This window comes from Globicephala melas, chromosome 12 (genome assembly GCF_963455315.2).
Source record: "Globicephala melas chromosome 12, mGloMel1.2, whole genome shotgun sequence".
NCBI classification, from domain to species: domain Eukaryota; kingdom Metazoa; phylum Chordata; class Mammalia; order Artiodactyla; family Delphinidae; genus Globicephala; species Globicephala melas.
The window spans coordinates 31,075,976-31,308,679 of NC_083325.1; the positions used below are offsets into that span (position 1 = coordinate 31,075,976).

Consider the following 232,704-nt stretch of genomic DNA (forward strand, 5'->3'; position numbering starts at 1 on the left):
ATTTTGCACCTGTAAAGTCTTACTCTGTAAATGATTTGTATCCTTTTACTCATTTTTCTTTCTAGTTCTACAGCTATTTATGTCATCCTCTGGAGACTGGAAAGAGAGGACAATTACTACTGGGTTTACTGAGAGGAAGGAATTTAAAGTGCTTCTATAGGAATGACTCTCATAAGAAGGCAGTTTCCTAAGGCAACATATTTTGTTAAAATGAGCGATTCAGCTCATATCAGAGATATTTTTGAACCTGGTCAATTACTTTACCTAAGGCAGCCACACTATATATGTTTGCTGATGTGTAACTCATGAAACCAAGAAATAATATTCAAATGATTATTTAGAAGATCAAATAGAGGGTTTTAAAAAAAATTGGTAGCCAACAAAATCTAGCCAAAATTCTTTTTTGAAACTTGATAATATGGAAATGCAAAGGGCCTAGAATAACCCACACAATCTTGAAGAAAAACAAAGTGGGAGGACTTACTCTACTGTCCGTTACATGTATTATAAATAATTGTGTCACAAGGATGGACATACCAACCAATGAAATAGAGTATAAATCCATAAGAAGATCCATGCGTATGTGGATATTTTATTTATGACAAAAGAGACACTGCAAAGCATTAAAGAAAAGATAATCTTTTCAATAAATCGTGCTGGGAACATTGAATAAATTATGTGGAGAAACTTGACACCTACCTCATACTATACATGAAAATTCATTCCATCCCCATGCACTTGCAGTCCATGAGCCAAAGGGATATGCAAAGATGCTTAATTAAACATTTCAGGGCTGGTTTCTCTGTTCATATCCAATTCTGGTGCTTAGGAACAGGGACCCATGCTGATGCCCAAGGGCAAAAAGCCCCACTTCCTTTAAGGAAGGGGGCAAGCCTGACCCTGATGCCCAGTAAGGGGCAACGCTGGGCGTTTTGTTTTTCATGCTTTTCTTTTTGTTGGCCTTGTGCTGAGTTTGTTTACAAAAGATGTATTTTGTTTAACCAAATATTAAAAATGGAAAACTCGGTACATTAAAAAATTCAATCTAGATGTATCATAGACTTAAATGTAAAAGGCTAAATAAAGCTTCTAAAGGAAGAAGAGCTTCATGACTTCAAGATAAGAAAAGATTTTTAATAAGTACTAATCATAAAGAAAAAGATCATTTGAGTACATTAAAATTTAAAACCTCATTAAAGGCAAGGAAAGACTTTTAAAATAGAAGACAAAAAGAACTGATCATAAAGAAAAAGACTGATAAATTTGAGATTAATTTAACATTGGTATAAATACTTTCCATTTATTAAAGGATACAGAATATGCAGAAAATATTTGCAAACCTATAACCTACAAAGAACTCATGTATGAAATACATAAAGAAATCCTATAAACCAATAAGAAAATGACAGTCAACCCAGAAGAAAAATGGGCAAAAGATTTGAACAGATGCTTCTGGGGAAAAAAAAGGATATCCAATGGAAAATAAACATATGAAAAGATACTTAACATCCCTAATAATTAGAGAAATGCAAATAAAAACTATAACCAGACATCATTATATACCCACCAGAATGGCTAAAATTAAAAGACCAGCACTCCCAGGTGTTGGTGAGGATGTGGACAGCAGATACTCTTATATGGTGCTGGAAGACTGCAGATTGGTACAACACTTTGGAAAATTTTTTATAGTATTTAATAAAGTTGAAGGTACATATAAATTTTTACCCAGCAATGCCATTTATAAGAATATACCCAATAAAAATATGTGTACATGTTCTTTTTTTTTTTGGGGTACATGGGCCTCTCACTGTTGTGGCCTCTCCCGTTGCAGAGCACAGGCTCTGGACGTGCAGGCTCAGCGGCCACGGCTCACGAGCCTAGCCGCTCCATGGCATGTGGGATCTTCCCGGACCGGGGCACAAACCCGTGTCCCCTGCATCGGCAGGCGGACTCTCAACCACTGCGCCACCAGGGAAGCCCCTGGGTGAATCTTAAAAACGTATTGTTGAGTAGAAGAGGCCAGATCCACAAGAATATATATTAGCTTTTTTCCCAACGGGTTTGCCACCAGGACACGGGTGTCCTAAAAACCTAAGCAAAACCTAAGCAAAAACGGGAAAGGAGAAGACCCACATCAACATCGTTGTCATTGGACACATAGATTCGGGGAAGTCTACCACTACTGGCCATCTGCTCTACACATGTGATGGGATAGACAAGAGAACCATTGAAAAGTTTGAGAAGGAGGCTGCCGAGATGGGAAAGGGCTCCTTCAAGTATGCCAGGGTCTTGGACAAACTGAAAGCTGAACGCGAGCGTGGTATCAGCATTGATATCTCCCTATGGAAATTCAAGACCAGCAAGTACTATGTGACCATCATTGATGCCCCAGAACACAGAGACTTCATCAAAAACATGATTACAGGCACATGCCAGGCTGACTGTGATGTCTCGATTGTTGCTGCTGGTGTTGGTGAATTCGAAGCAGGTATTTCCAACAATGGGCAGACCCGTGAGCATGCCCTTCTGGCCTACATTCTGGGTGTGAAACAACTAATTGTTGGAGTTAACAAAATGGATTCCACTGAGCCACCCTACAGCCAGAAGAGATAGGAGGAAATTGTTAAGGAAGTCAGCACCTACATTAAAAAATTGGCTGCAAACCCGACACAGTAGCATTTGTGCTAATTTCTGGCAGGAATGGTGTCAACATTCAACCATTCCAACATGCTGGAGCCAAGTGCTAACATGCCTTCATTCAAGGGGTGGAAAATCACCCGTAAAGATGGCAATGCCAGTAGAACCACACTGCTTGAAGCTCTGGATTGCATCCTGCCACCAACTCGCCCAACTGACAAACCCTTGTGTTTGCCCCTCCAGGACGTCTAAAAAATTGGTGGTATTGGCACTGTCCCTGTGGGTCAAGTGCAGACTGGTGTTCTCAAACATGGCATGGTGGTCACCTTTGCTCCAGTCAAAGTGACAACTGAAGTGAAGTCTGTTGAAATGCACCATGAAGCTTTGAGTGAAGCCCTTCCTGGGGACAACGTGGGCTTCAATGTCAAGAATGTGTCTGTCAAAGATGGTCGTCATGACAATGTGGCTGGTGACAGCAAAAATGACCCACCAATGGAAGCAGCTGTCTTCACAGTTCAGGTGATTATCTTGAACCATCCAGGCCAAAGCAGTGCTGGATGTGCACGTGTGCTGGATTGTCACACAGCTCACATTGCTTGCAAGTTCGCTGAGCTGAAGGAGAAGATTGAGCGTAATTCTGGGAAAAAGCTGGAAGATGGCCCCAAATTCTTGAAATCTGGTGATGCTGCCATCGTTGACATGGTTCCTGGCAAACCCATGTGTGTTGAGAGCTTCTCTGACTATCCTCCTCTGGGCTGTTGTGCTGTTCATGACATGAGACAGACGGTTGCTGTGGGTGTCATCAAAGCAGTGGACAAGAAGGCAGCTGGAGGTGGCAAGGTCACCAAGTCTACGCAGAAAGCTCAGAAGGCTAAATGAATATTATCCTCAATACCTGCCACCTCAGTCTTAATCGGTGGTGGAAGAACGGTCTCAGAACTATTTGTCTCAATTGGCCATTTAAGTTTAATAGCAAAAGACTGGTTAATGATAACAATGCATCGTAAAACCTTCAGAAGGAAAGGAGAATGTTTTGTGGACCATTAGTTTTGTTTGTGGCAGTTTTAAGTTATTAGTTTTTAACATCAGTATTTTTTAATGGAAACAACTTGACCAAAAATCTCTCACAGAGGGCTTCCCTGGTGGCGCAGTGGTTGAGAGTCCGCCTGCCGATGCAGGGGACACGGGTTCGTGCCCTGGTCCGGGAAGATCCCACATGCCGCGGAGCGGCTGGGCCCGTGAGACATGGCCGCTGAGCCTGCGCGTCCGGAGCCTGTGCTCCGCAACAGGAAAGGCCACAACAGTGAGAGGCCCGCGTACTGCAAAAAAAGAAAAACAAAAAAATCTCTCACAGAATTTGAGACCCATTAAAAAAGTTTAATGAGAAAAAAAAGAATATATATTATATAATTCCATTTATATAAAGTTTAAATACAGGTCAAACCAAACTATACTGCTTAGGGTTCCATGCTTAGGAGAAAAGCTACAATGAGAAACAAGTAAATAATTATCACAGAAGTTAAGGTAATAATTATCTTTCAAAAGAAAAGGAGTAGTGATTAGGGGAAATCACTTTTGGGATTTCTGGAATATTGGCAATTTTGTATTTCTTGACCTGTGTGTTGCTTTGTGAAATGTCATCAAGCTGTTTCATAAACTTCACTGTTTGTCTGTTAGACTGGCCCAAGAAGAAATAGAAAAATTGAATAAACGAATATCCATAGAAGAAACTGAAATGGTAGCCAAAGATCTACTTCCTAAAAGAAACCAGATCCTATAACTCTACGATTAGATTCTATGAAACTTTTAAGGAACAAATATTTCCTACCTTATCCAACTCTTCCTGTGCTATAACTCACATCAGAACTAAATTTAAAAGCAGAAGAAATTTAAAATAATAAGCTCACTTATAAAAAGATACCAAGATTCTAAATAAAATACTAGCAAATTGAATCTTGCAATTCATTAAAAGAATAATTATCATGACGCAGGATTGAAAGGATATTTTAACACCAGAATATCAAGAATTCTACTAACTAGAAGGATGATGTAAGCATGAACTTAGTAGATGCCACAAGATCATTTATGTGTGGTATAGCCATACAATGGGATATCATCCAGCCATAAAAAAGGAATGATGTCCTGATACATGATACAACGTGGAGGAATCTTGAAAACATGCTTAGTGAAAGAAGCCATGCACAAAAGTCCACATACAGGCATACCTTGGAGATACTGCAGGTTCAGTTGCAGACTACCTCAATAAAGCGAGTCACAGGAATTTTTTGGTTTCCCAGTGCACATAAAAATTATGTTTACACAGTACTGTAGTCTAATAAGTGTGCAATAGCATTATGTCTAAAAAAAACAATTAAACATTGAAAAAACAGCCTTAATTAAGAAATAGTGCTGTTGGAAAAATGGCATCAATAGACTTGCTCGATGCAGGGTTGGCAGAGACCTTCAATTTATAAAAAACACAATATCTGTGAAGCACAATAAAGTGAAGCACAATAAAATGAGGTATGCCTGTATCGTACAATTCCATTTGTATGAAATGTCCAGATTAGACAGATCCATAGAGACATAATTTTTCTACCAGCTGTAACAAAAAACACACCCTCATCAAATCAGACTCATGCCAGAAATGCAAGTAGGTACTGAGCATATATCCTGAGAAAACCATAATTCAAAAAGATACATGTACCACAGTGTTCATTGTAGCACTGTTTACAATAGCCAGGACATGGAAGCAACCTAAATCAGCAAATGAATGGATAAAGAAGATGAGGCACATATACACAATGGAATATTACTTAGCCATAAAAAGGAACGAAACTGAGTTATTTGTAATGAGGTGGATGGACTGAGAGTCTGTCATACAGAGTGAAGTAAGTCAGAAAGAGAAAGACAAATACCGTATGCTAACGCATATACATGGAATCTAAAAAAATGGAACTGATGAACCTAGTGGCAGGGCAGGAATAAAGACACAGATGTAGAGAACAGACTTGAGGACTTGAGGTGGGGGAGGGGAAGCTGGGATGAAGTGAGAGAGTAGCACTGACATATATACACTACCAAATGTAAAATGGATGACTAGTGGGAAGCTGCTGCATAGCACAGGGAGATCAGCTTGATGCTTTGTGACGATCTAGAGGGGTGGGATAGGGAAGGTGGGATGGAGGCTTAAGAGGGAGGGGATATGGGGATATATGTATACGTATAGCTGATTCACTTTGATTCACTTTGTTATACAGCAGAAATTAACACAACATTGTAAAGCAATTATATTCCAATAAAAAAATGCAAGTATGGTTCATTATTTGGATTTGTATTAATATGACACTATATTAATAAATCAAAGGAGAAAAACAATATAATCATCTCAATAGATACTTAAATACCATTTAGCAAAATTGATTTCTGACTAAACAAAACAAAATCAGGACTTCCCTGGTGGCACAGTGGTTAAGAATCTGCCTGCCAATGCAGGGGACACAGGTTCGAGCCCTGGTCTGGGAAGATCCCACATGCTGCAGAGCAACTAAGCCCGTGTGCCACAACTGAGCCTATGCTCTAAAGCCCGCAAGCCACAACTACTGAAGCCTGCATGCCTGGAGCCCTGCTCCGCAACAAGAGAAGCCACTGCAACGAGAAGCCCGTACACCACGACAAAGAATAGTCCCCAGTCGCCACAACTAGAGAAAGCCCGCGCACAGCAACAAAGACCCAATGCAGCCAAAAAAACAAAACAAAACAAAACAAAATCAAAACAAAAACCAGAAAGGCTTACTATCATGAATAGCTAGATTTTTTTTTTGCCATTATAAAGATCCAGTATCATACTTTAATTACCATTAAAGTAAGGAAGAAGACATTATACCTTAATAATGTTCTGGAAATCCTAACCAGTACAGTTAAATAAGAAAAGAATTTAAGAGATATCTCTTAAGGTAAGAGATACCTTTCATACCTTAAGTAAGACACTCTTAAGGTAAGAAAGGTTTATTATTTGTAATTGTATCAAAGGATAACGAGAAACCTGAAGAGTAAAAAGAACTGTTAGGAAGTTGTGGGAAATGCAAAAATGGCTACGATATTTTGAAGCTCTTCTCAGGAGTGGAGTATATTTCTTCACACTTTGAATTTGAGTTGAACTATATGACTTTCTTTAGAACATTGGGAAATTAGCAAGTTTGAAAAGTGCTTGTGCATTGGAACTTGCCCTCTTTTATGTTTTAAGGAAATCTGAGACCACTACTCTGTGAATTAAGCCTAGGTTAGCTTGCTGGATGGTGAGACACATGTGTCAAGTCATTGACATTACCCAAACTGACACAGAACAAACTCCCAGACCCATGAAGCCATCCCAGACTACCTAGGCCAGTTGAGGTGCCAGTTGACTGCAGGGATAAACTGAACTGGCCTAGACGAGGACACCAGTTGATCTGCAGAGTCTTGAGGAATAACACATGCTTGTTGTTTTGAGCCACTATGTTTTGGGGTGTTTTGTTATGCAGCAAAAGCTGACTGATACAGAAATCATAAGTGAACTTATTAAAGTGGTCAGCTACTTTTTTACCATTAGTGTACAAAATTGACAAATGGTTAGAAAATATAATGGAGGAAAGATCCCATTTACAACAGCAACACTACCACCAATATACCTGAAAATAAACATAACCAGAAATAGACAGGACCTATATAAAGAAAATGTAAAATCTCTATTAGGGAATATTAATTCTTGCTAAATTAATCTGTAAACTCAATGTGATCTCAATCAAAATGTCAAAAAAATGTAAACATTAGAAAATCTTAATGGGTTCATTAGTAGAAATAAACAAGAAAACTATCTGAATGGAAAGATATTTGGGGGGGCAATCAGATTAGATATTTTATTGCATTTTGAAGTTACAAGAATTAAAAACAGTTTCATTCCAGAAAAATGTAGAGAGACCAACAGAATCAAATAGAGAATCCAGAGCAGACTAAAATACACATGATTTTAGTAAATGGTAATGGTGACATTTCCAATTCATGAGAGGAAAGATAGATTATTTTTAAAAGTGTTGGGACTAGTTGGGGGAATAAATTCAAGCTATATAACCCCACTTCTTTTATCAAAGTAAATTCCAGAAGGAATGTAATGTAAAATGTTAAAATGAAACTATAAAGGTACTAGTAGTAAAGAAGCCAGATACAAAAGGTCACATTTTGTATGGTTACATTTATGTGAAATGTCCTGGGAATCCATAGAGAAAGAAAGTAGATTAGTTGTTGCCGGGGGTGGGGGGTAGACAGGGAAATGGGGAGTGACTGCTTAATGAATATGAGGTTCCTTTCAGGGTGATGAAAAATTTGTAAAATTAAATCGTGGCAATGGTTGCACAACTGTGAAAATACTAAAAATCACCGAATTGTATACTTTAAAAGGGTCAATTTTATGGTATGTGAATTATATTTCAGTAACACTCTTCCTTAAGAAAAAAAGAGGAAGAAGAAAATGAAAAGCCCAGAGACTGGAGAGTCCAGGGGAGGCTCTGACCCAAGTAATGAGGTCAGGTACAGTGGAACTGGGTCTGGAAGGGTATTTTTCGGAAGTAGATGTTTTATACGAAGAAAGGGAGCAAAAGAAATTACCTCTCTTGGCTCTGATTACTGCATCACTCAGCCTCTTCCCAGGACTTATGGACTCTGCATGCCCTGGATAATTATTTTAAACTTAATAAATGGTTTTCAGTAAAAAAAAAAAAATTACTAGAAGAAAACATGAGTGAATTCATTTATAATCTTGTAATGAATATCTTTCTAAGCATGACACAAAACCCAGAAGTCAAATGGAAAATGATTGATCCATTTGCATAGAAATCAGCAGTTTTTATATTAAAATACCACATACAGGTAATAATAGTATTATAGTTATGTTTTTAAAAGATTTTTTGTCTTTAGAGATACGTACTGAAACACGTGTGGATGAAATGATATGATGTCTGGGATTTGCTTCAAAATAACTTGGGATGGGAGTGAAGTTTGGTAATGAGTCCATGGGATACTCTTCTCTCTAATTTTTTTAAGTTTGATTTTTCCATGACAACAAATTAAACAATAAATAGCAAGAAAAATGTATGTACAACATAAAAAGATAAACTGGGAACAAATATTTGCAGCATAAAACATTAAAAGGGCTTGGTACTTCCCTGGCAGTGCAGTGGTTAAGACTCCATGATCCCAATGCAGGGGACATGGGTTCGAGTCCTGGTCCGGGAAGATCCCACATGCCGCTGAGCAACTAAGCCCGTGCACCACAACTACTGAGCCTACACCCTAGAGCCCATGCTCCACAACGAGAGAAGCCACCCCAATGAGAAGCCCGTGCACTGCAAAGAAGAGTAGCCCCTACTTGCCGCAACTAGAGAAAGCCTGCATGCAGCAGCAAAGACCCAATGCAGCCAAAAATAAAATATAAATAAATTAAAAAAAAAAAGTATGGCATTTATTGCCAAGCAAGAAGAACAGGTACCTTGTGCTCAAAAGACCCAAACTCCCACGTGGCTTTCGGGGAAGGGTTTTTAAAGACAATGTGAGGGAGAGGGTCCCAGGTTTGCGTGATCAGCCCATGCATATTTCTCTGATTTGTTGACAGTGAGATAACAGGGTGCTGTTTTGGGAATCTCAATTATCAACCTTCTGTGTCCAACTGGTCTGGGGTCTATGTGCTAATGGTCAGCATGCAGTTAACTTCCTCCACCTGGTGGGGGTTTTAAGTATCTGCAAAACAACTCAAGGATATGGCTCAGGATACTATCTATAGCCCTTGAGGAGGAACTAAAGGTCCTTGACTTTGTTTTATGGCTAAACTATTATTATTTTGTCTTGCTTGACTGCTTTTCTTTGTTTCTGCATTTTCTCACTTCTCTGATTAAATTTATTCTTTGGGGCTTCCCAGGTGGCGCAGTGGTTGAGAATCTGCTTGCTGATGCAGGGGACATGGGTTCAAGCCCTGGTCTGGGAAGATCCCACATGCCGCGGAGCAACTAGGCCCGTGAGCCACAACTACTGAGCCTGCGCGTCTGGAGCCTGTGCTCCCAACAAGAGAGGCCGCAATAGTGAGAGGCCCGCGCACCGCGATGAAGAGTGGCCCCCGCTTGCCACAACTAGAGAAAGCCTTCACAGAGAAACGAAGACCCAAGAGAGCCAAAAAAATAAATAAATAAACAAATGTGGGGTTTAAAAAAAAAATTATTCTTTGGAACGAGGGGAAGGCCTAGGAGGTTAAAACTTTTCTAGAAATAAGAGGCAGGGGACACGGGGGTCTGTCCCCGAGAAAGCCTTGCAGGATCCTGCTCATTTTCAGGTTGATCTCTAAGATACATTATTACGAAATCAAGGCAGTAGAGTTTCACAGAGTGTGTATTGTATGGCCCATATGTATACATTTTAAGAAATGTGTGTGTTGTATGTGCATGTGATATGTTTATTATAATTTTTATATAACCATAACACATTTTTCTAGAGTTATAAATAAATTATTAATAGTGGGGAAAGGAGTAGTGATGTTGGTGGTGAAAGTAAGATTTAATTTTAAAACTTTTTGTAGTGCTTGGATTCCCCTCCCCCCATTTGCATGTATTCATTTTAATTTTTTCTAAGTTTAAAGGAAATGGAAGCTTTTGCACTCAAAGGCTGTGAACCTTGGCATATGGTTTACAAGATAAAGTTCCATTTGTATGTAGTAGCTAACCATCCCTTTTTTTGTCATTTTTCCCTTGCTGCTTTCAATAATTTGTCTTTATTTTTTGCCAGTTTGATTACTATGTGTCTTGGCGTGTTTCTCCTTGGGTTTATCCTGTATGGGACTCACTGCGCTTCCTGGACTTGGGTGGCTATTTCCTTTCCCATGTTAGGGAAGTTTTCGACTATAATCTCTTCAAATATTTTCTCTGGTCCTTTCTCTCTCTCTTCTCCTTCTGGGACCACTATAATGTGAATGTTGTTGCATTTAACGTTGTCCCAGAGGTCTCTTAGGCTGTCTTCATTTCTTTTCAGCCTTTTTTCTTTAATCTGTTCTGTAGCAGTGAATACCACCATACTGTCTTCCAGGTCACTTATCCGTTCTTCTGCCTCAGTTATTCTGCTATTGATTCCTTCTAGTGTAGTTTTCATTTCAGTTATTGTATTGTTCATCTCTGTTTGTTTGTTCTTTAATTCTTCTAGGTCTTTGTTAGACATTTCTTGCATCTTCTCGATCTTTGCCTCCATTCTTTTTCTGAGGTCCTGGATCATCTTCACTATCATCATTCTGAATTCTTTTTCTGGAAGGTTGCCTATCTCCACTTCATTTAGTTGTCTTTCTGGGGTTTTATCTTGTTCCTTCATCTGGTACATAGCCCTCTGCCTTTTCATCTTGTCTATCTTTCTGTGAATGTGGTTTTTGTTCCACAGGCTGCAGGATTGTAGTTCTTCTTGCTTCTGCTGTCTGCCCTCTGGTGGATAAGGCTATCTAAGAGGCTTGTGCAAGTTTCCTGATGGGAGGGACTGGTGGTGAGTAGAGCTGGCTGTTGCTCTGGTGGGCAGAGCTCAGTAAAACTTTAATCTGCTTGTCTGCTGATGGGTGGGGCTGAGTTCCCTCCCTGTTGGTTGTTTGGCCTGAGGCGATCCAACACTGGAGCCTACCTGGGCTCTTTGGTGGGGCTAATGGCAGACTCTGGGAGGGCTCATGGCAAGGAGTACTTCCCAGGACTTCTGCTGCCAGTGCCCGTGTCCTCACGGTGAGACAGAGCCACCTCCCGCCCCTGTAGGAGACCCTCCAACACTAGCAGGTATGTCTGGTTCAGTCTCCTATGGGGTCACTGCTCCTTCCCCTGGGTCCCAATGCACACACTATTTTGTGTGTGCCCTCCAAGAGTGGAGTCTCTGTTTCCCACTGTCCTGTCAAAGTCCTGCAATCAAATCCCACTAGGCTTCAAAGTCTGATTCTCTAGGAATTCCTCCTCCCGATGCCAGACCCCCAGGTTGGGAAGCGTGATGTGGGGCTCAGAACCTTCACTCCAGTGGGTGGACTTCTGGGGTATAAGTGTTCTCCAGTCTGTGAGTCACCCACCCAGCAGTTATGGGATTTGATTTTATTGTGATTGTGCCCCTCCTACCGTTTCATTGTGGCTTCTCCTTTGTCTTTGGATGTGGGGTATTTTTTGGTGAGTTTCAGTGTCTTCCTGTCGATGATTGTCCAGCAGCTAGTTGTGATTCCAGTGTTCTCGCAAGAGGGAGTGAGAGCACGTCCTTCTACTCCGCCATCTTCGTTCCTAATCTGCTAACCATCCTTTTTAATAGGTAAAATTTCAAAATCATAACATTAAACCTTATTTTTGCCTTTCTACGCCTTTCTTCCATTCCTCCTTCTCTCCTTCTGTTCCCCCTAGGTGTTCCCTTCCCTGTCTAAGCCCAAAACCACTGAGCATGTGGCTGTTACACAAGGCATTGGGATGTCTTTGGAAGTGCTGCCTCATACTTTTTCACAGCTCTCCTTGCACCTGGTACACTCACAGCACGAACTGAAAACTCAATACCTATTTGAAAACAAAAATTTTCTTGGGCATGATTGATACCCTTGCTTTGAAAGTCGCACAGCTGTAGTGCTGAATCCTTCATTTCCAGCACGTCAATCATGCCCTTCTTTTCACTCAGGACCCCTCACTTTTTAGGGATATCACGTCCACTGCAAGTGCCAAGCCCAAACCTCTCACTATGTGGGCATCCACTAACTTTTCACAGATGGTTTTCCATGTCTTTATAAAGGATCCTTTCGCTTCCTTCTCAGGGTGGGCCAAGTACAGAGAAGAGCCCTGGACCCTTGAGCCAACAGAACGAAGTTTAGCCCCAGCTTGGCCACCAACTCTAGACCCAATGTCCTCATCTACAAAATGCAGATGAACTCTAGAAACCCTCCCACCCCTGATCCCCGCATTCTCACTTCCGGTGCTAATGCTCTGCAAAGAGCATCACGCCCTCCTCTTCCCTCACCATGTATATCTTTGTTATCCCCTGCCCAGAATCTTTCCTTCAATTTACTAGCTCTTTAAGATATTAGCATAGTATATTTTCCAGGCTTTGTTGTTTAGCTTTTTCCCCTGTTTTCTCTCCTTATCCTCTTATTTTCTTCTGAAGGATAATGACTCCTTCACTCAATAATTCAAATCATAAATATCAATCTAGTTTGATTGCATCTAGGTAGACACCTCTTCTTCTCCCTCTTAAATGAAATCACAACTCAAAGCCACCCCCTTGTAGAGCATTTGTAGTTTATATCACAGCCTTGAGAAGCAAGGGATAAAGCTTGACAGGGCAGAAAGCATGTGAGTCTCAGAGGAACAAGGACGAGAATCAACTCCCAGCACCACTACTCCTTCTCTTAACCTGCTTGACCCTCAGTTTCTTCATCTGTATTACAGAGGCAATAATAGTTCATTCTTGCCCATCTCCCAGTCCCCCTGCCCCACCTGGTCAGAGCTGACAACTCAGTCTGTCCTCAGGATCCGTCGTCTCTACAGGTGGCATCCCCAGTGCCCAGGCCTTCCAGGAGTCCTTTTCTGCTGCCGTCGTTCCCCACTCACTGTCCTCATGGCTTGCCTCACTCAGCCTATCCTCCTCAGGGAACCGGAGCTCCCTGTGTAGAAACAGTGGGGAGAGGCGGGTGGAAGGAGGCCACAGAGGAGACAGATGAGTGGAGAGGGCTGAAGGGCAGTTCTCCAGCTCCAAAAAAATTCAGTGTGAACAGACTCCTCATGTAGTCACTGTTCCCCCAAATGGACATTTAGAATTATCTCAGAGGTAGGACTGCTTTTTGTTTGGAGATAAGTCTTAACAGGGTGAGGTGACTCATGCTTTCATTCCATTGTTTGGGAGGCCAACAGCCTCCTGAAAGCAGATACCAGCTCTCCCTGCATGGTTTCTCCTTCACTCGGTTGCTTCCATCTAAGCATCGAGAAGAGCTTGCAGGTGTTGTTTTATTTCACACTCATGGTGCACTGTTCTGTGTTGTTTGTTACAACGCTTCCCACAACTTTCTTTTTCTCCCTCATCTCCAAAAATAGCAAATGACATTGCTGACCCGGATTTTCCACCTGAGTCTGTTTTTCATTTTGAGAGAGCTCAACATGGGTGCTGAGTGTTGCCCCAGCACCGACTAAATACTGATATTTAACTCTAGGACAAAGTCAGAGGTTATCCGTTTCTGCTATGCAGCTGCAAATCTGTCTTTATTCTTGGCATGAGAAGAAAGGATGTTATTTGTGATGGAAGAACTACATATGGGAAAAGCTTGGATGTGCCTGGATTTCTGCACAAAATATGTTCCTGAAACTTAATGTGTACATAGATTTATCTTAGAGCAAAGTCAAGCTTACCCAAAATGACTGGTAAACACAGTTTCCATGATAACAAGTATCTTGAGAGAAGACCTACCCTTTATATGACACATGTGTAACTTGGTTTCTGCAGGCCACACCACCCAGGGCATTCAAGGGGGGCCATAGGACCAGTGATAACTCCCTGGCAGGACCAGCTTCATGGGTGGGCACCCTATGTAGCTGTCCGGGCTCCACCCTCCGGAAGGTCCTGTGCTGTAACGTGCTGCTGTCACCATCATGAAATCCTGAAATTTTAAAACAAAGGGTCTACATTTTAATTTTGCCCTGGGCTCTGCAAATCATGTAGCCAACCTTGTTCCCTGACTCTTGGTCCATCTACTTTTGTTCCCCATTGCTACAGCCTCTGGTTAAATCCAACCCCAGTGATGTCCAGGAGCCTCCTGGACGTGGGTTTTGCAGAGGTTGATGAAGCCATCTGGTCACCTACTTTGTGCCCACTTCATTTCCTTCCTCTCCTGCGCTCACAGGCACTGTGGCCAGGATTTGTGGCAGCCCTCGGGGAGCTACAGACAGCGTGCCGTGTCCTCTGGACTCCCCAGAGGGCTGTGTGTTCCGGCAGAAGTGTTCTCCACTCTCTTGGTAAATACATTTTACCTTTCGCCCCAAAGCCCATCTGCTTGCGCCCCAAATGCCTCACACAGCTTAGTGAGAAAATGCCCCTCCAAGGTCTGCTTGTGGCCCCCTCCCTTGTCTCAGCCCCTAGACAGCAACCTTCTACCTTCCCAGTCTCCCGGTCAATGCCTCTCCTCCAAACCTTCCCTTTTCCCCTTCCAGCCACCTTCCTCCCACCTAGAGCTTCACCATCCACCCTTTGGTTCCTGTTTTCCTTGGAAGCCGTCACTAAACATGGATGGGCACTTTTCAAAGAACCATTGCATTTACCAACTCTCTGTGTGTTTTTCAGAACACCTTTTCTGGCATATGTTAATAAATGCAACAAAACAGAGGGAGGTTCACTTATCATATGAATTGGGAAAAACTGCATATTAGATGATTTTCTCGGAGATTTAACTAATTACTGTTAAGTAAGTTGAAAGTTCAGGGAAGAAACTATTTAACTTAACACAGTGTTTACCAAATTGAATTGGGCATTCAACACTTACTGCAAACACACACACACACAATTAAGTTAGCATTCTGCAGACAGTATATTTGGGGGATGCTCACTAAGAGTATAATAAACTTAATTTATGTAAATTCATTCTTAGCATAATTTAATCTTTTCTTGAGGACTCATAAGGTACCGGTATTTATCATTTGATGTCTGGACAAATGGAAATTAAACACACTCTGAATCACACTTAAAACACGCTAAGGACATTTAGCCTTACATAGAGCTAGGTACATAGCACAGACTTGCTGCATTACTGAATTTAAAGAACCTCTTTGGGCCTCAGTTTCTTATAGGGGTTGGGTAGTTGGTCTCTAAGACCACTTAATAAATGTTGAGTCTTGTATGCCAGGCACTGAGATGTGCAGAATAGGCTCCTCCTCCGACAGAACTCACAGTTCAGTAGAAAACAAGCAAGAAACAAATAAAAATACTACAACATGATATTGTTACAAGACATATATACTTAGTGATATGGGACACTGAGTTGGGTCTTAAAGTGTGAGCAGGTGTTTGTTAGGATGAGAACATACGGGGAAAGGGACTTCCAAGCTAAGTGTACAGCACATATAAATGCATGGAGGCTTAAAGCACTAAAACTTTTAGAGACACTCTAGGTCTAAATTCCTTGACTTTAAGTTTTAATAAATATTAATAAATTCCATAATGCAAAACATCATGCCCCAAATCAGAGTTTGATATGTTAAGTCTCCTTACAGTGGAATATTCTGAGCTTTCCAGAATTCAGGTAATATTCTGAGGTTTTCTTAAGATAAATTACTGGATAGTAACTAATCCCACACCCCTTCAAAGTCTGCATATGCCAGGAAGCCCAGCAACAGTGGCCAAATAGCTCTGGTCCTGCTAGTGGTTCCCATTCTGCAGACTTTTGTCCTGCCCGAGTGACATCTGGACGGCTCACGAGGGTCAGTCCAGAGCCTCACGTCCCAGGCTTTTTCCAGTTGTGCTCCACAGCTCTCTGGGTTTCAACAGCAGCTTCTACGGTTCTGTGGCTCGTTCCAATGAAATAGTGTGTGCGTGTGTGTGCGTGCCCATGCACCTGTGTGTGTAAAATTACTGAGGCTTCTCATATTTGACCTTTGAGCCTATAATTTTGAATCTGGTTCCTTTTTCTCTTCTGTCTCCAGAAGAGAACGCAGAGCAACTAACCCCGTGTGCAACAACTACTGAGCCCACGTGCCACAACTACTGAAGACCGCGCGCCTAGAGCCAGTGCTCTGCAACAAGAGAAGCCACCGCAATGAGAAGCCCGCGCGCCGCAATGAAGAGTAGCCCCCGCTCGCCGCAACTAGAGAAAGCCCGCGTGCAGCAACAAAGATGCAACGCAGCCAAATATAAATAAATAAACATTAAAAAATTAAAAGGAAGATTAAAATATAAAGCACATCATGATAATGCTGTCAGAAAAATCTATTGGAAAAACTGCTGCCACAGCCTCCATTCCTAGCATTCATGTGTACCTATGACTTATCATTATTCTTTTATTTTTATTATTATTATTTTTTTGTGGTATGCAGGCCTCTCACTGTTGTGGCCTCTCCGTTGCGGAGCACAGGCTCCGGACGCGCAGGCTCAGTGGCCATGGCTCACGGGCCCAGTCGCTCCGCGGCATGTGGGATCTTCCCGGACCGGGGTACGAACCCGCGTCCCCTGCATTGGCAGGTGGACTCTCAACCACTGCACCACCAGGGAAGCCCTCATTATTCTTATTTATCAGTTATTTCAGGGTGTTTCTTCCCAGCAAGGTCCCAGGATACATTTTGATTATGAGTTTCTTTGTTTGCTTTATAAACAATACTAAACCACTATCAACTAAACTATGGTGCTTAATTAAGCAACCAGTGATACCCTGATATACGTGCATTTGAAGTCAAGGCCTCGTTACTTAGGAGAGGTGACTCATTAGGTGGGTAAAGCTTTTGCAGGAGTTATTTTTAAATGAACTCCTGAGCATGCATTGTCACCTAAAAAAAAGAAGGGTTTTTAGAGGATGGACAAAAAAAAGGGCTAATTTAGATGCCTGAGAAAATAGCTTGAAAAATATAGGCCATTTGCTCAGGCTAGAGAGGGTGCCCCAGGGGTAAGGACATAGGAACTGGACAAACAGAGCAGAGCCACTAAATAGAAGGGAGAGAGGAACTGAGGGAAAATTTTGAGAGGTGCCTAAATTTTACCTTGGTTGACCATGCTTAATGTTATAATGCTTTACATTTTTATTTTGATTAGATGTGTCTAATGTTAGACTTGGAAGTCTAACATCCAAGTAACAGTATGTTCAATCCACACAACAGAGTACTACACAGCTGTAAACACCAATGAGTACTATATGGAACAATCCTGCAAATACAGGGTTAGAGAAAACAAAGTAAGGTAGGAAAAGTGTCTATGCAATACTACTGTTTTATCTAAGAAGGGAGATTAAATACACAAAAATATTTGCTTTTCTTTTTTTTTCTTTTTTTTTAACATCTTCATTGGAGTATAAATGCTTTACAATGGTGTGTTAGTTTCTGCTGTATAACAAAGTGAATCAGTTATACATATACATATGTTCCCATATCTCTTCCCTCTTGCGTCTCCCTCCCTCCCAACCTCCCTATCCCACCCCTCCAGACGGTCACAAAGCACCAAGCTGACCTCCCTGTGCTATGCGGCTGCTTCCCACTAGCTATCTACCTTACGTTTGGTAGTGTATATATGTCCATGCCTCTCTCTCGCTTTGTCACAGCTGACCCTTCCCCCTCCCCATATCCTCAAGTTCATTCCCTAGTAGGTCTGTGTCTTTATTCCTGTCTTACCCATAGGTTCTTCATGACACTTTTTTTTCTTAACTACCATATATATGTGTTAGCATACGGTATTTGACTTTCCCTTTCTGATTACTTCACTCTGTATGACAGATTCTAGGTCTATCCACCTCATTACAAATAGCTCAATTTCGTTTCTTTTTATTCCATTGTATATATGTGCCACATCTTCTTTATCCATTCATCTGATGATGGACACTTAAGTTGTTTCCATCTCGAGGCTATTGTAAATAGAGCTGCAATGAACATTTTGGTACATGACTCTTTTTGAATTATGGTTTTCTCAGGGTATATGCCCAGTAGTGGCATTGCTGGGTCATATGGTAGTTCTATACGTAGTTTTTTAAGGAAACTCCATACTGTTCTCCACAGTGGCTGTATCAATTTACACTCCCACCAACACTGCAAGAGGGTTCCCTTTCCTCCACACCCTCTCCAGCATTTATTGTTTCTAGATTTTTTTTTTTTAAACATCTTTATTGGGGTATAATTGCTTTACAATGGTGTGTTAGTTTCTGCTTTATAACAAAGTGAATCAGTTATACATATACATATGTTCCCATATCTCTTCCCTCTTGCGTCTCCCTCCCTCCCACCCTCCCTATCCCACCCCTCCAGGCTGTCACAAAGCACCGAGCCAATATCCCTGTGCCATGTGGCTGCTTCCAACTAGCTATCTACCTTACTACGTTTCTTAGTGTGTATATGTCCATGACTCTCTCTCGCCCTGTCACAGCTCACCCTTCCCCCTCCCCATAACCTCAAGTCCGTTCTCTAGGAGGTCTGTGTCTTTATTCCTGCCTTACCCCTAGGTTCTTCATGACATTTTTTTTTCTTAAATTCCATATATATGTGTTAGCATACGGTATTTGTCTTTTTCTTTCTGACTTACTTCACTCTGTATGACAGACTCTAGGTCTATCCACCTCATTACAAATAGTTCAATTTCGTTTCTTTTTATGGCTGAGTAATATTCCATTGTATATATGTGCCACATCTTCTTTATCCATTCATCCGATGATGGGCACTTAGGTTGTTTCCATCTCCGGGCTATTGTAAATAGAGCTGCAATGAACATTTTGGTACATGACTCTTTTTGAATTTTGGTTTTCTCAGGGTATATGCCCAGTAGTGGGATTGCTGGGTCATATGGTAGTTCTATTTGTAGCTTTTTAAGGAACCTCCATACTGTTCTCCATAGTGGCTGAACCAATTCACATTCCCACCAGCAGTGCAAGAGTGTTCCCTTTTCTCCACACCCTCTCCAGCATTTATTGTTTCTAGATTGTTTGATGATGGCCATTCTGACTGGTGTGAGATGATATCTCATTGTAGTTTTGATTTGCATTTCTCTAATGATTAGTGATGTTGAGCATTCTTTCATGTGTTTGTTGGCAGTCTGTATATCTTCTTTGGAGAAATGTCTATTTAGGTCTTCTGCCCATTTTTGGATTGGGTTGTTTCTTTTTTTGTTATTGAGCTGCATGAGCTGCTTATAAATTTTGGAGAATAATCCTTTGTCAGTTGCTTCATTTCAAAATATTTTCTCCCATTCTGAAGGTTGTCTTTTGGTCTTGTTTATGGTTTCCTTTGCTGTGCAAAAGCTTTGAAGTCTCATTGGGTCCCATTTTTGTTTTTATTTCCATTTCTCTTGGAGGTGGGTCAAAAAGGATCTTGCTGTGATTTATGTTCATAGAGTGTTCAGCCTATATTTTCTTCTAAGAGTTTGATAGTTTCTGGCCTTACATTTAGGTCTTTAATCCATTTTGAGCTTATTTTTGTGTATGGTGTTAGGGAGTGATCTAATCTCATACTTTTCATTACCTGTCCAGTTTTCCCAGCACCACTTATTGAAGAGGCTGTCCTTTCATCACTGTACAAAAGATAAGGTGACCACTTATCAAAGATAAGGTGACCATATGTGCATGGGTTTATCGCTGGGATATCTATCCTGTTCCATTGATATATCTTTCTGTTTTTGTGCCAGTACCATACTGTCTTGATTACCGTAGCTTTGTAGTATAGTCTGAAGTCAGGAAGCCTGATTCCTCCAGCTCCGTTTTTCGTTCTCAAGATTGCTTTGGCTATTCGGGGTCTTTTGTGTTTCCATACAAATTGTGAAATTTTTTGTTCTAGTTCTGTGAAAAATGCCAGTGGTAGTTTGATAGGGATTGCATTGAATCTGTAGATTGCTTTGGGTAGTAGAGTCATTTTCACAATGTTGATTCTTCCAATCCAAGAACATGGTATATCTCTCCATCTATTTGTATCATCTCTAATTTCTCTCATCAGTGTCTTATAATTTTCTGCATACAGGTCTTTTGTCTCCTTAGGTAGGTTTATTCTTAGATATTTTATTCTTTTTGTTGCAATGGTAAATGGGAGTGTTCCCTTAATTTCACTTTCAGATTTTTCATCATTAGTGTATAGGAATGCTAGAGATTTCTGTGCATTAATTTTGTATCCTGCTACTTTACCAAATTCATTGATTAGCTCTAGTAGTTTTCTGGTAGCATCTTTAGGATTCTCTATGTATAGTATCATGTCATCTGCAAACAGTAACAGCTTTACTTCTTCTTTTCTGATTTGGATTCCTTTTATTTCCTTTTCTTCTCTGATTGCTGTGGCTAAAACTTCCAAAACTATGTCGAATAAAAGTGGTGAGAGTGGGCAACCCTGTCTTGATCCCGATCTTAGTTGAAATGCTTTCAGTTTTTCACCATTGAGGACGATGTTGGCTGTGGGTTTGTCATATATGGCCTTTATTATGTTGAGGAAAGTTCCCTCTATGCCTACTTTCTGGAGGGTTTTTATCATAAAAGGGTGTTGAATTTTGTCGAAAGTTTTCTCTGCATCTATTGAGATGATCATATGGTTTTTCTCCTTCAATTTGTTAATTTGGTGTATCACATTGATTGATTTGCGTATATTGAAGAATCCTTGCATTCCTGGGATAAACCCCACTTGATCATGGTGTATGATCCGTTTAATGTGCTGCTGGATTCTGTTAGCTAGTATTTTGTTGAGGATTTTTGCATCTATGTTCATCAGTGATATTGGCCTGTAGTTTTCTTTCTCTGTGGCATCCTTGTCTGGTTTTGGTATCAGGGTGATGGTGGCCTCGTAGAATGAGTTTGGGAGTGTTCCTCCCTCTGCTATATTTTGGAAGAGTTTGAGAAGGATAGGTGTTAGCTCTTCTCTAAATGTTTGATAGAATTCGCCTGTGAAGCCATCTGGTCCTGGGCTTTTGTTTGTTGGAAGGTTTTTAATCACAGTTTCAATTTCAGTGCTTGTGATTGGTCTGTTCATATTTTCTATTTCTTCCTGATTCAGTCTTGGCAGGTTGTGCATTTCTAAGCATTTGTCCATTTCTTCCAGGTTGTCCATTTTATTGGCATAGAGTTGCTTGTAGTAATCGCTCATGATCTTTTGTATTTCTGCAGTGTCAGTTGTTACTTCTCCTTTTTCATTTCTAATTCTATTGATTTGAGTCTTGTCCCTTTTTTTCTTGATGAGTCTGGCTAATGGTTTATCAATTTTGTTTATCTTCTCAAAGAACCAGCTTTTAGTTTTATTGATCTTTGCCATCATTTCCTTCATTTCTTTTTCATTTATTTCTGATCTGATCTTTATGATTTCTTTCCTTCTGCTAACTTTGGGGTTTTTTTGTTCTTCTTTCTCTAATTGCTTTAGGTGCAAGGTTAGGTTGTTTATTCAAGATGTTTCCTGTTTCTTAAGGTAGGATTGTATTGCTATACACTTCCCTCTTCGAACTGCTTTTGCTGCATCCCATAGATTTTGGGTCGTCGTGTCTCCATTGTCATTTGTTTCTAGGTTTTTTTTAATTTCCTCTTTGATTTCTTCAGTGATCATTTCGTTATTATGTAGTGTATTGTTTAGCCTCCCTGTGTTTGTACTTTTTACAGATCTTTTCCTGTAATTGATATCTAGTCTCATAGCGTTGTGGTCAGAAAAGATACTTGATACAATTTCAATTTTCTTAAATTTACCAAGGCTTGATTTGTGACCCAAGATATGATTTATCCTGAAGAATGTTCCATGAGCACTTGAGAAAAATGTGTATTCTGTTGCTTTTGGATGGAATGTCCTATAAATATCAATTAAGTCCATTTTGTTTAATGTATCATGTAAAGCTTGTGTTTCCTTATTTATTTTCATTTTGGATGATCTGTCCTTTGGTGAAAGTGGGGTGTTAAAGTCCCCTACTATGAATGTGTTACTGTCGATTTCCCCTTTTATGGCTGTTAGTATTTGCCTTATGTATTGAGGTGCTCCTACGTTGGGTGCATAAATATTTACAATTATTATATCTTCTTCTTGGATCAATCCCTTGATCATTATGTAGTGTCCTTCTTTGTCTCTTCTAATAGTCTTTATTTTAAAGTCTATTTTGTCTCATATGAGAATTGCTAATCCAGCTTTCTTTTGGTTTCCATTTGCATGAAATATCTTTTTCCATCCCCTTACTTTCAGTCTGTATGTGTCTCTAGGTCTGAAGTGGGTCTCTTGTAGACAGCAAATATATGGGTCTTGTTTTTTATCCATTCAGCCAATCTGTGTGTTTTGGTGGGAGCATTTAGTCCACTTACATTTAAGGTAATTATCGATATGTGTGTTCCTATTCCCATTTTCTTAATTGTTTTGGGTTCATTATTGTAGGTCTTTTCCTTCTCTTGTGTTTCTTGCCTAGAGAAGTTCCTTTAGCAGTTGTAAAGCTGGTTTGGTGGTGCTGAACTCTCTCAGCTTTTGCTTGTATGTAAAGGTTTTAATTTCTCCATCAAATCTGAATGAGATCCTTGCTGGGTAGAGTTATCTTGTTTGCAGGTTTTTCTCCTTCATCACTTTAAATATGTGCTGCCACTCCCTTCTGGCTTGCAGAGTTTCTGCTGAAAGATCAGCTGTTAACCTTATGGGGATTCCCTTATGTGTTATTTGTTGTTTTTCCCTTGCTGCTTTTAATATGCTTTCTTTGTATTTAATTTTTGATAGTTTGATTAATATGATTCATATGTGTCTTGGCATATTTCTCCTTGGATTTATCCTGTATGGAACTCTCTGCACTTCCTGGAGTTGATTAACTATTTCCTGTCCCATATTAGGGAAGTTTTCAACTATAATCTCTTCAAATATTTTCTCAGTCCCTTTCTTTTTCTCTTCTTCTTCTGGAATCCCTGTAATTCGAATGTTGGTGCATTTAATGTTGTCCCAGAGGTCTCTGAGACTGTCCTCAGTTCTTTTTGTTCTTTTCTTTATTCTTCTCTGCAGTAGTTATTTCCACTATTTTATCTTCCAGGTCACTTATCCGTTCTTCTGCCTCAGTTATTCTGCTATTGATCCCATCTAGAGTATTTTTAATTTCTTTTATTGTGTTGTTCATCGTTGCTTGTTTCATCTTTAGTTCTTCTAGGTCCTTGTTAAATGTTTCGTGCATTTTGTCTATTCTATTTCCAAGATTTTGGATCATTTTTACTATCATTATTCTGAATTCTTTTTCAGGTAGACTGCCTATTTCCTCTTCATTCGTTAGGTCTGGTGGGTTTTTATCTTGCTCCTTCATCTGCTGTGTGTTTTTCTGTCTTCTCATTTTGCCTATCTCTCTGTGTTTGGGGTCTCCTTTTTACAGGCTGCAGGTTCATAGTTCACGTTGTTTTTGGTGTCTGTCCCCAGTGGCTAAGGTTGGTTCAGTGGGTTGTGTAGGCTTCCTGGTGGAGGGGACTAGTGCCTGTGTTCTGGTGGATGAGGCTGGATCTTGTCTTTCTGGTGGGCAGGTCCATGTCTGGTGGTGTGTTTTGGGGTGTCTGTGGACTTATTATGATTTTAGGCAGCCTCTCTGCTAATGGGTGGGGTTCTGTTCCTGTCTTGCTAGTTGTTTGGCATAGGATGTCCAGCACTGTAGCTTGCTGGTCGTTGAGTGAAGCTGGATGCTGTTGTTGAGATGGAGATCTCTGGGAGATTTTTGCCGTTTGATATTATGTGTAGCTGGGAGGTCTCTTGTGGACCAGTGTCCTGAAGTTGGCTCTCCCACCTAGGAGGCACAGTACTGACTCCTGGCTGCAGCACCAAGAGCCTTTCATCCACACAGCTCAGAATAAAAGGAAGAAAAATAGAAAGAAAGAATTAGTAGAAGTAGAAAGAAAGAAGGGAGGGAGGGAGGGAGGAAGGAAGGAAGGAAGGAGGGAAGGAAGGAAAAAAAGAAAGAAAGAAGATAAAGTACAATAAAATAAAGTAAGATAAAATATAATAAAGTTATTAAAATAAAAAAACAATTATTAAGAGAAAAAAATTTTAAAAAAACAAAAAACGGACAGATAGAACCCTAGGACAAATGGTGGAAGCAAAGCTATACAGACAAAATCTCACACAGAATAATACACATACACACTCACAAAAAGAGAAAAAGGGGAAAAAGTCATAAATCTTGCTCTCAAAGTCCACCTCCTTAATTTGGGATGATTCGTTTTCTATTCATGTATTCCACAGATGCAGGGTACATCAAGTTGATTGTGGAGCTGTAATCCGCTGCTTCTGAGGCTGCTGGGAGAGATTTCCCTTTCTCTTCTTTGTTCTCATAGCCCCCAGGGGCTCAGCTTTGGATTTGGCCCCGCCTCTGCGTGTAGGTCGCAGGAGGGCGTCTGTTCTTCGCTCAAACAGGACGGGGTTAAAGGAGCCGCTGATTCGGGGGCTCTGGCTCACTCAGGCCGGGGGGAGGGGCGCGGAGTGTGGGGCGGGCCTGCGGCGGCAGAGGCCAGCGTGATGTTGCACCAGCCTGAGGCGTGCCCTGCATTCTCCTGGGGAAGTTGTCCCTGGATCCGGGGACCCTGGCAGTGGCGAGCTGCACAGGCTCCCCGGAAGCGGGGTGTGTATAGTGACCTGTGCTCGCACACAGGCTTCTTGGTGGCGGCAGCAGCAGCCTTAGCGTCTCCTGCCCATCTCTGGGGCCCGCGCTTGTAGCCGCGGCTCGCGCTCGTCTCTGGAGCTCCTCCAAGCAGCGCTCTTAATCCCCTCTCCTCGCGCACCAGGAAACAAAGAGGGAAGAAAAAGTCTCTTGCCTCTTTGGCAGCTCCAGACTTTTCCCCGGACTCCCTCCCAGCTAGCCGCGGTGCACTAACCGCCTGCAGGATGTGTTCACGCCGCCAACCCCAGTCCTCTCCCGGCGCTCCGACCGAAGCCCGAGTCTCAACTCCCAGCCCCGCCCGCCCCGGCGGGTGAGCAGACAAGCCTCTCGGGCTGGTGAGTGCCGGTCGGCCCTGATCCTCTGTGCGGGAATCTCTCCGCTTTGCCCTCCGCACCCCTGTTGCTGTGCTCTCCTCTGCGGCTCCGAAGCTTTCCCCCTCCGCCACCCGCAGTCTCTGCCCGCGAAGGGGCTTCCTAGTGTGTGGAAAACTTTCCTCCTTCACGGCTCCCTCCCACTGGTTCAGGTCCCGTCCCTATCCTTTTGTCTCTGTTCTTTTTTCTTTTGCCCTACCCAGTTACGTGGGGAGTTTCTTGCCTTTTGGGAGGTCTGAGGTCTTCTGCCAGCGTTCTGTAGGTGTTCTGTAGGAGTTGTTCCACGTGTAGATGTATTTCTGGTGTATCTGTGGGGAGGAAGGTGATCTCCACGTCTTACTCTTCCGCCATCTTCCCAGAAGCCCCCGCTCAAGTTCAGATTTTGTTGCCGCTTGATCTTCCACTCAGTCTTGAATTGTATCTGCTAGTTTAGGAGGGTCTCCTGTGGAGGCAGGAGTGGCTGTGGCTCAGTGCAGGGGTAAGGACACAGGCAGCAGAAGTTATGCTTTTCTTTTTTAAATGGAAGAATAAACCATAAAATTTTGTTTTTTAAAAAAGATTATCTTGGGGCTTCCCTTTTGGTCCAGTGGTTAAGAATCTGCCTTCCAATGTAGGGGACACTGGTTCGATCCTTGGTCGGGGAACTAGGATCCCACATGCTGTAGGGCAACTAAGCCCGTGCACTGCAACCACTGAGCCCGTGCATCACAACTAGAGGGACTGTGTGCCACAACTAAGACCTGACGCAGCCAAAAAAAAAAAAAAAAAAAGATGATCTCTTTTGGGGGTAGGGGTCAGGTGGAGGGGACTGGAGAAGAAGCCACTGTCATATGAATATGCCTGGTTTGAGGACTTGACTTCAGAAGCTGGTAAACATTTTACATAATTTCATTCAAAAATATTTTTCATAAATTTTTTAAAAACTAAAATCAAAATGAAACAAATGAACTAAAATGTACTTGGAGAAGTAGCAACACAGAAAGGCACTATTTCAAGGAACTATTTCAAGTGACTAATTTGATTTTCATTGTTATTATATACCTTAAAAACAAAAATAACTACACAGCAATCTTAAATGGATTCCAGTAATCATATTATGGGTGGAAGTGTTAGAACAGGTTTTCTAAGACAGCTGCATGTTTATTGTAAAATAAAACAAATAAATAATGGTGTTGATGTCTTTGAGGACTGGGATTTTTGGTAAGAGAGAAAGAAAATACAAATGTAACATTGGTGAAGTTTGGAAACACCCTGTGACTTCTCTGGCCGTCTAGTGGTTAAGACTCTGTCTTGTTTGAAAATGTCATATAAACTCATGACAGACCTGCTCTTAAAGAAAAGGAGTATCTCCTAACTTTCTACTGAAATGGCCCAGAAACCACGATCAACCCTGTAGCCTGACAACCCTAGAGCTCAGAGTATTGTCTCTAAATCTCATTGCCCATTAAAAGGAATCAGGGCCCTTGGAGTAATGGCTGATTCCAGATCTGAGGCCGAAAATTCATGAGCTGAGACCGGAATATAAAGAATCCTGTTATACTAGAAATCAAGAAAATTACTAGGATCATATTTAAAAGATTCAGAAGCCAACCTGAATAAACTCCCACTGGCCAAATATGGCACAAATGAATATTAATAATAATAATAATGGCAATGGATTGAAATACATTAAAAACCATGAGTTCATGATGATACTTAAAACAAAACAAAATCAAACACTCACTGGCCAGCTTTGGCAGATGCTAGGGAACCAATTCATTATTTTGAAAATTAGTGAATAACCATTTCCTGTATAATCTGTACTTCAGGGTACAAATAATTGATGAGGGGTACTTCTTTAGAGAAGTATTTCGGCTAATAAATGGGGAAAGAATGATAGAATATCACCATTTGCAACTCCTAATTAATTAACGGACCTAGACACTTATCAGTGGCTGCTGACACAGCAAAAAGAGAGCCAGACATTCTTTGCTTCCTAATGAGAAATATACAATACCACCCATGAAGTATTCTGCCCCCCAAAATCAAACATAGATCTGATCACAGGAAATATAGGGGACAGAGGAACATGTTAAAGACATCCTAATAATATAGTCGGAAAAATCCAGTCTGAGAAATTCTACAAGACAGATGACTCAGCACCTTCAGCAAATAAATTGCCAGGGAGAAAAAATAATGAAAAGGTAAACCTATAGATTAAAAGAAACTTAAGAAACACATCAACCAATTGCAATGGGTGGACCTTAGACTTATCCTGATTTGAGCAAATTCAAATTAAAAAATGTATGAGACAAATGGGAAAGTTTAAACATTGACTGGATATTAGATGATATTAGGGAATCAATATTAATTTCTTAAGTGTGATAAAAGTATTGTGGGTATATTTTCAAAGAGTACTTGTATTTTAGAGATACAGGCTGAAGTCTTTATAGATGCAGTGATACGAAGTCATGAATATGTTTCACAATGATCTAGGGTAGGGGTATAGATGATACAAGATTAGATACAAATTGATAATTATAGAAACTTGATGATGTATTCATTGTATTATTCTTTCTACTTTTTAATTTTGAAAATTTTCCCTAATAAAAAAAAGTTTTTTCACGTGCACTGTACTACCCTTCTAATTAATAAGAGCCAAGCAAAGCCAGGAGTAGGGGATGCCTCTTGGCATGTACCTAGAAAGAGCAGTGCATCAAAATACAGGAACTCATAGACTTCAAAGAGACCCTATTCCCTCCTCTGTGGCTTGAACCACCTCTACATTGTTCCTAAATACTGTTGCCCATATTCTGCAGGATTACCTTCAGCCTGTTCCACTTGTGACAGCTTTGAAAGTTCTTCCTCATCCTGAGCAGAAATCAGTCTCCCTGTATCTTTCTGCCACCCATAGATTATAGGCCTAAACCTTCCTCACACAATAGTCCTTCAAATATTTGAAAACCAGCATTCACCTGTCCCTCTCGCCCTAACTGCACATGCAGGTCTTTTGAGCTTCAGCCCTAATTCTGTCCCCACAGGCCCAATACTTTGGTTTTCTGCCATCCTGGCTGCTCTGCTCTGATCTCAGAACGGTTTGACTTGTAAGTCATGTGCTCTGGAATGAAGTGATCTGGGTGTAGCCTGACAATTACAGAGAACAACAGGGCTATCGCCTCCCTTGTTCCAGTTACCACATTTTTTGTTGTTGTTGTTACACGGGGCTGGAGCCTGGATGCACAAATTTCCAAGAGCTGGGGTGTTACATTTTCAAGAATTCTGTAGGCCAATTGTTAAAGGCAGTCATAATTCAAATTTAAATTACATAAACTTACAATTACATGTTATATTAAAAGGTAAAAAATACTTAAAATGTATCACTTCCTTATTAGTTTACTACATATTACTATTATCTCTTCCTTTGAGGTTATTTACTTTGACTGCATTTGTGTAGTGGAAATACTGTAATGTACTGGTATGCTACTGCAAATCTCTTCCAAACTGGATTCAGTGACATCATTGGTGACTTGAAACTGGCCATGGTGGGAGTATTTACACTACAGAAATTGGCAGGTGCCATGAATCAAGGTGTTTTCTTCCTGCAGAGAGCTAGTTGTTAAACATTTTACCACCACACCCCTAGACACAGCCTGAAGTTTTAGGGTTTTTCTGGCAGCCACGTTACACTCCTGACTCAAATTAGGCTAAGGCGCTTAGCTTCTGCTAAAGCAAGTATAACCCATTCTTACTGATACAAATTAGTTCGTCTGACCTCATATTAATAAGTTGCAAATTGCTTCCTTTTAGATTCAACTCACTAATTCTGATTTTGTCATCCAAGTATTCATTAGACCTCCAACTTCAGGTTACCAATAAATTTAATGAGCACACCTTCTGTATATTTATTCTGAAAGCATTCATGAGGGGAAGAGGGACACAGCCCTTGGACTCATCATTATATATTGTACTTTCTTACAGTTTGATATCAATTTGTTAGTCAGCACCTTGTGCATATAATCAACTGGTTACTAATTCATCAACAATGCCAGAGTCCAGTTTGTTATTTCCCCATCTGGTCCAAAAGAAAATCAAGAAAAACCTCATTAAATGTCCAACCAATGATGAAATACTCTCTCTATAAGGGCTTTCCCTGAGCTGCTGGGCAGGTAACCTTGTCAAAGAGGGAAGGAGATAATCAGCCTTGGCTGATTCTGAATGAGCTCCTTCTGAGTCAACCATCACTTCACCTAGAACCTGAAACTGTTCGTCTAGTCACACATTCTAGAGTTTTGCCTGAGATTGAAGTTACAGACAATGGTCTACAAATTTTCTGGTTCTGCCTTCTCTCTCGTTCTGGAAAATTAGGATATCCCACTGTCTCCAGTCTTCTGGTAACTCTCCTACTCTCAGTGATGTCCCCCAAATCACTGACAATTGGTGATCCCATGCTAAGTTTTCCTCGGGGCCCTAAGACGTTATTTCTCAAAGCTGGGGATTTGAACTCACCTGGAGCAGTTCTGGGCTTTTTCACATTCTATCACTCCATCTTGGGCTTCCATCTTCCCTTACTAAGGTTCATTCTTTTCTCTATTCCTCTTCATCTTACTCCTTCCATGTGGAGAAGAAATGTCTCTGCCATGAAAGTCAGAAACAAAAGAAAATGGAAAAGCTCTATTTTCTTCGTATCACCCACTGGCAGTGGTCCCAAGCTGAAGATCCTATCCTTTACCTGATGTTAGTTGTCAAACTTTACTAAAATGACAGTAATAACAGAACCTTGTAGTTTTAGAATAACTTGAGTGTATTGGGAGCTTTAGCTTTTCTGATACTTATGACTGTGTCCACGAATATTCCAGCACAAAGAATGACAATTTGATGGTAGGATAGATATATGATGAGATTCCTGACCTTTCAGAAGTTGTGACATCACATCCTTGTTTGAATTTGCAACAAGCTCCCTACCGTAGGGCATGATATATATTAATTTTAAAATTTTTATTAATTTGATCTTGAGAATTTTTCACCTTGAAGTGTTTTAATAAAACACTGTAGATAGTTCTGATAATTACAAAATTACAATCAAGGGGAACGGCAAATACGGAAGAACTCAGTATACTTGGGAGCTTTTTTCTTTAATTTTACTTAGCTGATCTTTAATATAAAAACACCTCTTAATATAACCAACTCTTGTTATTCAGCATTTTTTACCTGGAAGTCTGTAAGTTGCCCTTATACACAGTTCCAAAAAATGTTAACGATGTTTATAGGTTTTAACTTGGAGGCCCTGAACTAAGAGATATGAAACCTAGGTTTTCCACTTTGTTTTGCTACTAATCAGTCGTGCCATCTTGAAAAATCCCTTTGCCTTTTTTGTTCACATCTAAATATTGTTGTAAGTCCCTTCCAGATCTAAGAGCAGAGAGCAGTAAAATGCCCAGCTATCCTGTCTACGGGTTCTTGGCTGTCTTCACTCACTCTCTGTAGTTGATGTGAGTATCCGGGTATGTATGGGGGGACAGGGAGGAAAGGTTTGAGTTGGGAGCCTTGGTAGGGAAAGGGGGAAGAGGAGGAGGAAAATAGCCCATATCATTCCTCTGAGGTTTTTCACAAGAGGTAATTTCAAAACAAAACTAAGTCAACTTATCAAAACAAGATAATGACAAGGGAGAAAGTAAAAGTTTTTGGCCAAATCCATCTCACAATCATTCTTTCCTGTCCCCACAAAGCTATCTGAACTGAGATCTTGTTAGTGAACCTCCATTTCCAGTAAACATCACTCACTTAGAACAAAAACGGGAAGCTCCCACATGTAGCCACTGGAAACAGTCCCAGATGCAGGAAGAGGTTTGTATGACATCATCCAGAAAGTTATGCATTGGGAAGGTCTGCAGATTAGAAGACTAGCTCACCTAAGGGTACTTTTCACTAGGAATTTTTATCCAGTTTTAGAAGTCCCAAGTTTCCTGGAAAATATATTTATTAATAAGTGTGTATATTTAACCCATATGTTGAAATGTATATACCTTACTGGAAATTGCTCAGATGCTAAAGAAATGTTATTCATGTGTGTAAACATTTAATTAAATAGTAGAAAAAAAAAGACAAATATTATTGTTCCTCTGTATGTGAAAAAGTTTTGTTCATGCTTTTAAAAATAACTCGGTTGTTTTAGTAAAAATGATATGTGCTCATTGCAAAATATTGAAACAAATCAGAAAAGCACAAAGAAGGTAACAAAAATCTGCTGAAGCTTCATTAGCCACAAATAAACATTGACAGAATTTTGGTAGACTCTCCAGACATTTTTCTGTGCATATGTACGTTTAATTTTACAGGAGTGGCATGTTTTTTTATTTGCGGCGTTGTATTCTTCCTTCCTCCTCAATAATGTCACTAACATCTTTATGTGTAACCAAATATAGGTATATGGTGTGACTTCAGAGGACTCCATAATTTTTCATTTTATTTTGTTTGTTCCATATAGTTAGTCGATTCCATGTGGATGAAAATATAGGTTGTTGAGAAAGAGCTTTTTTAAGCTTCAAAAGAACAGTTATGTAAAGAATATAAAGTTATGTTAAGTAACATATTTGCACAAGAATCTGGTTTGGTTATTCCTCCTGCAAAAGCTTGAAATATAGTAAATGAACAGTGAGTGTTATAGACATGTAAGATGTATCTGAGCCGTTAATACAATTAAGTGTTTTAAAAAGCAAGAATGAATCACAAAGTAAAACTCAACATATTTAACAACACATTGAATAAAAGAGGCTGCACAAAGCTCCCTACCCACTTCTGCCATTTGAAGATACAGGAGACCTGCGACCAGGAACAAGGTCCTCACCCGACCACCCTGGCACCCTGATCTCTGACTTCCAGTCTCCAGGACTGTGAGAAATAAATGTCTGTTGTTTGTAAGCCATCCAGTCTCTGATATTTTGTTATAGTAGCCCAAATGGACTGAGACGGACTTTGAACAAGTTAACTAGTTACCAGTTCTGAGTCTCCCACAATTCCAAAGTCTTCTTCATTTCCCATGAATCTACAAACCACATCTGTTAATTTTAGTTTTAATTTCCTTTTGAGGCAAAATTCCTTTATTCATTTGTTTCTGAACCTACAATTCTGAAACCCAATGAATTTTAACATTAATGTATTTATTATTTACATATTGTCACATTTCAAAACAAATTTGAGGCAGTAAATGTTATTACTTAGTAATTAACAGTTTAGTTTTTTTTGTTGTTTTTTTTTTGCGGTATGCGGGCCTCTCACTGTTGTGGCCTCTCCCGTCGTGGAGCACAGGCTCCGGACGGGCAGGCTCAGCGGCCATGGCTCACGGGCCTAGCCGCTCTGCGGCATGTGGGATCTTCCCGGACCGGGGCACGAACCCGTGTCCCCTGCATCGGCAGGCGGACTCTCAACCACCGCGCCACCAGGGAAGCCCCATTTTAATGATTTTTAAGTTCAGTGGCATTAAGTACATTCACATTTTTATACAACCATCACCACCATACATCTCCAGAACTTTTTCATCTTCCCCAACTGAAATTCCCATTAAACAATGACTCCCCAATCCCCCTTACTCCCAGCTCCTGGTAACCACCATTCTACTTTCTGTCTTTGTGATTTGACTATTATAGGTAACTTGACTTTGTTCGGTTTTAAGCCTTAAATAAATCTCTTCTCTATCTTGGTTGAGAACTCTGCTAGTTTGAAAGAGCCAGCTTTAAAAAATCCAAATGTTTTTTACGTGGAGGTGACATTTACATACCACAAAATGCTTACAGATACTTTAAAACATACAAAATTTTACCTATCTTTATGTGAATGTATATGTGATAATGTATTATCAGCATGATTATAAAGTCATGAGACTCGTGTGCCATTTTATTTTGAAGTCACATCATACCCCTAAACGAAATAGCAGAATACAAATCTATATGCTGTGATTCCACCATGTAAAAAAGAATATCTTTGTATAGAATAAGACTGGAAAGTAAGAACATGGGAAAATAAAAATGGCTTATTTTTAGAGTGGTGCAGTTTTTGCAATGTGATTTTTAAAAAAATTATCAATAGCGTTATCAAGTTGGAGAACAGTTTTTTTTAAAATAAATTTATTTATTTATTTATTTATTTAATTTATTTTTGGCTGCATTCGATCTTTGCTGTGCGCCGGCTTTCTCTTGTTGCAGCAAGCAGGGTTACTCTTTGTTGCCATGCGCGGGCTTCTCATTGCGGTGGCTTCTCTTACTGGGGAGCACGGGCTCTAGGCGCAGGCTTCAGTAGTTGTGGCTCGCAGGCTGTAGAGCGCAGGCTCAGTAGCTGTGGCGCACCGCTCCGCGGCATGTGGGATCTTCCCGGACCAGGACTCGACCCATGTCTCCTGCATTGGCAGGTGGATTCCTAACCACTGCGTCACCAGGGAAGCCCCTAGTTTTTTTATTATAAGAGGATAGCAGAAAATAGATATTAAATTCACAGATTACTAAATGAGAAGAGAAAGGGCTGATGTTGTCTTATATCTCAAAGTTTCTAGAAAATCATTTCCATGAAAACTTTTCCCAGGTCCAACCAATTTGAATGTGGAAAGCATTTTTTTTCCCCTCTCTGAAAATAGACACAGAAATCATTGAGTACACCTATAGAAAGGCTGACTCACAAAATGTCCATTATACTCTACACATTAGGCATAAATTATAAGCCAAGGGGAATGTGCGCATATAATTTTAGGAAAATTAACTCAAGATCTTTTCCATTTTCAAATGAATTGTGTCCTAAAATTGACCTGCCTGTGGTAAAGGTATGTGCTGACTCTTTTCCACCTTTCCTTTCACAATAGTCTTTCTCCCACTTTGCAAAAGGAAGGCGTACCTGTCACCATTTACCTCACTGTGCAAAACCCTCCAGACAGGCAAACAAAAAGACTATGCAAAATAATTGGTCTCTGGGAAGCATCTTAATCACAAATCAAGTCACTAAATTCACACGCTAAGGCTTATACTTATTTCTGTTAAAGGAGAAGCTAGGGGTTCGAAATGGAATATTTGGTTCTTGTTGAGGTGTATCTAACTCAGTGTGAATCTAGGACTTTTATTTAATGACTTTGCCTCTTCTATTCCTTAACTATTGTCAAAGGATGCAGCATTTTTTAGAAGTTCCATGAGGGGAAAGCAAAGACAGCATTGGTGAAAAGTACTGAAGTGTGTAAGCAGCTTTTTAAAAACAAGCAATTCTTTTAGGCTATTCTTAACATTCATCCTTAGGCCATATCATTAGCTGGAGAGAAAAGCATGTTCAAACTGAATAAGCAGAACAAGCCTGTGGCACTGACTCTTCAACATAATTTGAGGGTTTTCTGGGACTATTGTATATGATTTTAGATGAAAATTTTACTTAATTTGTTTAAAATTCAGTGTGAATCAATAAGCTACAATCTATTTTATAAAGCATATAATGAAAAATTTATTCCAGCTATAGTCAATCTTCATCTTATTTCAACTATTTCAATATTTAGTATTTTCTAAATCCTAATAAAAACAAAAAATAAAAGTAGATGCCAGCTGCGAGGTCAATTAGTTTTAGTAGTATCTTTCTTTTTTATTAGATACACAAGGAAAGTTTGAACATAATATCTAAGGAGTTAACAGGGCTATTTCTGATTTTTATACATGATTCTTATTCTGAAAAGCCAAACACTTGTATTTGATACATGGCACACATCTTTAACAAAAAGCATGCAGTGACTTTTATCACACTCCTTGCTTAATAAGTAACTTACCTGTAACTTCACCTACACATGCTAGTTCATTATTTCAAAATAGTAATAAAGAAATGGCATATTCCTTTCATCTGGTTTTATAACATAAAAAGGAAAAACGCCAATTATATTAGATATACATTATTTTAATCTCAAATTCTTTCAGTAATGTTGCCAGATACTATCTATAATTTACTTCACAATGCTTTATAATCTTTCTTGAAACATATAAATACATACTGTATATGTATTAAGTAAAGTTGGGGGAGGAAAGAAGCCAGACTTTTCTCACAAACTAAGTCTGATTTACATTGTTTCTCTGACCAAGAGGACTGATTTTACCAATTAGATTACATGATGTACTCATAAATTAAATGTATTCACAAATTAAATGAGTAAAATCTATCTCCACAATTTTGGCAAAAATATATTTAAATCACATTATAAAAATAGCATTTTATTAATAAATATTATATTGAAAAGGGTGCTTTGAAATTTACATTATTTCAGTTACCTCAACGCTTTTTTTCTTTTATTTATTTTTTTATACAGCAGGTTCTTATTAGTTATCCATTTTATACATATCAGGGTATACATGTCAATCCCAATCTCCCAATTCATCACACCACCACCAACACCATCACCACTTTCCCCCCTTGGTGTCCATATGTTTGTTCTCTGCACCTGTGTCTCTATTTCTGCCCTGCAAACCGGTTCATCTGTACCATTTTTCTAGGTTCCACATATATGCATTAATATATGATATTTTTGTTTTTCTCTTTCTTACTTCATTATGTATGACAGTCTCTAGGTCCATCCACGTCTCTACAAATGACCCAATTTCATTCCTTTTTATGGCTGAGTAATATTCCATTGTATATATGTACCACATCTTCTTTACCCATTCATCTGTCGATGGGCACTTAGGTTGCTTCCATGACCTGGCTATTGTAAATAGTGCTGCAATGAACATTGGAGTACATGTGTCTTTTTGAATTATGGTTTTCTTTGGGTATATGCCCAGTAGTGGGATTGCTGGGTCATATGGTAATTCTATTTTTAGTTTTTTAAGGAATCTGCATACTCTTCTCCATAGTGCCTGTATCAATAAATATTCCCACCCACAGAGCAAGAGGGTTCCCTTTTCTCCACACCCTCTCCAGCATTTGTTGTTTGTAGATCTTCTGGTGATGCCCATTCTAACTGGTGTGAGGTGATACCTCATTGTAGTCTTGATTTGCATTTCTCTAATAATTAGTGATGTTGAGCAGCTTTTCATGTGCCTCTTGGCCATCTGTACGTCTTCTTTGGAGAAAAGTCTATTTAGGTCTTCTGCCCATTTTTGGATTAGGTTGTTTGGTTTTCTAATATTGAGCTGCATGAGCTGTTTCTATATTTTAGAGATTAATCCTTTGTCAGTTGATTCGTTTGCAAATATTTTCTCCCATTCTGAGGGTAGTCTTTTCGTCTGGTTTATGGTTTCCTTTGTTGTGCAAAAGCTCTGAAGTTTCATTAGGTCCCATTTGTTTATTTTTGTTTTTATTTCCATTACTCTAGGAGGTGGATCAAAGGAGATCTTGATGTGATTTATGTCAAAGAGTGTTCTTCCTATGTTTCCCTCTAAGAGTTTTATAGTGTCTGGTCTTACATTTAGGTCTCACCTCCATTTTGAGTTTATTTTTGTGTATGGTGTTAGGGAGTGTTCTAATTTCATTCTTTTACATGTAGCTGTCCAGTTTTCCCAGCACCACTTATTGAAGAGACTGTCTTTTCTCCATTGTATATACTTGCCTCCTTTGTCATAGATTAGTTGACCATAGGTGTGTGGGTTTATCTCTGGGCTTTCTATCTTGTTCCATTGATCTATATTTCTGTTTTTGTGCCAGTATCATATTGTATTGATTACTGTAGCTTTGTACTATAGTCTGAGGTCAGGGAGTCTGATTCCTCCAGCTCCGTTCTTTTCCCTCAAGACTTCTTTGGCTATTTGGGGTCTTTTGTGTCTCCATATAAATTTTAAGATTTTTTGTTCTAGTTCTGTAAAAAATGCCATTGGTAATTTGATAGGGATTGCATTGAATCTGTACATTGCTTTGGGTAGTATAGTCATTTTCACAATATTGATTCTTCCAATCCAAGAACATGGTATATCTCTCCATCTGTTTGTTTCATCTTTAATTTCTTTCATAAGTGTCTTATAGTTTTCTGCATAAAGGTCTTTTGTCTCCCTAGGTAGGTTTATTTCTCGGTATTTTATTCTTTTTGTTGCAATGGTAAATGGGAGCGTTTCCTTAATTTCTCTTTCAGATTTTTCATCATTAGTGTATAGGAATGCAAGAGACTTCTGGGCATTAATTTTGTATCCTGCTACTTTACCAAACATTGATTAGCTCTAGTAGTTTTCTGGTAGCATCTTTAGGATTCTCTATGTATAGTATCATGTCATCTGCAAACAGTGACAGCTTTACTTCTTGTTTTCCAAATTGTATTCCTTTTATTTCTTTTTCTTCTCTGATTGCTGTGGCTATGACTTCCAAAACTATGTTGAATAATAGTGGGGAGAGTGGACATCCTTGTGTTGTTCCTGATCTTAGAGGAAATACTTTTAGTTTTTCACCATTGAGAATGATGTTTGCTGTGGATTTGTCATATATGGCCTTTATTATGTTGAGATAGGTTCCCTCTATGCCCACTTTCTGGAGAGTTTTTATCATAAATGTCTGTTGAATTTTGTCAAAAGCATTTTCTGCATCTATTGAGAGGATCATATGGTTTTTATTCTTCAATTTGTTAATGTGGTTTATCACATTGTTTGATTTGCGTATATTGAATAATCCTTGCATCCCTGGGATAAATCCCACTTGATCATGGTGTATGATCCTTGTAATGTGTTGTTGGATTCTGTTTGCTAGTATTTTGTTGAGGATTTCTGCATCTATATTCATCAGTGATATTCGTCTGTAATTTTCTATTTTTTAGTATCTCTGTCTGGTTTTGGTATCAGGGTGATGGTGATTTCATAGAATGAATTTGGGAGTGTTCCTTCCTCTGCAATTTTTTGGAAGAGTTTGAGAAGGATGGGTGTTAGCTCTTCTCTAAATGTTTGACAGAATTCACCTGTGAAGCCATCTGGTCCTGGACTTTTGTTTGTTGGAAGATTTTAAATCATAGTTTCAGTTTCATTATTTGTGATTCGTCTGTTCATAGTTTTTATTTCTTCCTGGTTCCGTCTTGGAAGGTTATACCTTTCTAAGAATTTGTTCATTTCTTCCAAGTTGTCCATTTTATTGGCATAGTAGTCTCTTAGGATACTTTGTATTTCTGCGCTGTCTCTTGTAACTTCTTCTTTTTCATTTCTAATTTTATTGATTTGAGTCCTCTCCCTCTTTTTCTTGATGAATCTGGTTAATGGTTTATCAATTTTGTTTATCTTCTCAAAGAAGCAGCTTTTAGTTTTATTGATCTTTGCTATTGTTTTTTTGGTTTGTTTTTCATTTATTTCTGCTCTGATCTTTATGATTTCTCTCCCTCTGCTAACTTTGGGTTTTGTTTGTTCTTCTTTCTCTAGTTCCTTTAGGTGTAAGGTTAGATTGTTTATTTGAGATTTTTCTTGTTTCTTGAGGTAGGCTTGTATAGCTATAAACTTCCCTCTTAGAACTGCTTTTGCTGCATCCCATAGGTTTTCAATCATCGTGTTTTCATTGTCATTTGTCTCTAGGTATTTTTTGATTTCCTCTTTGATTTCTTCAGTGATTTCTTGGTTATTTAGTAATGTATTGTTTAGCCTCCATGTGTCTGTGTTTTTTAAGTTTTTTTCCATGTAATTGGTTTCTAATGTCATAGTGTTGTGGTCAGAAAAGATGCTTGATATGATTTCAATTTTCTTAAATTTACTGAGGCTTGATTTGTGACCCAAGGTGTGATCTATCCTGGAGAATGTTTCGTGTGCACTTGAGAAGAAAGTGTAATCTGCTCTTTTGGGATGGAATGTCCTATAAACATCAATTAAATCTGTCTGGTCTATTGTGTCATTTAAAGCTTGTGTTTCCTTATTAATTTTCATTTTGGATGATTTGTCCATTGTTGTAAGTGAGCTGTTAAAATCCCCCACTATTATTGTGTTACTGTTGATTTCCTCTTTTATAGCTGTTAGCAGTTGCCTTATGTATTGTGGTGCTCCTATGTTGGGTGCATATATATTTATAATTGTTATATCTTCTTCTTGGTTTGATCCCTTGATCATTATGCAGTGTCCTTCCTTGTCTCTTGTAACATTCTTTATTTTAAAGTCTATTTTATCTAATATGAGTATTGCTACTCCAGATTTCTTTTGATTTCCATTTGCATGGAATATTTTTTCCATCCCCTCATTTTCAGTCTTTATGTGTCCCTAGGTCTGAAGTGGGTCTCTTGTAGACAGCATATAGATGGGTCTTGTATCCATTCAGCAAGCCTGTGTCTTTTGGTTGGAGCATTTAATCCTTTCATGTTTAAGGTAATTATCGATATGTATGTTCCTATGACCATTTTCTTAATTGTTTTGGGTTTGGTTTTGTAGGTCCTTTTCTTTTCTTGTGCTTCCCACTTAGAGAAGTACCTTTAGCATTTGTTGTAGAGCTGGTTTGGTGGTGCTGAATTCTCTTAGCTTTTGCTTGTCTGTAAAGCTTTTGATTTCTCCACTGAATCTGAATGAGATCCTTGCTGGGTAGTGCAATCTTGGTTGTAGGTTCTTCCCTTTCATCACTTTAAGTATATCATGCCACTCCCTTCTGGCTTGTAGAGTTTCTGCTGAGAAATCAGCTGGCAACCTTATGGGAGTTCCCTTGTATATTATTTGTCACTTTTCCCTTGCTGCTTTCAAAAATTTTTGTCTTTAATTTTTGCCAGTTTGATTACTATGTGTCTCGGCATGTTTCTTCTTGGGTTTATCCTGTATGGGACTCGCTGCACTTCCTGGACTTGGGTGGCTATTTCCTTTCCCATGTTAGGGAAGTTTTCAACTATAATCTCCTCAAATATTTTCTCTGGTCCTTTCTCTGTCTCTTCTCCTTCTGGGACTGCTATAATGTGAATGTTGTTGCATTTAACGTTGTCCCAGACGTCTCTTAGGCTGTCTTCATTTCTTTTCATCCTTTTTTCTTTAATCTGTTCTGTAGCAGTGAATTCTACCATACTGTCTTCCAGGTCACTTATCCGTTCTTCTGCCTCAGTTATTCTGCTATTGATTCCTTCTAGTATATTTTTCATTTCAGTTATTGTATTGTTCATCTCTGTTTGTTTGTTCTTTAATTCTTCTAGGTCTTTGTTAGACATTTCTTGCATCTTCTCGATCTTTGCCTCCATTCCTTTTCCGAGGTCCTGGATCATCTTCACTATCATTATTCTGAATTCTTTTTCTGGAAGGTTGCCTATCTCTACTTCATTTAGTTGTTTTTCTGGGGTTTTATCTTGTTCCTTCATCTGGTACATAGCCCTCTGCCTTTTCATCTTGTCTATCTTTCTGTGAATGTGGTTTTTGTTCCACAGGCTGCAGGATTGTAGTTCTTCTTGCTTCTGCTGTCTGCCCTCTGGTGGATAAGGCTATCTAAGAGGCTTGTGCAAGTTTCCTGATGGGAGGGACTGGTGGTGGGTAGAGCTGGCTGTTGCTCTGGTGGGCAGAGCTCAGCAAAACTTTAATCTGCTTGTCTGCTGATGGGTGGGGCTGAGTTCCCTCCCTGTTGGTTGTTTGGCCTGAGGTGACCCAACACTGGAGCCTACCTGGGCTCTTTGGTGGGGCTAATGGCAGAGTCTGGGAGGGCTCATGCCAAGGAGTACTTCCCAGAATTTCTGCTGCCAGTGTCCTTGTCCTCACAGTGAGACATAGCCACCCCCCGCCTCTGCAGGAGACCCTCCAACACTAACAGGTATGTCTGGTTCAGTCTCCTATGGGGTCACTGCTCCTTCCCCTGGGTCCCGATGCACATACTACTTTGTGTGTGCCCTCCAAGAGTGGAGTCTCTGTTTCCCACAGTCCTGTCAAAGTCCTGCAATCAAATCTCGCTAGGCTTCAAAGTCTGATTTTCTAGAAATTCCTCCTCCCGTTGCCGGACCCCTAGGTTGGGAAGCATGACGTGGGGCTCAGAACCTTCACTCCAGTGGGTGGACTTCTGTGGAATAAGTGTTCTCCAGTTGGTGAGTCACCCACCCAGCAGTTATGGGATTTGATTTTATTGTGATTGTGCCCCTCCTACCATTTCATTGTGGCTTCTCCTTTTTCTTTGGATGTGGGGTATATTTTTTGGTGAGTTTCATTGTCTTCCTGTCGATGATTGTCCAGCTGCTAGTTGTGATTCCAGTGTTCACACAAGAGGGAGTGAGAGCATGTCCTTCTACTGTGCCATCTTTCTACCTCAACCCTTTTTGGAAATATTGAGTTGAAAAAGATGCCACTAAGGAAAGGAATAGCAATGATATGTTTAATTTTGGTAAGACCTTTTTTATATATTTCCCAGAAACTGAGGAAGTGAATGGCTCTAATGACTGGGTAATAAATTTCTGCAAGTGGTAGTTTTCTTTTTTTTTTTTTTTGTCTTTGATAGAATTTTAAAAGAATCAATCAAGTTAAAGTTGATATATTGTTAAAAGTAATTTTTGAGACTAGATCCCTTTGTTTTTGTGTGTCTTTGTTTGTTTCTTTGGCTTATATTTCAGTCAGGCAAAGAAATAAGTGATGTTGCCAAAAGAAGACTTCTTCAAGTCCGTTCTGTGTATGTATTGAACAATTTTTCCCAGTGCTTACGTCTATAAAAATAAAAAATAGACATAGAATTGATGGAATTAATGAACTGAATTGTTAAAAGCCCCATTCATCTTGTAAAGAAATGCATATCCTGTAAATTGGTGCAGCCACTATGGAGAACAATATGGAGGTTCCTTAAAACACTAAAAGTAAAGTTGCCATATGATCTAGCAATCCCAGTTCTAGGCATATATCCAGAAAAGATCAAAACTCTAATTTTAAAAGATACATGCACCCCGATGTTCGTAGCAGCACTATTTATAATAGCCAAGACTTGGCAGCAACCTAAGTGTCCATCCACAGATTAATGGATAAAGAAGATGTGGTATATATGTACAATGGAATATTACTCAGCCATAAAAAAGAATGAAATAATGCCAGCTGCAGCAACGTGGATGGACCTAGAGATTATCATACTAAGTGAAATAAGTCAGATGGAGAAAGACAAATATCATATGATATCACATATGGGGAATTATAAAAAATGATACAAATGAACTTATTTACAAAACAGAAACAGAGTCAGACATAGAAAACAAACTTAGCTTACTAAAGTGAAAGGTTGGGGGGAGGGATAAATTAGGAGTTTGGGGTTAACAGATAAAAAGAACTACATATAAAATAGATAAACAACAAGGACCTACTGTATAACACAGGGAACTATATTCAATATCTTGTGATAACTTATGGAAAGAATCTGAAAAAGAATATATACAGGGCTTCCCTGGTGGTGCAGTGGTTAAGAATCTGCCTGCCATTGCAAGGGACATGGGTTCGAGACCTGGCCTTGGAAGATCCCACATGCCGTGGAGCAACTAAGCCCGTGCACCACAACTACTGAGCCTGAGCTCTAGAGCCCGCAAGCCACAACTTCTGAGCCCATGTGCCACAACTACTGAAGCCTGTGTGCCTAGAGCCCATGCTCTGCAACAAGAGAAGCCTCAACAATGAGAAGCCTGCACACCACAACAAAGAGTAGCCCCCACTCACCACAAGTAAAGAAAGCTCGTGCACAGCTACGAAGACCCAACACAGCCAAAAATAAATAAATAAATATTTTAAAAGTATATATATATATATATATATATATACAGGAAATTGATTCATCATATATATATATGAATCACTTTGCTGTACACCTGAAACTAACACAACATTGTAAATCAACTATACTTCAATTTTAAAAAATTCATTCCCAATATAGTTTTACTTTTTGTCAATTTATCAAAATTGTTTTATTATTTATGTTGTTTTAATTAATTGTATAAAGCTAATAATTGTCAACAAGAAGAAATTTTTTAAACACTTAGAGACTTATAGGAAATTAAAAACTAAAAATCAATTTTGTAGTGTAGAAATAAAATGATCCAATCAATGAAAGAAAATCCAAGCATATCATTATATTACTTTGGGATAAACTTCTGTGGGGAAATTAGAAATATGTGTTCTAGAAGAAAAAAGAACAGTGTGAAATTCCTAGCTGTTGGAGAAGAATTTAAGTATTTTTAAATGGATGATGGTATTTATATTTCATCAAATATATGGTATTTAGTCTCCATTCCATACATTGAAAAGAGTGATGGAACACTTTTATTTTTAAATGACAGTATTTATGAGATGCCATAAAATATATCCTTTGCAATTATTTAGACTTATGATGAAAATTTTTATATGTCAACTTTAAAACATATGAGGGAACATGGGGTTTTTAAAAATGAACTTAGTGATTATGTCAGTGAAAACATTTGAAGACCACTGTAATAATTCCCAAGTAACGCATGATATTTCACAGATGCTCCCAGCTGAAAGACTGTTGTTGATTTCTACTGTGGTCTAATCTCTGCCCTCTTGTTAAACGAAATCCACCAGGACTATTTGGAAAATACTTGCCAAGAAGCACTTAAACGCAAGTTTCTAATGAATTGAGGTCACTGCTGCCTTCAGTAGTTTATTTAATAGTCATGACCCTGGGCTTCCCTGGTGGCGCAGTGGTTAAGAATCCGCCTGCCAATGCAGGGGACACAGGTTTGATCCCTGGTCTGGGAAGATCTCACATGCTGCGGAGCAACTAAGCCCGTGCGCCACAACTACTGAACCTGCGCTCTGGAACCCGCGAGCCACAACTTCTGAGCCTGATGCCACAACTACTGAAGCCCACGCACCTAGAGCCCATGCTCCTCAACGAGAGGAGCCACTGCAATGAGAAGCCCTCACGACAACCAAGAGTAGCCCCTGATCACCGCAACTAGAGATAGCCTGCGCGCAGCAATGAAGACCCAATGCAGCCAAAAATAAATATAAGTAAATAAGTAAATTAAAAAAAAAAAAAGAAGCTCATGGGCAAGAATGTTAATTTTGAATGCCCAGAGTTTCAGCTGTAAACAGAAATGACTAAATAAAATATCATTCACAATTTTAAAAACAGAATACATGGGGCTTCCCTGGTGGTTAAGAATCCGCCTGCCAATGCAGGGGACACGGGTTCGATCCCAGGTCCGGGAAGATCCTGCATGCCGCGGGGCAACTAAGCCCGTGCACCACAACTACTGAGCCTGCGCTCTAGACCCCGTGGGTCACAACTACTGAAGCCCGTGGGCTTAGAGCCTGGGCTCTGCAACAAGAGAACCCACTGCAGTGAGAAGCCCACGCACCGCAACGAAAACCCAATGCAGCCCCCAAAATAAATTAATTAATTAAAAAAAAAGAATACATGATTCACTAAGGTTGGGACAGGGACATTTCGGGAACCCCAATTTATATTTTATGTCAATTATAGCAAGTACATCTTAGTTCAATACTTTAATGTGTCAATTTCAGTGAATACAACAGATTTCCAAAATGAAATGGTTGAGTCCCAGTTTAAGAAGGCATCTCGCTAGGTGTCCATTAGCTTCTCCCAACAACCCATTAAAATTCCTTAAATGACTTAGGAAAAGATTAAGACTGTTAACAACAGGTGGATAAGGTAAATGGCATCTGTAAGGAAACTAAAACACAGAATTTAAAACTACATTAGAAGCAAGAAAAAGCTGAATGGTATGGAGGGCAAACTTTAGAAGCTTTCTTAGAAAACAGAGGAAATGAACAAAAGATATGAGAATGAAGAGAGATGAGATCATAGACTCAAAGGGCAGAGAATGGAGATCTGACAGCTACACAGTTGTGTCAAGGAAAATATAAGACTTTAGGGGCATAAACTCACAAAGGCAAGAGAAAAAGTACAGGCGGACAATAGCACTAAACTTTTGGAAAAGGGAGAACAAATAAGAGTGGTAAATATTTAGCAGATCAGAGAAGGGTGCATCCAAAGCCACAGTGGAGAAAGCTGAAAACAAACCCAACATATACCACTGAGTCGTCAAAAGGCTCAGGAATTTGTTGCAAAAGGTACCTATGAAAGAATTGGCTGAACCTTTAAGAAGCAGTTTGATTCCCTCGCCCACACTGAGTGGCCAGGTGACTATCCCCTCCAGCCCTGGCAAAAGACTGGAGGTTTGTCTCTGAAAAGCGTAAACACAGAGTAAGGCTGAGAGCCAGAGTATAGCACCGAAGCTAAGAAGATTAGGGGATGGTGGCACGCTGCATGCTGGCTCCCCTAGGTCTCTTCCCTGACTGGGTCCTCCAACACAGGTGACCAGGTCTTTGCCCTCCAGGCGGGATATTAGTATCTTCTCTGGGAAAATCTGACTAGCCTAGTTCTGAAGAAATGGGCTTTAGAAATTCACCTGCCTTTTGGCTTATAGTCAACAAATCCTATCTAAGCACTCAGTTTCCAATCAGCTTTTCAAATTCTCAGTCTTAAATGTGAATACACAACCAAGGATTATCAAATGTTAAGGAATGCCTTGAATATTAAATAAAGAGACCAAGTCAACCAAATAAAGAGTAAAAGGCAACTTTTTTTGTGATGTGGACCATGTTTTTAAAGTATTTATTGAATTTGTTACAATATTGCTTCTGTTTCATGTTTTGGTTTTTTGGTTACGAGACAGGTGGGATCCTAGCTCCCTGACCAGGGATCGAACCTGCACTCCCTGCACTGGAAGGCAAAGTCTTAACCACTGGACTGCCCGGGAAGTCCCATAAAAGACAATTTGAAGGAAGCAGACTATGTAAGGAAAAGAAAACTTAAAAAAAATCATTAATCCACGAGGAGATATTATGTTCATGAAATAAGAACAAGATCATATTAGCTACTGGGAAGCAGCCGCATAGCACAGGGAGATCAGCTCAGTGCTTTGTTTCCATCTAGAGGGGTGGGATAGGGAGGGTAGGAGGGAGATGCAAGAGGGAGAGGATATGGACATATATGTATACGTATAGCTGATTCAACTTGTTATACAGCAGAAACTAACACACCATTGTAAAGCAGTTATACTCCAATAAAGATGTTTAAAAAAAAAATTGTGTCCAGGAATTCCATAGGAAACCTGGGTATCTTCTCTATCATTTTTTAAAAGCAACAGAAGACATTCACAGATAATCTCAGCCTCATATCTCTATCTGAGAGATGACTCAAAAAAACCCTCAAAGATCATGTTATAAAAGAACTCTCTGGTGGTATTAAAATAAGGTGAACAAAGAATTTCATCAATGTATTTTTATAATTGTGGTTTCAAAACAATTCAACTGTGAAAAATTATTGAAAGACAAAACAATAATTTCATAATAGTAGCAACTAACATAAAGTGTTAGTCTCTGGTCTAAATGATTTACATGAATTACCTCTTTTAACCCTCCGAACAGCCCAATGATGGTAGATACCATAATTATGTCTATTTTACAGATGAAGAAACTGAAGCACAGGGGAGTTTAGTAATTTGCCTAAAGTCACACAACTAGTGTACTTGCTATTTAACTAGGTCTCTATGCTGTGACCCTGAGATTGGAACTCTGCTAATCATATTTCCTAGACTTCCTTGCGAACTGGCTCCCTGTGTCTGCTAATAAGAGGCACTGGAAGAAAATTGTAGATAGAGAGTAGGAAAGAAGGCTTGTGCTTTCTGTTTTCTAGTACTGTCAATATTGTTCCACCATTAGCAGCAGACAGTTGGCTCTAGCTCCCAACTTCTCTGGGCACTCCTAGCATGAATCTTGCTTTGCCCCTCAGAGGAATCTTCAGCAGGGGTGGGGCAGGGAACCCTCTCCTCCTCTGAAATCCAAGCACCAGCTGCAGAGAGCCTCCCCTTAAAGATCTGAGCACCAAACCTACAGGGCCTCTCCTCTGAGCTCCTAGGTTCTAGAAACTTGATTTCTTCCTTTTGTTCTCACAGTCCTAAAGGTTGAAGCTTCTTCCTGCAGTTACTAATCTCTGGTTTACCTTAGCTTCTTGTTTTTTCCTTTTAGTCTTCTAACTCCTCTGTAACCAATTCCCTGTATTTAATATCTTCTGTTTGAAATACTTAGTGTGTTTCTGTTTTTCTAATTGGACCTTGACTTATACAGTTAGTAAATGACAGGGCTGGGATTCAGATCCAGTAGCCTGACTCCAGAGCTCATACTCTTAATTGCTATTCATATTATTCTAAGTGCTTAAAAACAAAACAAAAATAAGACAAAAAAGTAAACATGACTTTAAATAACCCTTGGGACAAAGAGGGACCAAAAATTGTAAAATGTAATTGGAGTATTTAGGTCTTAAATAATGATTAGAGAAAAATTAAAACACTGTGACACACAAAAGCTATATTTATTGAGGGTGAAGCTCTTAGCTTTAAATGGTTTTATTTTTAAACAAGAAAGAAAAAAGCAAATACACCAAATATTTATCTAAATAATTAGAAACATAATAAAATAAACCAAGGTAGGGAATTCCCTGCCTGGCAGTCCAGTGGTTAAGACTCGGTGCTTTTACTGCCATGGGCCTGGGTTCGATCCCTGATTGGGGAACTAAGATCCCAAAAGCCACATGGTGCAGAAAAAAAGATAAAATAAACCAAGGTAAAACCAAAGGAAAAACAAAATATAAACAAAAGTAGAAAATATGCAAGTCTCATGTCTACTTTTGCTTATCATTTTATCATTTTTTAAAATCCTCAGTGCCTGGCAGACCTCAGAGCTCCTTGCACGTAGTGGAAGAAGTCGGTTTTAATGCAATATTTTCTCTATCACCTAAAACTATTCACACATACATACATAGGTAATATACATGCATACTGAAAATGACAGGGAGGATATCCATCTAACTGTCGTAGGGTTTACTTATGAGTAATGAGATCAATTATTTTTATTCTTCTTCCTTCTGCTTTTCTTCTTCCTGCTTTTCTATATTTCCAAATTTTACAAATGATTATGCATTATCATAACTAGAAAAAATGTTTTTAAAATAACCTTTCATCAAAAAATTTTAGAGTCCTTTGTTATAAAGCAGAAACTAACACACCATTGTAAAGCAATTTTACGCTAATAAAGATGTTTTAAAAAAAAATTTTTAAAGGCCTAAGATCAAATTGGGGAAAAGTGTTTTCCATTTATGTGACAAGGGTTTTTTTTTTTTAAATTTATTTATTTTTTTAGCTGCATTGGATCTTCGTTGCTGCACGTGGGCTTTCTATAGTTGCTGTGAGCGGGGGCCACTCTTCATTGCAGTGCGTGGGCTTCTCATTGCCGTGGCTTCTCTTGGTGCGGAGCACGGGCTCTAGGCACGTAGGCTTCAGTAGTTGCGGCACGCAGGCTCAGTAGTTGTGGCCTACGGGCTCTAGAACGCAGGCTCAGTAGTTGTGGCGCACGGGCTTAATTACTCCGTGGCATGTGGGATCTTCCTGGACCAGGGATCGAACCCGTGTCCCCTGCATTGGCAGGTGGATTCTCAACCACTGCACCACCAGGGAAGCCCAAGGGGTTTTAATTAATAACATTAATATATAAAGACCGGCACATCTAATCTAAAGTAGTCACTCAGACAATTTCTATCATATCACTCTAGTCTAATTATATTATGGTATTTACCATTATCCAACATTTTTCTTGACTTGTTTGTTCATTTACTGTGGTTTCCTTACCCTGACCCTAACATAGGCTCTCTTACAAGGAGAAACCTTGTTTATCTTGTTCCACATCAAATTGCCTATTCCTAGAACAGTGCAGTACATGCGAGGAGCTCAGTATATACCAACTGAATAAATAAAAGAGTACTTTCAATCAATTCTTAAAAATGAATGCTCCAACAGAAAAACTGTATAACAATGTGATTTTTAAATGAAGAAATATACATATCCAATAAGTTTTAGACTATAAACTCTGTAAGGAAAGGAATATGTCTACCTATTTATCATTATATTTCCAGTTCCTAACACAGTTTTGACATGAAATAGATACTTAATAAAACAATCAATGAATAAATGATTGAACATAATGTTAAAGAAAAAAATTTCATGACACTTGTCAAAGACAGTAAAGAAGACTTTATTCAGGAGGGACTATTGCAATGAGGATTTGGTGGTAGGGAAGAGAAACCAAGCTCAAATCCAAATCCAATCAGGATAAGTAGAGATCTATAGCCAAAGGGCAGCGTGGATGGAAAATTACTAAGAGGAAACATCAAGGCTAGGGGGAGTCTTGCTGGTCAGACTCAACAGGATTCTTGCCTTAAGGCGGCCCAAGGTGATAAGATATTGAGAGTGAAGGATAAAGAATGTGACCAGATTTCCAGAGTGATCATCTATCAGGGGTGAGGGATTTTCACTAAACTGGCCCAGCAGAATTCTTGCTAAAACTGGACTAACTGGGCCAAGAACCGAGCCCAAGGTCAAAGTCTAGTCAAAAAGAGGACTCAGGGCTTCCCTGGTGGCGCAGTGGTTGAGAGTCCGCCGGCCGATGCAAAGGACACGGGTTCGTGCCCCGGTCCGGGAAGATCCCACATGCCGCGGAGCGCCTGGGCCTGTGAGCCATGGCCGCTGAGCCTGCGCGACCGGAGCCTGTGCTCCACAATGGGAGAGGCCACAACAGTGAGAGGCCCGCGTACCAGGAAAAAAAAAAAAAAAAGGACTCAGAGGAGCTGATTCAAGTTTGGTCAAGGAGAGTCTTTCTCAATGAGTCTTTGAAAAATGTTCACTAACTTAAACAATGACAATTAAAGCGACGAGCACCATCTCTACTTATCAAAATTTAATAGAGGGGACTTCCCTGGTGGTGCAGTGGTTAAGAATCCACCTGCCAATGCAGTGGACATGGGTTTGAGCCCTGGTCCAGGAAGATCCCACATGCTGCAGAGCAACTAAGCCATGTGCGCCACAACTCCTGAGGCTGCGCTCTAGCACCCACGAGCCACAACTACTGAAGCCCGCGCTCCTAGAAGCCTGTGCTCCACAACAGGAGAAGCCACCGCAATGAGAAGCCCACACACCACAAGGAAGAGTAGCCCCCTGCTCGCCACAACTAGAGAAAGCCCGCACGCAGCAACGAAGACCCAATGCAGTCAAAAATAAATAAATTAATTTAAAAAAATGTAATAGATCTCTCTCTCTCTCTCTTTTTTTTTTTTCTTTTTGTTTTTAAAGACAGGTCACCGGTAGAGAGTGACTGGGGGCTATTTTTTTTTTTTTTTTTTTGCGGTACGCGGGCCTCTCACCATTGTGGCCTCTCCTGTTGCGGAGCACAGGCTCCGGGCATGCAGGCTCAGCGGCCATGGCTCACAGGCCCAGGCGCTCCGCGGCATGTGGGATCTTCCCGGACGGGGGCATGAACCCGTGTCCCCTGCATTGGCAGGTGGACTCTCAACCACTGCGTCACCAGGGAAGCCTGGGGGCTATTTTATTGTATTTTATTTATCTATTTATTTTGACCATGCTGTGTGGCATAAGGGATCTTAGCTCCCTGACCAGGTATTGAACCCATGCTCCCTTCATTGGGAGTGCAGAGTCTTAACCATTGGACTACCAGGGAAGTCCTAGATTTCTCTTTACACTGTACAAACTCAGTGTTCACATGGGTATGGAAATACTTAGGATTTAACGTCTTCTTTTAAGACCAAAAACTTCTTGAGTTACAAGGAGTATATCTATTTTGTTCATTGTAATAAACTTTCAAAGGCATAGCCCAGGGCCTCCCTGGTGGCGCAGTGGTTGAGAGTCCGCCTGCCGATGCTGGGAACACGGGTTCGTGCCCCGGTCCTTGAGGATCCCACATGCTGCAGAGCGGCTGGGCTCAGAGAAGATCCCACATGCCGCGGAGCGGCAAGGCGTAGCCCATGGTGGGCGCTTTAACATTTGTTAACTGCATCACTGAGTGGGGAGCAAATCAGTATTAACTTTCCTAGAGGGTACTTTGGCTCTATAGCTGTAAAAACATTCATACCTTTTGACCCAGTTATTCCATTAAAAAAAAAAATCATAGCCTTAGGAAAAAAGTCAAAGAAGCACAAATAAGGATATTCATCCTAATCATATACAGTAAGTCCCCTGCATACAAACCTTCAAGTTGTGAACTTTCAAAGATGCAAACATGCAGTCCATCAACATCAGGCATGAGTGAAATTGAAGCTTGCCCTCATCTCCTATTGCTGACGATCCTTCAGCTCTACCATCTCCCACCTCCTCTCCCTCCTCCAGTCAGTAACTCTTCTTGCCTCTTCACTTGATGCCAGCCCCTGTATGCCAGCTGTTGTACTGTACTACTCTACTTTTTAAGGTACAGTACAGTAAGATTAAAAATGTTTTCTTTATTTTTTGTGTTTGTTTGTTTTTTATGTATTATTTGTGTGAAAACTATTATAAACCTATTACAGTACAGTACTACGTAGCCAATTGTGTTAGTTGGGTGCCTAGGCTAACTTTGTTGGACTTAACGAACAAATTGGACTTACGTATGTGCTCTCAGAATGGAACTCATTCGTATGTAGGGGACTTACTGTATGTATAACAGTAAAATTTTAAAATAAAACAATACAGTATTCAAAGAACATATTATTAAGAGCAGTCATTAAAAATAATGCTTCTGAAAAACATGTAATGAAATGGGAAACTATTAAATGAAAAAAAAAGTACCAAATATGTATTGTGATCCAATATGGTAAAAAAACAAAACAAAACAAAACAATTTATAAATGGAAAAATGCTAAAAGGAAATGATCAAAATGTCAATAGCACAAATAAATGGAAAGATATTCCATGCTCATGGATTGGAAGAATTAATATTATTAAAATGTCCACACTGCCCAAAGCAATATACAGATTCAGTGCAATCCCTATCAAAATTCCAATGGCATATTTCACAGAAACAGAACAGAAAAATCCTAAAATTTGTATGGAACCATAAAAGACCCTTTATAGGCAAAACAATCTTGAGAAAGATGAACAAAGCTGGAGGCCTCATGCTCCTTGATTTAACTATATTACGAAGCTATAATAATTAAAACAGTATAGTATTGGAATACATACACATAGATCAATGAAATAGAATACAGGGCCCAGAAATAAATGCATGCACGTATGAAAAGGAGCCAAGAACATACAATGGGGAAAGAACAGTCTCTTCAATAAAATGTTGGGAAAATGGACAGCCACTTGCAAAAGAATGAAACTGGACCCCTATCTTATACCATACACAAAAATCATCTCAAAATGGATTAAAGATTTGAAAGTAAGACATGAAATCATAAGACTCCTAGAAGAAAACATAAGCTACTTGACATAGGTCTTGGCCATGATTTTTTTGAATCTGACTCCAAAAGCAAAAGCAACAAAAGCAAAAATAAACAAGTGGGGCTACATTAAACTAAAAAGCTTCTGTACAGCCAAGGAAACCATCAACAAAACAAAAAGGCAACATACTGAATGGGAGAAAATATTTGCAAATCATCTATCTAATAAGGGGCTAATATCCAAAAATATAAAGAACTCATGTGACTCAATAGCATAAAACAATCTGATTTAAAAATGGGCAGAAGATATGAAGACGTGTTTTTCCAAAGAAGACATATGGATGGCCAATAGGTACATGAAAAGATGTTCTACACCATCAGCCATCAGGGAAAGGCAAATCAAAACCACAATGAGATATCACCTTACACCTGTTAAAATGGCTATTATCAAAAAGACTAGAAATAACAAGTGTTGGTGAGGATGTGGAGAAAAGGGTATCTTTGTGCACTGTTGGCAGGAATGTAAATTAGCATAGCCACTATGGAAAACAGAAGGAGTTTCCTCAAAAAAATAAAAAATAGAACTACCATATGATCCAGCAATTCCACTTCCTGGTATTTATCTGTAGAAAATGAAAACACTAATTTGAAAAGATATATGCACCTCCCTGTTCATTGTAACATTATTTACAATAGCCAAGGTATGTTAACAACCTAAGTGTTCACTGATGGATAAATGGATAAAGAAACTATGATATATATACACAATGGAATATTATTCAGCCATAAAAAAAGGAAATCTTGCCACATGTGACAATATGAATGGACCTCAAGGGCATTATGCTAAGTGAAATAAGTCAGAGAAAGACAAATAGCATGTGATCTCTGTTATACATATATGTATATATCTCTTAGATGCAGAGAACAGATTGGTGATTTCCAAAGGTGGGGGTGGGGTGAGGGGGCATGGTGGGAGAAACAGGTGAACTGTTTTCTTCCTGTTGTTGTTTAAATAAATTGAGTTTTAATAAAAGATGAGGACTGAGAGCTGCCTATTGGACATATTAATGTGGAGAATTGTTGGAGACAGCAAGAATAGACAATCGTATTGAGGTGTTTTTGCAGGAAAGAGGTACAGAAAAATGAGGTAGTTGCTGGAGAAGGATGAAAATTCAAGGTAAATTGATGTTTAACTAATGACATCAAAATGAACTGCAGGAGAAGGTGGAAATATGAGAGACCTAGAATGTTTCACTTGCCTTTCGTGTTATCCAAGAGGACTGAATATCCTATACACTTTATTCATCCATTGAGATTTACTGGTATCTAACTTGGACTTTCAGGTCTAGCAACAGTTTTGATGAAGGAATTCTGCTAAGAGAACATTTCTATGGTTAATCAGACTATTAGAATTCTATCTGATTAGGACCCTGATAAGAAGCATTGAATATGTTTCAGCAATTTTGTTTGATTTTTCGTTAAATTACTAATTCATTTGTTCAAAGTATTTGTTGAGCACTCACTACGTATGTGTGAGTCAGTTGCTAAGGACAGAAAGATGAATGTGGTGTAATCCTGAAGGGATAAACATGTAAACCAGTAACGACAGTACAAATTGATATGGGCTATAAATGAAGGTATAGTCGTCCCTCAGGATCTGAGGGGGATTTGTTCCAGGACCCTTCTCAGATACCAAAATCTGCTGATGCTCCAGTCCCTTACATAAAATGGCGCAGTATTTGCACACAACTTATGCACAAGAGATGATACTTTAAATCATCTCTAAATTATTATAAAACCTAATACAATGTAAATGCTATGTAAATAGTTGCTGGCCAAGGTAAATTCAAGTTTTGCTTTTTGGAACTTTCTGGAATTTTTTTTTCCTGAATATTTTCCATCTGTACTTGGTTTAATCCTCAGATGTGCAACCGTCAGATACAGAGGGCCAACTGTACATTCAAAGTGCTGTAGTAACAGTAAATAGCAGAACACAGCAGAAGGGGTAGTTGAAAGATTTATAGGGCAACTAAAGGGAGAAAGGGGATTTAGAGTTACAATAGGGCATTGGACTGGAAAATGTTGAGAGGTCCTTGAAAATTTGAGCTTCATGAAAACAGTGAATGCAAAAAAAAAAAAAAGTCAATAGCAATTATCTCTGAGTGGGTTTTATTCTGAGTTGACTTCTTCATACTTTCTTCAATGATTATATAATTACTTTTCTAACCAGAAAACAAAACAAAACCAAAAAAATCCAAGAAATCTTTTTAAAGAAAAGAAATGGTTGTTACTATGTCCCTTCTGCTAAACAGGGGCTCTCAAACTTGAAAATGCATCAGAATCGCCTGGATGGTTGGTGAAAAGAGATTGTCACCTCTGCCCCTCCCTCCTATTCAACAGATCTAGGTGGGGCCTGATAATTTGCATTTCTAATAAGTTCCACTGGACTAAAAGATTGCAATATAGAATGGCTATATGGTACAGTGAAAATGAGTGGGTTTTGAGGTCAGGTTGTGATTCTGGTTCTGCCCTTTGCAGGCTGTGTGTAGCAACAGTTGACATACTTTAACCACACTCAGCCTGTTTCCACATTGATAAAATAAAAGTAACACACACCTCAGAAGTGTATTGTGAAGGCTGAATGATATGATTAAATATCCAATGCAGTGCAGGCCTTAGTTAAGGTCCTTAAATAATGTTGGTCCCCTTCCCTTTGATTTCCTCTACGGATGAACCACACATTTGCCATAACTAGGTTTACTGTGACATGGTTTAGTCACATCACAGGTCAAATCATTTCCTCCGAACCTAACAAACCATGCACATCCCTCTGCTACTAACAAAATCTTCACTGTTCATTTATAAAATTGGGGATAATAGTATAATAGTGTCTACTTTGCACAGGTGCATCCATGAGGGTTAAACAAGATACTATGTTAAGTGCCTAAATCAGTAATTGGCATGTGGAAGATGTATAGTAACTTTCCTTTCCCTTTCCCTTTAATTGGATATTTCTCCATAGTATCTCCTTGACCAAGTTCAAAATGGTCTAGAATAACTCAAAACAACTTTTCCACCCTAATCAAATTGTTTTCTGTGTCACATTTAATTTGAAGTCAATTATTTGGTTTATTTAAATACTGGTAAGGACAGACTATATAAACTATTGTACTGGATGTTCAAGGAGATAAGTAGAAGACTGTTACCTGATTCTGAGTAGTTGGTTGAGGTGACAATATACTTGAAAAGCTGCAAGGCCAGGGAGGACAAATCATACAGAAATAAGTGTGGTAGGAGTTTTGAGATTACAGTGGTTGATCTGATTATTTTACACTAAGATCTAGAGAATTACTGAGTTGTAAGAGAGCTATGGCTTTATGGCTGAGAAAATAGGTCCAGAGAGCTAAGTGGTCTAGGGGCACAGCTATGGAGTGGCAGGGGTTTCCTGTCTCCCAGTCCTGTGCTGCTTATAGATATGTTTCTTACCTTGAGGAGGCAGTTTGGTGTAGCTAGTTAAGCACTGGGTTCTGAAGCTAAGATGCTTGGATTTGAGTCCTGGTTTTTCCAGTTACTATCTGTGTGACTTTGGGCAAGTCACTTATCTCTATGCTTCAGTTCCTCCATCTATAAAGTGAAAATAATAATAGTACCTTATTTCATAGGGTTGTTGTGAGGATTCACTAACTTAATATCTGTAAAACATTAAAAACTGTAGTTTTGACATTGTAACTGCCATTAGTCTCTAAGAGAATGGAAGACAAGAAGTCCAGTCTTCTGTTTTTTCCTTCTTTTTCTTCTTCTTTTTAAAACTTCCTCCCTCAGATTCTGATCAAAGCGTCCACGTGAGTGCTCAAAAAATACATGTTAGCTACCTTAATCTTATAGGATAAAAACACATTTTTGTATCTCAGAAGTAAGACTTGGGATTTGCATAAGTCAGGCCTAGTCTGGTATCAGGAAAGTCTAGAGAAGTAAAAACTGAGATAGCAACAGATTCCAGGATCCAACAGGGCTTCTTTAAAAAAGCCAGGCAAGGGACTTCCCTGGTGGCGCAGTGGTTAAGAATCCACCTGCCAGTGCAGGGGACACGGGTTCGATCCCTGGTCCGGGAAGATCCCACATGCCGAGACGCAACTAAACCCATCTGCCACAACTACTTAGCCTGCGCTCTAGAGCCTGTGCGCTGTAACTACTGAGCCCCCGCGCTGCAACTACTGAAGCCCATGTGCCTAGAGCCCGTGCTCTGCAACAAGAGAAGCCACAGCAATGAGAAGCCCACGCACCGCAGCGAAGAGTAGCCCCCGCTCTCCACAACGAGAGAAAGCCCACGCGCAGCAACGAAGACCCAACGCAGCCACAAAAATAAAAGAAATTAAAAAAAGAAAATAAAAAAGCCAGGCAAGATCAATAGATGCAGAGAAAGATGGAGGTCAATGAATCTAATTTCAAATATGCTTTCCCATCTATTTTAAGATCTATTCCAAACTTCCTTGGAGAAAAATCTAGACTTTTAAGGAAAGTGCAGCGAACATGCCCCCCGTGGGCTTGCTTTGAGGGAATGTTTCAGCAGGTGCTGCATTCTGCCCTGGAGGTGGCTGCATGGATTTGTGAATCGAGGTGAAAACACTGACTCCCTGAAAAGATGCTTTCTCTACACAGGAACTTTAACTGATAGTTTAACTACAGTGATACTACTTGAAACACAAGGAAGAAAGAGGAAGAGGAGGAGGAGAAAAGGGAGAAGGAAAAGAGGGAGGAGAAAAAGAGAAGGAGGAGGAAGAAGAGGAAGAAGCAGTAGAAACTGCCGTCAAGCCAGTCACAACTCAGTTCAATAGTCATTTTAGAAAAAGCAAGAACCATCCCCCCCACCCCCCCTCCGCCCTGGAGCACCTTTCTCTACGCTTCTCAAATCCTGCTGAAAAAATTCTGGGACTAATTTACAAGCCAAGAAGGCTGTCGCAGAATTAGGGAGAGCAGGTGGAGGTGAGAAATAACCTATATTGAGGGACTTGAAACATCATGGATTTGGGGAGGGGGGATGGGCAGGGACTTGGCACTACCTTCAGCATCATCTATCAGGAAATCTAGGGATGGAAGAAGGTTCCAAGAGGGGTCCCAAATCTTCTGCATTTTGCAGATGCAAATCACATCGTCCACCTCCACTCTCGGCACTCGGGCGGTATCAGGATAAAATAAGCATCAAAAGAGGAATCTTGAAGTGAAAACAAATAGCAGAAGGTCAGCCTAGAGTTCTTGTGTGGGAGTGGCTTAACAAAGGTCAGCACAGCCACAGCATCAGAAAAGGTGGAAAAGGTCACCGACAGACGAGCCCCAAAGTTTGGGGTTTGGGTCTCCTGGTACCCTACGATTTGCCCCGCACACACACCCTTTAAGTTTCTCAGTTTGAGTCTCGCCTGTAGACTTCCTGAAAAGATACGGTCTTATTAAGCGTTCTCACAGCGCCTAGCTCAGAGCTGACCCGTGAGCCGGTTCTCAATAACGTCTGGGAGCAAAAGCAGCTTTTGAAGTTGGAGGAGGAAGGGCTCTGGGTTTATTTATGTTAGGGTTGGCTTTCGGGTGTGGCCTGGCACCAACTGCCAGCAAAAATTTCCCGATCACCTCCGGTCTTCCACCTCTGCCCAGGTGACGTCGGTAAGCCCCGCAGGACCAGCTAGAGCTAAGCGGCTAAGCCGCGTCCTTCAGGTGTCAGTCTCGATCCGTTCGGAAACCACAATCCCCAGAATCCCTTGGGCAGGGAGGTCAAGTCGCAAATAAGATGGCTCCAGAAGGGTGGGACATGCAGCAGGGTGGAAACCCTGGTCCTTGGCAGTTTCTTTACCGGATGTGTTTAAATAACTGAATCCCCACAAATGCACCACTCCAGTAACCACCTCCGTGGCCGAGGAGGCCACCGCAGCCGCCTCGCTCGGTCTTCCAGGGGCATCCTGGGAGTTGCAGTCCAGTCGCTGGGCTGCGCCGAACAACCTTTCCCATAGTGCCCTACGGGTCGGGCAATTTCAACGTTCTTTTCCAAAACTCTCTCCGCACTGAGATCCCCTTTCCCCAGTCCCCTTCTCTCCGATAACTCCTTCCCGTCTGTGGCGACAGAGCGCCGGCCGCCGGTGGCCTGGGCCCCTGGCCGGGTCGCTCCGAGAGGCACTTCCGGCGGCGGTTCACTTCCTGGTTGGGTGGATGGAGCCGAGCGGGAGCGCGCGCGGGGGAGGGGCGGCGGGTTAGTCTCCGCCGGGCGCTCCGGGGATCAGCTGGCGGGCGGGCGGGCGCCGAACGCGGCCCCGGCTCTCGCTGCAGCGCCGCCTCCTCTCCTTGTCGCAGGCCGGCCCGGCGGCCGTGACAATGTTGCGGCGCTGGTAGCTGGGCGCCGGCCGCCAAGCCATCTCAAGTGGGTGCCGCTGGGATGCTGCCTCGCGGGGCGGCGGGGAGACCGGGGAGGAGGGGAAGCAGTGCCGGGTTGGGTCAGCGCTGCCCGAGGCGGCCCGAATCCCTCGTTTTTCAGACCCCGGGGCACAGGGTCCCGGGTTGTGGGGCCGGGAACGCGTTTTCAGCCGCAGGGTTTTTCTAAGAAAATGCATGAAGCGTTTCCCCAGGATGGTGGCTTTTGCTCCCCCTAGGACTCAGCAGTTGAATTTTTAAGTGTGTTACTGATTCATCCTCTCTCTCTTCCTCTGTCATCACAGGTTTAAACTTACACGAATCGCTCTCTTGAGGAGGAGGGGACCGCCGCGCGATTGACACGCATATTCCTATAGGCATCCTCCCTCAGCCCCCACCCCCTCGGCCGGATTCGGGTGGCTCCTCTCCTAGCTGAAATCCGAGAAGAAATCCTTGGATCTCTTGTTAAAAAAAAAAAAAAAAAAATCTAGAAACCGTCGGTATTTTGCTTTACTGCTTCCTTTTCGCAAGATGAAGAAGTTTTTCGACTCCCGGCGAGAGCAGGGCGGCTCTGGCCTGGGCTCTGGCTCCAGCGGAGGAGGGGGCAGCACCTCGGGCCTGGGCAGTGGCTACATCGGAAGGGTCTTTGGCATTGGGCGACAGCAGGTCACTGTGGACGAGGTGTTGGCGGAAGGTATGGTGGGACTCTTTCAGTGCGCCGTAAATTAAAATCTTGTGCTGATGCAGCAAGACGTTAAATGTATGAATGGGTTTTGACCAGTTGACCCTCCCTTCCCCCTCCCCTTGCCCTGTGAATCATTGTCCTTGAGAAATTTGAAACTGAGATTTCAAAGTGACAGGGCTTTATGGGGTGGGGGGAATTTGCCAGAAATTGTTTACCTCGGTGGCCTTTTATTTAAAAAAAAAATTTGACAAGCCACTTCTTGCCTGCCTCACCGAATTATGAGGATCAGACGAGAAAACGTATGGGTGAAAGTGTAAAGCTTTACATCAGATGTAGGGTGTGGGGCTTGTCATCCACCTAAAACTTGAAATACTGATGTGAGGGCTGAGCGGTGGGGATGGAGGACCTTTAAGAGGGGTTTCTTCTACCCAACTTTCCCACTCCCTTGAGCAGGCACTGGAAGGAAGAGAGGATTTTCAGAGAATCAGAGTGTGTTTTTCTAAGAGCCAAGGCTCTTGTTGGATTTGACTAGATTTGTTTCCTGACCCAACTGTAATCAGGTCCCCAGGATGCAGCTAAGATAACAAATTACATGAAATGAATGTGGTTATTTTGAAATCAGTCCAGTAGGCCCCTCTTTCTCCTGTTCTTGTTTTTTGGTTTTTGGTGTGTGTGTGTGTGTGTGTGTGGTTGTGTTTTGCCAAAAGAATTACTTGAGAGTGGCCTCCGATTTTTTCTTTTTCTCTTTTGGAGAGGATGTTAATGTTATTTAGATCTGCTGCGTAAATTCCCTACACACGTGTTCATCTGTGTATCTATAGACATGTAGATATATATCTTCATCCCCCAGGCTGTCCTGTAATCTTTGCATGTCTCTTTTGGTAACCTTAACGTCGACCTTCATAATTATGCCAGACTCATAATTTTCACAGCCCATTGCCTGCCTAGTGAGCTTTTATTTTTAATAAAAGCAGCAATTTCCTTGGCATGAAGCTATTCCAACTAATTGGATGGGGCCAACCTGCTGTAGGTTGTTTTATCAGCCAAGAGGGGATGGGGGAAGGGGAGGCCTCTATTCCTGCAGCATGGTGGGGGAACAGTTTATTAGCAGGAGAAGAAGCCTTCTTGCAAGCTAAGGTTGGAGCAAGGGCCCCAACCTGGGCTTGGGACATGCCTGACACGGTGAGTGTTGCTCGTGGTGGGTTTGGAGGAGGAGCTGTTTGGCTCTCAGCTTCTGTCAGCATGGGATTCAGCTGGGCCCAGTTTTCTGGGGTTACGGTTGAAGACTTTTTAAAAACACTGGTTTAAAAAAGACCTGGCAGTTGATGTCCTTATGAAATTGTTGCTCTTTTCCATTTTCAGTACTGCTCTAGCTGGACTTAATCCGGGGCCTGAGTCACTGTCCCTCTGGATCCTTCCTTGTGGGCTTTGGTGCAGGATGGGAGATGCTTCTGTGCCCGCTGCCAGATCCACACCCTTGAGTCTGGTCTGTCTGTTTCATACCTGTGCCAAAGCCCTTGACTGCAGTGGGATGGAGAAATGGAGAAGGAGTGTGTGTGAGAGAGAAATCAAGAGGAAGGAGGGGGCCCAGAGCTCTTTCCTTCCCTCTCAACAGCCTGTGCTGAACTTAGAGCCCAGAAACATTTTGTTCAGCTAGGCTATTGTCTCATTAGAGGTGATGCTACCCTAAGCAGTGCCTTTTCTCGGAGTCTGAGTTGACGGGGAGGAGAAAAGGCAAAATTGGTCTTTTTTATCTAGGCTGCCCTTCTCTTCCCCAGAATTCATCCCTGAGAACTGCACATCATGCATGATGGTATTTTTAAATGGAACTGAGGGCTTGCAGCTCTGTATTCATTCATTTATTCATTCAACAAACAGTTATGGAGTGTCTGTGATGTGCCAGGCACTGTGCTGGGCTCTGGGGAATATGATTTAAAACTAGATACTGGAATTTACAAACTACTTTGAGAGATGGAAAACAGCCACTTAAAACAGAGCAATATGTGCTATCATGGAGATAAGCTTAGGGTGCAGTGGCCTCCAATTTTAGAGAGCCAAGAACTGCTTGCGGCAGGAAGTGACTGACTGAAGGACGAGCAGGAGTTATCCAGGTACGGTGACAGCACGGACAAAGGCTCAGCTAGGTCTGGCAGTGTCGCCCTCTTTATGTTCTTTGACTATAACTGAATTTGAGTATGTGGTTCTTAGAAGTATGTAGCTGTGTAGGAGCCAGTATACAAAGTACTTGTGAAGAACCCACCAAGTACAAAGGCACTGCAAGGTTCTGGGAAGGATATAGGGGGGTTTAAAGTGTGATGCCTGCGTTTAAGGAGCTGTCAGTGAATTTATGAAAACAAGGCAAACATTCACCCCTACAGCAGCACGGTTACCAGGGCTGTCTGTGGAATCAGGTAGATCTAGATTCAAATTCTGGATCTGTTCTTTACTAGCTGTGAAACCTTGGGTAAGACATTTCAGACCTCTCTTGAATCTCTGTTTCCCTCTGGCACTCTCAAAGTGTGGAGCCTCGGTCCGGAGCGTCAGCATCACGTGGGAGCTTGTTAGAAATGCAGGTTCAGGCCTCACCCCATAAATTTGGTTGTGGGGCTTTAACAAGTTCCTGGAGAGATTCTGCTGCAAGCTAAAGTTTCAGAACCACTGCCCTACGGAGCGGTCTTGAATATTAACTGAGGCAATGTATGTAAATTATTTAACAGTTTTCAGATGTTCAATAATTGGTAGCCATTATTTCTCAGCCAGGAGGAATGGGGGGCAATGTGAAGGCTAGTTTGACTGCAGCAGTCTGCAGCTTTCCTTTCCCCCGGTGTGGGTAGACACAGCCACATGTTCTTTGCAGAGGCATCAGCAGCTCCTTAAAGGGTCAACAGATGTTTTGGGTAGCCATGCTCCTTCCTGAACCCTCTTCGCTTTGAGTCCCCAGGTGCCGACCTAGCCACCAGTCCCAGCCAGTGTTGTCTTAGGATGACGAGAATCATGCATCAAAGTGCCCAGGGCAGTGGCCAGGCAGTTCAGGGAGGGATGATGTGCTGGGCTTCAAGCTCAGACCCTGTTACCACCTCGTCTCACTGACCGTCCCTTTTTCCTTCACGTGGGTTTGGTCTGTACTTTACAGTGAGGAATCGCAGGAACCCCAAGGAGGAGGTGCTGGAGTGTAAGGCAGGAGAGTGCCTGGGCTGCCATCTTTCCGTCAGCGGCATCAGCCCCAGTCACCCAGTTTCCCTAACTAGTCCAGTGAGGGTTTGTCTGTCTGGGGGAAGTGAAGGTTCTAAGTCACGAGGGGTCTGGCTTTGTGTAGGCTGGTGCAGGGGAGGATATTTTCTCTCTAGCTTCCTCAGTGAAGATGCCATGATGAGATGCTAAATCATGTGTGAAGTAACAGGCGTGTGATGTCAAGGGAAGATCTGGTTTAAGCTTCCAGAATGAGCTCAATGGGAAAAGTGGAGCAATGCTCAAAGGAGGACTGAGAGGCTACGCTTTTGTCATATCCCCCTAGCTCTATGAGGCCTTACCTCTAAGCTCCAGACAATACGTAAATGTTGACTACCTGCTGTGTCCAAGACAGCAGTCCTGAACATTCTGTATAAGGTGGAGCAGGGGGCCCTTCAGGAAAGTTTTCTGAGCTACACTAAAGGAATTCAGGTCTAGGGCTAATGAGAACTACTCAGTAAGTCTCCATGTCAGTAAACTGACAGTTTCTCCTACCTACAGTGCAAAGTAGTGAGGCTTAAAAAATATGTGTGAAATCACCTAAACCTAACAAATGTGTGTGCGTGTGTGTGTGTGTATGTATGGCATACATATGTATTGGTGGTATCAGTATGACGCATGCATGTATTCGTTTAGTGAACGTTTGTTGGTGCCTCCTCTGTGGCAGGTGCTGTATTAGGCTCCAGAGCTACTGGGATGAATGGGACTTGGGCCCGGCTCTTAAGAAGCTCATAGACCAGCAAATAACGCTACGATAAGTGTGCAGCACTTAGCAAGGTCCTGGGTGTGGAGTAGGTGGAAAAAAGATGTTATGAGATGATAAAGGGCCTGGGGCTGAGGGTTTCCAGATGAAGTGTCGTTTGAACAGGAATGGAAATTACCCAGCATATATTCCGGATGAGGGTTACTCAAGCCTTTCTAAGCAGAAAGAATAGCACATGCAAAAGTGCGAAGAGGGGAGACAGTATGGTGAGTTCTGGGAAAACTGGCTAGTCTGGTGTTATCATTTTGGTTAGTAGAAGTTTCCCTTCCAGAGTCAAGGGAAGAAGGACATGGCATGGTAGAAGGAAGTTCTTTTACATTTGCTCCCTGGCTGTGCTGGCTGCTTGCTTTCCCCAGTGGCCCTGGGCCTTCTGAGTAACCATTGGCTAGCTGTCCAATGTGCACTGCTTCCCTCTGTGCCTCAGCCCTTTGCCAGTAGTGGGGGCGAGGAGGTGGCTGGTGTCTGGGGAAGGAGTGGTCCCGAAGGTTCGAGGAGAGGCAAGAAGCTTGAAGCAGAAGCAGCCGGGGGAGTGAGAAGACCAGTGTTACAGGAAGGAGTGGACAGGGGAGATAATGAGGGTGTTTGGCCCAAGCAGAAGGTATGTTGGAGAGAAAAGAAAAGGAAATAAGGCCACGGAGAGCTTCAGCGCCAGGCAGGGAGGTTGGCTATAAGCATGTGAGGTCTTCCCTTGATGCAAACAACCAATTTGACCCCTCCCACTTCAGATGTCTTTGCCTGCTGGGAAGTCTGGTTTTTTAGTGGCAACTGCAGATTTTCAGGGGGTGGCTTGTGAATGGTGTCTTCTTCCTGGCTTCGGGCATGATGACGGTTATAGCTTTGCTAAATATAGCCAAATCTCGAATTCAGCAATGAAATCTAGAATAAGTCATTGCGTGGTCAAAGCCTTTCCTTTGGTCTTTCTAACAAAGTCACACTCATTTAATGAGAGGTCATGAAGAGAAACAGTTTCATATGGGTTTTGAGAGGGAGGGTACGGGGGGAGGCATACACTTGTACCTCGGTAGCTAAAACTGCATGTAGAGTACACAGGAAAAGCTTGGTAAATATTAATAAAGAGCACATGAAAACATACTACTGCATCAGAGCAGTCATTTTACCTTGCAGTATTTGAAAGTTGACACTTGAGACAGAAAGGGGACTCACCCCACCGTCCACCTTCATCTTGTCCTCTTCAAAGGATAGATGCTTTCTGAGCTGCTTAAGAAATCCCTGTGCCCTCTGCATCTTTAAGAGCCGAACAATGATAATCATAGAAATGAAATTGTCTAGTGAAGCAGCATCCAGCACTTGAAGTAGCGGAGCGGAGCCTTCAGCATACTTTTCTGGAGCCATCTTTTGGTGTGTTTGGTGTGGTGGCGGTAGCACTGCAGTGTGATTGGAAGACCCAGGTTTGTTCGTTCATTCTTTGCCGTGTTCAGTAACCGTGCCTGTGCTGGATGTCGTGCAGTGATTAAATAAGACACGGCTCTGCCTCACTATCATAGAACTTCAGACATACGAGCAAATAGCTCTACGTGCTGTGATGAGGGATGTACAAGGGCTAGGGGACAGACATGAGGGAGCCATTAATCTTGTGGGGTGAGGAGTAGTCAGGGAAAGCTAAAGAAAGTGATACTTGAAATGTGTCTTCGAAATAAGAACTTAGTACTAGATGGACAGGGTCAAGAGAACATTCTAGGCAGAGAGAATAACCCAAGACACAAAAGCAGGAAAGTACACTGCTTGCTGAGAGCTGTATGTTTTGAGACAGTAGTGATCTCCTAGTGTCCAGTGCTGTGCAGGCCAGTAAAGTAGCCAGTAGCCACATGTGGGTATTTAAATTTAAATTATCCGATAAAAGATAAAAATTTAATTCGTCAGACACAGTAGCCACATTTCAGTTGATTAATAGCCACGTGTGGCTAAGGCCTACAATTTTGGACAACACAGACGGAGAAAATTTCATCATCGGAGAAAGTGCTTTGGGCAGTGTTGGTTTAGAACAATAGTCTTTTAAACTTTTTAGGTAGAATAACACTCAGTTTACAGACATGCTCTCCCTTGTTTATTTACATTATATTCATGGCCTGCTGTCATTAGCTAATAATCTTAAGGCGTAGTGTGTACTTATAGTGAAGTTCATCATTTATGATAGTGGTTGCACATCCACACTTGAATCTCAGCAAGGTTTCGGTGAACTTCTTGTCATATCTTATTAGACTGTGATTGTTTCTGCGTTGTAGTGTGACTGTTGAAGAGGACACCGGGATAGAAATCAGGCCCTGCCATTCTCTTGTTGCTCACGTATGCTTGTGTTATCTTTATCCAAGCTTTCTTTGCAGGAATCTTTTTAATCCCCTTGTTTGTTTTATGAGAGCTAATCCATTTAAAACAAATGTAATCAGTAAACACACTTCACCAAGCACATGGACTGCAGTACCTCTCAGTACATCTCAGCCTTTGCTACGGAGCTTCCGCTCTTCCCCCAGGATTCCATCAGATGTGTCTGAGACGTGACTGACATTTGGACTTGATGGAAACATTAGAGATGGACCGTATATTAAATATTAGTAAAGATAAAAATCTTATTTTTTAAGATGACAGTTAATAAAAATAGTCTCATATTTTCTTTCTAAACCCAGTGGATTGCTTTGTGTACCTCTGTTTGGAGACCACTGGTCTAGAGCAGTGGTTCTCAACCAGGGGCGATTATCCCCAGGTGACATTTAGCAACATCTGGAGACATTTTTGATCGTCACAGGATCGGGTAACACTGGCAGCTAGTGAGTTTAGGCCAGGGCTCCTGCTAAACGTCCTACAGTGTACACGATTTCCCCACCCCCGACAGAGAATCATCTAGACCCAAATGTCAGCAGTGCCAATGTGGTACAGCATGATGTGTCAGCCAGTATAGGGACAGAGAGGAGTCGGGTGGCTCAGAAGGGTCTAATTTGCTGTGTGACTTCAGGTAAATCACTTAATTTTAAAATTTATTTTCTCAGAATCAGCAAACCAGCAATCTTTCTTAACCTATTATGGTTAAAAACCTCTACGTCATTTTCTGTGTAAAACAGCTACTTGCAGAGTAAACCGGTAAACCAACGGAGATAGAACGGCGAGTCTGTGTGGGTCCTGGCTGAGAGGAGTTATGGCAGGACTCTCCACTGACTGCATGTGAATTATGAGCTTTAAAAAATTCTCCCCATATTCCCATATCTGAGCAACCCCAAAATGTGGTGGAAGCATTTTCTGACTTGAATTACTCAGAGCGAGGTTCAGTTGGGGAGGGATATTAAAGGTCAGAATGTTATGAGAGAAGATGTTGGTAATCCTTTGTGTAAGGAAGAGTCTAGCACTTGCAGCTAAGGGTCTTGGGTTCAAGTTCTTTCACATCTGCTACTTGTCGTCTTTGGGGAAGTCATTTAACTATTGTAAGCCTTTGCTTCCTCGCTGTAGAAAACGTCCTTCCTACCTCTGTAGGGATGCTGTGATCATGAAGTGAGAGGCTGGAGGTATAATGCAGAGAGCATAAGAGACAGCTTGCCCCTCCAGCCAGGGGGAGCAAGGTTTACTGAGCATCTAGCATATTCTTTACCAGCTCTGTTTGAGGTGCTGTGGCAGAGAGAAGTAATGGAAAGCTTGGCTTCTGCCCTCCCAGTTGACGTGACGTGACCAACACGCAGGAAGCACGCGCACCCCACAAGACAATAGCTATTGAAATGCTGGCATGTGTGGTGTACTCTCTAAATTGTGGAGGGGTTGAGGGGAAGGAGGGCAATGAGGACTGAGATGGTTAGGCAAGATTTCCTGGAGTGGGATTGTTCTCAACTGTGAGTCTTTTCTCTGGAACCCCTTCTTCGAGGAACCTTGTTTTAGGGAACATACCTAGTTCAGCACCTTTGCACATGTTATATTCTTAGTAAAGTTGAAGTATTGCAACATTTTTAGTCTCTTTCAAGGAACAGTGTTGCCTGCATAAATAAATCATATGTTCTGTGTTTATACCCAAAGCAAAAAAGCTTTTTCATTCTATGTGATTTTGAATCAGGAATAATGAGTATCAGCACGTTAAGGCAATACTGGCTGCAAGATTTTGTGCTTACTTTCTTCCTCCATTATTATCTTTATTATTATTAGTCTGTTATTTTTATTATCATTTAGTCTATTATGTATAAACAATCTCAGTTCTTCTATTGAGTTATGGACAGTTGTTAGAAGGAGGAGTTCTTCTTATGAGTGAGACTTCTACCTTGGCAGAGGGTGAGTTCCCCAAGTTGGAACAAAGTTAAAAGAGTAAAAATTTGGAGTTTCATTTGAGATGTGCTGTGAGTGAATCAGCTTGAGCTGATCAGTTTTCTCCTTGGGCTCTGAGTGAACCTTGGCAGACAATGGAAGGCAATGCCAATTACACCTTGACATAGCCACACAGTGGGGGGTTCAAGAGAGTAAGGAAGCTTTGTTATTTATGATTTCTGAAGAGCCAAGAGATTGTTGGATGAAAGAGTTTATGGCATCCCTATATTATTATAATAGAAGGCCAAGTGAAGCATTGATGTTGGATTATCATTTGTAATTATAATGATCTTAAATAATGATGCCTTTCATCTAGGACTTGAATCCTGGGGAAAGCAGTATAATGCCATGTAATTTGCTTGGCGCCTGTTTTTAAGGACTTATAGCTATTGTACTGGGACCTTTAGAGTAAGAGAAAGATTATTGTCCCTCTGGTACTGAGCGTGAATTTGAGAACAAAATGGAGACTTCATTACCCGGGGACAGGAAGAGAGAAGAGGACTCAGACCTCATCAGTTGGGCCCTTCCAGCTTCACAGAGGTGGCATGTCTCCCACTAGTACCCTCGACTCATCATTTTCCCTGGTCAGTGAATTTTGTTGGTTCAGGAAGTGCTGATTATCTTACAGGTTTGTTAGACTCGTTTAATTTCCCCTGGGGATAGACTAGCCCTGTTCCTCAGACCTTTGTCCTTTACTATTTTTAGAAGCCTGGGAATCTTGGTGGTGGGGGAGTGGGCAGTGTTGGAAGAAATAATTCCGTCTGGCTTTTTGGCTATGGGAAAATCTCGGTTTGACCGGAAGGTGTAACTCAGTAATGATTGGGGAAAACCTGATGTTCAGTACTGTCTTTCCTCCCTGACTCCCTAGGTCAAAGGGAACACGATGATGTTCTCCTTAGGAGAGGATTTTCAAGGTTAGCATCACACGTGGTGGTTTAAAAGCATGCGGCTTGGAGGTGGGCAGCCCTTGGCTTGAATCCTGGCCTGGTCCCTGTGGTGTTGGGCAACTTACTAAGATACTGGCTTATCATTGGCAAAGTACAGAGAATACTCTGAGTGGTTGTGAGGCTAGAGGAAATTATGCAAAGCACTTAACTTAGTGCCTAGCGTGTAGTTAGTAGTCTGCAAACAGTAACTCTTAGTATTTAGGTGCCTGAATTTTGTTTTTATCAGGCAGTATTTGGTTTGCTGTATGTAAAACCTGGTGGAGCTAGAGTCTTGCAGATAGATGAATAGATAATATTTATAGATAGATATCTATATCTTTCACAGTATCTATTACAAACCCCAGGATGAATAAGGAGGAGAGAGAATTCAGATTTTATTTTATTTTATTTTTCCCTGCTTGAAACCCACCTGTGTTAGGATAATTGCCCCAGCCTGTCAAGTCACTGTTAGTATGATGGCCCTCTCTGCCTGAGGAACTCCTGCCCCCAGCCGTGTATCCACCTTCAAATCCTTGTGCTCTAACACAGGTCTCCTGTTTCATTCAGGCCTGTGCCCCCCTCATCTCCTGTGAACCGTGGATTTAGCTCTTTCCCATGCTCTCCTGATAGTGTTCCCCGCATCTGGGATCCCTTCCCCCTCCCCACCCACCTACCTTAATCCCACCTAACCTTTGTCCTATCTAGCCTCAGTACTCACCACAGCTGTCAAAGTGACCAGTCCTTTGGATGCCTCCTCACTCTGACCTGCAAACTGCTACCAGAACTTGCATCTCCCTTAACCTCAGCCAGCATGCTTTTTAGTCACAGCAGTGATTCCTCTTTACCTTTTCTGAGCATTTAACAGCGTCTCCTCTTTATTGTCTTAGGCATGGCTGGTCCCTTTGCTTGGAATGTTTTTCCTGATCTTTCCATGGCTGGCTGTTTCTTGCCATTCAGATCTCACTGAAATCTCACCTCAGAGAGGCCTTTTTTGACTATCCAATATAAGGAACTCACCATGTTTTATTTTGCCACGTAGCACGTGTCAACTGATTCTTCTTGCTCATTGTTTATCTCCCCCCACTAGAATTTCACGTCCATGAAAGCGGAGCCTTGGCTGACTTGTTCGTTGCTCTATCCCCAGTGCCCGTGTAGTGCCCAGCACATCTGCGGAGCTCAGTGAAAGCCAGTTGAATGAATGAGTGAGCACATGAAGGAGGCAGAAGGAATGGCTGAAGATGGGGTTGGGGAATCAGGAGAGAGTGAGTGGGGAAAGTGAATACTAAGTAGATTTAAAAGAAGGAGGGTGTGGCTGTGTCAAGGTGTAAGAAATCAGAAAGGTCACGATGATGGTGGAAGAGTGTTTCTTGGATTTGGAAATGTGGAGTTCGTTCATGAGCTTTGTTAAGAGCATTGGAAGTGGAGCCATGGAGTGGAGTCCAGGTGGCAGTGAAATGAGTGAATGGGAAGTGAGGTGGGTGCTGAGTCAGGGAGGAATTTATTATTATTTTTAAATGGTGGAAGAGTCTTGAATACATTAAGCAGAAAAGAAGTGGCCAGTCGGGAGGAAGTTGGAAATGAAGTACGGGGGGATTACTGTTGGAATGGGGCTGAGGAGGTGATGGCAGGTCATGGGTGGAGTCATCAACTCAGGTGGGAGAGATGACCTTGGACAGGAGAAAGGGCACTTTATGCACTGACCTGGAAGGAAGAGGAGTAAGAATGGGAACAGAGGAGAAGAAATTGGTAAGGTTTGGCAAGTTGAGGGAGTTCTTGCCTCATGTCTTCTGTTTTCTATTGAATGCTGTGGGGTGGGAGTTGAGTTGAGGGGTTCAAGAGAGTAAGGAAGGAGGTGGAGGAATTCCCTAGGTTTATGGAGAGAAGGAATGACAAAGAATGAGTAGAAGAATGGCCTGGTCATATGGAGAGCCCATTCAAGAAGACTCATCATAGGAGCACATGCTTTCCTGACCCTTGGGGGTCTGTTTTGAAAAATGTACAATTTTGGATTGGGCATTTTCTGAAATACATTATTTCCTGTCTTCTAAATTATATGCCACAGAGGCAGCATAATATAGGTGGAAAGTACTCCTGATCTGAATCTGTGTGGTGACCACCAGGCCCTGTAATCTGGACAAAAGCCTTCCCAGCTCTGTCCACCATCAGGTTCTTGTCTGTAAAATGAGGACGAGATGACGGTGAAGTTGCTTTTCAACTCTAACATCTTACCGTTCTCTTATTTCTCAAGTGCACTATTAGAATGTTACTGTTTTGTTATAGATCTGTTAGGGTCTTTGCTTGCTATGGGTGAGAGAGTTTGCTCCTGAATAAAATGGCCCTGGGTTGCTATGCTTTTTGAATTTCACGTTGTGCATTATGGTTCCCTTCTTTTGAGATCGTCAGCCATCGCTCCTTACTGCTACCCGAGTGTCTTCCTGAATTAGCGCCTCTCTAATTTGCTGCTTTTAATCTGCCGTGGACTTGGAAACTAGATGACTAAGCTTGTTAGACGCGTGTCTAACAATAAAGAGGCTCTTAGTGAGCATTTGAGGGTCTTGTCGTGATTAAAGTGCATGAACTGCTGAGCATGGGCTTCATGTCTCTTGTTGGCACAGAAACCAGTTTTTTATGTCTCTTCTGCTAGAAACGTTGAGTTCTGAAGACATAACGAGTTACCATTTGGTATTTATTATTAATTAAATGTGTTTAAAGCCTTTTGTCTGTAAAGTTGAGTGTCAGTGCCGTGCCTTAACCCATTTCCATTTTCCTTTTCACTTACTATCCCTTCTCCTGCTGTCTCCTCAGTCCCTTCTCCACACGTTCAGTGTAAGGCAATGTTCTAGGCACCGTTGTAATATTATTTTAGTCATTCAGTTTTGATTTCTTTGAAACCACAGAGAAGTTTCCAGGATTATAATCCACTGTTCAATGCTGTATCTGTTTATATCTCAATAAGCGCCCTGCTGGAGACCCTCAGATGGTATTTGGGGTTGGACCTGGAAGACGGGAAAGAATGAAATGAATGCTAGCTCCATATATAATCTTTGGGAGATATGGAAGAAAGCAATCCAGAAGTCTTAAAAAAATTTTATGACAAAAATTAATCCATAGTATAGTAGAATAATTAGAAGATAAAGCCAGACAAAAAGAGAAAATATTATCCATAATCGCATAAATTACCTTTGTTAACATTTTGGTGTGTACCTTCCAGACTTGTGCATTTTTTAAGGATAAGAATATGCTTTGTCTGTAGTTTGCTTTCTCACATAGCAGTATATCCTAACTATCTTTTTGTGTTAAGCGTCTGCATCAACAGTTTCAGTCCATTGTGTGAACGTTTTGTGATTTGTTTAACCAATCTCCTATTAGTCATTTAGGTTATTTATAGCTATTACAAAACAACTGCAACGAGTATTTTTTAAAGCCTTTGGGTACTTGTTCTATTACTTCCTTAGAATAAATTTCTGAATGTGAAATGGATGGATCAAAAGATATGCATATTTTAGCTTTCAGTACATATTATAAAATAGCCTCCAGAAAGATAAAACCAATATATGCTTCCACCAGAAGTGTTATCTTTTTATGAGGTTGGACATGTTTTCTTTCTTTTTCTTTCTTCCTTCCTCCGTTTCTCTCTTTCTTCCTTCCTCCTTTTCTCTTTTCTTTCTTTCTTCCTTTCCCTCTTTCTTTCTTTCTTTCTTTCCTTCCTTCCTTCCTTTCTTCCTTTCTAACTTTCTTTTCTTTTTTCCTTCTCTTTCTTTCTTTTCTTCTTTCCTTTTCTTCCTTTCTTTCCTTTCTTCCTTTCTTTTCATTTTTCCTTCTTCCTTCCTTCCTTCCTTCCTTCCTTTCTTTCTTTCTTTCTTTCTTTCTTTCTTTCTTTCTTTCTTTCTTTCTTTCTTTCTTTCTTTCTTTCCTTCCTTCCTTCCTTCCTTCCTTCCTTCCTTCCTTTATATTTCTTCTGTGGTGAATTTTCTGTTTCTTTATTCATTTCTGTTAGGACATTCATCTTAATGATTTATAGAAGTGCTTTACCTGTTTAACATATGAATACTTTGTGAGTGTGTGTGTACACATATCAGGTTTTTTTTTTCTATTTTGTCATTTACCTTCTGTTAAGGTGGGGTTTTTGCAGATATTTAAAATTTTTGTGCAACCAAGTATGTAAATCTTTTTCTTTATGATTTTGTCTGCAGTCATACTTGGAAAGGCCTGAGAAGAAAGATAGGGCCTAGATCACAGAGATCTTGTGAGTTTGAACTTTATCTTCGAGCAATAAGGAAGCCATTCAGACTTTTAAGAGGGGGATAGCATGATCAGATTCGCAGTGTAGTTAGATTTGTGGAGGATGACATGAGGTAGCAGAGTCTAGCACATTGAGGAGGCTGTTGCCATGATCCAGGTGAAAGTCAGTGAGGGCTCAAGTGGCAGAGTGGTGATAGAAACAAAGGAGAGTACAGATGAATATTAAGAGGTCATATCATAAGACTTGGTGCTTGACTGGATTTAGAGGTTGAAGGAGAGAGATGGAATCAAGAATGATTCTAGGTTTCCAGTTTGAGAGCCCAGGTACGTGAGATAGAAGTGACACTAACTGGGACTTCCCTGGTGGTCCAGTGGTTCAGATCCCACGCTTCCACTGCAGGGGGCGCAGGTTTGATCCCTGGTTGGAGAACTAAGATCCTTCATGCCACACGGCGCAGCCAAGAAATTAAAAAAAAAAAAAAGAAGTGACACTAAGTGAGCTTATTATTCAGGAAGAGAGGAAAGACTGAAAGAGGGAAGCCCCAGGTTTAATGAGGGAGGATAATGAGTTTAACCTGATCAGTTTGTAGTGTGTTTCGGTTACCTATTGCTGTGGAACACACTACCCTACAACCCAGTGGCTTAAAACAACAACAGTTTATTATTTCTCATGATTCTGTAGGTTGACTGGGGGCTAAGCTAGACTTCTTGCTGGGGCTTCAGCTCATCTCATTTAGGGTCCGTTAAAATTGTCTTTCCTCCTTCCACTCTATTATATACCTGAATTCAGAACACCCCAACATGCACCAATATATCACATTTCTAACACCGTGCTTTATTCTTAGCAGAAATATATATGTCAGAGAAATATAGGAAACCCTATGGGTTTATACACAGAGCTTTGGTGTTTTTTACACCCTGGGGGATGCAGTGAGAATTGGGTGAAGGGTGTGCCTTTTACAAAATTTACTTATTTATTTATGGGAAAGTGAGATAAGGGCTTGGGGGAACTCGGGCAAGTCATTTTAGGAAAGAGTACCCAGGGAAGTTGAATGTTGCGAAATTGATTTGTTTGGGGCTGTCCATGAAGAGATGCTTGTACTCGAGTTTGAGAAGTCAAGAGTAAGAAGAGCAATGGGCTGAGGATGGAGTTGAGTTTTAGCAACATTTAAGGGCTAGTTAGTAAGGAAAGCCGTTAAAGGAGACAGGGGAAGACTATCCAGAGGTATGAGGAGAATCAGCAGACTGCAGTGTCTCACACACGTGGTGCTCTGCAGAGTTAGTAAGTCGGAGTAAAGAGGGTCAGATGCCTCTGACTGGTCAAGTAGGGTAAAGACTGGAAAAAGGCCTCTGGTTTGGGCAATGGGATGGCCCTGGCTTCTGCAAGAGCAGTTTTAGAAGAGACGTGAGCTGGTGAATGGGAGAACCGAGACTCGACTATTTCTTTAAGGAATGTGAATAGAAAAGAAAAGGAGAGATTGTATGGTAGCTGATAAGAAGACAGAGAAAGAAAGAGATTTAAAACAAGAGTGAGGGCAGTTGTAAGGCTCCTGAGGAGACTGGAGGAGATGGACCCTTCGTCTTTTTGAATTGCAGCTCCGTTCTTTCAGTTACTCAGGCCAAAAACCTTTCCTCCAGTCATCCGATTGGGAAAATCCTCTTTGCTCTACATTCACAATAGATCCCAAATCCAGCCACTTCTAACTTCCTCCTCTGCTGTCTCCCTGGGCCCAGCTGTTGTTGGCCTGGATTACACTGGCTATCTCTTCACTGGTCTCTCTACTTCTGTCCAAGCTTCCTCAATCTGCCCTCAATGCAGTGGCCAGAGGGATCCTTTTAAATGCAACTCATTTTCCGTTACTTCTCTGTTGGGAACCATCCAGTGACTCCCCATCTCCCTGAAGTTAAACTGCAAACTCTGGTGTGGGCCTAGAAAGTACTGTGCTCTGGCTCACAATGACTTCTCTTCTGTCCTGTGTTACTAGGTTCCTCTTTGGTTATTGCACTCTCTCCACACTGGCCTCCTTGGGGTTCCTTAAAGCAGGGGAGGTTCACACCTCCCCCTTGGGGTTTTTGGGCTTTCCCCTCTGTCTGCAGTACTCTTCTCTAGGTAGCCCCAAAGCTTGCTCTCCCTCGCATGTTTTGCTTAAATGTCACCTTCTCAGAGAGTCCTTCTCTGACCATTCTGATAAACATCGCAAGCTCTCCTTCCCACAGTCTCCCTTTGTCTCCTCCCTGCTTCTCATATGCTCAATAATTAACCTATTTGTTTATGTATTGTCTCCCTTCTTTAGAATGTAAGCTTCCTGAGCTTGTCTGTTTTGTTCACAGGCCTAGACCACTTAGTAAATATTTGTTGCTTAAATGGGTAAATGAATGAATGAATGAATGGGATCAATGCTGATCCTTGGAGAAGAAGAAGGAAATTTCACCCTCTGAGATAGGAGGAGAAAAATGAATCAGTATAGATAGAGTTAAGCTTGTATTGGGAGAGCTGGAGGTGTGGGGGAGATAGGAATTTGAAGGTAGACACGGAAGATGCCTTCGTTTTTCTGGAATGAGGAAGCAAGGTTGTCTGCTGAGGGTAGTGGTGAGTATGGGGCTGAGGAGACTCCTGAGGGTTTAGGTTAATCACTGAGAGGAATGGGAGAGGGAGCTGTCCAAGGACAGGTATAGGACTCAGGCAGGATGAACACCATGAATTGATAGTGATGCAGTTTTGCAAGCCTGTGTGATTTTTCTCTGGTAGAACTCAGGAACCTGGGACTTGGAGCAGAACAGGTGGACTTAGCCTTGATCCAGCGTTTAGATGTTTTGGGAGGCCAGGGGTACAGAGGAATCAAAGGAGTGGTCCAGGTTGTCAGCCGTGGGGCCAGAATGGGGGAGAGAGGACTGTTTAAGGAGAGGGTTGTTTGATTGGGAGAAAACGGAAAAGAGTCAGAGCTAGGTGATGCATAAATTTGAAGAACAGTTCAGCCCAGAGTGAAGACCTGAGAGGCTGGAGGCTTGGAAGGTGTGTCAGAAAGTGAACAGTTGTCATTCAGGGTTTGTGTTGACAAGGTCCAAGGTGTGGCCGTGTGTGTAGGTGGTTGAGAAGACCAAAGGTCACTGTAATGAAGGCATTTGGAGGCTGAAGTATAGGAATAAATCATCCTCATGGATCTTGAAACCTCCCAGGAGGACGGCAGGAGTTGTGGAGAGGAAGCCATGTGCCAGAGCCTTCAGTGAGTGTTGGGAAATGAGTCAGAGGGTGGAGGGACAAAGGCAAGGCAGGGTGGAAGCCACCCGAGCCAGGTGGCTCAGGCTCAGAGGGACAGGAACCTTTACATGAGGGTGGAAGGTGGAAGGAGTAATGCTCTGGAATCCGCTTAGGAGAACAAGGAAAAATCTGACCTCCTGCCCTGAAGTTCTTGAGGTGTAGGAAGATCTGGCATCAGCGGGCTGGTGATGCAAGCGATGTTGGCTGGCTCGAGCAGGCCAGGGCAATTTGGATGACACATCTTTGGCCAGATTTTGGAGCTAAATTGTTGTTATTGTTATTGTTACATTTATATAATTTACGGTATTTGACAGCTTTGTGTTTCCTCTTATTAGAAGGAAGAAACTTTCCTTTTACTTATATTTACCTATATATTTACATAGCATGTTTATTTATGTTTAAATACATAAATATATATATTATTTATTTATTTTAAAAATTTATTTATTTTTGGCTGCGTTGGGTCTTCGTTGCTGTGCACGGGCTTTCTTTAGATACGGCAAGCGGGGGCTACTCTTAGTTGCGGTGCACAGGCTTCTCATTGCGGTGGTTTCTCTTATGGAGCACGGGCTCTAGGCGCACGGGCTTCAGTAGTTGTGGCGCACGGGCTCAGTAGTTGTGGCTCACGGGCTCTATAGCACAGGCTCAGTAGTTGTGGTGCTCAGGCTTAGTTGCTCCACGGCATGTGGGATCTTCCGGGACCAGGGATCAAATCTGTGTCCCCTGCATTGGCAGGTGGATTCTTAACCACTGCGCCACCAGGGAAGCCCTAAATATATATTTTAAATTCTCCCTTGGGGCTTGGCTTTGAGAAGAAAGAGGCAAGAGACCTTGCATGGTCACTGTACAGACATTCTCAGTACGTGGTTTTGAATTTGCCTTTTGCATTTTGTTGCTGGGGGTTTCTGCTCACCTTTAACCTTTAGGCCCTCCTGGTCAGGTTGGTTGCCTCTTGGCTGTCTTTTGTCACACTGAACTAGTGATTAACTCTTATGGAAGCCCTTTACCTCAGGGGTTACTGAGAGATGAAGGACCACTTCTCTGAGTTTTTACTCAGCCTTTAGGTAAAGGAAAAGGTCTGACTGTGTCAGCAAAATTGCTCAATCTGTGAGTTAGAAATGGTATCTTGCATATTTCCAGTTATTCAAGAACCCACATAGTTAGCTGGGAAGTCTCCATTAAACACTGCCTCCTCCAACATCCCTAACACTTCAAACTCGTCGCTTCCCCTTCTGCACAGATATAGGGTGCTGTGGGCAGTATCTGTTGACTTGCTTTACGTGCGATTCGTTGTTCCTGATGTTTGTTCTCTCACATACTCAAGAGCACTTGGCACATACCTCTTTAGTTTTTGTTCCATCTTACTGTCTCTCTCTCTCTTTCTCTCTCTCTCTCTGTCTTCTAAGCTACTCTTCACCTACCTCTGACCCAACTTGTACTCCTTGAGGGCATGGATAGGTTTCTGCTTATCTTTCTCTATGATCTTAATAAGTAGATACTTAGGAAGTAGGTATTGAATGAATGCATTAAATTTAGAATTCAAACAGCCTAAACCACACATCTTGCAAAGGAGAAAACTATGGCCAGAGGATTCAATGACCTGTCCAAGGCTACATAGGTTCAGATGGGAATAGAGTCCATTTGTCTTCTCAAGGTTTGAGGGCTTTTTCAAAGATTAATGTCAAAACAATGAAGCCTGAATTGACTGTGTTCCCCAAAGTTAGAGATCCCTGAAGTTCTTGAAAGTTTAGTCGTATCTTCTAGGAATAGGGACCTTGTGCCTCTCATTTCACCTGTCACCCTGTTTGGGGACGAACTGATGGAGGGGGGAACTTTTGTTGTTCTTTAATTAACTACTGAGGTCGGGGAACCAGGGCCTAGGTACAGGAAGGGTCTGCCCTACTTGTAAAACTGGTAGGTTGGGTTTTTCCTTGACCTGTACCTTGAGGATGTCCTTCCGTCTCTTGGGTGCTAATGGAGACATGGAGCCATGCGCTGGGGACAAGGTGAATGGTACTGAATAATCTCTAGCCTGGCAGGCAGAAAGCAGCCTATCCTGGGCACTTGTGAGTGGTTTGGGGGAATTGGGAGTAGAAGAAAGGACATTACAACCAGGTGCCAGAAGTCATAGATAGGTCATTTGTGGCTGGTGGGGTTGGCAGGACACAGTGAGTCACACTGCCAGGTTGACAAGGGATTGAAAAAGAACAAATTCTTAGTAATTGCTGGGAGAGCCCTTTTTTCATTTAGACCAGCGGCTCTTAATTGGGGGCGATTTCACCCACCAGGGTATGGTTGGCAGTGTCTGGAGATAGTGTTAGTTGTCACAACTCAGTGAGGAGTGTGTGTGTGTGTGTTACTGGCATCAAATTGGTATTGGCCAGGGATGCTGCTGAATACCCTACAGTGCACAGGACAGCCCCTCACGACAGAGAATTAATTATCCAGCTCGAAGTCAGTAGTGCTCAGGTTGAGAAACCCTGATTTAGACCCTGATGATCAGTTAAGTCATTAAAAATGTTTTATATGTATTCTTTGAATTCTAATGGCAAAGTTGGATTTATTTTACCTTTTTCAGTTGAGGTGAAATTCACCTAATTGTTTTAAAGTGAACAGTCCAGTTGCATTTAGTACGTTCATAACGTGCAGGCATCACCTCTATCTTGTTCTAAAACATTTTCATCATTCCCAAGAGGAAACCTGTACTTGTTAAGCAGTTACTCCCCACTTCCTCCTTTCCCAGCCCCTGGAACTACCAATTTGCTTTCTGTCTCTATGGAGTTCCCTATTCTGGATATTTCATATAAATGGAATCATATAGTATATGATTGCCTTTTGTGACTGGTTTGTTTCACTTAGCTTAATATTTTTGAGGTTTATTCATGTTGTGGCATATGTCAGTACTCCATCCCTTTTTATGGCTGAATAATATTCCATCGTATAGATATACCACAGTTTGTTTATCCATTCATCCATTGATGGATATTTGGGTTGTTTTCCACCTTTGGCTATTGTGAATAATGTAGTTAGGAACATTTGTGTACAAGTTTTGGGTTGAAAAACAAAATTCTTTTTGAGTTTTTTTGAGTATATTCCCAGGAGTGTAACTGCTGGGTTATATGGTAATTCTGTGTTTAGCTTTCTGAGGAACTGCCAAACTGTTTTCCACTGTATTGTAGAAAACAGTACTGTGTATTGTGTACTGTGGCTGTACTATTTTTACATTCCCACCAGCAAGGTATGAAGGTTCCAGTTTCTCCACATCCTTGGTAGCTTATTTTTATTTTTGATAATAGCCATCCTAGTAGGTACAAAGTAGTACCTCATTGTGGTTTTTAACAAAATGAAAACTTTTTTTTCATTTTGGTAAAAAATGTGCATAACAAAATTTACCATTGTAGTATTTAACCTTTTGATATACAGACTGGTCATTCAGCAAGTATATTTTGAGACCCTACTCATGAGGGCACTGTTGAAAGCACTGTGTAGACTGTGATGAGCAGAACAGGTATAGGCACTGAGGAGGTGAACACCCACCACTCAGTTGTCAAGTCCTAGAAGTGATTTAGCAGAAAGTATAGGGGGTGTAGCTGTTGCAGCAGAGTTGACTGTCACAATTTCTTGATTTCTGTGTGTGTGTGTGTGTGTGTGTGCGTGTAGTGCCTTTCATATAAGGGCAAATTCATAGTTTAAAAGACACAGGGTAAAAATAAGTGAAGAGAGGGGCTTCCCTGGTGGTGCAGTGGTTGAGAGTCCGCCTGCCGATGCAGGGGACGCAGGTTTGTGCCCCGGTCCGGGAGGATCCCACGTGCCGCGGAGCGGCTGGGCCTGTGAGCCATGGCCACTGAGCCTGTGCGTCTGGAACCTGTTCTCTGCAACGGGAGAGGCCACAACAGTGAGAGGCCCACGTACCACAAAAAAAAAAAAAAAAAAGAAATGAGAAATATAAGACGCAGCAGTGAGGAGGAGAGGACTGGTGCTGTGGCATCTGTCCCTGCCCCATAGTCCACTGAGGAAATCCTGTGTTTCAGGTTCCTTTAGAAACTCCTGGGACTTCCCTGGTGGCACAGTGGTTAAGAATCCTCCTGCCAACGCGGGAGACACGGGTTTGAGCCCTGGTCCTGGAAGATCCCACATGCCGCGCAGCGACTAAGGCCGTGTACCACAGCTACTGAGCCTGTGCTCTAGAGCCCGCGAGCCACAACTCCTGAGCCCATGTGCCACAACTACTGAAGCCCACGCACCTAGAGCCCTTGCCCTGCAACAAAGAGAAGCCACCACAATGAGAAGCCTGCACGCTGCAACAAAGAATAGCCCTTGCTCGCCGCAACTAGAGAAAGCCCGCGTGCAGCAACGAAGACCCAACGCAGCCAAAAAATAAATAAATTTATTAAAAAAAAAAAAAAGAAACTCTCCAAGCTGGTTCTTAAAATATCTTCTATTGTGATCTGTCCGTATCTTTTGAGCCATGTAGGTGGGACAGTCGTATTTCCTTTCGAATTGGTTTAAAAGCAGAATGACATACCTAGCTGTTCACTGTGTCTTCCGTAAGGATCAGAGCGTGAGATGAGGTGGGGTAGGTGGGCTGCGTGCCCGGCAGGACTGAACTGTTCTGGCCTACAGAGCCCCTTTCTCTGTGAAGCCTCTGAAACGTGGGCTAAGCCAAGGTCCAGGTCCCCATGAAAAGCACACCACCAGTGGATGTGGTTTCCTTGGTAGACTATGTAAGTGGTGATTCCCCAGAAGGAAGGTCTTTGAAAGTGCCCATGAAGGAGTACAGCAAAGTGTGTGTTTTTTTTCCTGCCATGGCGGGGGTCGTATTATTTTCTTAGGTCTGGTCTGACAGATGACCATAAACTGGGTGGCTTACAATGACAGATTCATCTGCTCACAGTTTTGGAGGCCAGGAGTCTGAAACTAGGGTGTCAACAGGGCCACACTCCCTTCAATGGCTCTTGGGGAGAATCCTTCCTTGCCTCTTGCAGCCTCTGGTGGCTTCAAGGGTTTCTTGGCTTGTGCCTACATCACTCCAATCTCTGCCCTCATCTTCACGTGACCGTCTCGTCTTCTTTTTGTGTCTCTCCTGTGAGTGTCATTGGATTGTCATTGGATTTAGGGCCTACTAGTATGTTATTGGATTTAGGGCCTACTAGTATAATGCAGGATGACCTCATTTTGAGATCCTTAAATTAATTACATCTGCAAAGACCCTTTTTCCAAATAAGGTCACATTTACAGGTTTCTGAGGTTATGACATGGACTACCATTCAGGTCATTACAGGGGTGGAGGAGACAAGGTGCTGGGGTTACAGGAAAACCTTTTTTCTCCTGGCAGGGAAAGGAAGTGAGGTGCTGTGGAGAAAAGCCTGGCTAAAACCCTTACCTGGGCACCTGCAATATTGCTGTCACCCTCCCTGGTAGCTCTTAGCTTGAAATGCTAGCTCCACAGGGAAAGGACTGAGGTGGCCTGACCAGGCCTGGCTTTACCAGAGGTAGTTGACTAAACCTCATCTCACACCTGTCAAATGCGTCCCTGTGTGATGCCACGTATGTTTTCCTTCCATGAGCCCCTCCTCTTCCCTCTCTCCTTCCTTGCCAGATGTTTTCTCTCCAGTGCCTTGCTTTCCTTTGGTACTGTTCTGTCCCCATCACAGACAGTAAATGAAGCAGAGGTGTGTATTTTAGTAATCTTAATGTTTACCAAGTAACTTTGTTGCTTGTCTTCCGAGCTGACTCAGCAGATGGTGGTGCTGGAGCCCTGCAGTGACCTTCTTGATCTTTGGCCACATGTTTTGGGATGTGATTCTAGGAGCCGTTGGGACTGCACAAAGCATGTGTCTTCAAATGCTTGCATCTCCTTTTCCTTGACAAGAGCACCTGTCTTGCAGGGGGCCGTTGGACTTGGGGAGAAGATAGGCCTCCTGAGACCTTGAATCACCCACTTTCATTGGATTTTCCTGGTTTCCACCCAGATTTAGAGCTTGAGCCATCATAAATGGTTAAATTACTTTGTTAAAATGCACATCTCACCTAAGGATAAGAATACTTCTGAAGGACCAGAAGCCTAGTCAGCACTTCTCAAATAACACTTTGAGATTGACAGACACCTTGGCACATCTATACAGTTGACATCATAGGTAGGGTGGAGGACTGAAAGGCTCTGGAAGCTTTGCTGAGCTTGGAGATCATCCTTGAGGTGCTTTTTATAAACTGGATCATATCTTCTACCTTGGTATGAATATAGTAGTTCTTACTTTTTCCAAGGAATGTCCTGTCGCCTTGGACATCATTGAGACTTGCTGGGTAAAAATTATACAGCATGTAGTTCAGTCCTAGAAGTGTTGAATGGTGAACCAGCAGGGGCCATTAAGAGAATAGAAAGGACTTTATCAATAAAATACCAAACAGAAATGATAGTGATTCAAAAATACAATTACAGTCCTTTCCTGATCCAATGCCTGGTAGTCAGCTGTGCCATTCTCATAGTCATCTTCATCATAATATTAAGAGCTAACTTTTAGTGCTTATGTGGTGAGTGCTTTACTGGAATCATCCCGTTTATCCCAACAGCCCTCAACAGTGAAGTAGGTATGTACTGTTATTACCTCATTTTACAGCCGAGAGAGGTTAAGCAACCAGAGGCCACAGAGTTATCTAATCCTTGGTAGAGGGGCTGCTGACCCTAAACCCAAGCCTTTTTTCCCTATTGTGGTGAAAAATACATGCTGTAAAATTAACCATTTAAACCATTTTTAAGTGTACATACACTTCTGTGGCATTAGGTACATTCACATTGTTATATAATCATGACTAGCATCCAGCTCCACAACTTTTCATTTTCCTCAACTGAAACTCTCTACCCATTAAATACTAACTTCCTATTTCCCTCCCCAGCTCCTGGCAACCACTTTCTGTCTCTATGAAATTGGCCTTTTTGTACGTTTGTGATTGGCTTATTTTACTTAGCCAAGATTCATCCAAGTTGTAGCAGGTATCAGAATTTCCTTTTTAAAGCTGAGTAATATTTAATTGTATGTGTATATACCACATTTTGTTTATCCATTAACCTGTTGATGGACACTTAGCTTGCTTCTGCCTTTTGGCTATTATGAATTGCCAAAATAATAGCTGTTACGAAATGAGTACACAAATACCTATACAGCTTCCTGCTTTCACTTCTTTTGGGTAAATACTCAAAAGTGGATTGCTGAATCAAATGATAATTCTATGTTTAATTTTATGAGAAATCACCATACCATTTTCCATAGCAGCTGCATCATTTTGCATTCCTACCAGCAATGCACAAGGGTTCCAGTTTCTCCACATCCTTGCCAATACTTTCTCTGTGTGTGTGTGTTTTATAATGGCCATCCTACTGAGTGTGAAGTGGTATGTCATTGTGGTTTTGATTTGCATTTCCCAAAAGACTAGTGATGTTGAGGATCTTTCCATGTGCTTGTTAGCCATTTATGTATCTTCTTTGGAGAGAGAGCTATTCAAGCCTTGTGTCCATTTTTAAATAGGGTTTTTTTTTTTTTGCTGTTGTTGAATTGTAGGAGTACTTTATATATTCTGGAATTTAATGTCTTATCAGTTATATGATTTACAAATATTTTCTCCCATCCTTTGGGTTGCCTTTTGGTTTTAGCCTTTGGCTTTAGCTCTTATGTTTAGATCTTTGTTCTATTTTAAGTTAATTTTTGTATATGTTGTAAGGTGAGGGTCCTCATTTTTTGTCATGTGGATACCACTTTTCCCAACACCATTTGTTGAAAAGACTACCCTTTCCCCCTTGAATTGTCTTGACACCCTTGTTGAAAAATTATTTGACGATATATGTGAGGGTTTATTTCTGGGCTGTCTATTCTATCCACTGGTCTATATATCTGTCTTTATGCCAGTACCACATTGTTTTGATTACCGTAGTTTTGTAGTAAATTTGAAATCAGAAAGTGAGACCTCCAACTTTGTTCTTTTTTTTTTTTTTTGCGGTACGCAGGCCGCTCACCGCCGTGGCCTCTCCCATTGTGGAGCACAGGCTCTGGACGTGCAGGCTCAGCGGCCATGGCTTACGGGCCCAGCCGCTCTGTGGCACGTGGGATCCTTCCGGACCGGGGCACAAACCCGTGTCCCCTGCATCGGCAGGCGGACTCCCAACCACTGCGCCACCAGGGAAGCCCCAACTTTGTTCTTTTTGAAGACTGTTTTGTCTATTCAGGATCTCTTGAGATTTCCTATAAATTGTAGGATGGATATTTCTATTTTATTGGGATTTTGATAGAGATTGCATTAAATCTGTAGGTTGCTTTGGGTAGTATTGACATCTTAAGAAGATGTCCAATTATTAAGCCTTCCAATCCACATAACACGGATGTCTTTCCATTTATTTGTGTCTTCTCTGATTTCTTTCAGAGTTGTTTTGTACTCTAGTTTTCGCCATCCAAGTCTTTCACTCCCTTGGTTTAGTTTATGCCTAATTATTTTATTCTTTTTGATGCTATCATAAATGGGATTGTTTTAATATACTTTTGGGATTGTTTATTATTAGTGTATAGATATGTGACTGATTTTTGCGTGTTGATTTTGTGTCCTGCAACTTTGCTGACTTCATTGGTTCTGGCAGTTTTTTGGTAAGCCCAAGCTATAAACATGGTATACTTTTTCCTCTATCCTGTACTTTAAAAATTAATCCCTACTTCATTTTTATCTTTTTTAACTTCTCCTCTGAGTTCTTGAGGATTTTAAGTTTTACTTTACTAATCTGATTTCTATAACCCTCGATTTAGTATTCCTTTTGTCCATTACTATTTCAGTCGGCATTCGGAGTTTTAATTTCCATTCAGTCTTTCCTGGTTTAGAAATCCCTTTTTAAATAACATGAGTATCATAGTTACATTGATTTCTTAAATCTTATTCTGAACAGAGTTTTGCAGCCTTCACTATAATCTCATGAGAGATGGATTCTTACAGAGGTAACTGTGAGTATCTGTCTTAACTTTTCCATATCCAAGTAAAGGAACAAGGGGAAATTTTAGGTTGACTGAATTTACTTTGGGGCTGCCCGTGCCAGGACCCAGCCCTTCAGTGCCACTCCCTCTGCCAGGCATGGTGGCCTGGGAGAAGGGTTGGGTGGGATAATGCCTGTCCAAGGCTCTGAGGGAGGCCCTTCAGTGTGGGCCTTGACCTATGGTATAGCAGTTCTGTGTGTGCCCTCTCCCTCTTGTGTATTCTGCTGGTCCTACATTTATTGTAAGAACACATGGCTTTAGAGAAAGAATATCTAGCAGAAATTCCTCAAAGTTCTGGGCAGGTGTGATGGCATCCTTCTTAGTTTTCAGCTCATATGCAGGTTTTTCTCTATTTGTATGTTCCTTTAGTTTATTTTAAAGGAAACTGGGGGCAGGAGACACCTATCCTCCTGTTACCATCTTACCCAGATGTCATATAAGATAGACATTCTCTTAACCAAGTCCACGTGATGAGATTCACAGGCTCCCCGTGCCTTCTGTAAAACACTCAGGCTGAGTGGTCATGGCTAGGCTCTGCTGTACCCACACCCTTGATGATTCCAACCACTGGCCTGATTGATTGGGTTGAAGAAAAGAGAGCTTCTCCTATATTACTTTTTTTTTGTTTGTTTTTGGTGGTACGTGGGCCTCTCACTGTTGTGGCCTCTCCCGTTGCAGAGCACAGGCTCTGGACGCGCAGGCTCAGCGGCCATGGCTCACGGGCCCAGCCGCTCTGCGGCACGTGGGATCTTCCCGGATCGGGGCACGAATCCGTGTCCCCTGCATCGGCAGGCGGACTCCCAACCACTGCGCCACCAGGGAAGCCCTCCTATATTACTCTTATCATTCAGGGAAAAATCAATTTTTTTTTCTTTAAAGTGTAAGTAATTTTTAAAATTTTATTTATTTATTTTTGGCTGTGGTGGGTCTTTGTTGCTCAGTTTTTTTAAAAAAGAAATACTTAGTTTAGAAATGGGTTGATTTAGTATGAGTCTAATGAAGTAGGCTTTGATGATCCGTTCCCACTTCTTGACGGCCATGCCCAGTAGGTTTTTCCTACCTGGCAGTAGTTGTTATCTGTACTTGATAAATTATTTTACTCCTGAACGCTATTTTGGGCACTGTGGGAGTGGGAAAGAGTAGCCAAATAACATGGTAAAGACAGATAGATGGAAAAGGATAGAGTTAAAGTGTCAACAGTAATCAAGGCAAAGTCCTTCTTGTGTCCCTCAAGGCCCTATATGATTCACCCCCCCACCCTACCCCCACCACAACACTCCACCTTTCTGAGCTCATTTCTTTTATTTTTTTAATTTAAAAAATTAATTAATTTATTTTTGGCTGCCTTGGGTCTTCGCTGCTGCGCGCAGGCTTTCTCTAGTTGCGGCGAGTTGGGGCTACTCTTCATTATGGTGTGAGGGCTTCTCATTGCGGTGGCTTCTCTTGTTGTAGAGCACGGGCTCTAGGTGCACGGGCTTCAGTAGTTGTGGTGCACGGGCTCTAGAGCGCAGGCTCAGTAGTTGTGGCGCATGGGCTTAGTTGCTCCGCGGCATGTGGGATCTTCCTGGACCACAGATTGAACTCATGTCCCCTGCATTGGCAGGCGGATTCTTAACCACTGCACCACCAGGGAAGTCCTCTGAGCTCATTTCTTAACATTCACCAGCCTTCTTGCTAGTCCTTGAATATGTCTGATGTGCTCCTGCCTGCTTTTCCCTCTGCCTCAGACAGTCTTCCTCCAGCTAACCCCATGGCATGATCCTTCACCTCCTTCATGATTTTGTTAAAATGTCACCTTCTCCCTAACATATATAACTCCCTATCACCCTTCTTGCCTTTTTTTTTTAGCTCCACAGCACTTAATCTAACTTACTTTTAAATCTATGTATATATTTTCTTATCTCCCTGCACTTGAACACAAGCTCCATGACGGCAGGGATTTTTGTCAGTGTTGTTCACTGCTGTGTCCGAGTACCTAGAAAATTACCTGACATTTAGTAGTTACTCAGTGAGCGTTTGTTGAATAATCAAAGATTGACGTCACTCAGCAGCATCAGGATCATGGATGGTGTATGTGTACCCTAGATCATTGAGTCTCAAAAATGTTCTCAGGGAATCCACAGATTTTCCGGATTCCTTCCTTCATTCAAGAAGTTTCTGTTGTGTATCTTCAGTGAGACAGGCACTGAGGTACCAGCTCATAAACCCCTTATGAGCATATTTATTTTTGCATTTCCAGCACTGAGTGCAGCTAGTGAGAGGTAACACAGAGGAAGGATTTGTGAAAGGCTATTGAACCAAACCACTGGGTCTTGTGAAGACAGAAGTGAATAATACATATCCCTGTGTTCAGTTGGATCGTGGTAAAATGGAGAAGACCTGGGTACATGACAGTTCTGTGATCTGAGTGGTGTAAGAAAGGCATCACAGACGAGGGAAAACCCAGTTGCTTGGGGATGTTAGAGGTCAGGAAGAGCTTTTTATAAATATGACATCTGAGCTGAGCCTTTTGAAGATGGTTTTTCTGAGTAAAAAAACCAGGGAGGGAATATAATAGTCATAGGAACAATGCAAGTAAAGATGCAAAGGCAGGAAAGTGCAAAGTACGTTCCTAGAGCACTGAGTTGTCTTGTATTTCTGGAATAGTGAGTTGATGGGCGTGGAGGTGAGGAATGAGCTGGAGCAGTAGATCCAGACCACATCACAAAGGCCTTGAATGCCATGCTGAGATCTGTGAACTTTATTCTGTTGGCGGCAGTGGGGCACTGTTAAGCGTGTCTGTTATAGAGGCAGAAAACACATTAGTGGTTGCCAAGAGTTAAGGATGGTGGGGGGGTAGGGAAGAGGTAGGGAAGAGGATGAGTTAACTGTAAAGAGGCAGCACAAGGGGTGTTTGTGGTGATGGAACAATTCTATATTTTGATTGTGGTGGTGTACACGAGTCTGTACATGTGATAAGTTTGCATAGAACTGTACCTGCCTACACATACATACAAGTGCATATAAAATACGTAAAATCTGAATAAGGTCTGAAGATTGTGCCAACGTCAGTTTCCTGGGTTTTTTTTTGTTTTTTTTGTGGTACGCGGGCCTCTCAATGTTGTGGCCTCTCCCGTTGCGGAGCACAGGCTCCGGACGCGCAGGCTCAGCGGCCATGGCTCACGGGCCCAGCCGCTCCGCGGCATGTGGGATCCTCCCAGACCGGGGCACGAACCCGTGTCCCCTGCATCGGCAGGCGGACTCTCAACCACTGCGCCACCAGGGAAGCCCAGTTTCCTGGTTTTGATATTGTACTAGAGTTATGTAAGATGTTACCATTGGGGGAAACTGGATGAAGGTTACATGGGTCCTCTCTGTACTATTTTTCAAGCTTCCTATGAATCTATAATTATTTCAAAATAAAAAGAAGAAAAAGCATAAGAAGGAAAACTTGGTGAAGGATAAGCTGGAGCAGGCCACTTATTAGGATTTTCATTTATTTAACAATATTTTAGGGACTTCCCTGGTGGCGCAGTGGTTAAGAATCTGCCTGCCAATGCAGGGGACATGGCTTCAATCCCTGGTCCAGGAAGATCCCACATGCCGCGGAGCAACTAAGCCCGTGCACCACAGCTACTGAGCCTGTGCTCTAGAGCCCGTGAACCACAACTACTGAACCCATGTGCCACAACTACTGAAGCCTGCACACCTAGAGCCCGTGCTCCGCAACAAGAGAAGCCACCGCCGTGAGAAGCCCGCGGAAGCCACTGCAGTGGGAAGCCTGCACACTGCAATGAAGAGTAGCCCGCGCACGCGGCAACTGGAGAAAGCCTGAGTCCAGCAATGAAGACCCAACACAGCCAAAAAAAAAAAAAAAAAAAAAAAAAATCCCCAACATTTTATTGTGAAATGTTATGTTCAGATAGTGTATAAGATGCTTGGAAAGTTATCAAATATGGTTCCTATCCTTGAGAATTTTGTTTTTGTTTTTAAGTGGAGGAGACAGACATGTTTTAAATAACGATCGTACTGTGTGTGGATTCTGTACTGGTAAAGATAGGTACATAGCACTATGAGAGCAAGGAATGGGGGGGACAAACTTCAGGGGGTGGGGAAGGCTTCATAATGATGCAGTGATTAAGCTGACTCTGAGGGAAGAGTGGGAGTTTGGGTCACGTACACCAGGGTTCTGCAATAGTCCAGGTGAAAGATAACAGCTAAAATTAGTGGTAGTAGGAATGGAGAGTGGGGAATGGATTCAGGACCATTTTGGAATAGTATTGATGCAAATTGTTGATGTGTTTGGACAGAGAGTTTAGACAGAGAGGGAAGAGTGTGAGATGACAGAGGTTTTAAGCTTGACTGACTGCATGGTGGCTCTGTTAGCCAAAATTTAGGGTGTAGTAAGAGAAAGGTTTTGGCCATAATGTTAGGTTTCAGGTATCCGAAGAACGTCATGTGGGGAGACTAGTGTGCGGTCGGTGTGTGGAGCTCGGCAGAGGCAGAACGTAGATACAGAGACATGTTGGAAAGCTGCACCCACACTGGACCACTTGTCCCTTCCTCAGGCATCCATCTTCATCATGCTTTTTGAGTCTGTGCCTTAGTCTGGAATGTCCCTCTCTTCCTCCCCTGTCTAGTGAAATCCCACTCCTGTCAATGTCTATTTCAGAATAGAGGTGATGGCTGGGGCTTTGCTAGTATGTGAATTTTGTCCATGGGTACTGGAGTAAGGCAGGAAGCGAGGAAGTGGGTTATCAACCTGTGTTCGGAGGTGGCAGGCCCTGGGGAAGAAGGTGAAGAGTAGAAGAACGAAGAAAGTAGTGAGGCCAAATGGAAGTTGGTCGCTCAGCCATAGCAGAGCTGACCAACCAGAATTAGACATATTAGGAAAAGAAATAGTTCATGATCTAGATTGTAGAAGTTCATGGCTACAGAAGATGAGCATTCAGTTTAAGTCCACCCAGAGCTCCATCTCATACATAGAGCTGCCCGACACTGAATGGTCCTTGCCAGCCTGATTAATTTTTCTTCCAGTAAATTTATTTATTTATTTTTGGCTGCGTTGGGCCTTCATTGCTGCGCGCGGGCTTTCTCTAGTTGTGGCAAGTGGGGGCTACTCTTTGTTGCGGTGTGCAGGCTTCTCATTGCAGTGGCTTGTCTTGTTGCAGAGCATGGGCTCTAGGCGCACAGGCTACAGTAGTTGTGGCACGTGGGCTCAGTAGTTGTGGCTCTCGGGCTCTAGAGTGCAGGCTCATTAGTTGTGGTGCAAGCCGCTTAGTTGCTCCACAGCATGTGGGATCTTCCTGGGCCAGGGATTGAACCCATGTCCCTTCCATTGGCAGGCGGATTCTTAACCACTGTGCCACCAGAGAAGTCTCCTGATTAATTTTTAATATACGATTCTCTGTTGAAGTGGCTGGGCATTGAAGTGCATCAAAGGCAGCTTTTGTTTTTATGAAGTTGGTCAAAATAATACCGGGGAGTCAGGTTACTGTAACCTTGAGCTCTGGTTGTTCTGAAGGGATGACATCAGACTCTGTAACTTCCCTGGTTTCAGAAGGCTCTTTACCTTTTGCAGGGCAAGTTCTTTGGAATCGGGAGAGGGTGTGCTTCCTGTTGGATTTTGTGCCCTTTTTTTATTGGAAAATGCCTTAGTTTCCTGCCACAGATAGAGAGTAGCATCAGTGAGTAAGGCTCCCACTTCCCTGCTGGCTTTCTCTTCTGTCCATTTCTTGAGTGATATTGTCTGTTGTCTGAGTTCTGAAAAACTATTGCTAACCCCCTAAAACACCAGAGATTTTAAATACAAGTGTACAGTAAATAATATGCTTTTTAGTCCTCAAAGCAGGTGGTGATGATGATGATTTTAACCTGCGTTCTTCTTCATGTGATCTCCTTAATTCTTCTAAGTTCCCCATCTTTAAAATTTTATTCTTAAATGCTTTCTCTTTTACAATGTCTTCTTTTTATCCTCATATTTTTGTACACAGAAACCACTGATAACTGAGGATAGAGAGTATCTGAGTGGCAAGGAGAGCTTCTTTATATGTAATGAGAACTTCTTTGAAGTGACTCACAGGTAGATGTGCTACCTTCTGGATGAATGATGACTGGTTAGGCAGAAAAGGGGAGGATAATAGAAAGGGAAACTCCTATGTGGATCCATTTTATCAGTGGTGTATGTTTTGAGAGCCCTCAGTTCTAATAGAGTAATTGGTGGGGCAGAGCCCTCCTTTTGCTCTTAGAATGGGATTTTCTCTCTTTTCTGCTTGCTGGCTGGCTATCTTTCTACCTAAAATATACTTTCACAAACTGGAAAGACTTATTCCACATTATCATGGGCTATTGAGGAAACTTTCCACTCTACCCAATTTTGCATTATTTGAAAAATTTCTCAATAATCATAATTACTTTTATAATAGAAAAGTTATAAATATCCCACTGGAAAAATAAACACCTAAAAATCAGGAAAAGATGTTCAGCTATTGAAAATCTCTCTTTATTGAATTTATAATTTTTTTCTTTTTTGACTTCCATAACTGATGAATTATTTTAATCGATTTCTTGATATTCATCCATTCATCCATCCTTACCGTTCTGAACTAACTTGAGTTTGCAGTGGTCTGTTATTCCTTTAACATACTGCCAGATTCAATTTGCTAGTATTTTATTAAGTATCTCTGCGTCTTTATGCCTAAATGGAAAAATCTGTAGTTTCTTTTTTTCCTGTATTGAATGGTGTTAGGGCTGTACTTTCTCGCTCTATAAAATTGCTTACTTGCTCTCATAAAATAAATATGAAAGCCTTCCATACTTCTGGTTTCTTAAAATTTCGGACTAATAAATATCATTTATTGTGAGCTTAGTTTGATCAAGGGTCAGTGATTAGAACCCAGATCTGCATGGCTCCTGAGTCCACGCTTATCATTGCAGGCCACATCAAAGGAGAAAGGCCAATCTTAGAATCCTGGGCCTCCATAGTCAGCAGGCCTGGGCTTTAACTCACCTTGTCTTTTTTTTTTTTTTAACATTTTAAATTTTGAAATAATTCAGAGTTACAGAAACAGTTCAAAAACAGTACAAAAATTCCTGTAAACCCTTTCCCAGAGTCACCAAAGGCTAACATTTTGCTACGTTTGCTTTTCATTCTTTCTATATATACATATTTTTTTTCCTGAACCATTTGACAGTTACAGATATAACGTCCCTTTTCCTCTAAGTACTTCAATGTCTATTTCCTTTAAAAAAAAAAAACCAAAAGCACTGTACAGTTTTCAAAATCAGGGGATTAACTTTGATGTAATACTGTGATGTATTTATTCACATTTTACCAGTTGTCCCACCAGTGTCCTTTATAGCAAAAGAAAAACATTTTTTCCCAGCCCAGGATCTAATCCAGTGTCAAACATTGTATATAGTTGTCATGTCTCTTAAATCTCCTTTAATCTGGAACAGCCTCTTAATCTTGCTCTGCCTTTCATGACCTTGACATGTTAAAGAGTACAGACGAGTTCCTTTTTGTAAGATATCCCTTAATTTAGTGACTCTGATTTTCCTATGATTAGATACAGGTCATGTGTTTTGGCTGGACTACCACAGTGATGTTGTGTTCTTCTCAGTGGATGTATCGAGAGGCATGTGACAGCTGTTTGTCCTGTCACTGGTAATTAACTTTAACCACCTAGTTAAATGGTATCTGCCAGGCTTCTCCACTGTGAAGTTACTATTTTTTACTTTGTAATTAATAAGTATTTTGTAGGAAAATACTTGGAGACTCTATAAATATCCTGTTCCTCATCAAACTTTCACTCACTAATTTTAGCACCCATCATGTCTTTTGAGGCAACAAGCAAGGATGCTTAAAGTGAATGCAGATTTTTGCTCCCCTTGGGGCTAAAGTGAAGGCAAGAGAAAGTGAGACAGTCTATTAGGCAGATCAGCCACATTTTTTTTTACACTGCCTATGGTCTTTGAGGTTGTTTTTAAGTATGTTAATTTAACTTTAGTCACACTGTTGAGAATAGTGATTGGCTGTAACCTGTAACCTTTGGGCTCCTGGATTGGTCACCCAGGGCCAAAGATCCATCCAGCCGGTTTATTCTGGTCACAAGTGCCCTTTTGGGTCTTTGGCCTATGGCTCCTGTTTTTCTTTGACCCCTTATCTTTGCTTCTGATTAAGGTTCTGTCAGTTGGAGGCCAGAGTAAACTGCCTCTGTGTTGAATCACTTGTGAACAAGCATTGCTTCTGGCTACCAGGCCCATCTAATCAGACAGCCGTCCTCTGAGCCCCAGTGACGTATCCTGTGCTGTGCCAAGGCTGCAGTTGTATGAGTCACAGAAGCCAGTTTTTATATGTTAGAGTCCAGAATTATGCATAATTGAAGAAATTTTTAAAATACCAGGTGGAATATAATCAATTGCCAGTTCTTACAATTAGATGCTGTAGAAGTTAAAGGAGAAATGAATGAAGCAAAAAAAATCAAGGAAGACTTTTTGGAGCAAATGAGCCTTGATCGATAGGTTGGTAGGGATGCCATGAGAAAAGGCACACAGGTAAGAATGTGCAGAGTAGGAAGGTGAGGCAGAATGGTGGGACTTCCGTTTGGATGACTTCTTATCTAACACCAGGAGCATTAGATAAGCTACATGCTAGCTGTCTCTGTGCTAGTCTGCAGGCATTCTTAAAAGCCATGTGTCTGCTTCTGGTCTCTGATTACAGTGCTTCCCAGTTTTTTAGTTGAACTAGAGGTTAGATGGCAAGTTGGAACAAAGAAAGTTGGTCTCTTTGGGTCAGTATGGGTACGGGGAAACTGCTCTCCCCTACCCCTTATTAAACAAGTTACCTTATCCTTTTTTAGAGCACAGTTCCTCAACATTTCTAAGTTTCTGACCTCACCAGCATCCTTCTGGGGAAAGCTGGTGACTTCTGTTTATGAGACATCAGGAGGTCAGATATGATAGTAATTGGACATGGTAATGTCCCTCTTACTCAGCACATTCCTGATAGCCATAACCCTGAAAGCACAGCTCTTTGCTATGGTGTCATGCTGTTAAATAAAAAACACTGAATTTTATTTTATTTTATTATTATTATTTTTGAACATCTTTATTGTAGTAAGATTGCTTTACAATGGTGTGTTAGTTTTTGCTTTATAACAAAGTGAATCAGCTATACATATACATATATCCCCATATCTCCTCCCTCTTGCGTCTCCCTCCCACCCTCCTTATCCCACCCCTCTAGGTGGTCACAAAGCACCAAGCTGATCTCCCTGTGCTATGCAGCTGCTTCCCACTAGCTGTCTATTTTACATTTGGTAGTGTATATATGTCCATGCCACTCTCTCACTTCGTCCCAGCTTACCTTTCCCTCTCCCTGTGTCCTCAAGTCCATTCCCTACATCTGTGTCTTTATTCCTATCCTGCCCGTAGGTTCTTCAGAACCATTTTTTGTTTTATTTTGGTTTTTTTTTTGTTTTAGATTTCATATATATGTGTTAACATATGGTATTTATTTTTCTCTTTCTGACTTACTTCACTCTGTACGACAGACTCTAGGTCCATCTACCTCACTACAAATAACTCAATTCCGTTTCTTTTTATGGCTGAGTAATATTCCATTGTATATATGTGCCACATCTTCTTTATCCATTCATCTGTTGATGGACACTTAGGTTGCTTCCATGTCCTGGCTATTGTAAATAGAGCTGCAACGAACATTGTGGTACATGACTCTTTTTGAGTTATGAAAAACAGTGAATTTTAAATCAATTATTTTGATATACATCCATATGTAAACACATGAATAAGTTCAAATTTATCTCCACAATAACCTGACCGTCCCTCAGATTTGGACTTTTCTTGGTTGCCAGGGGATGTTGTGGAGGTACAGCTCTTACCCCTCAGGAGTTACGCAGCCAACAGGATGCTCCTGCTTGAACTAGCTCTTGTGTGAGCCCCCTGAATGTCCAGGGGCGTGTGTCTGTTCTGTGGATGTCATTGGGCATGTGTGTCATGGTGGAGAGCAGTTGAATGGCTTAGACTGGAATTTAGAAATATACCACTGCCCCACCTCCCTTTCCCAAAGAAAAGCTTTTGGGTGGCAGAAATCTCTCACAGAAAAGCCCACTCTCATTTGTACCTTAGGACAGACTCTATGATCTCCCTTAGTCGTTTTATTTTTTCTCTTTTTTAAATTAATGAGTTCCTAATACTTTTGGCTTACTACTCCTGTAAAACCAATAAATTAAAATGGAGAAAGACACCATCCCGACAGTAATGAGAGATGACCAGAGCCACTGAATAAAAGACAAAAGCATGAAAGCTGACAGAGAGTAAAAGCATTTCAGTCTGGAGCTGCTTAGTGAGTGAGGGAAGTAGCCGTACACAGGCCCCGTAGCTTCCGAGGGCATCCCAGTGTTGAGTACGGAACAAGTGGTTAGTATTTGTGATGATTTCTCTAGTTAAGGATAAAAGGTAAAATTTTATCTAGCGTACAATTTGGGAACAGCAAGATGTGAATAATAGCTTATCTTGAAAACTTTTACTACAACTAATCCACATTAATTGTAAATATTCAGAAACGAAAGAAAAAATATAGAAAACAGCCCATATCTTAGGACCCATAGATTTAACTACTCTTGGTGTGTTAGTATTTAGTGCTCTAGCCTTTTCCTATGTACAACTAGAAATATATATTTCTATAATATAAGAAATATATATTATGTGATATGTATTTATGCCAGATTTGTGTGTGAGAACATGAAGCCTGCTTTTCCCCCCTTTTTTTCAATTAAAAAAATTCTAGTAAAAAACATAAAATTTACCCTCTTAACTGTTTGAAGTATACAGTTCAGTAGTCTTAACTGTATTCACTATGAAGGCTGCTTTTTTTATGCAGCAATATAGTGTGAATATTTTCCTATATATGAGTATAGATATTCATTTTTGAGGGTGCATGGATATACCATATTCTAGTTAATCAGTTCCCTATTGTTGGATATATAGGTTTCCAATTTTGGTTGTTATTAGCACTGCATAAAGCCTCTTTAAATATACATACCTCCACATTTCATGAGGATACACTTCCGGAAGAATTGTTAGATTAATGGGCGTGTACTTTCTAAAGGCTTCCAGTGTATATTGTCAAATTCTATCACTTCTGTCACCATATTTTAGTGCCCCTTTTACTGTATTCTGGCCAGTATTTGATGTTATAATTCTTTTAAATCAACATTTATGTAATTCAATCTTTAATGCAAAAAAAAAAAAGTAAACAGCAGTAAAAGCTAAAGAAGTCGATGAGAAAAAAATGCATTTTAGGGAATGTGAGGCATGAGATTATTATGGTTTAAAACTAGCAAACTATTGGTTCTTTATGAGAAGAATGTTAGCACATTAACTATTCAGTGCACAAGCATGGTAACTCTTGTCCTAAGACATTCAGTCCTCATAATTTGAAGAAGAGGTGTTACCTGAGTCTGATTCTCATAACCCAGATGGGTGAATCTCAGGATAGGACTGTACTGACTTTTGTGTAACTTTTTTTGTGGTAAAACTTTTTTCAGTTGTCCTTAACTTTTTTGTGGGTTTTGTTCACCACACAGAAGTTTCAAATTTTTCAAATTTTTATTTTATATTGGCATATAGGTTATTAACAGTTCAACTTTTAATGAAGGAAAATCAGTAAAATTTTTGGTTACTCCTTTCATTTTTGTAGAAAACCCTCCTTACCTTAATTTTCTTTTAGTAGTTTTATAGTTTTAGTTTCTACATTGAACTCAGAAATTGCAAACATTTTTATCTCATAGGCTACATTCCACCTGCTAGAAGAGGTGGGTTTTTTTGGGTTTTTTTCCCCAGTATGGTGTTTTTAACAATTGGAACACAAATGCCTTTTAGGAAAGGCATGTATCCTCTAATTTGTCTCATGCCTCACATATTTAGATGTGAACATTTAATTTTACCTACATGATCCTTATGGGCATTTGAGTTTGTGACCCCTGATTAGCCAACCTGGAGTTTATTTTGGTATTTGGATGATCGAGGGAATTGGTGTGAGTTTTTTTTCCCCAAATGACTTAGTTAGCAGTACCAACAATTTTTATTGGATAATTCCAATACAGGCATACCTCACAGATAACGCGGGTTCAATTCCAGAACACCACAATAAAGCAAATATTGCAACAAAGGGAGTCACGCCAATTTTTTGGTTTCCTAATGCATGGAAAAGTTATGTTTACAACTATACTGTAGTCTATTGAGTGTGCGGTAGTAGCATTATGTCTTAAAAAATGTATATACCTTAATTAAAAAACACTTCATAACTAAAAAAAAAAGCTAACCATCATCTGAGCCTTCAGTAAGTCATAGTAGTCACATCAAAGATCACTGATCACAGATCACCATAAAAAATATAATAATGAAAAAGCTTGAAACATTGCGAGATTTACCAAAATGTGACTTAGACACATGAAGTGAGCAAATGCTGTTGTAAAAATGGCGCCGATAGATTTGCTTGACGCAAGGTTGCCACAAACCTTCAATTTTTATAAAAAGGCAATATTTGTTAAGTACAGTAAAGCAAAGTATGACCATGGATATTGAATTCTTACATGTTCTTGAGGTCTTTGCATTTTACTCTTTGTTTTTATAACAAAACATTTTATAATTTTATGTCTAAATTATATGTTTTTAAATTTTGGTGTCTGGTAGAACTGGCTTCTCCATCACCCCTTCAAACCGCCCCCACCCTCATCTTGACTGTTCCAGTACGCCAGTGCATCTTTTTTTTCCTTGATGAAATTGGGAATAATTTCATCCAAAAGCAAAAGCAACCTATTGAAATTTTAGCAGCATGTTATGTTTTCATTCTCATTGGGTTCAAAATACTTTCTAATTTCCCTTTTGATTTTGCATTTGACCAGTGGGTTATTTAGAAGTGTTTCATTTAGTTTCCAAATGTTTGCAGATTTCCCCAGAGAGCTTTCTGTTACTGATTTCTAATGTAGGTCCATTTAAGATCATTATAGTCAGAGAACATACTTTGATTTAAATCCTTTTAATTTTATTAAGAATTGTTTTATGGCTTAGAACGTGGCATATCTTGGTCTTCTGTGGACACTTGAAAAGAATGTATTCTGCTGTTGTTAAATGGAGTGTTCTATAAATGTCAATTAGGTCAAGTTGGTTGGTGGTGTTCAAGTCTTCTATTTCTTTATTGATTTTCTGTTTACTTGTTCTATCAATTATTGAGAAAGGAGTATTAAAATCATCAATAATTACTATGGGTTTGTCCATTTCTCCTTGCAGCTCTATCAGTTTTTGCCTCATGTATTTCAAAGCTCTGTTATTATGTATATAGATATTTAAGAGTGTTATGTCGTCTTGATGAATTGACCCCTTTATTTATTTATTTGACCCCTTTATTGAAATGACCCTGTAATATTCTTTGCTCTGAAGTCTACTTGTCTTATATTAATATAGTCACTTTGACTTTCTTTTGATTAGTATTAGCATGATATATCTTTTTTCCATCTTTTAACTTTAAGCTATTTGTGTCTTTACAGTTAAAGTGGCTTTCTTATAGGCAACATATAGTTGGATCTGTATTTTTTGTCCAGTCTGACAATCTCTGCATTTTAATTGGGGTGTTTAGTATGTACTGGTTTTTTTTTTTCCTCTCTCCCTGGCCGCTTTTACACAACATTATATTTTTGAGATTCATCCATGTTGATTGTATCAGTATGAAGGTAGTTCATACCTTCTTATTTCTGCATAGTATTCCATTTTATAGATAGCCCATAATTTGTTTATCCATTCATCTTTTAAAGGACAGTTGAATTTTTCTGGTTTCGGCTGTTAACATTCTCGTGCAAGTCTGCATGTAGATTATTTGCTTGACTTCTTTCTCTAGCCGTAGAATTGCTGATTCATATGGTAAGTGTATGTTTAACTTTGGAAAATTAGTTTCTTATAAATTTGTTGAGCAATTTTACATTCCTGCCATCATTGTATGAAAGTTTTTGTTGCTCTACATTCCTGTCAAGCTCTTGGATTGTCAGCCTTTTAATTTCGGAAAGCTTTCAATTTTTGTGTGTTGACTTTATAACTAGCTTTCTTACTGAACTTTTATTAGTTATTTTTTAGCTAATTATCTTGAGTTTTCTAAGTAGACAATTACATCATCTGTAAGTAATGAAAATTTGGTCTGAACATTTTCAGTATTTCTCTCTTTATTTTGTTTTCTGGCTGAACTTCATTGGCTTAAACTTCCAAAATAGAATACATTTGAAAAAGAATTTCGTCAAAATTAATTAAAATATGTTGGCATTCTTTGAAAGGGCCAAGTGAAAAACTCAAAACAACTCATTCTTAGTGATGTAGTATGAATGAGCTGTTACTAAGTTAAGTACCCGTATGCTCATTATTAATCAGACGGTATCACAATTTATTAATGTTTTTCATTATAAACAGTTCACAATTTGTTTTCACACACACCACTTTATGAATACAGTATTCCAACTCTTTTTTTTTTAATTTAATTTTTTTTAACTTTTGGCTGCATTGGGTCTTAGTTGCGGGAACTTCATTGCGGCACGCAGGCTTCTCTCTAGTTGCAGTGTGTGGGCTCTCTAGTTGTGGCACGCAGGCTCAGTAGTTGTGGCACGTGGACTTAGTTGCCCCACAGCATGTGGTATCTTAGTTCCCCTGCCAGGGATTGAACCTGCGTCCCCTGCATTGGAAGGCGGATTCTTAACCACTGGACCAGCAGGGAAGTCCCCAGTGCTCCAACTCTTGAGAGAGCAATACACAAGCTATCCATAATTAAATATAAACTTTTGAAGAATAAATTCTGTCAAGTGTGTCCCCATGACACGTTCAGAAGTGCATATAATCCTTAAAAGCACTTTAATACACCTATTTATGTTACATGTTGTAGAAATTCTATGGTGGATTTTTAAAGAAGGTATATATTCAGTTCTTTTTTTAAAAATTTTATTAGATTATAGTTGATTTACAATATTGTGTTTCAGGTGTACAGCAAAGTGATTCAGTTATACATATACATATATTCATTCTTTTTCAGATTCTTTTCTCATATAGGTTATCACAGAATATTGAGTAGAGTTCCCTGTGCTATAGTAGGTCCTTGTTGGTTATCTGTCTTATATATAATAGTGTGTGTATGTTCATCCCAAGCTCCTGATTTATCCCTGCTTGCCACGCCACGTTTCCCCTTTGGTAACCATAAGTTTGTTTTCGATATCTGTAAGTCTGTTTCTGTTTTGTAAATAAGTTCATTTGTATCATTTTTAAAAATCAGATTCCACATATGAGTGATATATGATATTTGTCTTTCTCTGACTTAACTTCAGTTAATATGATAATCTCTAGGTCCATCCATGTTGCTGCAAATAGCATTATTTCATTCTCTTTTACAGCTAATATCCCATTGTATATATGTACCACATCTTCTTTATCCATTCCTCTGTCGCTGGACATTTAGGTTGCTTCCCTGTTTTGGCTGTTGTAAATAGTGCTGCAATGAACATTGGGGTGCATGTATCTTTTCTAATTAGGGTTTTCTCTGGATATATGCCCAGGAGTGGGATTGCTGGATCATATGGTAGTTCTATTTTTAGTTTTTTAAGGAATCTCCGTACTGTTCTCCATAGTGGCTGTATCAATTTACATTCCCACCAACAGTGCAAGAGGGTTCCCTTTTCTCCACACCCTCTCCAACATTTATTGTTCGTAGATTTTTTGATGGTGGCCATTCTGACTGGTGTGAGGTGATACCTCATTGTAGGTTTGATTTGCATTTCTCTGATAATTAGTGATGTTGAACATCTTTTCATGTGTTTGTTGGCCATCTGTATGTCATCTTTGGAGAAATGTCTGTTTAGATCTTCTGGCAATTTTTTGACTGGGTTGCTTGTATTTTTGACATAGAGCTGCATGAGCTGTTACATATTTTGGAGATTAATCCCCTGTCAGTTGCTTTATTTGCAAATATTTTCTCTCATTCTGTGGGTTTTTTCATTTTGTTTATGGTTTCCTTTGCTGTGTCCAGTTCTTATAAATAGGTACCACATGCCTGTCACAGTCATTGTTAACATTTGTGAGTTAGCAGGTATGGCTGTGTGTGATCCTGGGGCTATGTGATAGATCATTGTCTAGAGCAGGGTTTTTCAACCTTGACACTCTTGACATATAGGGCTGGATAATTTTTGTTGTGGGGATGCTGTCCTGTGCATTGTAGGATATTAGCAATGTCCCTGGCCTGTACCCAGCTGGTGCCAGGAGGCATTAAGTTGTGACAACCAAAAATGTCTCCACATCTCTGGGGGGCAACATCATCCTATCTTAAGAAGCAGTGGTGTGACAGATCTTGAAGTGGGTTTAGGTACTACCCAATAGGAACTAGTGGCAGGACACAAGACCAAATCATTGGTGGAATACCCTGGTGGATTGTTTCTTGAGAATTGGATCCTAGTCTAGAGATTGGAGAAACTGGGAATTTGAAGAAAGTTCTCGTGTGTGTGTGTGTGTGTGTGTGTGTGTGTGTGTGTGTGTGTGTGTGTATGTGTATTCCTGGAATCAGTTTCTCTGCCTTACTTCCTCATCTTCTCTTTTTGACCCCTCTATGGCATAGGAGAGCCAGGGGCAGGTAACTGGGAGTTATTAATGAAATGTTAGGAAAATTGTCAGCAGATCCCTTGATGACATCTTGCCCCAACTTTCCTATTTAAGCTCCATGAGACTATCTGGTCGTTGTGGTTTGAAATACAGAACTGACTCTAATGCTCTTGGTTTCAGGAAAAAGGGATGTATAAGTCATTTACAGAGACTTCTTTATTAAACATGGTCTTATTTCTCTTGTCTTGATTCCCTGTGAGCTGTAGGAATGATACTTCTGTACCTTGGTGCACGTGACGAAATCTCTTAGGTGGGACCAAAGTGTGTTGTGGACGGTCAGTAGACCTTACTGGTTTTGACTGATTTTCGGTTCTCTCGTGCCCTAATTGAGCCAGGTAACATAGGGTGCTACATCGGATTTCATTTTTCGCTTTGCTGCTGTGACCTTTTGAATTGAGTTCTTTATCCACTTTATGCTTTAAATCTACCTATTTCTCAAAGTCATTGAGAGTAATAAAATTGCAGTGATATTAATAATGTTAACTTCCTAACCATAAATATGCTAACTACAGCTTAAGTAAATGCTCTATAAAATCTAGACCTGCAAAATGGATTTGCCTTTCCAAATCACCAGTCGTTTGGAATCTATCCAAAATTCCATTTGTCTCAAGAAACTTTTCCTACCAATTTCAGCTAACATTTGTTTTTCCATAGACTTACATTTTTTCCTTATTGTTTCATGTCTTATCTCTGCAACAAAATTCTAAGTGTTTTTTTCAGGGAGGTAGGTGTAGAGATTGCAAAGGATGTCACATTTTTTATACTATGTTAAATCTCTTATGCTTTATCTCATTTGATCTTCCCACTAACTTTAAGGTTGTTAGGATAGATATAATTATTCCCATTTTACAACTGTGAAAACGGAGCTTTAGAGAAGTCAAAACTTGTCAGTATTATCCTGTTAATGGGTGGTTAAGCATAGGACCCATTAGGTATTGGGATTTCTAAATAGAGAAATCATGCAAACCTAAAAACTGTTTTTGATTTGCCATTGTATTTGCAATGTGCAGAATCTTAGTGTTGCCAGTTAAAGTATTGAGCCCTCTAAGCCTGCTGTGTTAAGTAGGCTGTGTGCAAGGTTAGTGGGGATGGCTTATGCTGAATCACTCCTGCCCTGGTTCTGTCCTCCAGGAGGGACAGGCACTGCGGAATAGCAACCTGGGGGTGGGTATACAGACTGAGCATACAGCAGTTTCTCTATATAGTCTTCTTGGAACGTGTGCTCTTTCCTGTTCTAAGACTCTAATGTCCTCTGCTTTAATCCTTAGCATTTCTGCTGCTTCTGATAGAGCTTTACGATAAGACCATCTAAAACTGAGTGTTTGAGAGAGAGGCTCCAGTATGCCCTGAAGTGACCAGGAAGTTAGTACACCTTGTCCAGCATGGAAACTGCAGAGAATGACTCTCTGGTATAAGAGGACAGAGCCTTGTTTTTGGCTCAGTTCAGAGAATGGGGAACGAAGCTCCCAGCTCATGTGCATGGCTGACCTTTGTTGTTGGTTGTCCCACGCATTAAGCAGAGTCGTACAGAGGTTTTTGACTCACTCCCCTGGCCTGGCAGAGCTAGCTTCTGTAGATTATTTTATTAGAACCGTTTGGAGCATGTTTTCTTTTAATCATGTTGCTTGGCTTTCTTCCGTGGGGTAAAATGGAAGCTTCCTTGAAACAGACCAGGAGCTGCTATAACTTCCTGTGCTCGAACAACCCAGTCCGGAGCTGTTACCTGTACCTGAGTGCTTGGGGCAGGTCATGCCTAGGGATTGCTCTCTGCTTCAAGGACGCTTATCTCAGCTTCTCAGACCCAACAGGCCTTTGCATTCTTTTAGTTGGAATATTTATTGCATCTCTCCTGTTCATATCCCCCAGGTCTCTTTTTTCTTCTGACCTTCTTTCTAAGCCTTGACTTTGTACCTCTTTGATGACTTTGTATCTCTTTAACGACTAGCCAGTTTCACAGTCCAATAATTGTATTCTCCACTCTGTCCAGTGTACAGTCCGCTGTTGGTCTGGGCTCTATTTGGTTTATTTCCTGATTCTGATGCACCTCTGCCTAGTGTTAACTTGTTGCCTGGTCTGAGGACTAGTCAAGTCCTGTCCAATCTGACACATCTGTGCTCCCCGACCCCCTCCCCGGCTCTGACCGAGCTTTCTCAGTGAAAACCCTGGTTTCTCATCTGTCCTCTGACCCTTAACCCCATATGACGCTAGTGATGGTTTTGTGATGAGGCTACGAAAGAAGACTGCCTTCACGTGTGCCATGTGAGCATATTGTTTATATGGCTGTCAAGATTGATTCCACCTTTTCTAAAAGGCATCTAAAAAGCAATGAAAGTGCTTTTGAAAATCACAGGCTGCCTTTTTGGTAGCAGTTCTTTCATTTATTCTGTTGGAGGATCTAGATCTAGCTCTTTATGAAATATTCTCCCACATAATGTACTAGGGTAGTCCTAACAATAGTAAACCTTGATCCAGAGATCAGATGTGCCAGTTGATAAAAATAATGTAGAAGAACTCAATAAAACCAGCCTGTTTAATGGAAGCATCATAAAAACCTACATGGAAAAAAAAAGCACATAGCCGTGGCAGCAAGTATAAAACAAATGGCAGAACCGAGGAGTCACAAAATGACACGGTTGAGCACCAAGGATGGTTTCATATTTGCTCAGATGCCACAGGCACCCAGGACTAGGTCTCGCTTTGACCATCCAGAAGGCAGTATTTCTGGACACCTGCATCATCTGAAACCATCCTGCTGACAGCAAACCCTTGTAATATAGAGAGAGTCATTAGTTAAGAAGAGGGTGGGTTTAGTCTCCCCTCTTAATTTAAGGGATGGAGAGGCTCTTGCTCATGACAAACACTGAAAACGGAGTAAATTTTACATCAGCAGAAGTTCCTGTAGCCAGTGTTGCTGAGGGCTGCAGGTGGTGTCAGACACTCACCTAATGGACATTAGTTAGGAAGGAAGGGATGAGGGGAGATGGGGGTGAAGTTTGTTGACTGTCTCTGAGGTTAGACGTGTGCCAGGTGCTACAGGATGCTATCTTATGTAATATTCAGGACACTCTGTGCAGCAGCCCATGGTTCCTCATTTCATAAATGACCTGAGGTTGCATGACTATGGAGTGTTTGACCTGGGCTTTGAACTCAGATCTAACTCCAAAGCCTTGCAAATCTTTAGAATGAGGTAGGCTTGCTTTAGAAAATGGAAACTGCTGATTTTGGCAGAAAGGCAGGAGATATGGAAGGACTCAGCCTCAATTCCCTCGTCTCATAAAGATTGCTGCATTTGAAAGTATGGTGCGTTGGGTCTCACCGCCAGCTGTCAACCTGTGGAGATTAAAAAAAAAAAGAAAATACAAACCTACCATCCCGAGGATTTTGAATCTTAGTGGGTTCCAGATGTGGGGTCTGGGACTTCCAAGATGATTGTAATGTGCTACTAGAATTGAGAAACTGTCTATGTATGAGAATGATGGAATGGATGCGAGCCCCGAGTGGCCCTGGAGATAATATTTCCCACCCTCTTGGAGAGGAAACTGAGGCCCAGCGAGCTCAAAGCCAGATGGTCCTTCATTCAGTCCAGCACTTACCCTGCACTGACTATTTGTTATCCTAGGTGAGTCAGAAAATGCAAAGAAAAAATACTTTCCCTGCCTTTGAAGAGATTTTAGGTAAAGGCTACATAGTTGGTTAATGCAAAACCATGGTTGGAACCAGGTTTCTCGACTTCATTGGCGTTATAAAGCCTTGTGAATGTTATCATTGCCAGGCCCTCTTTCAGATCCTCCAAGCTGTGTAAACGGTTCCTGTTAACACTGCGGTAAGTGGCTTTCAAAGCCCCTGGCTTCCAGAAGTCTCCTGCCTGCCTTTCTGCCTCATTACCAGCCTGGTATTCAGCCACACATTTTGCCTTAGGTTCATAGGCCCACAGCTTTTCAGCTGACTGCTTTGTTCTCAGTTCATTTTCAAGTGTCTCACCTGGAAAAGGCCCGAAAAGCTGCAGAATGATTATTTTGGAAACGCAGTGCTTGGACAAAACCTGCCCTTCTGGTGGTCACCCTGATCTCTTTGCTGTGCTTCCTAATTAGTTCGCAGTCCTCTGATTCATCTTACAGTGTTTTTGTGGGCTGCATATTTTCTGGAGTTTTTCTCAAACCCCTCAGGGCAGTGAATGCAGCAGAGGGCAGGGAGCACGTCCCTCCAATCACCGAGAAGGGAAGGAGGAGGACCGTGTGTGTGCCCAGCGCTGTACTAGGCCCTTTTTCAAATATTTTTTTCTTTAATGCTTCCTAATAGCCTTGGAGGAGAAAGATTCCAGGTCTGCAAAATATGAATAATGACTTTCTCGAGGTTACATAAACACATAAGTTTTGTTGCTAGAAATTCAGTCACAAAACCTTCCGACCTGAAGGCCATGCCCTTTTCCTTGTACCACAGGCCACATCCTATGTAAAGCTTTTGATCTAATCCAAACCTACTTTTTGAATTAGTGACTCTTAAATTTGATTTCTGATCTTCTCATTAGGTTTTGAAAATCAAGGCTTTGATATAACAATCCAGGAGAGATACAGGACTTGGGACATGGCTCTAGAGAGGGAGCATAAGGTGTCACAGTCTGAGATGTGTGGTGAGGGTGCGCACTGAGCCCCTAGGCCAGCCCAATAGGACCAGGGGCCAACACAACCGGTGTCCCAGGCCAGTGTCAGAACTTGGAAAACTCAGGGTGACTAAAGCATAAATGCTAAGCTAAGGTCCTTGGGGAGCCAGAAGTGGGAGGGAGGGAGGGAGGGAGGGAGGGAGGGATGGACCTCCAGCTCAGAAATATCTCCCATTGTACGTCATGTCAATTGGAGATCACTAGTCTCTCCTTTTAATAGAATAGTCTTTTCTTTTAAAGTTAAGAGATAGCTTGAATTTTTATGTACTTTCCTTTTTTGGTAATACTTATCTGGGCTTCAGTTTTTGAATGCATGAATGATAATTCAGGTTTATTGTAATGAGGAAATGAGAACACATATGTGAATTACTTTTGCAAACTGTAGACTGTCCATACAAATACCAGGCATGAGACCCCAGCTTCCCCCCAAACTAACAGATTGGTAAGAATGGCAGTTTTGTTGTTGGGCGAAGGCAGCAGTGATTTTTGGAGCGTAGATAAATCCAGGAGTGGGAAACTGCATTGGGAGTGGGGTGGAGGGGATGTAAATGAGATCTCTGGGTGCCTGGAGGTGGAGGTCGAGGGAGATGCAAGACCAGACCTGATTTCTTGCCAACCTGGGATCTTACTGAGAGCAGGAGCTGCCTGCGTGCATGTGGACACCACCTTGTGCAATCTTTAGCTCAGTGAGGAGTTGTTGAGAGCCTGACATGACAGCTAAATGTGTTGGAGTATCCTATAGAAATTGAATCACATGAAGGACTTCCCTGGTGGTCCAGTGGTTAAGACTCTATGCTTCCACTGCAGGGTGCATGGATTGATCCCTGGTCAGGGAACTAAAATCCCGCATGCCGTGCAGTACAGCGGAAAAAAAAAAAAAAGTCTTCACATGATGTAACATTTATATGTGAGGCCTGTAATGGAACCGATGCAACCAGGGATTGGCATGCGTCTACGTGACAGGGTGGGAAACCAGGGCACCAAGAGAGAAGGTTGCTTGTTCAAGTCCACGCTACTCAAAACTGAAGCTAACAGCAACCTCCTGACTCTTACTTCTCCCTCTCTCTCCCACCCTCTTTCTTTGCTTCTATCAAAACATGGTATTAGTGTGTTTTCAAGAGCGAATTACAATGGAAGTTACCACAGTTGTAAAGCTCATCAGCGCAGGGTCTTTGAGGGAAGTGTGGAGAAGCTGGTTAGAGAAGCGGTATTGTGTAATGACCCAATTATGAGGCCTGCCATCTGCTGAGGAGTCACGCCTGCTTGGTTAGGATTCCCCGATTGTGTATTTCAAGGAGCATGCTAGATCGTTAAGGGAGCTGCGTGTGCATGTGTGTGTGTGTGTGTGTGGTAGGTAAATGACATTAGAAACACTAGTGCCTTTCTTGAAGGAGGTTGGTACATTGTGGGAGGAGGGAGATGAAGCAGCTTTTGAGGGTTCCTAAGCAGATGTTACCCACTGGCATAGAGAGCAGTGGTAGAAGGTGAATTATTCTGTAGAAGAGGCTCCGTGTGTTAGGGGAGGAGTGGTCAGGTGAAGGTGGCTGTCAGAACATGGCCAGAAACTCCAAGTCTACCTGGAGATGCAAGTGAGACATTTTCTTCCATTAGGACAAAGAGTGAAAAATCCATTTTGTTTTTTTAGTGCCTAGATTGTACTACGGATGAAAACATTAAATCCAGGAACCATGAAAAAATGGGGCTAGGTCAATGTCGAACTGAAACGTAAGCCACTATGCTTAGGGACCGGATGCTTAGTTGCCTCTGAAGGGACTCAGGGCTGGGAATCAGATGAAAAAATCCTGCCGCTGGCAGGCAAGTGGCAGGTGAGGGGAGTGTGTCTTTGGAACTGTTGTGGGTATTGTGCTCAGCTGGAAAGGGGTCTTCGCACTGTGAGCCATGAGACTGAGACCCAGGAGGATGCTGGCACACTGTGCACTAAACGTACAAGGAGTGACTCAAGGAAAATATCAACCTTTCCAAGCAGTTTTTAGGAGAATCTTTAACAGAAAATCTTTGTCTTCAGGTTTTGAAAATGTGCCTGTATCAGGAAAATGAGCAAGTGATTGGAGTGAACATCCCAGAAGAAATAATGTTTGGCCAATTCTTACTCCTCCCACCTGTCAGCTCTTTTAATTTATTTCCTTCTGCTGCTCATCCCCTACCCTCCAGTATGAAAGCAGTGTTGTCTTTTAAAGACTCGATCATTCAAATCCCTGCATAGAATTTAGGAAGTCGTTTGGTGTGTTTCATGTCCCTAAAGCATCACCAAAGTGTGGCAGACACCCAGCTCCAAAGGTCAGAAGTTCCTCTGATCCTTTAATCCAGTGCCACACTTATTTTACAGATAAGGAAATGGAGGCCCAGAGAAGTGTAGCAACTTACTCAAGGTCATAGCTTGTCCTTTGTGGAACTTGGACCAGACTTGATCTCCTGACTCCTGGCTGCTTGTTCTTTCTGTTGCCCCTTGCTATCTCTCACATGGAGATTTATTTGAAATGTTGTCAGGAGTTCTGTGGCAGGGGCAGTGACACATGATTAGGTGGGTGTGTAACTGCACAACTCATGGACATAAGCCTTTGGGCATTGTGTGGTGCTCTCACTGGTGTCTTAACTTCCAGCAGAGTCCTCAGTCAGGAAGAGCTTTAAGGATCTAGACATCAGCATTCTTTTTCCATGAGTTTGCAAAGGCTTCGGAACAGGAAGTTTTGTTTCCACGCTGAGCCTGCGTCTTCTTTTCCCTTTGGCCACCACTTCTTGTTGGACCCTGTTTCTGAAACAACCTTGGGATAGCCTTTGTCTCTTTCCCAACCTTCCTACCATTCACACTTGAGATTCAGCCGACACCTGGCAAAGAGGTTTCTGTGTAAGATCTTGAATAGCCATTTAAAATTTGGAATATGGTATATTTTGTTTTCCCCAGTGGCAGATCTTTTCAGAGAATAGGAATTTGCAAAGTCATTAGCTTCCTCCCCTAGACAAAGACAGCCAGCATGGTCAAACTTCCTGACCACCTCTCTTACCCCTAAGCCACTGGTAGGGTTTACTTAATTTAGTCACACACACAGGTTTTCATATAAAGAGATACTCTGATTCTGTTATAAGTGTTCTCAGTATACTGCTATTTTTACTTTTTACTTCAAAAAGATTTGAAATGTCCCTGATCCTGGAACAGTGGTCCCCAAACTGGCAGATGATCTGTACTGACCGGAAACTTAAAAAAAAAAAAAAAGATCCCAGGACCCCACCCATGACTACTGAATCAGACTCTTTATCAGCATTTAGCTTATATTTACCAACTACTTTATCAGCGATGTAATATGTACTTGGTATATTGGATACTTAATAAGTGGCATATGAATTTATCCAGAGCCTGCTGAGAGGACAAAAGGTTTCGTTTTTTTAAAACACTTAGTGCATTACGTTCAGTGCAGCATTGTAAAGCGAATCTGTTTTTTTCTGCAATAATATAAGAATGAATATTGAAAGTCATTCTCTAAACATGTTCGGAAACGGTTTGCTTGAAAATGGACCGGCCCACCTGCGCAGTGCCAAATGGGGTCTACTAAACTGCAGCGAAATGTTTTAATCAGGGCTTTAACAAAGGCAGTAATTAAAAAATGTACACTCATGGTAAATGGGTTGAGAACTGACATGAATAAAACACTTTGAGTAAAATATAGGTTATTTTGTTAATTTGTTTTGAAACTCAGCACCTTTTAAAAAGTTAATTATTAAAAAACACAATCCTAAAATATACATTTGGCTGTCCTTCTCCTCGGGCAGGTGGTGACTGTCGTTTTGCATGTAGACTGAATACAGCAATAGCACATACTCTGCTTGAAAGCTGTTGCGTATTAATACTTCCTGCCTTCACAGAGGTGGTCTCATTCAGTCTTCCAGTTTTACAGATGGGGAAGCTGAGACCCAGTGAGGAGAAGTGAGTTGCTCCAAATGTGTTGATCAAGACTTTCTATAGGCACATAGTAGTTACCTACTTAAAGTAGCTGAAATGCAAAAGGAAAATGTTCCAAAGATAAGGTGGGGCGTCTCTCAAGGAACCTGGGAGCAGGAGTGCTGCTGACCCTGGGCAGGGTCTGAGATGAGGAACAACAAGGCTCTGGGGGGTGGGCTGGGGGGCCTCCGTCTCTGTCTCTCCTGTATCTCTGCTTTTTTTCTGCTCCTGCTTTGGTTTTCTCTTCCTCTCTGCATGTGGACTTCTCTGTTCATCCATGTCGCTCAACATGGCTACCGTACCACTCCCACTTGCACTTGTTACAGCTTAAGTTGCATGCACAGACTTCCACCAAATTCCACTTTTCCGAGGGAGAGAAACTGATTGGCCCAAGCTTGAGCCTGATATCCTTACTGATCCCATCAATTCCAGCAAGGATGAGGGTGAGGGTATTAGTTAATCAAACATGACTGGTAGGGGAAAGGGAGTGTCCAGAGAGAGGTGAATCGCTGAGGTGAGCAGACACCGTGAAGTTGTATTTTAAAAGTACACTAAGAAATTGTTGTATTCCAGGAGGAAAATGAGGAGGACTTGAACGAAGGCAATGGCAGTGAGTATGGGAAGAAGTAAGCAGATTTGAGAGAGATGGAGAAAGATCAATGAGCTCTGGTAGTTAGTTGGGTTTTGGGGAGAAGGAGTTGTTGAAGATAGGGAGTGGGGGAGGTGATGGTCACATTCACCATAATAGGCAACATGGGAAAGGTGGCTTGAGACAGGTGGGGGGGACACACGGGGCTTGATTTCAGTTCAAACATGTTGAGTTTGGAGTGCATGTGAAAATTACAAGTGGAAATGTCTATCGAGTTAATTGAGAAAGTCCAATATATGGGTCTGGACCTCTGGGGAGAGTTGACAATCTTGTGAATGTAATTAAAGGATGCTGAAATGCTTAATGGGTGAACTTGCTTAGGGAGCATTTATAGAGTGAAGAGATGCAAAAGGAAAATGTTCAAAAGATAAGGTGGGGGGTGACTCAGGACTGAACCCTTAAGAAACACTAGCATTTAAGGAGCAGGGAGAGGATGAAGAACTCTAAAGGAGATCAAGAAATAGAGAGTAGGAGAACTGAGCATGCAGTGTCCTTTTCTTTGGAAGCCCAAAGGGAAAGCTTTGGATTCAAGACTGTCACCAGTGAAAAGTATGCATGGCAGTCAGGTGGGATAACGTCTGAAAAATAGTGTACTGGACTGAGGTGCAGAGCAGGCGTTGGAGAGGACAGAAACCAGATTACAGGAGGTTTCTGAATGACTGGGAGGTAGACTGAGGAGGGAGAGAAGAATATAGGCAATTAACAATGTCTGGTTGTGGAGAAGAGGAAAGGGGTAGTAGCCAGTTGGATCAAGAAAAGGGTGAAGAGTTGTTTTTCCTCTTTTTTCTTTCTAAGATCAGAGAGACTTGGAGCATGTTTAAATACTGGAGGGAGTGAGGCGGTAGAGAGAAACAACTGAAAATACAAGAGAGGAGGGATAATTTCTGGAGTAAAGTTCTTAAAGGGGGAGTGGCTGTCTCCAGGGACAGGAAGGGGGATGGAGGCAAAGATGGGGTTGATATAGAGAACTTAGAAGAGAGAGGGGTGTGAAAGTTGAGGGACACAGGGTGGATTCAGGACTTTTCAGGACTTGGGAACTGTTGGTAGGTTGGGGTGGTGGAAGAGAGGAGGCGACGGCTTTTGGTATTGAGATTTTCCTTAAACGATGCTTTTGACCCTGAGAATAATTTTAGAAACAAAAGTGGGTAGTTGTGCTATACAGATCCGTGGGCATTTGGGGGGAAGGTGTTACACCCGGGAACAGGATCTCGGTGCATTTGTACTCTTGTCTGAGCCAGGTTGTTGATGTGCTTAGCATTGGACTCTCAGGTTTCTTTAGGATTGAATCACTAATTGCAATGAAGCAGGCTCACACCAGACAGCATCTCTTAATATTCAGCATCCAGAGAAAAGCCTAAAGGCATCTTTGTGTTCAAAATTTCACTGAAAACTGAAAAGTTCCCACACTTCCATCACATACTCTTGCTAACATAGCCTGTATGGTCTGATTTTGTCTAATGCTAACTAGTTTTCACTTCATCCAAAACCCTTGACTTGCCGTAATTAATTACTGCTAGAAAGCCAAGAGGTAAGGTTCCGTGTTCCCTTTTACAGCCCTGGGAGTGGGATGCGAGTGCAGTGAGTTCTCCTTCCTCCTCCTCCACACAGGCTTTCCCCTCCGGCTGAGACCCATTTCCCCGGTTCCCCTTAGTGAAGATGAAGGTGAAAGAGATAACCAAGGACGGTGACAAGAATTTGAATTTAAGAATAAGAATACCGTCTCCTCCATCCCCACTGCCTCCCTGACCTAAAATGTAAGCCCCATTGAAATGTGCGGCTACTTGGTCTGGGTCCTTTACACCTCCTGTGGGGACAGATGTGGTGGGGATCAGTACCTGCCCTCCTTTCTGCCGCAGTGTAGATTGCAGCCTGCCTCCTACTGTTCGGGTGACTGCAGAGGGCAAGAGAATACGGTAGGGCCAGCAAGGAGGAACTGTAACTCAAGCTTTGTAGCTGAAATTCCTCCCACAGTCTGGTCCTGCAGGCAGGTCTGGGAAATGATCTCCTCCACTTTGCTGGAAGGTAGAAGATGTGCTGAAAACTGATGCCCCAGTAGTTACTTGGCGCTCTCCCATATTGTCACTCAGCTCTCCCTGTCACGGGGTGGTGAGGGGGGGTTACCTAGCATGGAACCCAGTAGGAAGAGTGTTGGGGCACCACTTTGCCCCCTCGTGGTGGGGGAGCACATTTTACAGCGTAGCCTGGTTCCTCAGGACAGCACAGCAGCCCACTCCTAAATGCGTGGTGCCAGAGGTCAGTGACGGAAAGTTCAGTGAATTCTCTGCTTTGCTCTGGCTCACTTTTCTTATTGGTAAAATGGGACTTGAGTCTCTGAATGGACGATGGGTAATTCGATGAGAAAATCACAGTAGAATGTGCTAGAGGAGCCTTAGAAGAATGTTGTGTAGGTGGGCTTTAGGAAATGAGCCTGCTAGGCACAGATCCAGGCCACTGGACACGGGCCCAGGTTATTGGGGTTCTGCTGCTTACGGAGTGAACCAGTGGTTCCCCATCGGATGACGGGTATACTAATACTTGCCTCACAGGGTTGTCACGAGGGTGCAGTTAGAGGATGCACGTGAAAATGCTCGGCACAGAGCTGAATCTTGATAGTGCTATTTTTGGATGTATCCTAAACAGATGTGCTATCAAGTAGCTGGAAGAAGTGAAGGTGGATGGAGCACAGGCCATGTGGCCCGAATATTGTGGAGTGTTATATTGTATGTTTCTTTCTCTTTGTATTCTGATTACTTTAGTGTTAACAACAGAGCAGTTTCTCAGCGTGCAGTCCAGGGTGGTGATGCTTCTGTGATCATTGACTTGACCTCTTAAGCTCAGAGGCCTTTGTTTTCTAGGCATATGTGCCTATGTCAGTCACCAGGTAAACTCAGGCCTTGAAGAACGTCTCATAAGCATGGTTAATTGAGCTGATTATTATAATTCAACTGGTATCCACTTGCTTTTGTGTTTCTGTGTGTATCGTGTTTATACCGCCATGAAACTCAAGCATAGTTGTTAACATATAAATATTTAAAAATAGTATTCTAGGGCTTCCCTGGTGGCGCAGTGGTTGAGAGTCTGCCTGCTGATGCAGGGGACACGGGCTTGTGCCCCGGACTGGGAAGATCCCACATGCCGCAGAGCGGCTGGGCGCGTGAGCCATGGCCGCTGGGCCTGCGCGTCCGGAGCCTGTGCTCCGCAACGGGAGAGGCCACAACAGTGAGAGGCCCGCGTACCACAAAAATAAAAATAAAAATAGTATTCTACTAAGGACTAATGCTCCTTTTATAGTTGGTGGGTGTCAGTCATTGTATATCATATATTTTAATCATGGAAAGTCACTGAAAAGAGAGGTTGGGCTAGAGTCATGGTCTGGGGAAACCTGGGAGTGTACGTGGGGCTTTCTAGACCCCTCTCAGGACCACTTATCTCTCAACGCCATCATCTTTCTCCTTTTGTACCTGCTTAGTGCTGCCATCAGGCTGCACAGGCACTGCTCCACCTCACTGCCCTGACCGTGTTGGAGGGTTGGGAAAATTTCCCAGGAAATTAGCCAGTCAGGATTACAGTAAGCATAGAAACAAATTAATGCAAAAAACCCACGATGAACAAAATATCAGAATTTTAAATAAAAACAAGATCAGCCATATTGGAGCCTGAGGCAAAACGAAAAACCAGTACTGATCCTGTCTTTATTTTATTTTATTCTATTTATTTTTAAATTTTACTTATTTTTGGCTGCATTGGGTCTTCGTTGCTGCGCTTGGGCTTTCTCTAGTTGCGGCGAGCGGGGGCTACTCTTCATTGCAGTGTGCGGGCTTCTCATTGTGGTGGCTTCTCTTGTTGCAGAGCATGGGCTCTAGGTGCGTGGGCTTCAGTAGTTGTGGCACGTGGGCTCAGTAGGTGCAGCACACGGACTCTAGAGCGCAGGCTCAGTAGTTGTGGCACACGGGCTTTGTTGCTCTGCAGCATGTGGGATCTTCCCGGACCAGAACTCGAACCCATGTCCCCTGCATTGGTAGGCAGATCCTAGCCACTGTGCTACCAGGGAAGCCCTGTCTTTATTTTAAAAATGATATTTGTTCATCATGGATTTTTTTGTATTAATTTTCATTTTAAAATACATTTTAAAATATTATTTATCTTGATTACTGAGTTTTGGGGCACTCCCATAAATTTTATGCTCCAGACATGTGCCTTACTCCCCTCACCCCAGTCCCAGCCCTGGTTTTACACCAAAGGCAGGGGAAATTTTCTCTGCATGGAATTTTGTGCATTGGTCCACCTTGCTGTGCTCCTTCCTGGTCCTTTTTGGAGACTTACCTTCTCAATACACCTCCCAGGGTTTGGAGGACAGGTTTTTCTTTAAAAATAAACAACAAAAGGAGGGGTTTTTTTGTTTGTCTGTTTTTTATAATTTAAGAAAGATAATATATGGTCATTATAGAAAATTTGGAAAATAAAGAAAAGGATAAGGAAGAAAGTAATCAACTGCAATCCCATCATCCTCAGGTAAATCAGTCCTTAGATCTTCCTTAGATCTTTGTATATTAATGCAGGTTCTATTTTAATGTAAATCTAATTTTTAACTTAAAAATTCCCACTCTTCAAGTGCAATTTTTAATATGCTGTTTTAACACTGTTCTGGATGCTTTCTGTTAAACGAGGCTTATGGTTAAAACTATTAAAATTTAGATCATATCAGAGCTCATGTATTTTATAAACATACTGGTGCAAGGTGTCTTAGGGTCATCGGGTTTCAAGGAACAGAAATTTAATTCAAATTAGAGTAAGTCAAAAGGAATGCACTGAATAAATATAGGGGAACCTTCCAGAACCCAACAGCAGGAGGTGAAGCTAGATTTTGTGAGTCTTGCTAAGTCATCAGGTATCTCTTTTGTCCATCTCTCTCCCCTTGGAGCCTCATAGTCTCAAATTGCAGCTTCTTCCAAGTGTCTGCTCTGATATCTTGCCTTTTTTTGCAAAACACTCTTCTCTGCTTTTTTGTGAGCATGGATGTGACTGACAGTAGCTACCAGACTGGTCTGCATGGCTGTCCAACACTGTCTGACTCCGGTTCCTGAGTTGTTACTAGGATTCTCAAGAGAGAATGTGTGCCAGCTACCCACTCCTGGTCCCGGTAGCAATGGCCAGGAGAAGGGAGCCACTTGATGTAATGCATCTAATCATTATTTCAGCATGGGGTGAAGGGTAAGGTAAGCTAGACTAATGTGTTTCCTACAAAGAATAAAAATAAAGTAAAATCTTTGCCCTCTGAGAGAATATAGTCCTCAGGAAAGACTGCTATGCAGACAAGTGGGATAATCATCAGGGTTAGAAAATAAAGTAGGGATGGGCATTCTGTTAGGTCAGAGTTCACATAGGAGGCCTGGTTTGAGCTACACTTGGACTTACAGTTACTCATTTACTATTTAAAGAGAAGGCAGCCATTCCAGATAGAGAATACCAGCAAAAAGCACCGAGACACCGAAGGACACTGGCCAGGCCAGTGTGGGCTCCAGATTCTGTTGCGACTTGCATGCCACCTTAGGGGTGGGATTTTATCTTGTAGGTGGTCGAGGCAAGAGGAGTATTCTGAGCAGGGGAGCAACATTACTGGATTGCTATTAGTTTAGGAAACATCTATTAATCATCTGCTATGTACCAAACACCGTGCTAGCCCTGAGGACTCCAAGAGAAATAAGAAGCTCCTCTTGCCATTTTAATTTTCTTTGGTGACTCAGAGAGCAATGTAGAATGTTGTCCTTACGGTTTCATAGTATTCAAAGTCCTTAAACTGGTGTTTAATGATAACATCAAAGTATACATAGTATACTTTATGCAAAAAATATAAAGTATCATATAGTATATAATAAAGTATTATGATAACATAACAAGTATTTCTACCAAGGCAGAAAAAAGTGGTTTCCTGTTTCCTTTAGCCTGTGTAGCAGGGGGAGATGAACATATGGGGGGGGGGAGCCACAGTGCACTGTGATGAGTGCAACAATAGAGGTGCAGGCCAAATGTGTGATAATGTGAAAGCCTGGGGGCGATTATCAGGGAAAGGGAAGAAAGACTTCATGAAAGAGGTGTTATTTTAACAATCTTCAACTCCTTTTATCTAGCAGAGGATTGGGTCAGGGTCTTCGAGGCAGAGGGAATGAAATGCAGCAAAAAGGTTAAAGTTCTGAAAGCTTGGTGGTAGAGGAGGGAGCATGGGGAGATAGAGCTGGGTGAGGACAGGGAAGTATTCAGATGATAAAGGTCTAGAGCAGGGCTTCCCTGGTGGTGCAGTGGTTGAGAGTCCGCCTGCCGATGCCGGGGACACAGGTTTGTGCCCCGGTCCGGGAGGATCCCACATGCCGCGGAGCGGCTGGGCCCGTGAGCCATGGCCGCTGAGGCTGAGCCTGCGCATCCGGAGCCTGTGCTCCGCAACGGGAGAGGTCACAACATTGAGAGGCCCGTGTACCGCAAAAAATAAATAAATAAATAAATAAATAAATAAATAAATAAATATAAATAAAGGTCTAGAGCATATGTTGTTGGTGGGAGTGTAAAATGATACAGCCACTTTGGGAAAAGGTCTGGCAGGTTCTTGTAAAATTAAACGTATACCTATACAGTGGCCTAGCACTCACATTCTTGAGTATTAGGTATTTACCCAAGAGAAATAAAAACATGGAACACAAAAAGACTTGTACAAGAACGCATAGAGAGCTTTGTTCATAATAGTTCCAAATTTGAAATAACCCAAATGTCTTACCTGTAAGAGAGAGGATAAACAGGTCAGCAGTAAAAGTGACAAACTACTGACACACTCCACAGTATAAACTATTATGATGAGGGAAAGATCCTTACACAAAAAAGCACATACTGTATGGTTCCATTTATATGAAGTTTTAAAGTTGGCAAAACTAGAAATAGATTTAAAAAATCAAAACAGAGGTTGTCTCTAGGGGGGATATGAGAGTGGGATTGTCTGGAAAGGGGTATGAGGGAACTTTCTGGGTTATGGAAAGGTTTTATATCTTGATAGGGGTTTGGGTTACACGAGTGTATGCGTTTATCAAAACTCACCCAATAATACACTTGAGATTTATACATTTCACTGTAACTAGATTTTATTTCTACTCGACCTCCACAAAAGAACCATGAATTCTGAATACGAGTTAAAGAGATGCATGCTGACGTGTTTAGGGTGAGGTGCACCGAGGTCTGCACCTTACTTGGAAATGCATCAAAAATAAGATGAGTTGATGTTTGTGTAGATGGATGATAAATATTTGATAAAACAAGTGGAGTAAAATGTTAATAATTGTAGACTCTAGGTGGTGAGTATATGGATGTTTGCTGTATGGTCTTTTCAATTTTGCTATGTGTTTGAAATTTCTCACAATAAAATGGGGGAAAATATAAAGGTTCTTAACGTACTGCTGTGTTAAGGAATTTGGTCTTTATTCTGGCTTTGGGAAGTTAATGAATGCTTTTAAGAGGAGTTTTTAGATATGAATTTTAGAATAGAAAGAGATCCAAGGCATGGAAACTTAGGATTCTATTTTAGTTCCAGTAAAAAAAGAGAAGTATATGAAGGAGCATCAGGGATGGAAGAGAAGTGTGGATTCCAGAGAGGTTTAGGGGATAGAATTGTTAAGACTTGGGGAAATCAACTTGGGTGATGGTGAGAGTTGAGGTGGAGAGGAGATTGTGAACTGGTGCACAAGTACTGGGTAAGGAGCCACGACCTGGGGTGGGTGCATGACGGTGATGGGTAGTACAGTCAGATATCCTGAACCTCAGAGGAAAGGCTTTAGCATGAAGTTAGGTTGGAATGCTCTGTGATTAGCTGTTGGGAGCTGAGAAAACATCACCCTGCTTCCCAGGATGAGGGCTCATCTCCCACATAACTAGGAGGGTCGAGGCAGATTAGGATGACCTGGATAAAGCAGATGTGTCTGGAGATCAGTTCTAGTGAAACATAAAGAATTGAAAACTTTTATATCATGTACCTTTGATGTCAGTGCCTGTCCCAGGAGAACAGAAGACACAGCTTAACCTGGCTTCTGAGCTCAAATCACCACAGTAGAAAACGCTCTTTCTGGAACAGGATGCTTTTTCCGGAACAGGATGCTGTTTCTGGAACAGAGCTAGTTAACCTGATCTTACTACAAAAGCGCAAAGTGCAGAACATGAAGTACGCTTTGAAGCATGAAGTTAAAGTGGAATGTTCTGGAATTAGCACTTGGAACCTGAGAGACCGTCAGCCAAGCTTTGGCTTTGCCAAAACCCCAGTTCTCCTTTGGAGACTGTGGACCAGTAACACACATCAAACATTGGTGGAAATGATTCGAGCCGGAGCTTGAGTGTCTGTGGCGGGCGGTGACGAACCCGGGCACGGATGTCGTGCCCTCTGGCTGACCCCAGCTGCTGTCTTGGTTTGCACACCACTTACTAGAAGATTGCTGGCACCTGTGGCTTGGGCTGAGGGTGGGGTTGAGACAGTTCACGCCCGAGAGGCTCTCTGCTTCTTCGCGTGAGGGATGAGGCAGCACCGAGCAAGGGGGAGTTTGATTTCTTTTCCTTCTCAACTGAAGAGGGTTTCATTTCCAGCTCAAGTGTTCTTTTTAAAAGACGGGGTCACAGGCAGAACAAGTACCACTCTGCGACAGCACAGAGATTTCCGTGAAGATGCAGCTCGTGCGTGTTGCCCCAGTACGCTGTCCAGCGTACAGCGTACTGTACGCTGTACGCTGTACTACTTGACTTAGTCTCAGACGACCCTCGGCCGTACTGAGCCACACGCTCAGGGTTTTTCTCTGGGGGGTGGGCTGCCTCTTCAATTAGTGTCCCTTCTACCCCATGCTAGATTCTAACCTTCTGGAAAGCTGGCACTGTATATAGTGTGGTTTGGTTTGGTTTGGTGTGATGTGGGATTTTTTTTTTTTTTTTTTTTGGTTTCCTTAGGGTGCTAGGCAAGCACTTGAGGATCTTTTATGCAGGAGCCACTGTGCTGCATGACACAGCCACAGTGAGTTATTCGTTGTCCTTGCCCTTGTGCAGTTTACAGGGTTCAGGGAAAGAAGGCATCAAACCAGGAATTACCTACCTAAGTATTTAACTATACTCCTGCTACATTCCGAAGGAAAAGAGGAGGGTGCTGTGCGAAACAAGGATGTAACCTGATCAGAAGAGGGGGTGGGGGCCAGGGGCAGTCAGGGGAGGCCCAACCAAGGCGGGTAACACGTAGCCTGAAACTTGAGGGGTGACTCGTAGAAGCTGGTCAGGCCAAGAATGAGGTGAATAGGGCAAAAAGATTGCACAGCAATCTTTAGGTAGCGTGGGGCACAAGCAACATCAAGAAGAAAGAAGGCGATTGTGGCTGGAACAGAGTGAGCAGTGAGAGGCTGTGGTGAGAATGAGGTTGGAGAGAGAGAGAGATCACATCCTATCATGCGGTGCCTTGCAGGCCGTGCCAGCATTTGGAGTTTCCTTCTAAGGAGCCAGAAGCCACTGAGGAGTTTCAAACAGGAGAATGATATTCAATTTCTGTTTTTATAAGATCACCCTGGCTTGTAATAATAGAGAAGAGAAAGTTGGCTCAGTGTGATCTGGGGATGTCAGTGAACAAAGGATATGGCCCTGCTGATGTCTCTCATCATTTCTCTCTACGTTTGCTAGACAGCCAAGCCCATGGAAACAGTTCAGACAAGGTGGGCCCGGTGGCTCTGGGAAAGGCCCTCTTCTGGTCGGTCTCAGCTGATGACAGGCCAGGTCCAATGTGCTCTGGTTCTATGTGCAGTAATTCACAAGCCTCTGGTGTGTGTGAGCCAACTTGATTTCTTAAATGCTAACCTTTGTTCCAGGTAGGCAGGTGCCTTCTCTGGAAATGTCTATTATTATTATTATTATTATTATTTTTAAAGACTCATGCCAAAAGAGAATGGAGATGAACTGGAGATGTTCCCTAGTTGTTGCAGTCCTAGAAAGGAAGAGCCACCTGCCAGCTGTCCCGTGTTCAACCGGGGCTGTGGCCTTCATTGGGTTCCGTTGATGTTTCTGTATCACTGCCAGAGTTTGCCAGTGGCTGACTCTGTGCCCACAGCTCTCGATGGAGAGAGAGGAAGTTGAGTACCTCAAGTCATCTCCCATCTGGGTGTTCTTCCTGCCTGGGGATAGGACTGCTTTGACATGTTCCCCAGAAAGAGTTGGCACATGGTGATTTTTAATTTGAGGCAAGTGAGGAGAGATTGATGTTAAAAAACAAACCCCAAGTCCCCACTGAAATCAGTGTTGACAAATGCTTCAAATTGACCTTTTCTCCTGCAGAATCTTTGCTGTGCTCCTTGCCATCTGTTCTAGAGTTTAGAACATTTTTGTTCCTTCTGAAACTTCTGGCCAAGTTGTCTTGAATAAATTGTGGATGGATGTTTGTCAGCCTCTTCGTCGTTACTCCCCGTGGGAGCTGACGAACACTGCAGACAGTGCACTCAAGTTCTCCCTCTCACCGGGCCACTGAGGGAGGCCAAGCTTTGGACAGGCCCCTTGGCTTTCACCATGTCTTTTCCCTAACCTTCCCTGATAATGGAGGTGTCTTGTAGGGTCCGCTGCAGGGAAGGAGGGAGGGACGGCAGCATGGGAGAGTGGACCAAGGTCAGGGCCAGGAATTGGTATGCCTGTTTTTCAGTCCTGGCCCTGCCTCTAGGTGGCGGTACTAGGGAGGCCCCTTGGGCTTTTCTCCATGCCTCAGTTTTCCAGCTAGTCAAGTAGAGATTGTCGTACATGTCCTGCTACTTCACAAGGCTCTCATAAAGGTTGAGGCAGGGCTGTCTCATTCAGTCCAAGCCTGGAAATAGGTTTCCTTAACTTGCACAGGGGTGAAGAGCTTTTCTAAAGTTATAGCTGGGATTTAAAAAGTGGGAGATTTCTCCTAAAAATCTAGCTTCACTTGGAAATCAAAAAACTTGGCAACCCTCAGCCCACGTTCCTCCATGGCAGCAACTGGCCTTCACTGAGGAGCGGCTGCCCCGTGAGCTGGGCGTGCGCTTTCTGGTTTGCACGGTCTCACCACTCCCCGTGATCTCCCATCATTAGACTCCCTCTGTACACTTTGTTATACCTGCACTGTTTCCCTCCCTTAGATGATCTGTCTGGCCCCTGTAGGTATTTGAGTTTATGCCCTTTATCTCAAGAAGATACTCCAGATTTAGAACTTTATGATAAGTCAGATGTCTATCACACAAATACAAAGAACTTTGGTGGGGAGGAGGTAAGGAGGGAACCTATATTCATCACATACCACCTATGTGCTCGGTGCTTTGCCTGTCGTTTAATCCTCCCCAAAGCTAAGAGGTAGCTCTCAGCTGCCCTTGACAGGTGAGAGGACAGGGCCTCAGTGAGATCATGGCTTTCCTGAGCTGGGGTTTGAACCTCATCTGTTGGACTCTAAAGGAATACTCCACGGTCTCAGTGTAAAGTGGACGTGGTGGCCCCGCCTCCCCCCGCCCCCCAGGCTGCCTGCGCACATTTGTGTCTGTGGTAGGCTAGTAGGTAAGGGCCGTCTGCGTGACTTTCAGTGCTGTAGTCCTTTTTTCTTCATAAAATACTTTTACATAGGGCTACAGAACATTCTTTGGGTTTTTTTCTCTTTTAAAGCAGAGTTTCCCCCCTTTTTTCTAGCATCTTTTTCAGAATGAATAATAAGCAGATAAAAGGAAGCTGTGTGCAGAGCACTACTCTTAAGTGGAGCCACTTTCCCTCGTGGGACCACTGCAGCACCTCCTGTAATCCTATGTCTCTGAGCAAACCGTTCATTTAAATACCACTCATTTTGCCTTAATTTCTGCAGTTGAGGAAATGGACACCAAAGAGATCCAGCAACTCGTCCAGTGTTGCCCTTTCTTTTACATCTCCCGGATACATCCCACTTTAACTGGGTTCTCTCTCTGATTCTTTAGTTAAGCTTCAGGAGGCTGTTTTATTCTAGTTTTCTCTTCCTCAAGTAATTCCAAGAGAAACTGCATTAAGTAAACAGCATTCATCAGAGTAAACCTTATTTTGAAAGAGAAATGCAGAATTTGTAGGATGGAGAAGTGGAGGACACGAGCAGAGTGTGAAGTTTTCCTCACTTCGCTTTGTTTCCTCACTTTAGTTTGTCTGCTCTTATCGCACACAAGTGGAAGCCATTCCTAAAGGTGTAGATGGGGCTTGTGATAGGAAATGAAGTCCCTTTTACCTGCAGGAAATAAGCAAGCAGCAGGTTTTAGTGCCCCGACTCTAGGCCCGATTTTTAAATATCCACCAAAACCTCTTTGGCAGCAAATCCAGAAACCCTGTTTCAGCACCAGGATGGGCTTTGTCTCATGGTCTCATCATTCTCATTGTCTGCCCCCCTGTTTCCCATCTCCGTGCGTGTCACTGCTCAGATCATCAGTTTGGTGTTTTCCTTCTCTTCCCTATCACCTTCCCTCCCGATCCCTCACTCGTCCTTGCTAAGTGGAGTCACTGGTGTCTTGATTCATTCAGAACAGCCCCCAAGGCCTGGTACCAGCTAGCATGATTCCATATTTGAGATTAAGCCAGGAGAGGTACTACACTTACTTCAAAAGCCCCATTGCCAGTGTTGAATATTTATGGCCAGGCTCCTTGAAGAGGTTGTGTTTAAAAGATTTCAGTCAAGATAATGATGTTGATGACCATGATCTCTTGCTGATGTCAGAGTTGAGATTTTAGAAATTATATAACACCCTCCCCCCCGCCCCGTGTATTACAAATTCTTACCTGCCTTTTTCTCCCAGGATAGAACTAGGCATTTCTGTCATCTTTGCTTGAGAGGTAGAAGTCCAAGTTATCTCAGTAATTTCATTGGTGACTCCATGATCCTATGCTTACTAAAGGCTTTTATCAGTAAAGTGGAAAGCAGGTAATCCTAAGAGTTTAAACGATGAAGGATCTATTGGGAAATGCAAATTAAAACCACAATTAAAAACTACCACTGGTATTTTTCACAGACCTAGAACCAAAAATTTCACAATTTGTATGGAAACACAAAAGACCCCGAATAGCCAAAGCAATCTTGAGAATGAAAAACGGACCTGGAGGAATCAGGCTCCCTGACTTCAGACTATACTACAAAGCTACAATAATCAAGACAGTATGGTACTGGCACAAAAACAGAAATATAGATCAATGGAACAGGATAGAAAGCCCAGAGATAAACCCACACACATATGGTCACCTTATCTTTGATAAAGGAAGCAGGACTGTACAGTGGAGAAAGGACAGCCTCTTCAATAAGTGGTGCTGGGAAAACTGGACAGGTACATGTAAAAGTATGAGATTAGAACACTCCCTAACACCATACACAAAAATAAGCTCAAAATGGATTACAGACCTAAATGTAAGGACAGAAACTATCAAACTCTTAGAGGAAAAACATAGGCAGAACACTCTATGACATAAATCACAGCAAGATCCTTTTTGACCCACCTCCTAGAGAAATGGAAATAAAAGCAAAAATAAACAAATGGGACCGAATGAAACTTCAAAGCTTTTGCACAGCAAAGGAAACCATAAACAAGACCAAAAGACAACCCTCAGAATGGGAGAAAATATTTGCAAATGAAGCAACTGACAAAGGATTAATCTCCAAAATTTACAAGCAGCTCAATAACAAAAAAACAACCCAATCCAAAAATGGGCAGAAGACCTAAATAGACATTTCTCCAAAGAAGATATACAGTCTGCCAACAAACACATGAAAGAATGCTCAACATCATTAATCATTAGAGAAATGCAAGTCAAAACTACAATGAGGGCTTCCCTGGTGGTGCAGTGGTTGAGAGTCCGCCTGCCGATGCAGGGGACATGGGTTCGTGCCCCAGTCTGGGAAGATCCCACATGCCGCAGAGTGGCTGGGCCTGTGAGCCATGGCCGCTGGGCCTGCGTGTCCAGAGCCTGTGCTCCTCAACGGGAGAGGCCACAACAGTGAGAGGCCCACATACCGCAAAAAAAAAAAAAAAAAAAAAAAATACAATGAGATATCATCTCACACCAGTCAGAATGGCCATCATCAAAAAATCTATAAACAATAGATGCTGGAGAGGATGTGGAGAAAAGGGAACACTCTTGCACTGCTGGTGGGAATGTGAATTGGTACAGTCACTATGGAGAACAGTATGGAGGATCCTTAAAAAACTACAAGTAGAACACCCATATGACCCAGCAGTCCCAGTACTGGGCATATACCCTGAGAAAACCATAATTCAAAAAGAGTCATGTACCAAAATGTTCATTGCAGCTCTATTTACAATAGCCAGGACATGGAAACAACCTAAGTGTCCATCATCGGATGAACGGATAAAGAAGATGTGGCACATATATGCAATGGAATATTACTCAGCCATAAAAAGAAACGAAATTGAGTTATTTGTAGTGAGGTGGATGGACCTAGAGTCTGTCATACAGAGTGAAGTAAGTCAGAAAGAGAAAGACAAATACCGTATGCTAACACATACATATGGAATCTAAGAAAAAAAAATGTCATGCAGAACCCAGGGGTAAGACAGGAATAAAGACACAGACCTACTAGAGAATGGACTTGAGGATATGGGGAGGGGGAAGGGTAAGCTGTGACAAAGTGAGAGAGTGGCATGGACATATATACACTACCAAACGTAAAATAGCTAGTGGGAAGCAGCTGCATAGCACGGGGAGATCAGCTCGGTGCTTTGTGACCACCTAGAGGGGTGAGATAGGGAGGGTGGGAGGGAGGGAGACGCGAGGGGGAAGGGATATGGGAACATATGTGTGTGTGTGACTGATACACTTTGTTATGAAGCAGAAACTAGCACACCATTGTAAAGCAATTATACTCCAATAAAGATGTAAAAAAAATAGATATGGGAACATAAAAAAAACACAAATATCACTACACACTCACTAGAATGGCTAAAATAAGAAGACCAGTAATACCAAGTGTTGATGATAAAACGGGGTCTGTATCCCTATGTGGCAGTAATTACCTTGAGTTGTACGGTAGCTGTTCCTTTCCGTGGGCCATGTGCTTGGGTTTGCCACTGTCTCCACCAGTCTCTGCAGCCTTTCCTGTAGTAACATTAAGAGGAGAGTTAGTTCATTTTTGAGGCCTCGTTACGTGTCAGGCACTACTCTAGGGCACGAAGATACAAAGGGGAACCAAGCAGACAAAATCTCTAAATTCACAGTGAGTGGTAAGTACCCATCCACATCATCAAAAATTAGAGGGAGAAAGTTAGACCAAGAGTGCTATGTATTTTAGGGAAAGTGGGAGAAAGCATGTTTCTTTGTGGAAGTAAAAAAAATTTTTTTTTAATTTATTTATTTTTGGCTGCGTTGGGTCTTCATTGCTGCACGTGGGCTTTCTCTAGTTGTGGCGAGCAGGGGCTACTCTTCATTGCGGTGCACGGGCTTCTCATTGCGGTGACTTCTCTTGTTGTGCAGCACGGGCTCTAGGCGTGTGGGCTTCAGTAGTTGTGGCGCGTGGGCTCTAGAGCGCAGGCTCAGTAGTTGTGGTGCATGGGCTTAGTTGCTCCGCAGCATGTGAGATCTTCCCGGAGCAGGCTTGAACCCGTGTCCCCTGAATTGGCAGGTGGATTCTTAACCACTGCGCCACCAGGAAAGCCCAAAAAATATTTCTGTATTTAAAGTTAATAGGTAAAAGTGTGTCTGTGTCAAAATTATCCTGCCTCTTTCACTTACCTCACATAATGGATCAGATCCTTTTTCCCTTTATGATTCAATAAATTCATGAATTTTCCCACAAATGGATTTCAGTGTAATCATGGAGATTATCTTAGTTTCAGACAATGCCAGTAGGCAGCGAGATTGGCACAGGCTCCTGTGGGCAGACTGGCACAGGCTCTGCTGAATGTTAGCTTTTCTTACCTCTGTCCAACCTCTCCCCAGCTCAGCTTTAGATTTTTCCATTTAATCAAGATCTAGGGATGCACCTCAACCTGAGGTAAGCACCTCAGGCTTCCCTGGTAGCGCCGTGGTTGAGAGTCCGCCTGCTGATGCAGGGGACACGGGTTCGTGACCCGGTCCGGGAAGATCCCACATGCTGCAGAGCGGCTAGGCCCATGAGCCATGGCCGCTGAGCCTGCGCATCCGGAGCCTGTGCTCCGCAACGGGAGAGGCCAAAACAGTGAGAGGCCTGCGTACCGCAAATAAAAAGAAAAAACAAACAAACAAAAAAGCCATTAAGGTAAGCACCTCTCTTGAAGTCTTATAGCTGCCTTCTGTAATCCCCGCACCCTCTTTAGCTGTGGCTGAGAATCTTATTACCCTGATCTGTGTGGTGGATGTGGGCCTGTGGTGGAGAAGTGTCTCGAGTCGTGCTCTGTGCCCTCTACCTTAAATTTACACTCTGTTTGGTCAACTACATGGTGTAAGTGGTTAACATCTTTAAAGGGACAAATCCTTTCAGGCTTCAATTTTTGATCTCATGATCAAGAAACCCTGATTTAAATGCTTCTCACCTGCAAATAAGCCCTTTTATAGGCATAGATGCCTAAAACGTGGTTCTGTCTATGTGAAGCATAGTGGTTCATTGCGTTGCCTTTAGATCTATGTTGGTCATAGGCTTTGAGGATCTGGGCTGGCTCTTCTCAACCAGTTGTCCTTGACTGGATCATGTGGTAGGCCTCTGACCCGTTTCTTCAGTCTGGTCTGGAAAGGTCATCTTGCTACCTGGCAAAGAAAGCTGACTGCTCCCATCTGGTGGCAGTTATCTCAAGTTGCCGCATCACCAACCTGCTTCTAAAGACTTGCCTCATTCTTTAGTGGTGCCATGCATCACAGAACTGCAGGAACTAGTCATTCCCAGCTTTTGTTCTGCAGGACTGTCAGGTGTGTCCTTATTCTCTAAATGAGTATTGCATAGTTTTCACTAAGATAAGTGAAGTGGAAAGAACATTTTTTAGATAATCAGGACGGTGAAACTGGTCCAGGTTCTGCCCATAACTAGCCATGGGATCCTAAGCCTCACTTGTTTCCTCCCCGCATAAAGCAAACTGCTTGGACTAAGGCTCTCTCGAAACACTACTGGTGTAAAGTCTGTAGTTCTGTGATTTTTTTTTTAATTCAAAATATCTGTAAAATGAAAACCCTCTTTTATTATTCACAAAACAATTATGACTATACATAGAAATTTTATAATTTATACTATCATTTTCCCCAATTTTATTTTATTTTTTTTCATTTTCCCCAATTTTAATTGCTAAGACACATCATGAATTTAATGGCTTTTGGCATGGGGGAAAGGAAGACAAATACTACTGCATTAAATGTACATATTTATTATAAGAAAATTCTGATATCCTAAAAATTAAAATGTAAAAAATATGCATCTTAGAATTGAGGAGGTTTTTTTTGCATGTGTAATTAGACCTCTACTTGTCAATGCATGCTAGAATTTAAAAAATCTTCTATAGTAAATACTCAAAATTGTAGAGTTAAATTGACAGCTGAGCAGTGTGAGTGGACTTTAAAGTATTACAAGAAAATGTTATTGAGGCACAAAACTTAGAGACATGACAGCTGAAATGAAAGATTGTATGGTGAACTTTACTGTTTATCTGAGTACTGAAGAGCACAAGGACAGGAAATATACAAGCATGCAGTCTTTGATAAATCATTATCAAAGTGCGCTTTTGGAACATTTGAGCCCATTAAACAATTTTTTTACCACAGAATTATGTGTGTATTTTATGAAAACGTGCAACAGTGCTTTATGATTAAAGCTGTCTTTGGTTGCATGGTACAGAATCTGACTCAAGTTAATTTGAAAAAGAACAGTTATTTTAAAGATACAACAGGAAATATCTTGAACATCAACAGACAGGTACTGGAGGGCTGCTGGGTCTCAGAGGATTTAGAGTGGAATGATTGGGACCCAAGTCTTATATCTCAGGTCTGAGGTCTCTATAATCACTGCTAATTACCTTGTATCAATTTTGCACGTGGCTGCTTGCCCCAGTACTATGCCATGACCTCAGTTCAACTTCCTGTACTGCTGACTTGTCTCTGTGTTCGGCTCCATCCAATTAGACATCACCTCCGTGCAAAGAATAGCCTAGCAATTTTTTTCACTACCCAGGGTCAGTGCGCAGGATAGTTCAAGCTAAATTATGCAGGTGTGTGAGCAGGCAGATGGACTAAGTGTCTGATATAACTGCTGCTTATCCCAAAGCCTTCAACTTTGATAGCTTTGCTGCACATTATCTACCCAAACCCCTCTTAACAGTGGCACTGAATGCCTCTTACAGTGTTTGGGGAGTGAGGTCAAGGTTAGGAGCTCTAAGAATTTGTGGGACGCTAAGGCATAACCAATTCAGAGCACTGAAGAATTTCTTTTGGAGTTATAGTAACTTCTTTTAATGAATTATGAACTGTCTTTTAGAGAAGGGTTAGTGCAGACATTAAAAACTCTGCCCAGTAATCGTCATACTTGCCTGGTATCTGCTGTGTAGAATAGTACTTTCCTAACTATGTCTGTGTCTTCTCAACAGCCCATGAGGTAGGGAGGGCAGGAGGAATCCTCAGAGTGTATTGTTGATTTGAGTTGGGGGATGGGGTGAGGAAGGATGAGAAAAAAGGAAGAGAAGGAGATTCTTGAAATTAATTGCCAACTATTCATAGAGCAATTCTTGAAATAATTTCCGAGCCTCTCTTTAAGTGTTGGACTTACGTTTTTTTAAAGAAGTCCTTGGTTGGATCTAATCTCTTTGAGCCTCTGTTTTCTTCAGCTAGTAATTGTTGTCTTAAGGGAAAAAATATCACCCAGCCTCACAGGATTGTGGTATGAATTAAACAAGAGCTCAAAGTGCCTAGGATAGCAGTTGGAATGTAGTTGGTTCTTTTTTTTCATCCATTCATTCATCTGTTTATCTGTAGTTTCTTTGGAAGATAATTACTGTTCTTCCTGTTTTTTTTTAGATAGACGTTTAGGAACAATTTTTCTTTCTTTACTTAAATGACCTCATATCCTTTTTTTTTGAATTTTATTTATTTATTTTTTATACAGCAGGTTCTTATTAGTTATCTACTTTATACATATTAGTGTATATATGTCAATCCCAATCTCCCAATTCATCCCACCACCACCTCCCCCGCCCATTTCCCCGCTGGTGTCCATACATTTGTTCTCTACATCTGCCTTGCAAGCTGGAGGAACAATTTTTCTGACTTGCTACCCAATCCCACATGTGATACCTTTGAGTCCCCAGAATCTTAAGAATGCTTTCTATGCCAGGCCAGCCCTAGGCCTAGCTGATGATGACATCAGTACCATTAACAGTGACATCAGCAAACTACAGCCACCATGGTCATTTGATTGACTTTTTAAACATGACTCAAAAGAGCTTGTATGTGTGTTTCTCTCACAGGTGGATTTGCTATCGTGTTTCTGGTGAGGACAAGCAATGGGATGAAATGTGCCTTGAAACGCATGTTTGTCAACAATGAGCATGATCTCCAGGTGTGCAAGAGAGAAATACAGATAATGGTAAGGCTGCCCCTCAGACTTGGGACTGCTTGTTTAAAATGGGGAGAGGGACTGTGCCCTCTCATGAGAAAGCCAGTGGGGGGTTCTTCCCTTCCCTGAGATGGCAGAGAGGCCTTGCACAAAATGGGAGGGAACAGCCATGGGGTGTAGGACGCTGCTCCTGCCTTGGTCACTCTTAGCTAGAGAGTTGAGGAGAAAGGAGCATAGTGAGAGAACCGACCAATTTTCAAGTCAGAGAAATAGTTTGAGGCATTGGGAAAAATGTACTTAACAACTTCGTTCCCAGAATTAACTATGGAGATCCTAGCTTCCCAACAAACCTCCTCTTTCCATCTTATCATCTATCAGCTACCAGTCCTAGTTTTCAACCCTCTCAAGCCCTTCAGCATTCCGTGAACATATCCTTTCATACCTTTATATTACGTAAATGTAGTTCTTTCCCCCGGAATGCTTTTCCCTTTTTTTTTTTTTTTTTTTGCCTAGAAACTGCTTACTCATACAATACTCTGTGATCCCATTTATAAAAGTCTAAGAACAAGCAAAAGTGATCTGTGGTAATAGAGATCAGAAAGTGGTCATCTGGGTGTGGAAAATTCACTAGAAGGGGGTATGTGGGCACTTCCTAGGCCATGGAAATTGTTCTGTATCTTGTTTTAGGTAGTGGTTATGGCTACACCATTGTCTGAACTCAGGTGGACACCTTAAGATCTGTGCATTTTATTATATATTAATTATATCTCACATCTTAAAAACTTAATAAGTTTTCAAGATTTAGGTTCATATTGTGTTTAAAGAAAGAGACCCTATTTGTTAGATATATGATGAAATATTTGTGGATGAAATAATATGATTTCTTGAAATTAAACAAGTGGATTTAGAAGAGAAACAAGATTGGCGATGAATTGATTACTGTATAAGCAGGGTGATGGGTATATGGGAATTTGTTGGAGTTGTCTCTTTCTTTCACTTCTGTTTGACATTATACATTTAAGAAATTTGGATAGTCTTTGTGTTTCCACAGTACTTTTCTTTATGCCAATTGTATTGCTTACCTTGTTACTTTATAAGTGATGCTGCCTTTAGAAAGTAAGTTATTTAAAATCAGAAACTTTGTATTCCAGTACACTACCTGACATAAAGTAAATACTTAAACTTTGGATGAAATGAATGTGTGAAATGGTCATAGCAGATGCAGATGTTCACCTAGAGGTGATGACTCCTTTGTGCCCTACATTTTAATACTCTTGGTTTTTTTTAAATTTAATTTTATTTATTTATACAGTAGGTTCTTATGAGTTATCTGTTTTATACATATTAGCATATATATATGTCAATCCCAATCTCCCAATTCATCCCCCTCCCCACCCCCCTTTCCCAGTGCTCCTGCTAAGAGTAGAGAGAGGCCCAAAAAATGGTGAGGGTGGCATTGTAGGGATTCCATCAGGCTTTGCTTACCCTGGTGGGGTTGCCCTTTCAGTGGCTACTTAGAGTAACAAGTTGTACAACTTAGGATTTTAGAGAGCCTGGTACTATGTAGATTCCAGAAGGCTGCAACTATTTGGGAAGGAACTGTTGGTAGAAATAAGTGTTGCTGTCATCATTGCAAAACAGACAAAAAACCCCCAAGGCTTATATACATACAGCCAGGGCCACGTGGAACTGTCTGCAAGGCACCAACGTCCTCCCTCTCCCCTGCCACTCAGCTGCAAACAGCTGTGCTCACTGTATTTCCCTTCCTCCACCCAGTGTTTTCGGGATGCTATTCCTCCTTCTCCTCCCACCTTGCCTCTTCCTTGCTCAGCTCTCGCACTCCATTTGCTCTCTTTGCTTCTGCTCTTTCCTCTGCCTGGAATGCATTTCTCATTCATTTTCTGGTGTTAGAAGAGTAATCCCACTCTTTAACTTTCTCCCACTCATTCAGAAACATTTTTGGAGGGCTTTCTTTGTGCTGGGCAGGTGCTAGAGTAAAGGAGCTAAGAAGATGCGGGCCCCTTTGGAGCTCACAAAGTAATGGACCTGATTAGGAATTAAATTACATGATTCAAGTTCTGGCCCAGCCATGTATTAGCTGCGAGAGTTTTGTTTTTTAACTTATTTTTTCAAAACTTAAATACCCAAATAGTTGAACTAAGCTTATTGTAAAAAAAACATCAAGCAATTCCCTGAGGGGGGCTCCTATGCCACTGCAAGGTCCCAGAGGCCACCACTTTTAGTGGATTCATTTGATACATTTCTAAATAGCAGGCTGATATTGCTAATTCTTTTTCCCCCCTCCATTTTAGGTGTTACATACTATGGAAGGTAAAAAGTTAACTCTCTTTCATCTCCTGCCTGCCCTTCACTCTAAATACTTGCATTATTCTCATCTCTCATTCTGCCACAGTAGCAGTATGTTTGGCAGTATGTTAGTTATATTAGTATTAGTTTTTACATTATTATGTAAGAAAACGTTATTTTTGCTAAATCTTCTAAGTGGACTCTGATTACTATTCCTCTCTTACATAATTCTCTTTTCACTGGAATTAATAATCATCTTGTCTTTTAGGTTTTTTAAATCTTAGTTTTCTGTGTACTTTTGTGCAACTTAATTTCAAACTCTCCCCAAGTTGTTTAAATCATTTTAAAAATACTTTTGAACACAGTTAGTGTTCTGTCTGTTTTATCTTCTTGAAGAAATCTCTCTCAGTCTTTGGACTTGAGGGAATATAGGTTGGTTGCTCTCTAGGCCTCATTTACTTCTTATCGTGGAATTTTCTAGCTATTCTCTTTGCTTCTTTCTCGTTAGATTTGTTGACTCCTCTTTTTGCTCTGCTTTCTCCTTTTGGTGGAACTTGTCCTCCAGGAGCTTCCTGATGTGCGGTAGGTAAATTTTGGAGAACTTGCAGGTCTGGAAATGTCTTCGTTTTACATTCACACATGTGATAGTTTGCATATAAAATTCTGGATTGGAAATCAGTTCATTAGATACGTGAAAGCATTGCTGTACTATATTTTAGCTTTCATTGTTGAGCTTTGGGAAGTCCGAAGTCATTCTAATACCTGGTCCTTTGGCTGCGACCCATTTTTTCTCCCCAGAAGTTTATAAATTCTTCTTTGTTTACAGTGTTATGAAATTTGTTGATGATATATACCTTGGTGTGTGCATTTCTTATTTATTTTAGTTGTTTGGTGGTCTCATTTAATCTAGAAACTCGAATCCTTATGTGGGGGAATTTTAGTTTGTCTCATTTGATGATTTCCTTTTCTGTCTTCCTTCACTATCAGTATTTGGATGTTAGTTATCCTGAACTGATTTTCTAATTTTTTGTTTTCTTCCTCTTTTTTTTTTCATGTCTTTGTCTTTTCCCTCTACATTCCAGCAGATTTTCTCAGCTTTATAGTCAACCATCCTGTTGAATTTTTTATATATCAGGTTAATTTCTAAGACCTTCTTGTTGGTCTTGTTTTGTTTTGTTTTGGATTTTGATGAAATCCAGTTTATTAGTTTTTCCTTTTGTCAGTTGTATTTTTGGTGTCATTTCTAAGAACTCTTTGCCTAGCTCTCAATTCCAAAGATTTTCTCTTATTTTTTTTTCTATAAGTTTTACATTTTGCATTTAAGTCTGTGACCCATTTTGAGTTAACTTTATATAAGGCATGAGACTTCGGTTGAAGAACATTTTGTTTCTTGTGGGTGTCCATTTGTTGAAAAGGCTACCTTTCCTCTTTTGTCAAAAATCAGTTGGGCCTATTTGTGACGGTTGATCTCCAGACCTTTCTCTATTCTCTGTTCTGTCCCATTAATCTATGTGTCTATCCCTCTGCCAACACCACACAGCCTTGATTACTGTAGCTTTATAATGTCTTGAAATCAGGCTGATTCCTCCTACTTCTTTTTCTCCCAAAATTGTTTTTTTAACTATTCTAGTTCTTTTGTCTTTTCATATAAATTTTAGAATAAACTTATCTATATCTACAGAATGTCTTGCTATAATTTTGGTAGGAATTTCATTAAACTGTTATATCAGTTTGGGGAGAAATGGCCTCTTTTCTCTGTTTAGTCTTCCAATAAATGAACATGGCACCTCTCTGCATTTATTTACATCTTTGATTTCTTTCATCAGCATTGTGTAGTTTTCAGCATAATGGCCTTGTACATGTTCTTAGATTTATATCTAGGTTTTTGTTTTTGTTTTGAGTGATTATAAATGGTATTGGGTAATTAATTTTGGTGCGCATACTTTTATTGCTGGGATGTAGAAAATCACTTGATTTTTCTGTGTTTATTTTGTATCTTATAACCTTGCTGACCTTGTTTACTAGTTCTGGGAATTTTTTTCTCAATTCTTTAGGATGTTCTATATAGACCACCATGTCATCTGCAAATAGAGGCAGTTTTATTTTTTCCTTTCTGATCTGTTTGCCTTTAACTTCCTTCTCCAACGTGATTGCACTTCTCCCTCACTTACTTATTTATTCAATCATTTATTTATATCAGTATGGACTTATGCATATTAATTTTGTCCTTTTTTTTCCCCTTTAACCTATTTGCTATCTTTGGTTCATACTGGGTAATTCCTATTGTTTTATCTTTCAGTTCACTGGTTCTTTCCTTTGTCCCTTCCATTCTGCTGATGAGCCCATCCATTGTACTTTTTACTTCCGTTATTGTATTTTCAGTTCAAAAATTTCCATTTGGTTCTTCTTTAGGTTTTCTGGGTTTTTGATGACACTTCCTGTTTCTTTGCTGAGGCTTTCTATTTGTTCATTTATTTCAAGCATCACCGTAATTGCTGGTTTAAGCATTTTTTGTCACGACTGCTTTAAAATCATAGCTGGATGATTCTGTCTTTTTCGTCATCTTCATTTTGGCATCTATCGATTGCTGGGGTTTTTTCCATGTAGTTTGAGTTCTTCCTAGTTCTTGGTCTGATGAACTATATCAACACTTTCATATTGTGTTATAGATTCTGGATCTTATGTAAACCTTCTGTTTTAACTGTTTTCTGCTCTGGCAGGGGATTGATGGGTTTGGGGAATGCCCTCTTGTTACTACTAGGTGGGGATAGAAGTTCAGGTTTCCATAGGGCCTCTGTTTTTACCCCAGAAGGTGAAAGTTCACCTTCTCATTATTACTGGATTGGGGTGAAAATTCCAGTTTCCCGTTAGGCTTCCACTGATCCTTCCCTGGCTGGGAAGTAGGAGTGCATTGCTACTGCTCCCCACGTGGCTTCAGTTGACACCATGGTGGTGGGAGTTGGCCTTGTTACCACTTGGTGGTTGTGGAAGTCTTGACTCTCCACTTGACCTCCTCTCACGGCACCTCAGAGATGAAGGTCTTGACTCCCTACTCAGCCGTCTCTGACGTTCCCCACCCTGAAGTGTAGGTTGGAGTGATTTGTTGCAGACTCATGAGAATGGAAGTCTAGGCTCTCCACTTGGCCTTTGCTGCCGTGACTGGGGTGGAGCTGCAGGTTTTTTCTGTGGTTTTTGGCTGGAATAGAGCAGTTATTTTCTATGGGTTCTGTCTTACTGGGTTGCCCCTTTTCTGGGTCTGACTGGAGAGAGCAGGCTTTCGTTGGGCTTTTTTGTGTTTTTGTCTGCACCCATTGGTTGTTTCAGTTTGCTGGCTTCTTCAGTTTTCGGTCTGGGAAACGTGAGGCAAAAAGAAAACCCAGACAGCTCACCACCATGTTGTTCCTTGGGTCCCAAAGTTCCTAGCCAGTCTGCCTTCTTCTACTCACATTTCAGATACTCATTATTATGTCTCTCTTATGTATAATGTACAAAATATTCAGGTGTATTTAGCAGGAGGAATAGGGAAAAGTACATCTATTTCATCTTCCCGGAAGCAGAAGTTTTCTGTTTATGCCTTTTAAAAAATAAACACTTTACATCATTTAGTAAGGCTTTTGAAGGAAGCAGAGATAAATGCATGTATTCAACTTACTTTTTTTTTTTTTTTTTTTTGCGGTACGCGGGCCTCTCACTGTTGTGGCTTCTCCTGTTGCGGAGCACAGGCTCCGGACGCACAGGCTCAGCGGCCATGGCTCACGGGCCCAGCCACTCCGCGGCATGTGGGATCTTCCCAGACCGGGGCACGAACCCGTGTTCCCTGCATCAGCAGGCGGACTCTCAACCACTGCGCCACCAGGGAAGCCCTCGACTTACTTTTTAAAAACAATTTGCTACTATTTTTAATCAGAAGTCCCTATGCAATGTTTTTAACCCGTGCTAGGCTCAGACTTCTGTCAAATAGAGGCCATAACCCCAGCCCTACCTCTCAGAGGTTGTAAGAGTTATGTGTATATAATACATATTATTTGAATTTGCTTGAAAAAGCATTGGCAGGATGAGAGAGAGAAAGAGGAAAGGCAGAAGGGGAAGAAAGAGGGAGGGTTCCCTATAGGGGATGAGGACTGGAGTTGAAAATACTTGTCTACTATGTTTTGCTTTTCGAATGTTAATATGTTACTTATTTTTTTAATTAAATTTTAAGCTGTTTTATAGTCACTTAGTTGAGTGAGCAGGGATCCAAAGAGACTTCAGGTTGAGTAGGAACAAGCCATGTTCTATCAACATCATGTCCTCTCTTGGGCAGTTTTGTGGATAGGGAGCTCAGGGAAGCGCCATAGATCCAGTGACTGTGGACTGTAGATCCAGTGACTATGGACTGTATCATTTGGGTAAGGGCACTCACCAGAGATCTGTGAGCAAGATGGAGAGTCTAGGCTGGATGCTAGGTGTAATTGCTACTGTTTATAATGGTTTCTGATCAATGATTTGCTATTAATTTCGAGGGAACGTTCTAAGAAAAAAGCACTGCCGCTTACTGTTAACTTTATGTTATTTTACATTTAATAAGCAACTTGCTTAAAGAAACAGAAGACACATTTATCTCTTATGTGCCTAATATAAAGCTGGAAGATATAACAACTACATTGGATGATAAAATCAGGATCCAAAATGATCCTTAAAATTAGAGCAATGGACTGATTCTGATGAGATGAAATAGCAAGGTAAGGTCACATGCGTGGATTTTTATTTTCTTCTAATCAACTTTACAAGCACAGTTCTGGGAAGGTAGAGATTAAAAGCAGCACAAATAGAAAAAGACTTAAGCATTTTAGTGGTCAGTTAACTTGATATGAGTGTGTAGTATGATGTGGCTGCCAAAAGAAAAAAGAATGTAATTTTTAGCTGAATTAATAGAAGGTGATAGTGCTGATCTACTTTGCAGGAATCAGACCAGGCCTAGAGTATTTCATTCATTTTCTGGGGCCATTCTTACAAAAAGGACATCGACAAAGCAAAGCGTTTAAACGTGGGAGCAACCAAAATGGTGGTGTGACTAAAAACCATGTCAAAGAAAGTGGGTATGTTTAACCCAGAGAAGAAAGAACTTAGAGTCTAAATAATAATATTTCAGTTGTTTGGAAAGTGAAAAAATAGACTAGGCTTATTTTTTTCTGAAGAGGGCAGTCTAGAATCAGTAGGTGGAAGTTTTTAGCTGGATGTAAAGGAGATCAACAGAAAGCGCTGCCTGCAGATGGGCTGAGGGCCCAAGGAAATGACATTAATCTAAGCAAACTTCTTGTCAAAAGGCTATAGCAGGGACTCACACATGGGCTCCCTGGCTGCTCTAGATCAATGCTACTCAAAGGATCTTGTTTTCTTTTTCTTTTTCCCCCTTGTGTGTTTGTTTATGTTATTTTTCCCCCAGCTTGTCATACTACTTTTCTTCATAAATTGAGATAAGATTCATCCTTTTAAATGTAAATATAATTTAAACATAATTCAGTGATTTTTTTATTCACAAGGTCATCCACCCATCATCATTTATCAAATTCCAGAATATTTCTTTCATCACCCCAAAATGAAACCTCACACCCATTAGCAGTCACTCCCCCTTCTCCCTTGCCCCAGTCCCTGGCAACCATTAATCTGCTTTCTGTTGCCTATTCTGGACATTTCTTATAAATGGGCTCATACAGTAAGCTCTTGTGTCTGACATCTTTCACTTAGCATAATATTTTCGAGGTTTATCCATGTTGTAGCATGTATGAGTACTTACTCCTTTTCATGGCTGCATAATGTTCCATTGTCTGGATATACTGCATTTTGTTTATCCTCATGGACATTTGGGGGTTTTTTTTCACTCTTTGGCTATTATGAATAATGCTGTTATAGATATCTGTGTACAAACTTTTGTGAACATAATGTTTCATTTCTCTTGGATATATATTTAGGGGTGAAATTGCAAGGTAAGATGGTAACTACTTTTTGAGAAAATGCCGAACTATTTTCTATAGAAGCTGCACTATTTACATTCCTACCAGCAGTGTATGAAGATTCCAATCTCTGTATACTTGCTGACGTTTTTTATTGTTTCTTTTTTTGATTATGGCCATTCCAGTGGTTATGAAGTGATAATCTCATTATGGTTTTGATTTGCATTTTCCTGGTGATTAATGGTGTTGAGCATCTTTCGATGTGTTTATCATATGCTCTTTGGAAAAATGTCTATTCTGATCCTTTACCAATTTTTACATTGGGTTGTCTTTTTATTGTTGAGTTTTAAGAGTTCTTTATATAGACTGGACATTGGATTCTTTTTTTTGGCCGTGCCACGTGGCTTGTGGGATTTTGGTTCCCTGACCAGGGATCGAACCCATGCCCCCTGCAGTGGAAGCACGGAATCCTAACCACTGGACCTCCAGGGAATTCCCATGGATACTGGATTCTTATCAGATGTATGATTTGCAGATCATTCTTTGCAGTTTCTTTTCACTTTCTTGATAGTGTCCTTTGAAGCACAGAAGTTTTTAATTTTGATGAAGTGAAGTTTATTTTTTCTTTGACTGCTTGTGCTTTAGGTGTCATATCTAAGAACCATTGCCTAATCCAACATCATGAAGATTTGCATATGTATTTTCTTTGAGGAGTTTTTAGATTTGTGGTCCATTTTTGTTACTGAACTCAAGTTCAGCTGCTCACTGCTCAAAAGCCAATAATCAAGAGGCAAGTGTCAATAGAAAGGGAAGGTGCTTTAATCAGAAAAAGCCAGCAATCTGGGGGGAAGGTGGACTCATGTCCCGAGGGCAACTCCGAAGATTCTGCTCAGTCATGGCAGTTTTTTTTTTTTTTTTGGCTGCGTTGGGTCTTTGTCGCTGAGCGCGGGCTTTCTCTTGTTGCAGTGAGCGGGGGCTACTCTTCATTGCGGTGCATGGGCTTCTCATTGCGGTGGCTTCTTTTGTTCCGGAGCATGGGCTCTAGGCACATGGGCTTCAGTAGTTGCAGCACGCAGGCTCAGTAGTTGTGGCTCGCGGACTCTAGAGCACAGGCTCAGAAGTTGTGGCACGTGGGCTTAGTTGCTCCGCAGCATGTGGGATCTTCCCGGTCCAGGGCTCGAACCCGTGTCCCCTGCACTGGCAGGTGGATTCTTAACCACTGCGCCACCAGGGAAGTCCCCATGAGGGTTTTTAAAGAGAAAATGGTGAGGGGAAGAATCTCAGTGAATCATCGAGGCAGGAGGTTGGGTTCTGCATCATTCTCCATTGCATGCAGGCTGGCTGACTCTCTCTTCAGATGTTATCTTGCCCGTATGATCTGCCTGCAGGATTGCTAAGGGGACTGTTGGGGGTAAAGAGCTGGTCATTCTTAATTCTTCATTCTTACTTCTTTTTATCTAGGAAAAGAATCAACAGGTTAATTAGGTTCTTTCAAGGTTGGAGGGGAACAGAAATGGACAAACAGGAAAGGGGCAAAAGAGCTGCTTTCAAATCCCCACTGTCTAACATCATTCCATTTCTGTGGGATTAGGGGTGAAGGTCTATCTTCTGTAACTTCTTCATGCTGACATAGGGTGCCGTATTCTCAGAGTGGAAGATGTCAACATGGGTCTGCAGCATCGCTTTGCTGACAATTTTAGTTGGCCACTTACATATTACAGGCAGAACAAACTACAATTATTTTGATGCCCACAGAGATATAGATTATTATGAGCAGTAATGTTAATCCCATTCTCTTTGAGGCCAGTTCTCGGAAGTGTGCTAGCCACAGATTCAGTACTGCTCAAGGTGGTACAGCTTGTGTCATGGCTACAGCCTGGTTATCATGCAGTTAGCTTTGTTCCTCTGGTGGCAGTTGTAGTATCTGTAAACAACTCAGGAATGTGCATCAGACACTGACTCTATGACTCTGTTGTCCTACTCATTAACTGCTCAGTTTTGTAGTTGGTGGGGCCTACAGGGTTCTGCTCGGTTCCATTTTAGGTTAATTTCAGTTTGTGATGTGAGGTAGGAATCCAACTTCATTCTTTTGCATGTAGATATCCAGTTGTCCCAGCACCATTTTTTGAGAAGACTCTTCTCTTCCTCATTCAGTTGTCTTGGCACCCTTGTCAAAAATCAATTGGCCATAAATGTACAGGTGCTACACTAAAGATCTTGTGCCAGAATGTAAGTCAATGAACTGCTTCCCTCATAGGTAAAGTCTCACTAGGAAAAGGAAAAAGTCATCTTAGTGACCTGATTGATTTGCGTCCCGGAGTGAGCTCCTTATTTCCTTGTGGACTGGCTTCTACCTAGAAAATGTTTGTGGAACACATTTTGAGTAGCACTCCTCTAAATCTTTGGTACGTTAACTGCCACTGCCCAGGAGTACCCCAGGCTCTATCCCAGAGCTACTAGATTAGAATCTGTTTGTAAACAGAATCCCTAGGTGATTCAATGCTTATTAAAGTTTGAGCAACATGCCTCTAGAATCAGACTCTAAATGACTTTAAAGATCTATTCAGTAAGTAGAGGATTAATTAATGAGTAAGACTTGGAAAAGGGAGAATAAATGTGATTGTAGGCAGGATTATATCTGGGACTTATGTAATAGAAACCCATAAGGGCCCCAGATATGTTGCCTTCGGTAGAACTCCAGGGCCAGTCCAGATCTCAAAGCGTTTCTCTTCACTACTGCACTGGACTTGATATCGTTTTTGTTTGTTTGTGAATTATAAAGAGTTACAAAGGAAATGTAGACTTATAAAGGAGAGTTACAAAGGAAATTTAGAGTTACAAAGGAAATTTTCCTAAAATTTAGGCAATTTTAGAGAAGGCAGGTGGGGAATAGTAAGGCCAAAGACTTTTACAAAGCAACTTTGGGAGAGAGAAACTAATTCCAGGCCTTAGAACTGCTTTCCTTCATCCTTAAGTTAATAAGAAGCTGCACTTTGGGTAAAAGTGTCTGTGGAATCGTAGTGTGATTCTAGAAGTTGGCAACAATAGTGCCGAGTCATAAACTCAGAAACCATCGACTATTCGGAGGGTCAAAACAGGTAAATATACCTCTTTGGAAGCTTACTGTATGCAAATGCAGACACTGTCAGCATCAGGAATTTGTCATGCTGACATTCCAAGGAAGGGTGACCTGAGCAAAAGACATATAAGAAAATTAGTTCATACTATAACTCATTTTACTATTTTAAGGTGAGTGACATTATTGATGTGCTACTTAGAACGCTATCTTCTTTGTTTTCTTGAACATAAATATAAAGGCTTTTATAGATGTACTTAGGAATTGAGTCCTCTGCTTTCTTATAAGGCTTTAAGATTCTTAGGTAGGAATTTCCTGCTGCAGGAATTTTGAAGCTCGGGATAGAATACTGTTTTTGCTACAAGCACCATTAATTCGGACCACAGATAAACTTGAAATGTGTGGTCATCTGTAGGATCTGGGTAGAAGGCCTCATTTTCAAATGGTACTTTTTGTATGTGTTTGTGAAAAAAGTTTTTCATCACTTCAAGCATTTGACTATGAAAGTTAATAAGCTAACTACAAACACTTTAAATATCTATTCAGTAAAGCAGGTCTTCTAATAACATGTTTATCCATGTGGTTTAATGTTAATTTTAAAATAAAGTCTAAAATGACAATACAAGTCTTTAGACTTATCACTGCTTCCATGATTTAATGTAATATAAACTGATCTAATCCATAGTTTAACTGAACATTCCCCACTCCCCTGAAAATCAGAGTTTGACTTATACTCATCATGTAGACTTTTATCTCAATTCTCCAAATAATACTTGTAGCCGAGGGCATCAGAGCATCTTCCTTATATCCTGCCTTTTCCTGAGTAAACCGGTAGTAACTGAGGTGCCTCCATGCGGGTTCCATCCCAGACCTCTACGTCCATTCATTCTGTTCTGTAAGCCTGGGGCTGGTCTTTTAACTAAAGCCAGGGAAAGCTTGGACATCCTTTGGTATGTTGCTGTTGAGAAGTGCTGTCACACTGCCCGTGAATGTGAGTCTATCTCAGCTTGTAGTAAGATTTTCTCTTGACCTTTTCTACATTTCACAGCCATTCAAACAGATCTTCTCTATCAGTTCTAAACCAGTGGCATCCTAAAATCAGAGACGTCGCTGTGTCGTCAAGTTGTTAAAAGTAAAATGCCATCGTCTCCCTCCAAAGAGGCGGTCTTTTCTGCTTGGACATATCTCAGGATCTCTGCGGAAGACACAATGAACAGGAATTTGGGTGTGGACTGATCAGCCAGCATCTTGGCAGAGTGTTCTAGGATGCCATCTGCAGATGTCAATTATCCAGTTTGGGTCCTCTAATAGCTCTTGACCTCCTCTTGGCTCTATCAGTTGCTTCTTATTTTCCTTCCAGATTCTTATTTATTCCTCTTGGGATGAGACAAACTCAGAGGCAACATTGCTGATTCTTTTTCAAACAGCTAAATGTAGAAACATTAGTCTTTCATTCCTTCTTGTGGACATTTGGAGGACATGATCTGCTGCTGCATTTTGGTTTCAAAGAAATTCTCTCCACTTCTTTCTACTTCTAGGACTGTGTAAATGGAAACAAATTCTAGAAGAGCTGATAAGACTGAAAAGCAGAAGGATAGTCCTCTAAAACATGAGCCCTGAAATCACTTTCTGTTTAGAGAAACTTGAATTCTAGAGGCTGCTTTTCTGCCTCATCATCTCCCTTGTCTGTTATCCAAAACAGTTGCTCTAAGCCTTTTATTTCTCTCATCAAGCTTCTTTCTCATTCCCTAACACTTTGAAGATGATCTTGTACTCTACCAAAAACAGAACAATAGATCTGAACTTCCTCAAATTCCCTTTTTTTTTCCCCCAGCCTTAAACCAATATGCATGACCATCCTTATTTCCTTCCTGCTTGCCAGGAAAGAAATGTCTTTGAAAGATCAGTCCCTTTAACAGTGCTCCTAATTCCTTCCCTTTTCTACCTGCAGGACTTTGTTCGCTCAGTTATCCTCATCCTCTCCTGTATCTTAAAGCACCTTTTTGCCCTGGCTCCTTTCACTCTCCAGTGCTCAATCCTCTCCCATCCTAAAACTTCTTTCCCTCAGTGCTTCTCCGCTTTTAAGCTCAAAATGTCCTGAAAGAATCTCCCGTAGCCACTGGCTCTGCGTATTCCACTCCCATTCTTCGCAAGTCCAGCTCCGTTCTTACTTCACTTTATTCCTTTTACAAAACTGTTCTTGCCTAGATGTCCAGCGACTTCCCAGTCGCCAGTAGAAGCAATCACGTCTTTACCTTTGGTCTGCCTTTCTGAGGCAATAGTCATTCTTAATCCTTCACTCAGAGGAAAGTTCTAAGGAGTTTTAACTTGGATACTCAGAGTTCAGGTGTGTTGGTTTGATACTGTGAGGCTTCCTCTTGTTTGGGTATGTACTTTGAGATTAAAAGAGACCGTATCACTTTGAACACTGAGTCTCCAGTTAGTGTGGTGGTGGCTCAAGTTGCCGCATTTGTGTGCTGACTCTTACAGAACCACGTTTCCCACCTCCGTCCTCCCATTTCTTTTATTAAACAAAGAAAAACAATTTATTAAAACTAGTTAAAAAATAAAACCTTGGGACTTCCCTGGTGACGCAGTGGTTGAGAATCCGCCTGGCAATGCAGGGGACACGGGTTCGAGGCCTGGTCTGGGAAGATCCCACCTGCCGTGGAGCAACTGAGCCCATGCGCCACAACTACTGAGCCCGCATGCCACAACTACTGAGCCCACGTACTCTAGGGCCCACGTGCTGCAACTACTGAGCCCGCGTGCTACAACTACTGAAGCCCGCGCGCCTAGAGCCCGTGCTCTGCAACAAGAGAAGCCACCACAATGAGAAGCCCGTGCACCGCAACGAAGAGTAGCCCCTGCTCGCCCCAACTAGAGAAAGCCTGCGCGCAGCAACAAAGCCAAATGCAGCCAAAAATAAATAAATAAATGTATTAAAAAAATAAAATAAAACCTTACTTTGTGCATAAATCCCGTTGCCCAACTTGCTTGGTTTTTGCTCACTAATGACCTTAGATTTTGAACATCATCATTACAAAGATTTGCCTCTATGGATGTTGAAATACCAGACTGAGGGATGAGGCAACTTCCAGTGTCTAAATGGGTCCTGACACATGGGAGGTGCTCAATAAGTATTTGTTGAAAAATTAATTCCACAAGCAGCTCTGAGAGATGCAGTTCCAACCGGCGAGCTGGAAACATAACCCATCTTATATCTCAGTTGGTTGGCTTGAAAGACTTAATTGTGAGCAAAATGCTTAGGTCTGGATGCCATTGTAGTCCCTTCAAAACTTTAAAAAGCAGTTATGCTTTTCATATATTTCCTAGAGGGAGAAAAACAGTACGAATAGTTTAAAAGTCAAGTTGAGTTCACTTGTGTTCCTACAACCAGGAAAAAAATCAGTTTCATTTTTCTGAATTAAAAATTCACATATTTAAATAGTTCATGCTGTTGCTCTCCTGTTAGCCCCTCTGCAGTGATTCTGGAGATGGGAAACATTTCCGGAGATGGAAAATTTGCTTCTGGTTTATGTGGAGCGCTGATGCCGTGAGCAAGTAGGCACCGTGTGTGCATTTGGTTCTAGAATTTAGTTCAGGAGAGCGTTATGGTTTAGAAGGGTTGCAGAATTGCTATTGAAGAGCTGACCGTGAATCTCATAGACCAGCGGAAACCTGCTCTTGACCCTGCCCCTTAGTCTTGTCTCTCTTCACTGTTAGTGTTGTCTCTGTGTATTTAAGTTATCTGGGCTAATGGAAAAGCCTGGCTCGTTCTATCTCTACCGGTGTCTGTAACGGATAATTTATTTCTCAACTCTTCTTTACAGAGGGACCTGTCGGGGCACAAGAACATCGTGGGTTACATTGACTCCAGTATCAACAATGTGAGTAGCGGTGACGTGTGGGAAGTGCTCATTCTGATGGACTTCTGCAGGGGTAAGTATATGCGCCATACGTTCAGCTCTCGTTTCTCTAGCACTTTGATTGTCAGGGGTGTGGGGTCATTTCAGTTAATGTGCACTGTACTCTAACATATGTTGTTCCAGTTTTAAAGATTGGAAAACGAAGAGGCTAAAAGATACAGAGCCCTCTGTCACTTCTTGGTTATTCTTACAATGGCGAGCATCAGTGGCACAAATAATTCAGAGTGGTAGATATTACAAAACTCTACTTTTGTTAGGTTTGGGAAGGTTTGGTGCTTGTATATGAATGCGAATGTATGAGAATGAGAATGAATATGTTCTTTGTGATGCTTTAAAACAAATGATGAAGGTACATAATAAAGACCCAACTCCAGATAGACTGAGGGAACAGTTCAGCTTCCCTCACTCGTGTGTTCTCTTCTCCACCCACACCACCATCCTCGCATTAGGGGGTAAAAGAATCCTTTTCGTCTAATGGAAATGACCCTGCTCTTCTTGCTGGAGACCTGTGATTGCCAGGAAGGCTACATTCAGATGTTGCTGCCATTAACAGTAGAGTCAAGTAGTTGAAAGCTCAGAGTTTCAAGCAGTATTTATCTTGGGAACCCAGACTGTAGCATGAATTTATTTGGAGTTGACTGCATTTCATACAGCTATTGTTCGGAGGTTTGGCTTTTTTGGTCTAAGCAGCTGTCACTTACATTCTTGGGTCATTGTCTCACTGTTTGGTGCCCAGTTTTGTAAGCACCCTTAGTTCCACTAACACGTTCCTTGCCTTTACAGATACTGTCCATAAATTAAATATGTTAGTAATGCTTAAAATGTGATGTTAACCGATAGTTTCAGCCTTCGCGGTAACAGCTGCTAACCTGATTTTGTAAAATACTACCACATTTCGGGGCTTCCCCGGTGGCGCAGTGGTTGAGAGTCGGCCTGCCGATGCAGGGGACGCGGGTTCGTGACCCGGTCCGGGAAGACCCCACATGCCGCGGAGCGGCTGGGCCCGTGAGCCATGGCCGCTGAGCCTGTGCGTCCGGAGCCTGTGCTCCGCAACGGGAGAGGCCACAGCAGTGAGGGGCCCGCGTACCGCAAAAAAAAAATACTACCACATTTGAACTTGACAGTTTGTCTCCTCCTCCTCTTCCTTTTTGGACAGTAAAATGTTTAGAGACGAGGCAGTAGGAGAGTCCAGGGAGCTGGATAATTTTCTAAGCGAGGTTGTCAGTCTTTCGGTCCTAGAGATTAAATGTTGGTGTAGCATTTCTGCAGACCAGGCAGCAAGCAGTAAAGCCAGAGAGACCAAGCTGTTTCTAAAATACAGACTGTCAGACTGCCTTCTTCCTCCACCCGGGGTCTGTTGTGCAATCTGATTCTTACTGAAAGATACAGCAGATTGAACCTGTGGCCTCATCCAATGCACAACAGGGACAGTATAACCAGGCAACTAGAGCCAGGACCATATTGTCAGTTCTGCTACTAATCTTGAAGACAGAATGAGGGCAGCTCACATCTGGGCTGCTTTATATAATGAAGAAACTGTTTTGACGCCATAGAAAACAAGTCCCGGGCTGGGAATCAAGATACCGGGGTTTAGTCGTGGCTCAGCCAGTGATGGGCTGAGTCCAGGTTGCTCCTCTGTGGACAGCTTTTCATGCTCGTGGATAAGTGATGGGTCTGAATGTTAATAACCTTTCCTCTGCTCTGCACCCCTCTCAGGAGGCCAGGTGGTCAACCTGATGAACCAGCGCCTGCAAACAGGTTTTACGGAGAATGAAGTACTCCAGATATTTTGTGACACCTGTGAAGCTGTTGCCCGCCTGCATCAGTGCAAAACTCCTATTATCCACCGTGACCTGAAGGTAACAGATCACCATTAAGTGCATTCTTATGGAGTATTTTCTGTCTGCCCCAGGAATGGGGTAGATGTTATGGGGATGTGAGAAAAGCGTAAGGCATGGTACCAGATTCTAAGCTTACATTCTGCTTGGGAAGAGAAAGTACAAAGAAAAAAATAAATAGCAGAACAGTACAGTACAATGTAGCTATCAATTTTATTAAGTAGCTTTCAGAAATTCTTTATAATCATCAAATGCCTGAACACATCTTTTTTGTTTTTCCTGATAAACTCCCAAATTCACTTTTCCAGGGTCAGAAAAAGTAATATGCTAATTTGAAATTTATAAAAAGTGGTGCTTGATCTTTAAAGTCTATTTCATACTTTGTAAAATCCATTAATTGGTGATTTGAAAAATTTGTCCTACTAATTACCATCCCCTTGCACTGGGCCTTTCGTACTGTAGTCACTTGACAATGTTCGTTGAATGGAATTGGCACTCAGTTAGGATTCACTAGCATCTCTGGAGCACTGACAATGTGCCACGTATTCTATTAGACACTTTATGTGCACTGTCTTTTGGGAGGGAGACATTCTTCTTTGCATTTTTTTTTTTTGCGATACGCGGGCCTCTGGCCTCTCCCGTTGCAGAGCACAGGCTCCGGACGCGCAGGCTCAGCGGCCATGGCTCACGGGCCCAGCCGCTCCACGGCACGTGGGATCTTCCCAGACCAGGGCACGAACCCATGTCCCCTGCATCGGCAGGCGGACTCTCAACCACTGCGCCACCAGGGAAGCCCCCTTCTTTGCATTTTATGTTTGGGGAAACTCAGGAGCTGAGAGGTTATGTGATTTGACTAAGGTCATATAACTAGGAAGAAGCAGTACCAGAATTTGAATCCAGCTCTTCTGATTCTAAGTTACAGTTTCTTTTCATTATACTTATGTTTCGAGAAACATGCTTCACGGCTAATATTTGCATCACTGTCCTCTAGTGTGCTTGTTAAATGCAGGCTACTGGGTTCCCCGCTGAATCTTTTGGGCTATAATTTTTGTGATGGTACCAGGGAAGCCCAGGAGTTTTTATCTTAGGCACCCCAGGTGGTTTTTGTATATTCTAAAGTTTGAGGATCATAGCTACATACTAGCGTTTCTGTTCTGAGGGTGTTTTTTAGTTTATTTGTTTGTTTGTTTCTTTAATTAAGATACCATAAAATTCACTCTTTTAAAATGTACAATTTGGTGGATTTTAGTATATTTACAAGGCTGTGCAACCATAACCACTGTCTAATTCCAGAAAATTTCATCATCCCCCCAAAAAATCCTGTATTCATTAGGGGTCACTCCTCATTCTCCCCTTGTCCCAGCCCCTGGCAACCACTAATCTACTTTCTGTTGCTTATTCTGGACATTTCATCTAAATGGGCTTGTACAGTATGTGACCTCTTTCATAAGCATAGTGTTTTCAAGGTTCGTCTATGTTGTAGCATATATCAGGACTTCATTCCTTTTTGTTATAACATTCCATTTTGTGGATATATCACATTTTGGTTATTCAGCAGTTGGTGGACGTTTGAGTTGTTTCTACTTTGGCTATTATGAATAAGGCTACTATGAAGATTCATATACTAGTTTTCATGTGGGCATATGTTTTCAGTTCGCTTGAGTACATACTTAGGAGTGGAATTGCTGGGTCATACGGTAACTCTAATTTTTTGAGGAACTGCCACACCGTTTTCCAAAGTGGCTGCATTATTTTACATCCCACCAGCAACATATGCGGTTTCCGATTTCTTCACACTGACCTAACACTTGTCATTGTCCTGTTTTATTTTCCCACCCTAGTGAGTGTGAAGGCTCCAACAGCCTTAGACAGCCTTCTCCAGTGTGCTTCTGCGCACAGTCAGCCCCTTTTCTGAGTGGAGCGAGGAGGATACATCTCAGTGAATATTATAAGCCTCACATCGTACAAGTACATAGTTCTGTGGGGACAGTGCAGATACAACATGGTTCCTATGCTCATCATGTTAAAGGACTGGTGAGAGAATGTAAATGAAAGATTTGGAATTGAAACCTAAATAAGTGAAATACAAAACTTTATAGAACAAAGTGATGAATGGAAGAGATTCAAGTGGCTTAATATGTGGTCAGATAGTGGGATCTGGCAATGGTGATTGGAGCCTTCTGGAAAAGTCGGATTTTGAAGGACTGGTGGGATATAGGTGGTCACAGAGAGGATGAAGGGCATTTCAGGCAGAGAGCAGAGCCCGAGAACTGCCGAGAGAAGGGAACAAGAAGGCATTTGAAGATGAGGAGATAGGTAAGGGCTTGGTACCTGGCCAGTTACAGACCAGGCTAGAGTGACTGCAGGCCACTGCTCTAAGAATATAATGACACTTTATTTTTTTTATTGAAATATAGTTGATTTACAATGTTGTATTAGTTTCAGGTTTTGACAGTTTATTTCTGGTTGCCTTAACCATGAGTGAAATTCTTGGGCGTGTTAGCATGTATTTCAAAATAGGCAGTGGTACCAACATTTTAGGACCTGACCTTTCTCCCTGCCACCTGCCTTGGAGAAGAGTTCATGAGGGGCAAAGGAAAGGGGGAGAAGTGTGGCCCAGCTGCACCAGCACTGCTTCTGTGACCCGTATGAGCTCAGGTTTCTCCAGAGCCCCATTCTCCCCCCAGGTCAGATGGGGTTCGATTTTATATTGGAACTCAGATTGTATAGCACAGTAACTTGTACCGACTGAACTGTAAGCTCTGTGAGTGATGAGCGTCCTTCGCGTTGCCAGATGCGCAGGGCACGTTGCTCTCCCTGTCTCGTTCTCCTGCCTATGCATTTGCCTCCTCTGTGACTGTCTCTTCCCATGACCCCTGTGCAGCGTGTTCTCCGGGCTCCTCAGACTCCTTGGTTGCTCCTCTTATCACTTAGCCTCAGAGCCGCAGCTTCCTCGTCTGTAAGGTGGAGACAACAACGCCAGCCTTGTTAGGGTCAGGGTGAGGCTAAAGGAGAACATGCATGTCAGTGTGCAGGCGCATCCTTGGCGTAGAAGATCCTGAGCGGGCACCCAGGGAGGTGAGAGCAAGGGAAGAGACCAAGAGGGCCATTGAGCATCCTTTTAGAGAGTGCTACTCCCATGGTAAACAAAATCTTCCTTTATTGTAACTTTTTTCAACATTTGTTGGATTAAACGGGGCCTAAATGATAATCATTTCATACCTGTAAATAGCACCTGCCCAGTTTACCCATTCCCAGCTTATTAGTGCTGCTGTGAGGCGGTGGAGAAGCGTCACCCATGATGGGAACCTGAGGCACAGAGCTCAGTGTCTTGCCTGGGGACACGGTCGGGGGTTGGTCTCAAGCAGCCAGAGCCTCTTCTTTCACTGCTCTGAACAGCCTGTGAGATGTCTCAGCAGAGAAACTCGGAGCAAACTGGAATCTGAGGGTAAGGCCGGGGCACAAGCGAGTGGCTGCCATGCTCTCTTCCTCAGCCCCTGCCCTTTGCCCCTCCGTCCCCCAGGGCTGGGCACACAGTAGTTGTGTTCAGTCAGTATTGAAGACCATCAGGTGTGCTGCTGGTTCGCCAGTAGTTGTTCAGGAGACTTTGTTTCCCTTTCTCCTTGACCTTGGAAATAAGGAGTATAAATAGGGGCCCCTGGGAGGAGGCCTTGACTGTGATTGTTCTAGAGGAGTCCTGTTGCTGTTGATTTTAGGCGTTGACTCCCGGTTGTTTTGCTGAAGCTTTCCCAAATTCCCCAAATCTTACACTCATTGCCATCTGGAGGCTTTTGTTAGCATGTTAGATCCTGTTGACTTCTACTACTGTGTGCTTGGTGGGCAGTCACATCGCCTGCCGCACTGCCAACTTCCTAGGCAGGCGTGAAAAGTCCCCGTGTGCTTCCTGTTTGCCCTGGCTCTGTCATTGCATCACAGGGCCTTGGCCGCTCAGAGCTCCCTGTCGTGGCTGGAACCAGCCAGCACAGTGCTAGCCGTAGCCAGGGCCAAGAAGTCCTTTGTTGTCCTCTTGGCCAGATAACGTGCTGGTGGCTGGTCTCCCGGTTGCTCCCCTATGAGCGACGTCTCCCTGGGCGACCAGGCGCCTCAGGAGTGGTCTGTGGGGCACAGGAGGGAGCACAGGCCAGGCTGGCTGTAGGGCCCCGTGTTGAGCCAGTGTCACCCTCTGCAGCGGCCAGCTTGGTCACACGCGGAACTTAGAAAGGACCCTCTTGCCCTCCCTACCACGTGTGTGGTCTTTCTTGCAAGTTCCAGAGGGGAAATAAGCTGAAAGCGGTCCCTGTCCTTAAGCAGCTTATGTTCTAAAAATAACCATGACAGAAGTTCTGGTCTTTATTGAAAGTCTCTCCTCCAGTACATAGTTTTAACATTTTCATTATTTCCCCCATTGTTTAATTGCCGTCTCTCTGAAGAATGATAGAGGTCATTCCTGCAGATCATGGGGTGTCGTAGACCTGGGACAGTCACGTTAGGCAGCCCTTTCTTTTTACCAACGGCGAAGCCTCTGCCTAGAAAGGCCGTGGCCTGAACAGTGATTTCAGTGATCAAACCAGAACAAAGGCCAAGGTTGTTTACTCTCAGTTTGGTTTCTGTTTGTTTGGTTTTGCTGTATTTTACCATGATGTTTGTCCTAACATTTAAGAAAGGGGAAGAAAGGGTTAAGACTTAATAAGTACATTCTAGATTGAAAAAGTCCTGAATGTCTCCTCAGTTGTCAGAAAGGAGATGTAGACCTCATGAAGTAGAATAAGATGAAGATTCTTGTCCTGTTTTTGGAGCCACAGGTTGGAAAACCTGCATGCATCTAATCCTCCACAATTTCCAGTGGTAAAAAATTAAACTCTGTGGCTGACATGCCTGGATGCCGTATCTGCTTGGAATATTGTCAAGATGAAGAGGTCAGGAGGACGTGGCTTTCCAGACCTCTTAGCTAAAGCTGTGAGCAGAATTTGGGAGTGACGACTTTAATAACGCTCTTAGGCTGACAGGTTGGGAATAAGGTCAGCAATGTTAAACTCTCAATGAGCTGAAAGGTGGGCGGTTGTAAGTGATGGTAACCAGCGTCAGGCTGACTTCCTGAAGGGCTTGGCCAAAAACGAAGTCACCGTGCAGGTTCTCTGAAGCTTCCAGAAGCTGATGTATGAAGATCCAGTTGGTTCTCGACCTTCCTAAGCTCTTAGAATCCCTTTCGGCCCTGGTCATCTCACAGGTGGACGATGGTACCTGCCCTCATTGTTTCCTTTCTCTCACATCAGTGCAACAGGGGAGGGTGAAGTCCCAGCGGTGTGGCAGCCTGAGCCCGAATCCCGCCCTCGCAGCCTTGTGACCTCAGACATGTTAGGTGACTGGACTCCGTTCTCTCGTGTGTTAAGAGGGACAGTGAGGCTGTGTAAGAATTTCGTTCAATACTGTAGGTAGAAGCGTACATGGGGCAGGGTTGAGCCTATATTAAGCTCTGTTAGTTGCTGATACCATTGTTGTTTATATCATCCTGCCCCTGTGCCTTCCTGTTCCTAGTTCCACTTATCTAAGTCCTGCACTTCCTCCAAGGCCCAGCATTATCTCGTCTCCTCATTCGTAAGAGTGCTAGCCCATAATATGTCCGGTCCCATGTTTTCAGTTTTCCGGTGCCCAGGATAGTGCTGCCCCAGCCACAAAGGCCTGCCTCTGTGCCTCAGACACCTCATGTGTGCTCCCACCTCTGCGCCTTTATGCTGGCCGCTCTCTACTGGGAATGCTTGTCCCCCACGTGGTCCATGGCTGCTCCCCTCATCAGGGTGACTGTGCTGTTTATAGTATCATCCTTCTTTACTTTACATGCATTTAATCTGCTGGAGTTTTTTCCACAATATTTATCACTACCGGGCAGTTATACTTAATATTATTTTTTTAAAAAAAATCATCAACTGGACTCTAAGCTCCATGAGAGGGACTTCCCTGGTGGTCCAGTGGTTAAGACTCTGCGCTTCCACTGCAGGGGACACGGGTTCGATCCCTGGTCAGCAAACTAAGATCCCCCAAGCCCTGTAGCATGGCCAAAAATAAAATTAAATTAAAATTAAAAAATAAAATAAGGGACCTCCTGGCGGTCCAGTGGTTAAGAATCCATGTTTCCACTGCAGGGCCACAGGTTTGAACCCGCATGCCATGCAATGTGGCCAAAAAAAAAAAAACAACAAAAACCCTAAGCTCCACAAGAGGATGAACTTTGATTTGTTCACTAAGAAATGTACTTGGCACGTAATAGGAGGTAGTAGTTCAAATGTATTTCTTTAATAAAGGAACGATAACAATACCTATCTTACATGTGTATAGGGAGGTTTACAATTCATTCTCTTACTTGCTTCATAGGAACAGTGATAGAATTATTATCAGCTTTACTTTACAGGTGAGAAACAAGCCCAAAGACATTGGTCCAAGGCCAGACATCTAAAATAGTCCCTGAGGTCTTCTGAACCCCAGGTGCAGTGTGGTTGCCACATGTCATGCTCTGTGTTAAGTGTTTTGTTGTTGATGGTGCTGGCGGTGATGCAGGCAGCAGCCAGCTGGAGCTCGGAGGTCTTAACTGGTGTTACACAGGGACGGATAGAGAGAGGGCGGAGCTTGCAGCTACTGCTAAAGTGGCTGCTGCCAAGCGATCTCACCTTCCTAATCTCAACTGATCCTCCCAGTAGACTTGCACGGTAACCAAAGCAGGGATTATGGTTCTTTGCATTGATAGTTCTTTGATATTGCTCAGGCTTTCCCTGCATTGGTATCTCTGGCTCTCCTGTCTATTTTTGTACACACCCTTAATTTTTAACTGGTTTTCCTGTAAAAATAGTTTTGTACAATGTTATCTTTGTGGGAGGGAGGGAGGCCAACTGGGGACCAGGTTAGATATAGTATAATTCCTGAGTTCTGTCAGTCTGGAACTAACCAGAAATACAAACCTAGTTTTTAAGGGGGGGGGAACCCCAATGTGCATCATCTTTTATTCTGTCCTTTGTCTACTTAGTTTTCCTCCCTTCCCCAACAGTGATTTTGGTCCCTAGAACTACCTTGTTTGTGTTTTGATATGAATTCGCTTTTCAGTTTTCTAGGTTGTACATTCCAACATTAGAAGGAGAGAATCTGATTCAGGAAGGGCCTGAACACATACAACAGGAGAAGCATGGTTTCACAGGCACCCTGTAGGATGTATGAGGCCAGCAAGGAAGATTGTTGCTGAAAGATACTGAATAAGGGATTTAGGGGTCCCTTATGTGTGTGAAATACTGGCCAGGTATTGTAGGGGACACATGAGCATAATATAATTATAGACCAGAGGCTGGCAAACTTCTCTGCAAAGGGCCAAAGAATAAATATTTTAGGCTTGTCAGCTATATAGGCTCTGTTTCAACTGCTTGAGTCCGCTGTTGGAGCTTAAAAACAGCCATAGACTAGAGGGTAAGTAACCAGTGGGCATGGCTTGGTTTGGACAGAGGTCTTTGTCACCCCTTCCTAGCAGTGGTAAGTTGTGTAGATTTTTGTAGGGTGGCCATGGAAAGTTTTACTGAGGAGTTATGGCTTGAGCAAGGCCTTGAAGACTGGCTAGGAGTTGACTAGTGGAGGGAGCAATAATTGAATAAAAAGACAAACTAGTCAATATGGGGAATGCTTAGCAGACATTGAGCAAATCAGCCTGACTAGTATTTAGACACTTGGTTCCTCATTGACTAGGTTCCTATTATAGGGACATTTCTGAACATAAAGAACTAAGATACCCCTGGCCTTAAGCTTATATCCAGTACATTGGGTGAGTGTAGTCATCCCTACCAGGGTAGGAGGATGGGGATGGGGGGCTTGAGTAATTGTTCTGCTTCCAACCTGCTTCCTGCCCTGGCAGAAAGACAATTCCCTGTCCTTCTCTAGAGCTGGATTGCCTAGGTTCACTTCCTTCCTCAATCACTGTGAGCCTCACTTTCTCTGTCTGTATAACAGGGATTATTATTACATTGTTACTATGAGGATTGAATGAGATAATCCATGTAAAGTGCTGAGACAGTAGTACTTGTATTAGAAAAAGCTCAGTAAATGGTAGCAGTTCTTTTTATAACCTCTAAATTCGATTGGAAATATTAGTGTTGCCTTGTTAGAATTATTTTAGATTCCTAAAGTGAGTATACGTTCAGGATAGCTTGACTGTTTCACTTGGTGTACATAGGTTAAACTCATGAGCATTGTAAAAAGCTGTAGATGGTGGAAATATTTACCTGACTCAGCCTTGTCTTTGGGGAACAAGTCTCCCCTAAGAATTCTTATTCACAAGAGCATATCCACGCAAGTTTACGGTCATAGTTCACACTGCCTGTGTGGCTAAAACTCCCAAGGTCAAAATTGTAAATTAAAGTGATTATAGGTTATTAGTGCCCCAGGTGCATAAGTGAATTATCTCTGGAAGAATAATAGACTTTAAACTCAGGCCTCCAAGGCTTCCCACAGATAAATTCCAAGGAACATGAGTTAACAACAACAATGACAAAACCCCTCACAACAATACCATGAGTGACACTCAGTAGGAGTAAGAAACAATAAACTACAGAGTCAGTTTGCAACAAAGACTTTAGGTATTGGATTTAGCAGATACAGACTATAAAATAAACATTTTTATAATTTTAGAAGAATTAAAGTATAGAAACAAGAGACATCATAATTGACAAGATAGTTTTTAAAGGACTAGCAGTAATAGTAGGGGCCTGGGTATTTGGTGGCTCCTATCTTATTTCTGACAGACTGACACACACACACACACACACACACACACACACACACACACACACACACACACACACACACACACACACACACACACACACACACACACACGGTGTTGTATGCGTTTCTCTTTTTTAGTTTATTCCATTTAACCAACATTTTCTGTTCTAAGCACTATGTTAGGCATTGGTAGAGAAGACTACAAATACCTGTGCTTGTCCTTAAGGAGTTTATAGTCTACTCTTACCTTTGTTTTCCGAAGGTGATCAGTCTTTGGAAGGCTGAAGACAAAAGACAATGGAGACTACAGACTTACTGACCTAACAAGATGTTTACTGCCCATGCATAGCCAGGTCTGTCCTCCAGCAAAGCAGTCAGCTCAATTCACCTATACCAAAAATTAATACATCTTGAGTACAGTAGTGCCCACTGTTTTGGAGTTGTTATTTCTTTGGCAGTGATCTTTGATACGAAGGATTGCACTAGGTTCTGGTCTTCAGAAGCTCCCTCCTACCCAGAACTCCTAACTCACTGCCCAAAGAATTCATCTATAAAAATATAAGGATGGGCTTCCCTGGTGGCGCAGTGGTTGTGAGTCCGCCTGCCGATGCAGGGGACGCGGGTTCGTGCCCTGGTCTGGGAAGATCCCACATGCCGCGGAGCGGCTGGGCCCGTGAGCCGTGGCCGCTGAGCCTGCGCGTCCGGAGCCTGTGCTCCACAACGGGAGAGGCCACAACAGTGAGAGGCCCACATACTGGGGAAAAAAAAAAAAAAAAAAAATATATATATATATATATATATACACACACACACACATATATATGTATATAAGGATGATACTTTAACAGGAGAACTGTGCATTTGCCCACAGGCCTTTAATCACTTTGAGAAGTAAGCAAAATATAGCAAATATTTATTAATTCAGAAAATCCTAACCTATCGTAGTAAAGAAATTGATATATGTGTTTATAAGGCCCAAATGAAATCCCTGACATCAGGAAGAACAGAGTACTGACGGAACGTAGGGAAGGAGTGGTATTTGTCTGAGTGGGGGCCTGAGGAAAGCTTTGACAGTATAAGGACCATTTCTGCAGAGCTGAGAAATGTGACGAGCAGTCTGGGAAAATGGGACTCTTGCTTCCCCACCGTGGAATTTCCTTTTTTCACCCTATTGCCATGCATCTTTTTTTTGCTCCACTTGGAATGACCCTTGTTGACATACTTAGAGGAGAATAACTTTCCTATGCACATTAATGAGATTATCAGAAATAAAGTATCTTATTGATGTGTATGCAAACCAAATTTTCAAACACATTACTAAACGGTATCTTGGAATGGGCGGCTGGGCGATGTTTTTCAGGTTGAAAATATTCTCTTGCATGACCGAGGCCACTACGTCCTGTGTGACTTTGGAAGTGCTACCAACAAATTCCAGAATCCACAAACTGAAGGAGTCAATGCAGTAGAAGATGAGATTAAGAAGTAAGCTTTTCCTCCTTTCTTGGAATTTTATCCATTATCGGATCAGCAGTTTTACCTTCAGCTTATGATTGAGAAGGTCAGGGTGAGAAGACAGTGGTGCTTGTCAGTTGCCCCTCGTTGGCAGTTGGGTTGTTGGATTTTAAGTGGAGGATGGGGAAGGGGTTCATGACCATTGAGCAGTGGAGTAAAGTGAAGGAATCTTACAGCACTTTATCAATGGTCCTATGGTCATTATGCATAGATCTTTTGATTTACATCACATAGCCCTTAAAAAGGCACACACACCTTAGAAGTACTGTGATGTTTTAAGTGGGATCACGACAGCTGTGACATTACCAGTCAGTTGGTTGTGCTTTTTACTGAAACCTAAATGGCTGTGTATTCCTTCCTGCTCATAAGGAGCTCACCTGCAATCTAGTGGAATTAGTGGTGCGTAGGGCTGTTAAAGTCTCTACAGATAGTGAATCACTGATTTCCACGAGAAAAAAGCTTCTTTAGGTTTGTGATTCCGGTAAGAACCTGACCCATTTTCCCCTGTTGTCCAGAGTGTTGGATTTTTCACAGGCACCAGCACTCACTATCACTGTTCATAAATCAGCAGTCTAGAGTGCACACATATCCTGATCCTCTCTCTCCGTTCCTGCTTCACGCCTGGCATCCGAGCCTGGGGCAGGAAGACTTACGGTCCAAGGCCCTGATGGGCACCTAAACCGCAGAGCCCTCTGGGCTCTAGAGACTCCAGCAGCGCAAATCACAGGCTTGGTAACACTAAGACTCTCACTTTGAAGATGAGCTTATCCTTCTCTTTTCTTGAGCCAGAGATAAGAGGAAAACTGTTGTTTCAGCCTTATGCTGGCAGCAAAGATCCGTCCACCTCCCAGCCTAGCCAGGGCCCACTTTATCCTCCTGAGTGTTCCAGCCAGTATTACATCTCTGTGTCGAGCCACATCTAAAGGGATTACTATTAAAAAAAAAAAAATCAGCCAAATATACTATCAGACAACAGGGATTTACAGGAGAAGATTTTGTTATTTGAGGAGCAAGAAAAGTTGCTTTTAGAGTTTATTTAATGCCTTAGTGTCTGCGTCCCCACCTGCTCTTAGATTGGAAGGACTGCAGCCAGAGGGCCGTGGGTGTGTGCCAAGGACTGCTCTTCATTTCACCTGCACTAATATTCCATACTGTCTTCTCCAGGGTGCTCCCAGGGAACTAGACTCTACTTATATATCCATATATATATGTATATTTTTTAAAGTAATTCTGCTACCCCTGGTTTTTAATTATAGCATTGACATATTTAACAAAAAATGAATCTCTTGATTGTAGATACACAACGCTGTCCTATCGAGCACCAGAAATGGTTAACCTGTACAGTGGCAAAATCATCACTACGAAGGCAGACATTTGGGTAGGTGTCAACTAACCTATCCACATCTCAGATGTCAGCAGTCTTGGCCGTAAACTCCCAAGTTTAATGCAGACAGTGCCATAGCAAGAGTGGCCACTGTACCATATCATTGTCTACTTATCCCTCAGGGTTATTCTTGACTCGAGGTGATGAGCCACTGCTTCTCGAAGCATGTCAAAGAAAATTAGTTTAGACCTCTGTGAAAGTTATTCAGGTGACCTGCCCATTATTTAAGTGGTTCTCACATATGTGTTACTAGTTCTTAAGAGCAAAACCAGCTGAATACTTGTTCTTTATTGGAGCACAATTTGGTAATGAGGATAGAAATAATATAACTTAGCAGATATATAGTGATGTTGGGTTCTAAATTCAAGTTTCTAATGGGTTAATAGTACAGAGTGTTTAGATTTGCTGTAAATGTGGATGGTGCCAGTATCTCTCAGCAGACCCATTTGCAGCTATGATAAATAAATCACTAGTAGCAATCTGCTTTTTTTTACTTTTTTAGGCTCTTGGATGTTTGTTGTATAAATTATGCTACTTCACTCTGCCATTTGGAGAGAGTCAAGTGGCAATTTGTGATGGAAACTTCACAATTCCCGATAACTCTCGATATTCCCAAGATATGCATTGCCTAATTCGTAAGTATTTAAAGTTTCTAGTTTCACATTTTTATTTCTAATCTCTAGGAATGGATTGGAGGATAAAGGGATTAGATCCCAGGAGTGATGAGTGGGATGCAAAAATAAAGAAATCAGTTGATAACTGTTGGTCACTCAAAGACCATGTAACAGTGTCTAGTTAGAGTGGTGAGTCTTTTTGCCAGAAATCTAAACTTGGTTTCACACCTGGGCTGGCCACCCAAGCAGAAATCTTAACTGGGCTTTGAGCATTACAGTACTGCCCTGTTCTCTTGCAGTCTGTATGAAAGCTCTGGTACCAAAGGAGTCCAGCTGACTCATATCAAGCGATAAGAAATTCATCTTTGCAAAACTGGAAGCAACTCAAATTAAAATGATTGCAGTGCGTTGGCTGAAGTGAATACATAATTAAGACTATATAACTCTATGGAACTAGGTTTTTTCCTCTCATTTAGGTTAATCACTGGATTTTGATAAAAAGCATTTAAACTCAATGCTTTAAAATGTTTTTAAGATTCCCCACTCTTTTGTATCATCATAGTAAGCATATGTACTAATGTTCATTAACCAGATGGCAGAATAAGTAATTTTTGCTCAACCCGCTGTATTGGAATGCGGAAGAAACAGAGATTTTTATTATCTTTGTACTTTGGTCAAGATGTTTAGTATCCACATTTTAACAATCACAGATTGTAAATCCTGAGTAATGCACTTTGAGTCCTAGGTGGGGATACACTTGGAGAAAATAGAAGAAGCAAATGCGGTGCGGAGCATCTGACATTTGTTGAAGGCCTACTTGTACCTCATTTAATTCTTAAAACCCTATATAGCAGGGGTCCCCAACCCCCTGGGCCGTGGACCGGTACCCATCCATGGCCTCTTAGGAACCCGGCCACACAGCAGGTGAGCGGCGGGCAAGCGAGCGAAGCTTCATCTGCAGCTCCCCGTCGCTCTCATTACCGCCTGAACCATTCCCCCCCACCCCGCCCCCCTTCCATGGAAAAGTTGTCTTCCATGAAACCGGTCCCTGGTGCCAAAAAGGTTAGGGACCACTGCTATATAGTAAATATAATTATCCCTATTATACAAATGAGGAAACGGAGCCTCAAAAAGTATAGGTAATGTACCCAAGTTAACATAGTAGTAGCTTTTAAGTGACGACCCATTCCATTATACTAGTTTACACGAGTTTTATCAATCCGCCTCTTCCGTTTATTAATACAGAAGCGGGAGCAGTATTTAAAGGAATGGAATATCGTGTTTAATGGTTGTTGGATGTTTTCAGAGGTAAAGCATTATATTGATATCTGTACTAAAATTGCAGCTATGTAAATGAGATTGCAAGGAAATATGGGGAAATCGCCAAACTTATTGCTAGAATGGTAGGAATTTTTGCAAAAAAAATTTTTTTTTTTTTTTTACTTTTGTGCAGCAAATTCATATTACGAAAAACAGCTCTTTATGAATGTGTGTAACATGGCATCTTTCCTAAACTCTGATCTGTTTCACTTTACAAACTGTCGGAAGAGTCCACTGTCACCCTAACTCACAGGTCTGAAAATGCATTTCTTGTTATCCCCCCGTGCACACACACACACATGCCCCTTTCACTCCCAGTACAAGGTTCCCCTCTCCTCCTTTCAGTTTCTATCAGTGGTGTCGCCATTCAAACCCAGATGACTGAAATTTAACGTTTTCTTCGGATCTGGCTAGCAAGACAGAATAGAGTCAGTCATTTCCTAAGCAGCATTAATGCTTTCTTTGAAGTTTCTCCTGTTTGCTTGACATTCTCTCTGTTCTCATCACTGTCACCATAATATATACCGACCCTGTCGGCTCATGCCTGTACTGGTGGACTGGCCTGTCTGTCCAACACACCCTCACTATGAGATTAATCTTACAAAATACCACCCTATCATGTCCCTATTCAGTAAACCTCATGACTTGCCAATGGTCCCATGTATTCTGGATTCATCCTCCCCACCTTATTTCCCTTTATTCTCTGACAAGGAGACCTCTGCCCTGTCCTCTTGGTTCCTCTATTCCTTGCAACAAAGCGTTCTGTTGCCTTTCTCCAAGTCCGTCTTTGCTCAGACTGTTTTCTTACCTGGAATGTCTTTTTCTCTGCTTTTGCCCTGACTGACTAAATTTTTTCCTGCCTTCAAGGACCAGCTCCACTCCTGCCTCTTCTGCAAAGGCCTTCATAAGGCTGCAACCTCATCAGTCTTTTCTCAACTTAGGGTCCAAACCATTCATTTGATTACTTAAGCAATAAATTGCCTTACATTGCTGTTTACATGTATATGTGTTTGTGTGTCTTCTCAAGGATTTTTTCCCCTGGGGATTTTTCCAGCTTCAGAAGGAGCAGAAGCTTAAAGGACCTGGAAACAGACACATGATCTGTAGATCACAGGAAAAGTAGAGATGTATTTGTTATCTTGTCATTTCTTTTAGATTGGAAACCAGCTAGTACCTCCAACAAAAGAATAATAAGTAAATTCATGAAATTTGAGTTTTGGTTATAATTATCAAGAATAATCATTTGTCTAGCTGATAGTATGAAAGAAGGAGACCAGAACTTCCTAGGTACCAGAAAATGAATGTGTTAAGTTCCACACTGAGAACTTGAGTCCCTGTTGTGCAGATCACAGAATGTGAACTTAAAGTATCTTTGTTACAGTTCAAAAACTTTGTTATTTTCTTGCAGATATTTAAAATTTTAGGAAAGTTAGAGCTTCCCTTTCTGAGAGGGGAAGAAAAGGGCTAATCGTACTGTCTGACTTTTATGAGAAATAAAAATTTTAAAAAGAATTTTGGTAATAGAGAAATTATGCTTCTTAGCTAATGTAATAACTCTTTGGGTATTATTAAATAATTCATATATGTTTATCTTAGGGTATATGTTGGAACCAGACCCTGACAAAAGGCCAGATATTTACCAGGTCTCCTACTTCTCATTTAAACTACTCAAGAAAGAATGCCCAATTCCAAATGTACAGGTATGTGAAAGGTACTTTTTAGGGGAAGTAAACATGATTGAATTGTCATTTAGCATTCCTGGGGTATTACTCAGCTGTTTAAATGAATAAGGCGTCCCTTGCTTTATCTAATAGGGGGCATTCAAACAAGGCAACTATGAAGGAGTTGCTATAAAGGGAATCCAATTTTTCCATAGAATTTAATTATAAAACTGAGGCAATTTTACACACACACACACACACACACACACACCCTGGGGATTGAGTTGAACGCTTTGGGTAAAGATTGACCAACTTTACCTTGTCAGCTGTCCTAGTTCCCTGAGAGCCAACGTGCCTGTTGTATTTACCGAGAGGAGGTTGGGCAGGCCGTTTCCCTAAGGCAAGGCCCTGGACTTGCCACTGTGCCTAGGGGAACATAAGCCCCTTGTCCCTTTCCTCCTTTGCTGTAGCAGACCTTTCTTGATTTTGCTTCTGTTGCTGGCCAGTCTGGAACTCACACTCCTTTTTTTCTACCCTCCCCACATATGTCAGGCCATCAGAATGTTTTCTACACAGTCATCCTAAACTCTACAGACAGTTTTCAGAGTACAGTGCTTGCAAACACCCTTCTTGTAGTCTTGGCATATTTCTCATGTCATAGTATGATTCAACTTTCTTGAATATTTTACTAATGGATGCTGGAGTAAAAAATTTCTAATTGCAAATTGTCTTATAGTTTCTCCAGTAATGAACTTCTGATGTCACTACTGGAGCTTGAGGGTGCTGATAAGTAACACTTCTCTTTCACTCCCACATTTGGAATCAGATGTGGGAATCGTTCAGATGGAGCTCGGCATATTGGCTTTATTACTAAGAAGACTGAGTCAGGGAATGTGGCTTGACCAGTCAGGCTCCCTAACATTAGCTCCACATGACTGAGCAGCGAACGCCTGGTTCCTGAGGGACAGGCTCGTCCATAGAGGAGGGGGGCCGAGGGCAAGCCAGACCAGCTCACTTTTCTCTCCCAGTCTTATCAGTCAAGTAAGTTCCCCCTTTCCCTTGGGAGAGGAATGCTTGGAGGGTGGGAGAGAAGCTAGGAGAAATTTTCTAGCCAAAATCCCCTCCCCCCCCACCTGAAAACATGAAGGAAATGGAGGTGCCTCCTAAAAGCCACTTTCATTATTAGTGTTCCATGGTTCAGGTTTCCCAGATTAAAACGAAGGATACTGTGCAGTAACCTAAGACAACGTGATCCCTTTTGCTGTCCCACTTTCCTGTTCATGAAGTTAAATAACGTGAAATAGGATTGGAAGCATTCAGGTTGGTAACTCATTTTTAAAAAGTAAGCGTCACCAGTCTCAAGCCGTTTGGCACTTGCTCAGTGGTGGCCAGCCGTTGTCTTGTGGCTCCCTAACCACAGGAGGCGCTGTTAGACGCATGGTGCAGAATCCGAGCCCGAGGAGCTCCGCCTGCCTTGTGGGTTGAGCAGTGCCTCACATGCTGGGAAGAGGGGCTGGCTCAGCAACCACACACACCGCGGCTGTGGGTTTCTCCCAGCATTCTCACTGAAGGCTAGGTGCACCCTGGCTTGGCCCACTAGGCAGCACCAACGTCTCTAAGATCTAGCTGAGAGCTTAAGTATAGCCTACAGACCTCTTTTCATTCCTTTCATAACATCACTTCTAAGCTGTGCTGTAGGAGGGGGAGGGAGCTGAGATCAAGCCCCAGTGCTCTTGCCTGGCCCAGAGGTTGAGAATGACAGGGTGGAGTGTGCTGTACTCAGGCTGCTCTGTCCCCTTCTCAGATCCTTTGCCTCCCTGACTGGGGCTGAGTCCAGTGGGATATACTTAGGTTAACTTCTTCCCTTCCCAGACCAGAGATCAGGGTCTGAAAGCCACTCCGGAAGACCCTAATGTGTATTTCCATTGGCCCAATCATGCTGGTTATTGTTTTTCAAAGAAATCTGTGGGGTGAGTTTTGGGAATTGGGTGAAGTGGGAGAAGGGAGTCAAAAGGTACAAATCTCTAGGTATAAAATAAATAAGTCATGGGGATGTAATATACAGCATGGTGACTATACTTAGTAATACTGTATTGCATATTTGAAGGTTGCTGAGAGAGTAGATCTTAAAAGTTCTCATCACAAGAAAAAGAATTCTATAACTGCGTATGGTGATAGATGTTAACTAGACTTATTGTGGTGATCATTTTGCAATATTTACAAATATCAAATCAATCATATTGTACACCTGAAACTAATATAACGTATGTCAGTTACATCTCAATTATTTAAAAAATCTCTGGTGTCCTATTAAAATTTTCTTTCAATTCTATAGAACTCTCCCATTCCTGCAAAGCTCCCTGAACCAGTGAAAGCCAGTGAGGCAGCTGCAAAAAAGACCCAGCCAAAGGCCAGGTAAGAAAGTTGCTGTAGTAGCAAGAGAGGGGACCTTATGGTTCTTGATTTTTAACGCTGCCATGGCCAGAGGCTGCACAGAACAGGAAAGGAAGCTCTGTCTCCCCCAGGCAGAAACTGTTCTTTGGGAGTGCAAGTTGGAATATAGTAAGATACAGAGATCTACATCTGAAAGAGAATCGAGAACCCCACAGCTACTCCCTTTGCTTGGGAATAGGTGCAGGGCATTCAGAGGTGCGGTGACAGCAGACCTTAAGTATTGCTAGTACAATATTGCTAAACATGTGTCCTGGCCTTTGCATAGCCTAGTCCACCACATTAATCTCCAGGAAATCTTACTTTCTATGGCTCCAGCCACATTAGGAAAGTACAGGTCAAAGCATTGAGTCCATGAACAGCAAAAGAGCCTATGGATCTTAGGTAATCACATTCTAAATAACGGAGGTTCTTCCAAGTAGCAGGTCAAGAGAGGAGTCAAGAAGCTAGGGTTTTATTTGGGGAAATGCCCCTGTGCGAGAAAATAGAGTGGGTGCCGAGGAAGCTGGGAGAGCCATCAGAAAGCATGGAAGTCTGACCCAGAGCAGGGAGGAGAAGGTTGGCTCCAAGTGACCTGGACTGCCTGCCACACAAGGTAAGGAAGGTGCATTGTCCAGGAGTCCTGTCTTTTAGGAACCGGCCTGCCTTAATATCCTTGTGGCTGGAACATTATGGCTGAGAGCAGCCTCTGGGAAGCGTGGCCTCGGGGCACACAGGGCAGTGGATTTCAGGAGCACAATAGCTGAGCCACTTGGTCTTTTACACCCTTGTAGTCGAAGGTCTGCAAGGCGCATCCTCATGGCTGCCATGTCTTCCAAATGGCAAATTCTCAGGGTAGTCCCAGAATTGTTTATACCCTACTTTTCTACCACACTCCCATGCCAAGGAAGCCTTAGTGCAAATTATATCAACAAAGCACCCTAGATGGGAATATATGAATTTTAATAGAATAGTAAAATAACTTCTGTTTTAGAAAATTCTTGAATATTTATAGAATGCCTGTTGTGTGTCTATTCCAGATGTGACTCTAAAGTAATAAGACTTTGGTTTTTAACAAACTTAGCAAACTACGTCCATGATGTTACTTTGCATTCTGTTTATATGTTAGTAAGTCTGCCATGATCACCTCTAGGCATTGCTTTTGGGGCTGATTTAATTAGCTTAATCTTTTGGGCTTATGGCCATCTTGTACTAGGCCCAGACTTGGTATGTATAGAGGCTAAGCAAAGATCCATTCCCACAAAGCACACACATTTATAAAAATTATAATACCTGCTGACGTTTGAGTGGTACTGTGTTGTGTAAAATGGAGAAAATAATACCTACATCATGAGGCAGATGAGAACATCAAACACTCCTGTGACTGTGTAACTTATATAAACTCTGTGGTGCCCATCTGTTAGTTCGTGTGGACCTCAGTAATGCTGCAAGAATATACAGACCTTACAGCCAAGAGATTTGGATCTAAGCTGTTCTGTATATAATCTGCAGTGATTTCATTTGCGTGATCACATTTGCTCCCCAGTCCTGAGAGGTGGGTTTTTCTTTCAGACTCCTTTTTTTTTTTTTCTTGGCCCCGTCACGCGTCTTGTGGGATCTTAGTTCCCCAACCAGGGATTGAACCCTCGCCCTCTGTGAAAGTGCAGAGTCCTAACCACTGGATCACCAGGAAATTGTCCTCAAACTCTATTTTTAAAGTAGCCACTATTCATTGAGGCATCACATATACCAGCTACCATACTAGGTACTTTACATAAATAAGATGACCTTTTTCCCCCCCTTAAAACAAATCTGTGAGGTTGTTGCTGTTCTCACTTCACAGATGAGGAAACAGAGACTCAGAATTGTAAGTCAGCTGCTCAGGGTAGTTAGTCAGTATGTGATTAGCAGAAGAACCAGAACTCCAGCATCCTCACTCTTTCTACTCTGCACGTTAAGTGGTTTGCCCAGGATCACACAGATAGGGCAACTTAGAGCCAGATCTGCTGGCTTCAAGATCTGTATTTTCTTACAATATACTGAGGTCCATACAAACTAACATTTTGAGCATGCTTCAGTTTATAAAATGGTTTTACAGTTATTGATACATTGATGTTCACATCTGCCTCATAAAGTAGGTATTATTGTCTCCATTTTATACATAAGGGACCCCAGGCTAAAAGAGGTTCAGTGGCATGCCTGTTATCACAGTTAGTTACTGGGGAGCTAGAGTTCAAGTACGGTTTTCTTTGACTCCAAATCCCATTGTTTCTAAAAATGTTACCCTTAGGAGACCAGTGTGGAAGTTCTTGGCGTTTGGTTTTCTACAGAAGTCTGTTTACCTCCCTCACCCTTGGCTTGATCTTTCTTACCCCTTTCTCCTCTTTCCCAGCATCTGTCCTGTTTTCCTTCCCACCTCCCTTCCCCAGGTCACAGCCTCTCCGATGTGATAGCTTTTATATTACCAGCTTTCCACCCAGCATGAGAGCAGGATGCCAGTGAAAAGCCTTAGGGTCCAGAATGGGCTTGCCTTGGAGACATGTCATGAGGAAGGACACGGGGCCAGCTGCTCTGCTTCCTATTTTGCATTTTATGGAGGCTGTGCCAGATACATTTTGGAAATATTCACGAAGCTTGTTTATTTTGGCCTTCACCTCAGCTATTACTCCCTAAAGTGTGTTTTCAAAGGATAGCCACTCTGATCTAAGTTAGCTAGTAGCCAGCTTCCTGCACTGCTCGAAATCAAGGGAAGCTACCACTTGGGCTGTAGCACCATCGCAAGGAGCAAGCAGACTACACTCTGTACTCATTTAGATTAGATTTGGCTGTGAGTTCTAGAAAGTGCAAATGACAGTGGCTTATATAAGATAGATTTTTTTTCTCTCTCAAGTAAACAACATCTGGAAGCAAGTAATCCAGGGCTGATACGGAGTTCTGTTCCACAAAGCCCTCAGGTACCCAGGCTGCTTTAAGCTCATCACTCCACCATCCCTATGGTTGTGGCCATGCCCTCATGGGCCGATATGGCAGCATCCCTCTTCCAAGCAGCAGGATCAAGGAATTGCCAAAGAAGAAGAGAGACAAAGAGCATGCACGGAGTTTCTTAAGGTTTCTAGAAACTGCTACATAACAATCTGTTTATAACCCACGTAGGCCAGAACTTAGACGCATGGCCATACCTGATTACAAGCGAGACTGGGCAATGTGATTTTTACTCTGGGTGACCCTATGTCCAGCTAAAAATTCTTATTACCATGGAAAAAAGCAAATATGTGTATTGGAGGAAATAGAGTTCCTGTCACACTCCCCAAATCCTTTATCTTGGGTTATTTACTTATTCCTTCTAGTTGCGTTATTGGATTAACTCATTTGATGCTTCTTATTATAGAGAGACCATTTTGACAGCTAGTTCGAATCAGGTTTGAGTCCCTGTACATCTGAAAACCACCTGCTTTAAACCCCTCTTTGCATTATCATCAAAGTAGATTCTAGGAAATACTAAGAAGTATTAGGCAAAATGGTCCCAAGATCAAAAAAGTTTGAGAAACGTTGCATTCTATATAATGCTGTCTTTGAGGTATTCCTTGCACGTTCACAAGTGAAAAGTTTTTCTAGAAAGGAATCTGCTATTTTGATCAGTGTGTTAAAACTTATTTGCCCACCTTTTTTTTTTCATAACATCTAGTAACACAAAACATCCTGCGGAATACCCTCTGGGAAATGTTGATTAAGTGGATATGGAAGGTTTGGATGAATGTGGAGGTGAAAGGTTATCCATCATGTACTCTGTCTGCCCCCTCTTCATTTTCTCACCCTTTAACAGGCAGGTTTTTTTTCACCTTTTCTCTTTCTAGACTGACAGATCCCATTCCCACCACAGAGACTTCAATAGCACCCCGCCAGAGGCCTAAAGCTGGACAGACTCAGCCCAACCCAGGAATCCTTCCCATCCAGCCAGCCCTGACACCTCGTAAGAGGGCCACAGTTCAGCCCCCACCTCAGGCCACAGGTCAGTAACTAGGTCGGTTTGAAACTTGGTACACCTCTTTGTCATCCTGGACTGTAGAGAAGTCTTGGAAAGCCTGGTTTTTCCTGGAATGGAATCTAGAGACATGTAAAGAGTAATGGTTTTCCTCAAGGAACTGGAGATGAGCTGCCGTTGAAGTTGTACGGGTCATGGCTGGCCAAAAGGAAGGCCTCACATTGAATTCTCCAGTGGATCTCCAAGGCCACTGAAGCCTGTTGTCTCTATTTTTTCTAGTCTTGGCCCTGATTTTATGACGTGGTCCATTCGTCCCCTGCCTCCCTCTCTATTTCATATACTTCTCTTTGCATTAAAAAAAAAAATCTTTTTGGACACAGAGGAATTATTTCTTTAATGCTCTGTCTCTTGAGGTATCTGTCACCTCTTCATGTTTTGTTTTTCCATTTCTAATGAGCGGACTGAGTTTCCTTTCGTAAAGAGGATTGATCCAAATTATCAAGTAACTGAACACAGCCATCACTCCCCCTACCAGGAAGCTGCTGTTGGTGAATTTGGTGGTCATTTACTTACAATCAGGCATCCAGACTGGGGTTGTGTAACATACATGTAAACCACCAAAGAATGCTTTGGTCCTGCAGTGTGCCACAAATGCAAAGATTGTGTTTATGTACAGTAGCATCAAAGTCCGGTTGAATATGTAGATCCTCAGGGTGCTGACTAAAGGAGTAATTGACTAAATGGGATGGTGAGCAAGGGAGGACTTTTTGAAGGAGACAAGCATTGAACACTGTTATTGGACCATGTTTTGAAAAATATGAAGCACGTAGTATGGCAAGAAGAAGGAAGGGCCTTCCAGGTGCAAGGACAGTGAGAAGCCCATGGATCTTGGGATTATCTGTCCACTGATCACCCCCTCTTTATTGCTTTGGCAAGAAAGAAAGCCGCTTTCGTTTGGAAGAGTTTTGAGCCCTTATATGGAGTTTATTCTCCTTGCAGGATCCAGCAATCAGCCTGGCCTTTTAGCCAGCGTTCCTCAACCAAAACCCCAGCCTCCACCCAGCCAACCCCTACCGCAGTCTCAGCCCAAGCAGCCCCAGGCTCCGCCCACCCCACAGCAGCCGCCTTCCACGCAGGCCCAGGGTCTGCCCACCCAGGCCCAGGCCACACCCCAGCACCAGCAGCAGCTCTTCCTTCAGCAGCAGCAGCAGCAGCAGCAGCAGCAGCAGCAGGCGGCACCGCCTCCTGCACAGCAGCCAGCGGGCACATTCTACCAGCAGCAGCAGCAGCAGGCCCAGGCTCAGCAGGTAAGGCGGTGAATGTGACCCTCGCTTGGCATATGTGAGTCATCCCTGTGAAAAGGTCCACTACGTGCAGGTGTCTTCCTTGGGAAGCCCTGGGAAGACAGAGAGCCATGACCCGGCACAGCGTTCTACTCACAGATGGCAGACACTAAACCTCACACAGTGGAGCCCTCACTGCATCACTCACAGCCCTCCCCTGCTTCTTCTCAGGCCATGGGGAATTCTGCACCTCACCAGGGAACCTCAGCAAGGAAGCTGGTTTTTAAGGACTCTTTTTTTAATTTTTATTTATTTATTTATTTATTTATAACATCTTTATTGGAGTATATTTGCTTTACAATAGTGTGTTAGTTTCTGCTGTATAACAAAGTGAATCAGTTATACATATGTCCCCATATCTCTTTCCTCTTGCATCTCCCTCCCTCCCACCCTCCCTATCCCACCCCTCTAGATGGTCACAAAGCACCGAGCTGATCTCCCCGTGCTATGCGGCTGCTTCCCACTAGCTATTTTACGTTTGGTAGTGTATATATGTCCATGCCACTCTCTCACTTCGTCCCAACTTACCCTTCCCCCTCCCCATATCCTCAAGTCCATTCTCTAGTAGGTCTGTGTCTTTATTCCCATCTTACCCCTAGGTTCTTCATGACCTTTGTTTTTTTTCTTAGATTCCATATATATGTGTTAGCATACGGTATTTGTTTTTCTCTTTCTGACTTACTTCACTCTGTATGACAGACTCTAGGTCCATCCACCTCACTACAAATATCTCAGTTTTGTTTCTTCTTATGGCTGAGTAATATTCCATCGTATATATGTGCCACATCTTTATCCATTCATCTGTCAATGGACACTTAGGTTGCTTCCATGTCCTGGCTATTGTAAATAGAGCTGCAATGAACATTTTGGTACATGACTCTTTTTTGTTTTTCTTTTTTTTTTCTGACATGACACCATCATCAAATTGAAGCAGAAAAACAATTATTTCTTATTATCATCAAATATCCAGTAGTGTTTAACTCTTTCTGGTGTGTCATAATTTAAATTGCTTTGTATATTTTTTTGCTCTGAATATATTCATTTTATAATGATCAATATATCTTTTAAGTCCCCCTTTTAGCCATAGGTGGCTTCCTCCTCTTTTTTTCCCCTTTGCCACTTTTTTTTTTCTACAGGACAAACGACTGGGTCGTTTGTCCTGTAGAATTTCCCACATTCTGGATTTGGTTGATTGCATCCCTGTGGTGTTGTTTAATATGTTCCACCACCCTCTGTGTAAATGGGTAGTTTCTTGAGGCCTCTCAGTATTTGATTCAGGTTGATAGTCCTTTGTTCTTCCAGTTGCATCACATCAGGAGACATACAATAGTCTCAACATCACAAGACATACAGTAGTCTCACCTTGTCTGTGGGGGATACATTCCAAGACCCCCAGTGGATGTCTGAAACCACAGCTAGTACCGGACCCTATATATACCATGTTTTTTCCTATACATACATACCTATGGTAAAGTTTAGTTTATAAATTAGGCACAGTAAGAGAGTAACAAGAATAGCTAATAATAAAATACATCAATTATAGCAATATACTGTAATAAAACTTATGTGAGTGTAGTGTCTCTCACAAAATATTCTTGTGATGATGTGAGATGATAAAATGCCTGCTTGATGAGATGAAGTGAGGTGAATGTCGTGAGCATTGTGACATAGCGTTAGGCTACTATTGACCTTCTAACCATATGTCGGAAGGAGGGTCATCTGCTTCTTGGGATCCAGAACCATGGAGCCATGACAGTGTCAATGGTTGCATGTCAGGAGCAGATGGTGTCAATGGTTGGGGATCCCAGCCAGGACGAAATGGGACGGTGCAAGGTTTCGTCACACTGCTCAGAACAACATGCAGTTTAAAACTTATGAATTGCTTATTTCTGGACTTTTCCATTTAATATTTTCTTTTTTTGTTTTCTTTCCTTTTTTTTTGCGGTACACGGGCCTCTCACTGTTGTGGCCTCTTCTGTTGCGGAGCACAGGCTCCAGACATGCAGGCTCAGTGGCCATGGCTCACGGGCCCAGCCGCTCCGCGGCATGTGGGATCTTCCCAGACCGGGGCACGAACCCGCGTCCCCTGCATCGGCAGGCAGACTCTCAACCACTGCGCCACCAGAGAAGCCCCCCATTTAATATTTTCATATCACTGTTCATCACGGGTAACTGAAACTGCAGAAAGCGAAACTGTGGATAAAGTCTGCTTGTCCCCTCTCTTATTAATATTAAGATCAATCTGTGGGTTTGGCGTTGTCTGTCTGATCCAGTCACTTAATATTCCCCTTCAGTTTGTTTCCTAAGTCCATTAATTCATTAGGGGTGGCAAAGCGGTGATATTCTAGCATTCCATCTTCATTTCGGGGCTGGATTTTTCTGTAAAGAACTTGGGGTCGAACTCGCACCCCCTGCATTGGAAGCGCGGAGTCTTAACCACTAGACTACCAGGGAAGTCCCCTGTAAAGAACTTTTTCAGCAAGTATTTGATTACCCTGAGGTACTGTTTGTACAGAAAAGGCAGAAATAATGCATGACTCTTTCCCTGTGTTTACCAGTTTTCAGAATAATGAGTTTGTTCATAGTACCATCCAGAAGTGAACAATGAAGATTTTGTTTTGTTCTTAGTATCATTATGAGTTCATGCATCTTAATATATTTGATATGTTTCCACACATTGCTGTTAAAAAAATTTGTCCCAGTTGTCTCAGTTTTGGCCAGTGGAAGTCTCTTCAGATTGGCTCCTGGGTCCTTTGGCTGTGACTCCAGTAGCCTTTAATGTGTCCTTGCTATTTGGTGTAACAAGCTGTTCCAGAATCATTCAGCCCTTGACCTGGAATCAGCCATTTCTCCAAGGAGCTGTTTCCCTTTAATGGAAATGATATTTAGAGACCACAGTCTTGCTACTAGGGATACCCATTTGCTAATGGGTTGGTTATTATTTTTAGGCCTTTTCAGTGAATAGTTAGGACACACATATATATATTTTTTAATAGAATATACACCATGAATTCAAATTTATATTTCTAAAGCAGATTTGTAATTATAGGATTTTTGTTTAACTTCTTGGATTTTATATTTGTATCTTTCTCATCTGGAAATCTTGATTCCTAACAACATTAACATAATTCTTAATTGATTTATAGTTTCAAGATAACAATACCAATATGATTACTGAAAACAGTTTAAGATTTCTTTGCCATTCTTGTTTTTTGGGTTTTTTTTTTTGTTTGTTTTTTTGCGGTATGCGGGCCTCTCACTGCTGTGGCCTCTCCCATTGCGGAGCACAGGCTCCGGACGCGCAGCCTCAGCGGCCATGGCTCACGGGCCCAGCCGCTCTGCGTCATGTGGGATCTTCCCGGACTGGGGCATGAATCTGTGTCCCCTGCATCGGCAGGCGGACTCTCAACCACTGCATCACCAGGGAAGCCCTTCTTTGCCATTCTTACACCTAGAATGTTTAGCACATTATTTTCTAGGAGTTTGGCTATTAATCTGATACACAGGTTTATTTGCTTTGTTTTGCTGTTTAGTTATTGCTTTTTAAATTTCGGTTTAATTTTGTTTTGTGAAAATGTAAAACATTTACATAATTTCAAACTTAAATCTGCAAAATTCTGTTCCCTCCATCCCATATATGGAGGTATCCTTCATTCCTATTTACAACTTGAGAGTGTTCCCTTTAAAGGATATATAGCATAATTTATTCCAATCCGTCCCCTGTTGACAGACATTTCGTTGTTTCTAGCATTTTGCTATTATAAGTAGCCAGCTATTTATTGATATCTGCTTTTTTTGCTAACGCTTTAACTTTGCCCCAGTAGGCAAACAATATCCTCCCAGTTAACTTCATAACTAAGTGACAGTATTTGGGCTTTCACAGACAAGATCTTGACTTTTGTTCATCAGTAGGCCCTTTTTTCAGCTGTGTTTTTGTGCCTTACACAGAGTCCTTAGTAGTGAGGAGTAGAGAAGTATTCCTGTCTTCAGGAAGTTTATAAAAGAATATAACTTGAAACCATGCTACCAGTATAAGATAAAATATCATTAAGTGGTAGAGTATATTGAATATTTTGAATGTTTAAAGATGGGAGTATAATAAAGAGAGCTATTGGGAAATGATTTTCAGAAAGGCTTGAGAGGACTTAATAACTGAGTTAACATTTAGGTTATTCTCCTTAGTGTCATCATTGCTTCATCCTGTTCATGTAGGGAAGAATTTTAATCCTGGTTATTTCCAAATCCCTTTACGAGAGGGATAACTTCTGCGGTTAGCAGATAATTTAGTAGCTTCTGTTACGCTCCAGCATGTGGAGTCACAAGATGTACAGTCAGATGGATGCCCTCAGGCCAGGCACAGAAACCCCTCGGAAGCCAGTCTGCACTGCAGGAGGCAGGTAGTGCAGTGGCTGGAGCCTGTCAGTGTAACGTGCTGCTGTGTTTATGTCATGCCCTGAGGTTCCCCTCGTGACTTTTCAGGCCAAGGTAAAAGACGCCCTACCTGCCCTTGCCTTTGGCTTCAGCACCGGTCTTAGTTGTTACTGAGACATTCATCCTTTGTGGAATATGGTTCTGAGACAGGCTTTTATTCACCTCTTCATTCCTTGCCACTTTCTCCTGCTCAGTTTCAGGCAGTACACCCTGCAGCCCAGCAACCAGCGATCGCTCAGTTCCCCGTGGTAGCCCAAGGAAGCTCTCAACAGCAGCTGATACAGAGCTTCTACCAGCAGCAGCAGCTGGCCACAACCCTGCATCAACAACAGCTGCTGACTCAGCAGGCTGCCTTGCAGCAGAAGACCGCAGTGGTAGCCCTACAGCAGGCCCAGGCACAGCCAGCCACAGCCCCCCAGCCAGCCCCTGCCCAGGAGCCAGCGGTGAGAATCAACCAGAAGAGGAGCACGCAGTGAGGGCTAGGGAAAGGGTGGGAAAGAGGCCGCAGCAGCTGGTGTGGCACGGCTGCTCCCCGCCCTGGTGGTGAAAATATTTGATCTTTTCCCGATACATCCAGGAAAAGGATGAGGTATACTCTAGAAGCTTAAGGTTTTAGAAAAATGATTCTAGGTTGCTGATGGACAAATGAACTTGTTTACAAGACACAAATAGACTCACAGCCATAGAAAACAAACTTATGGTTACCGAAGGGGAAGGGAGCGGGGAGGCATAAATTAGGAGTATGGGATTAATAGACGATGAACTTTCTTATTTCTCACTCTAATATTAGGCTGGCAGAAAGAGCTGTTCATTGTCTCTGTCAGTGCCAGTGTCAAGCAGTCAAAGCCCTAGGTAGGGTTAGAGCTAATCCCTTTCCCGTCTTCAGGGGGCAGTTTGACCACTGTGGCCTTCCCAGTCTCGGGAGGTTCGTGTAGGCCTCCACCTGTACCCTGAGTCCTGACAGTCTTGTGTTTATTCTTTGTCTTGGACGATATTACTGGCCACCTAAATAAGTCTACTATGCAGCGCCCTTCCAGGGCCCGCTTGCTGAGACCATTTGTCGTGGCCTGATCTCCCTCTGGGCACCAGAGCATCTGACTGTTGTTTGAGCCATCTTGTCAGTTTAGAAATTCGGCATGTTCGTTTCTAGATACTGGCTGAGTATAGAATCAAGACCTCTACGTGCTTTCTGATTGACCTCTACAGGCACATCCTCAGGCACATCATACTTTGACCTTTAATGAGTGCCTTTAATGAGTACTCACAGAGTGACAGTAATAGAAAATTTTATAATGATAGAAAAAGGCATTTTACATACCCAGCTGACAGAGTATCACAGCTACTCTCTTATTCCCAGGGAAGCCCAACCACTAGAAGAACGAAGGAAAAGTAAGAAACTATCTTTCTGAGGATTGATTTCTAATAGAGTTTTGTCACTCATCTTAAACCAGAAAAGCTACATCCCTTCAAAAGGAAGCAGTGCCGTAAATAGATTGTCTTCTTTACGTCTCAGCTAAATGTGTGTTCAGTGTCTTTACACCTTCGTTTCTGAAACAGCTTGGTCTTCCTGCAGGCGTTTGGTAGACAGCTACTCTCTGTATTTTTAACAAGCGACAAAGTTCCTCTTGTTAATGGAAAAAGAGTTTTTAAAAAAATTATTGTATCATGTAGCTAGTTGAAATCTTATTTTGTCCAGTCCTCATTTAATGGAATTAGAAACTGAGGCCCAGGCTAGAAAGGGATCACCCAAGACACACAGACTGATAGCACCAGAGCTGGGGCATGAACTGAAGAATCCTGATCTGTGTTCAAGGATAATAACAATGATCGTTCAGGGTGAGGACGCGATCATCTACCACTGACTATACCCTTCTTATGGGGTCCCCCTCTGCTGACCCTGGACAAAAGTATCCACTTCCTTGGGAATGAACTGTGATCCTTCTCCATGTTCCTTGAATGAAAAAATACTTTGAGCACTTTGTTCAGGGGTAGGTGGTTGAGGGCACAGAGAAGGAACGAGAACAGAACGTGCTTCAGCCAGGAGCCAGAGAACCTCCCAGCCTTGACCCTTCCCTTTCTCCGGTGACCCTTTGTAGGACTTTGCTAGAGAAGCAAGTAATTGAATGTAAAGCATACCCTGCAACCATCTCACAACAATCTGCAAAGGGAGGATGGCCATACCCCACAGATGTTTATTGCAGTCTTAAAAATAGCCACAAGCATGGAAGCAACCTAACTCGTTCCAACAACTCACCTGTGCAGCCATTAAAAATCATGGTTACAGAGACTTCCCTGGTGGACCAGTGGTTAACAATCCGCCTTCCAATGCAGAGGACGTGGGTTCAATCCCTGGTCGGGGAACTAAGATCCCACATGCCGCAGGGCAACTAACCCTGCGTGCCACAACTACTGAGCCAGCACGCCACAACTAGAGAGCCTGCGAGCCCTGGAGCCCACACGCCATAACTAGAGAGCCTGCGTGCCGCAACTGCTGAGCCCATGCACCCTGAAGCCCATGCGCCACAACTAGAGAGAAGCCTGCACACTACAACTAGAGAGAAATCTGCACGGCGCAACGAAGAGCCCGTGCACCACAATGAAAAATCCCACATGCCGCAACTAAGACCTGACACAGCCAAAAATAAATAAATATTAAAAGAAAACAAAAACAATCAACTATATTTCAATAAAAATAAATTAATTTTTAAAAATCATGGTCATAAAAGTCTGTACAATAGTATGGAAACTCTCATGAGGTAGTGTTAGAGGAGAGATGAGATTATGGGACGAGTATGTACTTGAAATAGACTTAAATATAAGATACCAGAAAGATAAGAACAGTTGTATTAGAGTAGTGGAATGGAAGTCCGGGTGGTTTTTCTCCCCTAGTCTATATCCTTACATTTCTTGATGTTATTATACTCCTTTTATAGTTATATATTTTGTTTTTTAAAAAATCTTTGGCAAGATAGGCATTTGAGTCTACCTTGCTTCTTCTCCCCCTGTGGTCTGTTTCTCCCTCCTCCCCCTTCCCAATCCCATTTTTGGATGAGGAGGCATCATGGTGCAGAAAAGGGTCCTGGGCGATAGTCAAGAGACATGGATTCTGCCCTCAATTGACCGTGTGACCTTGAGTGAGCACTTAGCCTTAGGGGGCCTTGGTCTGGTCTCTTCTAAAATGAGGGAGTTGGAATCCATGTTCTCTAAGGTCTTTTTTGACTCTTCATTCTGAGTTTCTGATTGGAAATAAAACTGCTTGACAGGGTTGTTGTGGGGAGTGGCTGAATGGGTGGCAGCCAGTTTGAATTGGTAGCTGTGATAAAACAAGGTGTCCTCATGATGGAAGCATCTGTTCTTCGGTGTGCTGCATACAGAGAATAGGCAGAAGGAAGGGAAAATGTTCTCCAGGTAGTCTGGACTCTTCAAAATAAAGGGCCTCAACAGTTAAGTACCCTTTTCAGTGTAGTGAATGTCTTAAAGTGCAAGAAATAAGCAAATCTAGTTCTGTCCTTAAATCCCTTCTCGCCCCTATGGGTACTGGCTTTAGGCTGGCTGTTGCAGATGCACTTCTGGACCCCTGAGGAAGTTGTGGAGCTGGAACTCTGGTCTTCTTCCCAGAGCACTTTGCTTCTCACTCAGAGATGCAGTCAGCTGCTTTACCCTTTGACTTTAATTTGATTGGAATTAGAACCTTATATTGTATCATTCATTCGATTGGTGAGTGGTTGTGTACTCTCACATGTACGTAGCCTGCCTCAATAAAATTAAAGTCTGAGTCAATATAGGTACAGAAGCTCCCAGGCTGTCAGCATCCTGACCCAAGTAGCTGGACACTCTAGTTTCCTAAATCTCTTCATCTTTGAAGACACAGAATGTGAGAACCAATTTGCAGCGTGGAGGGGCAGCTCCAATCTGAGATGAAGGACTGGAGGGAAGGGATAGTTCAATACCTGAGGCATTTAATATTCTGAGTTCCTTTATTTCTGGATTGACAGTTAAGAAAAGGGTTAGGTGGCCTTCTTAATATTAATTTTTCTTCATTTTCTTGACATAGAACTTTGTAGATCAAGACTTATGCTTAAAGACTCGCTATGTGGCCACAAGGATGTTCCCACCAGTTTGTTTTTCTGTGGTGACAGTGTGTCCTGCCTTCCTTCTGGAAAAGACCTGTATGTCAAGAGACCTCCTCGTATTATTAGATCAGTCATCATCAAGGGCTTTTACATTTTTTCTTCTCTTTACTGTATTCTCTACATGGTTCTCCAGTGCCATTTCCAAACTGAAGATGGGAACAGGATCATCCCACTGCTCCAATGCTGCATATTTTCTCAGGGGTTGCCACAGAAACAGAATCCTGTAAGACCCATCCTATCAATGAACTAGAGTGTTAACAACAAAAGCAAAAAAGTGCTGCCATTTATTAATCACAGTGAGATTCTGTCTCATTTAACTAGTAGTCTGAGCTCTGTCAGAAAGGGATCTCTTAGCAGAAATCACTCAGCTCAAATGTGTTTTAGCTAGAGGTGTGCCTTCATGGGCTTGTAACTGTGCCAGTAGAATGCTTAAAGGCTGCCCTGTGGAGGCATTCTGAATGAGTTCCTAAAGCAGAAAGTGGTCCTTTAGGAAACTCTCTAGGTCTTTAAAGCTAGGAATAGCTTCTGCAGTCTTTGATCTGGGTCGAGTTACATATGGTTACCCTGTATATTATTGCCGATGAAGATTGAAATTTATAGATAAGCACCAGGTAAGTATCATGCTGGTATCAGTCTCAAGGCTGCAGCTCAGATCGTCAAAGCCTTGTTTTTTTCTTTCTGGGTGTTCTTGATAAACTGAGCCATTTGAGCCATATGTTAGCTCTCACATGGCATTTTTGTTATGCTCGTCTGCTTATTTGTTTTTCCTTTCCCTTTTTTTTTTTTTTAACGCTTTTGTCTCTCTTCCTAGCAGATTCAAGCCCCCATAAGACAACAGCCAAAGGTTCAGACAACCCCACCTCCTACCATCCAGGGGCAGAAACTCGGATCTCTCACTCCTCCATCGTCCCCCAAGGCCCAGCGTGCTGGGCACAGGCGGATTCTCAGCGACGTGACCCACAGCGCAGTCTTTGGGGTCCCTGCCAGCAAATCAACCCAGCTGCTCCAAGCAGCTGCAGCTGAGGCCAGTCTCAATAAGTCCAAGTATGTACTGCTTTTGTGGGCAAGGGCTGCTGGGGAACATTGCTGTGTGATTTTTGCATGTGTATGTAGTTGTGTGTAGATGTATATGTAGGGGTGAGTGTCTGTGTTTATTGAGAACTGAATTTTCCTGTAGATCAGACTGATCTTAAGAAATAATTTCCTACTTGCCTCACAGTTTCCAGTCTGTCTTCCATCCCATACTGTATCATGTGTTTTCTAAATTCTTGATCTGATCAAATCTCTCCATGCTGATAACATTTCATTGGCTCCCCATTGCCTGTAGAATAATATCTGAACCGACTGGTTAACAGACCAAGGACTATTATATCACATTGGTGGAACTGCCACTCTCCTCCTGGTCCACTTAGGAAATGCTTATTTATTCATCAAGATCCATGTTGGAGGTTATATTTTCTTTGACCCTTCCTCTGGTATCATATATAATTTTGTCTGAACCCTTTTTTGAGCATGTATCACACTCTATTATCATTATTTATTTGTATGGTTAGCAGACCTAGCCTGCAAGTTCATCCACAGCAAGCACCGTGGCTTAATCAACCTTTGTAAATCCGGTGACAGGCTCTGTGCCTGACATCAAGTAGATTGCAGTGAGTGTTTGTTGCGTAAATGCAGTGTCAGGCTCTCAGCTTTCTTGGAACCATATACGGAAGTTAAAAATCTTTAAATTGAGTCATTAGGTAAATGCAAAGGGCATCAAGAGGGACTTTAGAAGAAAATCAGGTGATGATACCCAGGGGCTCAAGATGGTGGTAAATGTCTTTGTTGCTCTTTAACTGTGATGGTGTCCACTGATGCTGGATCCTGACAGATGCGAGGCAGCCGGAATAGGCAGCAGCCCCTCTGGAGCTGTTGTGAATGTTACAGTGGTCACCACAGGATGCACGAGCCTAAGAACAGGTGGCTTTGGGATCCTGAATTGAAAGAACTTGCAGATGAGACCAACCAAAAATCTAAGCAAGAGGTTAAAGGTGTAGCGGGAGACAGTGAATCACAAAAGAAAGGGAGATGTTTGTTTCACACAGTGGAAAGGGCATCTTTGGAAACTGTTCCATTGCTACGGGAAGCCCTTTTAGAAACATACTGTAGAAAATAATGGTTTGACTTATAAAATAATTTGCTCTTGAAACAAAGAGAAAATAGGTTGACCCTTTTCAACCTTGATATGTCTTTTTATTTCGTGGGGGTGGGAACCTACCTAGGTCTGCAACCACCACTCCTTCAGGCTCCCCTCGGGCCTCCCAGCAAAACGTTTATAATCCTTCAGAAGGTTCTACATGGAATCCCTTTGACGACGACAATTTCTCCAAACTCACAGCTGAAGAACTGCTGAACAAGGACTTTGCCAAGCTGGGGGAAGGTGAGTAATTGGTGTCTTTTTGTGATTAACTCTAGAGGGGTACGCATGTGAAAATGTAGGCTTGGGTCTTTCTTTCCTTCAAAGACTTGATTTTGAAGTGTATGCACAAATCAGCCTGTATTTTTACTAGGGCACCGAAGTCTCTTCATCCTTAGGAAATCCTGGTCTGTTGTGGGTGGCAGCAAGGAGAGTGGGAAACTTTTAGGAAAGATTTGGTAGCATAGATCAGGATGATAGTGTCAAGCATGTTCACTCCTTGGAGGAATGTGATGGTACCTTGTCCTAAGTGGGTTTATTATCCCAGAAAGTCGTAGCTGCTTACCCACGAGAGTGTGCCCTCATGTAGACACTGAATCTTCATGATCAGAATTCTCTATTACTGTTGACTGACCCTGGAGCGGAGATCAAATAAACAGAAGGTACCATTTCTACCCTCAAATCCACAGTCTAATTTGGAAGGCAAGATACCCACTCACAGACACACATACACCTTGGAAAACAACAGCACACACCCTGGGAAAATTCTACAGTATGATACAGTTCAAAAAAAGTACCTCAGTGCAGACAAAAGCACAGGGTAAAGGAATGATCAGAACGGAGTGAATGATACGAACTTTGACCAAACATTTTAGCTTTATAATTTTATAGACATCTTTTAAAAATCCATACACTTCTTGCCTTTTTTTTTCTTCATAGGGCATAAGATTTAACTTTCTTTGACATTTATTGTCAATTTGTTTCATTGTTACGTATGCCAGTTACTGTTCTAGACTGTAAACAGAAATGCCTTCATGTGCTGTTGAAAACTAGTATTTTGCACCTGATTAAGTGACTCCCAAATTTTAAAATTCATGTATCTATTTTTAGTAATTTCCTGTCACTGTTCTTGTTGTTCAACTGTTGGCTTTTACATTAAGCCATTGTCATTGTGCCTGTCCCTCATAGCATCTCACTACTGCCATCTGTCTTCTCTTTTGCTCTCATAACTACTTTCAACATGGAAAACAGATCATCAAACTCATTAGAATGATGTAGAGATAAATCGATTCAGAGTGAAGGCTGGAGGCATTGTGCTCTGAGTAATGTCCTCAAGCTTTAGAGCTTTAGACTTCCTTTCTTTCCTCAGCTGTTTCTCAGTTACTGCAGCGACCAGACAAGGGCCTTTGAGTAGCCAAGGTGTTGCCATAATGCAGTAAAATGAGTCAAGTCTAGCTGTCGGTTTGGAGGGTGCCCTTCACCCCTGGCCTGTGTGTGCATCATGGGATTCTGCTGGGATGAACCGAGTGGTATTTTGTCCCTCCAGGCAAACATCCTGAGAAGCTTGGAGGCTCAGCTGAGAGTTTGATCCCAGGCTTTCAACCAAGCCAAGGTGATACTTTTGCCGCTTCCTCATTTTCTGCTGGAACTGGTTAGTATGGCGAACACCTGAAACTCAAGACTCACTGTTGTGACCTTCCCACTGGTTTCCAGTCCACAGATAACCCTAGCATGGCAGTGAGCCCCAGATCCTGGTGGTAACATAGTTTTCTTCATTCTGAAGATTTCCTATAAAAAGATCGGGATAAAAAAAGATCTAGAATCACTTTGAATTAGAATGGCAGGGTGATCTGGCAGTAATATACCGGATTTGTTCTCTCAAGTCCACATACATGTTTTTCAGCAAATATTTCTAAATTTCAGGAACATCACTCTGTTAATCTCTTGTAATTGCTTAGGTTCTTTGGAATGACTTGAAGAGTTCTAAGAATTAGATGCTCTATCCTATATCTGAGTCTCTTCTATGCTGTGTTTTTGTGCATGTGTGTGTGTGCTTACGGGGACAGGGAGATATCTTTTTATTTTTATTTTTTTCTGAAAAAGTTTTATTGTGCACAGAGGGGAAGGGCTCAGTCCTTCTTGGCTGCTGCCTTCCTCATGGAGGCCAGGACATTGCTCAGCTCCTCTCTCTTCCTCTTGGCACAGATGTGTCCCCCCACCCTTTTCTTGATGAATTTGAAGGCCCGCTTGTCCTTGGAGACCTTGAGCAGCTCCATGGCCCGCCGTTCGTAAGAGGCGAAGCCGCACACCTCCTGGATCACGTCCCGCACAAACTCGGTGTGCTTGGTGAGGGGCCCGTGGCAGCGGCTGCGCCTCGGCTTGCTCACTTTCTCGGCCACCTTGTGGCTCCTGTTGAGGCCCACAGCCATGGGGTAGCGCAGAGCCATGGCTGCTGCTCTTTAATGGCTGCTGTGGCGGAAGCGAGATACCTTTTTAAATGAGACGTTTAAAAAAATTCTAGAGGTAATTATAAAAACCTAATTTTCCCTTTTATTAATAAATAATATACATATTTAGTAATTTATAGAAGAGCATAGAGAAGAAAGTTAAGAGCCCCATGATCTCACCCCTGAGAAATTAGCATAGCAATACCATTTGGATGTCTGTTAGTGGCATTTAACCTTTTTAGGGTCACAGATATCTTTGTGAATCTAAGGGAAGTTACAGATCTTCTCTTTCACAAAAATACATGTGTCCACAATTTTGTGCACAATTTTCAGCCTCAGTTTATGACTCTAAGGTACATTTTTATAGTCATATTTTAAAGCCTAATTTTTTTTGCTTACAAAATTTGACATCTTTCCCCCATATCATTAAAGAAGCTCCTCGAATATAACTTTTAAAATATCTACATTAAATTCCTTTATGTGGATGCATCCTAATGTATTTAACCAGGTACCTCTTTTTTAAACATTAATTTGATGTCAGTGTTTTACTGTTATAAATTCCTCAGCAATGGATGTGAGGTTTTGAATATGTTCTTTGTAGGATATGGAATTTGATATCCTTCAAAATTGATCTTTTTAATTATATTGATTAATTTCTGCTTTTAATTTTTCATATTCTTCCTGCTTTCTTTGGGTGTATCAGTATTTTTCTAACCTCGTAAATTTATTTCTGATTAGAACTTTGGCTGTTATTCCATAACATTTGCTATGTAACGCTCTATTTATTTATTTATTTATTTATTTAATTTTTGGCTGCATCGGGTCTTAGTTGTGGTACTCGGAATCTTCCTTGCAGCATGTGGGATCCTCCGCTGTGGTGCGTGGGCTCCTCGCTATGGTGTTCAGGCTTCTCTCTAGTTGTGGTGCGTGGGCTCAGTAGTTGCGGCGTGTGGGCTCTGTAGTTGTGGTGCAGGGCTCCATAGCACGTGGGCTCTGTAGTTTCAGCATGCGGGCTCTGTAGTTATGGCCCACATGCTCAGTAGTTGCAGCTCGTGGGCTTCGTTGCCCCACGGCATGTGGGATCTTAGTTCCCCGACCAGGGATCCAACCCGTGTCCCCTGTATTGGGAGGTGGATTCTTAACCACTGGACCACCAGGGAAGTCCCTGTAATGCTCTCTTATTCTCATTCTTTTCTGGATGTTTTTAAATTTTAAATTTTAAGTTTTGATTTCTTTACCCTAGAGTTATTTAGGATATATTTTCATTGCATTGAGATAATATGGCCTCTGCAGTATTTTCTCTTGGGTATTATGCAGGAGTTTGTTATTCATTCTGTAAACGTTCTATGGGAGTTAGTAGTTTCCACCTCAATAAATACTAATCTACAACATGATTTTTAATGGAAGAACAATAACATTGTATTTAACATCCCCTTTGATTAATACTTAGGTTGTTACTAATTTTCACCACATAAACATTCTTGAAGCCAAATTTTTATTCATATCCTTTAAAATTTCTTTAAGATAGCTTTTAGGGGATTATTTGCTAAATCAAAAGATATGTGTAATTAAGGCTTTTGGTGCATATTTCCAAATTGCCCTCCAAGAATGCTATACAAATTTTATTTCAGTCGACAATGAATGAGTAATTTTCACCTGTTTTTCCCAGACAGACCAGCTCAGAGGCTGTAGACAGAGGACATTGTTTACTGGCCATTTTTATTTCTTTTGGGATTTGTGTTGTTCATGTCCTTTTTTTTTTTTTAATGTGCTGTGTTTATTTTGTTCTTATTAATATGTAAGAGCTCTTCATGTGTCATATTGTAAACTTTTCTCCCAGTTTGTCATTTGTCCTATGCAAGTATTATCTTATCTGACCCTCTCAACAACCCTCCGAGGTTGCCACATCATCCCCACATCAGTTATGGCTGAGGTAACTGAGCACAGGCTAGTCTCTTTCCCAGGGTCACATAGCTAGTAAGTGGCAGAGCTGGGACACCGACCCTCTGGCTCTAGAACTTCCTCTCTCAGGTTTTCTGCCTCATAATAAGGCAAATTTAATAATAATGTCCTAGAAAATCATCTATAGTTTCAAATTTTTTTTAATAAAATAGAAGAATACATTTAAATCTTTTATAATATTTTCTTTGCATACATCAATTTTATTGTATGTATTTGTGTTTCTCTTTTTCTTGGTAATTCTAGCTAGAGATTTGCTATTTTATTACCTTTCAAAGACAACTCTATAGAACTACTCTTTTTCTGTTGTCTAATTCTTTATCTTTTGCCTTTATCTTTTTGATTACAGTTCCCTATTTTTCTTAGGTTCACTTTTGCTGATTTCAAGAACACATAGTAAATTTTTTTTTAATTCTTTAAAAAAAAGTATTTAGAGTTTTTCTCTCAATATAACAGTGATTTTCATCTGGCATGAGAGTGGGGAGGGAGGCTAATTATAATTTCCAGGAAGACTTTTTCACAGAGAATCTACTATTCTCTTGCCTCTTTCTTGCTCCAGTTGCCCACCCCACCCCAGCCTTTGAGGATTACACTGTTACTGAGAGTGCTTTCTAATAGCTGTGTGTTTCCCTTGTAAGAAAAAACTCATGTTTTAACCATATCCCATAAGTCTTCATATGATGTTCTCATTGTTAATATTTTGGAACAGGCATTGGAATTATTTGGAAGGTGTGTTTTTTAATATTAAATAGTGAAAATTTTTTGTGTGTTATTTTTTATTTTTAGCTTTGTTGTCTGGTCTATATAATTTTTAATTTTTTTTTTTTTTTTGCGGTATATGGCCCTCTCACTGTTGTGGCCTCTCCTGTCGCGGAGCACAGGCTCTGGACGTGCAGGCTCAACGGCCATGGCTCACAGGCCCAGCCGCTCCGCAGCATGTGGGACCCTCTCAGACCGGGGCACGAACCCGTGTCCCCTGCATTGGCAGGTGGACTCTCAACCACTGTGCCACCAGGGAAGCCCTAATTTTTAAATTTATTGGTATTTTGGTCTGGTTCAAAGTGCTTAAAGTTGGATATGCCAAATAGTTGACTAAATATACCAAATGTATAAAGCATTGGTCATTGTCCTTGAGATAAAATGTCACAATGATGACTAGTTATGGTGCTGGGTAGGATATAGTTTCCCTGGAAAGGGGGTCATGGAATAAGCCCTAGGAGGGTCTTCTTTGATGCTGAATCCCAGCGTTTAGTACAGTGCTTGGCTCAGTACACATTTGTTGAATGAAGGAAAGGAGTCGCTTTTTGCCAAAGGATAGGAGCTTGGATTCACCGATGTTAATAACAGATGTCCCTAATCATTTTCCATCCACTTCCAGTTTTAATGCCTAATTCTTTCTTATCATACATTTTATGTTTTGTTTTTTGTCTGTATGAACTATTTTTTAAAGAGTTGTTTTTTGCTTTTATTTTTGCCTCTTCTCCCCGTAATGCTTAACTTTGAAGGTTGTAAATGGCAGTATTTTTTTTAATGGCCCAGCCATTAGAAAACACATATTTGAGTAGTTAGGACAGTAATACCTGCAAACATATGTTGAGTACATGCTGCGTGCTAAGCCCACTGGGTAAGTGCTTTTATGCACATTATCTCCAGTGATCCCTCACAACAGCCCATGAGAGGCTAAGTGACCTGCCCAAGGTCATAGGTGGGGAATGACAGAGTAGAAATTTGTCCCTGGGCAGCCCAGCGCAGAAGCTGTAGTTATAACCACATCTCAGAAATCTTATAAATCAGTGACACTAAGCTTTTACAGGCATTACAAAACATCTTCGTATTTTCCTCAATTTATCCAGCACTTTTCTATGAACGTTTGGTATTTTCCCTTCATTTGCATTTGTGGTGTGAATGAAGAGGAATCTTCATTCTTTACAAATGAAATAAAATTATATCTAAATCCCAGAAATTAGTGTGTCCTCACTGTATGAAGTTCAGGGTGGCACCATTTTCTCCAAGTTTTCTAATCAAGCTCAGACCGTTCACTGATTTGAAACCTTCTAACTAACCAAGAGAGGAGAGAAGCAGGAAATTTGGTGATGAGCTGGGGAGGATGACACAAGGGTTATCCTTAACATTTTTATGGTAAAAGCTGCAAAAATGTTGCTAAACTGTGTTCATACATTAGAGGAGGAACAGGCAGACAATTAAAACTTGACATTGTGCCTCTTTATTTAAAATACAGTAAGTCCCCTACATATGAACGAGTTCCGTTCCAAGAGCACATTCGTAAATCCGGTTTGTTCATAAGTCCAATTTGTTCGTAAGTCCACCAAAGTTGGCCTAGGTACCCAACTAGCACAGTCAGCTATATAATACTGTACTGTAATAGGTTTATAATACTTTTCACACAAATGATACATAGAAAACAAACACAAAAAATAAAGAAAACATTTTTAATCTTACAATACAGTACCCTGGAAAGTACAGTAGTACAGTACAACAGCTGGCATACAGGGGCTGGCATCTAGTGAACAGGCAAGAAGAGTTACTGACTGGAGGAGGGAGAGGAGGTGGGAGATGGTAGAGCTGAAGGATCGTTAGCAATAGGAGATGAGGGCAAGCTGCACATGACAATGTACACCAGACGCGTGAACTAACTTACGTGATTGGACATAGGAACGCATGTTCACATCTTTGAACGTTCTCAACTTGAAGGTCATATGTAGGGGACTTACTGTATTTTTCTGTTGATAAATTATATACATTAATTTGCTAAAACCCCAAGGAAGCAAGATTGAAAAACTCATGACCCCATTCCAAGAGGAAAGCATTACTAACATTTAACAATATTTATGTCCATAGTTTTATTTCTTTGTACATACTTTTTTCAAACATGAATTATACTATACATTCAATTTCATAATTTGTTCTTTTTCTTTTAATATATTTCATTGTATCTCATTTTAAAATATTTCAGAGACTAAGAGCAGTGATTTTAACCCTTCTCTTCCTCCACAGACCTTTAAAGAAGCTTAGTTAAAAGCCCACTTGAATGATATTCTTAAAATGACAAAATTATAGAGACTGGGACAGGAGTAAGGAGTGGGTGTGACTATAAAGGAGTACAAGGAAGTTCTTTTGTTTGATGGAATAGTTGTGTATCATTGTTTTGGTGCTTAGGCTAATTTATACATACTGTCAAATGGCAAGGAACTATAAACACACAAACACACACACACAAATGTGAGTACATGTGAAAACTGAATAGAGTTTAGTTAACAGAATTGCCCTGATGTCAGTGATACTGAACTATGGTTGTATAAGAACTCACCACTGGGGGAAGATGGTTGAAGGGTTCACAGAGTTCTATGTACTGCAACTTCCTATGATTCTACAATTACTTGAAAATTAAAAGGTTTTTTTTAATCCACTTTATAAAAGGCTAAATTAGATTTTAATTCAGGAACTAACTCATTATTAAAATGCAAGGTAAAGAATGGTAAAGACGGAGCCAGGAGACCTGTGTTTTGATCCTGGGTCTGCTGGTGGACCTCTGTCTAGTCTCTTAACTTCTGGGCTTCACTTTTTTTTCTGGAAAATAAGAAAATTATGATAGAAAGTGCTGAGATCCCTTCAGGCTCTGGTATTCCATAGGGTATATAGATTTCTGTAAATCTAGAAGTTTGCCAAATATAGGATGAATGCCAATAGTATGGTAGATGTAGTCCAAAGGTTAGGGTTTATCTAACCTTCCAATAGGGAAGAAATCTGTTTCTGTCTCTTTGTGTCTACCTAGCACTACATTTGACCTATGGTGATAGAATAGGACTCAGTCCCTAAAGGACCTCAAGAGGGAAATGGGCACATAGGAAGTACCTATACACATATTCTAAGTTACAAAATAGACACAGTTTGTTTACCTACCAAAATGTGTGATAAGGATAGTAGTAATTGCAGTAGGAATTCTGACAGAGATCACTATAGACTGCAGTATCCAAGGAAGACGTGGAATTTCAGATGTACGACTATCCTACTTTTACCATTAATTGCATCTCAGACTACGTTGCAAGGACCAGATTGTACATCTTAGACATACTTTGCTATTACATTGAATTATATCCACCCGTATTTCTTTATTCTGCCTCTAAATTTAGACTTACTCTATAATTGGAGTTGGCGTAATAGATGGTAAGTACATCTGGATTTACTTGATGTTTTCTGCTTTTCTCTTTTTTTCTCTCTCTTCTTGACCCTTCCTTCCCCTCCAACCAATTCCAGCTGAAAAAAGGAAGGGTGGGCAGACTGTGGATTCTAGCCTTCCTCTTCTAAGTGTATCTGATCCTTTCATTCCTCTTCAAGTACCTGATGCACCAGGTAGGTAAATAAAACTGATCTGAAGTTAAGTTACATCCCAGGGCTTCTTGAGAGTTCTGTTTTAAACACTCCAGGAAAAGGACCTGAATTCCAATACCTGTTAATAGGTGCTGTTGTATATTTTTACTGTCTCAATAAGAGGGGCAAAATTCTCTTGTGGGGTCACTAGTCCTTAGCAAAGATAATAAATTCAGCTCAGATTATACCAAGTTGTATTCCACATCTTATCAGTCTCAAGTTTCATATCCTTGACTGTGTTAATGGTAATATAAAGGGCCTGTGTATCGCAAAGAGCATTAGTTCAGTGTGATTATAACAAGGGGGGGGGAACCTATAAGCCTATGATAGAAGGACCAAAATGCTAATGGTGTAGTATAATGATTGGATTATGAGTGACTTCCTGTTCCTATTTTGCTATAATGTGCTTTTGTTTTTAAAAGATACAAATACATAATAAAATTTGATAGGGAGTGTGAGTCAGGAGACCTCGGTTCCACTACCTTCCACTATCTGGGCTTGACTCTTCGTCATCGAAATAAGTAATTCTAATCTCCCCTACTGTCTGCTCTGTACCGATTTTTAAGTAAGCAGTCTAAAAAAGTAAGAAACGGTTAGTGTGGTCTGATTGAAATAGCTTTTGAAACAATATCATTGGATGCTTTCCATTTGGAGTTCGTGAATGCCAAAGATTTCTCTTCGCGCTCCCCTCCCCATCCTTTTGGGGGAAGGGGAGCAGAATGTGAGGAACAGAAGCCACCCTTTCTCTTCTTTTTCAGTCTCTTTGAAAAAGCAAATCGATCCACCTCCTTAGAAACAGCTGACAGTCATTTTGCTGCTGATAGTTTTTTCTTTTCTCCCATTCTTACCCCTGTCGATTTCTTAAACTAAAAGTCTTAAACTAAAAGAATCTGCTTGGTTTTTCTTCTCTCCCAAAATGTCAGAGGGATTTATTTGATTGATTGCCTTAAGATCGGAAGTGATTGTGATGTGCATATCCTCTACTTACTAAGACAGACCACAGCTAGGTTCCCAAGATAGTTTTTATTTCTTTAAGTAGTTTGTTGACCCTTCTAAGAGGAAGAAGAAATTTGCCCTGATCAGGTAGTATTGTGTAACTTTGTAGCTTGCTGGACCTGGAGGTAGGTCAAAAATATCTAAAGTCACTAGGGAATGATTCAGGATATGGTAGTTAAAGAAAAGAGAAGAAAGAATCAACAGAGGTCCTTTTCTCTGTTGCATTCATCAGGCATGCCCGGCAGGGCCAAGACAGGCCAGTTTCAAGCAGAAGCCTAGAAAGGATGGGCTGTAAACTCGAGCTAGGGCCCACTGGCTTCTTTTTCCTCCCTTTTGTGGCAGTCATAATATCAGACAAGGAAAAAGGGATTATTGAGGCCTTCTCCCTTTGGTACCCCTTTTGGTCCATGCCTTGCTCTTACCTAGATAGCCCATGGACTGCAGAACTGGAAGGGTGACCTCTTGGCACAAGCCAGAGGATGAAAGCATAAATCAGACATGTCACTCCTTTGCAGTCCAGTGAATTCTCAAATCACTGAGCACAAAATCCAGGCTTCTTACCATACCTACAAGACCCTGACTAGTCTGGCCGTTGGCTACCCTTCTAACCTGAGCTCATAGCATTCTTCCCTTCAGTCTTTCCTCCAATAAGCTAAGCTAAGCTTATTCCCACATCAGGGCCTTTGCACTTTCTGGTACTCTGCCTGGAAAGCTTTTCCTTCTTGTCATTTGACATTTGGGTCTCTGCTTAATTGCTGTCTTCTCGGAGAGGCCCGACGTGGTCCCATGGGCACTGTCACTCACACCCCGTGGCTTTTTTCTTCCTAGCATTTATCATGACATTGTCTGTTTCTACTTGTTCATTCCTCTTTCTCCACCAGAATGCCAGTGTCCTGAGGGAGGGACCTTGTCTGTCTTATTTACCAGTGTACCGTTAATGCTGAGAACAGTGCGGGGTGTAGCTGGCACTCAGTGAGTATTTGCAGATTAGATGAATGAAGTAAATGAAACCTGAGGCCGAAAGGCTTTTGGCAGCCCCATTACCCTCCATTTCCGTCCCCAGCTACACCAGACTACTATCTCCATAGCCTTCCGTCTCTGAGTCCGCCAACCCCTAGCCAGGCCTCCTTCCCACTCTTGAGGGGGCATAAACAGAGGCACAGCCCACATGTCAGGAAGCTGCCAAACCCTGGGATGAAAGTAGTAGGTAAGCTCAGCAGATTGTTCAGCTCCTCCTTTCATGATGCTCTCCAGGATCTGGGCTAAGTATGGCATGTGACCACTGTGTCTTTGATTACCTTATTTACTGTTATATGCCCAGCCTGTAGCACATTGTTATATAGCTCCTTTATCCCTGTATCCTTCCTCAGCATCTTGAAATGCCCGAGTGAGGAAAGGGCCGAGAGTCTGCGGTCTCTGGTACCTTGGCAGACTGCAGGTTTGTCTCCTGCCCCTCAAAGCAAGCAGTTTGTCACTCCCTCCACCGGTGGTGGACACCGGTTAGGTGTGTTGGTTGGTTGGTTGGGTTTACATACATGCTTCCCTCCCACACTCAGCCTTCCTGATGGTGAGAATCATGGAACCTAGGCCTCCTGACAACTATGCCTTTTGTGACTTAACATTTTATTTTATGCTTTTTAAATGTTTTCACATATGATTTCCTTTGAGCCAGAAATAATACTGACCGGTGGGTATGTCCAGTAATCTCTCTCTTCGTGAGTAAGGAAGTGAGGCCTTAGTGCTGCTGTGACTGTGCTCCTTCTTCCTGGTGGCTCACAGCACCCACACAGCGAGGGGTCGTTTGGGGACAGATCCCAGCTCAATAAATCCTTTGACTAGAGAGCTAAATTTAAGGGTTAGGGAGATACAAGAATGGATTTGAACTTGTAAGAGCTTGGTTCTAGCCACTTAGTAGCTAAGTGATTTTGGTCAAATCACTCAAACTCTGTGTTCTCCCCCTCCTCAGCATTGGCCATAGTAGAACCTACCTGCGGACTGGCTTGTGTGGCTCAGATGAAATCATGTATTTGAAATTGCTTTGGGAACTCTGAATTAGTATAAAGATAGGAAGTGCTATAACAGCTTTGGTTCCAGGCCCTTATTCCCAGGGGCGCAGTCCTAGTTATCAAGAAGTCTTAGCAATGGTATTTTTGTCTTACAGACATGAAACTGGCTCTTATGACCTATGACCTTTGCACAACTCAGAGCCATCAAAGTAGAATTCCTTGATATCAGCCATTGTTAAACTCTAAGTGAAGGGACACTGGATAATTGGAGGTGTTTTTCTTTCTTTTTTAAGGAGTATTTTTCTTTTCCAAAGCATTGTAAAACAAATTTTCTTAGAAAATCTGGCATAAAAAAATCACAGCCGAGCATTTGTGTGCTCATAAAGCTGCCACACGAAGCCTAGCTCTAGGGAGCCTCAAAGTATTTCACTGATGCTCATATGCTGTGTGTTCATTTATTTTGCCTTTTATTTGTATTAGGGAACAGATAAGCTATAGGTGGTATCAAAGGTTTAAAAAAATGGTAGAGAAGATTGAGGAATTTTCTCTGAAAATTGGTGGAAAGATTTAATCATTTTAAAAAATTGTGGTAAAGTATATGTAACACAAAATTTCCCATTTTAAAGTGGACAGTTCAGTGGCCTCAAGTACATTTATATTGTTTACAGCCATCACCACCATGCATCCACAGAACTTGTTTTCATTTTGCAAAATCGAAACTCTGCCTATTAAACAGTACCTCTCCGTTCCTCTCTCCCCCCAACCCCTGGCAACCACCATTCTACTTTCTGTCTCTATGAATTTGACTACTGTAGGTGCCTCATATAAGTGGAATTACACAGTATTTGTTCTTTTGTGACTGGCTCTTTTCACTTAACATAATGTCCTCATGGTTCGTACATGTTGTAGCATATGTCAGAATTTCTTTTTAAAGCTGAATAATACTCTGTTGTGTTTTGTTTATCCATCTGTCAGTTAACACATGGGTTGCTTCTATCTTTTGGGTACTGTGAATAATGCTTCTTTGAACGTGAGTGTGCAAATATCTCTTCAAAACTCAAGACTCTTTGAGGTACATACCCAGAAATAGAATTACTAGAACCTAACTCTATTTTTAATTTTTTGAGGAACTGCCATACTGTTTTCCACAGTGACTATACCCTTTTACATTCCCGCCATCAGTTCTCAGAGTTTGAGGAAAAGATTTTTATAGCAACCCCTTAATACTGACCTTTCAACATCAGTGTTCCACAAGACTGAGCAAGAATGCATTAGTTGCCCCGTAAGTGCCCTTCCTAGAATTAACAACTGTTTTTAAAAAAGTACTTCTTGGCTTATGGCACTCCGTGTTCTCTTGAAAAGTAAGCAAGAGGAGCTGTGTTTTCTCAGTGCTTTGTTGTCAAGATAGGCATTCCTCTCAGAGCTATTTGCTTGGCATCTCCCTCACTTCCAATTGCTGTCTTGTGATATTTTAAAAGTCCAAGGTTGATCAGAGTATGTGTCTTTACTCTGGAAAGTTTTTCCTCCCACGGATTCAGTTCTCTAAAATGGACTCGGAATGAATGGGTCATGGTGGTTGACTTTTGATTCCAGCTTGCAGATGTCACAGGTGGTTTAGTGTCTGGTTTCTCAGTGATAGGAGCTAGAGCAACAAAATTCTAAAAACAGCATCTCTCATTGCAAGACATCAGGGCTTACACCCCAAGTTAGACAAGACGTAAATTTCCAGAACCACAAAGCTGTAGCAGCCAAATCATCTTTATCGATGGGGCTTGCACCTGGCTCTTCCATGTCTGTAAGTTCAGTCTGCTTTAGTCCTCATAGCCGTAGTCCTAACTAGGGTTGCAATGGGCCGTGAGCAAGCCCTTAGTCCTACTAGCCTGTATAAATAGATATCTACCCTCATCTTTGATATTTTAAAAGAGAAAAAGCTCACAACTTGCAGTATATCCTGGTCTCCTGCCAGGAAGTGGTTCTGACTGTCTGGCCTTAGACTGGTTTATGAAGGATTTGTACCCTTTTCTGTGATTTATATTTTCAGTTACTAAGTCTTGAGAGGAGCGGTATGAGAATCTGAAATGGATTAATCCCTGTCTCCAACTCTAGCAGCTGCCCCCTCCTCTCTTCCCCTAATCCCTCACGCCATTTGACTTATGTTTAAGGAGAGGGGAGGTGCTCAGAAGAGAAGACCCTTTCATTCCCCCCTTCATTTCAAAGTACTAACAATCCTCTCCTTTAAAAGCACTCTCGGTTTCCACAGTCCAGGCTAACTAATTCTGCATCCATTTTTCTTCAGGGGTCCACCTTCTCAGTCTTTTAACCATGATTTCAGCGCTTTTCCAAGCTCTTAACCTGACTCAGTTTTATTTGGGAACCCTAGAGACTTGAGAAAGAACTGATTATAGTACTGGGAATGTGATAAGAAAATCACACCAACAGAAAAATAGGAGCAGACAATTCACAAAGGACAAAAGATGAATTATCAGGAAATACTATTTTTCTAAGGGTTCACCATCATGATGAATCCAAGAAGTACCAATTATAAAGCAGTGAGGTGCTGCAGCTTCTGCTGTCAGATTGGTAAAGATGAAAAAAAGCTACTACCTCAGGGTTGGTGAAGGTATCAGAAAATGGACACACTCAGATCCTGCTAGTGGGAGTAGCAGTTAGTACAGCTTTCAGGGAGGACAGCGTGGCCTTTAAGATTTTACTTCCTTATTGACTTAGCAATTCTTTTCTAATTACATTGTCTGAAGAGCACATGAGTATGCTTAAATATTTATTGAACGTTCAGAGTTTATAGGAAAAGGTTGGAAGAGCATTTGTTAACAACTCAATAGTGACTGTCTCTACAAGGGAAATTATGGGTAGTTTTATTTTCATCCTTTTTTTTATTTTTTAACATCTTTATTGGAGTATAATTTTTTTAACATCTTTATTGCAGTATAATTGCTTTACAATGGTGTGTTAGTTTCTGCTTTATAACAAAGTGAATCAGTTATACATATGTCCCCATATCTCTTGCATCTCCCTCCCTCCCACCCTCCTATCCCACCCCTGTAGGTGGTCACGAAGCACCGAGCTGATCTCCCTCTGCTATGCGGCTGCTTCCCACTAGCTATCTATTTTACGTTTGGTAGTATATATGTGTCCATGCCACTCTCTCACTTTGTCCCAGCTTACCCTTCCCCCTCCTCGTATCCTCAAGTCCATTCTCTAGTAGGTCTGCGTCTTTATTCGCATCTTGCCCCTAGGTTCTTCTGACCTTTTTTTTTCTTTCTTTTTTTTTTTTTTTTAGATTCCATATATATGTATTAGCATACGGTATTTGTTTCTCTCTTTCTGACTTACTTCACTCTGTATGACAGACTCTAGGTCCATCCACCTCACTACAAATAACTCAATTTCATTCCTTTTTATGGCTGAGTAATATTCCATTGTATATAGTGCCCACATCTTCTTTATCCATTCATCTGTTGATGGACACTTAGGTTGCTTCCATGTCCTGGCTATTGTAAATAGAGCTGCAGTGAATATTTTGGTACATGTCTCTTTTTGAATTATGCTTTTCTCAGGATATATGCCCAGTAGTGGGATTGCTGGGTCGTATGGTAGTTCTATTTTTAGTTTTTTAAGGAACCTCCATACTGTTCTCCATAGTGGCTGTACCAATTCACATTCCCACCAGCAGTGCAAGAGGGTTCCCTTTTCTCCACACCCACTCCAGCATTTATTGTTAGTAGATTTTTGTTGATGGCCATTCTGACCGGTGTGAGATGATACCTCATTTTGCTTTGCATTTCTCTAATGATTAATGATGTTGAGCATTCTTTCATGTGTTTGTTGGCAGACTGTATATCTTCTTTGGAGAAATGTCTGTTTAGGTCTTCTGCCCATTTTTGGATTGGGTTGATTGTTTTTTTGATATTGAGCTGCATGAGCTGCTTGTAAATTTTGGAGATTAATCCTTTGTCAGTTGCTTCATTTGCAAATATTTTCTCCCATTCTGAGGGTTGTCTTTTCATCTTCTTTATGGTTTCGTTTGCTGTGCAAAAGCTTTGAAGTTTCATTAGGTCCCATTTGTTTATTTTTGTTTTTATTTCCATTTCTCTAGGAGGTGGGTCAAAAAGGATCTTGCTGTGATTTATGTCGTCGAGTGTTCTGCCTATGTTTTCCTCTAAGATTTTGATAGTGTCTGGCCTTAAATTTAGGTCTTTAATCCATTTTGAGTTTACTTTTGTGTATGGTGTTAGGGAGTGTTCTAATTTCATACTTTTACATGTACCTGTCCAGTTTTCCCAGCACCACTTATTGAAGAGGCTGTCTTTTCTCCACTGTACATTCCTGCCTCCTTTATCAAAGACAAGGTGACCATATGTGCGTGGGTTTATCTCTGGGCTTTCTATCCTGTTCCATTGATCTATGTTACTGTTTTTGTGCCAGGACCATATTGTCTTGATTACTGTAGCTTTGTAGTATAGTCTGAAGTCAGGGAGCCTGATTCCTCCAGCTCCATTTTTTCTTCTCAAGATTGCTTTAGCTATTTGGGGTCTTTTGTGTTTCCATATAAACTGTGAAATTTTTTGTTCTAGTTCTGTGAAAAATGCCACTTGTAGTTTGATAGGGATTGCATTGAATCTGTAGATTGCTTTGGGTAGTAGAGTAATTTTCACAATGTTGATTCTTCCAATCCAAGAACATGGTCTACCTCTCCATCTACTTGTATCATCTTTAATTTCTTTCATCTGTGTCTTCTAGTTTTCTGCATACAGGTCTTTTCTCTCCTTAGGTAGGTATATCCCTAGATATTTTATTCTTTTTGTTGCAGTGGTAAATGGGAGTGTTTTCTTAATTTCACTTTCAGATTTTTCATCATTAGTGTATAGGAATGCCAGAGATTTCTGTGTATTAATTTTGTATCCTGCTACTTTACCAAATTCATTGATTAGCTGTAGTAGTTTTCTGGTAGCATCTTTAGGATTCTCTATGTATAGTATCATGTTATTTGCAAGCAGTGACAGCTTTACTTCTTCTTTTCTGATTTGGATTCCTTTTATTTCTTTTTCTTATCTGATTGCTGTGGCTAAAACTTCCAAAATGATGTGGAATAATAGTGGTGAGAGTGGACAACCTTGTCTTCTTCCTGATCTTAGTGGAAATGGTTTCAGTTTTTCACCATTTAGGACGATGTTGGCTGTGGGTTTGTCATGTATGGCCTTTATTATGTTGAGGAAGTTTCTGTCTGTGCCTACGTTCTGGAGGGTTTTTATCATAAATGGGTGTTGAATTTTGTCGAAAGCTTTCTCTGCATCTATTGAGACGATCATATGGTTTTTCTCCTTCAATTTGTTAATATGGTGTATCACATTGATTGATTTGCGTATATTGAAGAATCCTTGCATTCCTGGGATGAACCCCACTTGATCATGGTGTATGATCCGTTTAATGTGCTGCTGGATTCTGTTAGCTAGTATTTTGTTGAGGATTTTTGCATCTATGTTCATCAGTGATATTGGCCTGTACTTTTCTTTCTTTGTGACATCTTTGTCTGGTTTTGGTATCAGGGTGATGTTGGTTTCATAGCATGAATTCGGGAGTGTTCCTCCCTCTGCTATATTTTGGAAGAGTTTGAGAAGGATAGGTGTTAGCTCTTCCCTAATGTTCAATAGAATTCGCCTCTGAAGCCATCTGGTCCTGGGCTTTTGTTTGTTGGAAGATTTTTAATCACAGTTTCAGTTTTAGTGCTTGTGATTGGTTTGTTCATATTTTCTGTTTCTTCCTGGTTCAGTCTCAGAAGGTTGTGCATTTCTAAGAATTTGTCCATTTCTTCCAGGTTGTCCATTTTATTGGCATAGAGTTGCTTGTAGTAATCTCTCATGATCTTTTGTATTTCTTCAGTGTCAGTTGTTACTACTCGTTTTTCATTTCTAATTCTATTGATTTGAGTCTTGTCCCTTTTTTTCTTGATGAGTCTGGCTAATGGTTTATCAATTTTGTTTAGCTTCTCAAATGACCAGCTTTTAGTTTTATTGATCTTTGCTATTGTTTCCTTCATTTCTTTTTCATTTATTTCTGATCTTTATGATTTCTTTCCTTCTGCTAACTTTGGGGTTATTTTGTTCTTCTTTCTCCAATTGCTTTAGGTGTAAGGTTAGGTGGTTTATTTGAGATGTTTCTTGTTTCTTAAGGTAGGATTGTATTGCTATAAACTTCCCTCTTAGCACTGCTTTTGCTGCATCCGATAGGTTTTGCGTCATCGTGTTTTCATTGTTATTTGTTTCTAGGTTTTTTTGTTTTTGTTTTTTTTTTTTGCGGTCCACGGGCCTCACTGTTGTGGCCTCTCCCGTTGAGGAGCACAGGCTCCAGACGCGCAGGCCCAGCGGCCATGGCTAACGGGCCCAGCCGCTCCGCGGCATACAGGATCTTCCCGGACTGGGGCACGAACCCGTGTCCCCTGCATCAGCAGGTGGACTCTCAACCACTGCACCACCAGGGAAGCCCTCTAGGTATTTTTTGATTTCCTCTTTGATTTCTTAAGTTATCTCTTGGTTATTAAGTAGTGTATTGTTTAGCTTCCATGTGTTTGTATTTTTTACAGATTTTTTCCTGTAATTGATATCTAGTCTCATAGCATTGTGGTCGGAAAAGATACATGATACGAGTTCATTTTTCTTAAATTTACCAAGGCTTGATTTGTGACCCAAGATATGATCTATCCTGGAGAATGTTCCATGAGCACTTGAGAAGAATGTATATTCTGTTGTTTTTGGATTGAATGTCCTATAAGTATCAATTAAGTCCATCTTGTTTAATGTATCATTTAAAGCTTGTGTTTCCTTATTTATTTTCATTTTGGATGATCTATCTGTCCATTGGTGAAAGTGGGGTGTTAAAGTCCCCTACTATGAATGTGTTACTGTCAATTTCCCCTTTTATGGCTGTTAGTATTTGCCTTATGTATTGAGGTGCTCCTATGTTGGGTGCATAAATATTTACAATTGTTATATTTTCTTGGATTGATCCCTTGATCATTATGTAGTGTCCTTCTTTGTCTCTTGTAATAGTCTTTATTTAAAGTCTGTTTTGTCTGATATGAGAATTGCTACTCCAGCTTTCTTTTGATTTCCATTTGCATGGAATATCTTTTTCCATCCCCTCACTTTCAGTGTGTATGTGTCCCTAGGTCTGACGTGGGTCTCTTGTAGACAGCATATATATAGGTCTTGTTTTTGTATGCATTCAGCCAGTGTACGTCTTTTGGTGGGAGCATTTAATCCATTTACATTTAAGGTAATTATCGATATGTATGTTCCTATTCCCATTTTCTTAATTGTTTTGGGTTCATTATTGTAGGTCTTTTCCTTTTCTTGTGTTTCTTGCCTAGAGAAGTTCCTTTAGCAGTTGTTGTAAAGCTGGTTTGGTGGTGCTGAATTCTCTTAGCTTTTGCTTGTCTGTAAAGGTTTTAATTTCTCCATCAAATCTGAATGAGATCCTTGTTGGGTAGAGTAATCTTGGCTGTAGGTGTTTCTCCTTCATCACTTTAAATATGTCCTGCCACTCCCTTCTGGCTTGCAGAGTTTCTGCTGAAATATCAGCTGTTAACCTTATGGGGATTCCATTGTGTGTTATTTGTTGTTTTTCCCTTGCTGCTTTTAATATTTGTTCTTTGTATTTAATTTTTGATAGTTTGATTAATATGTGTCTTGGTGTCTTTCTCCTTGGATTTATCTTGTATGGGACTCTCTGTGCTTCCTGGACTTGATTAACTATTTCCTTTCCCATATTAGGAAAGTTTTCAACTATAATCTCTTCAAATATTTTCTCAGTCCCTTTCTTTTTCTCTTCTTCTTCTGGGACCCCTATAATTCGAAGGTTGTTGCGTTTAATGTTGTTCCAGAGGTCTGTGAGACTGTCCTCAATTCTCTTCATTCTTTTTTCTTTATTCTGCTCTGTAGTAGTTATTTCCACTATTTTTTGTTTGTTTGTTTGTTTGTTTTGCGGTACGCGGGCCTCTCACTGTTGTGGCCTCTCCCGTTGCGGAGCACAGGCTCTGGACGTGCAGGCTCAGCGGCCATGGCTCATGGGCCCAGCCGCTCCACTGCATGTGGGATCTTCCCAGACCAGGGCACGAACCCGCATCCCTTGCATCAGCTGGCAGACTCTCAACCACTGTGCCACCAGGGAAGCCCTATTTCCACTATTTTATCTTCCAGGTCACTTATCCGTTCTTCTGCCTCAGTTATTCTGCTATTGATCCCTTCTAGAGAATTTTTAATTTCATTTATTGTGTTCTTCATCGCTGTTTGTTTGCTCTTTAGTTCTTCTATGTCCTTGTTAAACATTTCTTGTATTTTCTCTCTTCTGTTTCCAAGATTTTGGATCATTTTTATTATCATTATTCTGAATTCTTTTTCAGGAAAACTGCCTATTTCCTCTTCATTTGTTAGGTCTGGTGGGTTTTTGCCTTACTCCTTCACCTGCTGTGTGTTTCTCTGTCTTCTCATTTTGCTTAACTTACTGTGTTTGGGGTCTCCTCTTCACAGGCTGCAGGTTCGTAGTTCCTGTTGTTATTGGTGTCTGTCCCCCACTGGCTAAGGTTGGATCAGGGAGTTGTGTAGGCTTCCTGGTGGAGGGGACTAGTGCCTGCGTTCTGGTGGATGAGGCTGGATCTTGTCTTTCTGGTGAGCAGGTCCACGTCTGGTGGTGTGTTTTGGGGTGTCTGTGGCCTTATTATGATTTTGGGCAGCCTCTCTGCTAATGGGTGGGGTTGTGTTCCTGTCTTGCTAGTCGTTTGGCATAGGGTGTCCAGCACTGTAACTTGCTGGTCGGTGAGTGGAGCTGGGTCTTGGCGTTGAGATGGAGATCTCTGGGAGATTTTTGCCATTTGATATTACATGGAGCTGGGAGGTCTCTTGTGGACCAGTGTCCTGAACTTGGTTCTCCCACCTCAGTGGCACAGCCCTGATGCCTGGCTGGAGCACCAAGAGCCTTTCATCCACACGGCTCAGAAAGGGAGAAAAAAGGGAGAAAAAAATAGAAAGAAAGAAAGAGAGAGAGAGAGAGAGAGAGAAAGAAAGAGGTAAAATAAAATAAAATAATGTTATTAAAATAAAAAATAATTATTAAGCAAAAAAAATTTAAACAGTAAAAAAAAAAAAAAAAATCGGACAGACAGAACCCTAGGACAAATGGTAAAAGCAAAGCTATACAGACAAAATCACACACAGAAGCATACACATAGACACTCCCGAAAAGAGAAAAAGGGAAAAAAATGTATATATCTTTGCTCCCAAAGTCTACTTCCTCAATTTGGGATGATTCGTTGTCTATTCATGTATTCCACAGATGCAGGGTACATCAAGTTGACTGTAGAGATTTAATCCGCTGCTCCTGAGGCTGCTGGGAGAGATTTCCCTTTCTCTTCTTCGTTCGCACAGCTCCTGGGGTTCAGCTTTGGATTTGGACCCACCTCTGCGTGTAGGTCGCCTGAGGGCGTCTGTTCTTCGCTCAGATAGGACGGGGTTAAGGAAGCAGCTGATTCGGGGGCTCTGGGTCACTCAGGCCGGGGGTAGGGAGGGGTACGGATGCAGGGCGAGCCTGCGGCGGCAGAAGCCAGCATGACGTTGCACCAGCCTGAGGCCCGCCATGTGTTCTCCCGGGGAAGTTGTCCCTGGATCCCGGGACCCTGGCAGTGGAGGGCTGCACAGGCTCCCCGGAAGGGGAGGTGTGGATAGTGACCTGTCCTTGCACACAGGCTTCTTGGTGGCTGCAGCAGCAGCCTTAGCGTCTCATGCCCGTCTCTGGGGTCCGCGCTTTTAGCCTCGGCTCGCGCCCGTCTCTGGAGCTCCTTTAAGCAGCGGTCTTAATCCCCTCTCCTCGCGCACCAGGAAACTCAGAGGCAAGAAAAAGTCTCTTGCCTCTTCGGCAGCTCCAGACTTTTTCCCGGACTCCCTCTCGGCCAGCCATGGTGCACTAACCCCCTTCAGGCTGTGTTCACACTGCCAACCCCATTCCTCTCCTGGCGCTCCGACCGAAGCCCGAGCCTCAGCTCCCAGACCCCGCCCGCCCCGGCGGGTGAGCAGACACGCCTCTCGGGCTGGTGAGTGCTGATCAGCACTGATCCTGTGTTCGGGAATCTCTCCGCTTTGCCCTCCGCACCCCTGTGGCTGCACTCTCCTCTGCGGCTCCGAAGCTTCCCCCCTCCGCCACCCGCAGTCTCCGCCCGCGAAGGGGCTTCTAGTGTGTGGAAACCTTTCCTCCTTCACAGCTCCCTCCCACTGGTGCAGGTCTCGTCCCTATTCTTTTGTCTCTGTTTTTTTCTTTTTTCTTTCGCCCTACCCATGTATGTGGGGGGTTTCTTGCCTTTTGGGAGGTCTGAGGTCTTCTGCCAGCGTTCAGTAGGTGTTCTGTAGGAGCTGTTCCACGTGTAGATGTATTTCTGATGTATCTGTGGGGAGGAAGGTGATCTCCGCGTCTTACTCTTCCGCCATCTTGAAGCTCTTCCTACTTTTATCCTTTAGCTTACCTGTATTTCCCAGATTTTATACAATAAACATGTATTATTTTTACACTAAGGTAGAAAACAATTGCAGTTTGTTCTTTTTTCAAATGAGGAGCAAGCTTCGATATTCCCCCACCTCGTCACCCTGTTCTCCTGGCCACTCATGTCTGGGCTGAGTTTGCACGTTGAACAGCTCTCTGCATTTCCCAAAACCTGTCACCTTGAGGCCACGCATTTTAGCTCCTGCCCATGTCACTGAGGAGCCCTCCAGGTGTTCTTCCCTGCCATCAGTACCAGTTCAGAGTTCCAGTGTCATCGCTAAGCAGTCCATCTTCTAAGCTGCCAGTTCGTACTTCCTGTTTTTCCCCTCACACTGGATGATTGAACTTTTAGAGGTGGACAGCACCTTTACATTTATCTTCATTTTATCAATAAGAAAACTTAGATCCAGAGAGAAACAGTGATTTGCCCAAAGTGCCGCATAGACTTAGTGCAGAACCCAGGTCCCCTGGCTTTCAGTACCTTTTCTTCCTCTACTAGACCATGCTGCCTCCACCTCCCACTTCACTTTATTCAAGGAATTTTGCTTATTCTCTTCTCATACCAAGGCATTTGAGTAAAATCTAGAACTTCACCTGCCTTCACTACCTAGTCTCAAGCATCCGTGGCCGGCTGACCTATCTAGTCCTCTTACTTAAAGGAGATGTTAATCCTCTTTTATGGCCTAAGTACTTCAATTTATATGCACATGTACACACATTAATTCTGATAACTATGCCCATTTAATCCTAAAAGCCCTTTAAAGTAGTTCCTATCCTCTGTTTACAGGTGAGAAACTGATGCTTAGAAAAGTTAGGTAACTTAACTAACTTAAACTCAGGCCCTTTGACTCTTTCATGTTGCTTATTCATTTGGGAGGATTTTGCAGACCCCAAATGAAAATGTATAGCATCACAGTAAAAGATTAAATGTTTCTCAGGAGGATTAAATCATTGCAAAATACAATTTATGAATTATTTCTGGTTTTCGTTCGTCTGTCACTCTGTATAATTGAGAATTAGTGTGTGTCTTTGTACATTTCAGGTATGAACTGTCCTAGAAGATATGTTTTGTTTTTGCATCCAGAGAAGCCATTTCCCATGATTCAAGTAAAATTTAAAAAGTCTTTGTTCATTATGTAGCAACAAGTCTCGTCATACGTGTAGAACTTGATCAAGGTTTTGGATGTAAAGAACACTTCCTGCATAGTTTCCTAAATTCACCGCCTCTTCTCTGCTCTTTCCCACCCCGGCATGATGATACATGGCCTCAGAGAGTTTTTATAAAAATGTGAGAGAGAGGCCAGAATTCATAAAAGGAAGGATATCAAAGCCAGACCTTGATGCACCTGGGAGGCCTTCAGGCTGTGATTTAGAGACTGTCAGCCTCCCGTACCTCCCATTACAATCTTTCCCTCCCATTACAATCTGTCCTCACATTCTTCATTTACAGTGACCAAAAATGACCAGTAATAGCTTAAAATTTATCTTCTAAGAGTCTGTACACTTTAAAGCAATCAAAGCCTTAGTTAAACCAGGAGATTGAATCTCTATACATAAAGCTCTGGGTCCCAGTCCTAGCTAGCTCTGTGGCTTACTTGCTGTAAGATCTTAGGCAAGTTACTTCACCTCTCTGGAGCTGTTTCCTCATCTGCAAATGAGAAGGCTAATTGGATAAGATCTAAAGTTCCTTCCAGTGTTAACATATCTTTTATAACTTGACCATTGTGCATGGGACCATGTCTGTGTGAAAACACTTTCTCCTCTGGTTATGGAGCCAAGCACACCCTGTAGGCAGCATGTGGAGGAAACGTTGAAGTCAAGTCCAGGCTCTACCATGTCCCATCTGTGACTTTGGGCAAGTCACGCATTCTCACGTTTTCTGATGTCCACTCTCAACTGTATCAGTATTCCCAAACCCAGGTTTTTTTGTGAATAGTGAATGAAAATGTTTGACATTGAACTCTACAAATGCAAGTGACAACCGTTGTTATAATAGCACCTGGGAGTCAGTACTGAGTAACCGACAGCCGCAAGAGCCCATGGAGTGAAAGAAACCATTTTTGCACAGGCTGCCGACGTGACTTATGCAGCGGCCCTGGACTCTCACTCCTGTTTTTCTGCCTGATGTTACTCTGACCCCTGCTCCTCCCTCCCACAGTTCTAAGATTTGAATATTCCTAAGCAGCACTGACCATCCAGATTATCTGTGTGAACAGCCTGTTACTTCGAGGTTTGGGCAGAAAAGAGTGTGGCAGTTTACCCCAACCCCACCCCATTCCATCTTACGATACAACACAGGTATGCACGCATGCACACACGTACCCTTTTACCCTCATGCTTTTTGCTAATGACTAATTTTAAAAATCAGATTCTTGTTGAAGGACCTGCTTTTTTGCCATTGATCCCCTGTTCTCCCCACCTCCCCAGTGAAGCCAAAAGGCAGAGATTTGACAGAGAGACGAGAAGGAACCAGGAACTGGGGACATAGAAATTAAGAAGAAACATTCCCTGCCTTCAGGGCTGCCGGAGAAGCGAAAGCACAGTGTTCCAGAAAGTTCCTAATGTGGCAGGGAGGGTGGAGAAAGGCTTAGAGATGATGTTTGAGTGACTAATACAAAAAGGTTAGGGGGAGGTGTCTGTATTTTACAGATAAGGAGATCTGTTTCAGGAACTGCCCCAGGGTCACACCCAGTCACTGGAGAGGCCAAGACAAACTGCTGTATGAAAAACAAGTAATGTTGGGGCCTTTACTTTTTATCCATTGCTTCACAAGATTGCAAATATCTGAGTGCTAAAAGTGATAGAAGATCATTACTTTTTTTTTTTTTTTTTTAAGTGAGAGAACCTTTCGGGGTGGGGGGAATAAAACAAAAGCTAGTGTTCAGAATAATGAAAAATCAGACTTTTGGGGAAAACCATCTTACTTTTGCCAGTATGCTGAAAATTGTCCAAGATATTTTAAACATCTTTTCTTATAATGTCATGTACAGTTCAAGATTAGTGCTGATGTTATTACACTTGTATACTTGGTTAGAACCCTGTTTTTTTTTCCCTGCTGATGAGAGGCTGCTTCCTTCCTCCCTTCCTTCCTTCAATAAAAATTAGGTATAAATGAGATATGTAGCATGTTGGTATTTAATTCAAAGATAGCCACATATTATACATTTCAAAGATGGTAAATTGGTTTCACGTATAAAAATGGCTTTTTCTGCAGTATGTTAACTGTACCAAAGCAAATTATCTTGCCAAGACGCTAAAATCCATTATTTTGTTTCATCTGTGTCATTATAGATCACCTAGATTACAGACCACCTAAAATTTGGTTTCTGTCCCTCAGTGAATATCTATTTCATCTTTGCTTATCTTGATTCCTGATAGCCTAGAAGAATACAGATTCATTAAAATGTCATACACACATACTTGAACTTTGCAATTTCTTTTTCTCAGACATTTTAATTCTAGCTTTATCTTAAAGGCAGTTTATTTTTCTGATAGAAAAAACATTGTTGACAGGCCTTTAACTGGGCAAATTATAGAATGTATGTGGTCTCAGTCTCTTTGTAAGTAAAAGGAAGTATGAGCTCTTAATTCCCTTCTTTCTGTAAGAGTCTATGATTCATTACTTTGTGTCAAGTTAATGCTCTGCTTTTTTTTCTAATTACTTGAGAAACTTTATTCTAATGCTCTACTTTTAATAGGTTACAGGTAGAGTTGTTGATGGATCGGGCTAAAGAGTTGTCTTGGAAGGATCCTTAATGTGTCCGTGTTATCACACATTAAGTTATCAGGTCGTGACAAATCTGGTGGCTTCTCGTGTCCCTTTTGTTTTTTTAGCCAAAGACATCAAAATTAATCCATCTGCAGGCTTGGGTTGAATTTTGTCGAGATTTGGCAGTTTAATAATAAGAGTATACCAGGGGTGTCACAAGCTCTCGGCTGGCAGACAATAAATGATTGTTAAAGTTAACTTAGGTGTGGTTTCATTGCTTCTCTTGGTGAGTCATAAACCATTTCTAAATGCAAGAGCAAAAAAAAAAAAAGACGAGAGATTCAAAACTAAGCCCAGGAAGAAGATATGAATACACAAAGACTTATATGCATATGTTTATGGAAGCTTTATTTTTTAATAGCTAAAAGCTGGAAATAACCAAATATCCATCAGCTGATGAATGAGTCAACAAAATGTGGTCCATTCATACAGTGAAACACTACTCAGCAATAAAACAAACTACTGATGTATGCCACAACATGGAGGAATCTCAGGAACGTTATGCTAAATGAAGGACATCAGAAAAGACTACATACTATGTAGGAAATGGTAGGAAAAAGCAAAGCTATAAGGACAGAAAGCAGATGAGTTGCTGCCAGCGTCTAGGGGTAAGAGGAAGGCATTGACTAGAGAGGGGCACAAGGGTCCTTTTTGGGGTGATGGAACTGTTCTACCTCATTATTTCCGTGGTGCTTATGTGTACAGTTGTCAAAATACATCAAATTGTACACTTAAAATTGGTGGCTTTTATTCAGTGTAAATTATACCGCAAATTTAAAAACAAACTTAGGGCAGCATCTTGAATGCCTTACAAAGTGACTACTTCATTTGGGGAAATAATCATTTTTAAACTTGGAGAGCCTATTTTTAACAAGATACTAGCAGTATTTATTTTTATGCTGAATATATGTAAAATTTTGACCCCTAAAATGTGTTTGTATAGAAAATGGTAAATGGTCGGCTTACTTGAATATCTCATTGCATTTTTGCTTTCTCTTTACTTCTCTGCCCAACCTAGAAAAACTAATCGAGGGACTCAAATCTCCTGACACTTCTCTTCTGCTCCCTGACCTCTTGCCTATGACAGATCCTTTTGGTAGCACTTCTGATGCTGTAATTGGTAAAGTCATCATCTCTGTTTCTTCAGTCATGCATGATATGTGTGTCTGTTTCAAAAATGGCAACTAACTGGTTAACAGATCCCTACTGAGTATAGCCCTGCTGAGGAGCGGAAATGCCACGAAGCCTCCTGGTGTTGGAGTGATGCCTTGTGCTAACCCAGAAGCCAGGGCTGTTTAATCTCCCTTGTTATCGCCCCAAACGAAGTGTTATCTCTGCCTTTCAGCAGCACAGCGCCGTTATTTATTCTTGAAACACTGAGATTTCTAGAGTGAATCTCTTGTGAACTAAGGGGAATGTGGAAAAATTCACATTTCGTTACAAAAGCTTCATGAGAAAAGTTGGTTTCCAGGTGGACTTCACCTTTAGTAGATTCTTCTTTCGAAGGCCTCCGTATGTGCCAAGTGTCAGTAACTGAGAAAACATTTGCCCCACGTTGAGGCCCTATGAGTAGAATCCGGGGCAGGGGCTTGATCTGCTTGCTTTGACATTTTCTTGTGCTCCAGCCGCAAGGCAGGCAAGACCTATAAAATGTCCGGGGCCCCTGTACTACAGGAGCACAAAGTCCTAGAACTCAGAAATGCTATGACCCTTCAGAGAGATGTTCCTCCAGCTGGGGCATGTCACATGGTAAAGAGTACCTCCAGCTACAGCACGGCATGGGATTTGAGGTGGACTAGTGGCCTTTGCAAGGCACAGAGCATGTTTGGCCCCAAGTTTATCCCTTAAGAAAAGCACAATTACCAGAAGACATTAAGGTGCCTTTGAGCCTATGTCTTCTGACACGTAAGAGGTCTGCTTGAATAGCTCGCATTCAGCATTTATCTGTAAAAACTGAGAATCACCGAGACTAGCCACCGTGGTTCACCTTGCACGTGCCTGCTCTGTCAGTGAAGCCCAGACACTCGAAGCAGCAGAAAGAAAGCAACTTACTGTGCTTTCCATCTTACCTGAGATGGGCATTTTAGAGACATGCAGCAGAAAGCCTTCACAGAATCATCCAAGGAACCTTCTGATTACCTTTCCCTTACCCTTTCCTCTCCTCTCTTAATGCTCTGTTACAAAAGAAAAAGCTGATGTTGCTGTTGAGAGTCTGATACCAGGACTGGAGCCCCCGGCGGCCCAGCGCCTCCCCTCTCAGACGGAATCTGTGACCTCAAACCGCACAGGTCAGTCAGGAGTCTCTGGGGCTGCAGGAACTGGTCAGTTCGGGGAGCCCTCTGAGTCAGGCTTTCCACCTGCGGCAGATGGTCCTGGGCTTATTTCACAGCCTGGCTAGTTCCTCCTGGAATGGGTGCTCTGCACTACAGCCCCAGCTTTAGATGTTGAGCAATGTGTTTCCTCACTAAAGAGTAGAGTACCTTTTTGGAGCCACGTTCTTTGTAGAGCGATACCTGGGCTTTCTTTGATTTCAGTCTGTCTTTATTGAAGATTTTTGTCACTGGTGGCAGGTTCCCTCTACTTCCTTAATTAAAGAACTCTGCCGAGTTGTAAGGATGCCCTTAACTCCTCCTGGGTACTGAGCAGTCTTTTGGATCTAACAATGTCAGTGATGTCCATGGGGGCTCGTGTTATGTGTGTTAACATTCTATTCCCAGCACAGAGCTTTAATCACATCTAGGTGATTTGCTATTAAATTGTAGGCAAAGTTGAAATCTTCCCTGGATCCATTCCTTAACTACATTTCCTTAAATACAGATTTGATAACCTTCATTTTTATTGAGTCCATAATTACCTTGATAAAAGTGTCCACTTTGCTCACTTGGAACAGAAACAATTAGAAGTCTAGGAAATATGAGAATAAACTCACCCAGGTTAAAAAAAAAATGACACAGAAGACAATATGGTTCTTTTTCCTTGTGCTTACTTGGCTGCTTTCTCCCAGAAAACTCTCCCAGAAAACAATTTATGTGTTGAAATACTTGAACTCTGAATTTAATCTTCCTTCTGTTCCTTAACTAAAAGCAAAATCATGTGTTCCAAGGAGCAATTCAGATTTAAAGAATACTAATAAGAGACAAGATCATTCTATTTTGAATGAGGATTGGGTTGAGTTCTAAAAAAGTACTGCCTAATCATGCCATATTCTGCTAATAATAAGCCAGGGACCACCCCCTTCTTGTCAGCTTGGATACCTCATCTTATAGCAACTTTTTTCAGTGAATGTTTAGGGAAAGTTTAAGTGAAACTCTTTAGTTGCAAAGTCCTTTTTCCCAAATGGCATTTGCTGAGAACTGAGTTGCCAAAGTTTTATTGACATCCAAACCATTTACTTGCTTAACCAGCAACCTCTGAGCAAAAAAATTCTTCCATATTTATATATATCTGTTAAGAGAAGTTTAGAAATACATGTTTGTCTAGATGAAAGTACAGGGTGCTTAACGGGTTTCTTTTGGTTTTCCTTCTCCCGCCTTGGCTTGTAGGTATAATGTATTGGGTTGGCCAAAAAGTTCGTTCGGGTTTTTGTACGCGCGTACGGAAAACCCGAACGAACTTTTTGGCCAACCCAATAAACGCAGTAACTTAAAGGCTAAGACCTAACCTCGTGATATTGTTGTGTGTGCCATTTAATGCCATCACTGACCTGGGATGCTGTTAATCGGGACTCAGATTCTCTCACCGGGGAAGATTCCCTGATTGATGGCTCTCTGCTTTCTAACCCTACTACTGACCTTCTGGAAGAATTTGCCCCCATAGCGATCTCTGCTCCGGCCCATAAAGGTAAATGCTTTCCTCTTCTTGGGCCCACATGTATCCTTAGAGGAGAAAAACTGAGCAACTCCTGAGAATTTTCCTTGACAAAAGGCTTTGCTAGTGAAGTTTTTTAACCACCTCCTTAAGTGGAAAACTTGAGTTTGTACCCTTAGCCCCTGTGTTAAAGTTCCTCTCAGTAAGAATATTGAATCAGGCTGGGACAACAGACTGTGGAGATGTTGCTTTCTGGCAGTCACCTGGAATGCAGATATTCCATGCTTTCTATTAAAGACAGAGCTACATACCTTGGCAGTCAGCTTAGGGTTGAGTTGACTGTCCACTAACTGACTATAATTAGATATTCGTTGGCCTTAGAACTTAAAACTGTTTCATTAAATCAGATTTAAAGTTTTTTGATAGTGATCACTACAATAAAGAAAAAAGCATCATTCTTCAAAAGTCAGTCTCAAAGATTGAACTCGTAAAAGTTTTGAATTTTAGTTAACCTTTGAGTCATGATTAATTACTGGATTTCTCTTTCTAATCTACTGTTTCCATTTCTTAGTCTTGGGTTAATACTGGTTTGAAATTCTGAGGGACAGAGGTAGCTTGAATTGAGTGCTATTCAGTGAGTAGTTCGTGAGAGTGACAGGCACTATGCCTGGCTTACCGTAGGCAGGCATTCACTAAACTTTCTGGGCCTAGATAGTGAACGTGGTTTTCTGGAAGGAGCAAATACATATTAAAGGAACCGCTTGTAAGTCCTTTCTGAAGGAAATTTAGGAAGGAAACCTCCCTGAGATGACTAAAAAATAATTAGCCTTTGGTTTGCAATGGTAATAGCTGAGTTTTTGTTTTTACCCTTAATAGCATTAAAATGACCATGTTTTTATAGAGCATGTAGAAAGAAGTCGCCTATTTAGCCAATTATGTCTGACAGGAGTGTGTCAGCAGCAATGAGTAATTACAGAGAAACATCACTTGCAAAATAGGTGCTCAGCTAGCACTTGCTTGTAGAATGGAGAACTTCTAGTAAACTTCAGCTTGAAATCTCAGTGCATGTGATCTTCTGCCCCAACATTACTGGGTCATCAGTGTTTGAATGTCTTTTTTCCCAATCACAGGGCAGTGAGTTCTTTCAGAAGTATTCTGTTTGCCTTGTATACACTGGTTACTTCTTAAAGGGTGACTGATTATCTCCACGCTGCCCTTGTTTTTTGAGTGTTTCTGGATATTGTTAGTCCGGCCTCTGTTTGCTCAATAAAGAAGATAAATGACTAAATCCCGTGCCTTTGTGAATTACTGACGGTGAAGAGATATCTCACAATAACTACATTAATGGCCTTATAAAGGCAGGGAGAATTCTTCCTATAACACTTCTCCCTTCTCGTTTATGGAAGTCTTAACATGGCCAGCTCTGAAGCAGTTTTTTCTATTTCCCCAAGTTTTCCAGCTTTACTACTTTTATTTCAACTCAGGAAAATAAGCATTTTCATCTTTAAAAACAACAGTGATTGTACAGTTGGGAACTGTGTGCCTATTATGTATTCTCTCATTTGCTAATCTCTACCTCTGTTGTTTCTGCTTGTGTACTTGCATTCTGTATTAAGCTGCAGAAGATAGTAATCTCATCTCAGGTTTTGATGTCCCTGAGGGCTCGGACAAGGTGGCAGAAGATGAGTTTGACCCTATTCCTGTATTGATAACCAAAAACCCACAAGGTAAGAAAGAGAGGATGGGGAAAAGAGAAGAGTTTGACATCAGCTCTCTTCAAAATAGTAATGTACCTAATCTACAAGGTGTGTGTGGGGGAGGAAGCATCAACATTTAACGAAGGAAATTGGGGGTAATAACAATCATTATGGGCTGGACCAGTGTAGATAGATGGAGACACAGGTAAAGGTACTAATATAGGTATCTTAAAGCATGACCATGGTGTTTATTTAGAGAGAAGAAAAGTAATATTTGACTAAAAGTAATAGTTTGACTAAAAGCTGGTTTTTACAAAGTGTCAAGCTAAAAATAAAGTGATCTTCAGTCAATGGAAACCTGAAGATATATATATAAAAAAAAAACAATGCACAGGATATTTCTTATCATGATTAGAACAATCTGTAATAAATATTCTTCCCAAAGAGATTAACAATGGTACTTCGATATCATTTGCATCTTTTGGACATTTGTGGAGCATGCTTTTTCTTCTTTGTTGTTTTAAAATCATTTGACCATGCCGTAAAACACTGAATTGCCCTAAGACCATATATATATACATATATATATATGTGTATATATATATACACACACATATATATATATATACACACATATACACACATATATATACATATATATATAGGTGTTATTTACATTTATTTATTTATTTATTTTCTACACTCAAAAACCCAAAGCTGTTTTGTTTTTTTTTTTAACATCTTTATTGGAGTATAATTGCTTTACAGTGTTGTGTTAGTTTCTGCTGTATAACAAAGTGAATCAGCTATACTTATACACATATTCCCATATCCCCTCCCTCTTGCATCTCCCTCCCACCCTCCCTATCCCACCCCCCATCTATATATTTTTAAAGCATGTTTTTATTACAGTAGTCTTAATAACCAATTCCTCCCCAAATCAGAAATTACGGATTTTTACTTTACAGGGAAATGAGTTGATGTTATCAGGAAGTTAGTGTACAGCCAGCAGTTCTCAGGCAGAATAGATATTCATTTGAAAATAGCATCCTCTTTGCAAGGTCTCCTGCCTACAGTAGGGTATGCACACAGTGCTTGAACGTTTGGTGGGAGGTGGTGGATCGCTAATTTATATGTTTAAAAATTAACATCTAAGAGTTTGCAAAATGTAAATTGTTGTTTCTCTAGGGTGTTTTGGTTTGTTGTGTTTCTCCTTTGCTTGTTCTGCACATCTAAACCCTAACCCTCTGTGTTTTGTACTGAATTCCTATCTCTCCACTTCCAGGTGGGCACTCTAGAAACAGCAGTGGGAGCTCTGAGTCCAGTCTTCCCAACCTAGCCAGGTCTTTACTGCTGGTGGATCAGCTCATAGACCTGTAGCCGTGACCCAGTAGCAGATGCAGTTCTGTAACCTTCATACCGTAATATACATTTTCATTACAGAGTTAAAAGAAAATGATTTTTTTTTAATCTGCAAATAAGGGGCTTCTAGCCCTAATCTCCTACTACCCCTTGCCTTCTCCCATAGAGATGATAAGGAAAGAAAATCACTTTGGCCCTCCAGATACTCCTTGGCCAGCTCCTCTCTGTTAGTTTGCTGTGTTTTCTCATTACCCTTCTTCAATAGCATTATCTTAAATCAAACGCTAGATGCCATGAGCTTCACCTCTGCTGGAATCGACTCCACCAAAAGCTTAACTGTAACTGAAACTAGTGAATTGACACCTTTGTCTCATTCTTGCTAGGAATGGCCTCCCAAATCAATCCTCCCAACCCCATCTCCTTTGGCCAGTTGCTGATGAATGTGTTTCTCTGTTTTTGCTTTTTATGCTGCTGCATTATCATGAGGACATGGCTTCTTCAGTTGGTCTTAACTCGAGGTAGTAACCTGGAGATGGGTGCGTGGTTTAAGAGAGGGTAAAACTGACTGATGGTGTATGTTTGGAAAGAGAAATTGAGCCCAGCTCTAGCCAACCAACTTTGACCTTGTTTGATCGTAGACTTAGCCAAGGGATTTCACACCCCATGCAACCTGCCCAGCATTCGTCCAGCACTCTGGCTTCCATTGAACCGTGATTTCTCAGATCTGGAGACATGACTGCAAGTACTTGAGATCCTTGGATAAAATGTGTACATGATATAAATTCCAAGTATTGCCATTCCTTTTCGTGTTAACTGTCCCAAGCCGGGATCTCAGAATTAGACCAAAACCAGACAGTGGTGGTAATATGATACCTTTTATTAGAAGACTTTTCATGGGGGGGTGGATGGGGGAGGGGAAGGAATTGTAGCAGAAACAGATGTATTTTTCTTGTGATTTTTATTTTGAATCAAATATTGTAAATTGTGTATAAATGAAGACGCTGAATAGTTCTGTTTCCACTTGGCGTTTCAAGTCCGATATCAGGTGTCTGTACAGGGTTTTGATCTCTTTCCCTTGTATAACTAACTACGCAGCAATCCTACAGTGTAACATATGGAATCATTTTGAGTAGACTTGTGTGTTGCTATAAGCTTTCAGCAGGTCCTCTGTCTTTGTAGAATAAGCATGTTGTTTATTTTCAGATAATCAGAAATAAGTATGCTGACACACTAGGCACAGTTTGACTTGGGCTACTTACCTTTCTTTCTCTCTGATGTTTGAATTGAAGGATGCAGCCAATGAAATATGTTCAGTTGGTTTTCCTTGGCATCCTAGATTTAAAAAAACAAAACAAACCATAGTTTCTCACTAACCTTAGAATATTGTTCATAAAATAAATAAAGGCCCCTGCACTGATGTGACAACATGACTCATGGTCACCCTCTGTATATGTCCTTACTCACCGAAGTATATTTTTTTCCTTACATGCAAAGCAGTTTTATAAAATCACCCTTTTGAAAGAGGTAGGCACAGAGAACCCCATTTGGTTCTCTTCCTTGAGTGCCATTTTCATGGTCAGAAGGGAACCTCTTAGTTGATCAGATTTGTACCAATAAAATTCCAGGTCCATTTGCTCATTTCCCTGTCTAGCACTTTTGTTTCTTCTTCTTCACGTTTGCTCTTTAAGGGGGAAAAAAAGAAAGCTGAACAGCAACAACCGCCTGCAAAACCCTGTACCTTGGAGGTCAAGCTTTGACCCCAGCAATGTGAGAACAGCCTTTGAAAGGTATCAGAGGAAAAGTCGGAACCTTTCACGTTTGCTCTTTAAGGGGGAAAAAAAGAAAGCTGAACAGCAACAACCGCCTGCAAAACCCTGTACCTTGGAGGTCAAGCTTTGACCCCAGCAATGTGAGAACAGCCTTTGAAAGGTATCAGAGGAAAAGTCGGAACCTTTCAGTCTTCCTTCTGACTTTAAGTACTTCCGTGTCAGCTGAAACTAGACACACTAAGTACAGGCCTCTGTTAGGATAATGGGTCATTTCCAAAATTGAGGGAGGCACAACCTACCTGCTGAGGGTTAAAAAAGATATCCTCGGGCTTCCCTGGTGGCGCAGTGGTTGAGAGTCCGCCTGCCAATGCAGGGGACACGGGTTCGTGCCCCGGTCCGGGAAGATCCCATGTGCTGCGGAGCGGCTGGGCCCGTGAGCCATGGCCGCTGAGCCTGCGCGTCCGGAGCCTGTGCTCCGCAACGGGAGAGGCCACAACAGTGAGAGGCCCGCGTACCGCAAAAAAAAAAAAGATATCCTCGAAGAGCTCTCCATGATTGGAGAGCAGTGAAAATGGGACTTGGTTTGCCCCTTTATGGACAGGAATATTACTGACGATCAAAATGGTATTCTTTTTCCCAGACATAGAAAGAATATATAAACTAATGAAAGAGATGTTTATTTTTAAATAAGAATAATGTTTTATGCTTATGTTTTCCAGTTTGATTTCTTTTCATATATACATGTTAGAAATATATTGAAATATCTAGTTTCTCAATTTAATTGAAACCATGAAGAGTACAGTTTAGAAATTAGGTAAGTGTCTCTAAATTATTCCTTTCATGTATTACCCGTAATCACATTGAGATATATTATCTAGTCATTTGGCTCAATAAAGCTTAATGGAGAATGTTAATGAAAATGAATAGACTAGAAACAAGAGAGACTGGGTGGAGGAAGCCTGAGGGGGATAATGACATGAAATTATCTTGAGTTTATTCTTTAGGAGTAGGGCTTCAAAGGAGAGAACTATTTTTCTGCTAAAGAAGACATGTGAGTGACTTGATAAAAGGGACCTCTTTAGTTTATAGCATCATCCTTGAGCTAAAAGGGTTTATTTGAGATGAGTATAGTATGCTAATAATTGATAGAACTTTGAAACTGTAGACTGAGCTACAAGAGGGACCTTAGAGATTATTCTAGTCCATCCACTTCATTTCACAGATGTGGGACCTAAAGCAGGTGGTGGGAGAAGAGACCCGGGCAGGACAGGCCACCTGGGAGCTTGTCCTGACCTTTGCCAGTCCCTGGCCTAGTGGGGCTTCAGCAGGGGCTTCACTTCTTAGGGCTGCTCCTTACTGACAATGATGGGTTTGGACTAGATGGTTTTTAAGGTTATAGAATTCTAGGGTTCTAAGTATTTATTATGATGCTTCAGGAGGACTATGAAGGAGTTATATAATCCTGATGTTCTTCAGTTATCTTCTGTAGCTCTTACTATTACTGTAGCAGTATTTACATTTTAGAGAATTACAATGGGCTTTCACTAACCCGGGTTGCTCTCTCTCTTGGTTATCTGAAGAGACCCATAAATCATCACAGAGTGTTGGACATAGATTTCCCTTTTTTTTAATATTACACACACGTATCTACCTATTCCAACAAAACAGTATCAGAAGATTTCAATTTTTTTGAACTGTATAATTGAGGACCTGCCATTTAAAAATGGGCAAATAACTGTAAGCATATGTTTCTGATTTGCTTTTATTCCGACTGTGCAAAAGTAGTACCTGTACCAGAAAACATCACAAATTGGATTTTTTTCCCTTTACAGCATTCAGATAACTAGATCACCAAATTCGAGTCCCAGTGTTTTTAAAAGCACAGCCCTCAGAGGAGATAAGCTTTAAATGGACACTTCTAAATGTGATTATAATTAATGATTTCTTTAGCAGATGTATCAGAGTTGTGATACCTAATTGAGTGTTCCCTTCAAAGGCATCTGGTTTTACTTGGGAAACATACTTATTCAAATGATGCTGCCACCATTTATGTTATTTTTGAAACTTCTCTCCTTAGAAATATTCAATACTATCAAGAAAGATAATAAAATATAAGAAAATCAGTTGTATTATCTAATTAGTATCGCTTTCAGCATCTGAAAGTAGTATGCTCTCTTTCTTGATCTTTTCCTACCACTCTTGGTTCTAAATAACATTTAGATGTTTCCAAAAAGCAAAATCACTCGCCTAAGCTGAAGAGTGGTTACTATTGAAGATAGTAAGAAGAATGAATAATTCACTGAAGATTCCCAGAGAGGATCTTATAATGGAATGTGACAGCAATCAGTCTTAACTTCCTTAATATTCTGAATAAGGGAACTTATACGATTTCGCCTGTCTTTAGTATGGTTTGGAAAATTGAAAGATAGGGGTTTTAAAATACCTCTGAAAGAGGTTGTCACTTTGTTCAGTGTCATTTGATACTGGACTTGGCTCTTCCCAAATTAGAATTATAGAACTTGGATTGCTAGTAATTATAGGGGAACAAATCCAGGAAAAGAACCTGTTTTTCTCAAGATGAAATATTAGCTTTGTTTCTAATCCTTTTTTCGGGGTCTCCTGAGATAAATGATTCAAAGCAACACAACCTCTCCCCCCCGACCGCCCAGGTCAGGAACAGTTCTGCCTTCAGTAGTGCTGGGGGAAGGAGGAGACTTTTGGGGTTGACCTCAGCCCAGAGGTATGGAGGCATATGAATTCAGCTGAACAGATGCACATTGTAGAGAACTTCGGCCAAAATAAAGTCTCCCATGCCGATGTTTGTCTATAGTTCCAGGAGTCTTTCTCAGTCTGTAAGATTCAGAATTCTGTAGCCATGAACTTAGACTTTGGGGATAAAAATGACAGGATTGCCCAAAGTACTGAATTAAGCAGATTAGAGGCTGCCAGGCAGAACAGAGAAACTATTAGATGGATACTTAAAATGGTACCTTTACTGAAACGCTCCAGATATTACAAAGCCATCTTTTATTCCTCTCAAGAGACTGTAATTTTACCAGCACAAAGTTATTAGCCTTTTCCTTTTCCCCACTAGTAATGTTCCTAGAGTTGAATGTGCTTGGATTTCTTGAGTCAGAATGAATCCCAGATGGCCTCCATTTCAAATAATCTGTAACAAGATACTATTTTGTTTCTCTTGGGTTTCCTTTCACTGTGATGGGGGAGAGAGGTTCTTTGGACAATGCTGATCTGTGCAGCAGCATGGTAGTTGCTAGAATGGAAGATATCTTCCTGGTTCCCACTCTGATGTAGTCTTGCCCTAGGAGTATTCTCTGCCCTGTCGCACACGCCCTCATCACACGGATGTGTATTCACCACAGACCTTTATCCTGTCCTCCCAAGAAGACAAAGCAAACAGAGGTACATGAAGCTATCTTATACAGAAAAATGTGAAATTTGAACTTTGCTACACAAGTATTGTATAAAAAACAAGTCTGTAAACAAGTTTCTTATGTAAACATACAGGAAAATAAAGACTTTTATCTGTTAAAACAGGAGCATGATGTTCAGAGCTATAAATAAATAACTTACAGTAGCTGCTCTTTTCCTGATCTGAAAACCCACTTTTGCAAAAAAGGATTTAAACACATTGTTGAGTGACCATAAGCACCTGTGCACAAGGAAAGTGCAGACACGTATGAGAGACGTGCAGAGGACATTTTAATGAGTCATGGCTACCCCGGCTTCATCTGCGGTCATAGAGAGTAAAACCCCTGTGAGCCTGCATTTGATATGACCAGACATGGAGCTGTAAAAGAGAGCACAGATTTGCAGCTACCCTCCTCTAATTTAATCTTTAATGTACCCAGGCTAATTTAATTAAACATTTTACGTTGGCAACGGCAGTTTTATGCCCAGGGAGAAATCTCTCTCGTTTAATTGCTCTGTTGGCTTGAGAGACCCAGCGCCTCTAGCCAGTGTTGTCCCCCATCAAATATCTTATTCGCCAGGCTTGGGTTTTAATGCAACTCCACAGCATATGGTAGAACCCAGTGCTTAATTTTATTATCTAAGCAAAAGGTCATGGAAATTACTAGTTTGATGTACATCTCCTGATTCCCTGATTCAGCTCTGAGAGTGTGAATTTCATTTGGTGCTACATTTCTGAAGTTCTTGTAAAGGGTATTTTGCTTTCTATTTGCTAACTATATGAGAAGGTTTCCCAATACTCCAAGATTTCACCTTCAGTTTTGGGCAAGAATTATGTCTTTGACACTCCCTATAACTGTTATTTCTCTTTATAGTTTGGGAGAAAGTAAAATTCTGGTCACGCATGATATATTGCACTCAGGAATATCCAGCCTGCAATTTAAGTCTTCAGATTTTCATTCTTTTTTAGGAAACATGGCCCTCACTGTCCATCAGATAAAATTTCCAGGGTAAACCTATTCTAAATTATTCAGCACTTTGGGTTGCTTTGGAAATTAATAGGGAATTGGTGAGGATAGTTGCCAAAGCATCAGATACTTTTGAGGATGCCTTCTTTCTGAAGCATATAAGCTCTTACTGAAATCGACATTAATTTGCAGCCCCAAAATAGACTCAAATGGAGTTATTCCTAGTGGAAGTGTCAAAAAGTGTGCTTAACCTTAACCTGGCACACAGTCCTACATCAGAGCAAGAAAAAGAAGTGTGTTTTGACTTCTTGCTTAATTTAATGTGCTAAAGCAAAATGAAAAGAGACATGACTTAATTTGAGGAAATTAGAACAAAATGCCCTACCTTAAGCTTCCTGATAAGGAAGACCCTTATGCTTGATAAGGGAGACCCTGACCCTGTGAGGCCAGGTCCCAGGTTTAAGCCCAACGCCCCCCCATCACTTCCCACCCCTACCCCAAGAACAACTGCCTAGCTTTATTGAGTTTTCTAGTCACAGGGCATCTGCTCTGCATGCCGTTGGTTTCCAAAGGAACTGGGCCAAGGCACTGAGGTTAAATTAGTATAAATCTTTCATTGCTAGTAGGCAGACTGCTTCCAACATGTTTTTCTGACAGTACAAGGCTATATTCATATACAAGGACTGTTCACCCTGAAAATACATGCTTTCCCTCCCTGCAATAACACACGCATATTCAAAAAAAAAAAAAAAAACCCTCTAACTGCCAACAAGATTTAATGTCTATCTTCTGTTTACAGTTATTTAGACTCTGTCCTTCTCTTGACTGCTTTGTTTCTTGTGCTGCCACCACCAAAATTCCCTGAGGGAATGTGGATGTCTGCGTGCCCCATACCCACTGCGTGTCTTTGTTCTCCAGAACGCCAGGCTTGGAGGGTTACAAAGGGTGGTTGCTCTCAGCCTTGGTCATACTGCACCTCCTCTAAAAGGAATGGAAAGGTTAAGAGATCTGGCCTTCAAGGGAAAATCCTTTAAAGGTGCTTTTCCAATCCTATAGAGCAGATTCATGTTCAAAGACAGAGATGGAATAGGTCTGGCCTTGTTTTGAAGGACTGGAGACTAGTTCTCCTTTCAAACTTGATGTTATAGTATTTTTGTGACTATATATAAATTTTTAAAAGTTGTCGCAATTTTAGGTGTGATTTTTCCTATTCATCATGAAGGTCATAGAATATGCTCTGAGTTGGCAGATTTACAGTTGACTTGATCAAGAACTCACTTTTAACGTAAGTAATTTAGATAGGTTAGGAATGCCCTTCTAGCCTGTCTGACTCCGCACGTGGGTACCCCTGCTTGGTACTTTACAGCTCTCACAATGTACTCTAACACTGCAGGCATCCGAGATGCCCTGCGTTCTATAGGTAGCTGCTTTTTGGAGGTCTGTGCACACAATTTGATTTGACTACGTTCCATTTAAATTTCCCCAGAGCACTAGCTTCAGTCAAACGAGTGCTCATTTTCATTATTGGTTCCCATGGTGGCCAGAGTTGGTCATGACTAAATTTGCCAGTTTTCTCCTAAGAGATATTTTGCTCTCCCACAGAACCACATCAGCTTCTAGGGTGGTTTTGGAAGATGAGAAGTCATGACTTAATTTTGGGAACTAAAAACTGTCCAACTGATAACTGTGTTAGAAAGCAGTTCAAGGAGTTTTGGGGGCCATTCGTACCACTTTGCTCAGCAAATCTTATCTTGGAAAACTTCTCTGCCCCATTTCATTTGAATTTCCCCACAGACATCATCATCTGGGAATCACTGTGACAGATCTCACATCGATATACTTGCCTGAGAGATTAGAATTATGTCTTTCCACATATATTGCAAAGGAGAAGGTGTTCTGTTTATTTCCTGTCCCCTGACTAACGCTTTCCTATCACCATATGGGTGCACATACTAAAGTTACAATGCAAGGAAACATTTATCCTCTTCATATACTATTCAGAAAGCCATTTGGCACCAGTACAGAATTTAACTTAAAGACTGTAATTTGGAATTCACCAAATACATTCAGAGTTCTAGAAAGAGAAATAAAAATGGTGGCGGGGTGGGGGGGGACCCACCTTTTTTGTTTCTGAAAACAATATTTAAGGTCAGAACTGTTTAAAAAGAAGCACTGCTAAAAAGTTACAGGATTCAGAGAAACATAGTATTTTTGTACAGTGTCTTCTAAAATGTTCAGATCTCTCTCTGCGTCTCTTTACAATGTAATGCCTCTAAGTAACTGGTTTCCCAATAAATTGATTTTGATGTTGCTTCTGCTGTGTTCTGTGTGATTAATTCAAGCAGAAACTTTAGCAGGGGAAAATTGTTAGCAGAAGTTTCTACTACCTAATGGTTTGCTTAGAAGGGGAGAGGGTAACGTGGGGAGGGGATGATTGAATTTCCGCTGTACAGAGGTTCTGAGTCATCTATAAGAGTCCAAATCATGGTACCTGTAATTTCTTACCCTGGTGGGTTGGGAAACCCATGATGACATGATATCTCTACCCCCAGCCACGCTTTTCTCTGGATTCTTCTTGCTTAGTTACATATGCCTTTTTCCTGCCCTCTTGCTAACATGTGCCCAATGACATACTTCCAACCTGCTAATATTTCTTGGAAGGTAAGCTCTCTTGCATTCTGATAATTGTCTATTTGATTTTAAAAGCCAGAGCACCCTGAGGCACCTCTACCTAGATAAAAATAGATTCGTTTATTAGAGTTTGCAAATACTTCTGTAATTACCTGTGCATTTTACTCCTTCTGCTTAAAGAACTTTATGATGGATTCATTTAAGCAGAGGAGATCTTTGCTAACTTAGAAGACTGAAAACAAAATTCCAGGGCAACTCTAGCTGAAGGTGATTGATTTAATATGATTTTGATTATGTCTCCTCCCCTTAGAAAGTGCCTTCAGTATTCATATTTGAGGCACTCTTGTGCTCTTTGAATAGTACTTATGATGTAAATCATCAAGTAATTTTGCATTTATCAAGCAGCCACGTTCTCCTGCTTTGGCGGGGGGGAGGTTCCATCCTCAGTTACAGGCAGTGTGGAGCAGATGACCACATGTCGCATCTGATTTGAGTTTGTCCCCAGACAGTATTTCTGCATCAGCCAGAACTGTCATGGTGGATGTGGAGATGAGTGACTGGGTTTGTTTTCATTCCATCCTGAGCCAGCACCAGGTAGAGCAGGTGTCAGTGCCTGGCCCCGTGCGTTGGAGCATTGCATAGTTACGCTGAATGTCTTTGTGCCTAACATCTTCATCTCCTTTCCTGCACATCGTGCCTGTCGTGTTCCGAAATGTGAGACCGTGATTGGTTGTGTTCCAGTTTGTGTGCAGTTTCCTTGCCTGACTTTTCTTTTTCTGTTTTTCCTTTTCCATTTTCAACATCTATTATTTGGTTCCACAATGTTTCTGCCACGGGTTGACCATTAAATGTTCCAAGGAGAGTTGAATGGACCTGTGCATTAATTCTGCGTTTTGTGCTTTTCTAGGTATCCAGAGAGAGCCCAATCCCTATCCTGTAATAACTGTAGAGCACTTTAAAGAATCAACGGGTTTTAAAGACCTTCCCCTGTATCCAGACCCCTCCAGAGTACCTGGAATGAAAACTCAGAACAATTTAGAATATGACTACTTGGCCCGAGATGGCCCTTCCAGCAACAGCTCGTTCCACAGCAGTGAAGAGGAAGGGACCGACCTCGAGGGGGACATGCTGGACTGCAGTGGGTCTCGACCTCTCCTCTTGGAGTCGTCAGAAGAGGATGAGAGCTGCAGGCCTCCGCAGGGGAAGCTGGGAGGAGCCACTCCCTTCACTCAGCCAGAAGTCTCTCCTGAGCAAGCCAAGGCAGCGCAAGGTGGAAGAAAGAACCAGTTCGGAGCCCTCACGCAGCCAACCGCTGATGGACTCGGTGAGCCAGATGTTTTCGCCACTGCTCCCTTCAGGAGCTCGAGGGTTCCCGCGGATGACGTGGACATTTTCACCAAAGCCCCATTTGTCTGCAAGGGCGGCGTGGCTCCTTCCCAGCCAGAGGAGGCGGACGTGTTCTTGAGAGCTCCTTTCACTAAGAAGAAAAGCATGGAGGAGTTAACCGTTGCCCAGAGCGCCTCCCCAGAGTCTCCTGCGCAGCCCGGTCTCCTCCGTCAGACCAATGACATCCCTCTGCTCCCGGGCCTTGATCGAGCCGTGCATCCCTCTGTCCGAGCTCAGTATTCCATGGCTGGTTTTGCCCAACCGTATAACCACCCCTCCCATTCTGTACAAGCAGCAGACCATCTTGACAGCGTCTCTCCCAGGGGCACCTCTCTGGAATCTGGCGCCCACCCTAATGACAGAAACAAAGGACCTCAGCCCCAGAAAGAATCTGTCTCAGGCCCCGTGGCTGGCAAACCATTCCGCCCCCAGTCTTTATCCAAATATTCCCGTCACTATAGCCCAGAAGATGAGCCAAGTCCAGAAGCCCAGCCCATCGCTGCCTACAAAATTGTTTCGCAAACCAATAAGCAGTCGATAGCTGGCTCTGTTGCCATCACATCCCTTTCCTCCAGGACTACGGAGCTGCCAGCTGCTGATCCTTTTGCTTTAGCGCCCTTTCCTTCGAAATCAGGCAAGCAGAAACCTTAGGAGCCATACCTGAGCCTTAGGCCTCTGTCTCTACCCCACCCTTAACACCCACCACATCACTCCCAGCTGAGCCTTCCTAAGAAGAAATATTGACATATCAATTATTATCTTTCAGTTCCATGAGTCAGCAGGAATTCTTCAGTCAGCAAACTCAGTCGAGGTGATAAGTTAGTTGAAACTCCTTTAAGTTATGCTCAATTCTTTTGTTTATATTGATTTCTGGACTTCCAGGCATTTCCATCTCCATCTCCACCCAGAGCTCTGCTTTTTGTTGTTTGCCTAGAAACTGTTTAAGTCTAGAACTACTTCCCAGTAAATCCAGAAATAACTTCCCAAAGGGGCCATGTTATTGCTAGTTTGACTCCTGTAGTTCCTGTTCTGAGTCATGTCTATCAAGGAATCAAGATGAGTTCCTCCCGGACTTGGTTTCATACTCTTGAAAAGGGTATATTTCAGGAAAGAAAACCAGATAAAAATTCTGCACATCAAAAGGAAGTGTAATCCCGCAGATACGCATCATTCCTGTGAAGCCGGCAGCTCTAGAAGGATTCTCTGGATCTGAGTCTGTGCAAGCCACACTGGTCCTCGTGCATGAGTGTCTGTGGGTGTGTGACGTGTGTCAGATCCTTTCCTTTGTAGAAATGCAAACAGATATCTATGCTCGTGTCTAATAGTGTTGAGCCTTCCCCATGTGCACACTTTAAAAATTCGTGTGAGCACACAGCTATGTGTGTGCATGTCTGTGTGCACAGGAAACATTCATCCTTTAGCTAAACCCTGTCCCACCTCGCGTACCTCCACAATCACTCATTTGCTGACATTGGTCTCCTGACCTAACTGACTTGAACCCTGTTTTTATTGAGTTCTCTTCTCATGGCAAAATTGAATTCATTGGAATGTATAGGAAAATCCTGTTGGAACTGAAGTTTCTAAGTAGATTTTTTTTTTTCCTTCTAGAATTTGCTATGAACAAATTCCATTTACACAGGCTTGAAAAATTAATTATCCTTATACAGTTCCCCCTCAGAACAATAGAAAAGAGCACAATGTTACAGTTCCAAACACTGGGTTTGTGGTCTAAGTAATTTTAAAAAGTACTTAAAAACCTTAGGTCTGAGCACTCCATGCTGTCAATAGGAAATTAATTAATCATGAGACTAGGCTACAAACTAGATTTGCTTGTTTGTTTTTCCACATCCTTGTCACCTTTGTCTACTGCTTCTTGAGGAAATAGAAATCTAGAGCTGAACCAGCCAGCCATGAAAACCTTTCAATTCTCTGTCCCCTTGGATGCTAAAGTAGGTCAGATAGGTGCCTCACTTGTGTTTTTGAAATGTCTTGTATTTCTGGAAAGATCTGACTTATTCTTGGCTGTTTTCATACCCTTTATTATTAGTGCCTTGAAATGAAACTTATGTCTCAGTGGGAAGATTTCTGCTGAAGATGTTCAATTTCCTATTTCAACTTGAAAGCTTCCTGTGACTTGTAGTAAATGTTAGTGATTTCTCCATTAGCTGGAGATGTTGGGAGAGTTGCTTACCAACCCAGATTAATGAATTAAGGATTATGGGAAATTTGTCCAAGAATCAAGCCTGAATGCCAAACTCAACTGCAGTTAAGTGTCACACTTTTAAATTTGAAGTTCAGGGATCTTGGCAGTAAAATATGAACAGACACTTTTCAAGACATTTTCTAGTTTAGTCTCCACCTATTTCAGCTGTCCAGGTTAAAAGATAAATTTAAATAATAGGTACTGGATCAGGGCTCCTAGCAATGATTTTCCAACTGAGGTTTCAGCAGTGCTGGTCCTTCACTTTTATGGATGTTAAATGTTCGTTGGGCTTTTCTCCCAATGATCATTTCTGAATTTTCTGTGTAACAGTGGATGTAGAATCATCTTTCCATTTGAATAGTTTTGGCTAACAGGTGTGGAACTTAGCACCCCAAGCTCTTCCCTTGCCTTTATCAATTAAAGCCTTCACGTGCAGGAGTGAAAAGGATGGGAATATTCAAGGAGAGTTCTCACCCAGAAACTCTTAAAGCAGAAGGTCATTCTAATTCACCAGAGGTGTTCAGGATTACCTCTGTAACAGTCCTGCAAAATGACTTTCCTTTGGTTATTTGATCACTCCCCTTCTGATATTTTAGTTCTCAAGGTGAAAATCAATAAAATCTTGGTAATTTTATTACATAATTGAATCATTTGTCAAGCTGTGCTTGTAATCCTTTTTTATTCTCACTGGAGACCTATGATGGCTGGAGACTCTAAATACCTTTTTTGAACAAGAAATGAATATAAACACATGCAGATTACTTTTGTGGTGTTCTTACTGAATGATGCATGAAAATTTTAGGACTATCGGATTACATTAATGATTAGTTAATAACTAGTGAACTCTGCGCTGATCTTCTTTGGATCATATAGAGTAAATGCATCATGTAAAGACACAATGTTCTTGGGGCTTCCCTGGCGGTCCAGCGGTTAGGACTCCACACTCCCAGTGCAGGGGGCATGGGTTCAATCCCTGGTCAGGGAACTAAGATCCCGCATGCTGCACGGCGTGGCCAAAAAATTAAAAAATAATAAAGATAAAATGTTCTTGCCAGAGTCCATCCTGAATCTGGAAATCTGGAAAATTTTCGTTTTAAGGGAATCAGGAGTGCTCAGGGCGCTTTGAATTAGTAGCGAATGCATGTTTCCAACAACTACTGCATTAGGTTAACGCTAAGGGGAAAAGAAAACATATAATCAACAAAATACTGCGTTACTCGTTTTAGTTTGTTTTATGTGTTACTTACTTTACACATATACGGAATGCAGGAACCTGTGACCTTTCATTTCAGTGGAGCACAATGAGCCAGGGTACATTTAGACGTAAAGCATTGACCCGCGGCATGAACTAATGAACTCTTAAAGGATCCACATTAATGGACTAACAGGCACTATTGAATTCATGAAGTTATCTTATGTGTGGTGAAAAATATTTAGCATGTCTGTTTCTTGGGTTCACACACAGATAACCCTTTAGCTCCAAATCCTGGTTAGATTGGAAAATGGAATGAACAAAATTTGACGCTTGAAGCAGATGCAGGGCAGGACCCAAAGAAATCTAGGTCACAAACTCCATTTCATTTTGGGCCCACTCATTGTTGAGTTGAAAATTTCATATGTGTGGACTGGTTTATATGTATTCACTCGCCCATGTTAGGTCTGAGTTTAACCTGGCAACCTTTGTGAACTGTCAAGAAAAATACCAGTATCTTATTGACCCATTATTTAGTAAGTTTTAGAATACACGTACATCAATGTTTTCAACTATTTGGTGGACATTTCGCTGACTCAAAAAGTAGCGGATTTCAGTTTTCTTTAAAATAGGTGTAATCACCTATTTCACCAGAATCACCTATCAGAGTGATTCTGACAATAGAAATTCAATCATGCTGTATTTGCTTCCCTAAGGAAGTTGTCAAAACATAGGTTATATAGTATGTATGCATCCTATCAAATAGGAAATTTTATTATAGGAAACTAGAGAAAGGTGAGATCCAACTCACTCTTTAGCAGGAAGGATACTACCTAAAATGGAGTCCCTTGGGTCCCTTTAATAAAGAAAGATGTTATTCTCTGCTGTGTGTTTGGAATTAAAATTGGAGAACACATGCCAGTCAAGTTCGGAATTGCTGCTGGTCACACAGATGCAGTTTTCTATGAGAAATTTGGAACCCAGATTATTCTGATGAAAGGTACATAGGAGAGCCTCTGAAGAGACCACAGCTTGTAAGGAGGCAAGAGCTCCTTGTAAATGCCCACAGCCATCCCTGAGTTCTAATCCTCCAATCCTGCTTTCTGGAGTAAACATGAAGATTTTAAATGTAATCATGTAAATTTAAATTCTTGCTTTTTCCAGTGACTGTCGACTACTTGTTTGTTGGTTGGTTTTGTTTGTTTTAACCACCAGAACACTTGCAAACTTGTGAAGTTCACTTAAGGAAGGGTTTCAAAATGTTTGAAAATAAAAAGTAGTATCTGGCTGGGAATTGTTTTTGTGTTCTTTTGCTACAAGATAAATTTGCTAGGCTGTGAAAACAACTAGCTGCTCAGCTTCGATGTGGGAATCCACACTGGCAGTGTCTTGATTGCCAGGACGCCATCTTGCTCTCTGACTTCCTGGTCCTACCAGCCTCATTTGCATCTTGACCTTTATTAGGAAACAGGCCTCCCACATGTGATGCCCAGATCCCATCTTTAAACTGCCAGACACAGGTTTTTCCTGCTTTTTCTCTACCCCTGCAAGTCTTCCTGGCTCACCTTCCTTGTTCATTTCCTCACTTGACATTCCCCTATTATAATCGTACCAATAAGTGGGGAGTGAGAGGTATGACTGAATGAATGATCATGCTAATTTTTATTTGCCTCCCTTGTTACTGTAAACAGTTTTTTTCTTAAATTTTAGCCTAGCCTGTGATAATCTTACCACACTGGAATAATTCCAAATAAGAGTGAAATGGCTCACCTTCCCCTTTTCTTATGGACTAGAAGAAAGGATGAAGGAAGGTTGGCAGAAGCCCAGCCTTACTCTGGAGACACAGCCCAAAAACCTCATGCTCTCCACCTTGATCTAACACAGGCCCAGAGTGCCCTAGAATGCAGGGGCAAGTTTATGTTTGAAGGGACTCTAGAGTAGCTTGTAAAAAGGGCTAAATGGGGAAATTCCCTGGTGGTCCAGTGGTTAAGACTCTGTGCTTTCACTCCCGTGGGCCCAGGTTCGATCCCTGGTCAGGGAACTGAGATCCCACAAGCCAAAAAAAGAGGCTAAATGTTAACCAGCACACTGGTGGCTTAGTCCAGTATTCCTGTAACTTGTAATTCCATAAGAAATTTAGTCTGAGTTACTTCTCTGCAATCTCAGTATGAGTGAAAGTGTTTTGAGTTTATAATAACAATGTTTTTTTTCTTGAAATTAAGTCAATGTCATCTACATTGCATTTAATAGAACCATATATACGTGTTAGAAGGATCTATATGATTCCTTTTGGTAAAGAATTACAGAAGTGGTTTTTTTACCAATGTCAGTTAAAGTGAGATTTTGGGAGTGAGAGAAGACAATATCACCTTCCCACTCTGAAAAGGCAAGTCAGTTGTATCTGAGTCCACCAAAGACTCCTGTTTGAGGAGTGTGATTGGAGTGTGTGTGTGTATCCTCATGCTTTCTGCCATGGTGTTGAAGACCTCCTAATGAAGGCATCCAAAGAATACCAAGAGGTGACAGTAGGTATTTGAAATGAGTAAATTCAGTTCCGTTAGCCTACCGAGTTAGAACTGGAGTTGTACTGGACAAAGGTGAGAGAAAGCAGCCATTGCCTTAGACTCATTTCCACAGTAAGCATGCTCTTCTCATCCACAAGGATAAAACTCAGTAGGGTTTGACCTAAACTCTCATGTGTGGTATTGGGAGGGCAGTAGTGAGCAGAATACTACAAGGCCTGCAATATGTTACTTTGAAAGAGGGAATATTTAACGTCATTTGTTAGGGGATAGGAATGGAATAAAGGCCAAGGACCATGCTCGTTCCATGCAGAAGAGGTGAACGAACTCCTACTGACTATATTTTGAGTTGACTGAATGAGGAGGTCGACCCAGCTGTAAGGAGTGTTGAGGTCATCAGACCTCAGGAAACAATATGTGCATACAATCTCAAGGTCTGTGAACATGAGAAAGGGAAAAAACATTGATAGAGTTAACCTTAACAGCTCTTGCAATACCTCTTTTTTGCAGACTCTTGGGTTTATGTTATTGCACCCTTTGTGTGAGCTATCTTATGTATCTGATAGTTTTTATGAATACTTGTTTGAGTTGTAAACTCCTGTACACTTTATTAAAATGGACCTAATTAAAATAAATGATTTACACTTTGTATTATTTCTTAAGTCAGATCTTCCTAGGATTGAAGGACTCCATAAGCACCTTTCACTTAGTACCAAGCCTAGCTCTACATTTTTAAGTTTCAAAGAGCAACTCTTGGTTGGTTGGTTGATTGGTTGGTTGTTTTGTTGGTTGGTTTCCAATGCTGGCATTGTTATTTCCTGAGACCTGCTTTTCATCTAGATGTTTGTGGAGGCATAAATGAAATAATACAAGATAATGGAGCCATAAGGACTGAGCTGGGAAAATCACAGAGCTCCCTGCAATGTAAAGTTTCCTGTGAACTTCTAAAATGTGTTATCTGAATGTGACCTGCATTAATATGCAGTCTTCCAAAAAAAAAAAAAAATCCCTAAAGAGAGGCCATAAGAAACTAAAGAGAGAAATCTTTAGTGGAAGTGGATTATACCTAAAAATTTTTAAATCCATACTGTGGGGAAAACCTGCCTGCCTATGTCCTTTCCAAATCTGAGAACATAACAAAGCTTTAATGAGCTTGACATCCGTGATTCAGGAAGAATTGGTAATGGGCTGAGTTCACAGACATGGTGTTCAAAGAAGATCCAGGGATCCAAAGAGCTCTAGTATAAGATGCATGAATAAAGCCAGAGTTGCCTACTTTTTCTGAAGATTTATTTAAGATCTGATTCATCTATCTATCTTTAAATATGTGCCCTACCTAGTTCTACAATGTGAAGTTCTTATGTTTTTTCTATTTCAAGTTCTCATTAGCCAAAAGTAGTCTTCCTTATCGTGACTCAGACTGTTCTGGGGGAAACCCTTTCAGATGCATCACTCCCACTGAGATGCAGGAGAAGCCTTCTGCAGAGGTGGACAGAGCTTACCTGTGGTGACTTATCTCTGCCTTAATTGTAGGGAGAGCCAGAATTAGAAGCTCCAGCTCCCCTGGGGTGGTCTCTCTGCATACAGCCTTTGATGACTCACTTTTGCCAGCCCTGAGACTGGTTGGTAAGAGACCAGCCAGGGAGGAGGTGCCCTTGGGTTGTCCCCTAGGTTAGAACCAAGTGGAAGGAACCAGAGCGAGACCCAGGGAAAAGCCAAGAATAAATGGTTTAGACCTGTTTCTCTGTATTTGAAGATAAAGATCTTTCCCCTTACATCATGTGTTTTTTCCTTGAGTTTATCTTTCCTCATATTGAAGTATGTCAGCCTACAAGGAAGGAGACCAAGTACTTCTTCAACCTGCTTTTATGTAAGCTTAGGCCAGAGGCCCAAAGGACTCCAAGTATTCCCTTCAGAAGGCAGCCCAATATTCCAGTGCTGAGATTTGGGACCAACGCCATTGCTACATGTGGAATTCTTAAAGTCAGATATTGTGAAATTAGTAGTTCTACCAGATCTCCCATGCCTCATCCTGTTTTTGAGCAGGACCTTTTGACCTCAAGGACATATTTTATTTTTCACTCTTTAGAGAAACCTTACGTTATCTGAGAGGAATGGATCACAATTTTCTCTTAGAGTAATCAAAAATTAAATATAAACTG

The 232,704-nt window shown here is 41.6% G+C and overlaps 2 protein-coding genes, 1 long non-coding RNA gene and 1 pseudogene across 13 annotated transcripts; 2 read left to right on the forward strand and 2 right to left on the reverse strand.

The window, feature by feature from the left end:
- Positions 1–2,241: 2,241 nt before the first annotated feature.
- Positions 2,242–3,762, forward strand: LOC115864202 (elongation factor 1-alpha 1 pseudogene; annotated as a pseudogene).
- A 29,671-nt stretch (positions 3,763–33,433) lies between these two features.
- LOC138842920 (uncharacterized) lies at positions 33,434–58,590 on the reverse strand. Its single transcript, XR_011377909.1, has 3 exons — positions 57,452–58,590; positions 55,878–56,015; positions 33,434–33,707 (listed from the first exon to the last, which is right to left on the reverse strand). It is a non-coding gene; the product is annotated as an uncharacterized lncRNA (long non-coding RNA).
- Positions 58,439–226,293, forward strand: AAK1 (AP2 associated kinase 1). Of its 11 annotated transcripts, XR_009566223.1 has the most exons (23): positions 58,448–58,791; positions 59,087–59,475; positions 130,554–130,672; positions 145,792–145,900; positions 147,604–147,746; positions 157,840–157,961; positions 159,288–159,369; positions 159,878–160,010; positions 162,906–163,009; positions 165,306–165,385; positions 169,255–169,409; positions 170,382–170,689; positions 175,351–175,599; positions 180,101–180,333; positions 181,554–181,711; positions 183,015–183,119; positions 190,150–190,245; positions 208,595–208,696; positions 209,763–209,864; positions 211,306–211,416; positions 213,000–213,110; positions 214,366–214,960; positions 215,081–222,919. XR_009566223.1 is itself a non-coding variant. In XM_060309536.1 (22 exons), exons 2-22 carry the CDS (start codon positions 59,313–59,315, stop codon positions 214,458–214,460), a joined length of 2,880 nt encoding a protein of 959 aa, XP_060165519.1. In that variant the 5' UTR covers positions 58,448–58,791; positions 59,087–59,312; the 3' UTR covers positions 214,461–222,919. The 11 variants fall into 11 exon arrangements, 10 of the variants coding, with proteins under 10 accessions (XP_030733314.2, XP_060165515.1, XP_060165516.1 ...); XM_060309536.1 differs by having other exon boundaries at positions 214,366–222,919; XM_060309537.1 differs by having other exon boundaries at positions 180,104–180,333; positions 214,366–222,919.
- Positions 183,598–183,915, reverse strand: LOC115864067 (large ribosomal subunit protein eL36-like). The gene has a single exon (XM_060309542.1). The coding sequence runs from the start codon at positions 183,913–183,915 to the stop codon at positions 183,598–183,600; it is 318 nt and encodes a 105-aa protein (XP_060165525.1).
- Positions 226,294–232,704: the final 6,411 nt, after the last annotated feature.

What these genes read in the sequence shown, in the direction of transcription:
- LOC115864067 (XM_060309542.1), bottom strand. Translation starts at nt 183,915, where the DNA reads ATGGCTCTGCGCTACCCCATGGCTGTGGGCCTCAACAGGAGCCACAAG.
- AAK1 (XM_030877454.2), top strand. Translation starts at nt 59,313, where the DNA reads ATGAAGAAGTTTTTCGACTCCCGGCGAGAGCAGGGCGGCTCTGGCCTG. An exon ending in GTAGAAGATGAGATTAAGAA is followed by an intron (nt 157,962 to 159,287) that starts GTAAGCTTTTCC and finishes TCTTGATTGTAG; the next exon opens with ATACACAACGCTGTCCTATC. An exon ending in CTACGAAGGCAGACATTTGG is followed by an intron (nt 159,370 to 159,877) that starts GTAGGTGTCAAC and finishes TTACTTTTTTAG; the next exon opens with GCTCTTGGATGTTTGTTGTA.